At 35.9% G+C, this 280,015-nt stretch overlaps 1 protein-coding gene and 1 pseudogene across 1 annotated transcript; one reads left to right on the top strand and one right to left on the bottom strand.

Moving 5' to 3' along the window:
- Positions 1-21,719: 21,719 nt before the first annotated feature.
- On the bottom strand, positions 21,720-24,214 carry LOC141513924 (FUN14 domain-containing protein 2 pseudogene; annotated as a pseudogene).
- Positions 24,215-46,721: 22,507 nt separating this feature from the next.
- FSHR (follicle stimulating hormone receptor) lies at positions 46,722-159,284 on the top strand (the record flags this gene model as incomplete). The annotated part of the gene is made up of 9 exons (XM_074223893.1): positions 46,722-46,729; positions 47,006-47,080; positions 52,470-52,544; positions 91,861-91,932; positions 114,159-114,236; positions 119,399-119,467; positions 119,579-119,653; positions 151,800-151,985; positions 157,430-159,284. Coding segments are annotated over 9 exons (1,869 nt in total), but the record flags the coding sequence as incomplete, so codon positions are not given.
- Positions 159,285-280,015: the final 120,731 nt, after the last annotated feature.

Genomic DNA, 280,015 nt, shown 5'->3' with positions numbered 1-280,015 from the left:
TGATCCCATTATCTTACAAAAAACAAAAACAAAAAAAGGAATCCTCCACAATTTTTTAATTTCACATAATTAACATTTTCTTCATCACTGTCCTAAGTCGAGGGTAATCAGCAAAACAATAAACCAACCCTTGATTTGTAGCATTTGCTGGTTGTCAATCCTTACACTAAAAATGTAACAATTCTCTCTCATTGGGGCAAACTTTAGCATGCCCCCTACCCATAAGGCCCTTTCCTCTATTCTCTGATGATATCTTCATCTCCTCTCTACAGTCTTAACAATGGGCTATCTCTGGTTAATATGACTTATCTTAAGAAATCTCAAACTATAAAAATTCAAGGAAATGAACAGAGAAATGAAAGTGATTCTCTTTACAAAAGAATTCAAATACAAAAAAGAATTGTCATAGGAATCTTCTAGAATGGCAAGTCCCTTTTAGTAAGTGGGCTTAAAATAAGATTAAATTAATTTTTTTCAGTTCTCAAGAATGTATGTTATTTGGAGATCTTGATTTTTTTCCCCTTCTTGTGGCAGAAAGATAGGGTCAAATATGAGGGCAGAGTAGCATTTAGTCTATGTCTTGGAAGGCTAGGAGCAAAATAAAAATAAGGGAGTTAGGGAATAAGAATACTATGGGCCGGGCATGATGCTAAGTAAGCACTTTACATATATTATCTGATCCGATCCTCAAGACAACCCTGTGAGTTGGTGCTGTTCTTATTCCTATTTTACAGTTGAGGAAACTGAAGCAAACAATCGTGAAGTAACTTGTCAATAGTCACACAGGTAGGTTGTATCTAAGATTGGCTTTGACTCAAGACAATCTGACTCAATGTTCAATGTTCTAGTCACTAAGTCACCTGTCTCTACTTAAAAGAGAGAAAAATAAACGCCTTGTTCTTTGTTTGCCTCTTTCTTAACATGATATAGTATAAAGAACACTGGACTTTGAGTTAGGGGTCTTGGATTCAAGTCCTTGATTATCTGTCTTTTCCTAGCTGTGTCACTTTGTTGGTATTGTGTGATTGTGGGGCAGGGGGAGCAGGGGGGAGAGAATTTAAATTTCCAACATTGTATTTTAAGGATAATAATCCATAATAATTCTCCTACCTAATTCAAAGAATTATCATAAAGACAGTACTTCATAAGCCTTAAACCAAGTAGGGGTTGATTTGCTTTGGCTGAAGTAGTCAAATGTCCAGTTTCTTTCACTTTGCATTGCCATGAAACGTTGGTAATTCCATGAATGGAAGTGAAACCAAAAGGTATAATTCAGTTTTTCCTTCCCACAGCTAATCTATGGACGCATAAAAAATATCTCCTTCATACTGCAAGGACCTACAAAATACTCTATTCCCTTTTTTCCCCCAGAGGAAACAAATAGTGTGCTCTACATGTTGTTAAAAGACCTTGCTATTTTCTCTACAATGTCCATGTGTTATTCAGGATCATGAGCTTCCCAGCGAAGGAAGGGGAAGGGGGGGAAACAAGAAAGAAGAAAAAAGGGGAGAGAAAGGGGGAGGGAGGGAGGGAGGGAGGGAGGGAGGGAGGGAGAGGGAGAGAGAGAGAGAGAGAGAGAGAGAGAGAGGGAGAGAGAGAAGGAGAGGAGAGAGAGAGAGAGAGAGAGAGAAGGGAAGGGAGAAAGAAGGGAGGGAGTAAAACAAGGAGAGAGAGGGAGGAAGGGAAGAAAGAAGGAAGGGAGGAGGAGGGAGGGAGATGAAAATATTTCATTTCAAAGCAATTTCCCAGAATAGCATGTAAATGTAAAAAACTTCATTCAACTTAGAAGTCTTTTAACGAACATGCAGTGTATGTTTCTAGAAGTCCTGATTACAATTTTCATTTCTGAATACAATTCAGACTTTCCACATGGCAGTAGGGACTTCGTGACATGTCACCCCATCTAACTCTGGGCCAAAGCAAAGTGGGATGCTACCACCTTCTTTCAAAAAACAGTGAAGATGTGCTCATTCTAGCGTATGAACATTTCATTCTCAGTGAAATCCATTTGTATCCAAACTCATCAAAAATGAACAGCACCAAAACACCCCTCTAATACATATTCATGAGGCACCATACAAATTCAATGCAATAAAAATCAGGGCTGCACTCCATGCAAGGATCAGTTTCATTTAATTAGGGTTTCACAGAAGTCAAAAGAAAAAGGTCTGTGTTACTCTTAAGTATGCTGATTCCACACAAGTGTATCTGTCTTGCATTGTCAGGAGAGTTTGTGTCGGGAATGAATTCCAATTACAGAGCTTTAAAACCTGAATTTTAGACTCAGGTCATTTTCTCATCAAAAGTGAAAACACCAAAAAAAAAAAAAAAAGTCTCTTCCAAAAAAGACAGCAAAAGAAAACCATGGAGTTTATTATTTCCCAACTTTATCAATATGGGAACCTGGTAATTTAGCAAAATCTCAACTGTAGACCACCTTGCCCTTTATCAACTCCATAGTATACAAGAGGCCCAAGAAGTAGGAACTTAGACCTGAAAGGAAAGAGCTAGAAGTTAGGAGGTACAAAATACTGGGAAGAGTCTGCCTAATCCAACTCAACACCTTTCTACAGAAGAGAAAAGTGACTTGGCCAAATTTAAAGAGTTGAAAGAATCAAGGACTCCAGTCCTTGGAAGCTCTTGACTTCCAAATGTCTCTTCCAAGATAGTATGAAAAAGAGGAGTCATAATTTTAAAATGTATGAGTCTTAAGAAATAAGGATCTTTGGTAGCAAAAGTTTTACAGGCTAGTAAAAATTTGCAACAGACCAGCATTGCAATGTTCACAGACTGGCAGTTAAAAAACATCCTCTAGCTTATGCTCATCTTGTTTTCTTCATTGAGTAAGCTGAAACAGAAGACCTTCCAGTATGTGATCTTTACACTTCCTTGAGCATAGGAAAATGATATTTTTAGGTTAGGAAACTGTGTTATTCTCAATAAAAAACATTCTGGATACTTTTATTTACTTTGAAGTAGAGGGAGGAAATCTTGGAAGAATTGGACATGTTTTAATGTGGGTTCAATATTTATTTAGGCCAGTGTCTTCTGCTCTCAGTCCTCAGTTTCTCAAACTATTAAAGGAGAAATTTTAATGAAATAATTCTTAATGTGCCTTCTATCTCTAACACTGTGATTTCTTGGGTTTTTGCTTCTCCTACACTTCAACATAAACTTTTCTTCCTCTCATCTAATGGATATAGAGAGGAGGTGTGAAACTTGAGGCTCCCATGGAAAGCAGCAGAAAAAACTCCCTGGTACAGCCAGAACCAAATTAAAAATGCATTTGGGAAATACTTAACAAAATAAATAAAATGCCATATAAGATAAATAGTACTAACTGCTGGTCTTCTAAATTATTAGCCAGTGGATAGAGTATTGAATCTAGAGAACTCATCTTTCTAAGTTCAAATCTGGTCTGTGTCCCTTCCATAGCTGTGTGATCTTAGAAAGTCATTTAACACTGTTTGCCTCAGTTTCCTCATATGTAAAAATAAGCTATGGGCAGCTAAGAAACACAGTGGATAGAACACCAGCCCCTGGAGTTAGGAGGACCTGAGTTCATATCTGGACTCAGACACATAGTACTTACCTCACTGTGTGACCTTAGGCAAGTCACTTAACCCCACTGCCTAGGGGAAAAAAAACTGAACTGGAGAAGAAAATAACAAAACCATTTCTAGCATCTTTGCCAAAAAAATTCCAAATGAAGTCACAAAGATTTCAAAGATTTAGACATAACTTAAATGACTCAACACCAAAGTCAAAATGTGGAGGCAGAAAGGTACATAACCAAGGCTTAACAAGAACCTTGAAGAAGTCATTATCACATAGAAGCTTAGAAGAAACCAAAGCATTGAACACTTGTCCATTCATAGATAGACATATGCTTAGTACGAGAAATTGTAACAATTTATGGAGGTGTATGGGCATCTTATACCTGGATCTTTCTATGTTCTTGACACCCCACACTTTCATTTGCTTAGGAAACTCAAAGAATCTTGAGAGAAATAAGTGCTTCAGACCCAGAAGCTCTGGAAGACAACTGCCTTGCTGAAAGGTAGCCTCTAAATGATCTTGAAGGTGATCAGAAATGTATGAAATCCTCCATAAAGGAGATTGTCAAATCTCAAGTAAGAAGAGCTTGGGGCTGAGATTTTTGCTCTAGGTAAACAGAGAAGTATGTTCTACAACAAAAGTAAATGCCTATGGGGTTCTTCTTAGTTGTCTGGTAATTCTGTGAGTCAAAAGACCTTCCCTCTACAGGTTTAAACTCTCCTTCTAGAGAGAATAATGGAACAGAGATAAACTGCTAGAAACTGATATATTTCTTTCCTAATCCATGGAAAACTGATGACCTTTCCTTCTTAGTCTGATGGATAACTGAAGCATCTCATTGGAAAGAGTCTATAGTTTTGAGCTAAAAAAGAGATTATAGGATGATTCTTAAAGGAAGATGGACAACACCTTAGTTGTTAAGAGAACCCTGTGATGATAGACCCAAAAATATCACTATATCAAAGTCATGAGTTGCCCTCTTCAGTGTATATCCTAATCACATATGTTCCCTGTGGTTGTGTCTCTCCAGATACATATTCAATCTATTCCTCCCAGAAGTATGTGTATTTGTAAGCAAATGAGATCCAGATTTACTACCTTCATGACTTGGGGCAAATCACTTAACCTCCCTGAGTATCAGTTTCCCTGTTTATGAAATGAGGGGACTGGATAAGATGGCTTCTATAGTCTCTTCCAGCTCTAGAATCTACAATTCCAAGTTCCTCTTTTATTATTACTTTACTCATTGTTGTCTTATTGAAAGTCTTTGTCTTAAAATATGGTCCTGATGACTAGGCAAGGTCAATATACTTATAGGGAATTACTTTGAGTGAATAGGGATACAGCTCCTCTTAACCCTAAAGTAGTTTATCTGTCAGGGCCAACCTGATAGAAGGGGGAGAGATCAGGTGCTACAGCAGAGGGGCTCATCCATGATTGTCATTTTGAATATCCCAGAGCTATATAAATGGATTGGAGATTTTATTTTTCATTCTGTGATTAGTTAGGCAGTAGGGTTTCCCAAAGTGATTTAAAATAACTATTGCTTCATTGTATTGATACCTAACTTGTTTGTGCATGATCAAGCTAAAATTACTATAATGTCTGCAAGGAGCTGAAATGGTGATGATAAATGGACTCTTGGCATCTATCTGAGTACGCCTAATACACAGACCACAAGAATATTGAAAGAACTCTAAAAGATGTTGTAGAGGGTGGCTAGGTGGCGCAGTGGATAGAGCACCAGTCCTGGAGTCAGGAGTACCTGGGTTCAAATCTAACCTCAGACACTTAATAATTACCTAGCTGGCCTTGGGCAAGCCACTTAACCCCAATTTGCCTTGCAAAAACTTAAAAAAAAAAAAAGATGCAGTAGACCTTTTCTGGAGTTGTAGGATACATTGCAAAGCATACAAGGGACCAGACAGACATAGTCTATATAATACAAATTGTCTGAACCAGTGATGTATTGCGAATAAAAAGTTGGGGAGAATATTATCTATTCCTCCATAACTCTCCCAGTTGATTTTCTAGACTGCTACCATAAACTCAACTCTTATGATACCAGAACTTCCCTCAGTACCATATCCTACTGTCAAACTGGGCCTCTTCTTACATTTGTTTCTTCCAGAGATTTCCTTTTGAGGTTCAGGTCTAGGCCAGTTATTTTTTGATTCCCCCTGGCTATGTTTCTAACTCATCAGACATGGCCATAGAATGTTTAAGTGGGGTTATCTTCTTATTTTTTTCAGTAACCCCTTTTCCTGGGTCATCTTCCCTTATTAACATTTAAGTTTCTTGAAGGTAGAGACTACTTTTTTCCCTTGAATTCCTATCCCTAGCACTTACCACAGTATCTGGAGCATAATAAATATCTAATGAATGCCTGTTATCTGGTAGTGATAAGTCATTTAACTTCACAACATCAGTAAAATACCTCACACAAGATTGTTGTGAAGATCATTTGAGATAATGTAATTAAAGTCCTTTGGAAATCTTAAAATATTTTATACATATTAATGTTATTGTTTGGCACAAAACTTCAAAGTAGCACTGGAAGTGCTGGATGTGGTTGAGAATAATAATACATCCCTAGAAAGTTTGGAAAGTTGATCCTATGGAACACCACTCTACATTCTTGTATGAGTGCTGAGAACAATTGGAATTGAATATTGCTTTATTTTGTTTGTGTTTATCATTTAAAAAACATCACTAATGTGGAAATATGTTTTGTATGACTTCACAAGTATAATCAGTATTAAATTGTCTTATACTGATGGAAAGGATGAGAGGGAAGAAGAGAATTAAAATTGTGAACTCACTTCAGGAAGTTATCATGCAGATTGACTCCCCTTCAGGGTTGGCAGCAGGCCCGACACTGGCCAGCAGTGGCAGCAGCATCAGTGCTGAAAGCCAGGAGTCCTCTGTTGAAGTCACTAAAACTGTTTTCTCTGGGGGGGGAACCTCAGGCACTGACAGCTCTCAGGTTTGGGGGCAGTAGAGCAGTGGAGTGAGTGGAGCCCAGGCTAGAGTGAGGTCTGCAGAACTGTCCCCTTCTGGTAAGCAAAAATTGTCTGATGTTGGGAAATTTGTTATGGGAAAAAATTAAAAAATGAAGAACTTATACAGAGGTAGTAAAAAGAGCAATTAATTTGGGGAATTTGAGCATGGTTTCACTTAAACTCCTTTGGTTTCAGTTTCCTCTTCTATAAAATAAGAGGGTTAAGCTAGAGAACTTCCAAGGTTCCTTCTGACACTAAATATGATCCCAGGAGAGGGCACAGAATATTTTTTCCCATGAAACAAAAATAAACAAAAAAGTAGGGCCAAAAGAGGAAAAAATCTAGGGGGGGTTCTTTAAGATTAAAAAGTTTTAGTTTCCATTTTTCTTATGGCAATTTTTTCTCTAGACTCTTAGGCTTGGAAGGGCCTTTAGAAGTCATCCATCTAGCCTAAGAGGAGTATCTTCCATTAGATACCTAAAAAAGAGTTATTAAACATTTGCTGTATAACACATTCCTTTATTACAATTAAGTATAAAATTTTATTAAACTGTATTCTATTCAACTAGACAAATATTTATTGTTAACCAAATCCATTTATAACTTGCTTTGACCCATTTTACATATGAAAAAATGGAGGCTCATATATTTTGATTGGATTTTTGCTCTTTTGTTTCTTCTAAGATTATTCACCATTAGATGTTTTTTAGTTTATACTTCCCTTATCCTAAGAAATCAAACAACTTTCCCTAATGCTGACCAATCTTCAGTTAATACTCCTTTGAGATAAGATTCCCCCATTAGGTTAGTGACAATACTATACCCTACATAAGAAGCTAGGATTTTTCCTAGTTACTATTCACATTGTTATGCCAACACAGAACAAGTTCTCTGTCTTAGTTTCTGGGTTTAAAAACTCAATTCAAAGAACTGGCTTAACTTGCCTTCATAGACCTTATTACCCCATAAAGAGAGGGAAACTGAGTCTACATTGATATATAAGTAAGACCAACAGATCCATCTATTTAAAAACACTCAGTCACTGGTATGTCACAGCTTCCCAAAGATGTTCCTTTTCTTACCTATTAATTGTGGTTAAGGAATTGGAGAGCCCTGTGAAAATGCAAATATATACATATAGGGGCAGCTAGGTGGCGCAGTGGATAAAGGACCAGCCCTGGAGTCAGGAGTACCTGGGTTCAAATCCGGTCTCAGACACTTAATAATTACCTAGCTGTGTGGCCTTGGGCAAGCCACTTAACCCCATTTGCCTTGCCAAAAATCTAAAAAAAAAAAAATGCAAATATATTACATGGGAAGTATAAGACATTGACTTACGAGCATCCATTAGCTACTTTGGCACCACCTTAAGCAAGTCAACTTTTGCAGGTCCCATGAACAAGATCATACAGTAGCTTCCTTCCTGCTCTGACATTCTTTGATTCTTTTAACTTGTTTGTCAGAATAGCTCATCAGCCAGCAGGACTCTGAGGGATTAGCACATGTGGCAAGTAAAGCTTTGATGTGGCAAAAGGAATCAGAAAAGATCCTGAGCACAGGATGACTCCTAGGAAGGGCAGATCCATGCAGGGTACCACAGTAAAGAGCACTGAGTAGCCAGAGGCAACAGTAGAGCCCTAAGTATAGTCAGGGAACATGGGAAGGCAGGAAGGAGATGCTGAAAGGGAGAAGAAAGGCCTAAAGCAAATTCTTCTTCTTTAACAATTTTGCCCTGTGAATAGTCATTTTCACAGGTCCTTCTAACACTAAATGCTGCCAGTGGAGGTCCTTGTAAGGGAGAGAATGTGTGAAATCAAATGAAGCAATTGAGGAAAGTATGCTAAAATGAGTCGGGTCACATTTGCATAACAGGACTTGCTTTGCTGGGGTGACTTCTCCCTCATTCCCCCCTCCACTATATTTCTCAGGGAGCTGTCTTTTCATCAAAATTGATGCATATTTTTTATTATCCAGAAAAACCCTCCTCTGTGGTCGGAGAGTAACTGTCCTGACAATGTAACCCATGTATCCCATGAAATAGCATTTAATTGCTTTAAAGATGTCAAAACACATCTTTGAGTCATTGCTATGAAAAAGTTCAATCTCACACATGTATAGAAGATGAGGTCTTAACCTAAGGTCAGTGAATTTGAATAAGAAAGAAAATTACATCCCCTTTCTATAACCTCTGACTCAAATTTGTCATTTCCTTTAGTTTTCTAATTCATTATTCAGAAAGTGAGTCCCTAGGCTTCATCAGACTACAATAGGTGTCCATAACTCAAAAGAGGTCAAGAACCCCTGGTGTAGAGGATAGTGTTCTATCCTTGGAATCCTAAATTTGAATATTCCCTTAGGTACTTACTACCTATGTGACTAGACAAGTCACTTAATTTATCCCAAACTCAAATTTCTCATCTGTAAAATGGGGATAATGGACTTTCTTTACAACATCATTATGAGGATTAGACCAAATAATATATGTGAATGTAAGGGAAGGAAATAGAAAAGAAACAAATATTTATTATTATGTGTCAGGCTCTTCCCTAACATTTAACCAATATCCCATTTGATCCTAAAACAACTATGAAAGGTGGGGCTATTATTTTTCTTATTTTACAGTTAAGCAAACAGATAAGACAGAGGTTAAGTGACTCAGTCAGGGTCACACACCTAGTTAGTATCTGAGCCTGGATTTGACCTCAGTTTTTCCTGACTCTACACCCGGTGCTCTAACCACTGATCTAACTAGCTCTCTCTCTATAAAGCCCTTTTCAAACCATATGTGCTAGCTATTATCAAGACAGTCACATATGGAAAGTTCTCCTATTCTAAAACAATTCCCTTCCCATCTATTGTTGTACTTACTAATTTGTGCAAAATATTTTCTTCTACTTTCAGGTCTTTTTTTTTACAAAGCCTTTAAATCCCTTTTCAGGAAAATGCAGAGGGATTGATCAAAGCACCTGATGAAATTAATGAGTGCCTTATTTGGGACTTTGATCATATATTAAAGGGTTATAGGCAACTTTAGAGTATTTCCATAGATTGTTAAGATTCAGGCAATCTCTGAAATCTTGGGATTTGTTGTTTTGTAAGAACAGCAAAAATAGCTTTTGTTTTCTATCTTATTAGCTGATAAAATAAGTTTAGTGGGGTGGAAAGTTACATGGCTCAATGGATAGAGAACAGGCCCTGGAGTCAGGAGAACCTGAGTTCAAATCCTGCATCAGACACTTAATAATTGCCTAGCTGTGTGACCTTGGGCAAGTCACTTAATCCCATTGCCTGAAATAAATAAAATTTTAAAAAATTAAAATAAAAAAAGTTGAGTTTGGTAAAAGAATCTTTTACCAAATCCATGGACACCAAAACATGTTGGAGAACACTGTCTCTCTTTAGTGCACACCCCCTCCTCCAACAAGATTTAACCTGATGCCCTGTCTCTTTCCCTCTCTTTAGGGAAAGAAAGGGAAAAAGTGAGGTGGGATAGAACAGAGCAAACCAACTTTTTAAAGACTTTCCCAAATCCCTGAAACTGAGTATATAAGGAGTAACTAAAAGATAGAGTCCCAAAAGGAAAGAAAGTTTCAGGAGATCCTAAAGGCATTGTGTAGTTCCTAAGTCCCTAGCCACCTAAGTTATGTTGACCAAAAAAAAAAAAAAAAAAAAAAAAAAACTCATTATTCCTAGGTCCAGACTTCAGTGTCATTCATTGAATCCCTCTTATTTTTTTCCTTATTAGAGGTGAAAATGCAGGGGTTAATAAAATAGGATAAGTGAACCTATCTCACATATCTCCGGTTATAAAACAAAACATTTTTGGCCAAGCTTTTGTTTTTCCTTAGTACAGTAGCAACTTGAGGGCAAGTGCTTTAGCCTTTTTGGTGGTTTTCCATTTTTTCATCTCAATTCTTTCCGACAAATTTATTGGCAGTTTATTTTTAGTGAAAAGACTCTACAACTTAAATATTCAATCAATCCTCAACCCTTCTATATGGTGATTTTAAGTTAAAACACAAGAGGTATTCTAATCAATGCTAGTTTTTTCTACAGAGCAAAATAAATGAAACCAATATAGCATGTTTTTAGAAGTACCAGAAAAGCCCCAAAGTCCAAGAAAATACTCCCTGTCACCCCTTTGAGCAGGCCCTCCCACCAGTCACTACCCACTTGCTGCCTGAAATTTTCCCACTGGAGTTTCACCCTTTCAACAAGTCTTTGATTTCTGTTCAGTTGCAAATGTACCAAGGAAAAGATACAGTTATGAGTCTAAAGATTATCTGTTTTAATCGGTTCATTGAACAAATGAGGAAAATGGAACTTGGAGAGGTTCAAAGATTTATCCAAGATCAGTAACGAAAGAACTGGAATTCATATCCAAGTCTTCTGACTTTCCATTATAGTAAGCTTTGGGACCTTAAAAAAAAAACCTTAAAACAGGTTTTTAATTCAGTAGCGAATGGGAGAGATGGGGGGGGGGGGGAGTTGACTTCAGAAGTGGAAGAGGTATATATATCAGATATTCTGGGGGCAAAAAAGATCCAGTGCTGACTTTGGGGATCAGCTTCTTGCTATATAAGCTGTTCCTTAAAATCACAGATTCTCAGTGTTAAAAGAAACCTTGAAGACCTTCTTGTCTAACCTATGTCTGAATGAGAGTCTCCTCTAGAATTTACCTGACAAGAGGTTATTCACTTTCTTTACTTGAAGACCTCTACTACCTCCCAAGGCTATCCCTTTCATGCATGGATAATCCCAACTGGTATGAAGTTTTCCTGACAATAGGACTAAATCTGCTTCTTTGTAACTTCTGCCTACCCTCTCGTAGTTCAGCTTTCTGGAACAAGGGAAAATAAGTATAAAAGTCTTTCTTCCATCGAACAGACCCTAAAACTCTTAAAGGCAAGTGCACAGGCATCCATGAGTCTTTTCTACATGCTAAGCATATAGAGTTCCTTCAACCAGTTCTCATAAGACATAAAGTCAAAACCCATCACCACTCTAATTGTCTTCCTCTGGATAATATTCTCCAGTTCAACACTGTCCTTCTGTATATAGATTATCTATAATATCTGTAATATTATGTAGAAATATCTCTAAATAGTTAAATTTTAGTAAACTCTTTGGTAACATCTCTCATGTTGTTATTTTGGACAACAATAGTATCCTTGCTTCCATCTTCTGTACATAACACTTTAAAATCAAAGTAGGTCAATGAAATTCAAGTAAGTAAATTGGTCTCTTTAGACAATTTTCCAATTTTCCTCTTATCATGATTATTTCTCTTGGTATCTTCTGTATTTTGATGAGAGAATTCTAGGGCATGAACTCCTACTTCCCCATTCTCTAAAAGCTTTAAAATCTCTATAAAAATATAGATTGGATGTCAGATTAAATCAACTATTCCAATTCTATTTCATAAATTTGAAGATGGTACATTCCCTTCCTCCATTAAAGTTCCCATCCAGTCATTTCCACCCAGTTCCTCCTGGACAATGAAAATAAGATTAAAAATAACATTTCCTTTCATTGATTCCTTCACTTTTAGTCTAAATAACTGAAGCCTTATTTCTAAAAATGCCTTGATAAATGAATCTCAACTTAAGATCTTGGGCCTCCTATATCTTCCTAATCACTTGAGCTGCAAGTTCCCCTATTCAGAGGTTGATACACCCAACCTCTAATTATCTCCCCCCCCCTACATCATTGTCACCTTAACTGAATGTCTCTAGCATCTTCTTTCTTTTCTACATTTTTTTTGCCACATATACTCTATATTATAAGGATTTATTTATGAGAGAAAGAGAAAATACAAGAAGAAAAAAATATACAGTAAAGTAATGTCCTTAAAACTATGGATAGACTCAAACAATCCAATTCCAAACTGGATGATCCATAATTTCTTGTCTATTCTAACTAACTACAATTTTCTAGACTTGTTCTATGATTTCCCTACCTGCTAGTATCATCCCATTCCCTCATAGTCTCAGGGTTAATAGAATACCTCCTTTGACAGATTGTCCTCTTTCCTCCCCTTCTATCAAACTATATCTTGCCCAATGTGACCTCTCTAGGGGAAATTATTGGTATATTCTAAAAAAGCCCAGTTTACTCTCAATCAAGGCATTGCTAAATTTCTTTTGGGGATTAATAGATAATGATTTTAACTAAGTAGAAATCTTCTCTTCTATTGCCCTTAAGGAAAGAAGAATAAAAGAACTATACATACAAGTGTCTTTTACCAACAGCTCATTCCAAGGGTATAAAAACAGTTCTTTTACAGGGGAAACAGAGACAAACTTTATTAACATTTCTATTTTATCAAAGGCCAGGTGCTGCCTCTAGCTCAAGTCCAAACTCCAAGAAAGAATGTATCTAGGTCATCCCACCTCCTTTCAAACCATAGAGATTCCATTCTTAGCTGAAAATGTCTCAATTGCTTACACCTCTTCATCTCCTCCTTCAATTTCTATTTGTGTTTGCTTTCAAATTGGTTATTTTCCTTATTTAATTCTGTGAATCATTTGTGGACTGAAGGGGAGGGAGAAAGAAAGGCATTCAGTTTATACCATATATCTCTTGCATTGCATTCCTGGTTATCGTTCACAGATCATGATGTGATGCTGCTATAAGAAATATCTTTAGGTTATACAAGCTGCACGTATCAAATGAATCCTGTTCCATTCTGGGGCCAGGTTTTTGGTGCTCCCAACTCTCCACAACCCTTTTTAAACACTATAGGGCTTACTCAAACACTGACCTTGTCTAATCTCATTGATTGTCACCAACTGAGGTCTAATTGGAAAATCAGTTGCTATGGTAATTCTTGCTTCTTACCTTTAAAAACACAATGCTGCTAAGAAGAGGGGGAAAAATCACTTGTAGTGGCTGACAGCAAGAAGCACAATTAGATGTACAAATGGTAGAAATAATGCATTCAAATGAATTCCAAGACCCAAATCATCATTCGATGTAATGAATAGGCCCAGAATCTGCATTTCCAGCAATGTCACATTTGGCTACCAAATGATTTTCTTCCCCTCCAAATACTTACAATTTTAGAAATGAGGATGAAACAAAGAAAAAGTATGAGGAAGGATTTAGACATAAAGTGTGACACCATGGATAAATTAATAGACCAAGAAGTACTCATCTATCAGATCTAAGGAAAGGGGATAAATTTGTGACCAAACAAGAATTAGAGCATATTATAAACTGTAAAATGAATGACTTTCACTATATTAAATTAAAAAGGTTTTACACTAATAAAATCAATGCTGCCACGATTAGAAGGAAAGTAGAAAGCTGCAACTAAGAGTTCTGATAGTTCGTATTTCTAAGGTGACAAGTCATTTCCCAGTTGGTCAAAGGATATGAGCAGATTATTTTCAAATGAAGAAATTAGAGCTATTAAAATAACAATGAGGTATTACCTCACACCGATCAGATTGACCAAGATGAGAAAAAGAGAAAATGATCAAAGTTGGAGAGGTTGTAGGAGGGTTGGGACATTATTGCATTGCTGGTGGAGTTATGAAGGGATCCAACTTTTCTGGAGAGCAATATGGAACCATGCCCAAAGAGCAATAAAACTGCTCATACCTTTGACCCAGTAATTCCAATTCTACTATATTCAGAAGAAATTTTTTTTAAAAAAGTGAAAATTCCTACATATTCCAAAATATCCATAGCAGCTCTTTTATTAGTGGCAAAGAATTGGAAATTTAGGGGATGCCCACCAATTGAAGAATAGCTAAATAAATTATGGTACATAACTACTATGAAATATTATTGTTCTATAAGAAACCATAAATGCTTGAACTCTAAAGAAGCATGGAATGACTTATGAGATCTGATGCTGAGTGAAGGAAGTAGAGTCAAAAGAACAATGTACACATTAACAACAACACTGTAAGATAAACAACTTTGATGAAAGCTGTTCCTCTCAGCAGTTCAGACAGCAAGGACAACCATATTAGACCAGCTATAGACAATATTGTCCCCATCCAGAGGAAGAAAATCAAAACAAAACACACACACACACACACACACACACACACACACACACACACAACCCTTCAGAATCTGATGAACACTTTATAAAAATTATCTCTAATGTATCTTTCCCTTTATCCTAATTTCTCATACTGAAAATAACTAATCTGTATACTTGTTTATCAAAAGTATAATGGTAACCTGACTGTTCACCACTGTGGGGAGGAGGGGGAAGAGATATTGGAAGGCAATTTTGTAATTCAAAAATATACATATTCATATGGATGAAAATTAAATAAACTATGAAACATAAATAAACCAATAAATGAATGAACAAATAAAGAAAAAAGTGATAAAAAAAGAAAAAGTATGAGGAACATCTTCTCAACTTCTGCTCAGAAGTAGAAAGAGAATTTTTAGCAATGGAGAGGAAGTTTAGTAGATAGCAGGGTAATAATATGAATTCATTTTTACTCAATCAATTTACGTCTTCTCTAGCACTTTATGACCCTATTTGAGGTTTTCTTGGCAAATAAAGTGGTTTGGCATTTCCTTCTTCAGTCCATTTTCCAATAATATAAATAGTTAACATTTATACAATACTTAAAGGTTCGCAAAGTACTTTACATTTTGCCATTTGCTCCTCACTATAACACTGTGATGGAAATGTTATTAATCCCATTTTACAGATGAGGAAAATGAGGCTCAGAGAGGTTAAAAGATGCTATTGTTGTTCTCATTGTTATTCATTTGTTTCAGGTTCTTCATGATCCCACTTGGGATTTTTCTGGCAAAGATACTGGAATGACTTACCATTTCTTTCTCTAGCTCATTTTTATAGATGAGAAAACTGAGACAAACTGGGTTAAATGATTTGCCCAAGATAGCATTTTTTTAAACTTTTCCTAGATTGTTTCACACTAATTATTTTACTTAAGCCTTTAAACACTCTAGTGAGGTAGGTATGGCAAGTGGCCACAGCTAGGTTGAGTAATGGATAAATGTATTGAACCTGGAGTCAGAATGTCCAGCTCACTAATCCATTACTCAAACTAGCTGCTTCTCTGAGTTCTTCAGTCTTTATCATCAAGAATCTTGAAGTCCTTAGAATCTTAATTTTCTCATCTACTAAATAGATTGAGGAAGGATTTGGACTAAATGGCCTCAGGATTTTTTTTTTTACTCTAGGTCAGTGATCCTGTCTGAATCTTGTTCACTTGCCATACCTACCTCACTAGAGTGTTTAAAGGCTTAAGTAAAATAATTACTGTGAAGCAGTCTAGGAAAGGTTTTTTAAAATGCTATCCTGCTAGAAGTCTCATGGAATATAAAGAGTGTTTGAACTGTGATGAGAAAACCTGAATTGGAATTTTTGCGTTCTCTAGTGTGGGCTTTCTGCCACCTCTAAGATCTTTCCTCTTTCATAAGGCTTCAATTATTACATTTCCAAGAATTTAACATTGGCTTTCTCATCAGTCAGGTTTTGACAACAGCTAAAGACATAAGAGTGGATAAGACTACTGAGGAGAAACGTTTAGAAACTGATAAGAACAAAACTCATTTAAGAGTAGGAAAAGGCATATGTGACAATGAGTTAGTGAGCCTGAAGTGCAACCAGAAGTAAGAAGAGAACCAATTGCATTTTGGATATCATAACACAAAAGAATATGATATCAGGGGATAGGGCTTGAGAATAGCCATGAGTGAGATGCTGAAGACACTAAGAAAGGTGAGGAGTATGACCTAAAAATGACAGCAACAAAGAAAGGGGAAAGGTAGTCTGAGCAGATGTTGTAGACTTCAAAAAAGAACAAGATTTTGAGAGATATTAGTGAAACAATGATCTAAAAAATTATGAAGAAACTAAGAGTATGCAAATCCCTGAATCCTATCCCATGAACATAGTGAAAGATAGAAAAAGTAGATTGAAAGAAGTGATGTCATCAGGGTAAAACTAGTTTTCAATTATAGAGAAGAGGGAGAATAAGTTTCTAGTAAATGTAGAAGTCAGTGGAATATATGGATAATAGAAAGGAAGGAAGGAAAGATGGAAGGAAGGAAGGAAGGAAGGAAGGAAGGAAGGAAGGAAGGAAGGAAGGAAGGAAGGAAGGAAGGAAAGGAAGGAAGGAAAGGAAGGAAGGAAGGAAGGAAGGAAGGAAGGAAGGAAGGAAGGAAGGAAGGAAGGAAGGAAGGAAGGAAGGAAGGAAGGAAGGAAGGAAGGAAGAAAAACTTGAGGAAAATAAAAACTTGGCAGTTCTGGGGGGGAGGAATTACAGAGGAAGTGATGAACCTAAATCTCCAAATGCAATATCAATGTGTTGATCTTCTCCTGCAGATACATAAAAACAAGTCACATAACACCGTATACAATGAAGTGATAGATTGTATAAGATACGAATTTAGAAAAGAGAGAGAACAGATTGTTTAAGGTAGGCAGAGTCCTGCATGAAGGATATAAGGTTTGAATTGAGTCATCAAGGACAAGTATGATTATCCAGGTGGTGAGAAATGGGAGAGAATTCTAGATGGTGGAGATAATATTGAGTAAAAGAGAAAAGGAGGAAATATTGGAAAACTGTGTAGTACATATAGGGAGAATGGTCTGACAAGAACAAAAAAATATGAAGGGGGATGATGAAAATTAGCCTGACCAAGTAAGCAATACAGGATTGCAGAAGGTTTTGAAAAGTTGTACTAGTCATTGACTATTAACTTGGAGAGAGGAAGATGCTGCCATTGCCTACTGGATAAGATCTTTGAAAGCAGAGACCATTTTTATTCTTCAATCTTTTCTCCTAAGGAAAGTCACCCAGGGAAGTTTGACATTTGGTACTATTTGCTTGCAGCATGACAGAATTGGTGTCAATATCTGTCTTATCCTCTTCTCTCTGCTCCTTATTTGGTCATTGCTTGATATGGATTTTTATGTGCCCAGCAAAATATTTGATCTATGGCAATGGTTTGAAGCTGCCCACTTCCTCTGACTTCTCTTCAAATATGCCAAGTTAAACTTGACCTCCTTCAATTTTTTTATGGCAATGGGGCCATATTGTCCAAGGTCACACAGCTAGGCAATTAATATATGTCTGAAGTTGAATTTGAATTCAGGTCCTCCTGACTCCAGGGCCAGTGCTCTCTATCCACTATGCCACCTAGCTTCCCAAACTTGACCTTCTAATGTCAAAATGGCAACCACAATTACCTAGGATCTAGTTCACCTGATATCATCACTTCTGCCTCTCAAATTCAGCGTTTCTTAAAAAGTCTGAGAAATTTGATGAGGGGAATGCATCCTGGTTTTCACTAACTTTTACTTAATTTCATTACTTTCTTAAATTATTTAAAACATTCTGAAAAGAGGTTCATGGGTTTCACCCAATTGCCAAGAGTCTCTGACACAAAAAAGTTAAAAATTCCTACTTTCTTGAATTCCCCTGATTAAAATGCAAAAATGGGGCTGTCAAAAAAATTGCATGGACTGCTTTGTTGGGTAGTTGGTGACTTTAAACAGAAGCTGAATCAACAGGATTATTTTAGGAAGCATTTTCCAATACAGGGGAAGATGTTAAACTATGACCCCTAAGTAATACAGTCAGCTGGTATTGTTGGTGGTACAGTGGATAGAGAACTGGACCTGAAGTCAGGAAGATCCACATTCAAATTTTTTTAGCTACTTACTGATTGGGTGATCTTAGTGTGCCTCAGTTTCTTCAACTATAAAATAGAGATAATAGTAGCTACATTGTAAGGCTGTTGAGAATCTCTAATGAGGTAATAATTACAAAATGTTTAGCAATATCTGGACAATAGCATGTATTATTCCTTCCCCCCCCACTTTCATAAATTTTCTTCCAGCTCTAAGATTTTGTGATTCTCAACTAGATCTGACACTAACCAGTTAAGTGAACTTTGACAAATTAATAACCCCTCTCAGTCCCAGTAGGTTTATGTTTAAAAATAAAAAAGGGAATTATAGTAGAGAATCTCTGAGGCCCCCTTTGCCTTTAAAATTCTGGGATTTTATAACTGCAAGAGCATAAGGAAACCCCACTAACCAAAAACTATTTTCCCTAACCACCTCCTTATTGTTTGAAATTTCTTTTAACAAGGGGCAGATAATTTCATTACAAAATTAAAAATAAAGCTTTAAGAAGAGATACTCAATTTAAAAAAATCACTAGGGTTAAAAATGGATAATATATCAGGGCTTTCCTTGAATGTAGACTTTGTTCTAAGAGCCTGAATAGATAAGGGAGGAAGAAGAAATTAGAGAGAGGAGAAAAGGGAGGTTTCAGATAACAAAGAATTTACAAATTTCGCATCATAGGATTTAAAGTTATAAGGCCTTAAGAGTTCATCTAATCCAATTCCCTCATTTTATGCATAAGAAACTAAGTCCCAGGCAGGTAAAATAACTCATCCAGCATCACATAGCTTAGCAGGTATCAGAGACAGAATTCAAATACAGGTTCACTTAGCAATGCAATTTCAATGTTTTCAATATATTTTCATTATAATTTTAGCCATCATCACAATTTTTTTGAGAACCAATGAGTCTCTCAACAAATTAATTTTTAAGTTAATGGGACAATGGTGTCATCTTGGTATGGGATGGAATTAATTTTAAAAATTAAAAATATATTGTATGGAGTCACAGACCCAATTTACATTGATATCCCAATGGTTACCAACAGCCCAAGTTCAAAGACTGAGTGGGAAAAGCCTTAAGAGCAAAAGTTCTCCTATAGGCAGTAGTAAAGTATCACTGGGAAGTGGATTTATTCTTTCTTTTCCCTGATCATGGTGAGCCCTGTAGCAAGCAGTTGAATCTGGGCACTTTAAAGCTAAGAATCTAATACCAAAAAGGACCAACAGGACCCAAGGGCACCAGTGCAAAGCTCATAACCCTAGTTATTGGTGGAAGCTGCTGTTCAGTTACAGTTAGCAAAACAATTCAATATAGAGAGTCGGTAAAAAAATATCTCCCTGTAGTTCAGAACAGCTCTACTAACAATGATATTATGCTCTGGGTGCCATTTTTAAGCAGGGTGTTTAGCTAGGGTGCTCCTGTGAGACTTCAATTGAGATGCAGTTAAATATAACTTCCTTGTCACTCAATGAGAATTAAAATTAAAAGTAGTAGGGGGAAAAAAGGAGGCCCATAAAGGAAACAGTCAAATGCCATACATGAAAGTTAATGGAATAGAAAATTGAGGGGCATAAAAGATAAAGTAATTGTTGAGAGAAAGAGGGGAAAAAAAACAGAGGCTGAGGGAGGAGAACAATAGGGGTGTTAAAGAAAAGCAGAGAAAGAAGAGGTGTTAGAGATGATGAAGGTAGCAAAGGGATAGAATAGGACTCAGAGGAAATGAACTAAGTGTTCTCCAGACCATGGAAGTAGCCTAGGGCTGGGCTTCCAATTCTTGTTTGGAGTTGCTGTTCTAACTTGAGTGCAATGTGAGGGTCTCTGACAAAGAGGAAATGAAAATACATTTAAGGTTGAGATCAGTGGAGACTCTTTTAAGCAGATGATAAAATAATTTGTCTTCTCTGGTGGAGTGACTATAGCAACTTATCAAGAAAAACTTCTCTCACTTCCCTTTTCTAGGGTTGAGAATGAATAGGATGCTCTCCCTAACCTCACTTCACTCATAGTCTGTAGGGAAGGATTTGGAATAATATATTATATTCCACAATTTCCTTAAGACAAATGGTACATATCAACAGGATGACTAACAGTTTAGAGCATCATATTTGATTACTGAGAAGAAACTAACTTTCCCCTCAAGGGGAAATTCCAACTCAAAATCTTTAAGAATTGCTTGACAAGAAGAGTGTTGTCATCATGGTGGGGGATGGGGAAAATAGATGCAGAAATGAAGCTCTGATGATTTTGATGGTTGGGGAAGAAGAGAGGAAGAAAAAGAAAAGGAGAAATGGAGTAAGGATGCCTGAGGAAGAGAAGAAGAATAGCTGCCACTTTGGATTTGGCAAAGTACTTTCTCTATACTAAGTCATGTGAGCTTTATAACAACCTGCAAGGCAGGTATTGGGGGGTTATTATTCCCTTATTATAGAGATGAGAAGACTGAAGCTCAGGGAGGTGAAATAACTTGACCATGATCACACATCTAGTAAATTTTCAAAGCAGAATTTGAAATCAAGTCTTCCTTATCCTTAATCTAACATGCTATTCATTATATATATTGGACAAGAATGCACAGAAAAGAACTTCAATGTCATAGGGCATAGGGATGAATTTGAAATCAAGTCTTCCTTATCCTTAATCTAACATGCTATTCATTATATATATTGGACAAGAATGCACAGAAAAGAACTTCAATGTCATAGGGCATAGGGATGAGACCAGGAGCAAATATGACAGGATAACTGAGCAACAAGGTGGAACTTTAAGGGGCACCCATGGAGAGAAAGAATTAAGAAGACAGAACTTTTTTTTTTAGTTTTTGCAAGGCAATGGGGTTAAGTGTCTTGCCCAAGGCCACACAGCTAGATAATTATTATGTGTCTGAGGCCAGATTTGAACTCAGGTACTCCTGACTCCAGGGCTGGAGCTCCATCCACTGCGCCACCTAGCTGGTCCCAAGACAGAACTTTTAAAAGGAGATAATGAGTTTCTCAATCTTTGACTCCCCCAACTAAGGGCAAAAAACATCTTTCTTTCTACCTCCAGTGGAAGCTCATTCCATTTCCTCTCTATTTGGGGGAACATTGATCTGGGGTTACTACTGGCCATCGATATGTTTGATCACTGCTACTTTTATATTATTGTTTTTGTTGATTCACTTTGATAACACTGGAGTCATTACTTCTGGAATAAAATTGTAGAATAGACAATAGAATACCAAAGTTCAGTATGAGAGTGCCCTAATCTGTCTGAGTTCCATGTTTTTTGGTACCACTGTCCTTAGTTGTCCTTCTCTATTACTTTTCTTTCTAAGTATGTCACAGTATGTGTTAACATTTAATAAAATCAATGGTGATAAACTTGTCATCTCATTATTTTCTCTGGCATAAAATTTTCTAACCTCATCAGAGATTGGGTAACCTAAAATCACTGTTGTTAATAAGATGTTCCTTTTGTGATGCACTTTCCCAGGTAAATAATTAAACTGAGGATAAAGAGGGAGGGTGGTAAGTATTTATAATGCAATATGTCAAGGCCACCTCAGCTTCTCACTGTAAGAAGTCACTCTCCTCAAGTCTCTGAAGTGCTCTTCCATAGGAGGCAGCTAGGTTGTCCAATGGATAGAGTGGTGTACCTGGAGTCAGAAAGATGTGAATTCAAATTTAATCTCACATACTACCTAAAAGACACTGGGCAAGCCACTAAACCTATTTGCCTTAACTCACTGAAGTAGGAAATGACATATCACTCCTGTTTCTTTGCCAAAAGAAAAAACCCATGAACATAATGGTCCACAGGGACATAGAGTGTCAGACACAACTAAATGACTGAGTAAAAACAAAAACAATTCTGTCATAAAAAAAGAATCAACCTAGTCTGAATAATAAATAAAAATATAGATTTGAGTTTTTCTTTTTAATTACCATATATTTCCCTGAATATTTCTTATATAATATATAATAATCATAAAGTGATTATTAAGCATGTGAAATCATCCCTATGTAAGATTCTATAAAGATAAATATGTAGAACATAGCTTAGCTGGACTATTTTTTTAGAGAAAAGACAACTATTCAGGGGAGTGCTGGAGATAGCTCAACCCAGCTCAGAGATCCAGTAGCTAAAACTATAATATATAGGATCAGAGAGTTGGAAAGAACCTCAGAAGTTACTGAATTCAACTCCTCTACCTTTTGGATGAAGAACCTTAGGGTTTTCCCTAAGTCATGAATATTATATATAGGATCATAGATTTAAAATTGGTAGGAGTTTCTTAGGTCATTAAGTCTAATCTCCTCATTTTACATTTGAGGAAACTGAGGCCCAGGGAAGTTAAATGACTTGTCCAGGATCATATGTCTGAGGTAGAATTCAAATCCAGGTCTTCCTGACTCCAAGAACAGCAACTTATTTACTGCAATAGTAAATTTACTGCAAAAATGTTCTTGCCACTGAATTATGGTCCAGGTATCATGGGAAAAATGAATAGCTTTGAATTTTATTACAGATAACTCTCCCAATAAGAACTTTCCTTCCTTTTTATTATATCTCTTCTTCATCATATGCTGATATTCTTTAATCATATCCACTTATGTCTTACTTCATTTTACCCTTATCTTTATGCTATTTTTCCATCGAAGTATCACAGTATGTTTAGCATCCATTGTTGTGGCCTGAGAAAGTTCTGACTTCATTTCTGATGTTTATGGATGCAAAAGGAACTTCAAAGTCTTTCATTGAAAAATTTGAGGCCCAGGGAATCTCCTTGCCTAATTCATGTAGGTAATACTCACCAGAGGCAGGATTTGAACTCAAGATCTCTGACTGGTGAGGCAGTGTGCTTTCCATTGTACCATGCCGTCCTCTGTTATTGCTCTTATTTCAGTTTTCTTCTGGTCATTTGACTTTTTCATCTTTGAGTCTCTAGGAATTCCATTGTATTATAGCACTTATGTAGGTTGCTCATAACTTTGTATAATTTTGAGAATTTCTGGTAGTTTTTGCTTTCGTTTGGTCTATCTATTGGGGGTTTTTTTGGTTGGGTTTTTTTTTTTTTTTTGGTGTTCAATGGGCAAGTATATTCATTTCCACAAGGCAGAACACATTACAGTACAGCTGGAAGAGTACTTAGCCGGCTTGATGCTAGAGTTTGAGAATACATCTCTCCCCAATTACCTATTTTACAGGGAGGGAAAGAGAGCTTGATCTTATAACCTAGAAAACAGCTAATGAATTACAAAGCATGCCCTCAGAAGAGCTACAAGGCCAGTGAGGAGGCAAATGAGGCCAGGTCATCTGTTTTCTTCAATCTTCTGGGATTATGACCACTTGGGTTATGCGGCTCCTATAATGTACTTGCTAATTAAGTAAACAGCCCCACGGAACCTGAAGACAGACATAGGTGGGAAATGTAGTGTTGTTATCGAGATTTGCCTCTTTAGGATGCTATGCCGAGAAGAAAGCCACCAAAAAATCCTCCAGTCACGAGAACATTCTTCTTCACAAATGACAGGACCTCCTCGGCTTTGCTTTTCACCTCTGTAGAGAGGTGGCTGCTTCTTCGGATTTTCAGCTGCTCCTTGGCTCTCTTCATATCTTTCTCAACACGTTGCCAGTCTACCTTGATGTAACCAGTGTGGTTTGCGATCTGTAAGAGGAAAAATCCACCACCCACTGCTGTGGCGGCCAGTTTGCCAACTCTCTGGAGGATGAAACCGGTGCACCAGCCCGTGACGCCGCCGACCAGAAGCTGGGTGGCCACGCTGTACTTCTCCGCAGAAGGCCCCGAGTCATGTCCAAACAGCTTGCGCCACCACGGCTGCTTCTTAGCCAATTCAGCAAGGTCAAGGGAATCAAACCTTCCCTGGCTGGCGGCGGTCATGTCTGCGCGCTCACCTGGCGATGCCGAGCGCTGGGGCTCCAGGTGGTGCAAGGTGGGGCGCCGGGAGCTGGGCCCGGGCTTGTTGGTGCTGGTGGCGGCTGCTTCCATCGCTGCCGCCTCGGGGGTCCCCAGGCCGGGAGAGGCCGGGGCCGCTGATGTCACAGACGCCCCTCCCGGCCGCCGACCACCCCCCATGACGTCCTCCCGCCCCCCCCCCCGTCTATTGTTCTTAAAGAAAAGACTGGGGAGAAAGGTTTGCTCCTGTGCTACGTCTTCCTGGAAGGGTCTTTACCCCTTTATTGGAAGGAAAACATAAACAGAATTCAACAGTAGAAACCATCCTGAGGAGTCCCTAGACATACAGCTGGCTCATCTGGACACAAACGCTTTGCACATTGCTCTTGGAGTTTTTGACTTGTGTGTTATGTTTTTATTGGGATGGCTGGGAAGATAGAGTTATGGAGAAGAATTAATAGCCCTTTGAAATTTTTTGAGGACAAATGCTAGTAAAAAATGGGCACAGTGGGTTGTGATCAATTTGCTGTTGGCAATGTTTTTGTTTAAAAACATGAGGGTTAACTTGAGAGTCTACATACATAACCATGCTCTCAACTTTGTCTGGGATTCTGTACATTTTCCATAAAGATTCAGTTTTCCAATGAAAAAGAAAACTAAATGAGCCAAGAACTACACAAGGAAAATTAAATTCCACTTTAAAATGTTCTCTTTTGCTTCTTAAGGAAATTGGTGGTGAATTTTACCTAATTAAATCTCTTTCTGGTTTGATTAGTCTGCCTCCTGGCTATAATAGCTGCCATCATTTTTTATTAATGAGTCTGAGTAGACTAGTGCTGGGATATGAAAGCGGGAGACGGTTGGGGGCCCATAGAAGCAATAGGTGTAGAAGTTAGGTGCCATAGAGGACAGAGAGCCTATCTTGGAACTAGCAAGACATGAGTTCAAATTTAGTCTCACGACAATATTAGTTGTGTGAGTGTGACCCTGGGCAAGTCTTTTAAATCATTTTGCCTCGATTTTCTCATCTGTAAAATGAGCTAGAAAAGGAAATGATACTTTGGCTTCAAATTCTTTGCCAAGAAAACTTCCCAAAGAGTTGGACATAATTGAAAACAACTGAACAAAAGTAACAAAATAGTTAAGAGCTTTAAAATATCTTTGAGGAATCTACATAATCTCCCTTAGTCTGCATAATCCATAGATAAAGAAGAATTCTTGATGATGGCAAAGGCAGGTTCCTGCCTGAACTATCCCTGAAACCCTTTCAAATACCTTTAAATAATGCTCTAAACAAATTCTAGGCAGTAGAGCTCACACAAAAAAAGATGGTATGAAGAAATTTTCCAGGCCAAGACAACTTGGAAAATCAACTCAAAAGTTCTCTCTGACTCAGGTTAAGAGTGTGGCTCATTGAAGCAGAAGTTCAGTCCCACCAAACCAGGACCAGACTTCAGGCAATTGAATCGGTGGCAGCAGTGACCAGACCTCTCAGCCCACAGACAACAGAGACAACTTAGAAGGCCAGCCGGAAAGGAGAGTGAAGTATAGCCCAGTGCATGCTCTTCCACCACAAACCCAGCTCCAGAAAACTAGGGGCAGACCTAGGGGGCCACAGAATCAACAGTGATAGAAGCTGCTTCTTGAGCTCTCAGTGCAGACAGTAAAGGTCAGAAGGAGACTACAGGGATCTCTTTGCTAGCCCTGAGGCAGGATGCTGTTGTTTTACCTATACTCAGGTCCTGGCTGTGGTCCTGGGTGGCAATCTCAGGGCAAAGAGGAGCAATAGCACACCAGAGCTTGTGGCCCGGGGAGAGGGACCCTCCTCACAATTCCAGGGCAGAGGGAGTGCTTGTAGTCACACAAAGACCAGAGCAAAGAACAGGAGAATAGTAAACACCTTGGATGAACTGAAAACTAACAGTTCCCAAGAAGTGATGCAGTTTGAGGCATCTGTGATGAGTTAGAATTTGAGTAGGGAAAGAATTTCACATCCACACATCTCAGTCATTGCACACAGGTGCAAGCTTTTGTATACTGGTTTCTTCCCTAATGAATAAGTAGCTAGAATGGGGAGAAAGGATTTATAAGTAGTACAAGGGACAGCCTACATGCTGGAAAAGGTATAGGGGTTATAGTGAAGGTATAGTGAAAAGGATTATGTCAGTTGTACTGAGGGGAAACAAAGGTTCATTTTGGGAAACAAAGAACTGTTTGTTATCTTGTTGACTCCTGCCTCTGTTTCCCTAGTCCTGTGGGATCCTCCCAATGGTAGCTGAGAGTACACAGGTGGCTATTATCAATTCAAGGTCTGATTTGAGGGAGGACATTTTTCAGTACTGTTTCTCAGAGATAGTGGCAAGGAACATTACAAAAAACATTTTGTTTCTCTGAATAACGAAGCCAACATAGCTCATGATATAGTCAATTATAGAAAAGCATAGGATTTAACTATTTGCTTTCTGCCTAGTATTTCCATTTCAATAGAAGGAGCTCTGAAAGCAGCTGCACAAAACCCCTGAAGCTTGGGACAGGCAATCCTCCATCCTGGAAGCCACCTACTTAAAGAATTAAAAGTCAATAATAAGGGGTGGCTAGGTGGTGCAGTGGATAGAGCACCAGCCCTGGAGTCAGGAGTACCTGAGTTCAAATCCGCCCTCACTTAATAATTACTTAGCTGTGTGGCCTTGGGCAAGCCACTTAACCCCATTGCCTTGCAAAAAAAAAAAAAAGTCAGTGATAGACTGGGGAAAATGAGCACACACAAAAATAAAATCTGATCCTAGAAAGTTACTATGGTGACAAGGAAGATCAAAACAAACACTCAGAAGATCAAGTCAAAGCTCCTACATTCAAAGCCTCCAAGAAAAATATGAATTGGTCTCAGACCATGGAAAAGCTCAAAAAAGATTTTGAAAATCAAATTAAAAGTAGAAAAATTGAGAAAAGAACTGACAGCGCTACAAAAAAATCATGAAAAATGAGTCAATACCTTGCTAAAGGGCACACAAAAAATACTGAAGAAAAGAAATCCTTTAAAACCAGACTAAGTCAAATATTAAAAGAGGTACAAAAAGTTAATGAGGGACAGCTAGGTGGTGAAGTAGAGCACCAGCCCTGGAGTGAGGAGGACCTGAGTTCAAATGCAGCCTCAGACACTTAATAATTACCTAGCTGTGAACCCCATTGCCTGAAAAAAGAAAAAGAAAAAGAAAAAATCAATGAGAAGAATGCTTAAAAAAGCATAATTGGCCAAATGGAAAAGGTGGTATAAAAGCTCACTGAAGAAAATAATTCCTTAAAAATCAGAATTAAGCAAATGGAATTTAATGACTTTATGCAAATCAAGAAACAATAAAAACCAAAAGAATGAAAAAATAGAAGACATGGGAAGATAATACTGGTAACTCATAACAACTTTCTCATTATTAGGGCAATTAGAAGGAGTGTCTATAGATAGAAAGCAAAGGTGTGAGTTAAACATGAAGGAATGATATCTAAATAAAAATAAAATTAATGTTAGAGAGGAATGTTCTTGGAGAAAGGAAAAGTAATACATAGAATAGAGTGAATTATCTAACACAAAAGCTTGTACAGTGCTGGGAGGAAGAGAATGGGGGAAGTTAGAGGGTGTTAAGAAATTTTACTCTCAATAGAATTGGCTCAAAGGGAATAACATACACACTCAATTGGCCACAGAAATCTCTTCTACAGGAAAGAGGTAGGGTAAGGGGATAAAGGAAGAGGGGAATGAAAGAAGGGAGGGAAAATTGAAGGAAGGAGTTGTCAAAAGCAAAACACTTTCAAGTAGGGACAGAATAAAAGAGGAGTGAGAATAGAATACACAGAAGAAAAAATATAGAAATACAATTAACAACCATAGCTGTGAAAAAAAAATTGAAGCAAAAATTTTAAAACATATAGAGAACCTGGCCAAATTTATAAGAATAAGTACCATTCCCCAATTGATAAATGATCAAAGGATAAGAACAGTATTCAGATGAAGTTTTCAAAGATATCTAAAGCCACTTGAAAAAAATGCTCTAACTCACTATTGACTGAAGAAATGAAAAGTAAAATAATTCTGAGGTACTACCTCATATTTATTAGCTTGGCTAATAGATCAATAAGGGAAAACGACAAATGTTGTAGGGGATATGAGAAATATGAGACCTTAATGCACTGTTGGGGTTGTAAACTGATTCAGTTATCAAGTAGAACAGTTCAGAACTATGCCTGAAGGGTTTGACCTAGTAATACCATTACTTGGTCTGTATCTCAAAAGAGATAAAAAGAAAAAAAAAGGACTTTTATGTACAAAAACATAACAGTTCTTTTCTGGTGGCAAAGAATTGGAAATTGAGGGGCTGCCCATCAATTGGGGAATGGCTAAATGGATTGTAGTGTGTGATTATGATGGAATCTACTGTAAGAAATGATAAGCAAGATAATTTCAGAAAACATTGGAAAAACTTAGTTTATGCTAAGTGAACTATACTTTGTACAAAGCAGCAATACAAAGAAACTTTGTAAAAAGCAACAACAAAGATAAGAAAGATGCTCATTCTTTGTCATCGAAGAGGAACATGTCAGCAAATATATGAGAACTGACGTGCACATTTCTGTTTATTTTAGTGAGGAGGGTGTTCGGCAAAGTCATCTTTCTCACTTGCCTTTTTCAGAACCATTCCACCTCATGGCCTGATCAATAGGAAACAGGACTTCTGGTGAATGTCTGGACGCCTCAGGAGTCTTCAACCCTATGAACATGATTTCTCTCCCATATCAATGAGGCATCATGGTACTGCAATAATGTCTAGCAAAACACCAGTATGTGTTTGCTGGCAGTGACTTGGCAATAACAAAACACATCCAAATCTGGTAGAATTAACCTGTCTCACTGTGTTGGTGACAACATAGTACATCCAAACCTGCCTCTTGATGGATTGTTAGTTCTGTGATTTTTTTGGTGATAATCTTTCACCAATAAAGTAAAGCTAAAGCAAACCCATCTCACAATGTACTACTCAACTGCATGGTACAATTGACAACAATATGAAAAATTCAACCTGTTAGAGGTTTTTGCTGCTCCACTCCACAAGTACACTCCCCTGGGTCAAGTTTCCTGGAAGCTTCCAGAAAAACTATACTTTCCAAAGCCAGGTCCCTCTCTCTGAGTGAACCCATTCTAGTATGACCCTGACCTTCATAAAGAAGAGAGAGACCTCTTCTTGGGGTTCCCACTGGTTTCTCTGGATTAGTGCATTGCCAGTCTTTACTACTCTGGATTTGGGAATAAGAACCCAACTCCCTTTCAATCAGCCCATGATCAACTGTGAATAACAACTGTTATTCAATAAGGCAAGATAACACTGAAAGAGATACAATGGAAAATGATCTCCATCCTCAGAGAAAGAACTGATGTTGTCTAAATACAGATTGAGGTAAATTTTTTATTTTTTTTTTAATTTTTGAAGGCTTGTTTTGTTTTATTTGGATTTGGGGGGTAGTCTATATTTTCATTCACAACATAATTATTATGAAATGTTTTACATGATTGCTCATGTATAACCTATAACAAATTGATCACCTCAATAATTAGGTATGGGAATGGAGGGAGAGAATTTGGGGCTCAAAGTTTTTAAAATGAATGTTAAAAAATTGTTTTTACATATAACTGGGGGAAAATAAAATACTAAACAATTAAAAATAAAGACTTAAAAAAAGAGAAATATCTCCAGATTGGTTATTAACCTAGGAAATAGCAAAAGTCCTTTGTGAACTATATTTTACACCCTCCTTTCTCTGTGAGATATTCCTGACCTTCCATAATTAACAAGCCTGAACTTTGAATTGTGTCTCTCATGTCAAGAGAAATCTGTGCCTGAGAAATCTATTCTTAGTGAACTATGGCATCAAATGGCTAGATCACACTATAAACACAGGGTTAGGGAATCTTTCTGTGGTCAGGCATTCTTAGGTTAGACATCAATTTTTGGCTAAAGAGTAAGTTTCTCATTATAAAACTGACCCATGTGAGGTTCAAACCATAAACCTTGGGTTCTTAAGCACTGTGTTCTTAGATTCTGAGCCAAGTGAGCTGACAAATGCAACCAAGACAAAATCATGATGATAAACTAGGATTTATATAACAATTTAAGGCTTTCAAAGTGCTTTGATTTTTTTTTTATTTTATCTTAACAACAACCCTAGGAGGTAAGTGTTATTATTATTCTCATTTTTATAGAGGAGAAAACTGAAGGAAGAGAGGTTAAGTGACTTGCCTAGAATCAAATACAATTACTATATATGATAGGATATTCTCACTCAGGTATTCCTAACTCTACATCCCTTGCACTATCTGCCAGGCTATCTAGAGCTACAAAATATTTAAGTAGCCATTTAGTCCATTTTACAGATAAGGAACCTAAGGTCCAAAAGGTGAAGTTACTTGTTCAAAATCTCTTGGTTAGCAAATTGAAGAGGCAAAATTTGAACCCAAGTTTTCTAACTGCAGAGATAATGCTTTTTACTGTGTGGCACAATTTTTTTTTTTATAAAAATACCTACCAACCCTAGAGAAAAAGTTAATTTGAATCCACATATATAAAAAGTAACTTAATTTAGTTTGAATTTCTCTTCCACTCTCTTTCTAAGAAAGTCATAAAAACTTAATCCATTTTATTTTAAAATTATAAACTTACTTCAATACTTTAATTATCTGTGGTTTCACTCCCTCCACTGACACAGATCAAAACCTCTCTTCAACTTAGCAGGCAGTCCTCATGAGTTACTGTGGCTGAAAAATAGCATATCACCAGACAGGCAATCTCCTGGAGATGAATTACCCCAGAATAAGCTAGGCTATCTTCTAGTGAGAGATACTTAATCCATTCTCAGGTAGATAGTAGAAGCCTTTCCTCCTTGGTTGGACCTTCTAGGGATTATAGCACTCTTCCTTTTCCTACTAGTTAGGCAACCTTGGAGATGCATGCTATAGTATGAAATCAAAGAAAGATTTTAGAAGAGATAAGTCAGTTGTTAAGAGAAAATAAAAAAACTGCAATGCACTTTGAAAGCCTTAAATCGTGATATAAATGCCAGTTTATTCTTATTATTATTAGTCAGCTCATTTAGCTCAGAATCTTAGAAGACATTGATAAAGAACCCAAAGTTTATGGTTTTAGCCTTAGTATGGGCCAGTTTTATACTGAGAAACATTGCTTCTCAGGTAATGTATGTAAGAGGGGAGGAAAAGATGAGACTAAATCTCTGCTAATATTGGGAAAATATTTGTTTTATACCCTACTTACACTTTAAAAATTAATATGTTACTTTTCTCTGAAGTTATTGAATGATTAACTAATCATTCCCATAAAGCTCCAGTCTCTTCTGAATGGATTAATCATAGCAGTCCACCAAAGGAGAAATTGCTCCCCCATCTTCAACGCTGACTAAAGCAAGCATTCTTAACTTTGGTTAGGACACAGTTGTTAGCAGATCATAGATCACTTTCACAGTGTATGATGAAGCCTATGAAACCCCTCCTCAGTATAATGTTTTTAAGTGCATAAAAGAATATAAATATGATTATAAAAGAAATCAATGATATTGAAATATTATCATCAAAACATTAATTAAATAAATTCATGGCTAGAAAGTTATGACCCCTCTTGTGGTCTGCAAGGAATCATGCAATGGACTGGATCCGTCCTATAGGTATGAAGCATTAAATTTCCCAATATGGCAAATAACATAAACTATTATTATGGTGACGTAAAATGAAACTGCTTGCTATTATAGAGGATAAATGAATGAGCAAGCAAGATCTTACTCTGTACAAATACAAAAGTGAGACAATACCTGTCCTCAAGGAGCTTGCCTTACATTAGGAAAGACAACATTATACACATGAATGCTGTCCACAATGAGTGGATCCAAAGGAGAGTCGGCTGATGTAGCAATGGTAATACTGATTTGTTTATAGTTACGAAGCTGGAAAATAGGAGGAAAAGGAGGGATAACTGCCAAGTTAAAATGGATCATGTGAGATACTCACCAAACTGTATGAAATAATCTGTCCTGAGAACTGTGTCATTCCACCATGCTTAATAACCATGTATTTTTTCTTACCTTTTTATCTATTGTTTATAAATCTGACTTTGACGTGCCATAAAAATTCAAAGGAATTGGGGAGGGTGGCAAGGTGAAGATTGAAAAGCTCAAGACGAGATCAGTTAAAGAAGCAAAACTTCTTTAACTTTATAGTTTTATATCCTTTGTATTCATGTTTATTTTCCTCGTATTTATTTACCCTTTCTCAGCTGTGAAAAGAGCTTGTCTCTAGACTTAGAAATAGAAAGTTCTAGAGCCTAGCATAGTTGAAGTCAAAGAACTTAGGTTCCAATCCTGCCTCTGGTGATTAGTTTTTTGTGACACTTTGGGAAAAAAGTCACTTCACTCTGGTCCCCCACTCCCTCATTTATAAAATGAGGAGACAGAATTATGACCTGAAAGATTCATTCTAGCTCTAAATCTATGATCTTGTGGCAGGTCTGAATCATGGCCTTGTTATTTACTAGCTATATGAACTTGGACAAGTGACTTCAAGACAAATCAACAAAGATTTATCAAGTGTCCATTATGCTAAGTCCTGAAGATAGAAATAAAGACCAAAGCAGCCTCTTCCCTCAAAGAGCTCACATTCTAATGGAGGAGACAACATGCAAGCAACTATGTACAAGTAAGATAAACTAGGAGATGGTGATGATGGTGTTATTGTTTGCCCTTCATTCTCAAAAAGGACCAATGACAGGAGGGTGAAATGGATTTAAGTGAGTCAGGGCTATATAAAGTTATCAGCCTCACTCTCTCCTCCAGAGTTATGATGGCAAGACATGGATCAGGATGTCTAGAGATGGTCCCAGATACAGCGGGATACTTTAGCCATTTTTAAGCCAAGGTCTCATTTCCCCAAATTTGTTAAGCAAACAAATTCTTATCCTCAGCTTTAGGCAATGAAGTAGGAGAAAACTACCGAAGGAAGGTATTGGCTTTGGTAGGGATTGGGTGGGAAAGTATTCTTACAGAAAGTGTGATTTTTAGCTGGAACCTGAAGAAAGTTAAGGAATCAGGGAAGAGAAATGGGAAGAGAAAGAATTACAGACAAGGGGAATATAAATGAAAAATGGCATGCACGTATACACACACCCCTCTAAGTTGGGAAAGAATGGGTTATGAAGGAATTTAAATACCGATAGAGGATTACATATTTGATATTAAAGGTAAGAGGGAACCAGGGGAGTTAACTGAATAGGGTGGCAATATGATGAGACCTGAAATTTAGGAAGATCACCTTGACTAGTGAGTGGTAGAGAGATAGTAGTAGGAAGAGAGACCAACTAACCAGCTATGGCAATAGCCCAGATGTGCATTGTGGTGATGGCAGTGCCAGAGCAAAAAGGGGGGCATGGATATGAGAGATATTGCAAAGGTCAGATTGGCAGGACTAGAAAATTGATTGGATATGGGGAAGCTGAGAGAGAGAGAGAATGAGGAGTTGAGACACAAAGAAAGCCTTATTAAAGAATAATGGTACCTTCAACAGTAACGTCAAAGTTAAAAGAGAAGAGTTAAGGGTGAGAGATAATGAGTTCAGTTTAGGACATATTGAGCTTGCTTTACCTCTCTGAATCCCATTTTCTTCCTCTGTAAAGTGAAAGTTAGATCTACACTATTCAAAAATCTGTGGTACCATTATCTCATCAAAACTTTTACCTTTTTTACTTTTTTTTTTTTACTTTTACCATTTTGCTCAGGCTAATCCCACACCTGAAGACTAGTGGTGTTATAATCTCACTTTCTCTTTGATTTACCAATCTGCTCTTGCAAGTTCTATGATTTCCATGACTCAAGAAGACCATTGGCATTTTGAGCTTCTGAATTCCATTGACTTTAATTTAGTAAACAGAAAACACACTCCTTCTGAGTGTAGTGCATGTAGACATTTGTTAGACATCACTGCAAGCCATTGACTAGAAAATTGCTGTGTACAGAGAGACAAGGCTAATGCTTTCAAATCCAGAGACTTGGTTGGAAAGTTCATCTCTCAGGATCAAGTGCTTGCCAGATTAAATGGGACAATTTATTGCAATAATGTGGTCAACTGATTTTCTACAAGAGGAAATCCTGGAATCCTTGACAAGACTGCTTGCCAGGAAGTGCTGCCAAAAATGCTCCTGTCACTTCACTCACATTCCCAGATGTGACTTTGCTTCCAAGCTAAAGCTTTACAGAATGAGGGCTTTAGATTGTTAGAGTATGCTGAATAAATGGAAATCCTTTCTGACTCAGTTCTTATTAAGCGTCTTTGTAAAATATATGACTTTTTTTCTTCCTGAAAAATCTTGGTCTAGGAAAATATAGTTGACTCTATGTTGAATAAAAATCTATTAGAGTTCCATCCTAAGGATAAGAATGGAGGCTCAGTTTTTCTAATGCAGAATGAAAACTTAGCACCATTACACTTTTCTATATTGGATTTGTGAGGATTTAATAAGAGGAGATCCATTATATGAGCATAAGAAATGAACCTGAAGTCAGGAAGACCTAGATTCATGTCCCACATCTGACATAAACTGGTTGCATGACTCCCTAAGATGTTAGTTGAAGAGAATGTTACAATCTACATTGGTAGAAGAAGTTTCCTAAAAGGGATGTCCCTAATATTAATAAAATGGTAGTCTCATGTTCATCTCTATCTTACTTACTATATGACCATACTTCTCCATTCTAGATTATGTTAATAGGACAAAACCAACAAAAAAGTGGCTTCCAGCCACTGCAGCAGCTTCTAAGATAACTGGTGTTTGGCTAGCAGGGATTTTTGCTGAGATGGACTCTTGTGGGAGGGATCCTCTATTTTTTATGGCCTATAATATGATCTAGCAGTGTGGTTTAGTTTCCTTTCATCTCTTTTTAGTTCAGAGAACAGACCAGTGAATAGAAAACATGTACATGTGGACAATCTCTATCTCACCTCCCAAAACCATTAATAACTTACTTGGGGAAGGAGTAATAATATATGCTCCCAATAGATTTCTTTTAATAGGTAAAGAGTAAAAGCCTGAGAGTCTAGCTACTCATGATTTCTTACATCACATTCTTGTATCATAATTTCTTCAACCAATTCCCCAGTTGATGGGCATCCCTTTAATTACCAACTCTTTGCCACTACAAAAAGAGCTGCTATAAATATTTTTGTACATGTTGGTCTTTTTCCCTGTTTTATGATCACTTTGTGAAACATATCTAGTAATGGTATCTAATAATTGCGGGATCAAAGGGTTTACACAGTTTTATTGCCTTTTGTGCATAGTTCCAGATTACTCTCCAGAATGGTTGGATCAGTTCACAACTCCATCAACAACATCAAATCTCTCATCCTCTCCAATATTAATCCTTTTCCCTCTTTTTTCCATTTGAGTCAACCTGATCAGTATGAGGTGGTACTGCAGGGTTGTTTTAATTTGTATTTCTCTGATCAATACTAATTTAGAACATTTTTCTGTGAAGAAAGATAATTTTAATTTCTTCATCTGAAAACTGACTGTTCATATCCTTTGACCATCTATCAATAGAATGACTTATGGATTTATAACTTTGATTCAGTTCTCTATTTTATAAATGTCTTTTATCAGAATCATCAAGCAGTGAAAATTGTTTCCTAGATTTCTGCATTCCTTCTAATTTTTATTGCATTGGTTTTATTTGTGCTAAAACTTTATAATTTATTTTTGTCAAAATTATGCATTTTTCAATTTATAATGTTCTCTTTCTCTTATTTGCTCATAAACTCCTCCCCTATCAATCAGTCTGGTAGATAGACTATTCCATGTTCTGCTAATTGGTTTATGGTATCACCCTTTATATTTAAATTCTATATATTTTGACATCTAATCTGCCATTTTGTGAAAGATCGCAGACAAAATAGAGTAAAAAAAAAAAAAGTATGCTTCAATCTGTAAAATTCATTATACCTCTCTCCAAAGGAAGATAGCATGTTTCATCATGGTTCCTTTGGAATTATAATTGTATTGATCATAGTAGTCAAATGTTTCACAGTTGATCATCCTTACAATATTCCTGTTACTGTGTACAAGGTTCTCATTCACTTCATTCTGCATGAGTTTATGAGTCTTCTCAGATTTTTCTGAAACTATCACCCTCATAATTTCTTAAGAGAGAATAGTATACATCACATTCATATACCTCAGTCTGTTCAGACATTTGCCCAGTTTCCAACTCTTTGCCATAATGAAAAGAGCTACTCTAAATTTTTTGTGCCTATAAATCCTTTTCCCTTTTCCTTGATCACTTTGGGATACATAATAGTAGTGCAATTGCTGAGCTAAGGGGTATTCATAGGTTTAAAGCCTTTGGGGCAAGTTCTTTTCTGGAATTGCTGGACCATATCAAAACTCCACCAAAAGTTTCCCAATTTTTCTACATCACCCCCAGCAATCATTTTCTTTTTGTGTTGAATCACAATCTGATATGTGTGAGATGGTATCTCAAGTAATTTTCATTTGCATTTCCCTAATCAATAGTGATTTAGAACATTTTTCTTGTGACTATAGTTAGTTTTGATTTCTTTTTCAGAAAACTGCCTTTTCATACCCTGGTCAATTTTTCATTTGGGGAAATGGCTCTTGTTTTTATAAATTTGGTTCAATTTCCTATTTGTTTGAGAAATGAGGTCTTCATCAGAGAAGCTTATTATAAATTCTGCCCTAGTTTTTAATTTTCTTTTGAATTTTGGCTGCATTATTTTATGAAAACTTTTTAATTTCATATAATCAAAATTATTTATTTAACTACCCATGACCCTCTTTTTTCTCTTATCTAGTCATAAACTCTTTCTTTCATCTTAGGTCTTATAAGAACATTTTTTCATGTTCCTCTAATATTTATATTTATATGTTAATATATTTATATATTAATATTTATATCGGAGTCTAAATCATTTTATCCATTTTGACTACATTTCCAATTTTCCCTTCAAATTTTGTCAGATGGTGAGTTTCTAATCCCAAAAACCTGGCTCTTTAGGTTTATCGGACTAGATTATTATGTTCATATACTATGTACCTAATCCATTCTTAAGTTTGTAATTCTCCTTCTAAATATTTCCTCTGCAGCTCATTTATTTTCTAATTTTTTCTCTTGTTTTTTCACTTTGTCTATAGCATTATATTTAGCTGTTATTTTAAAAAATCTTGTTTCATTTCTTCCAGAAATTCTATCTGAACGCATATCCAAGCTATATTTTTCTTCTAGGTTGATATCTAGTGTGTCTCTATCGATATAATAGCTCTTTATGATAAAATTTTTTATTTATTTTTCCTTCCAACCTTGCTTCCTGAATTGGTACTTTTATATTAGATTCAATTCAGTTTAGAGTTTAGAGGGAATTCATGACTTAACTTAATCTTATTTTGTATTCTTTTGTGTCCTATTGTTACTTTACCTGTTCTTGAGTGCTAGGTTATTAAAAGATCTAATGAAAAGATCTGTTGAAGTGCATTTTTCCAGTGAGTCTCTAAAGTTATCTGACATTGGATGAAGCCTAATCACTATATTCCTAAACCAAGATTTGTAAGCACTTGGACCAATTTTGGATCTGGATAACACAACCAGCAGTTTACCTCTGGTTGGAGACCTAGTAATCTCCTGTTGACCCTAGTCATTGTCAACTACCTTGAAAGCTTTGAAGGTTCAGAATAACAAAACTGCAGACTCACAGATGATCTGATTATCACTGGTTATTAAGGTGCAAGGTTTCAGACTAGTTTGGGTTTTAGAACAGATAATCCACACCAGGCTTTAGAGTCACCCAGGTCCAAGGATATCTAATCCATTCATTGTTTACCAGATGAAGAAGGTGAAATCTAGACATGTAAAATAATTTCTCCAAGGTCACATGGCTAATTGGTGGGAGTGCTTACATTAAAACCCAGGTCTCCTAGTCCCAAAGTCAATACTCTTTCATTATTACATGCTAGATGTAATAATCTTGAGACCTCTTGTTGATTCTCTTCATCTGGATTTATTTCTTCATGAGACTTATTACATTCTCTTTCTCATTCACAAATAGAGAGAAACAGCAAAATAATTTGAGAAAAAAGTTTTAATCTTTGTCTTCATCAATCTAAAATGGACCTTTAAATTGCATCAGCCTTCTCTATCTCTTGACTTGAAAAGACAGGAGCAATGGGCATTATAGTCAAGAGAAGGTATATGCTTAAGAATGTTCTACAATACTCTCTGAGAATGCACTTTTTATATTCTACCTTTTTATTTCAAGAAGATTACCCTCAAATTACCTGAAAGCAAAAATCCCTTGCTAATAAAAATATGAGAAAGTCTGTTTCAAGTTATTTTGATTTTATGATGTCGCACTTAAAAGTGATGTAAATGTTCCGATAAGCAAAGTTATTTTTATAATCCTACTTCTCAATTACCATCACGGACTGCATGGGTGATTATAAAAGGCCTCCAAACCTCTTCCTGCAGACCTAGTTATAACTCACAGGGGCTTTCAGCCCGTTTACAGATTGATGGCCTATTGGGGAATACTTAGAAGGAATTTTCCTTTCATTCTAGAGGACTAGCCCCCATTGATTCAGCCAGAATCAGAAAAAGAACAGTTTTATTGTGTGTTTCATATGGTTTTGGGGTGAATCTGACAACCACTCATGTGTATTTAATAGGAGGAGAGGGTTTTTCTCTTCCACCATGATCTACCAGAATAGTATGACAGCCTTCCTAATATGCTGCAAGGCACTTTCTTCCTAGGATAATATATGCTTGACTTCCCAAACGATCCAAGGTTCACATCTGATATTTAGAAACTAAGTTGTGGCTTTGGGGAGGGGGTATTTTTGTTCTTTGAAAAATAAACAAGTCTATAAGCAATTCCCTCTTTCCTCTCACCCAGCACTACCCCCAAAGTTCCCAGGCTTTGGTGGTAGGTTAATGGTTCTTCAGTTTACCAGTGCCATCTGTTGGAGAGTTCCCAGAAGTGATATAGAATTATATAATACAAGGTTGATGTTAGAAAGGTTGTTAGAAATTACCTAATTCTTCTCTTTAATTTTATAGAGGAGAAAGTGTGTGTGTGGAGAGGGGTGGAACATAACCTGGATAGGGGTAGACAAGATTGGGAAAGGAAATGATCCCTAACTTTAATGAGGGTTGTCATGTAGAAAGAGGATTAGCTATTCTTTGTAACTCTAAAAAGGAGAATTAGGATCAAGGTATAAAAAATGACTGGGAGAAAAGTTCAGGTCAGTATAAGGAAAAATTTCCCAAATTAGAGATCTTCCAAAATTGTTAGGGACTGTTGTGTGTGGGAATACATAAATTATCATCATCTGGTGCCTTTGAGCATCAGAACCTTATTTTACTAAATGCCAGGGGAGTGGGAGTAGATTAGAGATTGGAAAGGTATTTAAGCACTGGTGTTTCGGTAAATAAATGGAGCATTTGGAGATCTTGTCTCACGTCCCTCCAACATGTGCCTGGGGAGATTGATGGAGTCCAGAAGTAGGATTCAACATAGGAGTCTGGAATAGGGACTTGACACAAAATAAAATAAATAAGTACCTCGCTAATTATAAGATACTGAGTTCTCTATTGTTGTAAGAGTTCAAGAAATACATACATGTATGTATATATATGTACATATGTATATATGTATGTGTGTGTGTATATATATATATATATATATATATAATCATATACTTCAGAGATATTGCAAGGTAGATTTATACATCAATCAGTGGGGATTGACTAAAGGATCTCCAAGATCCTACAGTGGTTAAAAGGTAATGGCCAGGAATCTGAGTCCCAAAGAGGTTTTAATACAGTTAAAAAAAAGATAGCAGAAGTATACCTAGAAACCTGCTCACCTGACTCCCAGTTTAGTATATATCCCAATATTCTTACTGAACTCCATGGTGAAGGATATAGAACAGAGGATCTTTCTAAAGCAATCTCATTTACAGATGTTTGCTTTCCAAGGTGTATATTTTTTTTGGTAATGGATTATCAAATTAACTTCAAGTAAAGGCACTTAAAATCTAAATATATATGCCCACTAGTAAATCTGGAAGAAACAGAGGGAGAAGGGTGAGATGTAAAGAGAATGATCAGGGAAGATCCATATCTATCAACATTATTTCAAAGACTTTTCTCTCTTACTTTTCTTACCCTTTTTCTGTTCTTCACTACTAACCCTTTAAATATTCAAACATATTTCTCCTCATTCCTAAATTATCCTGCAGAATTTTCCTGGTCTTTTATAGATCCAAATCATCAGATGTTCCATTAGGAGGAAACTTCAAACAACAGGACTACTGTCTCCTGGAATCTGGTTTCCATACTTTCTTGGTTCTCTCATCTCATCTCAATCTCTGAGATTCTGCCAATTTCAACTGAATCCTATCTTTTCATCCTTTGGTATTCTTGTCCATCTTCTCCAATGAGTCCTCCTCAGAGGATCCAGTCTACCACTGTAACTCTTGATATTGCAAGGATACCAATGGAATAAGGAACCACCCAAAGGTCATCTTTGTTCCTCACAACATAATCTGACTACCTCCTTTTCCAGTCATAAATCTTTCTGATAACATACATAAAATGGGGGTAAACACACAAAACGTAATCATAGAGGGAAGGAGACAATTAACTTGTCTATCTCCATCATAGACTTCCTTCTACACAACTTTGTTGGAAATATGCTAAGAGTCTACTCACAATCCTCATAAATCTCTCACACCTGAAAGGAACTAAATGATGATTATTTGGCTTTATAGAGATTCTCCTAGATACCTCCCCACTCCAAAATACAACACACATCTTCCTTCTTTCTTGTTTGAATTATTTATTGTTCTGAGTGAATCACTGGAGATATAGAATCATAGCCTCAGCTGAGGCAATCACACCTCAAAAGGAGCATTTTCCATCTAGGTCCATGGAGATTTAAATCCCAAACCTAGCTGCTTCACTAAGCTATTGAATTCAAAAGCAACACTTAGATTGCCCACCCCACTGAGGCATTTTAGAACTCTCACTGGACCTCTTCTCTTCCCCTCCCTACCTCTTCTCTTCCCCTCCCTTCAGTACATTCCGTTGGCCATTAGACTTTCTTCACAGCACTTCAGCTGCTTTCCAGTCTGGGTGACAGTGCTCCTTTCTAAGCCAATTTAAATTAATTCTGCCTGTAAGATTTCCTGAGACACTCTCAGCTGCTGCATTAAAAACTGCATGGGCTCCTTCCCCAATATACCTAATAATAGCACTTTTCATTTCCAAGTCACTTTATAAACATTAACTAATTAAGTTGCCCAGTCTCCTCATGAGGTCTGTACTCTGAGTTGTGGACTCTCTGCTCCTTAGATTCCAAGTTAATCCATAGGGATATATGAGAGCCCTGCAGGGATATGTTAACTCTTTCAGATTGTGTGACAATGGCTCTTATTATTAGAGAAGGAGAAGTTTACTATGATCACATACAACATGTATTAATTTTTTTCAATTATTGTGAAATACAGAGTTCCTGAAATAGTCACTCCCTATAGAGAGGCTTCTCTGGAGATAAAAGAAGAGGGACATAGAGCATAGAAAAGTCATCTAGTGTTTATTGGTCCTTAGATGAATCTTATAGCTCATCTCAGTCAAGGAAAGAATTAGGAATGACTTAAGATTCATAGAAAAAGGAATATAGAGGGAGATTCCATGCTGAGAGCATTCAGAGAGGATCAGACTCAGGAAGGAGTACTGGAAAGGCTTTGGTCATTTAGTCCCAGGGATCAATGCCAGTCCAGTGCAATGAATTGAATAGGCTGTTTTAATATTGAAGGTCCCCTGATACAAGTCAATCAGAGTAATTTGCTTTAGGCAGACCAATTAGAAATGGGTAGAATATGTTAAAGAAAAAAAGAAAAGAAAAACAGAGTGAATCAGAAAGAAAATGAGACAGAAAATTTCTCCCTTCTAGAGAAGAATGAGTGATAAAGAAGAGGCACTCCATGACGATAAATAAAAAAAGAGCCTCATACCTTGAAGAGAGCAATTCAAGGACTGGTCTCATCAGATTTCTCACCCATGAACATAAGAAAGGATCCATAAGAAATATCAATTTAGGGGAGTTGAAAAAAAAGTATTTTCCCCAAGCTCCACATTCCCACAATAAGAATTAAGGGTAAGACACATATACAAAAATATTTATAGCAGCTCTTTTTGTTGTGACAAAGAATTGAAAAATGAGGAGATGCCCATCAATTGGGGAGTGCATTCATGGTATATGAATGTGATGGAGTACTTTTGTTCTATAAGAAAACATTAGTGGGTGGATTTTAGAAAAGCCTGGAAAGATTTCCATGAACTGATGCTGAGCAGAGCCAGGAGAACATTGTACACATTAATAATAACATTGTGTGATGATTAGCTATGATGGGACTTAGCTTCTCTTAGTAGATCAAGGACTATTCTAAAAGATTAGAGATGGAAAACACTATCCACAATCAGAGAAAAAATTGTGCAATTTGTATGCAAACCAAAGCATACTCTTTTCACTTTTTAAAACATTTTGTTTTTTTTCTTTTTCTCATGATTTTTCCCTTTGTTACTGATTGTTCTTTTACAACTTTACTAATATAGAATTAAGTTAAATATGATTGTACATGCATAACCTTTATCAGATTACTCATTGTCATGGGGAGGGGAAGGAAAGGAAAACAGAAAAATTTGTAACTCAAACAAAAAGATGAATGTTGAATACTATATTTTCATGTAATTAGAAAAATAAAATAACATTAAAAAATAATTAAAGGGTGGCTAGGTGGCACAGTGGATAGAGCACCAGCTCTGGAGTCAGGAGCACCTGAGTTCAAATCCAGCCTCAGACACTTAATAATTGCCTAGCTGTGTAGCCATGGGCAAGTCACTTAACCCCATTTGCTTTGCAAAAAAGAAAGAAACCTAAAAAAAAGAAATAAGGATAAGAGAAGTAGAAGAATAGAAATGAGTCAAGTTACTAACTAGGAGAGAGTTCTGATCATCCTTTCATAAGACTCAACCATTACATCTAAAGAACAGGCAATCATATACATATATATATATATGTACACACCGACATGTGTATATACACATATGTATGTGCCTGTGTGTGCACCCATATATGTATACTACATATTTACACCTGTATGTGTCTATGTACATATATACATGCATACAAATACTCAGTTATGGTATAGAAATCTATGGGAAAATAGGAAAAGAAGAAAAGAAGAGAAAGAGGGAATGATAAAAGGGAGGGTGAATTAAGGGAGGCAATGGTTAAGAGCAAAATGGACTTTGAGGAGGGACAGGAAAAAAGAAGAAAAAACAATAAAATGATATGGAAAGAAATATACAACTATTATTATTCACAACTGTGAATGTGAATAGAATGAGCTGACCCATAAAATGTAAGTGCATAGCAGAATAGAATAGAAAGTAGAATTCAATAATTTTTTGTATAAAAGAGACACACTTGACTCAAAGAAACATACAGAGAGTTAAAGACCTGAAACAGAATCTAATGTATTAGCAAGAGCAAAATTAGTTCTAATTAAAAGTGATGATTGGGAAAACTCTATTATGCCATAAACAATGAAGTAATATCAAAAGTATTATAGCAGAGTTCTCTGATAAAGGTCTCATTTCTCAAATATATAGATAATTGAGTCAAATTTATAAAAATAAGAGCCATTCCCCAATTAATAAACAGTATAAAGATATGAACAGGAAGTTTTCAGAAGAAGAAATCAAAATTATAGTCATTTAAAAATGCTCTAAGTATCTATTGATTAGAGAAATACATATTAAAAAAACCTTTATGTACCACCTCACACCTAAAAGAAAGGACAAATGGTGATGATGAGGGAAAATAGGCATCCTAATGTATCATTGGTATGGTAAATCAGCCCCATCATTTTGGAGAGTATTCTGGAAAACTATGCTCAAAGGGCTATAAAACTGTATCTACCAATACCACTACTAGGCCAATGTCTCAAAGAGATCAAAGAAAAAAGAAAAGGATTTATATGTACAACAACATTTATATCAACTCTTTTTGTGATAGTAAAGAATTAGAAGTCAAGGGGCTATTCACCAATTGGGGGATAGTTGAACAATTTGTGACACAAGATTGTGATGTAATACTATTTTGCTATAAGAAATGATGAGAGAGGTGGTTTCAGAAAAAATAGGAAGCTTTGTGTGAACAGATGCAAAGTGAATTGAAAAGAACTGGGAACTCATTGTGCATAGTATCAGAAATGTTGCAATGATGATCAACTGTGAAAAATATGGCTATTCTGATCAATGCAATGATCCAAAACAATTCCAAAGGATTAATGAAGAAAAATGCTATCCACTTTCAAGAGAGATAATGAACTCTGAGTATAAATTAAATTATAATTTTTGCACTTTCTTTTTTGCAATAAAACTAATATGAAAATGTGTTTTACATGATTTCACATGTATAATTGCTACCATATTTCTTCCCTCAACAGTGGGTGAGAAAGATGGGTGAGGGACACACAGAATTTGAAATTCAAAAATTTTTTAAAAGCATGCACAAAAAAAAAATACAGGCAATAGTTTGTTAGAAGTTATAGTAATAAAGAAATAAGGAGATAAAACATTTATTTGAATTCATACCTCTGAAACTAGAGGTATTGCAGATCATATAAAATGTAATGAGTAATAAGAATCATTGATTGTGATGTCAATTAAACCCCTATCCTACTCTACACACACACCCATTAGAAGAGGTCACTGGTGGGTTACTATAATTCCATCTCTGGAGTCCTCTCTCAGGTTCTGTCACAAATATTTGACACTCCCCTTGGTCAGCCCTTTGTGGGGAACATCACACAATTTTTTCCCTGAGTTTGATGGGGAACAGGAATAAAGGGAAGAAAATAATTCTTTACTATGCAGTCAGGACTACTCTGAGTAATTTATAAATATTATCTCATTTGATCCTGACAACAAACATAGTATGTAGGTGTGTAACCCCATGTTGCAAATCAGAAAACTGAAGCACACAGCAGTTAAGTGATTTGACCAGGGACATACAACTTGCAAAAACCAGATTTGCAATAAGATTTTTTACCCTGCCTCAAGACCTGGCACTCTGCCCACTGTACCATTAAGTTTCTTGATATGAGTTCCCCAAACAGAAAATGACTTATAGCCCCAAACCTGCTAGGAAAACTTCACCCTTTGTTATATTATTTGCTTTGTTCAACATTGATTCAGCTCTAATTCAAGGACAAATAGTGTATAATTATAATCAAAATATTAGAATTGAATAAAGCAAATTGCATCAGTGAACAAACAAATGAAGCATTTATGAAGTGTGTATTAATGCAAAACACTGTGCCAAAAAATGGGACACAAATATGAAAGTAAGACAGACCCTGTTCTCAGAGTTCAAATTCTAATAGTGGAGATAACACTGAAGGTTTCACAGCTTAAAGTCAGATGGAAAGGTCCCAAGATCCTTAGGTACAGTGGCAAAGCAGATGGTAACACCTAATTTCTACTGGGAAAAAAAGTGGTATAGCTTTCTGATGTTGAACTGTTTCATAGAGCTAAGAAGTTTGGTAGAAAGAATATTCTTAATTGAGTCTTCAGTAACTGTGGTTTAGCTCCTTCAGTAGTAGTTTCTAGGCTGTATCTTCACAGTAAATGCTTCTCAAAATTGCTGAAGGAACTAGATTGCTATTTCTAATGTTCTTGATTTGAGGATCTTAGATTCTCTCTATCAAGATCTAAGGGGAAATTGTGGTCAAGGATGTGGTGGTGATTAGATGGTACATTCATGCTATCTTGGTACTCCCTGAGATGGCTGTATTGGTTCAACTAGGCTGGTTTATAGTCCCCCTTGAATATCTAGTGGTTGAAAGTTGTTGGGGATGGCTAATCTCTTCTCTAAAGTAGTTGTTGCTTCAAAGGTGAAGTCTAGGGTGGAGACAGGCCCAGTAATCTGGGAGGTGCTGCCATTGCTATAATTCCTTTCTGCCTTTTGATAACAGTTGGTCAGGAGCTGTAGGTCATGAGGAGGAGGGCAGGCCCCAATCCCACATTGCTTTCTCTCCTTATCCATTTATCTATTAAACTGCAATTCCCAAAGGACCAGTTTCAATATTTTATATCTTTAATCCAGTTCAAATAATTTCTTCCTTGGTCCCCTCTCCCTTCACCATGAAATAGACACATATCACCAGTACCTTCTTGTTTTGTTCATGTTCTTCTGCCTGAAATAGCTTTCCCATTTTCTATATCCAAGTCTTACTTACCCTTCAAAATTCAGGTCAAAAACACAGTTCTAAGAATTCTTAGATTATTAAATCTGTATTAAAGAAATTCCTGGCTTCAGAATTCTAAGGCTGAGATTCTATCCTGGTTCTGTTACTCAGCAGCTTTATGACCTTCAATAGTTCGCTTTACCTCTCTGGGCTTCAATTTCCTCACCTTTAAAAATATAGGGCCAGACTGAATACTAGCTAAGTAATTCCATATCCAATATTTAGTGATTCTTTGAGCTTTCATTTGCTTGTATATTGCCTAGAAATTTTTTTTTTTCCTAACTGTGCCTCCCACACAAAGAGGCATTATATTTGTTCTGTTTCATCTCTCCATCTAAATTGTAAGCTTTTAAGGAAAAGGAGTTATATCTTTTATTCCAATGTATTCCTCAAAAAAAATATCTAGTGTAGAGCTAGATATTTAATAGATTTTTAATAAAAATTTGCTTAATTTAACTTAAGTATTTTTTATCCACAGAGAGATCTCTCAAAATGATGCTTTGGAAGTTATAGAAGCTGATGTGTTCTCCAATTTACCAAAATTACATGAAATGTAAGTAAAAAAAATGGTGTCCACTTCTTACTCTGAATGGCTTGAGAAATTTGTACATGCTATTTGCTTCACACCATCCTATCTTTTCTATTAGTTGCCCCCAAACTTCACACATTTTGCTTAATTAAAGGATGACTTTCACAGGTACTTTAAGAGAAACAAAAAAGGAGTTGGAAAAGTGAATTTTATAATTTTACCAAAGATAACAAAAACACAATTTATAAAGGAATATTTTATCATCTCAACTTGGAGTATTGGTATTGAATATTTGCCTAAAGACCCCCATGAAAATAATTGAAGTTCTACATCAAGTTTAGCTGCTAAGGATGAAAATGTAGAAAAATTATATGAAGAATTTCATAAAATCCACCAAATTAAAGCAACATACATTTTGCACTTGATGACTTTAAATCAAAGGGAGAAAAAATGAGAATAGAAAGGAAAACATTGTTAAATGAAGTTTACAAAAAGGAGGGAAAAAAAGTCAAAGACTTGGAGATTATTTTAAAAAGTCTCGTGTCCTTACATAAGAAATCTCATCCTTGAGAAAAGAAAAGGTATTTGCTGGTCATGTCAATTTCCAAATAAAATTGAAAAAAATAAAAAAATAAAAATAAATTAATTTTAATGGGAAGAAAAAGACTTGTTACTGACGTGGGAGTTATCTGTGAATCAGTGTTCTGTGTAGTCAGAACAGTGACTTGTTAAAGCTAAACCTAGAATTAGTATAAAGCAAAAAAGAATAATAGTAAGAAAAACATTTCCTACAACTGAAACAATTCAACTATTTAATTCAATAACTGACAATTCAAAATAGTAAGTGGACAACAGAAAGGACAAGTACAAACTATAATAATTTGATGAAGTCATTTAACCAATGTAAATTAATTGCCCACAGCAACAAGAACAAAAGTCTAGATAGTGCTCTAGCAAGCAATCATCTGACTTTGTTGCCAAACAGAGAAATGGTTGCCAAATACAACACCAGATTAGACTACAACATAATCTGTAAAAATTTTCAAAGAATACTGATTAATGATTATGAGCAGTATCATTGAATAAGGCAGAGAGAAGCACTGAATGGTTAAAAATCATTTTTTTTAGGTTTTTGTAAGACAAATAGGGTTAAGTGACTTGCCCAAAGTTACACAACTAGGTAATTGTTAAGTGTCTGAGGCCATATTTGAACTCAGGTACCCCTGACTCCAGGACCAGTGGCTCTATCCACCGCACTACCTAGCCACCCCGTTAAAAACCATTTTAAAGAAAACTTGGCAAAACATCCAACTAAGCATAGTCATTTCAAGGACATTTAAGGACAAAAATGAAAAGAAGACAATAAAATAAAAATGGAAAAGATTTTTATATGTGCATATATGTATATATGTATGCATATATGTGTGTATGTATGTGTAAAACTTTTTTTCTCTATCAGCAGATGCACCAGTCATACTTAGTTTCTAATAGTTCCCAAAGTGGGTGTGGGAAAAAGAAGTTGCTAAAGGTGTGAGCCCGAGGGTGTTCAGACTTCATTAATACTTATAAACAAAGAAGACAACAATATCTACCAATCTATATGACTACTCTTCCATTTATATAAAATCTTTATAAAATTTATCTAGACATGAATCAGGGCTATCTTTTTGAAGAATTGGTATTTAAGAGGGCTGTTCAACAATGGATCACAATGAATGAAAGCTATAGAGAATCAGAGACTCATACAATATGTACTGTATATAAAATACAAAGACTCATATATAATATCTCTTAGTGTATTGTCTGTTGATATTGAAAAAAGTGTTTGATTCAATAGAGGAAAACTGCTGCCTTATAGGCTCCTTTATTCAATAACATATTTTTCATCTGTACACTAAAATTATTCAAGATTCTTTGGAGGATATAATAACTGAAACCTCTGTACAGCAATGCTATGATCATAAATTTTAGTTATCATATATGGCTACATACAGAGAAATGTATGATCACAAAATGTATCCAACATTGTGACAGAGTAGATCCAGAGCAAAGTTGAAGTGAAGACAGATTCCCTGGGGATGGTAAGGTCTTAAGCTTCGGTTCAGGGATGAAATTTTTCTGCCTTTATCAAGTCCCAAAGCAATGTAACAGCTCCTGAAAAAGATCTGCAATCATTCAAAAGATTTTAGTCTGACTATACACATAGGAAATGCCAAGTAGATGAAGAATATCTATTGCCTAGAATACAACGTGCAAATGAGTAGAAAGCCTATGGACCTATATGTCATTATGTATATCCAGGACAGATAGTACAGATGGAAAGGAAATAGGTTTAGAGTTGAACAAGAGCAGAATATACTGGATTGCCTTTGGGATATTGCAAAACTTCTTTAATGTTACTCAACGTCCTATGAAAATTCAGCTTCTTAAGAGCAAACATGTACTGTTGTTGCTAAATGGAAGTGAGACATGGAAGAATTAAAAGGAATGTCACACAGAGGATCTTAGAGAAGTGCATGCTAGGTAGGAACAAAATGCTTAGCATAGTGCTTATAATATCTATAGTAGGTGATAAATAAATGTTTATTGACTAACTGAAATATAATTCAAAGGGAACTGAAGAATAGGAGTGAAGGATGGAATTAGGCAAGGAAAAAAGATGAGTGATTATGGGATAAGGGGAAGGAATGATAACAACCAGTATGCCCCCCCCCCCCAAGAATCCACTTCTCAGAAAAAAAATAAAGAGCAATGGGATGCTTTACTTTAAGGATAACAAAGCCTAGGAAGAACTTGATCAAAAGGTCAAAAGAAGATAATTTTTTGCTTGTTTCTTTGCTTTTCTGGCATCAAAGATGTCCCCTTTTACAATAAATAGGCATTCCCATTAGCACAACATTTTAAATTGTTCTAGGCTTAGCAATGTCTCCCTGATAGAATAGAAAAGAAAAGGGAAAAAGGAGAATAAGAAAGTGAGAAAAACCAAGAAGAGGCAGAGATACGTAAAAAGAGAAAGGTATTTCTAACAAAACTAGTTAACATTTTTTAATTCCTCCTTTATATTTTACTTTGATTTGTCCCTGATTTAATCAGTGTTGAAACTCTCAATTTCAATCCCATTTCTCTTTATAGCCTGTGTGAATCTTGTCTATGTCCTCCATAAATCCTTGAAAGGATTTACCAAACTCCTCCAGGCTTTCTTAAGGATTATTTGTTATTTCAAGGACAGAATGGGCAACACTTGGACTTTTTTGTTAACCCTTGCTCTTGATGTGAATCTAACCTACCTCTCTTTCTGGTCATTAATTACAGCAGCTAACATTTTATATAGGTTCTATTAAGTCCCAGACTCTGTACTGAACACTTGATATCCATTTTTCCATGTGGTTCTCACACCCATAGGAAATTGAGGTAATCTTCTCCAGGATCACACTGCTATTAAGTATTTGAAATTAGTTTGAATGTAGGTCTGGTGCTCTATCACTTATATCACCTAGCTATTGCTATACTTATCCATGTTCTTTAGATTTCTTTTATACAACTTTTTGCATGCATATCTGTGAGCATTATGTTTTTGTCTACTTATATTGGCTCGCTGCTTTTTGTGTCACTCCAATTTGAATTCTTCTGAGATTGTGGTTGTTCTATGATTTCAACCACATGGAATCACTAAGAGATTGATGATAATAGATTTTGCTATTGCTGTTGTTGTTGTTTCATGACAGAGCAGTATAAAAATCTGTGAAAAAGCTTCTAATTTTCCCAGAATTCTGTCCAATCCCCTTTCTTTCTTTCTCTTCTGGGCTAAGTTCATCATCTTTCAGCAGGATCTTTTCTAGATATATGTACTGATATACCAACTCAATTGTCTATCCACCCAACCAATTACCGTAATCCATAAAATGTGTATTCATCATTCACTTAGTTTTCATGTGTATAAGTCTGTGTGTATGTGTGGACCTTTTTAAAGGGCCCATGGTCCTGAGAGGTACCTATAAAGTGCTAAGTCGGACTGCTATCAGCACTTTGTTATCCATATACAGGAACATCTATCTTTCCCTTATCAATCAATCATGACCAAGATCCAAGAGAAAAATGCAAACTAGGAAACATAATATAAAAGAAAAATGCTTGCTTCCTTCCATGAATTAAAAATAAGTGTTAAAAAAAGATAAAGGAAAAACAATGAGTTAAAAGTCAAGAACCTATGAGTTGTTTCCCTTTATACTTAACCTTTGATGTTGTTCCTCTTTCCTCTCTCTTTCTTTCCTTTCTCCAAATACTCTCGGGCTCCTTTTTCTTCTCAGAAGGTTAGGGTCTCTCCCTCATTGTTAGTAGGTGTATGACTCTAACAGGAAATGTGGAGAGGAAACCTAGAAGGGGAGTTGGTCCTACTGCTGACTCTGAGGAGCTGCCACCCTGTCTAGGGTTCAGTGAGCTTGCCAGTTATAGGAACCGCTCTTTCATCTCCTCTCTCAGAGCTGCCATCACCCTCACTTCCCTCCCCAATATCATGCCTGTTGTGCTGGAAATGATTAATTGCCTGGTCTGGGGTTCTTTGCAGCCACAGGTAATTGCAACATAAAAACTAATGAAACAAGGAGAAAGTAATTAACAGAATATCAGTGTAAATATACATTGATCCAGTGAGTAGTGGATATGACAATCATTTTCTGTGGGGCTTTGTTCATGTTCTCCTCTGAGCTGATGATCTAGACACACACCACGTTAACAAGGGAGTAAAAGCTGCTGGGGTTTTTTGGTTATTGTTTTTTTATGATAATGGAGCACCTCTGTCCAGGGTGAGTAGCAAGTGTTGTGTAATGGAGGTTTGTTGAGTGATATTGGTCTTCAACAATTTCCAGGTTTAAAAATAAAAAGATCAAGACTTATCTCTGTTCTTCCCTTTCCTGCATTTCTTCTTTCTATCTTTCTCAACCTCTCTGTCTTCCTCTTCATTGTTATCTTTTGCCTTTGTTCTCCTTTTTCTCTTTATCACTTTCTCCCTTTCCCTCTCACCTTGTCCTTCTCCCCCCACCTCTTTGCTTGTTTTCTGTGGCTGAAAATTTTCATCAGAGTTGGTACTCTGGTTACCTCCTCTCACATACTCCTCCCCCAGGTCTATCTTCTATGCCCTCTGTGCTTTGGGTCAGATAGAATACAGACTGTAAGTAGCTAGCTTTACCTCCTGAGCACAAAGCAGAGACAAATCATGATCTTTGTACAAATTGAGTGCAATGCTTTTGAGAGAAATGCTTATGAATGACAAAATGAATGAGTCATATCTTAGGTCATTTTGATGACAAAAAGTTTTCAGTTTTCCAAACCCTTAAATAGACTCAAAGTTTATTTTAAAAATATGAATAATAAAGAAATATTTCCCTTCACTTCAATGTTTATTTCTCTTTGACAGAAGAATTGAAAAGGCCAACAACCTGGTGCTCATTGACCCTGAGGCCTTTTGGAATCTCCCAAGTCTCAGATACCTGTAAGTCATTTTTACCTTATCTTCCAACTTCCTCCCTACAACCAAATCAGACTGGTCTTAGTCTAACAAGGTACAGCAGCAGCCAACCTTGGTAACCCTGTATTCCACCCGGGTGGCCTACTTAGCAGTGGGTTTTATTTAAACTCTGAGGTTTAATGAGTAATTCCCTCTAATATGATTTCCTTTTACTTCCACTTGAAACAACAGTCATCATAATGAATGCCATTTGCATTAATGGGACTGTCACATGCGGCTCCACAGGGATTCTGCTATAATTTGGTGTTAATGAGATGCATCTTACAAGTCTTAGCCAGATAGATTCCAGTAGCTTTTAGCATTCAGCCTTGACCCCAAGAATTCTTTCTACCTTATTGTGCAAATATACAAATGTATACATATATGTTTTCACATGTATATTTACATAGATATGCATCCACATACACAAATTTTAATGCATTCACTGCATTTGATTTTCTGCAATAATAGCCCTGTATTTCAGAGAAGAGATGCATTAATGAATGTCCTACCCTAGTGCTATTCCTATCAGCAAAGTCACTGTGCTTGCTCTCTCATCAAATTGCCTGTTCATTAGGTAAGAGCACATAGAGACACATTTATGCAGCTCCCAAGCCTCTGACATCCTGAATTGTCGTGCCTAGATATGAACATAAACTCTGGGCTGATACCAACCCTAACTCCAGAAACTGTGCCTGAGGGCATAAGTTATAAAAAATAATTAAGCCATTCTTTCAAGTGATATTAAGGGATTACCATATGCAGTGCATCATAGGAGACCTCTGACTTCTAGGAGAAAAATACGGTTAACTGAGATAATTCCCTAGTATCTAATAGAACAATAATAAAGGAAAAAACATAAACTAGTTTCATCTTACCAACAACATGGTAGATATCTTCATCTGTATTTCTATCACATAATTCAAACTCAATAAATGATATCTTTTCCCTGGAAGTCCATATTTCTCCTCAGATTTGATACTTATTATGAAGACACAATTATTCTTCCAACCAATTGAATTCACTACCTTAAAATCATCACTGGATTATTTGTCCCCAGACAAGAATGTTGTTAAGTCATTTCTAGTCATGTCTAACGCTTTCTGCACCCTTTTGGGATTTTCTTGGCAAAGAAACTGGATTGCCATTTCCTTATCCAGCTCATTTTACGTACAAGGAAACTGAGGCAAATAGGATTGGATGACTTGCCCAGGGACATACACCTAGTAAGTAACAGAGACCAGATTTGAACTCTGGTCTTCCTGACTCCAGCACCACTATGCCTCCTAGCTTCTCATACACACATAATCACTTCTTATTTTTCCTTCCTTTTGACTGCCAATGGAATGTAAGTTCCTTGAGGAAAGGTGCTCTTTCATTGTTATTTATTTCCCCGTTGCCTAATACATTGGCTGAAACCTAGTAGGTGTTCATTGGTTACTTATCTAATATAATGATCATTATTATTAACAACATGAAAATGCAATCTCCTTGAGAGTAAGACTACTTTCTTTGCTTTTAATGTATATATCTAGTACTTAGGACAGTGGCTGGAACATAATAAGGGGTAAATAAATGTTTTATCTATTTATCATAAATAAGTGTATTCAAAAGGTGTGAAACTAAGTACATTGGATAGGGAATTTAAAGGGAAACAAGTAGTTACCAAGAGGGGAATCAAGGAAGGGAAAGATCATAGAGAAAGTCATGTTTTAGAATACAGATTTTAACATTGGAAAACAAATCTTAGAGATCATCACATCTAAGTACCTATGTATCTTCTTTGTTTTAAATGAGGAAAAATGAGACCCACAGAGCCTATGTGACTTGGCCTGGGTCATAATTAATTTCTAAACCTGGAATTTGAACTCAGGTCTTCTGACTGAAAATCTGCTACTCTTTCTTCCATCTATTTATGTGATTATTAAATGCTGGTTGAAGTAATTAGATAATAGTGGGATAGTGCAAAGAGATAATGAGATAAGAAGGCTGAATTAAAGAATAAATCTGTAAGTGGTATGAAGCATGAAATGAAAAGGTGACTAAAAACATCAAGAACAGTGGAGTGGGGCTGTGGATTACAAAAGTGAAGCTACTAAAATATTTCAGTTTTTCAGAATCTGCTTCTCTAGCTTTAAGTTCAGAGTATAAGAGCCTAGATGGGTTCTTTTTGGTTGAAATGTCCCAAGTTGAGCAGAGCCATGGGATTTCTGCCTCTACACTGCTACCTTAATGACCTCCCTCCCAGGAACAGATATCAAAGTATACATTTAGTCATGTAAAATTCAGCATCAAATATTACTATTGACACAGTATCATCCTCTGTAAGATCACACCATCTTGTCACCACAAATAATTTTAGTATAATTTCATAGAAACCAGTTAGAAGGCTATTACAGTATTTTCAGAAATAAGTAATGGAGGCTTTAACAGATAGAAAGGGATAGAAGTTGAAAAGTTGAAACAGTTTCCAGAAACATTAAGAAGAAAATTAAATTCAATTTAAATCAAAAACGATGCATTAATTGCAATAATTAAGGGTTGTTATTAGGTCTCAGCATAAGAAAAGAAAATAGTTTCTTCAGGCATTGTGCTTTCATTCTACTGAGGTACAACTTGGACACAAATAAGCAAATGCAAAGAGAATAGTTATAGTTGAGAGAATCAGGAAAGATCTTGTGTTATACTTCAACTGGGTCTTGAAGGACAATGTTTTTGAAAGTCTCAGAAGTGAGAACCAACCATCTCTTGAATTCCCTAATTCTTCTTTTATGATACTATGAACATAGTGGATGCTTAGTAAATACCCAATGCCTAGAACTTGTATTCTGTATAATGCCATAAACAATCATTATCAGATTCATTATAGATGATTGAAAACAAAGGAAAGTTTCTGGGAAGCCGCTGACATGGGTCTGCCTCTGATGATTAAGAAGAAATTGTGGGTGTGACTATTTAGTTACTTTTGAGCTCTGCAGGGGACTAAGTAATTTTTCACTTGTCCAAGTTGTTGTGACCCGTTCCTCAATTCCGTACTTTCACCAGGACACTGAACAAATAAATAAGAAATGAAAGTATCACTTAAAAGATAACTGAATTGGAGCATAGTAGCCCTGGGACTTAAGAGATCAGAATAAAATAAATTTATATCTTATAAATGCCAAAGTTGTATACAAGAGGCAACTTCATTCATTCCACTGGAGACAGGGACAATAACCAAGTAGCTGATTCATGGCCCATGATGAAGTTACCGAGTAGTAGAGAGTGAGGGAGAAAAAAGAAAGGAAGAGATGAAATGGTTCAAGAAATCTTTGCAAAATTGGTCTTGCAGGGGCGGCTAAGATGGCACAGTGGATAGAGCACCAGCCCTGGAGTCAGGAGTACCTGAGTTCAAATCCAGCCTCAGACACTTAATCATTACCTAGCTGTGTGGCCTTGGCCAAGCTACTTAACCCCATTTGCCTTGCAAAAAAAAACAAAAAACAAAAAAAACCTTAAAAAAATTGGTCTTGCAATAGAAAGAGTGGCTAAATTTAAGCTGTTAAATTATTGGAGAGTACCAGTGCAATCAACATTAAAAGAACACTCACACTCTTTTCCTACTCTTAGAGTAGGAAAGTTACATACTGAAGCAAGGGACCCAGACATGATTGGCATAAAACATGTTAAATTTGAGGGAAAAGACTTTGTAGTGATAAAGTGTAAGTTTAGCTCTGAACAAATCTAGCAGAGTACAGTTAATGGAGTTTTTCTGATGTCCTCAACTTCTTCTTTCTTGGTCCAATTCTTATGAAGCCCTCTACTCTCATGTAGAATAAATATACAATAGTAATAGTATTATTACAGGAGCTCATTCCTTTTACTAAACTCATACTATGATATTAATGACCATGGCCATTACCTCTCTCAAGGATATTGTCTTAAGTCCCATAGCTATTGAATGAAAGAACAGTTTCCTATTAAAAACCTTTTCAAGCATCAGTAAGCTTGAGGAGTTGAGGTGGCAAGGCAAAGAAAACTTCATTTATACCTCTAAAATCACAGACCAACTATAGTTCCAGAAACGAGGTTTTGAGTATCCCCAGGTCTTGAAAACTCCCTCCCCTGGTTTTGATATTTCTCTAGGTTTCCTTATGGTAATACTGGCATTGGATAACAAAGTCACTGCAATCCTTTGAAATATTTTCCAGGTTGCAAAGTGCTGATATTTAAATAGCATATGTGAGCTCCTAAACTTGAGGAACAATTATGGAAATGATGGCCAATTAAACTTTAATCTTCTCTTGCTGTATCCCTGCAGAAGTCATAAGTATCATTAGCCTCATATAATCAACAGCTAAGAATTCACAAGTCCAGTCCTTTGGGATGATGTATTACTTCCTTAGAGACAAAGAAAAATATAAAATGGACAAGGCAGAAGGGCAGTAGGATTGGATTGGGCTTTTGAAATGCAAGATAAATGTTTATGATCCCAGTCCCATAACAGGAAATTACAGAACTTAAGGGCAAGGCAATATTTTACTTCAGTCTCCTAATTGGGGTGCATGTCTTTACTTATAAATGTTGTGCCAGAGTCTTCATCTCTGATTCCATTTCATGCCGATCATTTGATAGCTTAAAACTAAGGAAAGGCATAAATCAGGCTTGTTCATCTATGCATTCCACAGATCACTGAGAAATCTGAAGTGCTTTTTCAAAACTCATGAATAAAGAAATGCGACAAACAGAAGGAACAAACATAAAAGAGTTCATCTGGGTGGGATTAAAAAAATATTGTATTTGCAGGTCACATTTCCTTTTTTTACTGTTCTGCCTTCCTCCAACAGACCTTTTGTGCAGAAAGATTATCTATTGATCTGTAAATAAGTTTCACACAATATTCTCTTGCTTTTGCATCCCATAGCTATAATTCGCAGCCAACTGGATTTTTGCTTTTCTCCATTCAATAAATGGTAGCTGCACCTTAGCAACCTTTTTGCAGATACAACCTGAGTATCCCCACCCCCACCAACAACTAACTTACAGTCCAGATGGCAGCTCCAAGACCTCCCTAGCACCACGGATTTTTTGATAATGGAAATAATTTCATCTGCCTTATTTCACTGATGGTTCAGTGGGTGTTTGCTCTGTACATAATGTATGCATGTGTGTATGTATGTATGTATGTATGTCTTGGAGGAGGAACACACTTTTCTTATACCTAGTTAGAAATTTCCTCCTACCCCTAACCATTGTATTCTGCCTGAGTCTGCTTCTTTTGGTTCAGAGAGAAAAACTTATCTGGAACTTTCCTATAATAAAAAAAAAGTTGAATGATTTTCTAAGGAGAATGTCTACTCTCTTTTTCTGATATTTTCTATTGGATAATTTCCTGAAGTCACTTCAAATTCTTCATTTAGCATTCATAATTGTTTGTTTTATGCCAGACTTAGTTAATCAATCATTCATTCACTGTCAACCAGTCAGGTAAGTATACTTAGGATAAACTACCTGAAGATCTGGTTTTATCCTCAAACTAGCCAACAAATTCATTTGAACTAGAAGACAACATTTATCTGATTGAACCTCATGAACAGATTTTTCCACATTTATTTTGAATTTTTTTGTTGTTATATAGACAAATAGAACTTTATAGCTAAAAGGAACCTTAGAGATTACCAGGTGATCTAATCAGTCTAGGGACACTAGATTCTAAATTGTTTTACAGATTAAAAAAAAACTGAGGCCCAACAGCATAAGTGACAGTTAAAGTCCTTCAGGTTCACAGAGGGGAAAGAAAGGAGAGAAGTAGAGAGTATCCTAGTTTTGCAGCCCAAGATCCTGACTTATTCAGTCTCTCCCAGTGACTTTTTTGTGTAACTTTTAACCCCTCTGCATCTAAATTTCTTCATCTGTAAAATAGGAAGGTTAGAGAAGTTTCTTCTCAACTCATAATCTATCATCTCTTAACTAGAGGAAAAAGAAAAGATGAAGGTTTATGTTTCAATAGCTCTTTGTATTTTTTCAAAAATCTTTTAAATACATTTGATGTCACAAAAAGCTTATGAAATAGGTAGGGGCAATTATTAGTGTCTCCATTTTACAAAAGGGACTTGCCCTAGGTAAGGTAGCATGAAACTTTATGAAAAAGGGTCACTCAGTGATTGTCACTGATAGATTGAGTTCTTGTGCCTTTGGTTCATCTTCTCACCTCACCTTGCCCCCCCCTCCCATAAGTACAATTCTCTTAACTTTTCCATTTCTTTTGATACTGTCACTGTTTTTTCCACTACACAGACCCAAAATATCTGTCATACTTGAATTATCTTTGATCTCCCATAATCATTTAATTGATTATCAAGTTCTGTCACTTATATCTCTAAGATAGCATTCATGTCTGACCCCTATTAATTACTCATAGTCTCTTTTTTGTTCAGTAGAATTTTATCTTTTTAAATCTTATTTGTATATTTTTGGCATTTGTTTCTTTTTCTATTTTGATTTGCAGATTCTCTCCCTCCCTTCTATCCCTGCCCTACCAACTAAGAAGGTAGGTTACATTATATCAATTATGGGGTTTTTTTTAGGTTTTTTAGGTTTGGGGTTTTTTTTGCAAGGCAAATGGGGTTAAGTGGCTTGCCCAAGGCCACACAGCTAGGTAATTATTAAGTGTCTGAGACCGGATTTGAACCCAGGTACTCCTGACTCCAGGGCCTTGTGCTTTATCCACTACGCCACCAAGCCACCTCACATTATATCAGTTATAATGTGAAATCATGCAAAACACATCCAAATTAGCCATGCTGAAGAAAAAAAGCAAAAAAGAAAACTTAAAAAAGGAAAAGCATACTTCAATTTGTACTCAGAGTTCATCAGGTTTTTTTTTCCTAAAGGTGAATGGCATTTTTTTTGGTCCTAAGTCCTTTGGACTTGTCTTTCATCATTATTTGATGAATGTAGTCAAGTCTTTTACTATTGCTTATCATTACAATAGTACTGTTGAGGCTAACAATGATCTGATTCTTTTCACTTCATTTTACATCAGTTCATAATAGTCTTGTCATAGTTTTTCCCTGAAACCACCCTCTATCTTACTTCTTATATCACAATAGTACTCTATTACAATAATATACCACAACTTGTTCAACTATTCCCCAATTGATGGACATTCACTCAATTTATAATTCTTAGCTATTACAAAAATAGATGCTATAAATATTTTTGTACAAATAGGTCCATTTCCTTTTTTTTTTATCTCTTTTGGGCACAGACCTGGTAGGGGTATTGCTGGATTAAAGTGTATGCATAGTTTTTTAGCTTTTGGGAATAGTTTCAGACTGTTTTCCAAAATAGTTGGACCAGTTCACTACTGCACCAATAGTACAATAGCACACTTATATTCTCTCATTCCAACAACATGTATCATTTCTGATAGGTGTGAAGTAGTACCTCAAAGTTGCTTTAATTTGCATTTCTTTAATCAATAGTAATTTTCATGTCTTAGATAATTTTGATTTCTTATTCTGAAAACTACCTGTTTATATCCTTTGATCAATTATCAACTGGAGCATGACTCATTTTTATAAATTTGATCCAATTTTCTCTATATTTGATAAATGAGATCTTTACAGAAGAAACTTGTTATAATTTTTAAATATTAATTCATTGTCTCTAGGATTTTAGTAAAATGTAGTTTACCTGATTATCTCTTTCAATTAGGTCTATTTTTTCTTTTGCTTGTTAAAGATCATTATTATCATCCCTGTCCTCCTCATTACAACTGAAGGATAATAGACTGTGCTCCAGTTCCTCATTTCAACATTGTGTGCCTTTCTGTCTCAATTTTGTCTTTTGTACACAACATGTTTTGGGGTTCTGCTTTTTTTCATTTTCCTCTGTTTATCCTTTTCTCTGTTTTTATCTTGTCCATCCTCAAAAAAACTATCTTGCTTCAAATTCCTGGCTCCCCCAATTCCCCCTCCTCCTTATTATCCCTGTTCTTTTCCCTTATTCCTTCCCCCATTAAGATATCAGCTTAGTATATGTATCTGTGTAAGATATATATATATATATACACATACATATATATATGTGTGTATCACTCATATGTATATTTTTGATACATATATACTGCACATATTTATATATATAAGCTAACTACATATATCTATATGCATATAGATAGACGTGTGTGTACATTCTTCCTTCTTTGGAACAATCCTGAGGAGAGTGAGATTCAAGAATTGCTCATGACCCTTCCTTTTCCTCTACTATAAAAAGCTCTTCCTTGCCTGCCTCCTTCATGGAAAAAATTTGCCTCATCCTACCCCTCCCTTCTCCAAGTAAATTCCTCTTTCTCAACCTTACATACATTTTTGGAAATCATCCCAACATAATTGATTCAATCCCAGGTTTTCTATTTATGCAGACACCTTCTAACCTCCCTGATTATGATAAAATTCTGGAGAGTTATATACATCATCTTTCCATATAGAAATAATTCCTTTGAGTTCCTAATGCTTATTTATCTTCAGTCTTCCTTCTGATTGAATGCTAAATTTTCTATTCAGCTGTGGTCTTTTCATCAAAAATGCTTGAAAGTTCTCTGTTTCATTAAATTCTATTTTTCCCCAGAAGAATTAAAGTTTTTCTTTGTTGTAATCCTATCTCCTTTGCCCTCCAAGAAAATCCAATCCCTCTGATCCTTTAATGAGGTAGTTGCTAAATCTTGTGTGATCTTGACTTTGGTTCTATTATATTTGATTTGTTTCTTTCAGGCTACTTGTCTATCAGTGTGCCACTTGTACCTAATGCTACCAAAGGGTTCCCTGGAATTTTTCTGACCAGTTATCCAACCTCATACCATCTCTGTGCTGAGCTCCCAAAGTTACTTCTACTGCCACTGCTATTGGGCCACCTCCAAGGTCCATCACTGGTATTCTTGCCATACTCTGGGTCTATATGCCTACTCAGGTTTTCCAGACCTCTCCTGAGAAGCTCCAAATTTGTCTTTGGCTGGAAAAATGTCTCCTTCTAAGGTCTTTTTTTTGGTTCTGCTACTCCAAAATTTGTTTTGACATGAAATCTTAATGTTATTTGGAGATTAATATTGGAAGAGTTTAGCTGATCCTGGTCTATATTGTACCATCTTGGCTATGATCATTTACTACAAATAATTATCAATCATACATCATACTTTCAATGTATTAGTTCAAATACTCATCACCTCTTTTATGAATTGCTGTAATTTCCTTCTAACTAGTCTTCATGTCTCTAATCTCTCTTTTCTTCAACACTGCAAAAGAATTATAGTTTCATTAGTATTGATACAAACATTGACTTTAACAGTTTGAGGGATGATTATCATGGGTGGTCATGACTTAAAATCTCTTGTTTGCAAAAACCCTCTAGTAGGTTTTCCAGCTTAGGTCAGCTAATTCTAGAGCATGGCCTACCATCAAGATCTTTTTACACTGTTAGAATTATAGTCAACTGACTGAGCCTTTGAAGATTCAAGGTTATTGCCATGCCAGAATGAGGTATAAAAATACTTCAAAGAAATCTTCAAACTATACTGGAGATAATCTTACAGTAAAAGTAACAGGAGAGAGAGAGAGAGAGAGAGAGAGAGAGAGAGAGAGAGAGAGAAATGATTTGGGTTGAAGAAAATCAGAAGGTTAGAAATGAAGAAGGATAGTGTGCCAGGTATGAGTGAAAAGGCACAGAATCAAGAGATAAAAAATCATATGCAAAGAACCCCAACAAGGTTTATCTCTCTGTTTCATAGAGTATGGAAGTCAAATGTAAGATGATTGGAAGGATAGAAAAGGGAAAGTTTGTAAAGAGGTTTAGCAAACATCCATAGTCAGATTCTTTTGGTGATAGGAGAATTAGATAGTGAAACTAGAGTTCTCTAAAAGCATCCATCCTTAAAAAAGTTTCTTTTAGGAAGAAGCCTGCAATGCAGTAACATTCAACCCATTTTCACTTTATCATTTGGATGTTCATCAATCAAAAAGTAATCAATTGAACTCAAATTTGAATCAGTCACTAAGAGACACAAAAAAATTAAGAAAGTATTAAATATGTGATACAAATTCTAAACAGTGTTCAAATTCTGAAGAAATTCCTTTCATGAAGGAAAGTAGGAGAGAGGGACAAATGCATTCCATATAAATGAATCAAAACCCAGAGGCAGGGGCGGTTAGGTGGCACAGTGTATAGAGCACTGGCCCTGGAGTCAGGAGAGTACCCGAGTTCAAATCCATTCTCGCACTTAATAATTACCTAACTGTGTGGCCTTGGGCAACTTAACCCCACTGTCTTGCTTTAAAAAAATCCCAGAGGCAGAAAAACATGGCCAATATAGGACCATGAATATATTTGTTTTCCTAAAATAGAAAGAGTATTTTGGAAATGTTGTATGAAGTGCCAGTGAAATATCCAGGCAGAAATGTCCAGTAAAGAGAATAAAACAGGACAGAGTGATGTAAATGTCCTTGAAAATGAGACTGTGATATCAAAGATATTTAAGGAATTGATTCAAATATTAAAATGACAGTCATCCCCCAGTACAGACCATAAAATCATTTTATTATCAAACTTTTAGAGGACCACATACTAAAACACTTCTGGAGATCCACCTCAGACCTATGTATGAATACGCTGTTAAATGTTTATGAGACTCTGGGTGGGGGATGTATGTACAACACACTTATAAGATTAATTAGCATTATTAACATTTTCTCCATCACTTTCTTTAGAGAATCAAAAAAACCATCAAGTCCTGATTGTATCATTTGTTGACTTGCAAGTGTAAATATTCACACTGAAAATGCTACAATTTACTCATGAAAGCAAGTATAAGTCAGCTCCAGATACCACTGTATCTCTCAAATGGACAAAGATGACACACACACACACAAAAAAAAGAAAATGACTATTGTTAGAGGAACTTCAGAAACACAGGTATACTGACACAGTATGATTTAATACAGCCATTTTGAAAAGCAAGTTCTATGTTCTCATCATTGTAAGGAATTTTCATTATGGAAACTTTCTTCACTTATAACGATCAGCAATTTATAACTTATAGCATTGTTTTCTGGCACTGAGAAGTTCGATGACTTACCCAAGGTGATGATATTTGAATTTGGGTCTTTCTAACTCCCAGGCTAGCTCCTAATCTTTACACCATTCTATAGGCTTTACTGCAAGTGATCCTTTTGGATTTGAGCAGGTCTCAATAAAATGAGGAAATTGAATTAAATAATCTCTAAATCTAATTGATCTTCCAAGTCTAAATTCTAAAAACTAATGTAATGAGAGCTTGGACAGGGTAGTGAAGAGAATAGAGAAGGAAAAATTTATAATATACTTTTAAAAGAAAATAAGTTGTAATCTCCTTAAGGGCAAAGACAATGAGTTTTATTATTGTCTTTATAATCTAATATTTAGAATGGGGCCATGAAAGTGTTTTTTTTAATTCGATTTGTTTAACTAAAGAATCAGCCAAAGCATTATTCATTTATTGGTCTTAAATGTTTGTCCTTCATAGGGTGATGTCTTGATTGGTGTATGAAGTGGATTTAAATGAGTCAGAGTTGCAAAAGGTTGTTGTCATCTTCTCTCTTCCATAGTTATTGAAATCCAGTAGCAACACAAAAGTCGAGATTATTGGCATTGGCATGGAACACAATGGATAACCTTGGCATCTTTGATGTCTGATTAAACTTTAGACACACCACAAGGTCTGCTTCAGTTATTTTCATGGTCATTGGAACAAATAGTTCTCATCTACCCATTCCACTGGGGATGTCTTCACATGATTGTGGTAGACACCCTAGTAATTCACCATAGGTTTGAAGTTCATTGGTTACCCTCACCTTGATTTAGTCTATCTGCCAAGCTTGTTGGACATGCTACAGCTTCTTGGAGTCATAGGCAAGAATTGAGTGTCAGCTAACTTTTGGTCAGAAAATAGATCCAGGAGAATTGAATGATTTTTGCCCATTTTGTTTCCAATAGTCCCCAAATTGTCAGTAAACCTGTCTGCCTTAGCATATCCAATCCTGAGTCATGCTCTGGATGACATTCATTAGGGATTGATTCTGAGCCAAGACTTATCTTGCACAGGAGCAAAGTGACAAAGGAAACTCACAATCCAGATGGTTATTAGGGAGAAAATATTAAACATCTCTGGTTCTCAATGCTGGAGGTTTCTCAGGAGGTTGTCATGAGAACAGGAGTGTTTGGGCACAATAAAGATTATGTAACTATTTATTTTATGAGTGATATATTCAGCTGATTCAACTCTTTGTCTGCCATAGTCAAAATGGAAACAAAAATTGCTTTATCTTTTCTCTAGAGATATGAACCCTGGAGATCGGAGGTTTAACTTTAAACCATTAGTAAATTTCCTTTACTGGACATTTCTGCCTGGATATTTCACTGGCATTTCATACAACATTTCCAAAATTGAACTTATTATTCTTTCCCAAACTAGTTTCTCCTTTGGACTTGAATATTTCTATCAGTATAACCACTATGAAATGTCTCCAAAATTTGAAAGACTGAAGCTCTTTGACTTTTTTGTCCTCTCTAACCCTCTCAATATCAGGTCCTATTGTTTTCTACCTTCATAATAAAAATGTATTGAAATATTCCCTCTTCTCTATTTCCACTGTCACTAAGAAGTGCCTTCTTACCACCACTATTCAAATAACCCTAACAGCTTTTCCTGCATTCCTTCCCTCCCCTTATTTCCACTGCTAGAATGATCTTCCCCATATATAGATGATTATGTCACTTTTCAGAATGTTTAATGGTCTTCTACAGCCTACCAAGTAAAATTTAAACTCTTTTGTCTGACTTTTAAGACCCTTGAGAAACAATATCATGCAAGCCCACTCATCTAAACTTATTGCTTATTACTCTGTTCTGCATGCTTCATAGCATTCTCAAACAGAACTATTTTCTGCACCTCAAAACTCACCCCCCCCCATTGCCTTCATGCTGTTTCCTCTGCCTGGAATATCCTCTATCTTCTTTTTTTTTTTTTACTTCTTCCCATCATTGAAAGCTGAAATATCAACTCCATTCTGACTAGATTGAGTCCCATAGTAATTAACAAATTTTTATCTAACCCTAACCTTGCTTGATATTTTGTAGTTTTTGATACTATCAAACATCCTTGGATTCTGTAACATTGCTATGTCCTGGCTTTCCTCTTCCTTGTCTGACCAGTCTTTTCATTTTCTTTTGTTGTTTTACCATATGCTCCTAGTCCCTTAAGTGTGGGTTTTCTCCAATACTCCATCCTGGGTTCTCTTCTCTCTTTACACTTTCTCCTTCAGTGATCTTGTCAGCACCTATAGGTTCAATTATCATCTTTATACAGATGAATCAAAAATCTACATATTCAATCCTAATCTGTCTTTTGAATTCTACTGTTTCATCAACAATTTATCAAGTAGAAATCTATATTAAGTGTTCCACTGTCATCTCAAAGTCAATGTGTCAAAATTTATAAAATTTGACCTCCTATAAACCTATTTCAAGCTTCCATATCTCTATTGAAGGCACACCATGCTTTTAGTTAACTAGTGTCATACTTAGCCTTGATCTTTTTTCCTATCCATCTCTCTGCCTTATATGTATCCAATTAGTTCCAAAGTACATTCTGGTCTCAACAACATTCTTGGATTCATGCCCATTTCTCCGCTCATACATGTAGCACTGTAATTCAGACCATCTTCATCATTTGCCTGACCTATCGGAATAGCTTCCTAATCAGCTACTCTCCTTCTATAACCTTTCAATTATACCCTACATAAAATAAAAGTTCCCTCCTGGTTTTTAAGATCTTCCACTATCTGGGATCCCACTTATCTTTCTAGTCCTATCTCATTTTATTACCCTTCATGCTTTCTCAATTTCAGAGAAACTAGACAATTGTTCCTTTACGAGAGGCTTCATTGCCTCTACCTAGAATCTACTCTTTCCTCACAGAATCTTTTACCATTCTTATTGTTGACTCAAGTTCCATTTCCTCAGTGAAGCCATTCCAGATTCTATCAGTTGTTAGCGCTCTTACTCCCTCAATCTATTCTTTATTTCCCTGGGTATATGATATGAATTCCACATAAAAAAGTTATAGGACACTGAATGTTTTCTTTTCTCATAATATACACAGTGACTAGAACAGTACCTTAAAATGAAGTCAACATCATTTTGAAAGTATCTATTATGGGCCAGATACCATGCTTAGTGCTAGCAATAAAAAGAAAAAGGAAAACACAAACCTTACTCTCAAGGAATTTACAGTCTAATGAAGGAGGCAACACACAGACAATTATGTACAAACTAGATATATACAATATAGATTGGGGATAATCTCAAAGAGAAGGCATTAGCATTAAAGTAGACTGAGAAATATTTCTTTCAGAAAGAAAGACTTTAGCTGAGATTTAAACAAATCCAGGAAAGTCAAAAAAAATGAAACGAGGAAGGAGAGGGTTCTAGGCATAGGGGAACAACCAATGGTCATGCTCAAAATTGTGAGATAAAGTGACTTTAGTGACCAGTAAGATCTGGATCATATGATTGGATCATAGAGTATGTGCCAAAGGAATGAGTTGTGAGAAGACTGGAAAAGTAAGAGAGTTAGGTCATTAAGAACTTTAAAAGAAAAACAAAAGTGCATTTTTTAATCCTGGGGCTAAAAAGGAGCCACTGGAGTTTATTAAATAAAAAAGAGACAGATGGTCAGATTGGTGCTTCAGGAAGATCATTTTAATAGGTGAGTAGAGGATAGAATGTAATAGAGAGATACTTAAAGTAGGGAAATTGGCCATCAGACTATTGCAGTAGTCTGTGAGGTGATGATATGGTGGTGTTAATGTCAGAAGAGAGAAAGAGGGTACAGGAGATATATTAAAAAGGAAATGGACAGAAATTGATAATAAATATTTGATTAAGCAAATTATCAAGTGGTATTATACATAATAATTTGTTTGTACCTTATCCCTCTACTTGACTGTTAGCTCAGTGATAACAAGGAACCAGCCTTTTCACGGTTTGCTATTCTCCCCAACATCAAGATTATGATATAAATGATAGGATAAAATCCAAGATTAATGAGAAGCAAAAATACAAAAAGCCAATAATGGAAAAAGGATATGGTACTTTGGGTTTTCGTAGGGAATGCTCCCATTCCCTACTTCATTTCTAAATTATCTGTTCTCTTTTCAGAAACTCATTTTCTTCCCAAAGGATCTGGTGTCTTTTTGCTGACCCAGGACCCTGCTGTAAGGGAGAAAAAAAGGACTGTCAAAATAATTCATCTAGAACTATAAGGAACAAAAAGTATGAAGAAAATGTTTTTCATGTTATCTGTACTCTAAAAGAGGATCCTAGAGAGGAAATACAAGAAAGAAGGCAGTGTCCTAATTTTTTAAAGCAGACCTAACAACCAGTAACCTTTCCATTGATTCATGGCAAAATAAAATATGAATAATAAGTATCTAAAAAAGTAAACATTGATCACAATAATCTAAAGAATAGGGGTGGCTAGCTGGCACAGTGGATAAAGCACCAGCCCTGGAGTCAGGAGTACCTGGGTTCAAATCCAGTCTCAGACACTTAATTACCTAGCTGTGTGGGCCTTAGGCAAGCCACTTAACCCCATTTGCCTTGCAAAAACCTAAAAAAATACTAATAATATAGAGAATAATATAGATAAAATTCACCTAGATTTTATTAAATAATTTGATTAATTATATTGCTAATATAAGGGTAGGAGTCACAATTACCCCACTCCATGTAAGATCTGATAAATTTATGAGATGAGACCCTGGTAGTAGATGTTCCAAAGACAAACAGATAGAAGCAGAAAAGAGATAGAAGAAGACAGATAGAAGCAGAAAATAGTTCAGCAAACATGGCAGAGCTCACTTACCATTTAAGTAGAAAACTGCATACTCTCATCACCAAATGACATCAGTAGTTAAGCAACGCTGGGAATGTTAATTGACCCACGATAGCATCCTTACCTGGGTTCTGGCTAGTGAATGATGCTCTCATAATTTTCCCAGTCACCAAAAGAGTAAAACAAGGCTGTATTCTTGCTCCCTTGCTTTGTAGCATAGCATGCCCTCTTCAAAGATAGTGCTATGTTCTATGAGAAGGCAGAATTTTAGCATCTCAAGAAAAAAACATGAGATATGTAAGTTTAGAGTAACCACTCCAAGTGTTCACATGAACTATTTGTACCTGATCTTGGTAGATCATGCCAAGTTCATATTGGTCTAACTTGTCTCTAATATACTGATATCATTTAGTTCTTCTTCAGTAAGGAAGGACAAGAACCATCCAATCAACCAAGTTCTAAATTATGTTCTATTAAATTCATTCCTAAAGTATAAACTCTATATTGGCAAGAAGTTTTATCTTTTTTTACCCATCATTACTTTCATTTGCTAGGTTGTTTATTTGAATGAAAAGATTAATGAATGGCTATATATGGATGGATGCATGGATGCATGGATTAATTAATAAATAAATTTAAATTATCTCTTTTAGAAATTATTGTGCCTTCAGATTGTAAGACTTAGAGCAGAATAGATATTGTTGCAAATAAATACCTTAGATATATTTCAGAATGCAAACATTAGAAAAGAAAATTCTCCCTGGCAAGAATTTTTGGGGTTTTTTTTATCTTCAGCAGTCATTATAAAAATGTCTTCTGGTTTAATCTTGTGACTACCATCTAAACATAGCACAAAAAAATGTCTAGTGTAAATGTCATGAGCCCTTCCATCAGTCTCACTACTACCTAAGTAGTGGCCAAATCCATTCTGGGCAGGATTATAGATGTGGTGCTATTCCAGGACCAAGTTTGGAGAAGCTAACTTTATACAACAAATGAGAAAAGGAACAGATCACAAGCCTGGCACAGAAACATGATTGGAAGATATGGGGGCTTAATAATCTGCAATGTTCCTTCTCTTTCAAAAGCAGAGCAGCTAATAACTTCCTCACTTTCCTTTGATAATTTTATCCTTCAAAAGAAGAAGAAATCACAAAAGGAGAATTCTCTTTTAGATCTGACAGTGACTTAGCTGATATAGAAAGAATGGGAAATTTTCAGAGAAGTGGCCTCTTTTACAGTAGATTCCAATAGAAGAAGAAAGGAAAGCTAAGCAGAGACTGAAATGTACCCTATATTTTAGGATAGCATGTTAAGTTCAAAGAAAGAATGCATAAAATCTAAAATTCTTCATAAGTCAGGTTATGAAAACTAGTAAACACGATAATAAAATTCTAAAGATGCAAAGGGAGACAGTTTTTAAGAGGGAAAAATGAAAGTTGTATGAAGAAATCAATGTGATTGCACAGAGGTTCCATCAATCAAAATAAACTAAAAAAAAAAAACCGTATGTGCAGTAGATGTAAGTAAGGATAGGGAACAGAGGATGAACAAAAATGTGTGTCATGATCATATAACAATGGAGCCAGGAGTGCAGATATTAGAGCGTATGGGGGGAAAAACTGTGACACCAAATCACTGTTGGTGGAACTGTGATCTGATTCAATCATTTTAGAGAGCAAATCTGGAATTATGCCCAAAGAGTTATGAAACTGGCTATATCTTTTGGTCCAGCAATACTACTTCTAGGTCTATTTCCAAAGATGATTAGGGAAAAAGAAAAAAACTATACATTCTAAAATATTTAGAATAGCTCTCTTTGTAGTTCCAAAGAACTGGAAATTGTGGGGATGACCAGTAATTGGAGAACAACTGAGTATTAAATTTCAAAATGAACTGCAGATAATGAGAAAACAAAAGAACATCAGAAATGGTGGAGCTAACTGTTCAGGGTATCCCAAAAGTCTTACTGAAGTTTCAAAACATTAAAACTTAAAGACTGTAGGGATATCCTGCATTAGCGGGGTAAAAGGTTCAAATAAGGAATAGGCCAGCTGCTCTTGGTAAACAGAATGATGCCTGTTGACAACAGAGAGAAAGCAGACCTCAATTATATTTTGCTAATGTTTCTTTGACAAAAATGGTGTATGGAGTTGATATCAAAGATAAGAATAAAGAGAACAAAAGGGTATTCATATGCTCTGAATGAATTCATATCCACCAGGTGAACTACAGACCAAATGGTAAAAGAACTAGTAGATATGACTAATGAAACAATTCAAGTAATATATGAGGGAGAACAGAAATACTTTAGGTCCAAGAAAGATAGTATATTTTATTTTTCAAAAAATTCTACAAACAATATTGAGTGATATTAATTCATATTCCAGAAAAATTCTAAAACATACTATTAAAGAGTTAATGAGCATCTAGAAAAGGAAACCAATAATAAAGAACCAAGACTAATTCAAGAACAAATGCTGACAATATGTCTTTGTGGATTTTGTTACTGCATTGGTAAATTAATGGGATGTGGTAGATGTATTTTGTAAAGATTTTAGCAAAATATATGATAAACTATACCACTTGGGTGGACAGGTATAGAGCTGTGGCATAAAATGATAGTACAGTTATATTCATAATTGTTGCATCTCTCAAAAGGAATATTTCAAAGACCTGCCCCAGTGTTGCATAGCCTTATTCTCAATGATTTTCAAAAAGGGATAAATGACATCACTAACAAATTTGCAGTTATTACAAAGTTGTAAAGGATAGCTTAACATACTAGATAGTAAAATCACCATTCAAAAAGATCTTTATAGACTAGAAAACTGAATGGTAAATCTGGACTAGAATCCAGAATGGTAAAATTTAATAGAAATCAATGTGAAGTCTCAAGCCAAAGCTCAAGAAATTTATTTAAAAGTATTCAGCAAAGGAAGCATAGCTAGAAGTTTATGGTATGTACATATACTATTAGAAGATAATAATTTACATTATAAAATTTATATCAAAATAGAAATTACTTAAAGATGACAAAGATTAAATAATATTTGATCAATAGGAAACTACTAGTTCATTCAGTAGTGTTATACAACTTGCCTATGGTTACACAACTAGTATCATTATTATCTATATAATTATAGAAGTAGAAAGTGTCAGAGATCTCTAACTCATAGAATGCTGATAACGAAAACTTCACTCTAATAAAAAAAATAAACATAGTCTTCCCATTCTATTTACACTAACTTGCCTTCCCAAAGAAGAATCAGAAGCACAAAGGAAAATGTTCACCAAGGGAGTTTTAGGAAATGTAAATTGGAAATTATCAAATTAAATGTGTCAGGAGTAAATATTATATTAACTAGTTATCATAAGAAACACTATAGGAAGTAAAAAGTAAATATGTAAATAATTGCAATTTTTCCTACAACCATATAAATGCCTATATAAATATGTGCTTATAAATAAGCTTATAAATATGTATTTATATAGTCATATATTATATTGTTATAAATTCTATTTATAATATAAAAGATATATATATGTGGTAACTATTAGATGTCTACCACATAGCATTTTAGATGTTAGCTATGTTAGGAAAATTAATATTCTCTTTCCACTCTACACATTTCCCCTCCAAAAAAATCAGAGTTCTTAGTTTATAGCATAACTATCAATGCTAGCTCCCTCCTTTCATATCCCTCCAAGTCTCTCTAAGACAGAGCAAGCAATGAGAACAAATAATACTGTAATGTCAGCATCATGCCATAAGAAAGATTTATTGGAGGACTTCAGGCAAAGGGTGAAAGACATTTGGTCAGGTACTGTTGCAAGATATATTTCTATTCAGTTGTGGAACAGATTAGCTGACCACTAAGTGGTTTTATACTTCTGGAAATATACAATTCTGAGATGCTGGCATTCTATGAGGGTAGAACCTCGTGGTCTTGGAAAACATGATTTTTTTTCCTCAAATGCGTCTCCGTTCTCTATAGAACTCAATAATCACTGATATTTATATAGAACTTTAAGTTTTACACTTTGTATGTATTTGATCTTCAAAATATTCCTATCAAATAGATATAGGTATTATTATCTCCATTTTTACATAGGGAACCTAATATGATTAAGCAATTTTCTCACAGTCTCTTAGATAGTATCAGATTCAAAATTGGAACTCAGATTTTCTCCTGACTCTAAGTGTAATACATATTCTTTTATATCACACTACCATTAACTTAGAGTATCTTAGAGTATCTAATCACTCTCTAATGGTTGCAACTGTGTTAGTGTGATTGCTCCTTCTATAAAATACCCCTTCTCACTTATCTTCAATCACTCTCTGTCTGTTGATTGTTTTCCTATTTCCTACAAATATATGTGTTGTCTTATAATTTGGAAAATCAGGAAAGAATTCTTAAAGGAGGAAGAACTTGACCTAGGACTACTGCATCACTTTCATCAGGAGTTTTCTTTCTGATTGGCAAGATAATGGGGAATAAAGTAGATTAAAATATGGATATATCGTAGTTATGAAAAGTAAATCTTCAAGAAGTGATTTCAGACACTATAAAGAGCCTGAATAAATGAGCAAATGAATGAAAGAAAAAAATGTATTAAACACCTACCATATGTAAAGCACTCTACTAAGCCCTGGGAATAGAAAAGACAATTCATATTCTCAAGGATCTCACATTCTAATGAAAGATAACATATATATGTGTGTGTGTGTGTGTGTGTGTGTGTGTGTGTGTGTGTGTGTGTGTGTGAGAATTCCAAGTCAGATGGAAAGGCTTCATGGTCTTTTGAGTGCAATGATAAAATATTCAGCAATATAGCTTACTCAGTGTCATTTCTTTTTATAAAATCATATCGATTGAATCATTGCACAGTATCTAGGATTTGATGATGAGAATTTTCTAGCTGGTTCTTCAGTAACTGTGTCTTCTGTGGTGTTGGAAATCATAGAACTTTTTTAGAAGCTGTGGTCTTATTTCATCTCCACAAAACTTGTTCCCCTGAACCAGTGGTTCAAATTTTTTTTTATCTCAACTCCTTTATACTCTTAAAAAAATTAAGAATCCCAAAGATCTTTTGCTCATATGGGTTACAACTAATGAAATTAATTGGAAATTAAAATAAGTTTTTATTATTCTGAAAATTATTTTGGCCTCATGGGTGACAAGAAAGTGTCTTGGTGACCACCCAGTTCATGAAGCATAGGCAGTCATCTGGATAATGTTGCTTATAGCGCAGAGGATCTTAAGGGGTATCATAAGAAGGTATGAAGGGAGGTAAAATGTACTAACTAGATTGCTATTCAATATTCAATCTTCATTCTCGACTAGAAGTTTGAAGTCAGTTCAAATAGAGGGAGGAGAGAAAGGCTCACTCTAACCACCATTTTGAGGCTTCTTTTAAAAGCTAATTATTCTCACTAGTCAAGCACTAATTACTATTATTCCTGCCTTTGGGAAGAATGCAAGTATTGTCAGCACCCAGTATATGTGGCTGCCCTGGGAAATATCCCAATTGTCCTGATCTAATTAAGTTCTGTTGAAAGGTATTTGTATTCTAATGTATTTGCAAACATTACAAACAAGCAAACATTACAAACAAGCACACACATACCAACAAAGACATATGTACAGGCAACCTGAGGAAGGAAAAGGAAACTCCTTGGCACAATCAAGGTATTAGAATTGCAATAATTATGTTAATAACAGTAAGCAGTTTTTGAGACATCTGTCAATGAAAGGCTTATAAATATATTGGTCATTATAGAAATAAATGGGAAAGGATGACAATTCCCTTGTTCATCTTTTCTGACAAATGTGTTGGACTTTAATAACTGCATCCTAAAGCTGGAGAGATTCTGGAAGGAAAGGTATTAACACCAGCTCAAAGTGACATCTTGAGTGTCACAAAAGGAGATTTCTGAGCCAGCTAACTTTCTTTAAAGGATTCATTTATAGAACTTAAATTTACTAACATTTTAGCCTCAGGCTTTTTCCTGTTTTTGAAGATGAACTCTGGTTGAGTGAATCAAAATAATTTTGTAGCAAACAATCACTTGACCAAGGCAAACCTGTGGAGGCAGGCCTTGTAGGTGATTACCCACTTCCAGCTTCCAGCAGACTTGAATTTATTGATCAAAAAGAGGGAAATGAATTGAAGACTGAGTATTCCCCTGAACTCCATTACTTGAGTTATCTTGGGGTTATATGAAATCTCAGCTATAGAGTAATCACCAATAATCCATCTCACCAAATAGTCACTAGATCTTTTTAAGTGTCCTTAAACTGAGCATACCTGTATTTCTCTCATTTTTGTTCTTTTTTTCCCATAAAGATCAAAAGCTTGAGATTACATCTAATCTCTCAAGTACAGGACTTTGGAAGCTTCAGCTATTGGTATTAAATAATGTACTATCATAGATTTCATTGGGAAACACTACATCTCTCTCTCTCTATCATCTACATAAAACTCCTCCCAACTCAGCAAAGTAAACATGCCAAGGTTGCTATTACTCAAATTGCAAGATCCCACAATGTTGGTTAAATAGTACAAAGGATAGAGTGCTGAACTTGGAATCAGGAAAGACCTGGCTTAAATCCTACCTCAGTCAATTCTAACTTTGTGAGCCTAAACAAATCACTTAATCTTTCTCCAGTTCTCTCAGATTTCTCATCAGTAAATTGGAGATAATAATAACTTCTACCTTACAGGGTAATTGTGAGAATCAAATGAGATCAATTTACTCAATCAGATTAGGTAACGTAAAATGTTATTTAAATGATATTATTAAGAAGTGTGTATGAAATGGACAAAATTCACTTTTCTCAGGCAACAATAGGAGCAGCTTGGCATCTTGGATATAGAGATTTGACTTTGGGGTTAGATAGACCTGGGTTCAAGTTCCATTTTTGACACATTATTCTAAGAACAAGGGCACCTCTCAGTGCTTCTAGGAAATCCTCTAAGACTTAAATTGCAGAGAGAGAAGTGGTATCCAGGGGTAGTGGGATTTTCCAGATCATAGAGTTCTCTATACCAAAGAAATTCTCCAGTTCTTAGCTCATGACAGAAATAGTAGAGAATTTATTCTGTATTTGCAGTTTTATTCCTTATGGAGATCACTAAGTACAGATTCAGCCTGTTAATACACAATAACAAAAGAGGGAATAGGCATTTATAAAATGCCTACTCTGGATCAGGGACTGTGTTGAGTGTTTTTCATAAAGAATAGTACATTTGGTATTTACAACAATCCTGTGCAGGAGGTCCTGCTATAGGAAGAATGCCTGGTCTTATTCAATAATAAGTATCAAGTGCTTTTAAACAGGAATTCATCTGCCACATTCTTTGTAAACCATGCAATACTAGACAGTGCTGATGGGTAACTGAGCTCTCAGAGAACTGCAGAGAGGGAAGTGGTATCCACTTATATAAATATAATATTTTTATATATAAAGTTATTGCATCATTATTATGTTAATCAAATCTCATGTCTTGTTACAGCCTCATCCTCTTCTAGGATAACTCCCCTTTCCTAATAACACAAAATTACATGCACAGCTAGGATAAATTTTTTTTAAGTAAAATTAAAACAAACACAAGGATCAATGAGGATTAGTATTAACCCCTTCACTATTTACTCAATCAGAAGCTTAAATTTTCTAAAATACCTTGGTGGATACCCCCCAAGCACATCTGATTATATCCTCTAACCATAGCATACGCAATTTTTGTCTGATCTGGGAGTCATTTTACCTTGTCACAGGAATTTAGCTCCCTAAAATTCCCTCATCCTACTCTTTACTCCACATAACCCCTGCTTCATTCACCACTACAGCATCTTACTGCTACTGTCTCCTCTGGGCTTGGCTATCTACAATGTACAATAACTACTCCTGAGGGATCTGAAATTCAATTAACCTTTATCTGTCCCTGAACCATCTCCTAGAAGGAAATAAAAAAAGAGTCAAGATTTAGACCCCAAATTCAAAGTACAAACTACAAGAGCCAATCAAATATTACAGTTCTTGTTTGCCATTATATTATGTCTTTCCCCAACTTTTAAGCAGCTTTATTTAAAGTTTGAGTTCTTACTCCAACCATTCTGGAGAACAATCTAGAACTATATCTAAAGGGTAATAAAACTGTGCAAACCCTTTGATCCAGCAATGCCAATACTAGGTCTATATCCCAATGAGATTAAAAAAAAACATAAAAGTCTCATATGTTCAAAAATATTTGCAATAGTTCTTTATGTAGCTGCAAAGAACTGGAAATTGAGGGGATGCCCTTCAACTGGGGAGGGGATGAATAAATTATGGTATATGAATGTTATAAAATACTGTAAGAAATCATGAGCAGACTTTAGAGAAGCATGGAAATACTTGTATGAACTGACACTGAGTGAAGTTAGCAGAACCAAGATACGTTAACATATCAATAACATCATTATGAGATGACCTACTATGATGAATGCAACTCCTCTCAGTAGTTCAGAGATCAAGGACAATTCAGTGAGACCTGCCACTATGGAGTCTGAATTCAGAGCAAAGCTAACTATGTTCGCTTTTTCAAAGTGTCTTTTATGTTTTTCCTTTCTTTCTCATGGTTTTTTCTTTCCTTTAGTTCTAATTCCTCTTTTGCCATATGACTAATATGTAGATATGTTAAACATGATTATACATATACTTTACTAGATTTACTAGAGGGAAGAGAGGGTTGTAGAAAATATTAAATTCATAAACTTGCAAATGGATGAATTTTGAAAAGCACTATTGCATGCAATAGGAAAAATAAAATAAAATTTCAATAAATAAAGTTTTGAATTCTCTTCCCCACCACACTTTCCTAAGATGGTAAATAATCAGATCTATGCTATACATATACAGTTATGTAAAGCATCTCCATATTAGTAATTTTGTATTGTCATTGGCATAATTATCTTTCTGTCTACTTTCCCTTTGAGTACAATGAATCTTGGACAGGACACTTGGGAAAGAATGTCAGTGTACTGGCATATGTCCATCATAGAGGAAGATCAGGGCCTGCTGTTGCCTTATAAACAAAGAAGAATAACAAGCTTAGTAGAAGACCTAGGTTTGAAAAACATGTGGGACAGAACCAAGATGGTCATATGAAGCTAGCATGTTCCTGAAGTTTTCCCCTTCACAACATTAAATAAAGGAGATATTAAAACTACAGATCCAACCAAAAAAACCAGCAAAACAAATTCTCAATTCTAGGCATCATGGAGGAACTTTAGTGAAGGTCTATCTCTTCAGGAGAAAAGAGGAAGTAGAGCCCAGCTAGGTAGGAGATGAGGAAAGCCATGGGAGGCTTCTAGCCATAGCCAGGTCCTGGCATCCAGACAGCAGCCCCAGGCCTGATAACTAGAGAACAGCCCAGGTTCCAGCTCAGTTAGATAACAGGTCTGCAAGGAGGGTCCCAATCCTAGATAGAGTTTAAGCCCTGGGAACACCGGGGCAACAGACAGAACTGGATGAAGAACAAACAACTGCATAGTCAAAGCCTGTATATAAAAGAGGATACAAACTTCTGCAAGGCAATCCTTGGCTGCATAGGCAACACCTTAGAAAGGGATATTCCAGGGACCTGACACCAATTCCAACATTAAAAAATATTTAGAACTATATTCCTTATTCTCCAGGATTAGCGTTCAACTATGAAAATGAACAACACCAAAAAAAGAGTATTAACCATAGGGGTGGCTAGGTGGCACAGTGGATAGTGCATTGGCCTTGGAGCCAGGAGTACCTGAATTCAAATCCAGCCTCAGACACTTAATAATTACCTAGCTGTGTGGCCTTGGGTAAGCCACTTAACCCCATTGCCTTGCAAAAATTAAAAGAGTATTAACCATAGAAAGCTACTGTTCAGAAAGATAAAAACAATAAAATGCCACCTCAGAAGAAGAAAGCAGCAACAAATTGGGGAAGTCTCAAAGGAGTTTATGAAATGGACTGAAATTCAAAACTTCATGATTCTTAAAAATACTTTTTTTAAATTTTTTTTTGCAAGGCAATGGAGTTAAGTGACTTGCCCAAGGTCACAAAGCTAGGTAATTATTAAGTGTCTGAGGCCAGGTCACATCAGGTCAAGTCCTCCTGACTCCAGGGCCAGTGCTCTATCCACTGTGCCACTTAGCTGCCCCAAAAATGATTCTTAAAAATCAAAGAAGAGAAGAAAAAGAAAATGGAAAAAACAAATGAGAGAGCCATGCAGGAGAATTATGAAAGCTTGACTAAAGAAATCAATTCTTTTAAGACTAAAAATGACCAACTGGAAAAATAGTATAACTCATCAAAAAGTAAACAACCATCTGGAAAGGGAATTCAACTCATCAAAAACTAAAATTAGCCAAATGGAAAAGAAAAATATCTCATTTAGAAGTAATATTAACCAATTGGAAAAGGAAATACAAAAGCTTAGTGAAGACAATAAAACTCTAAAAATTAGAATATGAGACAAACAAAATCAAAAGGAAGGAAACAAAGAAAATGTAAAGAACATTTTAGGAAAAACAAAGAACCCATAAAATAGATTATTATTTATTAATCAACTCGAAAGCCTAGATGAAAAACAAAAGTCTGGATAATATCTTTCAGGAAATTCATGGAAAACTTTCCACATACACTAGATCAAAAAGACCAAATAATCCTTGAAAGAACCTCCAGAAAGAAGTTCCCAAATAAAAACTCCAAAAACTATCACAGCCAAAATTCCAGAATTCCAAACCAAAGGAGAAAATACTTCAAGCAATCAAAAATAAGCAATTTTAATACAAAGGAAGCTCAATTAGAATTACACGGGACTTATCAGCTTCAATATTAGTGTATCAGAGGGGCTGGAATATGAGATTTTTGAATGGCAAAGGACCTTAGATTATAACCAAGAATTAACTACACTGCAAAATTCAGCATATTCTGTTAGAGGAAAAGATAGACTTTTAATGAGATGAGATCTTCAAAAATTTTCTGATAAAAAGACCAGAATTGAAGAGAAAATGGATCTTCAACTACAAGACTCAATGGATAGATAAAAAGGTAAACAAAAGTGGAAAAAAAACTCTAGTCAAGAACATTAAACTCTATGCATCATTAAAAAAGATAACAATTATAACTCTTGAGAACTATATTTCTCTTAGAATAGTGAAAGGGTTGAAGATAGTAGAAGGGATTGTTTTTAGAGGAACTGGACATGAAAAAATAATGAAGCAACTTTGCTTTGCTTGTTGTTTTGGCTAAAATTAGAAGAAGTGTGCTGGGGGGAGAAGTATAAAAGGTGCATGAAATGATTGAGTTTTGCATATTGCTTTGATTCATGAGGAATGTATTTTCTCAGAGGTAATGGAAAAAGGGAAGAAGTATAAATTATGGCGTAGTGGATAAAGCACAGGCCCTGGAGTCAGGAGTACCCTGGTTCAAATCCAGTCTCAGACACTTAATAATTATTTAATAATTGTTATTTCTAATAGAAGAGGGAAGTGTACTTAGTAACTATGAGGCAATACTGTTTATCAAGCAAGCAAGAAATTAATCAACCTTTGAGAATGGTACTTCTATTAGGACAGATAAAAATAGTATATTATGACAAAGGGAAAGGCTTAAAAAGGACTATAGGACAAGAAGGCTAGACATTACTGGATAAATAATACCAGGGAAACAAGGAAAGACGTGACAGGAAATAACACAATCTCAACTAGGTTTAAAAATCTATCCTACCCTACAGGGAAGTAGAGGGGAAAAGGGAAAGAAAAGAGAAGAAGGAACTCATAAAAGGGAAGGCAAAGGAAAAATAAAGTTATAGGTTAAAATTTAAAAGGAAAGTAAAAGCAGAAAGGGAGCAAAGCATTGTTGAGGAGGAATTAGAGAAAAGTATAACTGGGGGAAGAGAGCATGGAGAGTAATACAGAAATAATAATCTTAACTATAAATGTGAATGTAATGAACTCTCCAATAAAATGCAAGCAGATAGCAGAACGGATTGAAAACTAGAATCCTGGGGCGGCTAGGTGGGCCAGTGGATAAAGCACCAGCCTTGGAGTAAGGAGTATCTGGGTTCAAATCCAGTCACAGACACTTAATAATTACCTAGCTATGTGGCCTTGGGCAAGCCACTTAAACCCATTTGCCTTGCAAAAAAAAAAAACTAAAAACAAAAACTAGAATCCTACAATGTGTTGTTTACAAGAAACCCCTCAGAAGCAGAGAGATACAAAGTAAAAGGTTGGAGCAAAATATATTATGCTTCTATTGTTATATCATATATTATATTATGCTTCAGTAGAAGCAAAAAATAATCAAGGGTAACAATCCTGATCACAGACAAAGCAAAAGTGAAAATAGATCTCATTAAAAGGGATAAGACTGTATCCAGAGAAAGAATTATAAACAAAGTCCAAAGACTATTACCTTTAATTTAGAGGGGGGAGGGAAATGTTATCTTATTATGTAATTTTTCTATCTCTCATATTTTATTTTTCTCCCTTAAGGATATGATTTCTCTCTCATCACATTCAACTTAGATCAATGTATAGCATGGAAACAATGTAAAAACTAACAGAGTGACTTCTGTGGGGGGTGGAGGGAAGAAAGAAAGATTAGAGGGAAAATTATAAAACTAAAAAATAAATAAAAACTAAAAAAGGGATAAGGAAGGAAACTACATCTTTTTTTTAAAGGTGTCAGAAGCAATGAAGTTATATCATTTATAAACGTATGCACCAAATGTTATAGCATCCAAATTGATAGAGGAGATGCTGAATGAATTACAAGGAGAAATCAATAGCAAAACTTTAATAGTGAGGGACCTCCATCTTCCTCTCTCAGAACTAGATAAATCTAATCACAAAATGAATAAGAAGTAAGTTAAGAAAGTGAATAAAATCTTAGAAAACTTAAATATGATAGACCTCTGGAGAAAACTGAATGAGGATAGAAAAAATATATCTTTTCTTTGCAGTACATGGCACCTATTCCAAAATTGATCATACATTAGGGCATAAACACTTTACAATCAAATGCACACAGAGAAAAATAATATATACATAATTTTCAGATAATGATGCAATAAAAATTACATGTAATAAAGGGCTAAGAAAAAGAAGTCAAAATTAATTGGAAACTAATTTAATATAATTTAAAGAATAAGTGCATCAAACAACAAATTAAAGAAATAATCATTTCATCCAAGAAAATCACAACAATGAGACACCATACCAATATTTATAGGATGCAGCCAGAGCAGTTTTTAGGTGAAATTTTATATCTCTAAATGCTTATGTGAATAAAATAGAAAAAGAGGAGATCAATGAATTGGGCATGCAACTAAAAAGCTAGAAAAAGAACAAATTAAAGATACCCAATAAAATATCAAATTAGATATTCTGAAAATCAAAAAGAGAGAGATTAATAAATTTGAAAACAAAAAAAAATTGACCTAATAGATAAAATTAAGAGTTGATTTTTCTGAAAAGGACAATAAAATAGATAAGCCTTTGTTTAATTTGATTTTTAAAAAAAGAATCACAAATTATCAGTATCAAAAAACTTACCACCAATGAGAAGAAAATTAAAGAAATAAGTTGGAGCTATTTTACCCAACAGTAAGTCAAGAAATTGATAACCTGAATGAAACTGATGAATATTTACAAAATTATTAACTGCTCAGATTAACAGAAGAAATAAAATATTTGAATAACCCCATTTCAGAAAAAGAAATTGAATAAACCACTAATATACTCCCTAAGAAAATGTCTCCAGCTCCAGATGAATTTACAAGTAAATTCTACCAAACATTTAAGGAACAATTAATTCCAATTCTACAAAAACTATTTTAAAAAATAGGGGAAGTAGTATGGACAAAATCCTTTTATGGTACCAATATGGTGCTCATACTAAACCAGAAGAACCAAAAAAGATAAAGAACATTATAGATCAAGCTCCCTAATGACTATTGATACAAAAATCTTAAATAAAATTTTAAGAAAGAAATTACAACACATTATCACCAGGATAATAAACCAGGGAGGATTTATATCAGATAGACAGGGATGGTTCAATAGTAGGAAAAAAGAAAACATAATGAAATAACAATTTAAAAAAACAAATAAAATCATGATTATCTTGAAAGAGGTTGAAAAAAGTCTTTGAGAAAATACAGTATCCATTCCCATTAAAAACATTAAAGAGTATAGGAATAAATGGATTTTTCCTTAAATATAATAAGTAGTATCTATCTAAAACAATCAACATACATTATATGTAATGGAAATAAGCTAGAAGCATTTCCAGTAAGATCAAGGTGAAACAAGAATGTCCATTATCACCACTACTATTCAATATATTATTTAAAATGTTAACTTGAGCATTAAGAGAAGAAAAAAGAAATTGAAGGAATTATAATTGGCAATGAGGAAGCAAAAACTTTCATTCTTTGCAGATGACATGATGGTATACTTAGGAAATCCTAGAAAATCAACTAAATAACTACTTGAAACAAAACTTCAGCAAAGTAGCAGACTATAAAATAAACCCACATAAATCATTAGCATTTCTAGATATGAATAGCAAAGCCCAAGGACAAGATATAGAAAGAGAAATTCCATTTAAAGTAACTAATGACAGTATAAAATACTTGGGAATCTCCCTCCCAAGAAAAACCCAGAAATTATATGAACACAATTACAAAATACTTTTCACACAAATAAAGTCATTGTCTAAATAACTGAAAAAATATAAAATGCTCATGATTAGCATGAGTTAATGTAACAAAAATGACAATTCTACTCAAATTAAATTATTTATTCAGTGCTGAACCAAACTCCCCAAAATCTATTTTACAGTGCTAGAAAAAAATAGTAACAAAATTCATCTGGGGCAACAAAAGGTAAAGAATATCAAAGGAATTGATGAAAATAAAATGCAAAAGAAGGTGGCCCAGGTGTACCAAATCTAAAACTATACTATAAAGCAGCAGACATCAAAACTACCTAGTATTGATAAATAAATAGGGTAATGGACCAGTTGGTTTAGAATAGATACAGAAGAACCAGCAGCATATTACTATAGTAATCTATTGTTTGACAAATCCAAGGACATTAGCTTCTGGGATTAGATCTCACTATTTGACAAAAACTGTGGGGAAAATTGGAAAAGTGTGGCAAAAACTAGGCATAGACCCACAACTCTCACTTGATACCAAAACAAGTCAAAATGGGTCAAGGATTTAGAAACAAAAAGCAAAACCATAGACCAAGTGACAGATCAAGAAATCTCTGTATCTGTATCTGTTGGATCTATGGAAAGAGAAGAAATTTATGACCAAACATGAAATGGAGTATGCTATAAATTGCAAAATGGATGATTTTTGACTATATTAAATTTAAAAGATTTTGTACTAATACACCCAATGCAGCCAAGATTAGAAGGAAAACAGAAACCTAAGAAATAATTTTGACTGGTGGGGGGGATTCTAAGAAAACCTTTTATCTAAAATATATAGAGAATTGAATCAAATTTACAAGGTTACAAGTCATACCCAAACTGATGAATGGTCAAAGGATATGAACAGGAAGTTTTCAAACAAAATGATAAAAACTATACATATATATATATGTATATATATATAATCATATGAAAAAATGCTCCAAATCATTATTGATTAGAGAAATGCAAATTAAAACAACTGTGAAGCACCACCTCATATCTATCAGTTTTGCTTAGATGATAAAATGGGGAAATGATCAATGTTGGTGAGGTTGTGGGAAGATTTGGACATCGATGCATTATTGGTGATGTATTGAATTAATCCAACTTTTCTGGAGATCAATGTGGAACTTTTCCCAAAGAACAATAAAACTGATCATGCCATTTGATACAGCAATAACAATATTAGACCTATATCAAAAAGCAATCATAAAAATGAGAAAAGTCCCACATGTTCAAAAATTGTTGTGGCAAAGAATTGGAAATTGAGGGGATGTCCTTCAATTGGGGAATGTCTAAACAAGCTATGGCATGTGAATGTTAACAAGTACTATTGTCCTATAAGAAACCATAAATGGTCAGACTTTAGAGAAACATGGAAAGAATTACACGAATTGATGCTGAGCAAAGGGTAAAGAACCAAGAGAACATTTTACACACTAACAACAACATTGTGAGCTGATCAACTATAATGGATGCAGTTCCACTAAGCCGTTCAGAGATCGAGGACAACCCTGGAAGTCCTGTTGTGGAGAATGTCATCCACATCCAGAGGGAAAACAAAAAACCACAGAATCTGAATGGATATTATGTTCACTTTCTTAAAACTTCTGTTTTTTTCTTCCTAGTTCATAGTTTTCTTTTTATCCCTTAGTCCTAATTCCTCATAAACAAAACGACTAATATGTAAATATGTTAAACAGAAATGTACATTGTACAACTTTTACTACAGTTTGTTCAATGTTGAGGGGGAGGGGGAGTAGGAAAGAAGGGTAGTAGAAAAAATGTAGAGCATAAACATTCAGTGGATGAATGTTGAAAAACTTTCATAACCTGTAATTGGAATAATAAAATAAAATATTCCAAAAAACAAAAAGACCTAGGTTTAAATACTATCTTGACAACTTACTTGATGGAGGATTATGGAGAGGTCTCAATCTTTCAAAGCCTCAGTTTCCTCATTTGTAAAATAGTTGTTATACTTAACTCACAAGACTATATTAATGAGTTAGAGAATTCTAATTTCCCATATCCTATCCAAAACAGTAAACATACACAAGCCATTGTGAAAAACTAGCAATTAGATTTAAGTGGCTTTCTATTCTGACCTTCAAGAAGTAAAAAATACCCATCACAAAAGCTAAGAAGTTAAACAGCTTTAGTACCAAAGGCAGGCCAGAAGCAAGATTTCCTGATTCCCAATCTAGTCACTTTATTTCTCTACAAAGGACACAATACTGCTTCTACATAACAGAAAGAAGAATGGATGGGTCTTGGGTTTTTCCTACTACATGTTGACTGAAAAGGTAAATAGTCTCAGGAAAGGGCTAAGTCAACCATTCCCAAATTCAACTATTGCACACTTTTAGCATTGAAATACATAACTATGTGACTCCATTTTTCTTGGTCCATGAATTCTGATGACATGAAATAATCCCTGAGAAAAATAAAGAGGAAGTTTGAAAGTAATTTCAAAACAAATGAAGGGAAATAAGCTTGTGTTTTTCCTGGAAAATATTACTTGTAATCCATATTGCAATGCATATGCTAGTTGGTATTATATATTTTGTTAAGATAGATAGATAGATAGATGATAGATAGATAGATAGATGATAGATAGATAGATAGATAGATAGATAGATTGTTAGATTGATGGATAGAGATAGAGATATTTTTCCATGGAACAAAATTCCAGATAGGGTATTCCACAGAATGATTAGATTTGGGGGGATTAGATCCAGTAGGAAGAATTAGAATCAATGAGATTTTTGGTTTGATGTAAAGTAAAATTTCCTAACAGAGCTATCTGCAAATGGAATGAACTGCCTTACAAGGCTATTAGTGCTCCCTCACTAGAGGTCTTTAAGTAAACTATTACTGTTCATTAGGTATCAAATAAAGAAGTTTCTCATTTCTCCTCCTGAGGAGAAGATTCTCCTTTGGGACTTCTCTAATTTCTCCACCATATTGGGATAACCTCATCATCCTTGGGATTTCATTTCTTCACTACTCCCTGTCTCACTAATTGGTGGTCAAATCATAAATTCCATTTAACACCATTTAAGGAGAGATACCAGCTCAGGTAACTCTTATTTCTTATCTTAAGGAACTACTCCTGACTTCTCCATGCCTCTCATTTGGTTATCTTTTCCCTCACACTCCTACTTTACAGTTTCTTTTTGTTTTGTCTTCTCCATTTAGATCTTAAGCTTCTGGAGAGCAGAGCCTATCTTTCTCTCTGGCTTTTTTTTTTATTTCTATCTTCAGTACTTCATATAATGCTTGTACATTGTAGGTGTTTAAAAATGTTCATTGACTAATCTTATTCAGTCATGGTTTAAACTAGATAACTTTAGAGGTCTCTTCCAATTTTGTGATAACTTGTGTGAAGAATGTTGGTTTGCATAGTTTGACTTATGACAGACCTTTAGCAAATGATAAGGGGAATAGGTGATGTTTGGGGCATTTCAATTACTCAAGAAGAGATTTATCAAGCCCTTATTGTATTCTCACATTATACTAAGTGCTTCATGGATACAGAGAAGTAAACAACCTGATCCTTTGTAGTTTTTAATAGGATCATAGATCAAGTGCTGAAAGGAACTCAGGAACCATCTAATCCATACCCCTCACTTTATAGATGAGTTAATCAATTATCCATGATTAGCCAGGATTTACAATTTAGCAAGGCATATCACACACACACACACACACAAACACACAAAATCCGTGTCAATTACTAACCTCAGGAACATGCCTTTTCCTTAGGACATAAGTGTTGAGTGGGTTCCATGAGGGGTCTCTGGCATTCAAGAGTTTCACAGATATCTTTTATTAATTATATGCTAGCTTAATTAATAATTGAATTAATTACCCAGAAACTATCTCTCTCTCTAAACTTTTTTATATCACACTTCAAAACATCAAGTTTTTCAATCTTGAAAAAAAGACAGTGTCACTCATTACTACCACAATTAAGTACTAATTAAATGGCAACACAATTAGCATTAACCAAGTTAGAATGATGTTACTCAAATTGTCTGCGAGTCAGTAGAGTGTAATGATTATTATTTTTTCTTCATTCTTGAAGAGGATTAATGACATCAGGAAAGTGATGTCATAACTTGCAAGTAAATTGGATTTAAGTGAGATAGGGCTGAGCAAAGTCACCAGCCTCACTCTCTCAGCTGGAGTTATCCAGGTTCACTGGCAAAATACAGGTCAGGATAATTGGAGATGACCCTGGGCACAGTGGGAGATGCTGACTTTTTTAAACTATGAACTATAATGGATATACCCCATGGAACCTCCATCAGAAATGGATTTAATGGAATTTACCTAGTCTAACTTTTGTGTCTGTGAAATAAAGATCTTGCTATACCTATATTTAGCAGAGTTTTATTTTGTTTCATTTTGCTTTCCAAATTCATATGTCACAATCTTATGGAGAGATGATAATATAGTGATGATTTAAGGAAAAGATTGGCATGAGGCCCACAAAACTCTCAAATCAGACTTGGACTAGATTAAAATGGAAAATGAGAAATATTTGACAAATAAAAATATATTACATAGATGATATTAATATGTAGTTACCTAAATCAATATGAATCCACAGGGATTCTTATATATAGGTTAGCAACCCCTGAATTCTAACTACCTTGAAGCAGTGGTATCTTAATTACTTTCAATTGTTTTGGGACAAACACAACAAATCCCCATTCATCAGGCTGCTACTTGACTCATTTCCATGTTAATTCTCTCAAATATAATTCAAAGCTAACTAAAAAGTATAATCTCATATTTGCTCCTAAGCCACCAAAAATAGGAACTTCATCAATTAATTAGCTCCAAACCTTAACCCCGGTTTACAAAAACCCACAAATTTCCTATTTTTCTCAATCCCAAATGCTTAATTCATAGGTTTAAAAAAACCTCAATGCTATTAGTGTATTATCATAGTCAATCAAACTTTCCCAAAGATCCCCTTGATACTCTTATTGTATCTTTAAAAACCCTTGAAATTAATAGCCATTCCTTAGAGAGTAATTGGAAATGTTTGAAATTTAACCATTATTTATGAGAAGTCTGTGAGAAGATTAAGAATTATAACAATCATCTGTTAAGAGATTGAGTTTGCTGTTATCTAAAAAAGGATTGAGAGACTAATTGTTATTCTATGAAAAGTTTGTAAGGAGATTGGGACTTTAACTGAAATTATAGAGTTTGTCATGACTGAAGAAAAACTGAGAAAGATATAGAAAGAAAGAGGATAAATAGAAGTTTCCAGAGAGGAACTCAGCTTTTTAAAGAGAATCTTTTAAAGACTTTGTTATCTATCTATAGGAGCTGAATGGAACAACTGTGTTCTAAAATTATTCTACAATTTTAAAGTAGTAGTGATGTGGTAAATGTGATTTTTTTTCACAGCTGAAATATTGTAAATAATTGTTTAGGTCTGTTTTAGTTTTTTTTAATAATGCTAATAAATTGGGCAGCCAGTAACTTTGATGTTTATTTAAGTCTAGACTAGGAGCTTTTGATAGGAAAGAGAAATGCACAATGACTTATGGGAAAGGAAGTTTTTTCCTCTCCTTTATTAAGAAAATTTATGTTATGAGTTTGAGATAGTGACTCTAGATGATTGAGTGATTTAAAAAAAAAGGAATTTTAGTTTTAGGAATCAATAAGGAAATAATATATTCCTGAACTACCCTTATATTTAGAACGATAAAAATTAATAAAAAAAATAGTAGACCAAGCTATAATGCCTCTATTTGGCTATGTAGCCTATATAGGCTGCTAGGGGCAATGGATAAAGCATTGACCTTAGAGTCTGGAGGATCTGAGTTCAAATGTGGCCTCAGACATTTGATACTTACTAGTTGTATGATCTTGGGCAAGTCACTTAACCCTGATTACCTTGCATCTAGCACTATCTTCAGTCATCCTGATATGTAACTGGCCACTGGACCTAGATGGTTCTGGAGAAGAAAGTGAGGCTAGTGACTTAGCACAGTATCCCCTCACTCAAATTCAATTCATGTACTTTTCATTTGATATCATGGTCTTCTTTGAGAATGAAGGACAAACATCATCATCAGGTATGCATAAAGTGATCAAGCTTAAATCCTATGAAATGGGCTGTATCTTTTATTAATGATTGTTTCTTTCATATATTAATAATCAATTATTGAATTACATTGAATTGAAGTGCATGATTGTTAGATGTAATTACCCAAATACCTATGTGTCTTTTGATCTTGGGAGGGACTCTATCCAAATAGAGAATCTTACAAAGAACTTAATCTGAGATAAATTCCAATCCATGTATTCAACCCAGCCAAGCACAGGCAGAAGTGGTCCCCTTTGGTCCAGATTGCCTTAGCCTGTGATAGCTTGGATTAGTGATAAGTCTACTTCTCCAAGACTGAGTGATCAGTCATGTCCCCTAGCCCCACATTAGCATAGGTTTACCTCTTCATGTGATATTCACTCTTCTCATTAATTATTAATCAATCAGTGTCAATTACTAACCTCAGCAACATCCATTTTTCTAAGGCCATAAAGTTTTGAGTGGGTTCCATGAGGGGTCTCTGGCATTCAAGAGTTTCACATATATCTTTTATTCTAGCTTGATTAATAATTGAATTAATTACCCAGAAACTATCTCTCTCTCTAAACTTTTTTGCATCATACTTCAAAACATCAAACACTGATATCTCCATAACCAAAGGAATCACAAGTCAACAACAGTTCAGTTTTTCTCAGGGCAGTACTTAAAATTTCTTCACAAAACTCTTCTTCACTGAAGGTTTTCTCAATATAATGAGCATTAAACTCAATTGGTAACTAGCATTTATTAAATATCTACCACATAAAAGATATTGTACTAAGCTCTAAAGGATACAAAAAAAAAGTAAAAAGCAGTTCCTGCTTCCTCAAAAAGCTCACACTCTAAAGGAGGAGACAACATGCAATCAACTATATACAAAAAAGGAGTAGAATAAATTCAAGATCATAATCAATAATTATGGCACTAGAATTAATGGGAATAAAGAAAGGTTTTCTGAAGAAGGTAAGATTTTTAGCTGGGATACAAAGGAAGCTAGGTAAATCAGAAAGCTGAGATGAGAAGGAAGAATATGGGGGGCAGTCATTGAAAGAGTTCACAGTTAGGAGATGGAGCATCATGCTCAAAGAGCAGCAAAGAAACCAGTTTCACTGTATCACAAAGTGTTGGAATAGATGTCCATAAGTTATAAAAAGTCAATGACTCCTCCAAAGATAATAATTAGTTCACTCATCTAATGTTCCAGTTTAGTTAGCTCTCCAAATCTTTTCAAGAAAATTCTCCTGATCCTTTCTCTTTGCATCACACAGTTTTTCCTAGTCACAGAGTTAATTTTCTCCAGATGAACTACTTTCCTTTAAGATTATGTCCAGTTATTTTAAGTACATAATGACAATATCCAAGTTGATGTTTGCCTATGTTAAATGGGACTGTTTAAGCTTTTTTAGGCAAAAATATTTCTTAACAAAGAAATGTCCAAAATTTTCAATTGTATCTTTTTGATATGAAAATGAAGGCTTAATATATGTGATATATTATACACATGTATATATGTACATACATTAATATATATGTGATATATTGATATACATGTGCAGATATATAAAATAGTGGGAGTTAGGGTCACATTAGCAAGAGAATCCTTCCCTACCTTCTCCCTCTGTTCAAAACCATCAGAACTGATGATTCAACAGAGATAGAAAATGATTCATTTGTTAATTTAGGGAAAAAGATAGGGGAAAATTTGCTGTGAAGGACCTAAAATCCTGGGATGTAAATTTTAGTTTGGCATCAGAAATGGGCAAGAGTCATTGTAGAATTCTAAAAGGGGATGAGTGGGGTCACATGATTATGATAATAGTGGAGAATTTAGTCTTCCTCTAGAGCAAAGAATCAATCAAAGGTTCAAGAACCATGAGTAGGTAGACCAACTATGAAATTATAATAATTCAGAGAAAATAGAGCTAAGGTAGGAAATATATCTGTTTCTGTTGGATAGAGAGGAGATGGAAGATTTGGAAGATATTTCAGAGCAAATACAGTCAGGTTTCAGTGTTATTTTGGATATAGGATGCAAAAGAAATAAAATATTTAACTCATATTTGGAGATGCTGAAGAATAGGAGTACCACTGATAATGAGAAAGTTGAGCATAGGAAATGGTTTGGTAAAGAGTATACTGATGCATTTCCATCTTGTGGTCCATCATGATCTAGAGATACTTTTAAGTCAAAATTGCATATAGCCATTCATTGATTCTCTTGTATTTCAGGCACATGCCCCTATTCACACAAGCAGAAAAACCCAGCACTTCATTCTATGGAATTTTCTATTTTCTTTGAAATTTAAAAATGATTTAAAAATTTTAAAATGAAAAACCTAAATTTGGCATATCTCTATTCTATTCTAATATTTACAGTTTTCTGGTATTTTCTGGTATATTATTCTAGTATTTTCTGGTATTCTTGATTATCAAGAACAATATTCTAAAACTAAAAAAAAAATCAACCATTAGCTACCCATAGTTAGTCTAGTTTGTCTCATTTGTTCTTTTCCTTTTTTTCTCCCTCTCTAGGTTAATATCAAATACTGGTATAAAGCATTTGCCTGCTGTTTATAAGATTCAATCTCTCCAAAAGGTTTTGCTGTAAGTTTTTAAATAATTAAATTATTTCAAACATTTTATTCAGTAGCTGTTATTACCCAGCAGTCACTAGGCTTGGCAATTTGCATTACTACACTGGGCCACCCCTAAATCACATAACCTTTCTTTGTGTTGATGTGCAGAGATAAAAGGAAGGAGTAATACATGTGTGTTTTACAGAAAGCCTAGTCATTCCCTATTGGTAACATACAACCTGTTACTCAGTAGAATGTGGTGATAAGGACTAGACTTCAACAAGGGAAGAAAGTACCTAAAGTTTGTGTTCTTGGGATTGGAGATTAAGAGCTGGAAGGAACCTAAAAACTATCTAGTGCAACATTCCTTTTTCCCTTACTGAGTCTTTCACTCCCTGTCACCTAAAAGGTTTTCCCCAGTAAATCAGGTGATTTGGGCTAGTTTGTCCTAAGTAGAGGAAAGCATTTTTTTTTATTTTAAGATGTTGGCCATTTCCCGTTGTTTTTCCTACAGCATATGAAAAGAGAATCAAGAAGTAGGCAACCCTTTAATCTTTGAAATCTTTCTGACCCTCATTAAATGATTTCTAGGAATTGATAAATTCCATCAAATAGGGATACTAAAAATTTTGCATCCTAAAAGAGGATCATGAATAGAATAATGAATTTGCATTTGAAAAGAAGAACCTGGACAAGATCATGTTTACCCCCACATCAACAGGACCCCAAATCTGAGGGTTTTATTAAACAACAATAAGGGAATATGGAATTAGAAAAACTGACAGTTAAGTGTTAAATTTCATGAAGAGAATTGTATCTTCCAGAAATGTGGTCATGATAATCCTGCTGCTCTCTAATCTAGTCGACCAAAATAAAAGTATTGGATTCAACTCTGGGAACCATATTTTAAGAAGTTCATTGATAAATTGGAGAGGGTGCAGAGATATAATGGTTGAAAGAATTGGACAAGTTTAACCTAAGAAGGAGAAAATTAGGTGAGAATTCCAATTGTGTTTACATGTTTGAAGGATTATCAAAAGAAAGAGAGATTAAACTTGGTCACTTGGCCCCAGAAAACACAGTTCTCTTCATGAAGTTTAACTATTAACCTTTAGTTTTGCTCTTTCCATATTCCCTTATTATTGCTTAATAAAATTCTGGGATTTGGAGTCCTGCTGTTTTGGTGGTAAACATGATCATGTCCAGGTTTCTCTTTTCAAATATAAATTCATTATTCTAGGAGACATAAGTAGAAGTTTCAAAAAAGTAAATTGTGATATGATATAAGAAAAATCTTGCTAGAAATTAGAGCTGACCTTAAATGGGATAAGCTGCCTCTGGGGGAAATGGTTTCCCTTCACTGGAAATCTTTAAGCTAAAAATATTTTTTGAGAAGGTTGTAAAGTCATTTTTTTTCCTTCTATATAGGTATAGCCACTGAGGAAATTCTGATATTGATTCTATGATTTTTCCAATTCATGGAACACTTGCCAGGTTGGAGGGGGAGTACTGGAGGTTGGGGAGAGGCTTGGAATTAAGATATCTTTCTTGTATTGTTCATATCATAATAACAAATTTAGTTGCTGCCTTAATGGCAAGGAGACTAAGATAGTGAAATACAGGAAGCAATTCAGTTGAATTCTTCCATCATTCCCCTCCAGATAAATTAAAAATAATGTTCCAAGTCTAATTCTAGAGTAGTATATCCAGCAAAAAGTCAGAACAATATATTTTTCTAACTCAAGACCAGTTAGGTCTGCAGGAGAGAGGTCTGGGATACCAGTCAGGAAGACCTGGCAATATTAGTAGCACATTTCAACACTGCAATAGTAAAAGCAGCAGTTCCAAGAGCTCTCAGTCTAGAGATAATAAGGAGTTGGACAACTGGTCAGAAAGAAATTACAGGAGGTCCTTTGCTGGCAGTGGGTGCAGAATCCTGATATATTCATATATGCAGTTCTGGGTTGTAGTGCCAAGTACTAACGCTTGTGGCCACTGGTGAGGATTGCAGGCAACTGTGGGAACCAAGAGAAGTAACAGAAAGGTATGGTCCCTTCCTGTGAAAAGACCAGAACACAGGACAGGAATAAACACCAACCTCCAGAAGAGCAGAGTTCAACTTTAAGAAAAAGCTAGAAGTCAAGAAATAGACTAGAAAAATGAGCAAACAACATAAAAACTACTATAGTCACAGGGAAGATCAAGACACAAGCTAAGGGGCAGCTAAGTGGTGCAGTGGATAGAGCACCAGCCCTGGAGTCAGGAGTACCTGGGTTCAAATCCGGTCTCAGACACTTAATAATTACCTAGCTGTGTGGCCTTGGGCAAGCCACATGCCTTGCAAAAACAAAAACAAAAAAAAAATAATAAAAAAGACACAAGCTCAGAAGATGATATCAATGCCTAAACAGCTACAAGAACAGCCACAAAGCAAAGAATGTGAATTGGACAAGTCAACAGGAATTCCTGGAAGACCTCAATAAAAAGATTTTAAAAATCAAATAAGAGAGATGGAAGAAAAATTGGGATAAGTAGGAGCAGCCAGGATGATGGCAAGAACTCACCTGAGCTTACATCTAAGAGTCTCCTAATAACTTTTATTAATACCCTAAACAAATCATAGAATGACAGAACCAACAAAAAAGATGAAGTGAAACAATTTTCTAGCCTAAGACAATTTAGAAAGTCTGTTGCACCAGGATGAGAGGAATGTGGTGCAGCAAAACCATTCCAGCACAGACTGGAAAACCAGGAGCAAGTCTTGGGATGACTGAATCAGTGACAACAATGGCAATTTCCAGCATTCTCAGTTCATAAATGTAAAAGACAACTTAGAAGATGACAAGAAACATCTGTGGCAACTGGTGAGAGTAGAGCACAATCACCAGAGTCCATGCCATTGCAGCCCAGCATAAACTCCAGAAAACCAGAAACAGACCTTGGGAGTTGCAGCTGCTGTTACTTTAAGAGTTCTCAGTCCAAAGGGTCAAACAACTGGCAAGATGATTATGGAGGTCTCTTTGCCAGCACTGTTTTGTGCTGTTTTCCTGTTGTACTGCCCTCATTCAGATCTGGGTCACAGTTCTAGGTGGGATTTCCAGGATGAGAAGGAATACTAGGACACCAGAACTTGGGGACACAATGAGTCTGGGACCCTCCTCACAGCTCTAGGGCAGAAAGAGAGCCTGTGGTCACTAAAAGTCAAGAGCAAGGAGAGGAGTTAACACCTCTCTTTAGACCATACTACCTTGGAAGTACTGAAAACTTTCAGGTCCTTAGAAGTATCTCTAAAAACAATTACATAAAACCTTTGAAGCTTGGGAAAGTGTGCCCTCTTCTCTGGAAGTAAAAATTCACCTCAACAAAGAGTTAAAAATCAAGTAATAAGTTGAGAAATGAGCAAACAGCAGAAAGTTTCTACAGTGACAAGGAATATAAAAGCACTTGGGGGAAAAAGGTAGCAAAGTCAACATTCCTACATGCAAAGTCTCTAAGAAAAATATGAATTGATCTCAGGTTATGGAAGAGCTCAAGGTAGAGGAATAACTGTAAAGAGAAATGAGAGTTATGCAAGAAAATCATGAAAAATAAGTCAACAGCTTGGTAAAGAAGACACAAAAAAATTGAATAAAATGAAACTTTAATAAACAGACAAGACCAAATGGAAAAAGAGGTACAAAAATTCACTGAAGAAAATAACTCCTAAAAAATTAGAATTTAGCAAATGGAAGGTAATGACTTCATGAGAAATCAAGAAATCAAACAAAAACCAAAAGATTTAATACACAGAAAACAAGGTGAAATGTTTCATTGGAAAAAGCAATAGACCTGGAAAATAGATTCACGAAAGATCATTTTAAATTATTGGAATTCTTAAAAGTCATGATCAAAAAAATAAAAGATAGCATAGGCATCATCTTTCAAGAAATTATCAAGGAAAACTTCCCTGATATTCAATAACTAGAAGATAAAATGGAATTTGAAAGAATCCAATGATCACCTCCTAAAAGGGATCCCAAAATGAAAACCTTGAGGAATATTATAGCCAAATTCCAGGGTTCCTAGTTCAAGGAAAAAATATTGCAATCATAAACAATTCAAGTTTTGTTGAGCCATAGTCAGGATCACATAAGATTTAGCAGCTACCACTTTAAAGGTGTGGAGGGATTGAAATAAGATATTCCAAAAGACATAGGACCTAGGATTACAACAAAGAATAATCTGTCTCACAAAATGAGTATAATCATTCAGGGGATAAATAATAATGAATATCAATGAAATAGAGACTTTAAGCAATCCTGTTGAAAATACCACAGCTGAACAGGCAATTTGGTATTCAAAAGTAAGAGTCAAGAGAAGCATGAAAAGGTAAACATGAAAGAGAAATCATAAGGGACTTAATATGGTTAATATTTACATTCCTATATGGGAAATTGAGACTTTTAATTCCTTAGAACCTTAGGATAATTATAACAGTTAGAATGAATCTACAAAAATAGAGGGTATGGGAGAGAGTTGACTAAGATGAGATGATCTTAATAAAAAGGGGGTGAGAAAGATGAAAGCATTGATAAAAGGAGAGAAGTACAAGAATTGGGAAAAGCATCTCCCATAAATGAGGTAAGTAAAGAATTTTTCCAGTGGAAGGGAAAATGTGAACAATGTTTAAACCTCCCTCTCATCAGAATTGGATCAGATAAAGAATAACATTCATACTGGATTGGGTATAGAAAACTATATTACCCTCCATGGAAGTAGGAGAAGGCAGGGATAAGGGATTGGAGAGGGAGATCTGATAGAAAGGAGAGTGGATTAAGGAGACAAGAAGAGAGAAGATTAAGGGAGGTAAACTAAGTAATCAGAAGCAGAAAAAACTTTTGAAGGGAAATAAAATAGAAGCAAATACACAGGAACCCAAAATGGTAATAGGAATAAGATGAGCTCACCCATAAAAACAAAACTGGGGTAGAAAACAGAATTCAACAATATGTTGTTTACAAGAAATATAGTTGAAACAGAGAGACACACAAAGAATAAGAATAAGAAGTTGGAGTAGGAACTATTGTGCTTCAGACTGTTTTAATAAAAGGCAAGAGTAGTAATAATAATCTCAGACAAAGCAAAAGCAAAAATATTCCTAATTAAGAGACAATAAGGAAAACTAAAAGATACCACACACAATGAATTAATATCAATATTAAACAAAAATGCCCCAAATGATAATATCATCCAAATTCTTAAATGTTAAATGGGTATCATGAGAAAATAAGCAAGAAAACTTTCCCCTCTCAGAATTAGGTGCATCTAATGGTAAAATAAATTAAAAAGTTGAAAGGATGAAGAGAAATTTAGATAATTAGATTTGAAAGAGCTCTCTAGAAATTGAATAGAAAAATCCTTTCTCTTGGAAATAGAAAGGAGTGCGGTTTCCCTCATCTGTAAATGGAACTTTCACAAAAATTTACCATGCATTAAGGCATTAAAAAATAAATATAGAAGCAAGAATATAAAATGCACCATTTCAGACCATAATAGAACATAATGAAAATTATATTCAATAAAGGGTCATGGAAAATTGATTAAAATTATTTGGAAACTAAATCCTAAAGAATAAATGGGTAAAAGAACAAATTATAAAAACAATAACTTCATTAAAAGAATGACAGCAATGATATAATACAGCAAAATTTGTGGGAAGTAGCCAAAACAATAATTGAGTGGAAATGTATATTTCTAAATGATGATAGCAATAAAATAGTGTAAAAGAAGATCACTTAATTGAATTTCTCAAAAAAAGAAAAAAACAAATTTAATATCTCCAATTTAAATATCAAATTGTAAATTCTGACAAAGGAGAAATTAATAAAATTAAAAGTAAGAAAACCATTGAATAAGTAAATAAGATAGGAAGAGGATAATTTTTATTTAAAAAAAAATCCAATGAAATATAAATAAATAAATAATGAATGAATGAATGATTGAATAAATTCATTAATTTAATTCAGAGAAGAAATTACTGGTAAATTCATCATTAATGAAGAGAAAAATTAAGGCAAATATTAGGTTGATCTGATAATCTATGTAAATAGATGAGTTATAAAAATATAGATTACCAGAAGAGGAAATGGAAAACTTAAATAACTGAATCTTAAAAAAAAGAAATTGAACAAGTCCCAAATGAGTTCCCTAAAAACAATTCCCAGGACCATATGAATTAACTAGTGATTTCTATCAAATATTTAAAGAACAATTAATTCCAATACTATATAAACAATTTGAAAACAACAATGAGGAAGTCCTACCAAATTCCCTTTATGACAGAAATATGATATTGATACCTAAGCCAGGAAGAACAAAAATAGAGAAACAGAGTAAATGAATTTTGATGAAAAGTTTTTAAATAAAATTCTAGCAAGGAGATTACAAAAATACAATGCATTATGACCAGGTAGGAATTGTATCAGTAACACAGGACTTGTTTAGTATTAGAAAGACTATCAGGATAAATGACAAAAACAGAAAAACAACAAAAATTGTTTTGATTCTATCAATAGATGGAGAAAAAGCTCTTAATAATATATAACACTTACTCCTATGAAAAATACAATAGAAGGAAAAGGAACAAATGGAGTTTTCCTTAAAATAAGTAGTATCTAAGAACAAAAGGTACATTATCTGTAATGGGGGATAAACTAGATGCTTTCCCAGTAAGATCAAGGGGAAATCAAAGGAGTATATTATCATGGCTATTAGTCAATATTGCATTGGAAATGGTAACCATAAGACAAGAAAAAAGAAAGTTAAGGAACAAAATTAAGCAGAAAGGAAACAAGACTATTATTCTTTGGAGATGAAATGATGCTATAGTTGAAGAGTCAATTAAAAAAACAGCTGAAATAATTAACAACTTTAGTAAAGTTTTATGTTATCAAATAAACCTACATAAATCATCATCATTCATACATATATATTACCAACAAATCCAGAAGCAAGAGATAGAAAGAGAAATTCTATTTTAAATAATGACAGACAATATAAAATATGATGAATTCTACCTCCAGAGACAAAATCAGGAATTATATGAACACAATAACAAAATACTTTTCATACAAATAAACAATGATCTGGGAGCAGCTAGGTGACACACTAGTTAGAGCATTGGCCCTGGTGTTGGGAGGACCTGAGCTCAAATTTGGCCTCAGACATTCAATTATTATTTAGCTGTGTGACTCTGAGCACCTAAGCCCACTGCCTTGTCAAAAAAATAATAATAATAATAAAGAATGATCTATACAAAACTGGGAGAACATGACACATAATATCAACAATATTGTAATATGATCAGCTGTGAATGACTTTGCCATGCTGATCAAAACAATGATCCAATATAATTCCAAAGGACCCAAGATGAAGAATGCTATATACTTCCAGAGAAAGAACTGATAAAATCTGAGTGCAAACTGAGGCAGATTTTTCCCATTTTTCCCTGCTTTTTTACAAAATAGTTAATATAGAAACATCCTTGTGATATTGAATATGTATAATTGATATCAACATTTGTCACCTTAATGACTCAGGAGTGAGAGCAAGAGAATGCCAGTGATTTTTTAAAAAATAAATGTTAAAAATAAATTAATAGGGGCAGCTAGGTAGCACAGTGGATAAAGCACAGGCCCTGGAGTCAGGGATACCTGGGTTCAAATCCAGTCTCAGACAACTGATAATTACCTAGCTGTGTGGCCTTGGGCAAGCCACTTAACCCCATTTGCCTTGCAAAAAAACTCTAAAAATAAATCAATTAATTAATTAATTAATTTGAAAGAAAAAATTAATCAGATATTCTGCAGCCTCACATTCATCAAAAAGAAAATAAGAGGGAGAAATGGTTCTTAGAATTAGGAAAAGAGAAACTCTAAATACCTTTTAAAAATTACTCTAAAATTCTAGAGTGACAGAAACCACACAAAGATAGAGTAAAATAATTTTCCATGCAAAGACAACTTAGTAGGATGGTCGGAGAGGTCTCTTGTTCTAGGTTGAGAGAGGAGTGCAGTGCAGCCACACAGTCCATGCCAGTGCAGACCATTCCCCAGAAATCTAGAACAGTCAACAGGGCAACTGAATCAGTGTCAGCAGTGGCAGTTTCCAGACCTCTAAGCCCATGGACACCAAAGATAGCTTAAAGGTCAGCAGGAAATGTCTGTCACATTGGGGTTGGGAATAGAGCCCAATCAACCATAACCCTGGCCCCAGCAAACCAGGAACAGGCTTTGTGAGTCACAGAATCAGCAGTGGCAGCAGTTGCTTCCAGAGTTCTTAGCCCACAGACAGTAAAGGGTTATCTCTTTGCTCACCCTGAGGCAGGACTGTTGCTTTACTCTACTCTGATCTGGATCAAAGGGCCAGGAAGAGGAGAAGGAGGAGCACACCAGAGCTTACTGCCACAGGGGACCAAGGATCCTCCTCACAGTTTCAGGGCAGAAAAGAGAGTTTGTTGTCATTCACAGACCAAAGAATAGCCAAGGAGAGGAAGAAACACCTCTCCTTGGATGATTTCATTTTGAAAGAACAGAAAACTTGCAGGTTCCTAAAAGTATCTCTGAAAATAACTGCGCAAACCCCCAAAAGCTTGGGACCATCTAACCTAGAAATAGAGTCCTACTTTAACAAAGAGTAAAAATCAAGTCACAGGTTGGGAAAATAAGCAAATAGGAAAAAAAAGCTATGAACATAAAAATTTACTATGGTGAAAAGAAAAATCAGAACACACACACTGAGAAGGAGACAACAAAGTCAAAGCTCCTACTTTCAAAGCCTCCCCCACAAAAAAATGAATTGCTCTCAGGTCATAGAACTCAAAAAGTTATTTTTAAAATCAAATAAGAGGCTGGGGCAGCTAGGTGGCTCAGTGGATAGAGCACCAGCCCTGGAGTCAGGAGTACCTGAGTTCAAATCCTGCCTCAGACACTTAATAATTACCTAGCTGTGTGGCCTTGGGCAAGCCCCTTAACCCCAACTGCCTTGCAAAAACTAAAAAAAAAAAATCAAATAAGAGGTCAAGGAAAAATAAGGGAGGTAGAGGAAGAGAAATGAGAGTGATGCAAGAAAATTATGAAAAATGAGTCAGAAACTTGATAAAAATACTGAAGAAAATAACATTTAAAAAACCATAGAGGGACAAATGGTTTAAGGAATCCAAAAAGTCAAAGAGGAAAAGAATGTCTAAAAAAGGAGAATTGGACAAATGGGGAAAAGAAGAACAAAAATTCACTGAAGAAAAAGCTCTTTAAAAAGTAGAAAAAGGAGAAACAAAAGTCCCTTGAAGAAAATAATTCCTTAAAACTTAAAACTGATGTGAATACTTCCTAGTACAACTCTTCCCAAAATATCATTTAACAAAGCTTCTAAACAGACCATAAAACAACGAACTCACAAAAAAGAAACCCAAAATGAAACAAATTCTCAACTAAAGATATTATGTAGGAACTTCAGAAAAGTTCAGTAGGTAAAAGGGCAGTTTAGTCCAGTGTAAAAGGAAGAGCTAGGTAGTCTCTTAGGCACAGTGCAGCTTAAGTCCAGGTTCACAAATCCAGTAGGTATAGCGGACCAGCAACAAAGGTCCCAACCAGAGCTCAGAAAGCAAAGTTTAAGGCAAAGAACACTTGTGCAGCTTGGCTATCCTAAGGCAGGGAACAAATCAGGAACATTTGAGATGCCAGAGCAGTAATTCAGGGACCAGAAACCTAGTACTATACCCCATGTCCTAGAAGCAGAGCTCAACTATCAAAATGAGCAAAAAAAAAAAGAGCACTAACTATAGCTAGTCACTCTTTTGATAAGGATAATAAAAATACCATCTCAGAAGAGGAAAGCAGTGGCAAAATGCCTCAAAGGAGGCTATGAATTAATCTCAAATCCAAAAAGGCCTCTTAGAAGAGTTCAAAAAGGATTTTTTAAAAAGAGAGGAAGAAGAAAAATGGAGAAAAGAAAGGAGAGAACTAAGAAAATTGACAGAAGAAATCAGCTCCTTTAAAAGTAAAATTGAGGGTTGCTAGGTGGCACAGAGCACCAGCCCTGGAGTCAGGAGTACCTGAGTACCTGAGTACCTACAGGCCTCAGACACTTAATAATTACCTAGCCGTGTGGCCTTGGGCAAGGCACTTAACCCCATTTGCCTTGCAAAAATCTAAAAGAAAAAAAAAAAGTAAAACTGACCAAATGATAAAGCAAAACTATCACCTTTAAAAATAAAAATGGTCAAGTGGAAAAGGAATATAACTCATCAAAAAGTAAAATTAACAAACAGGAAAAGGAGAACAATTCATCTAAAAGTAAGATTAACCATCTAGAAGAGGAAACACAAAGTTAACTGAAGATTATAAACCCTAAAATTAAGAATTGGACAAATGAAAACTAATGACTCTATGAGATACCAAGATTCTAGTAAATAAAGCCAAAGGCTAAAAAAAAAAAAAAATAGAAGAAAATGCAAAGTACCTAAAATAGATCTAGGAGAGTTAGTTTACTAATTATTGGTCTATCTGAAAACCATGATCAGAAAAGAACCTGGACAATATCTGTCAGTAAATTAGCATGGAAGACAGTCCTAATATCCTAGAAACAAGAAGATAAAACAGTCTTCAAGAGAATCCATTGAACACCCCCAGAAAGGGATCCCATGGAAAATTATTGTCAAATTTTTAAATTCTCAGCTAAATAGTCAGCTAATTCTGACTCAATAAGCATTCAGAAAGAAATACAGTCAAGACTGCAGTCAAGTTTCAGCTTGAACATTAAAGAATCAGAAGGTATGAAGTAGGTATTCTGAATACCAAAGGACTTTGGGTTACAATTAATAATCAACTCCTCTGCAGTATTCTTTTACTAGAGGACTTTCAAACTTACCTGAAAAAGATCAGAATGGAACAGAAAAACTGTTCTTCAAACACAAGACTCAAGAGATACATAAAAAGAAAATATTAGTCAATCATATTGAAATATATATATATATATATGTATATATATACATATATATATATTTTCTATGTAGGAACATGTGTGTAATGTTCCTACATAGAAAAATAATACCTGTAACTCTTAAGACTTGTATTTCTCTTAGAATAGCTAAAAGACATGTACTTAGAGAGTCTGGGTATAGATTGATCTTAGAAGTAATGATGCTTTAGCAAATACTTTCTATTGGGACAGTTGGAAGGAGTATGCTTAGAGGCTGTGGGTATAAATGGATCATGAAGTGATTTTGGTTTACATAATATTTTAGTTCATGAGGGTTGTATTTCTGTAGGCATAGTTGGAGAAAGGGTACTTGGAAATGTATGAATATAATTTCATGATGTTTATGGCTCTTGAGAATTGCTTATTCTAATAGGACAGTTAAGGGGAGTGTACTTGGACAAAGGATGTGGGCATGAAGTGATTTTGAGTAATTATATTTATAAATAAATCAGTCATTCAGTTCTTGAGAATTGTACTTCTATCAGGACAGATAAAAGGAGTATACCTTAACAGAGGTTGTGAATACCAGACATGTATAAAACAATTAAGGCATAAAAAGAAAGATTATACTTGAAGAAGGCAAGGTAATAAAGGAGAAATAACACCACAAGAGGCAAAAAATATCTATTATAGAAGAGGGAAAGAAAGGAGTGTGTGAACATTTAATAAATCTTACTCTCAATAGACTTGACCCAAAGAAGGAACAACAGATTCACAATTGAGTTTAGAAATTTGTCCTACCCTACAAGAAAGTGGAGGGGTAGAGAAAAGAAAGGGGAAGAAAGCACTCATAAAAAGGAGGGGAAAGTGAAAGTAAAGTTAAATCTGAAATTAGTTAAAGTAAGTTTTTTAAAAAGTAAAAGAGGAAAGGAAGAAGTAAAAGGGCTGATAAAAGGGAAGGTTGAAACAAAGTTATCTTTAGTCATATGAAAATTGCTCTAAAACTTATTGATTGCAGAAATGTAAATTACAAAATTTATGAGGTGTCATCTCATACCTCCAGTGATCAAAGTTGGAGGGGATGTGGGAAAACTGAAACACTAAGGCATTTTTGGTGAAGTTGTGAACTGATCCAACCTTTCAGGAGAGCAATTTGAAATTATGCCCAAAGGGCAATAAAAATGTGCACACCCTTTGATCCAGTGATACCACTACTAGGTCTGTATTCTTAAGAGATCATAAAAAAGGATAAAACTCCCTGATGAACAAAAATATTCTTAGCAGTTCTTTTTGTAGTGGCAAAGAATTGGAAATTGAGGGAGTGTCCATCAATTGAGGAATGGTTGAACAAATTGTGGTATATGTATGTGATGGAACACTTTAGTTCTATGAGAAATCATGAGGGACAGAATTTCAGAAAAACCTGAAAAGACTTGCATAAATTGATGCTGAGTGATGGGTTGATGATTAATTGTGATTGGCTTGTTCATTTCAGCAGTACAATAATCAAAGACAATTTTAAAACACTTGTGATGGAAAATACCATGCATATCCAGAAAAGGAACTGTGGACTTTAAATGAAGACCAAAGTTTGTTACCTTCAGCTTTTAAAAGTTGTCATTTTTTCATTCCAATGTTTTCTTTCTTCCATATTGATCTGATTCTTCTCTCACCCCATTATCAATATGGATCTATGTTTAGTATAACTGTAGAGCCCATATCAGATTGCTTTCTGTCAGGGAAAGGGGGAAGGAAAGGAAAAGAGGGAGAAAAATATAAACCTCAAAACCTTTAAAAAATGATTAGTAAAAACTATTGTTGCAAGCAGTTGGAAAAATAAATAAAATATACTTTAATTTAAAAATAAGGGAGGGTTGATAAAGAAGCAACAGTCAAAAGCAAAACATTGGTGAAGAGGTATTTTTTTTGTTTGTCCTTTATTTTCAAAGAAGGCCATGACTTCAGGGAGGTGGTACCATGACAAGCACATGAACTGAATTTGAGAGAAGGGTTGCTATGCTGTCACCAGTCTCACTTTCTTCTCCAGAGTCATCTGAGTTCAATAGCCTGAATTCAAGGGCACTGGATGTGAGGCAATCAGGTCTAAGTGAGTTGCCCAAGGTCACACAGTTAATTAGTGTCAGGTGACTGAGGCTGGATTTGAACTCTGGTCCTCCTGACTCCAAGGCCAGTGCTCTATCCACTGCACCACATGGCTGCCCCTGAAGAAGGATAAGATAAAAGGAAAGACAAAAATAGAAACAGAGGGAAGACAGGATGGAGGGAAATTCAAAGATAGTCATCATAACTGTAAATGTGAATGGGATGAATTCTTCCATAAAAAAGGAAGCAAATAGAGTTGATTAAAAACCAAAATTATATAATTAATTGTTTACAAGAAATACATTTGAAGCAGAAAAATACACACCAGATAAAGGTGAAAGACTAGAACAGACAAAACAAAAACAAAAATAGATCTAATTAAATGGATAAGAGAGGAAATTACATCTTCTTAAAAGGTATCATAGGCACTGAAGTAATATCTATATTAAACATATCTGCATCAAGTGGTATAGCACCTAAATTCTTAGAAGAGAAAGTAAAGGAGTTACAGGGAGACAGACAACAAAACTATAATAGTGGTGGACCTCGACTTTCCTCTCTCAGAATTAGATAAATCTTAATACAAAATATACAAGATGGAAGTTAACAAGGTAATTAGAATTTTAGAAAAGTTAGATATGATAAGTCACTGGAGAAAACTGGATAGGATACAAAGGAATATACCTAGTACATGGCACTTACACAAAAATTGACTAAATATTAGGGCATAAAATCCTCACAATCAAATGAAGAAAGGCAGAAATATTAAATATATTCTTTTTAGATCACAATGAAATAAAAATGCATATAATAAAGGGACATGGAAAGATAAACTAGAACTTAATTAGAAAATAAATATCCTAATTTTAAGGAATGAGTAGATCAAACAAAACATCCTAGAATTTATGAACAATTTCATCTAAGAGAATGAAAATGATGAGATGTCATACCAAAACCTCTGGGATATAGCCAAAGCAATCATTAAGGGAAATTTTTTTTATTTCTAAATGCCTTCATCAATAAATTAAAGAAAAAGGGGATCAAATTGGTCAAGCAACTAAAAAAACCTAGAAAAAAGAACAATTTAAGAATACCCAATTAAGTGCCAAATTAGAAATTCTGAAAATCAAAGGGAAATTAATAAAATTGAAAGCAAGAAAACTATTGAACCAATAAATAAAACTAATATTTGGTTTTATAAAAATAAAATAAATAAATTTAGGTAAATCTGTTTTAAAAGAGAAGAAAACCAAAATTACAGTCTCAGAAATGAAAATGGTGAACTCAACATCAATGAGGAGGAAATTAAAGTAATAATTTGGAGCTATTTTGCCCAACTACATGCTAACAAATCTGACAACATAAGCAAAATGTATGAATACTTACAAAGATATAAATTGTCAGATTAACAGAAGAAATATCCCAATTTCTAAAAAAGAAATTGAAGAAGCCATTAAGAAACTTCCTATCAAAAATCTCCAGGTTCAGATGGATATACAAGAAAATTCTACCAAACATTTAAAGAGCAATTAATTCCAATTCTGTATAAACTATTTGATAAATATACGTGAAGGAGTTCTGCCAGATTCCTTTTATGACACTAACCTAAACTAGGAAGAACCAAAACAGACAAAAAAAATATAGACAGTCTTTTTTAACAAAGAGATTACAGCAAGTTATTACAAGGATACGATCAGATAAGTTTTAAACCAGATATGTAGGGATATGTTAGATAAATAATCAGTGTAATTTACCATATCAATAGCAAAACTAACAGAAATCATATAATTATCTCAATAGATTCTTTTTAAAAAAGTCTTTGACAAAATACAATACCTATTCCTATTAAAAACACTAAATAGCAGAACATGTGTGACCAGGGTATGTTTACTGCTGCTCCCAAGACTGCTGATGCTAGGCTGTTGCTACTCTGGTGGAGAGACCTAGACCAGTCTAGAGACAAGATCAGAGAGACCTCCCCACTCACTCCTTTACTCTCACTTCTTCCAGCTCCCTCCACCACTATCATACTTAATATGTTCAAGTTTGATGGGATGATGGGTCTGGCCATCTTCATTTCAGACTTCCAGAACTGCAAGAGTAAGGAAGTGGAGATCAAAAAATTAAACAAAGAACTGGTTGATATCTAATCAAAATTGAAAGATGATAAGACCCTTGGTGGGTACAGAAAGAAGAAGTAAATCTGCATGTTGCTATTCATCTTCCTCTCGGGCAATGATATGGATTTTGGCTATATGGAAGCAGTGAGCTGGCTGCACACCAATCGCAACACAAAAAAAGTAGATTGGCTATTTTTTCATCTCTGTCCAGCTGAACTTCAACAACAAGCTGATCTGCTTGATCAATAATGCTATCAAGATCGGGGCAGCTAGGTGGTGCAGTGGATAGAGCACCGGCCCTGGAGTCAGAGTTCAAATCCAGCCTCAGACACTTAATAATTATCTAGCTGTGTGGCCTTGGGCAAGCCACTTAACCCCATTGCCTTGCAAAAACTTTTTTAAAAAAAGAATGAGCAGGGAAGCTAAAAAAAACCACTTTGGTTCACTTTCTAGAACATTGGGGAGTAGAGAAAGGACTTTTCATGTGGAGGGACCTTTGAATCCCTCAGTTGACTATCCTGTCTCTTCTGAGGTAGTCCTGACCATGGGGGCAGGGTAGGGGAAGCCTTGTAGGACGGTAGCCTGCTGCTTCTCTCACAAGTTTGTGCCAGGGCATGGCAGGAGGAATAGGAGGATAAAGCAGCTGAAGATGACAAGGTTAAATTGAAAAGGAATTGCTGATGGGGGTGGGGAGTTGGAAGAGGCATCTTTGCACAGTGTACCTGGCACACCACCTCCACAGAAACTTGGAAAATGCACCAGACTAATTTCTGATTGAGGAGATCAAAAAAGAACCATTTTTTCTATCCCAGAGCAGTTTAGGGAATAGGAAGAAGGGTCTATGGATGCTCAAGAGGGACCTGGCCATAAGGGTCAAGGCAGGAAAACACGTCTGACCTACATCTGGGAGCAGGGACAGTGCATTCTGATCTCTCTATCACTCATTACCTTGGGCCAGGGCTGGGAGGAGCAGTCTAGGTCATAAAAGAGAAGGGCTGGAGCTGTGTACTGAGCAGGGAACAGGTTCCAAACACTCAGTGTGTGGTTTTAATCCTATGTACAAAAGGGGGACTGAGTTTTAGTCTTTAGCCAAGTGCCTAAACCTACAATGCAATAATCCAGGGCAGAAGTCCCAGACCAAAGGGGAGTCAAGCTGTTTAGTCATGCTGAACCTGCAGAGCCTGCCAGAGGCTTAGAGTGACCAAAACCAGCAGCACTCTGAGAAAATTCAACCATGCACTAACCAACAGACCAGACCTGGATCAGGAACTCAGATTTGGAAAGCAGTGAATAGACCTTTCCTATATCACATCAGTCTTAGAACACCAAAAACATACAGATTCCTAGTCAGAGCTGTGAAAGCAGGACATACAGAATAGAAACTCATACTATACATTCCCCCCAGAGGTGAATAGAGCCTGACTAACATCAAATCTAATATTAGGAAGGAAGCTTAAAGAAGAGCAAACAAAGAAAGAATCTGACCATAAAGAGTTACCACAGGGACAGCTAAGTGGATATAGCACCATCCCTGGAGTCAGGAGGACCCAAGTTCAAATCTGACCTCAGACATTTAATAATTACCTAGCTGTGTGACCTTGTGTGTTAGATGATACAATGATTTACAGCACCAGCCCTGGAGTCAGGAGGACCTGAGTTCAAATCTAATCTCAAACACTCAATAATTATTATGTGACCTTGGGCAAGTCACTTAATGCCATTGTCTTGCAAAAAAAGAGTTACTGAAGTGACAAGAAAGCTCAAGTCACAAACTCTAAAGGAAACAATGTCTTGAAAACATTGTCAAACAAAACCTCAAAGAAAAGTGTAAAAAAAGTAAAATGTAAAACAAGTCCAACAAGAAGTCCTAGAAGAGTTAAAGAGAGAGATTAAAACCAAAGAAGAGTAATAGAGGGGAAAATGGGAAAAGAAATGAGAGCAATGCAAGAAAGTGATTATAATTAGCAACTTGATAAAAGAGGAACAAAACCACTGAAGAAAATAGCTCCTTGAAAATTTAGATTAACCCAATAAAAACTAAAAGCTTCATAAGACATCAAGAAATAATAAAAATCAAAATACTGAAAATAATATTAGAAAATGTGAAGTATATACTAGGTAAAATAATTGACCTGGAATAAAGAAGAGGAAGGAAAATTTCAGAATCATTGGGCTACTTGAAAACCATGAAAAATGAACTTGTTCAAGAAATAATAGAGGAAAACTGCTCAGATATTTTAGAACCAAAGGACCGAATAGAAATAAAAAGAATTCATTTGTCATCTCCAAGATGAAAAATCCCATAATATTATATCCCAAATCCAGAGCTCCTGGGAGGAGAAAATAATAAAAATAGCCAGAAAGAAGGAATTTAAGTACTGTGGAGTCATGGTTAGGATCATGCAAGATTTAGCATCTAGCATTATATAGAAACAGAGAATTTGGAATATATACATTGTAGTCCTCCACATTGCAAAGGATCTGAACTTTTAGGCAAGAATAACCTGCTGAACAAAAATAAGAATTTCCAGGGATAAAACAGATCTTTAATTAGATAAAGGATTTCCAAGCATTCCTGATGAAAAGATGGAATGGAAATGTGATCCTAAAACAGATCTCTAGAGAAACATTAAAAAGGAAAAGGGAATGCTCTAGGATAGTGGGGAAGGCAGAGGAAGAATGGAGAAATTATCTCACATAAATGGGCCATGTGCAAAAAAGAGTTTATACAATGGAGTGGGGAGAAAGGGTAACAGGCAATATCTGAACCATCATACCTGAACCACCTGTCAGCTGAACTGGTACAATGGGGGAAGAATACATATACATAGACAATTGGGCAAAAAAATTCATCTGACCCAATGAAGTAGAAAGGAGAGGGCTTAAAAGAGAAAGGTTAGGTATGTGCATTTGTGTGTGTTTGTGTGTGTGTGTGTGTGTGTGTGTGTGTGTGCACACATGCATGGCAAACTTAATTATGAATAACATAAACTTAATCATAAAATAAGATGGATTAGAAATTTTAAAAATATTAGATGATATAGGAATAAATGGAATTTTTCTTAAAATGATGACCAATATCTATCTAAAACTATTAGCAAACATTATTTGAAATGGGGACAAACTAGCAACATTTCCGAAGAGGTCACACATTTACAAGTTGAAATAAGGATGTGCATTATCACCATTTAATTCAATATTGTATTAGAAATGTTAGTTTTAGCAATAAGAAAAGAAAAAGAAATTGAAGGAATTAGAATAAGCATTGAGGAAACAAAATTCCCATTCTTTGCAGATGATATCATGGAATATTTAGAGAACCTTAGAAAACCAAACAAAACTATTTTTTAAAAAAAATGTATTTATTTAAGACAATGATGGTAAGTAACTTGTCCAGGGTCACACAGCTAGGGAATTATTAAATGTCTGAGGTTGGATTTGAACTCAGGCCCTCCTGACTCCATGGCAGGTGATCCATCTACTGTGCCACCTAATTGATCCCTTAAACTAAAAAAAAAACTATTGAAACAAATTAACAACTTTAGCAAAAGAGCGGAATGTGAAATAAACCCATGTAAATCAGCATTTCTCAAGATTACAGAAAGAGAAATTCCATTTAAAGTAACAATAAACAACATAAAAGACCTTGGAATCTATCTGCCAAGACAAACCTAGAAATTATATGAAAATAATTACAAAACACTATTCATACAAATAAAATCAAATCTAAACAATTGGAAAAATCTCAATTGCTCATGGTTAGGTCAAGCTAATAAATAAAAATGTCAATTCTCCTTAAATTACTTATTCAGTGTCATGCCAATCAAATCACCAAAAAATTATTTTATAGAACTAAGAAAAATAATAGCAAAATTCACTTGGAGGAACAAAAGGTTAAGGATTTCTAGGAATTAAGGAAAAAAATACAAGGGAAAGAGATCTAGCCATACCAGATTTAAAATCATATTATAAAGCAGCAATCATCAAAACTGTCTAGTATTAACTAAGAAATAGATAAGTGGATCCATGGAATTAAGGGAAAAAACATACAAACAAAAGAGATCTAGCCATGCCAAATTATAAAGTAGAAATCATCAAATAGAAGCTAATGACTTTATAAGAAATCAAGAAACAATCTAATAAAATCAAATGAATGAAAAAATAGAAAACTATGAAATATATCATTGGAAAAGCAACTGACCTGGAAAAATAGATCCAGTAGCAATCATTTGAAAATTATTGAACTACCTGAAAACCATGATTAAAAAAAAGAGTCTATACATAATCTTTCACAAAATTTTCAAGGAAACTGCCTTGAGATTCTAAAACAAAAAGTAAATCAGAAATTGAAAGAGTTCACTAATTAGCTCCTGAAATAGATCCTAAAATGAAAAACACCTGGAAATATTTTAGCCAAATTCCAGAGTTCCCAGGTCAAGGAAAAAATGTTGCAAGCAATCATAAAGAAACATATCAGGATCACACAAAATTTAGCAACTTCTGTACTAAAGGATCCTAGGGTTTGAAATCTGATATTCCAGAAGTCAAAAGACTTGGATTATACTGAAGAATCAAATACCCAGCAAATTCGAGAATACTCTTTCAGGAGAAAAGGTGGGCATTCAATGAAATAAGGACTTGCAAATTTTCCTGAAGAAAAGACCAGAGCTCAATAGAAAATCTGACCTTCAAATATGAGACTCAAGTGAAGCATAAAAAAGTTAAATAGGAAAGGAAATCATAAAGAACTTAATGATGTTGAACTATTCATATTCCTGCATGGGAAGATGATAATGATAACTTTTTAAAAGTTTCTCATTATCAGGGTAGTTAGGAGTATATATATAGACATAGAGCACAGGAACAAGTTGACTATGAAGGGATGATCTCCAAAAAAATTATTAAGGGGTAATGAAGGAATATCCTGGGAAAAAAGGAAAGGGGGAGGTAGAATGGAGTATGTCACGTAAAAAAAGGCAAGATAAAGTTTTTACAGTGAAGTGGGAGAGTGGGAAAGTAAAGGGGACTGAATAAACCTTAGTCTCATCAGAACTGACTCAGAGAGGAAATAACATATACATTGAATTGGCTATAGAAATTTCTTGCCCTACAGGAAAGTAGAAGGGGAAGGGGATAAGAGAAAAGGGTGGAAGAATGGAAAAGAGCAAATTGGGGGGAGGGCTTAATCAGAGGCAGAACATTATTTGAAGAGGGATGAAAGGAAAGAAAATATTTGGGGGTGATGGGATAGAATGGAGGGAAATACAGTTAGCAATAGTAACGGTGAAAAAAAATTGAAGCAAGTTTTTCTGAGAAAGGCTTCATTTCTTAAACATAGAGAACTGAGTCAAATTCATAAAAATAAGATTCCTTCCCCAACTGATAAAGAATTAAAATATATGAACAGGCTTTTCAATGAGGTTATCAGTTCTATCTATATTAAAAATATTATAACTCAGTATAAAATGAAAAATGCAAATTAAAACAATTGAGGTACTATTTTATACCTATTATATTGGCTAATAGGACAGAAAAGAAAGATGACAAATGTTGGAGGGCATGTATGCAAAATGAGACATTAATGTATTGTTGGTGGAGTTGTGAACTGATTCGATCATCTGTAAAGTGATTTGGAATTTTGCCCAAAGAGTTATAAAACCATGTCTACCCTTTGTCCTAGCAATACCATTACTAGGTCTGTATTTCCAAAGAAATGAAAAATAAAAGGAGAGGAACCTATATGTACAAGGATTTTTATAGCAGTTCTTTTCTGGTGGCAAGGAATTGAAAATTGAGGTGATACCCATCAATTGGAGAAAGACTGATCAGTGGTATATTACTATGAAGGAATGCTATTCTGCTATAAGAAATGATGGGAAGGATATTCTCAGAAAATCATGGAAATATTTACATGAGCTGATGTAAAGTGAAATGTACTGTGTAAAAAGTCATACTTTAGGATGATCAACTATGAATGACTTAGCTTTTTCAGCAATACAATGACCCAAGGCAACTCTGAAGGACTTATGATGAAGAATGCTATCTATTCCCAGAGAAAGAGCTAATAGTGTATGAATACAGATTGAAGCAAACATTTTTAAAACTTTATTTTCCTTGACATTTCATTTTTTTGAGGTGGGGAGGAGTTCTATGTTTTCTTTCACAATATGACTGTCATGGAACTGTTTTATATGACTACATATTTATAACCTATATAAAATTGCATACTTTCCTAATAGCAGGGATGGAAGAAAGATAATTTAGAACTCAAAGTTTTAAAAATGAATGTTAACTGTTTTTATACGTAACTGGGGAATTATAAAAAACCAAATAAATAATTTTAAAAAAATTAAAAAGGGGAAAAAACCAATTCAAAGATAGTTGAACAAGAGAGGAAAAAGAAGAAAATAAATCTAAAAAGCAGAAAAAAGAATGGACGTGGTTTGGGATGAAAATCTAGACTAAAAATTAAAGTAGGGAATTGTAAATAGTGGAATCCCCAATGAGAACGAAAAGTTGAGGCCTGGCTCGAAGTCAGAGACCAGATCAAGAACAGGATCACTATGACAAGAGAAGTCAAAAGACAATCAAGAACTAGAAACTAAATGGGCCAATGATTTGCCAGATTTTGCCTGATCCCTGGCAAAGGTCTTTTTTTTTCCTAGCAGCCTGCTCTTCTAACTTCTTAAAGGGGGCCAATGCTGCCAGATGGCAGGAAGCACAAGCACATTTGCCAGACTACAGAGACCAGCTGTGGAGATGGCAATGATAAACTCTTGCTCACTAGAAAAAACTTTATATGGGGAAATCAACTGTGAACATTCTCAAATGGCAGTGATATGAGATCTCTGCAACTTTATATGGATGAGAAGAAGTAACCCTACAGATAAATTGCAAGCTGTCATGTCCAAAAGTTCCATTCATTCTCCTGTACTGCAGCTGTGTGATTAAAAAATGAACATGACCTCAGACCAAAGGATGCAATATCTTTTTTACCAGATTATCCTGAGAATGGTAAATAACATCTACAGTCAAAAGCATCTGAAATTTTTCCTTTTTTCCTTTTTTTTTTTAGAGACATTCAAGATAACATCAATATCCGGACGATTGAAAGAAATTCTTTTGCAGGACTAAGTTCTGAAAGTATAATCCTGTAAGTTTTTAAAAAATCAACTATCACATGTATTTTAATACCATAGTCTCTTCGCAATAATAAATGCATCTTTCTGATTTGTAACTTTGGCATCCAGCCATTGAAATTATTTTCTTGCTCTATGCATCTCCCTCATTTCCCATCTTTACATATCAGAATCACAACATGGAGTCATATTAATAATTTATAATTCTGTGGCATAATTCAAGTATTTAAAATTGCTCTTTGAATGATGGTCTCCTGTGATGCAACATCTGTTGCAAAGACAGAATAACTCATATATCCATAACACCAGCCATTGCAAGGAAAGATGCTCGTGATCTAGATAGGAAAATTGGGAGAAAGGCTGGTCTGGAAAGATAGGGCAATACGTTCACACAATAATGCAGGCCAGCTATAGTTGGGCCCTCTTGCTCTGAACAAAAGAGACTTCCATTCACGGAACAATCATATTTTTGAAGGAGCTGTCTCCATTCTGTAAATTATTATTTAAAAATGCCTTGTCTTTTCTATGGTGTCAATAGCAAGTTGACTACTAATCCACTATGCTAGGGGCCAGATCTGTAAATATCTTACTCCTTATGGATCCCTCAGGGCCGTGGAGCAGCTGCAACCAAAACAGTCTGTACAGTCCTTGGAATCTATGAAAGAAAAAGGCTCACCTAGGAGATCAGTGAGGAATAAGAAGGTTGCCTAAAAGTGTGTGATCAGAGCTTGGAGTTTGCAATTATACTAGTGAGGAAATTATGTTCTAACTCAGTTTTAAAATCCAATGTTCTAATGACTTTTTTAAAAAATCAATAACATAGAACAAGGCTGTAAGTAGTAGGTTTTAATCTGAACTATTGCAGTTGATCTCTCTGTTTCCCACCTTCTGAACTGCCTAATCTATTTCCTCAATTGAGAAATTATTATTCATAAAACATAGAACTGAATGTATCTAAAATCTTCAATAGCTCTCTATTACTTCAAGAAAAAATAAGTACAGGCTTCTCAGTTTGGCATTTAAATCCTTCCTGATGTGTCTCAGCTTTTTAAATTTTTATGATATCCTTCAAACCCTCTCTTGTACCTGCTTACAGTTCCCTAAATTCCACATTTCATCATAGAAACATGTCTTTGAGCAAGCAATGAATACCTAAATTCAAATTTGTCCTCAGATGCTCATTAGCTGTGTAATCCTGCTCAAATCACTTAAATTCTGTCTACCTAAATTTCCTCAACTTCTCATTCAAAATCTTTTCTCTCTTCACTGCCAAACTGGTTACCACCTTTTCTATAGTCTTTGAATTTTCTATAGTCTTTGAATTTCCCCATCCATCCTGTTGTAAGTAATCTCTCCAAAATCTTCATAGCTCTTTTGACAAGACCTCTCCTTTAGTCTCATCCCATTTAAATTTTAATTATAATTTATTTGTGCACCTAATCCTATTCCTCCTCTTGGATTATAATTTCCTTGAAGGGAGTTGAATCAGTTTCTATCATCCCTAAAACCTTTCTTTTTCTTAAAGTTATTTGCTGTGTTGTTACCCTTTGACAAGACCAGCCTGGCCACATATATGCGCAGAGTGCTTTTTATGCTTTTTGTCCCAGCTTAAAAAGACAGGAAACTATAGCCCACCATAGCTCTGCTGTGGGTCTGGACATGAACTTCCAAGAGTCAGTTTGGGTAGAAAAACATACCCAAATGCGAAAGGTTGGGAAGTGAAAATCTACCAACTTTATTTTTGGAAACTCAGCCTTTTTATAGCAAAAACTTATCTCAGGAATGACTGCTTAAAGGAGACCCAGTTTCACACTTTCCTGCGTAAATTTACAATATTGGTTCTTAGAAATCTGCATACTTCTCTATCAGAAAAACCTTTTACAACCACCTCCTGAGCCACAGATTATCCCAGGTCAGGGTTCATTGGTGACCCAACGGATCCATACAATGAGCAATAATCCATGCATATCTTTGATGGAAAAAGTCACCAAGTATATGTGACTATCACTCCCAGGGGCTGGCCCTCTACAGGAAACTAATGAGAGTTTAAAAACTAGAAGGAAAGGATTCTTTCCCTCCATCATAGTAGGTGATCCTGTATAGGAAAAGGTGAAGATTAACCCACAGCATCCCAAGAAATTCTGAGTTAAATGGCTTAAGGCCTCCTAGGAACAGATTCTAGGGACTGGAAAAAATACCCAGGGAATTTTCCTAGCAGATTGATCTCACTTTCAGATCACCACCACAACTGAAAGATATCCTATGGCAAGTTTTCCAGCAAAGCAATCTTATCTTGAGTGAATTTAGGCATTTTAAAAAACCCTACCCGATGGGTCAGTGACAAGCCATTGGCTTGTTGTAGGCCACTAATTCAGTCTCCTGAGCCATAAAGTGCTCCCTGGTTGAAACTTTGTTAGGTCATAGAGGTATATTTTAGCAAGTTAGGGCTTTTCTGCTCTACTGATTTGAGAGAGCTAATGACTAATTTACACTCTAGGGAATATCTGGCTTCCTTTGGAGCAGTAAACTGGCTAATTTGCCAGAATGTCTTAGAAAGTTAAGTTGCACCCTGCTTCTGATTTTTCCATCTTTAGGAGGGAAAGAGTCATACTGATAAACTCAATAATTTACTTTCAAAATGTTTAAAGATTTCTTTAAAAATCTTAGTTAATGAGTTTCTTTTTAGGTTCAACTTACCTTCACCTTGGGTGATCAAGATCAAAGGATAATCAATTTAGAACCAGAAAGGGCCTGAATAGGTCATCTTATCTAACTCTTTTACTTGACAGATGAAGAAATTGAGGCCAAGGGAGGTGAAATGATTTGCCCAAGGTCACATATATAGTACCTGGTGGTATAAGAATATTAACTCAGTTTCTCTGATTCCAAATCTAATCATATTTCCACTATTCCACACGAACTCTGATGAACATAGAATATTTTGGATTAGAAATGATCTTTAGAAATCTAGTCCAAGCCCTTCATTTTACAGAGGAAAGAACCAAAGCCTAGTAAAAAGAAAAGATATGTGATGAGCAATAAGTAACTCCCATTCCAATTCAGTTAGAAGCATTGTGATATAATGTGAAAAGCCCTATATGACATGACCTAAGCCTCAGTTTCCTCATCTGGGTATGACATGGTATCCTCTGTCTCTACTCTTTCAGGGTCTGACCTATTAGATCTCCCTCTATACCTTGAGGGAGTTGGGGGATTTTAATTTTTATGGCTTGAGCCAGCATTAGCCAAGTTCCCCTACTAATGACTAGGACCCCAATCAGATAATTTTTAAGAACTATTTACTTCCAAATATGTATTAATAGTAGACATATACACCTTAAGGCAAAATCTTCCCCTATAGTCCTCATTTTCTGGGAGATGGGAGTGAATCCCATTTGAAACCTAACTCAGATCCTGCATAGAATTGATCCTATCAAATTTATTCCCAAAGGCAAGCTGTCATTCTTCTTCTGGGTTGGATTCCCAAATTTCATTCCAAATCATTGCTCCCCTTCTTCAGGGTATTGGTGAAGGTTTGACTAAAACAATCAGGCTAGATTACTGGATTTCTGGATTCTTGTGTCTCATATTCCCAATCTCTAAAACTTCCTAGGTTGGAGACTCTACTCTCTGAAACCAGAACAGAAAAAATGGAGAAAAATCCAAGTTTTGTTATTTGTTTTTGGTTGGGGGGGGGAGGGTAGTAATAAGGGGATACTTATAGCCTGAGGAAAGAAAGTTCTCATGATTCTTCATCTTAATTGATGGGTCTTACCAGACCCTCTGAAGAAGGTGCAATCTCCTTTTCCAAAAATGGTCAGCACTACCTCAGACCCATTTGAAGACCACGGTTCTAAGTATATATCTAATGCATCAAGATTCCTCCCAACATGGCAGATTAACTGGAAACAGTTGCAGAATGTCCAAGCATGCTCCAGGCAACACAATTTTCCTAGGAAAAACTCTCTAAAGTCTTCCTGGTGAAGATGCTTTTTGAGGAAACTAATGGAGGTTGTACATGGAACAGACCCTCATAAAATAAGAAGAATGGATTAGCAGTTCTATAGGGTCTCATTCAGCATTGAACCTAAGATTGTTTCTACCACAGCATGGTATCTCTCTTAATTGGCCCAGAAGAGGGAATTCCTTGATTTTCAACTATTCTTTTTCTTTTCTATTTTTTTGTAGGGGAAGCAATTGGGGTTAAGTGATTTGCTGAGGGTCACATTGATTTTCAGAATTTCTGACTGCTCAGTTTCCTAGGTAGAAGGCAGTTCCTTGAAAACAAATGTGCTTCTTGAGGGTCATCCTTTAGATGAGTTTAATTTGTTGACCAATAAAGTTTGATTGTGACAAGGAACTGATGATTTATCAAGGGGATCAGGGTTGAAACAAAGAGGATATCTAGGTTAATCTATATCCTATTTCCAGACCATTTTCTGATTATCCTAGATAAAGAGAGATGGGGTAAAGGTGGCCCAGACACCCTTAGTCACCCTTGCCTCCAAAGTTCAAGGCTCATCTTGTTAGTGCAGTCAGTGTCTTCCTACTTCTCTTCACCCTCCTCCTAAACCCCCACCCCTCACTTCACCCTATTCTGTAAATTGATTTCACTTCTTTTCTTGGTTTAACCCAGAATTTTCACCTCAGACTCCCAATAAAACTCACAGGGGTGAGTTCTTTAGCTGAGAACTGGGGTGGGGGTGAAAAGAAAGAGGGGGAACTTGTAGCTTGTCTGACAGTTTAATTAAATTATTCCTTCTTTTCACCAGAGATAGGCCTGTTGCCTAGCTTTATCATGGTTGAGAGGAATGAGGCAGTAAGGAAAAAATGGAAGCAAAATAATTTTGCTTCATCTCCTCAATGCTCTAAGCCAATAGCTATATGATGTAAGCGCCACAGTACTGACAAGGATGTCTCCCAGCACCCCACATGGCAGGCACACCCTCTGCATGTATAATACAATAGAGCCAGAACAACAGTGCCCACCACCTTAGGAATGCCATCTGCTCTCCCGATGCTGCCGCACCTGAGGGCATCTTTTTATTTATGCCTCTAATTGCAGCCGTCTGATCTTGCCCCTGATGCTTCCAAGTCTGAAGCCTTTGTCTCACTTGAAAGGTCTGTGAATAGGAGGAATACCATTATTGGTTTTTAAATGCTTACTTTATTGCAGATGGCTGAATAAGAATGGGATTCAAGAGATAGAGAACCAGGCATTCAATGGAACCCAACTGGATGAGCTGTAAGTAGGTTTACCTGGTCTTCCAGAACACTTACAAGGATATGGTTCTTCAGGCAATACTATTTATTGGTATTTATCTGATCCTCTTTTTCTCTGCTCAACCCTTTGCAGGAACCTTAGTGACAATATTAACCTGGAAGACTTACCTAATGACATTTTCCAAGGAGCCAATGGGCCAGTCATTCTGTAAGTAGCTACCCTTTCACCCTTGTTCATTAATTCTGAGATGGAGCTCACCATCCAGAGTTAAACACAGCACAATGCCTCTGCAAAGTTTTCTGGGAATCGTTAGAATCTGTATCACATCTTGTTCAAGTCCTAAAATACAATGTTAATGTGTATAATTTGCATGACTACACATATATTTCACACATACATTTGCGTGATGGATGCGATATATATATTATTGGTGGCAGTCAGTTGTTTTTCTGTCATGTCCAACTTTTTGTGACCCAATTTTGAGGGTATCTTGGCAAAGATAATTGCAGTGGTTTGCTATTTCCTTCTAAGGCAAACAGGGTTAAGGACTTGCCCAGGGTTACACAGCTAAGGGTCAGATTCAAAATCAAGAAGATGAGACTTTCTAACTTCAGGTCTAGCACTTTTGGACAACTCACTTACCTGCCCATGAAAATATATAGAATTTATATTTATTTATATATCATAAGACATGAATTCATATGTGTAACTAAATATGTGATAGTCATGTATGCAAGTATGTATATGTTTTTTTGGAGGGGAAGCAATTAGAAAACTAATGGAGGTTGTACATGGAACATATAAGTTTTTTCTTACATGCATTGTTTGTGTGTGTGTATGTAGATAGATACACATCTACATACTATTACCTTTGGCAACTAGGTGATGCTGTAGATAGAAAACTGGACCTGGAATCACAAAGACTGAATTCAAATCCTACCTCTGCTGTTACCAGCAGAAATTATTTAATCTCTGTCTGCCTTCGGATCTTCATCTATAAAATCAGATAATTTAGAGTACCTACCTACTTCTCAAGGTTGTTCTAATAATTGTTACAAAAGCAACACAGGAATGCTAGCTATTATTGCTATTATTATTGTTATTATTATTATAGAAAACCAACCTGTAAAAAGAGATTGATTGCTATTCTCTATCCACATACCTGACTATGACCAACCTTGAAACTCCACAGACTTCTCCTAATTACCTAACAGACAAATGCACTGATCTTTGGACCCTCATTGTCTATCAAATAGACTTCAAACTCATTAGCCCATCATTCAAGGTCCTCCATAAACTGACCCCTCCCTCTATCTCATACCCATTTCCTTGTTACCCTAAATATATACATTCCAACCAATTATTCATCAAAGTCTCAACATGTAACACAGCGCTGCTGCTAACACCTCTGATCATCCTTAGCTTCTCACCTGAAATGCTCATTTTCTCCTCTTCACTTCTTCAAGTACCTTCCTTCGTTATGGCTGTTGATGAGAACCAGCTCAAGCTACTCCTTGCCCATGAAGCCTTCTTTGAGCAGCAGGCTCCTGGTATTTAATAAATGTTTGCTAATTGATTAAGTGACTGATTGTTCTTGATTCTCAGTGACCATTTTCTCCTCTCATTTCCTATAACAAATATCATCCATACTTATCACATTTAATAGGAGTAGAATACCCGAGTGTAAAGTGCAAGAGTTCTTGTCAGAAGACATAACTTCAAACCCAGTCTCTCTGAAATACACTGCTATGAAATTCACTACGAGCAAGTAAATGAATCTCTCATGTTTCCAACTTCCCAATCTGTACAATGGAAATTATGAAACTTGTCCTACCTACTTCACTGGGGAATAAGGACAATGTTTCTCAAATCTTGAACTGCTATATAAATGAATTAGCATCATGCTTACAGCATGTCTTGCCAACTAGAATATAATTACCTCAAAAAGAATAGATGTTAATTTGTATTTCCACATACCTCTATTGCCTAGCCAGTGTCTAACTATTCAGTAAGTATTTGCTGCTAATGATGGTACAAATACTGTGGCCCATTTGCAGAAATATGCCCTCTGGAGGGAAATGTAGGTATATCTATTTGAAGGTAGAAGGATGGTCTTAACAGTTCAAAGGTCATTCCTTCAAGGACCAATTTCAGTTTCCTCTTTTCTTCCCAGACCTTCTTGAGTATCTAGCATATAATAGGTAACAATAATAATAATGATAATGATGATGACAATGACTATGATGATGATGATGATGATGATGGTTATAGAGAAATTATTTATACTTTAAGATTTGCAAAGCACTTTCAATTAGCCAACTGACCTTTATTAAGCAGAATATTTACTATTGCCAGACAATTATGGTTAGTGATATGACTATACAGATATATAAAAACAAAAATTGATCACTATTCTCAAGGAGGCAGCATGTGAACTACACTGTACAAATATGATATGTACAGAATAATGTAGGAGTAATCTTAGAGGCAAGGCCCTTTGATTAAGGAGCTGGGGAAAGTGTTCTTAAGGTTTTTAGAGAAACCAGGGAAGCTAGGAGACAGGGATAAAGGGAGAGTGCATTCCAGGAATGAGGAGACTGCCACTGGAAATGTTCAGACTTGGAGGAACAGGAAGGAGACTCATTTAATCTTAGTGGTATGAGGTAGAAGCCATTATTATCCCCACTATACAGAGTAGGAAACTGAAGCAAAGAGAAGTTATCTGAGGTAATGTTTGAACTCGCATCTTCCTGATGCCAAATCCAACATTCTATTTACTGTGCCACTTAGTGAGATTAATGTTCAATAAATTTTTGTTGATTGATCATCTAGATTTCAAAGATCACTTTTTCCTTGGAACTCCTCTAATAAGTACCTATCCTCCTCAATTTGAAAGCATTGAAGAAAAGTTGAGAGTTATAGTGTAGAATGCATTGGACTTGGAGACTGCCTTGAACTAGACAGACTAAACAAGACAATCCATTAGAAATCACTTGCAAGGCAGTCAGACTTCAAGACTGATCATTAATGACTTTCAAAAACAGAAAAAGGCAGCTTATTCTGTTCCTATTAAAGGAGCAACCTGCTAATTCTGTGTAGCTCAGATCAGAGCTGACCAAGGTCCTAATGGCTTTGAATAGCTTTCTTTCCCAATAAGAAGCAGCTGTAGATGGGAGGGAGGGGAAGCTATTAGAGGACTCTGAAGAAGAATTCAACCAGACACTGAACTTACAAAAGGGAATATGACTTAACTTGACATACCCAAGGATAAGAAGATGGAAAGGAGAGGTGGGGACAACACTAGGATAGAAAGTCCCTCCTGTATTTCCAAGGTAGGAGGTGGAATAAGGAAAGTCAATGGAGAGTAAAGGATGATTGAAACAAGAACTTTAAGCAGGATAGCCATCAGGCCATAGCAAGAAGAAGAGAACGTTCCCTATGAGTCTGCAGGAGGCTACATGAAATACAATAGACTCTCAGGATAATATCGGAGATTCAGCCTTTTAGAAAGGAACTAAAGTGCTCAGTGCTCAGAAGGAAATTTCATTAAGCCTCATCAGCTTTCTATCTATCTATTATCTATCTTAATGCAAATGAGACAATTAATTCAATTCGGCAGTCATTTCTTAAGTAGCTAAAATATGGAATGCAATTGGTTTTAGAGACATGAAAAAAAACAGCCCCTGCCCTCAAAGAATTTACATTTACCTGGGGAAACACAACTTGCCCACAAATATATATATATATATACATATATATATATATGTATATATATATACATATATATGTATATTATATATATTAAAGAACATTGAAGAGGAGAAAATAATAACCACAATGATGAGGAAGACATTACAGGGGATTTAGCACTTGAGTTGAGTTTTGAAAGAAGATAAGAATTTGTGAAAGGCAGAGATGGGGTCAAGGTATACAGCTTTTGAAGATTCAGTAAAGGACATTCTCAGCACCGTCTTTGACATTGTCAAATAGTTCAACATCTGATATGGACATGGTTTTAACAGGGAAAATAATATTTAAAAAGTTGAACTGCCTTCTACTCAGTCTCTCTATCCTTAGGTTCATAAGACTTTTTCATGTGACTACTGCTTGAAACCTATATGTATCACCCCGTTCTACAATGTGAACTCTTTGAGAACAAGGACTGTCTTTATTTTCCTTTTGAATCTCCAATGATTTTCACATAGTCAGGCTTAATAAAATCTTTTTTCAAATTCATTCATTCATTCTCTGAAAAAAAAAGGCATAAGGATTATTCTTTCTTACTGCCTAGCAACTAACTAATAAAATTGAATTTCTGCTTTTCTTTTGGTTTTTAATCTCTTTCAGTCTTCCAGAATGTAAATAGCTCAGATTGGAGGTCCATTTGAAATAATGTGCAAAGATGGACTTAAACACCTTCTATCCATTAAGAGCCAGAAAATTTCTAACTTCATAACAGAAAAGGTCAGGGTGGCAGAAACATTCATGGGCATTTTAAAGAAGAAAAGCTCCAGACTTAATTCAAAAAATGGAAATAACAAACCCAGAGATCAAAGCCTAGACAAATTGTAATTTATTAAATACATCATTTATTACTTTGCTTTTTAAAATTCATGTCTGGGGCCCAAGGGCCTCAGAATTTGCCTATGGCAACAAAAACGGGACCAATAAAATTAAATTCTAGTGATGAAAGTTCAAAAATCTTCTTTCACATAAAATAAGAAAGGTGATATAGACCTAAACTCAGGAATGGAAATAAAAAAGTTGTAGTCAGTAGACAAATAAGTCCTTTGGATAGGATAAGCAGGTTGTCAAAGGTTAAAAGCCTATAAAAGGAATTCCACATCCTAATGTAAAAGAGGATGGGCAGGACAGGAAGTCCCAAGAGAACAGCAGTTAGATCAACCTGAAGACATTCATATTATCATTGAATGATTTTCCTTTGATATTTGCTTTACCCAAAATTTGGAGCTGTTTAAAGATGTTACAAAGAAGGGAAGGTCAGGCTATATACTCAATGATATAAAATCAGTATCAAGAAAGATCTTTTTAATGATAAAACTTCATAGGGAAAATATGAAGAAATTCTACCCTGAAGTTTAAAAAAAATCAGGTTCACAAATGTAGGATGGGGAAGCAATACTCACTAGATTATAACTCATATTGGGGAGATGGGGAAAGGTCTTATGTTTTAATTGATCATATGCTTAATAGCAAAGAACACTGTATGACAATTAAAAAGACAAATACTCTCCTAGGTTGCCTTGAAATTCAGTATCCAAATAAGGGAGGTGATCAAGCTCTTAGTGATAGGAGACACCTAAATGGTTGTTTTGAGGAGTGAAATAAGATTTTTAAAGCACTTTGCTTGCAAAATTTCCACATGCTATGCCATAATAATAATAACTGGCATTGATACAGCACTTTAAAGTTTGCAGGCCTTACACATATTCTCCTCACAACAACATTAGAAATAGGAGGAAACTGAGACCAAGAGATTTGCTCAGGGTCACACAGTAAGTTATCTGAAATTGTATTTCAAATCAGACCCAATATTCTAACCATTCTGCTTCTTTTAGATGCCTTTAGTCATCTTCATCATCATCATCATAATTACTTTCAAAATAGCATTGAAGGAATATCAAGCATCATATTTTAACAACATTTAAACTAGAGCACATATTAAAGAAGGTAGTTAAGATGCAGGGAAAGACTAGCTATTATAGCATACTTCAAGTCAATAAGCATGTATTAAATGCCTATGTTCCAAGCACTCTATTAAGCTCTGGAGATACAACTAAGAAACAAAAAACTTATAATCAAATGGAGAAAAATACATAAAGGAAAGTTTATAAGATGAGATGAGGAAGAGTTGATGCAGCAAAGTTCTCAGTGATGATTATGGTGAAGTTAAATTCAGAAGAGTAGCTGATAGGAAACAGTTGGTCTGTCAATTGTAAAAGGATACTGTAGGAGGAATTCTTTGTTCCACTCTCTAACCTTATGATCAGAAGACATTGAATGAAGACCAAGAACAGAACCCTACTGGGAGAACTGATAAAGTATGAGTACCAAAGCTGATGCAGTCTTCCAGGATGATGATCCTGGGGATCTCCTGCATAAGAGGCTCAAATGAAGAAACTGAACATATTTAACTGTGAGTAGAAGACTGAGAGACTTGATAGGTTGTCTTTACATAACTGAAGGGCATCATCTATAATTAATTAATCAATAAACATTTATACCCACTATATGTCAGACACTTTACTAAGCCCTGGAGATACAAAAAAAAGAGGGAAAAAAGACAGTCCTTTATCTCAAGGAGCTAAATCTCATGGGGAGACAATATGGAAACAAATCCTAAACGGAAGGCACTAGAATTAAAAGGGTTTGAGGATTTAGTTGGGACTTAAAGTAAGTGAAGAAATCAATAGTTGGAGAGGAGGCATGGAAGAAAGCCAGAAAAAAATGCTCAGAAGAGAAATGGAGTATGTTGTTCATGGAACAGCCAGGAAACCAGTGTCACTAGATTCAAGAGTACATTTCAGAGTGGAAGGTATAAGAATAATGGAAAGATACTAGGGTGCTACATGTGATGGACTTTGAATATCAAATAGAGAATTTTGTATTTGATTTTGGAAGTAATAGGAAGCCACTAGAGTTTATTGAGAGGAAGAAGCAGGGGTGACATGAACAGATGTGGAAGAATAATTCCACTTACACTGACTGGGCACCAGAGGCAGAATGATAGGGAGTAGAAATTGTAGAGAAGCAAATGGTGACTTGATGTCAAGAAAAAATGTCCTCAATTAGAAACTCCTCAAAGTGAAATAGTTACTTCGGGACCTAGTATGTTTTCTCTAATTGGAGCTTATTTAAGGGGAGGTTGAGTGACCAATTAATGGACGTGTCTTGAAGGAGTTCTTAAGAACAAGTTAGATGAGATGCCCTCTTGTGTCACTTTAGACATTGAAATTCTGTGATTCTTGATCTTAAATATATCTGTCCCAGAAGGACATACAGATGAATACTCTGATGTCCTCTCCTTTCGAAGAAGTCTGAAGCAGGCACAGGAAAAACCTAACAGAAAAGACAGCCAAGAATTTCTGACAACTGCCCATATCAGTTCACTGTCAGAAGATTTCTCATAGTTCTTCACACTTGCTCTGCCTTTCACCCAACACCTGCAGAAGTGAGTTTCCAATGACCCCAGTGGCTTATTTTTGTTATGCTTTTCCTCAAATAGACCCAAGTTAATTAACACCTCTGCAGGCTCAAGACTTTAGGTAATGCTTGGGGAGAGAGGCTGCTATGCTCAAAAAGAAAATGTGAAAGAGAAAGCGCTGAGAAGGGAATCAGATGTGGCAAGTTGGGGGTTTCTTATGTAATAATGAGAAAGGAAGGAATGAAAAGACAACAGCTCCTCCCCTCACAGCTCCTAGAACCACAATGTCTTTTATTGAATTCTTTGGTCAGTATCTGAGCTCTAATTTCTATTCTTTACTCCTATTCTGCTGAAGGTGTTCAGTTTTCTGGTCCTTAAATCTCCCACCCTAGGTCAAAGGTCGGGTCACCCTGGGCTAATTTCAGATCTAGCATCTCTGGCAACCATTCAGCATAACAAGTTGACTCCTATTAGCCTGGGGGGAAATAGGCTAAAAATTGGTTTAATAGAATCTTTTGTGGAGATAGCAGGGAAATTTGAGAGAGAAAACACACTACCTGTGGAGAGAGCTGACAACCAGTGAAAAGAACAGGACCCAGAAAAGTGGGACTGGGGGCCCAGATGACAAATTTCACCCACTTCCTTCAGAACTTGGCTGAAAACTGGCCTACCCCATTGGTCTTGACCTGAAGGATCAGGCTCTGTCCCCAGCTTTGACTTTTGTTGTTGTTGTTGTTTTGGTGATTTCTGCATTCTGAAGTCTCTCTTAGAAATGAAGCAATTGTTGTTTCCTTGGGAAACTGATCTCTGTGGGGAAAATTTAATACATTGCCTTGCTGAGCTGGAGCCAATACAATCCTATTCCGATGGTTTATCAAATTGATTTGGCTATAGCTCAGATTCATTTGATAGTTCAGATTCAAACACTGAGTTATTTGTATGAGAATGATTCTGTTCCATTACCCACAGTTCTATAGATAGTAAATTGCCTTTTTATCCCAACTGGGATCATGAAAGAGAGGTCTTCTAACCATCTGTCAGTGTAGTGTTCACCAGAAATGTGCTTTCACTTATGGAAATGATTGACCTGTAATAACATCTTTGCTGGGAGAAACAGAAATTGTTCAAATCCAATTTGTGGCACTGACTATAACATAGTTTATTAAATGAGGTAGGGAGCAAATTTTAACTCTTGCCTTTCCCGAGTCAAGGCATCCATTAATCAATTACTGTCTCCTATTCCTGTTTTCCATCTCAGAACCAAGAAGCTCTCTGTGAGCTAATATGCTGCTAACAGAGTGTTTGGAAGTCGCTAGAATGCAAAATGAGGGGTAGATCCTGTCAGCACTCAAATTCTCAAAAGCAGTAGCTGCCATAATTTCTCTTATGGGGGGCTAGGTGGCACAGTGGATAGAGCACACATGGAGTCAGGAGGACCTGAGTTCAAACCTAGCCTCAGATACTTAATAATCACCTAGCTGGGTGACCTTGGGCAAGCCACTTAACCCCACTACCTTAAATTAATTTATTTAAAAATATATAAAAAAGAAGCAGCATAATTCCACTTACGTTGAGATACATGCCAATGTAATACTTTAAAGGACTTTATACCATTTCCTCTCTCTCTCTCTCTCTCTCTCTCTCTATATATATATATATATATATATATATATATATATATATATATATACATATATATATAGCACTCTCCTCATATTTAATGGTCCAACCAAACTTGCCTTCTCTGTTCCTCACATACGACACTCCATCGAATGTCTCTATGACTTTGCACAAGTCAAATTGCAATGCCTGAAAAGCACCCCCTCCTCACTTTTGCCTTTTGCCTCATAGAATGCACCTCTTCATTCAAGATGAATGCACTGCCTTCTACAGGAAGCTTATCATATCCTCCAATTGCTAGTGACCTCTTTCACAAATATAAATAAGCATATTCCCAAATATAGATAAATACAAAACAATTTAAACAACTTTGTATTTTCTTTTTATTGATTCTGTATAAAATATGCATTTCTTGACTTCCATCGAGGGAGTTAGGTGGTACACTGGTCCTGGAGTCAGGAAGACCTGAGTTCCAATTCAGCCTCAGATGCTTATTAGCTATGTGAAGTATTCACCAAGTGATAGGAAGAGAAAATAGAACCTGATTTGTTTCCTAATAAGATGAGAGCTTCAGAAGTAATTTGAAGACTAATCATTAGGCCTATCAGGATAAGAAAATACTGCCAGAGTCAAAGAGTGTGGATTAATGTGTTATCTAGAAATAAAACATTAGAATTAACTTGGGGGAAAAAATCATCTTAAGTACTGGAAACAGCTACAGGCATCATCACTACATAAGCAGATGGGAGGAATGAGGGAGGGAGGGGAAGGGAGGGAGGAAGAAGAAGGAAGGAAGGAAGGAAGGAAGGAAGGAAGGAAAGAAAGAAGGGAGGAAGCAAGGAAGGGAGAGAGGAAGGGAGGGAAGGGGGAGGGAAGGGAAGAGGGAGGGAGTGAGGGGGGAGGGGAAGGAAGGAGGGGAAGGAAAGGAAAGAAGGGAAGGAGGAGGGGACTCATGTCACCCTAAGGAGAAAACATGGAATGTTTGTGTCATAAATACAACTAACATACTATATAGCATAGATTAGTACCTTATTTAGAAGTAGACTTCCAGAAAGTCAAAAACTTTAGAACTGAAAAATAAAAATCTTAAAATGATCTGACAAGAATGCTATCAATGACTGGAAAGACATTTTGATGGTGATGAGATAGTGAATTCAGCATATACTCAATCCAATCAGTTGACCATTAAGTAAAAAGGAAGAAAACCATTTAAATTTATAAACTGAGTGGACTCTACTCTGATAAAGAGGAGCAATAAAATCTGAGGAAGAAGAGGAAGATGCTATTAGACTGTAGTAAGTGTGCTGGGGTATAGTATACTTCTGATAATTGAAAGCACACTTAATTAGTCTTGATATGCAAAGAAGTTACTTAATTGGTCTTGATTCTGGAAAGAAGCTGTGAAATTTGATGACCTGCTAGAAATAATAAAGCAGTTTGATGTGATGAGTAAAATGGGCTTGCTACTGAGTTTAGTTTTTGTTCAATTGAAATGATGTTCCCTTATAACAGTCAGTCAACTAGCATTTTATTATGTGACAACTCAGTGATAAGTACTAGGGATAAAAAGAAAGGTAAGAGATGATTCCTTTTTTCAAGGAGTTTACAATGGGGAAAATCTTGGTTGAGTTATATGATTTTTCTGGAGAGAAGCAATTTATAATTTCATCAATTGATGGATAGTCTTGTCTGCTCTTTGGCCTATCATTAGGCATTTGGAAGATTCTTGCTTCTGAGTATGAACAGTCAGAGGTGAGTGGGGTCCATACCTGAGTCAGGTTTAACTATTCCCCCCCACCCACATGTTACTTAACACATTCTAAAAGGAAAATATAAGAAAACTTATTATATTATTTTATAGCAAATAAAAGCTTGTTAATTGAGTGGTTCTATAAATTCTGGTTTTATTTCTCTTACTTTTTAATGCAGTTCTCTATATTTCTTTTAAAATCAAGTCACAAAATCAGGGATTGACTATACAGATGATGTTGGATCCTCTATTTCCTGGTTCATGGATATATCAGTCCTAGGAATAATAATAATCCATAAATCTAGTAATAATTCATAAATAAAAACAGGCAGGCAAACCAGGGCCACAATGACAATCTTTAAGTGAGTTATACTTATGTGTGGGTATAATTTATGAGTTTCTATGTTTTGGTGTTACTACCTCCAGATTTTTTTCTGTTAAATGTCAACTTTATTTTCATAAACAATTCTTTTTAGGTGTTTATTATGTACCAGACATTTTGCTAAGGGCTGAGGATACAAAAAAAAAGACAAAAACACAGACCCTGCCCTGAAGGAGCTCATATTCCATTGGAAAAAAATAATATTTAAATAATTATATACTAAGTATGTAAGGAAATATGGATAGAGTTGCACAAAATAATAGAAAAAACTGAGCAGAACCAAGAGAACATTGCACATAATAAAAGCAATATTATTTCAAAAACAACTTTGAGTGAATAACTATTATAAATATCCAAATTAACTACAAAAAAGCTTATGAATGAAGATATCAACTGTATCCAGAAAAAAAATTAATGGATAAATGTATAGAATTATTTTACATATATATGTATATATACATATATGTGTGTGTAGATGCACACATATTTTGTGTCTCATGGTAGCCCTCTCTAGGGAGGAGGGGAGGGAATAAAAGAAAAAAAGGGGGAAAGTTTCACAGTACATAATAACTTTCTCATATATTTAAAAATACTAACAAGTTATACATAATAGATTTGCAGTTTCATGAGTAATCATCTTTTTTAATTCTACTATGTTATGTTGTATTATTTCATAAGTTTTTTCCCTTTAATTTTATTTGTATAAGGCATTGGGGTTAAGTAACTTGCCCAAAGTCACATAGCTAGGCAATTATTGCCTGAGGCTGAATTTGAACTCAGATCCTCCTGACTCCAAGGCAAGTGCTCTATCCACTGTGCCACCTAGCTGCCCCTTGTTAGTTTTTTTAAAAAAGGATATATTATATACATGTGTTTATAATATATACATTATATACAAGATAAATGGTAAGTAAAAGTTGACTGTTGAGAAGAAACTAGGGTCACTTGGAAGGAAAAATGAGAGAGCCGAATGCAAAATATTCTAGGAATACAAACATAACCAGCTAAAGCCATAAAGTTAAGAAACAGAGTACTATGATCTAGGAAATGCCAGTAGCCAGTGTAAATAAATCAAAGGGTGTTTGAGGATAGTAAGGTAGAAGAAGACTGAAAAAAGTAGGAAAGAACCAGTTTGTGAAGGTTCTGAAATGCTAAAGAGTGGACATTTGGAGTGGTAAGAAGTCCCTTAAATTTATTGAGTAAGAAGGTGATGTGATCAGCCCTGTGCTTTAGGATTACCATTTTGGCAGCTAAGTGATGGATAAATTGAATGGGGAAGAGATTTGATCACTATGATTAATCAGAAGGCTATTTCAATTATTTTTAGGCCTTTACTGAGGTAACTGTTAAAGTGAAAAAAAGGGAATGTATACGAAATTTGTTATGAAAGCAAAAGAGCAAAACAACAAATCAGGTATTGTGAAGTGAATGTGAGTTAAGAGTTGGAGAGAATAGCAAGGTTTCCAGTCTGGGTGACTGAGAGGATAAAAAAAGTGCCCCAAGTTAGAAAAATTGGGAAGAATTAAGGGTTTAGCAAAAAGATAATGAGTTGTATTTGAAGGATTGTAAAGTTTGAGATACCTTTGGAGCATCCTATTCCTGACTGGTAAAGAGAACCTGAAGCTAAGGAGAAATACTAAAGGTTGAAACCTGGAAGTCATTTACATAGAGATGATAATCAGATTCATGGGAGAGATTAACAAATGAGAAGAGTGAGAAGACAATTCAGAAGAGAGCCCCTACGGAATACCCTTAGTGTAAAGGCATCAGCAAAAGAAGATCCTACAAAGTAGACCTAGAAGGAGTAGTCAGTCAGGTAGGAGGAGAACCAAAACAAAGAAAAGTTTTTAAAATAGAGAGGAAATTGAGTCACTTCTTTCCTTTGGACTTATGTTCTCCTCCATTCTATGAGTTCTTTTAATTATAGTCCTCATTTCTAAAGTTTTAGCAATCCAAACCAATACAGCTTCACTCACAAATGTAATTGGAACAGTATCTAAGTCATTAATAAAATCATCAAATGGTGTTTATTAATTAAGGGCCTAATTACACATATCCAGCAGTGTTAGGCAGTGTATAAATAGAACTACACAAACTCCACATCCTACCCATGAGAACAAACTAAGGCAGAGATCATTATAACAAGCACAAGCAGTAGAAACAGATATTTAAAAAAAATAAGATATGATCAAAGAAATCACCTTAAATTGGTATTCAGGGGTCCTAGTCCAAGATTCTTTGCTATTTCTCCCTTAAATAAATCCAGACCTGAACCCAGACTGTTCTATTCATTATCCCATGCCTACTCTGTAATTATGAACTTCACCATGATTTATATTGTCCCTCTTCCATGGAATATCTTTCTTTTTATGTGAATCTTATTCACTCTCATAGTCCACACACCCGTCTTACTTCTACAAAGTTTTCTATTCTCTTGAACAAACTAATAAATCCTGATCTTTCTCCATCTCTGAATACGAGGAGATTTTCAATAAATATTCTCTTCTTGGGCAGCTAGTTGGCTTAGTGGCTTTAGTATTGAACCTGGAAGACAGTCCAACTTCAAATACCACCTCAAACATTGACTAGTTGTATGGATTTAGATAAGTCATTTAACCTCTGCTAGTTTCATTCTCTACAAACCAGGAGAAAAACCGCCAAGGGTGTTGTGAGGATAAAATGAAATAATATTTATAAAGTGCTGTGGAAACCATAAAGTACTATATAAATGCTAACTATAATTTTTAACCCTCATTTTCACTTGGTATTTACTGGGGATTTTCACTTATTGTTTTTCCTGTTTGTTTTTCCTCTCCAACTAAACCTATTCTGAGTAGGAAAACAAGTCTATTAATCTTTGTCTTCCCTTAGAAGCCAATTGAATTCTTGTAAATGCTTCTTAATTTACTAATATACAAGTCAAAGATAAGTTAATTTTACAGATTTTAGAGAAAGTTATAAATATTTAATTATTATAATATTTTAGGGAAAGTTATAAATATTGAAAAAGCCCTTATCACTTCAAACCTATGCTATTTCAATAGGACCCTATATGTCTTTCATGCCCCTGGTCTCTTTCTCCTTTCTCAAATCAAACTTGACAGATTAATCTTCCTAAAATATTGCTTTTATCATACCAGTCCCCTGCTTAGAAATCTTCTAAAGCTTTCCATTGCCTAATAAAGTCTGGACTTTCCAGATTTTAAAGCCTAGTACATTCTACAACAATCTGTCCTATCAATTGATCCTTATTTTCCACTGCTTAATAAGCAACTCTACTCAGAATGGTCTCCAAATTATCCAATGAATAAGTAATACTCATCACTGGTTCTGTGCTTATCCATACATGACCTAGAGAAAAGAGAATTCTGAGATGAGGAGATACTTGTCTGACCTTTAGTGCTATTCTATATCTTCATCACACATTACCCTCTGATCATCAACAACCATTCTCTGGATTATGTTTAATTTCTGGTATCCACTGAATTATTTAGTCTCTGGAAGATTATGCTTTCTGAAATGGTATTCAGAATATATCTCTTCATGCTTGTGATAATCTCCATCTTCCCTGGAAAGCCACAATTGTTTTCCTTTAATTCATTTGAAGGGAAGAGGAAAGAGAGACTTTGGGACATTCTTACATCTCCAGATGAAAAAACTAAACCAGCAAAGTAGGCTTCCTTCTCTTGTTCTTATAATAGGAATCTTTAGGAAATATGTTTATGTCTCCTCAAACACCATATTCTCACAATGGTTTAGTCTTCTCATCTTCCTTGCTATCAAATTTAGTCATACATAAGTATAGTCACTGCCTTGATCTCACCATTACTGGCAAGTTTTTTTTTTCATTTCAGCAATCAAAAACTCTGAAATTTATTTTTTTTTTGCATTTATATCCCCAGTAGTTAACACAGTGCCTGGCACAAAATAATAAATATTTATTAATTTATTACTGATTGGTCTCTCCATCCCTCAAAATTTCTAAGACCTCTGTTCTTACCTCAGTTTCTTCCTTTCACAATCATACTTTCTAATTCTATACTGCCAATTACACCTTTGTCCTATTGGCATCCATGGTTTGCCCTACACCAACTTCAAATGACTCCTAATATCTCCCTTTTCTGTTCCTATTCACAGTAGACAGGACAAGCAAGCAGGCCAGGCAGGGAGAGAGGGGGAAGGAAAGAAGGAAGGAAGGAAGGGAGGAAGGGAGGGAGGGAGAGAGGAGGAAAGGGAAGGGAAGGGAAGGGAAGGGAAGGGAAGGGAAGGGAAGGGAAGGGAAGGGAAGGGAAGGGAAGGGAAGGGAAGGGAAGGGAAGGGAAGGGAAGGGAAGGGAAGGGAAGGGAAGGGAAGGGATGGGAAGGGAAGGGATGTATAATGTCCGGTGACTTCTCAGTGCCCTTTTCCAGGTCAACATCTATATTGTATTTTCTAAGTGAACTTTATTCTCTTTCTCTGTGTCTCTCTGCTTGCCTCTTTCTCTGTCTCTCTGTCTCTCTGTCTCTCTGTCTCTCTGTCTCTCTCTCTCTCTCTCTCTCTCTCTCTCTCTCTCTCTCTCTCTCTCCTCTCTCTCTCTCCCTCTTTCTCTCCTCATTAATTAATTGGGGGATCTCAGTGTTTTCCAAGGATTCAATTATGGTTTATATGTAGATTTGTACATCCCACTCAAATCACTTTCCTGTGCTCACCATATATCTCGAACAGTCAGCTGGATATTTTAAACTGATTGCCTCATAGGAATCTCACACTTAGCATATCTGAAACATATCTTATTATCTTTCCCCAAAATCTACCTGTCTTCTCAACTTCCCTATTTCTATCAACGGTACTATCATCCTTCTAGCCACAGTGTCATTCTTGTCTCATCACTATCACTCAACCTATATCAGTTGCCATCTTTTGTCATTTCTTACTTCTAAGCAACTTTTGTAGTCATTCTCTTCTGTCTACCCATATGGCCACCATCCAACTCTCACCTGAACGTTTAAATAACTAGAAAATGAATGTCATCACATGAAATCTATTCTTTCTCCAATGTAGCCTATACAACATTGCAAAAAATATTTCCTAAAATGACTATCTGACTTTGTTATTCTCTTACTTAACTCAAATGGTTCATTGTTGCCACTAGGATAAAATATAAATTCCTCTATTTGGCTTTTAAATCTCTCCCCAACCTGGACCCAATTTAATTTTCAGGTTCATTATACAATACTCACTGAATACTCTAGATCAACCAAACTGTTCTTTAAATAGTACACTGAAACTGTCATCTCTCTCTCCCTTAACAGACTGCTCTCTCCCTTTCCTGCTTCATAAAATTTGTTTCCTTTGGAATATTGCTCAAGTACCACATATACATACATATATATATATATATATATATATATATATATAGTCTTTTCTTATATCTCTAGCTCCCAGGCCTCTCTACAATCAAATTTTACTTTTTGGATATTTTGTGTATGCATATTTTGTTGATATATTTTTTCCCAGATAGATTAAAAAGCTCTTTGAGGACATTGAACATTCCATTTTTGTTTTAATATCCACAGCTCTTAATGAAAGACTAGAATTTAAAAATAACTTGATCAACTAAGTTGCAGCATTTGATTCAATATATTGACAGATATTAGAAATATTAAGATGAAAAATCTATTTCAAAATTATCTATTTCAAAAATATAATACCTGCAAGTGATTATATTTATATATATATATATTACTTATTGTATTTTCTACAGATAGAAGTTATAATAATGTATAGTAAGATTATTTTTTTAAATTTAATTACTGCATTAATTAACACATCTGATCCTTCTATTAAATGGTTATTGATTGATTCAGTCAGACAAGTAGGAAAAGATACAAAACAAAGCAGCACTCAGATGCCAAATGAAGAAAGAGTATCCCAAAGGAATATGTGGTCCACAGTGTAAAAAAAAACTGCAGGAATTTCAGAATATGAAAATGGAGGGGGGGAAATCAATCAGATTTTGTGATTAAGAAGTCTTGATGACATTTGGGAGATTAGTTTCAATGGAGTGTTAGACTCAAGAAGGCAGATTTCAAAAGGGAGAGAGTTCAGGAGTATATTGAAGATGAAATGAAGGCAGCAAATTTTGATTATCCTTTCTAGGAATAAAAGGGAGTCAGGGTGAATATAGGTGCAATATTCTAGAAAGAACATTAATAAGCTTGATGTTGTCCAGAGAAGAGCAGTCAGAATGGTGAAACTTCTGGAAGTAAGTACACCTGAGCATGGGTTAAGGAAGCTGGAGATGTCTAGTGTATATAAGGAAGCTGGAGATGTCTAGTGTATATAAGGAAAGGCTTTAATAGACTGGATAGCTGTCCTCAATAGAGAAACTGCTGATGTATTAGAAAGTATCATATTTGTATAAAATGACAAAAATAATAGCTCAGACTTATTTTATTTATATAAGGTTTGCAAGGCAATTTATGTGCATTATCTCAAATGACTCAAGGATTCACAGGTAGAATATATGAAGGGCTCAGAAAGAGTGAAGAGAATGATAACAACTCATATTTATATGTCCCTTTACAATTTATAGCTTCCTAACAACAACCCTGAGATGTGGATACTTCAAATAGTATTATTCCCATTTTACATTTTTGAAAAAGTATTTTCAAAGATCCATAGACAGAAATCGAGCACATAAGGCAGACACTATATGAAGAAGTTGTAGAGGAGAAAAATGGATGACAGAATATGAAAGTTTGGAGGGATTAAGAGATGGACCAATAGAGGGAATACCTATAGCCAATCACAAACCAAGAATAAAAGGGGTCTTAACACTATCTAGATCAAATTCCTCATTTTACAGATAAGGAAATTGAGGATTAAGATAAATGAGATGTCTTATATAGTTAGTCCAGGACTTGAAGATGGATTTTCTAATTCCAAATGTAGTATTCTATTAATGGTACTATGGCTAGTGGGCAACTAGGTGTGCAGTATATTAGTTCAAATCTGAGACTTACTCAGAGACTTACTTAATCCTGTTTGCCTCACTTCATCTGTAAAATGAATTGGAGGAGGAAATGGCAAACCGCTCCAGTTTCTTTGTGAAAGAAATCCCCAAATGAGGTCATAAAGAGTAGGGCACAATTGAAACAATGGAACAACATGGCTAGTGGAAGAAATTAGGTTTATTTCAACTCTGGAGAAAAATGAGAGACCCTCATTCAGAAGAACGTACGGTAGTACAGAAAGTAATGATAGGAAACACTGCTCTAATTGAACCAACTCAAAATGTCAGTCAAATAAAAACAGGAAAAACATCAAAGGAAGCAAACTCTTTGAGGACAGATTATACCATCTCTGTTGAAAAGCTGTGCATTTTAGACTATAGATAGACAAATGAGATGATCCATTGTGGAATTAATTTGAGCAAGTCAGTTAAACTTTCTGGCATTTTTCTTCATTTATAAAATAAGAGGTTTAGACACAGTTATCTCTAAAATCTCTCTCCAGATCTTGGACTTAAGTTTCTATTATGGTCTCTTCCTTCCCAGCACAGCAGAGTTTATCCTGTGCCTTACTAATTTAGCCCTGATTTCTAATCTACCCTCTTTGTCTGTTGCTTTCCATTAGTATTCTTGTACTATTACCTAGTATTTAACTTTTTGTATGTATGTGTCAGTTAATTCTTGATGACACTGAACTCAAGAGACTATTGGTTTTATATCCCCCCATGCAGCAAGAAGTTGCAGACTCACTAAATATTTACAAATTGATTGACAGATGTGGGGAAATAAGAGACTGAAACAATACTTTGCAAAGGGGAACAAGTTTGAAAGCAGCTGATAAAAAAAAACCTTTGTTTAAAAGAAGCTCAAGAAAGCTAAATATGTTTACATAGAAGGCAATTACATGCGACAGAGATCATCAAAGGCAACAAGCAGAGAAGTATCCCATAGCCTGGCAACAAGAGAAACATACATTAGGAAGTAATGTTGAGTGGATTAACTTAAATGTAAAGTAATACCTGGGCATTTCAGCACGCTTATAAATGGAAAGCCTCTTCAGCACCTTTCTACTCCTTGGTCAATAAAATATCAATATTTCCTTGATTCTCAGCTGCAAAGTACACGGACAAGAACTGATTTCATTAGTTAGCCCATTTGACTAGGTCTGCGGTTTCTTGCCATGGTGAGGAATGATCAAGTATTTGAGTAGCAAATGTTCAAAAACTTAAGGAGTATTTAGGAAAGATATGCACATTCACTTAAGAAACATGACAACACAAGTAACTGGCATCAGCAGAGACCTCCTATTGTTGGAAAAATGAATCGTAAACTTTTTTAAAAGTGTTTCCTTAATGTTGTCTCAGGAGAATCTCTGGTTGTTATTAATCATAGGAACTAATTATAGAATCTGATCAAGTTTTCAAAGGGTCTCTTTGTGTTCTCACAACGTGGTGTATATTGAGGCTTTAAGTACAGGAAAAAGAGCCAATTAAATTTGGGGTCCTATGGGAAAGCCTGCTCTTATAAATTAGGGGAGCAAGTAGTCATCCATATGTTAAGATTCAAAGCATAATTGAAGATTTCTCTGCCCCAAAAGCTATTCTCTAAACTTATTACTCCTGAATGTACTTGTTCCAGTATTTGAAGCCCCATCAATAGCCAAAGAGGGTTTCAAAACCTTTTCTAACATTTTTGTTAGGAATAGGAAGAGGAGAGAATTCCAGAACATAGAGTATGGACATGAATCTTGATTGGATCTCATGATTGATTAGAGAACAAGATGATTGACTGCAAAAGGAGGGGCACAGATAGAGGGAACTATGAGCAAAGAAGACAAACCACCCAAGAATTCTGAGGTTGTACACTCTTAGTACCATCAATCACAAGCCAAAGAGATTTACAAAGATTGTAAATACTGTCCTAAAATAAAAGTTAAGAAAGATATGTGGATTAAAGAAGGATATTCCTTTTGCAATGGTTTCTTTTATTTTTATTGAAATCCATCTGGCCACCATAAATATAAGAAATATTTTTGGTGTCTTCTGAGGCCCTTGAAATTATAAATTTACCCTCATTCAACTTCACTTTCCATTTGGAAAAAGTTGTACAAACTTATGTCACTAATTTATTTTTTTGTAAAAAATGGAGAGAACATGAAATCACTAGTTAATAGAGACCACAGAGCCCATCTAGTCCAGCACAAATCTGAACACAGATTTCAACTGTAACATTCCTGAAAAGTGATCACCTAAGATTTTCTTAAATACTTCTAATGAAAGCGAACATATTATTTCTTGAAGCAGTCAGTTTCATTTAGGGATAATTTGTAGACTAAGTTTTTTCTGACATCAAGAATAATTTTGTCCCTTTTTAACTTCTGATTATTGTCCCTAGTTCTGTCTTCTAGAGTCAAGTAGAATAGATCTATCCTTCTTCCATGTGATGATCCTTCAAATACTTGAATGCATTTATTTGGTTTCCAAATATTTTCTTCTTGAGGTTAAACATCCCCAGTTTTCTTAACTGATAAAGTATGACTTCAAGATACTTCACTATCCTGGTCACCCTCCTCTGGATACTCTTTATTTATTTTTAATTTTTTTAGATTTTTCTTTTTTTGCAAAGCAAATGGGGTTAAGTGGCTTGCCCAAGGCCACACAGCTAGGTAATTATTAAGTGTCTGAGGCCGGATTTGAACCCAGGTACTCCTGACTCCAGGGCCGGTGTTCTATCCACTGTACCACCTAGCTGCCCCTGGATACTCTTTAATTGATCAACTCCTTCCTAAAATTGGGAAAGGAAGGAGCATATCCTATCACCTTCTGAGGCCTGAGAAATACACTTCCTCTAAAGAACTTTAATACTACATTAGATCTTTTGGATACCATATCATACTGTTGACATCTATTGAACTTGTTTGCTGCTGCATGCTTAAGCCCCAGAGTTTTCTGTGCCTCTCTCATCTTGTGATTGTGAAAGTTATTTTCTAACCCATGTGAAGATTACACATTTTTTCCTATTAAGTTTCATCATATTATATTTTAGGCCAATCATCAAACTCATCTAGATTTCTAGCACTCAATGTTTTTCAGTAATCCCTACTACTCTTGTGTCATTTACAAATTTTATTTTGTCATCTACAAATTTTATAACTATGTCACCCATGTCTGCAGCTAAGTTGATAAAAATGTCATGTCAATTAGGCAATCAAAAATAACTTACCTAAGTTGAGTGTAATTATGAAAGGAAAAAATAGATATTAGATATTAATAAAAAATAGATATTAATTCATTAAGAATTAAAGGATGTTCAGGTCTTTTTTGAGAAAAAGATTAGACTTCTTACAGAAATTTTGACCTACAAGCATCAGAAGAACCATAAGAAGATAAACATTAAAGATCAATTATGGGACGGCTAGGTGGCACAGTGGATGAAGCACTAGCCCTGGAGTCAGGAGTAGCTGGGTTCAAATCCGGTCTCAGACACTTAATAATTACTAGCTGTGTGGCCTTGGGCAAGCCACTTAACCCCATTTGCCTTGCAAAAACCTAAAAAAATCAATTATAAGGGATTTAATAAGGTCAAACTGTTCACTTCTTATATAGGAAAAAGTTATCTAAAGTTCTTAAGGATGCTATCATTACTAAAGCAGTTTGAAAGATTATGCATAGAGAGAAGGCTTGAAGTTGAGTTTATTATGATAGGATGATCCTACCAAGTAAAACTGGGAGTTAAGTGGTAAAATAGGGAATAATATCATACAAACAAGGCATGAATGGAAGATTTGTTAAAATGGAGGATAGGAGGGGGGCAAAGCTGACAATGCTTGAATCCTATACTCATCAAAACTAGGTTAAAGAGGGAATGATCTATATATCTAGATGGGAATATAAAAAACTTCTTAACTTACAGAGAAATAGGCAGGCAAGGGGATTGGATAAGAGAGTACTGGATAAAAAGGGCATAGAGATTAAGAAATAAAATGACAATAGGGGTAAGATAAGGGAGGGGCTCTTAAAAAGATGAATAAATTAATGAATAGGAAGGTAAGGGGAGAAAATTCTTAGAAGAATTCTTAGAAAGAATACAGTGGTTTGAAGCAAATTAGACTTGAGGAGAGATAAGGTAAAGAAAGAGGAAGAGAAAGATAAAAAATGAGAAAAGGAGGGAAGGAGGTAAATACATAATTAGTAACTTTACCTTAAAATGTGAGTGGGATGAACTCTCCAATTAAACAGAAATGGAAAGCAGAATGAAATAAAAAACCAGAATCTGCCAATTGATGCTTACAAGAAACACATTTTAAAATGAAAAATACACAGAGTAAAAATAAATAACTGGAGTAGAATTGATTATGCTTCAACTAATAAAAAAAGAGGTAGAAATTATAATCTCAAAGGTTAAACTAAAATACATTTATTTAAAAGAGATAGAAGCTACATTGTGTTAAAAAAAAAAAGTACCATAGGACTGAACCTATATGGTTCAAATACTATAACATCCAAATTTTATAATTGATATTTTATTTTTCAAATACATGTTCTGAAAGTTTTTCAATTTTCAACCATATTCCTATTTATAGTTTTAAGTTACAAAATTTCCTTTCACCCTCTCTTCCTACTGCCCTCCCCTCAGAGGTAAACAATCAGGTTAATATTGTACATACACATTTGTGTTAAATATGTTTACAGATTAGTCTTTTTGGTATGAGGAAATAGGATTTAGAGAAAGAAGTACATAAGAAATACTTTTTAAAAAATGAATTGAATAGGGGAGGCTAGGTGGTGTAGTGGATAAAGCACCAGCCCTGGAGTCAGGAGTACCTGGGTTCAAATCCGGTCTCGGACACTTAATAGTTACCTAGCTGTGTAGCTTTGGGCAAGCCACTTAACTCCGTTTGCCTTGCAAAAACCTTAAAAAAAAAAAAAGTGAATTTAGTGTTCATCAGATTCTGAAGGACATTTTATTTTCTTCCTTGGGATGGGGATATCATTGTCCATAGTCAGTCAATAGGGCTGTCCTAGCTGTCTGAACTGCTGAGAGCCATTGTATACATCAGGGTTGATCATCTCACAACACTGTTGTTAATGTGTACATTGTTCTCTTGGTTCTGCTCCCTTAGCTCAGCATCAGTTCCTGTAATTCATTCCAGCCTTCTCTAGAGTCCAACCATTTATGGTTTCCTATGGAACAACAGTATTCCATAACATTCATGTACCATAACTTGTTTAGCCATTCCCCAATTGATGGGCATCCCCTCAATTTCCAATTCTTGCCACTACAAAAAAAGAGTTGCTATGAATTTTTTGGAACATGTGGAACATTTTCCATTTTTTTGTGATTTCTTCTGGATATAGGCCTAGAATTGGAATTGCTGGGCCAAAGGGTATAAGTAGTTTCATTGCTTTTTGAGATAGTTCCATATTGCTCTCCAGAATGGATGGATAATTTCATAACTCCAACAGCAATGCATTAATGTCCCAAACCTCTAACACTGATCATTTTCACTTTTTGTCATCTTAGCCAATCTGAGGTGATACCTCGGAATTATTTTAATTTGCATTTCTCTAATCAATAATGATTTGGAGTATTTTTTCATAAGATTATTGATAGGTTTAATTTCTTCATTTGAAAAGTATCTATTCATATCCTTTACATTTATCAAATGGAGAATGACTTGCAACCTTATAAATTTAGTGCAGTTCTCTATATTTTAGAAATGAGACCTTTATCAGAACTCTTAGTTGTGAAGATTGTTTCCCTGCCTTCTGCTTTCCTTTTAATTTTGGCATCATTGATTTTACTAGGGCAAAACCTCTTTTTTTAAATTTAATATAGTCAAAAATCATTCATTTTGCAGTTTATAATGTGCTCTATTTCTTGTATGGTCACAAATTTGTTCCTTTCCATAGATCTGATAGATAAGAGTATTTCTTCATCTATTAATTAATCTATAATGTCATCCTTTGTGTTCAAATCCTGTAACCATTTTGACCTTATTTTGGTATAGAGTGTGAGCTCTGCCTAATTTTTGTCATAATTTTCCAGTTTTCCTAACAATTTCTGTCAAATAGTGAGTCCTTATCCCAGAAGCTTATGTCTTTGGGTTTGTCGAACAGTAGATTATTGTTTTTACTATGTTTCTTTTGAATCTCTCCTAATCCAATGATCCATTAGTCTATTTCTTAACCAGTACTAGGAAATTTTGAAGACTGCCACTTTATAGTACAGTTCTTAAATTTGGTAGACCTATGCCATCTTTTACTTTTTCTCCTCAGTTCCCTTGCTCTTCTTGACCTTTTGTTGCTCCATATGAATTTTGTTAGTATTTTTTTCTAGCTCAGTAAAATAATTATTTGGTAGTTTGATTATTTTGGCACTGTATAAGTAATTTGAGTAGAATTGTCATTTTTATTATATTAGCTTGACCTAATCATGAGCAATTGACATTTTCCCAATTATTTAGATCTGACTTAATTTGGGTGAGAAGTGCTTTATAATTGTGTTCTGGGTTTGTCTTGACACATCCAAATTTTTAAGGAAAAAACTAAATAAATTACAGGTGGAATAGATAGCAAAAATAAATAATGGGGAACTTTAAACTTCCCTCACAAAACTAGATAAATCTAAAAATTAAATTAAAAAAAGTCACATAGGTGTGGCTAGGTGGCACAGTGAATAAAGCACCAGCCCTGGAGTCAGGAGTACCTGGGTTCAAATCTGGTCTCAGACACTTAATAATTACCTAGTTGTGTGACCTGTAGATTAATAGAATCTCAGATAAACTAGATATGATAGCTATCTGGAGAGAACTAAATGGAATTAAGGTATATACCCTTTCCTCAGTATTACATGATACTTTTACAAAAATTGATTGTCAAGTGCAGAAAAGTAGAAATAGTAAATGTATCTTTTTCAAATTATAATTAAAATTATATTTAATGAGGGACCATGGAAATACCATAATGTAGGCTAAAATTTTGCTAGGAATTAAAATCAGTTTACCAGTTTATGATTTTAAGTAAATTCTTATTCTCCCTTTTCAAAATTCAAATATTTATTCTTCTCCATTTCTACTGATGTCAGTTCAGTCATCACATCTGCTAGTTTGGTCTTTTGTTTTGTTTATTACCCTCTGGACCTAATGACATGAATTCATCAGGGAAGTTAGAACTTTTCTTACTGTGATCTACTGTCTTGTATTTCTACTTCCTATTCCTCATTTTTGCCCTGCTCTTATTAAGACCAAAGATCATTCTCCACCAGGAAAATAGAAGCAAATTGAGTTGACACACTCTGCCTTTACTCCTTTATTGATAATCATTATTCCAAGCAATGATTCAATCTATTCTTTGACCCTCTTCTGCCCTCCCATTAAAGATAAAACAGTTTTCTTTACAAAATAGTTTTCTTTACAAGCCACAACTTATCCCAAATATCATTGAGTCTAAATTCTACTCTTACAAATTTGAGACACACTTGTATTCAGCATTCTTTCCATCCCCTTTCTTCATCTTCTGTATATTATTTTTTCCTCAAATATGAATTGGTCATTTAATTTTTTATTCTTTTTTATCAGTATATTAAGACAACTCCCCTTTTTCCTCTTAACTAAAATTGTCACAAAAACCAAAGAAGAGGATATAGGAGAAAAGGGAAGAAACTATCAATAGCTTCAGAGAAGTCAGTTAACAAGTATTTATTACTATGATGGCAAATACAAGCAAAAATAAAGACATCCCTCAAGGAATTTATATTCTAATGGGAAAAAACAGTACATAAAAGGAAGCTGAAATGGGATGAGAGAGAGAAGGTACTCAGAACTGAAGCATGATTCAAAAATCTGGGAGAGTGTGTTGCAGCATAATGGGAATTAGAGTTTAGTTGGGTATGATCAATCTCCTTAAATTGAAGTGTTAGAGAAACCATCTAATCATAGGGCGGGGCACCCCAAGGTGGAGGATAACTCTGGTGTTATCTTCCAGATAAAACGGTTTCTTTGGTGAAGAAATTTTTGCTAAATATTTATTAAATATTTCCTATTCTCTAGGTACTGTGCTGAGATCAGGAGAATATAAAAAGAGGCAAAATATAAACCCTGCTCTCAAGTAGTATATAATCAATAAGTTTGATCACCATAGGTACCTGATCAAAAACTCTCAGTGACTCCCTATTAACCCAAAAGTTAAAAATATAAATTCTTTAACCTGGCCTTTAAGGCTTTCCATAATTTAACCTAACTTACCTTTCCACTTATTTCACATTGCTCCTTTTTTTCAGTCCATATACTCATCAATGTTTTATACTTTGTTGTCATAGATTTGTACTCAACAAGTTAGACATACATATTCTCACTTCTCATCTGCATCATAATTCTTTTTAACCATTTTTACTTTATTTTTTATATTTATTTTATTTTTGAACAAATGATATTTTTATACATTACTAAACTATTCTTAAGAGTAAATATAATACTCCCCCCCAAAAAAAAATATAGACCTTTATGAGCAATAAAGGAAAGAGGAAAAAATTCAAATTCAAATTAAAAAATAATAATAATAGTAACAATAATAACAGGGCAGCTAGGTGGCACAGTGGACAGAGCACCGGTCCTGGAGTCAGGAGCACCCAGGTTTAAATCTGGCCTCAGACACCCAACAATCACCCAGCTGTGTGACCCTGGGCAAGCCACCCAACCCCATCTTCCCTGCAAATTCCCCCTCCCCAAAAAACAATAATGATAACAATAATTATAATAATAAATGTGCTTCTAAGTCCATCACAAAAGCTACTTCCATATTTTTCTACTGTTGCTAATGTTCATAGCAACTCCCTCCATTTGTACTTCCCCACTACCATACACTATATTTTCTCTCTCCTTTCACTCTGTCCCTCTTCTTAAATGTGCTGTAGGGTAGCTGAGTAGAACAACAGACTGATCACCAGCCCTGGGACCAAGTGGCCCCGAGCCCACCTAACACCCCTAAGGTCCAGCAACCACTTATCCCTATGGTCCTGGACAGTCCATCCAATCCCAGCCCCTTGTAAGAAGTAAAAAAGTAAATGTGTTATGTCCACCTTCTCCTCCATTACTCTCATCCCCCACTTCCCTATCCCCCTTCTCTCCTTCTTACTCTAGATGTCTATACCCCATTGAGTATATATGCCACCTCTGATGAGAGTGAAGTTTCCCTCATTCCCCCTCACCTTCCCCCCTTCCATATCATTGCAATAGCACATTGTAATTTTAAAAAAAATTTATTATATGAAATATCTTAGCCTATTCTACCTCTCCTTTCTCTTACTCCCATTACATTTCCCTTTTAGCCATTGACTCCATTTTTACAGTTTATTATAATCTTCAAATTCAGCTCTCTTCTGTGCTTCATCTATGAAAGCTCCTCCTACCAGCTCTATTCTCAGTATCATTTTCTATACAGGAATACATGTAATTCATCATCATTAAGTCCCTCATATTTTACCCTTCTCCTCCAATCTCTATGCTTTACCTGAGTCTTGTATTTGAAGTTCAAACTTTCTGTTCAGCTCTGGACATTTTAACAGGAACATTTGAAATTCCTCTGGTTCATTGAAAATTCATCTTTTTTCTCTGGAAGAGGATGTTCAGTTTTGCTGGGTAGTTGATTCTCAGTCACATTCTGAGCTCTTTTGCCTTGATATTATATTCCAAGCCCTACAAGCCTTTAATGTAGTTGCTGCTAAGTATTGTGTGATCCTGACTGCAGCTCCATGATATTTGAATTGTGTCCTTCTGGCTGCTTGTAATATTTTTTCTTTGATGTGAGAGCTCTGGAACTTGGCTATAATATTCCTGGGGGTTGGTTTCTTGGGATCTCTTTCCAGAGGAGATTGGTGGATTCTCTTAATTTCTATTTTGCCTTCTGCTTCTAGGATATCTGGGCAATTTTCCTGTAAGAATTCTTTAAAAATGAGGTCAAGTCCCTTTTCCTGATCATGACTTTCAGGTATCCCAATAATTTTTAAATTATCTTCCCTGGTTCTGTTTTCCAGATCAGTTGTTTTTTTTCAATGAGATGTTTCACATTTTCTTATAATTTTTCATTCTTTCAGTGTTGAAGTATTGTGTGCTGACTTCTCATAAAATCAGCAGCTTCCTTCAGCTCCATTCTAGATCTGAAGGATTTTTTTTTCCTCAGAGAGCTCTCTTATCTCTTTTTCCATCTAGCCAATTCTGCTTTTTAAAGCATTCTTCTACTCAGTAACTTTTTGAACTGTTTTATCCATTTGACCTAAGCTGACTCTTAACATGTTATTTTCTTCAGCATTATTTTGGATCTCCTTGACTAAGCTGTTGACTTCTTTTTCATGATTTTTCCTGCATTTCTTTCATTTCTTTTCCCAATTTTTTGTCTATCTCCCTCACTTGATTCTTCAAAATCTTTTTTGAGCTCTATCATAGCCTGAAAGCCAATTTCCATTTTTCTTGGAGTCTTTAGATGCAGGAGCTTGTACTTCCTCATCTTCAGATTGAGTATTTTGATCTTTCTTGGGATCATAGACAATGTATTTCTCAATGCTGTTCCTCATTTTTTCTCTGTTTACTCATTTCCCCAGCCTGTGCCTGGTCTTGAGGTGCTTCCTGAGCTTTTGAGTATCATTGGGACACCTCCCCACCCCCTCAAGGATCTCAGTGTGTGAAGCTTTGTCTTCCCTTCTGGTCTGTGAATGACCACAAACACACCCCTTTGCCACAGGGCTGAAGTTGGGGGGGGGGGCTGCTGTTCTATGGGGACCCTAGACTGTGATCAGGATCTGAATGTGGTCAGAGCCCCAGAGTCCTGTTCCAGGTACAGAGGACAGACCTCAGAAATCTCTCTCCACTCCCCTACTTAGGCTGAGTACTCAAGGCTCAGTTGCCTGGGGATCCTGCTTACTGGCTCTACCTGCTTCCATTTCCTGGATCTGGGCTGCTGTGGCCATGCTGCTCGCTGAGTGCCCTGAGGGCTGGGCTTCACGCACTCACTCTGGCAGAGGACACCCCACACACACTGCTGATCTTCCAAGTTGTGCCCAGTGCTCCCCAGGGTTTAGGTCAGGAAACTGCCCCTGCTGCCAGGAGCGGCAGCTTCCAAACACCCTAGGGCTGCCTCCAGGAGGCTCAAGTTCCTTCACTCTGTTGAACCACCCCTCTAACCCTGTGGATACAAGACTTCCCACTATTTTCCAGGTTACTTTGGGCTGGAGAATTGCCTCACTGGATCCCTCTGTGGGTTCTGTCTCTCAAAAATTTAGTTAGAGTCCTTATTTTATAAGTTTTGAGAGAGAGCACTTAAGAGAGGCTCTTCTGTCACCATCTTGGCTCCTCCCCTGCATCAGAATTCTTAACCTACTTAGTTTCAGTTCAGCTGCCACTTCCTCAGTGATACCTTCCCTGTTGCTACTTATCTCTTCTCAAATATTTCTGGAACTCTTTCTAATATCTCTTTTACCCCTTTCATCACCTGCTTTATATTACACATGTATTTTTGTCCATGCCATACCTTTACATTAGAATGGAATTTTTCTTGGTTCTGGGTTTGAGGATTGTTTCTTTATATCTTTTTATTCCTAGAACCAATATTGTGCCTTGAAAATCCAAAAAGTTTAATAAATGTTATTTGATTGAAATGAAAGATTTGGTGTGCAATCATGTTGAAAAACAGTTTGGAATTACAATAAGTACTTTAAAATGCTCATAACTTTCTGAGTCAGATATTCCCCTGATAGATAGATACACAGTTACATAGATAGATAAATAGATAGATACATAGATACATAGATACATAGATAGATACATAGATAGATACATAGATAGATACATAGATAGATACATAGATAGATAGATAGATTCCAATAACATCAATGATAGAATGAAAGGTCCTCATATACAATAAAATATGTAGAGCAGCACTTTTAATAATTATAAAGAACTGAGAGGGGAAATGCCCACTGATTAGAGATTAACTTAATAAATTGTGGTAAAGGATATAATTGAATATTGCTATGTTATAAAAGGATCAATATGAAGAATACAAAGAAACACTGGAAAACATATCAACAGGATGCAAAGTAAAGTAAGTAGAGTCAGGAAAAACTATATGAACAATGACTACAGTGATCCAAATAAAAAGAATAAAACAAAAACAAAATAATAAAACTGAATGCTATCAAATTAAAGTGACTCAGTTTGACTTCAAAGAAAAGATAAGAGAAAAATATCTCCCCTTTTTTTGTTGGAAACATGGCAAACTACTTGCTGAACAATGTATAGATTGTCAGATTTAATACACTGGTTTGTTTTCCAAAATTCCTTTTTTCCTTTTTTTTTGGTCTTGTTACAAGAAGAGTTATCAGTTTGGAGGGGGGTAGGGAGCTATAGCTTTAGAAATAAGCTGATGTAAAATTGAAGGATATCAAAAGAGTAGATTTTGCCTCCCAATTTCAGGGTCTATATTTACTTTTGTAACCCCAGTTCTAGCACCAAGTTCTTTGAGTGTTAGACATCACTAAGTGATATCTTGACCCATGTGTTAACTGAAATTAAGCTGGGCAAAGTTGCACAAAGACATCAACCTCACTCTTTCTTCCAGTGACAAATCAAAACTCAGGAAGATTCACACTAGCCTGTATGAAATAGATAACCTCGGTATCTTCCATGTTTGACCAAGCTCTAAATGTTTCACAGTGCTTGCTTTAGTCACCTTCATGGCCATTGGAACAAACCATTCTCATCTGCCCACTCCACAGGAGGAAGTTTTCACATGCTTGGGGTAGACATTTTCCTAATTCATGATGGTTTTCTTATCCATGTTACCCTCAACCTGGATTAGTCCATCTGCCAATATGTTTTACCAAGGTGTGGCCACTATGCATGCTGCAGCTTCTTGGAGTCACAAGTGAGATATGAGTGCCAGATGGACACAAAAGATGGATGAGCAAGCCTGAAAAGACCCAAAAACCTTATACCAGATGTGCTAGTCCTCCTTAATCACTGAAATAGGTAAAAAAAAGTGGTAGGTAGGTGGAGAGAGAGAGAGAGAGAGAGAGAGAGAGAGAGAGAGAGAGAGAGATAAGTAGATAGATAGGGAGGGAAGGGGAAAGGGAAAAGAGAAAGGGGGAAAAAGAAGGGAAAGAGAAGGGGAAGGGAAGGGAAAGAAGGGGAAGAAGGAGAAGGGGAAGAAGGAAAGGGAAGAAGGGGAGGAGGAGGGAGGAAGGAAAGGGAAGAAGGAAGGGGAGGAAGGGGAGGAAGGGGAAGGGAAAAGAAGGAGAAGAGGAAAGGGAAAAGGGAGGGGAAACGGGAGGGAAGGGGAACAGGGGAAAGGAAGGGAGGGAGGGAAGGGAAGAGAAGAGGGGAAGGAAGGAAAAGGGAGGGAGGGGAAAAGGAGGAAGGGAAAGAAGGAGGGAAGGAAGGAAAGAAGGAGGGAAGAAAGGAAAGAAGGAGGGAAGGAAGATGATAGATTGGTAAATAGATAATATAATTCTTATATGACTTAAAGGTTCATAAAGTACATTATAAATCATTTAATTTAATGTTGATAGTATGTACTCTATAAAAATTTGTCAAATGGGATGTTTCCCCTCTCCTGCCCCAGGAGATCAAATGCTCCCCAAGGGTAGGGCCTATGGAAATGAGAGATGCCCAGAGGAAAAGAATAGGATGTGAAGAGCTAGAAAACAGAGAAAAGGTAGTCTAGAATTACCAAAGTCATAGAGAAAAGAATGTGTAAAATATGTTCAGGAATCTGGTCAGACTCAGGCTCCTTCCCTGGGAGTGGGAAAAATGGAACATATAGAAGGAGTTAAGAATACTAAATTGATAAAGTAATCCTGGAACACTGTAAGAATGCTATCAACTAGCTTATTTGTAACTAATGTATTAAAGCAGGCCTGGGTTTCCTTGGTCTTAGATCTACACATTTATAAAATGCGAGTCTTTCTGAGTATAAAAATGTCAGAAATAATACTGGGAGATGGGGGGATGAGGGAATGGGGATTGGGATATAGGGGTAGGGTGAAGATGGCCAAGGTATATTTCTTTTTCTATTCATCAGTGAGTATGTATGTCATTAATAAGCCCTAGAAGCTGGAATATACTGGACTAGTGCGACCAGCTTATATAGTGTGATTAGAAAATTATATAGTGTGCAATAGAAAATTCCATTAGAAAAAATGGAATATAAGCTTGAATATACTATATGGGGTTAGACTGCAAAACTTGGCCTTTGCCCTGAAAGTTCTGAATGGAGAATTGACAATAAAAAAAAACCCAATACATTAGGAAGACAACAGTCTTCCAGTCAAGAAAGCCTCATATACTTCAAATGGATATTCCACAAGCATGTTTGGCCTTTTGTCCTGTAAACAAGAAATTCTAAGATCTTTCTGTTAACCAGGCTCTTCTCCTTCCCCACTTCTGCTTAAAGGGATATTTCCAGAACAAAGATCCATTCCCTACCCAGCAATGGCTTGAAAAATTTGAAGAAACTGAAGGCCAGATCAGCTTACAACTTCAAAACCCTCCCAAATTTGGAAAAGTTTGCTGAGTTAGTGGAAGCCAACCTCACCTACTCCAGCCACTGCTGTGCATTTGCAAACTGGAGACGGCAAGCGTGAGTCATTTCCTTTCTTTTCATTCAGTTTAATTTGGTCATTTCTGGAAAACAGACAGACCCATCCAGTCCATTAGGGACATTTACCCTAAAGCATGACCAGGTTGTCATAGAAACTCATCTTTTCTTCCTGATGTCACCACTTAGAATCTCTTGCCCTTCAATCATCTAATGTCCCCTTTTGGTTTGCTACTGCCTTGAACTGTCTTTTACTGCACACAAATGCATACACACACACACACACACACACACACACACACACACACACACACACAGACACCTTGGTTTTTTTTTCATTCCAAGACCAGAAGGACTAATGATGAAGGAGAAAGGCAAGAAGGAACTGTTGGGGGGAAAAAAGTTCAGAGGCAAGAAGAGGATAGAAAAGGATAACAAGTTCCCAGAAATCTTTACCAGATCACTCAGGTCCCTAGCATTTGGAAAATGCTGCATTTATATAGGTGTAGTGTTATTCTCTTAATCCCATATCCAGGGTGTTTGCCTGCTTACCGTGAGTTTCAGTTTATTACCATTATGGATCATTTCTGTAAGAACTAGTAGTATAAAGTCCAGACACAAATAACCAAACAAAATACATATAGAGAGTTATACACCCAGGCAAATAGATGCACAGACATGAATGAGATGTCCTCAAGTCCTGAAGTGTTTTTAAAATGACTTAGAGCCAAGACAAGATCCACTTAGAGTTAGTCTGAGGCCCACTTAGATAATTTGCAGATAAAGGGCTGCTTTACCAAAAGAACCATTAGTATGCTTTAAGAAACTATACTCAGTCAGCCAGTTCTTTGGAGATTAACTCAAGACCAATCAGAACTCCTTTACACAATTAGAATTCATAAGGGCCCAGGCCCAGGCAGAAGGGCTGACTTTTCCTTATTAGAAACAGAAATTCCTGCCAGGATAAGAAAGATGCCAATTAGCCTATAAGTCCCTGAAACTGAAAACCCCCAGGAGAAATCTCAAAGGACATTATGAGCACCACAAGAGCAGGTAGCTCTGAAATGTTCAGAGCATTGCTTGGAATGTTGCCAACACTACAAACGTATTATTTTACTGTTGTTGCTAGTTGGATTCTAGTCTTCTTGTTCAGTCATTTCAGGTACATCCAACTCTCTGTAAGCTCATTTTGGGGGTTTTCTTGTCAAAAACACTGGAGTGATTTGCCATTTCCTTCTCCAACTCATTTTACAAATGAGTAAACTGAGGCAAAGAGGTTAAATGACATGCCCAGGATCACACAGCTAATAATTCTGAGGCCAGGTTTAAAATAAAAAAGATGAGTCTTTCTGACCCCAGGTCCAGTACTCTATCTACCCAACCACCCAACAGTCAGTCCTATTCTGCTCTTAATACATCAAAACAAAGAATTCAAACAGAGGCTGTAGCTAGGAGTACTATGGTCTTATCAGGAAGCTAGACATCTTGCTATCTTTTATGATTCACCTTCAATCTGTCTCATTTCATGAAGCCTTTACATCCCAAAATGAATTTTCCCTTTAAATTCTTCTATTTATCTATATCTAAATTACCTATTGTTGAAATGAGTAAACTTATTTCATATCTATTATATATATGGTTTCTATTACATATTGGTTATTTAATTTCCATAATTAACTCTACATCTATCATATATTTGTTTTTACTGATTTATTGTTAATTTTTTCTATATTTAGTATGTCTTGTCTCCCTACATAGTTTATAAGCTCCTTCAAGACAAGGACTATGTTCATACTTTCACTCATAGTGCCTTATGATATGATAATAGATGATAATTAGTAATTAATTCTTAATAGATATTAACTAAATTAATATTTGTAATATAAAACCCCCACTTTTTATTTTATTTATTTACTAATAAATATTAATTAAATATTTGTATTATAAAAATCTTTTTATGGTTTAAAAGTGCTTTACCTATTTTTACCTCATTTGATCTTTGCAACAGACCTATGAGAGAAATGTTGCTAGGATTCCCATTTCAAAGTTGAGGAAAAGAAACTCAGAAAGGTTAAATAACTTGCCTAGGGTCACAAAGCTACAAAGTGTCTGATAAGGGCTTTGAAGTCAAGACTTTCTGACTCTTAAGTCCATTACTTTTTCTAGTATGACATAAGGGGTTGATAGATATTTGTAGATAGATTGATTATGAGGACAGGCATCCAGAGATGCCACTTTCACAGTGGACACTGGAATATAATTAATTCCCATCTCATGCTTACAATAGTTCTGAATGGGAAATCTTGTAATTATTCCCATTCTAAAGATGAGCAGACTCATGCAGGCAGAGATTAAGTGCCTTGCCTACCTCCAAACAACTAGTAAATATATGAGGACACATTGGAATTCAGGACTTTAAGCTCTACCTAGCTTCTTCGACTGTCTATGATAGTATGATCCTCTCAAGCATAACGGTTCTATTTCTAAGCTTTCCTGATCTCCTGAAAGGAGCAACCTCTGTTCCACTAAAGGAAAAAGATTTCTGTCTTTAGCAGGAATTTTCTGAACTTTCCCTTTCCCTTATTTTCCATTTTCTAAATGTCAGTTATTCTTTAAAAGAATTCAGGGTCTAATATGAAAAACATTCTTTTGCTTCTAAAAATGGTAAGACCAGCCCTGGCTCAAAGTACTTCTCTTTGAGTAAAGAAGAGAAGATTTACTTGCTTTTGTACTTTTCAGAAGACAATATTCTCTCTGGGCTTGCTTCTGGTTCAAAGCTAGCTGTACTTCATTAACAACTCAGTTCAAGTACCCCAAGGTACTTGGTTGGAAATCATTCCAACCAATACTAATCAATATTAAATAGGTTGATGTTACTAAATGCAAGCTTCGCCTCTTCCATTTACTTCTGGTTGAGTAATCTCTTGCTGGGAAAGTCTCCAGAGTATTTTATATTATTCTTCATTGCAGTCAGCAGAGAACTATAAAGCTGGATTATGGACATGATTAATAAAGATGTTACATTCATATTATAGAATTTCTCCTTCAAAGAAAAGATAACAAGGAGGAGTATACATATATGTGTGTGGGTATGGGGTTTTTTTTTGAATCATGCATCTTATATTTGGTTACTAATAGAGAGCTTACTATATTAAAATAAAATTCCCATGTGAGACTTTAACCATGAATTTACCTGCTACTTCATAGCAGAGAGATTATCTTGATATTCTCTGTATTTGGCATCCATCTGTCTGGTTAGAAAATGTATCATTTGGCTTCAATACAAATCTTTCTTTAAAATGTCTCTTCCACAATAGCAAATTCTCATGAGTGCTTCAGTTAAAATGGAAACTGAGACAGAAAATTATTGTTGAAACCAGAAAGGGAATATAATATGGAATCCTGAATAAGCTAACCTCTCCTTATATGTTTGTTAGTCCTCAGGACTCTAGGGTACTGTATTTTCTTTCTTAATAATAACTCTTTTCTCCACCCCACCTATTTAGAAGAGAGAAATCATGGCTATGAAACAGGAGAGAATGGAAGATTTGGGGGAAATGGAATGAATCAATAAGCTTACTACTACTACTACTACAAAAATTTTTTAAAAGAAAGTGTTATATTAAAAGGAGCAACTTTAATGATTTTCCTCCTCTGGATAGGTCAAGGTGGTAGGGAAGGGGAATAAAAATGTTAGAAAAATAACACATTACTATTAAATCCTCAAGATTCGAAGGGACTAAAGACTCTACAATTGGGTCAGGAGGTCAATATTACAAAATATTTCCTTTAATATGCAATATTAATAAGGAATATGCAGCTCTCTAAATTATATCAAATTATAAAACAGATACAAATTGACATTGAGAGAAGGCATTTTGTCATTAGGACCTCCAATGAAACAACAAATCCTGTATCATAATATATATGTTCATAAAAATCAATGAAAAGAAAAGAGACATTTCAGTAATTTCTAAACAATGTGCTAAAATATGTATCATAGTATTATGTATGCAATAGAAAACATACAAAAAATTAGAAGATCTAGGTTTTAGTCCTGACTATCATTTACTATCACTTTTCTGAGCACCTATTTTCTCTTCTACAAAATATGATAATGGTGGTAAATGGTGTTATGATGGTGGTGGTGTCATTTCAGTAACATCCAACACTTCATTACCCCATTTGGGATTTTCTTGGCAAAGATACTAGAGTGTTAGTCATTTCCTTTTCCAGTTCATTTTACAGATGAGGTAACTGAGTCAAATAGGATTAACTGTCTTACCCAGGGTCATACAACTTGTACATGTCTGGGGTCAAATTTTGATTCATGTCTTTTTTGACTCCAGACCTGGCATTCTATCTCCTCATGCCACCTAGCTGCATCTACAAAAGGCAGTTGGACTGAATGATGATGACTAAGATGATGGGGAGAGAAGGGGTGGAAATTTCGTAAAGACATGATTCATTAATGAATAAAAATTAATTCAGGGACAGCTAGTTGGTGCAATGAATAGAGCACTGGTCCTGGAGTCAGGAGGACCTGAGTTCAAATCCGACCTCAGACACTTAATAATTACCTAGCTGTGTGGCTTTGTACAAGTCATTAAACCTCATTGTCCTGCCAAAAAAAAAAACCTAAAAAAAAATCAACTCAGACTCACTCAAGTATAAATCAGTCAACAAAATAAAGGAGAAAGTTACCTATTTCATGCTTACAATAGTTCTGAATGGGAAATCTTATAATTATTCCCATTCTAAAGATGAGCAAACTCATGCTGGCAGAGATTAAGTGCCTTGCCTACCTTCAAACAACTAATGAATATATGAGGACATATTGGAATTCAGGACTTTAAGCTCTACCTAGCTGCTTCAACTTTAAGAAATATATTATCTTGTTTTTACATATGTTGACTATATGACATAAATAAGAATAATCATTCATTAAGCATCTGTAAAAAACTGTGCAAAGCAATGAAATGTAAAGTAAGGCCAAAAAAATAAAATTAGTCCCCCTCCTCTCAAACTCACAGTCTAATGGGAGAAAATAAGCAAACAGCTAAGTACCAATAGATTAAGTTGGAGATCATCTCAGAAGGAAGATACTAAGACTAGGAAGAACTGAAAAAGGCTTCATGTAGAAGGTAAGACTTTAACTAAGACTTGTAGGAAGATAGAGAAGCCAGGGGGGCAGAGATAAGGAAGTTTAAGTCATGGAGGATATCCACCTAAAATGCCTAAATTCTGTCATTGAATGCAGAGGACATTGGTGAGTGGGTAGGGAGGGAGAGTAAGGTTTAAGAATGTAAGGAAATGAAGCAAAAGTAACTCTTATGAACTAAAAGGCAATAAGCTACAAATGGGGGAAGGGGCACAGATGGTAAAAACTTCAAAAACCACACATTTCTATCACATATAAATGCAGTAATGTGCTTGCCAATCTGGAATCAGGTAATTGATCCTATACTTTTTTTTTCTTTTCTTAGCTTTGAGTTACATCCAATTTGCAATAAATCTTTTGTTAGACAAGACAGTGATGATTCGCCTATGGATTGGAATCATAGAAGAATGTCTATGGAAGAAGAGTATATATCAAGCCTTGATAAAGAGTTTGACATAACAGAAACTGAATTTGACTATGACTTATGTAATGAAGTGGTTGATGTTGCTTGCTCTCCTAAACCTGATGCATTTAACCCATGTGAAGATATAATGGGATACAACATCCTCCGAGTTCTCATATGGTTCATTAGTATCTTATCTATCACTGGGAACATTGTAGTGCTGGTGATCTTGATCACCAGTCAATACAAACTCACTGTTCCCCGGTTCCTTATGTGCAATTTGGCTTTTGCTGACCTCTGCATTGGTGTCTACCTACTGCTCATTGCCTCAGTGGACATCCATACCAAAAGTCAGTATCACAACTATGCCATTGACTGGCAAACTGGTGCAGGCTGTGATGCTGCAGGTTTCTTTACTGTCTTTGCCAGTGAGCTCTCAGTCTACACGCTAACAGCCATCACCTTAGAGAGGTGGCACACCATCACTTATGCCATGCAACTGGACCGCAAGGTGCGACTCCGCCATGCTGCAAGCATCATGTTGTTAGGATGGATCTTTGCCTTCTCAGTTGCCCTCTTGCCCATTTTCGGAGTCAGCAGCTATATGAAGGTGAGCATCTGCCTGCCCATGGACATTGATAGCCCCTTGTCACAAATTTATGTTATATCCCTTCTTGTTCTCAATGTCTTGGCCTTCATGGTCATCTGTACTTGTTACACCCATATCTACTTCACCGTGAGGAACCCAAACATCATCTCCTCTACCAGTGATACCAAGATTGCCAAGCGAATGGCCATGCTCATTTTCACCGACTTCCTCTGCATGGCTCCCATCTCCTTCTTTGCCATCTCAGCTTCAGTCAAGATGCCCCTTATAACTGTGTCCAAGTCAAAGATCCTTTTGGTTCTGTTCTACCCCATCAACTCCTGTGCCAACCCCTTCCTGTATGCCATCTTCACCAAGACATTTAGAAGGGATTTCTTCATTCTGCTTAGCAAATTTGGCTGCTGTGAAATGCAGGCTCAGATTTACAGGACAGAAACTTCTTCCACTGTACTTAACTCTCATCTAAGAAATGGTCAGTGTTCTCCAATGGCCAAAACCAACAGTGGAGCTGTTTATACATTCGTTCCTCTCAACCATTTACCTTAAAATCCAGAACCAAAAATGTGATAAAAAAAAAAAAGCTAAGCATTTTGTTGGTAATAATTATACCTTGCAATTGTAAAGAGGTTATATTTTACTAAGTGTTTTTATAAAACATTATCTTATCTGACCCTTGTGACAATCTAGCAAGGTGGACAAAGCAGGAATCAACCCAACTGGACAAATGAGAAAACAAAGGCTTATGAAACTTTTCCCAAGGTCACATGATTAATAATTAGAAGAGTCCTTGCCTAGAACACAGGTCTCTTAGCTCTTCATCTAGTAATCTTTCAATACAACATTTCCCTTGGAGAAATGACTACAAAAACTACAAAAGTAATAGAGTAGAAAAACTGGGAATAAAATTTCAGTTCCTTGATTCCTCTATTCCCTAGGATTCTTGCTCTTACTTTTGCCCACTTTCACTCTACCCATCCCCTACACATGTTCTCCTTACTATCTGACCTTGATTGATTCTTTTCTGGTTCCTAAATATCACCCTAAAAGAATTTAACTACATGTTGTACTATGGTCAGTCTGATTTAATTCTAAATGATCAAGATTATAAAGTTGTTAATCTTTCTTGTATCATGAGCTCCTTTGGCACTTTGGCCAAGCTTTTAGACCCCTTCTCAGAATAATGATTTTTAAAAAAATATTTAAAATAAAAATATAGAATTAGAAGGAAATTAGTTATATTGAAATACATTTATAAAAACATTGGGAAAAATGTTCAGTGTCCTCAGATTATAGCCCATGGTCTTGTATTTTCTCTCATTTAACCAAGCATCTATCTCAAAAAAAGTTTTTCCTTCTCTTTCTCTTGCAGCTTTGTTTTAATTGCTTTACTTCTATACATAAAATTCTAATGGGCAGATCTATGTCCTTTAACAGTTTCCTGGAACAACAAAGATGAAATTCTGACCTTTAAAACAATTAGAAAAAAATGAAAATAAAATAATGAATTAGAACAATTTATGATATACCACTTATAAAAGACAAGATTATTCGCAAATAAGCTAATAATTCAGAAAATTTTAACTGTTTATCCATATCTCAAGGAGAAGAAACACTTACTGGATTGTGGTCAAGTGAAAAGTTCAAATTATGCAGGAAGCTTCACTCCAAAGAGTCATCATCTAGAACCATTTGGACAAGAGAAGGAGGTGGACTTAGAACTTTGAACATGTTAGACTCACCAGAAACAAGTTTCTTCCTTAGCCAAGACTTTTTAATCTTGATTTAGGAGAATGTCAAAGATAAAAAAGTAAAGCCATTTTTATTTGGCTTTTGTATAGGTCATGTTCAAGACAATGATGTTAAAGTGAAGATGTGTAAAAGTTACAAGGCTCTAAAAGATTTTTGATTTAAATACAGCATAGTACAAAAGGAAGGATTTCAGCCAAAAGTAGTGTTTATAGCTTTTTAAAAAATAATTGTGATAATCAAATAAGCAAACTTATGGTTCAAAAATCAGTGCAGAAAAAGAAACTATGCTTAAATTTGTGTTTCCTTCTTTTCATCAGGAAGTTTCTATCCTATTGTTCAAATTCATTACTAATAACAAAGAAGAGCATATGATATGGGTCTTATGGATTTGTATGATCAGTTCCTAAATCTCCTTTATTCATGTTCAGTCCCTTTCCTACAGCTTATAGACAGTCATATTTTGTTAACTTTCTTAGTCTTCCTTTCCCTAAAATAGGGGTCAGACTACTAAAGACATCAAGAGATTTAATCCATACTTTTAGGAATCCATTAAAAGACTTAAATAATAGACAAAGTGATGATAAACAAGGAAAAAAGGGAAAGAAAGGAAAAGAGTAAAAGTTTTTTTTTAAAAAAAAGTTTTTTCAAAGTACATCCTAAGATTTGAAGCTGAGCAGAATCGTAGACATCCTTTTCTGTAAGATCCCTTTTTAAAATAGATTGAACTATGTAGATTTAGTTCTACATCTATGATTGCCCTATCAGTGACCAAGATCATGTAGATTCTATGTAGCAGACCTTTGGGAAGGAGGAGGAAGAGGATACCTTAAAGAGGTTCTAGAAGTGCTAGAAAATGTATATGTGAATTCAGTCACACGTTTTATTAAAATTTACTATGTGCAAGGCATGTGCCTTCGATGTCAGGGAAGACCTGGGTTCAAGCCTTATCTATCATATACTTCCTGGCTGTGTGACTCAAGGCAAGGCATTTGATATCTCAGGGCTTGAGGCATCTCACAAAAAACTAAAAATTACAGAATATGTGCTTTTCTAGGTTTTTAAAAGGGTTTTCCTCCATAACACAGTGAAATCATCTCCCCCACACACACACTCCAAAAGAATGTACAATGGATTGGAGATTAAAAAACAAAAATGAAACTGTACTTGCCCTAAATAGCTTATATTCTACTGGGGGAATAAAACAACTTCACAAATAAGTCAATTAAAAGTATATACATAATAATCTCTAAAGAGAAAGAGTACTTAAAAATACAAAATCCACCTGGAGATCTCTACCACCAAATTAATTAATGTTCACATAAGCCACAGCAAGACCAACTGTCACTTTCAAAAGTGCTTATTCTTGTTCTCTGGGACCTGCTTCAGAATTCTCTCTGTCCCCAGAGTCATTTGAACTATTTTGAAGAAAGAATGATGAGAAAAGACACAGAACATCAAATCATCACCTAGAGTCACACACCCACAAGCCCTCTCTGTGCCCCAGATATGCACTGGAACGTATCTGAGAATAGGAAATTTTCCAAGACAGACGGTCCTTACTGCATACAGATTCCCACCAATTCGGCCTCTATGTCATCCAATCAATTCTTTTTTTTTTTTTTTGGAATGGATACATTGGGAAAAAAAGAGATCAAAACCCACTCTTCCTTTCAGTTTCCTCTCAAGAAATTTTCAGTTCCTTATCTATGTCTATATATTTTTTATAAATCCAAGAACTAAAGGAAAATGCCAAGAAAATCATTGCTCTCTCTATCTCCCTCTCCCTTCTCCCCTCCCCCACCTCCTCCTCCCTTCCCCTCACTTCTTCTCCCTCTCCCATTCCCTTTCCCAACTCCTCCTCCTCCCTCTCCCCCCTAGCTCCCCCTCCCTCTTTTCCTCTCTCTCTCCCCCCTTCCCTCCCTCTTCCTTTCCCCCTCCATTTTCCTTTCCCCTTCCCTCCCTCTCCCTCTCACTTCCCCTCCCCCCTCCCATCTCCCTCTTCCTCTCCCTCTAAAAGAGAGGCAAGGTAGAAAATGTCCTGGGCTTGAAAGTGCCACAGAAGAAAATCAGCTAAATATAGACACAGAGGACAGCAAATAAAAATGAATTTGGGTACGGTGCAATCCCCTTGCCTTACACTTTTGAAATGATCACAGGGTAGTGAAAAAGGGTCAAGGGGTACGGAGTATAAAGACTCAACATGGAATAATAGAGTTCTGAATGTGGAGTAGTGAAGAACTAGGTTCAAAACCCTCCTCAAAAACCTACTGGATATGTAATTTTTGACAAGTCATTTGGCCTCTCTCTTTGGCCTTCAGTTTCCTCATCTATAATATGAGTATCTTATTCTTAATAACTTCTGATGTTTCTTTCAGCCTGAAGTCTATGATAATATGATCTGTAATCACTAAGTGTTAGTATTCTAAATGTCAAAATCCTTGTTAAATTGCAAGTCAATACATCACTGGAGAAAATGAATTAATATTGACATTCTCACTATAAATTAAACCAGTAAATATGAGGAGGTTGTAACTAAATGGAAAACTGACCCACAGTTGCCACTCTTTACAGATCCAAATAAAGTAATTGAAAGAATTTGGTTTTATTGTACCTCTAAAGGCAACAATTTTTTTTTCATATGAATCATGGTCATTGTGTACTATAATACTCATGAAATACACAAGCAATAACAATAACTGCAGTTTTTGCACCAACATTAGCCAAGGAGGATGAAGAGGTAAAGTTCTATAAAAAATTCAGTAAGATTCTCCAAATTAAGCCATCATAGATTTTATTAGGGTTTTCGGTGTAAAAGTGGATATAAACAAGACAATGAAATTTATCTTCAAATATATGGTTTGAGTCTATAAAATGAAAGTTTCTCAAGGCTTCTAATATACACAGAAACTTCATGCCAATCTGTAAAGAACACTCATTTTCTTCAAGAAAAAGTAGAGAAGCCAGACATGACAAATACTGAATAATATTAACCAAAAATAAAGAAGATGACCATTATCACAAGAGAAAGAGATAACTAGCTGCTGATGTGTAAATCACTTCTAAATCAGTTGTCTGCTAAGACCATTACTCTTTTAAAGCAAAAGGCAAACCCTATACAAATTAGAAAGAATACAAAAGAAAAAATATGGTATTCAATTAAAATTACTCCAACCCGACTAATTCAAATATATCTTTAAACTCCAGAGATATGCCTAATAGATAAAAGAATAGAGGTTGACTTGGACTAACATTGATAAAAGGAATTTAGAAACAACTTTAGCCAGCAAATATTTGATTTCACTGATATGTGGAGAAATTAGGTCAGTCAATATAAATAGTGGTTTAGGATATAAACTCATTAGCAAAATTTTATGGAGCCCTCTAAATCTTTTATAATGAGTTTTGCCTCATACATATAAAATTTGCCAAATTGGAGTTGGAGTAGTTCATGAAGTTAGACCAACTAATATAATAAATTGTTGGTGGAGTTAAAAATTGATTCAGTTATTCTGAAAAAAATAATTTGGAATTATGTAGGAAAAACTTTTAAACTGTTTTTATCATTTGACTTAAAAATCTCTAGTCAGTTCATCAAAAAGTATTTATTAAATACCTATAATTCATCAAAAAGTATTTATTCAATAGCTTGGTATCGTGTTAAGCATTAAGCATTAAAAAGAAGGATAAAAAAACAATTCCTGTGCTCAAGAAATCCGCAATCTGGGGGCAGTTAGGTGGCAATGGATAGAGCATGGGGCCTGGAGCCAGGAGTCCCTGAGTTCAAATTTGGCCTCAGACACTTAATAATTACCTAACTGTGTGGCCTTGGGCAAGCCACTTAACCCCATTTGCCTTTCAAACACCTAAAACAAAACAAAACAAAACAAAACAAAACAAAAACAGAAATCCACAATTGGGGGGGGTAACATGAAAATAATAATTATATACAAGAAAACAATATACTGGACAAATTGGAAATAGAAAATAGTTCTCTTACTTTTTTCCTCCTGAAGCCCTTCTGCCCCCTGATTTATAAAAATGTTTTTCAAGCCTTGATAAACATCCTATCATTCCTACCTCCTAATCAATCCAGATTGTCCTAATAATACCCTCATTCTTACAGGTCAGTTATTCTTTGACAGTAGATTCATTCTTCAGTTTCATATTTAACTTTAATATCATACTGTTTTATAAATAGCAAGTCTAAGACAAATGATCTTTCGCTACTCTACTATCTAGTGGATATATAACATAATGAACCTAATGAAAATCTGTCAACCTACAAAATTGTTAATCCCAGGAAGTAACAGGGTAAAAAAAGGAAGCTATGGGATATTTATTATACCAGTCACATTATCCATCAGATTTCCTCATCAGGCTAATAAAAACCCAATGCTCTTTTTTTCATTGGCACATTGGAGTGAGCTCCGTTTCTGGGCTTATACCTCAAAGATGTCAAAATAAGAAGAAAGTTTCCATCATGGAAGCTTTTTGTGGAATTCCCCAAAAAAAGAACTGAAAAAAATTAAACAGGTGCCTATCAATTGGGGAATGACTAAGCAAAATGAAGTAAGGGATCACAATGAAACACTCATAAAAAATGAAAAATAATAAGAATTCTTAGATTTATATGAACTGGTATAAAGTGAAGAAAGTAAAACCAGTCAAATAAAATTCACAAAAGCAGCTGAACCCATACTAGGAGCATTGATCAGTAGAATCCATGATGAAACACACTTTCTTTTTCTTAGTGAAGATGTGGGAACTGTGAACATACATTGCAAGATTGGTTTTTCTTTTTTGTATTTCTTTTTGAAAAGTAAAATGTGAAGAGTTGGTGTTTCCAAAGGGAAGGGGAAAATTTGGGAAAATATTGCTTAAAAACAAAAGAAACAATAACATTTGTTTTTAAACATAAAAAATACTTTATGGAGGAGGTTTTTGGAAGATTATGAAAGGTACTGCTTCATAAAATAGAAGTGGAAGAGGGTTAAAAAGGAACTTATACAAAAAGCATGGCAGGAGACTCAATTAAACCAGATCATCCTGGTAACATTTAAGGATAAAACTGGTAGGAGGACAACAAGCAGATGGAAAACAGAAGAGAGCTGTCAAGATTTCTTCAACAAAATATCCTCTATGTCAATGACAATGGAAGTACCACATTTAGATTCTTCTCATCACAGTCCCCAGTATGCTGCATAAGTGAGTAGAAATGACACCAAAAAAAAGAGAAGGCAATAACAGCTGGACAAAACCAAATATCCCCAGAGGAGATTCATGCTGGAATAGACACAAATTTGAGGGAACTATGGGATAGTCTCTCATTTGTATCTGAAAAATTAAGATACCATGGTGGGGAGGGAAATGAACAATATATTAGGGGAAATATATTTAATTACCAGGCTTTACATTTTCTCATCTTTAAAGATTTTTATTAGATTAGTTTGCAGATAATCTAGGCCATCTTTGGTGAAAACATGAGAGCAGTAGAGACAGCATTCATAAACAATAATCTACAGCAAACTACATTTGCACAGTTGTTTGATTGCCTGAAAGGTATAGAGAATACAAAGTCCCACTGTGTTTATTGTTTATTTACAGAAGAAAGAAATTAATTCACTAAAGTAAAATGTAGCCTTAAAGGCTTTCTTCCAACTATGAGTCTTCCATGCATTTATTAAATTCATAAAAGATTAATTGATAAATATTACAGTAAGAACAGCTTTGATCGCTCTCTGATTATTAACATCAAATGAAACTTAAAATAGGAACATATATCCTTCCCAAAGGTGATTGTCTCTGTTAGGGATGATGTGCAGGGATGAATTCAAGGGAAACAGAGACTTTATAAATGCAAGAGTTCCTACTCCCTTTGGGTGACTTCCTTATCAGCCTTTGGGTGACTTCCCAAAGTAATATTTTTAGTGCAAAATATGATAGATATGATTACCAATATTACCAATTGCCAATATTTTCAATTATGCCAAAATGTAGTCATCAAAATATTTCTAAAAACAAGTCCACAATCCCTAGGTTAAGAACTAGTTGAGGAAATACTCCAGATAATTCTGTCTCTGAGTAACATTGTTCTAGTTACATCAAGTTTCCAAAGACTGAGGAGTTTCCTAAATGAGATCTTAAATCACTCAAAAGAATTCAGTCCATTCTCATAGAGAAAAGCAAGTGTATACCTGTTGACTGATTATGATATTCAATTGAATGAAAAAATTTATTAATAAAATCTTAGATTTGTTGTCTTAGATAAAAATTGCAAATAGACAAAATGAACTGAGCATGAGGATTAAACCAGAAGAAGAGAGAAGACTGGGTTGTATTTTAGTAAATAGCTCAACACTTTCAAAAACCCCAGACTTCTTGAAACAGAAAAGCAACTTTCTAACGTTAAGATTATTCCAGCTATTCAATGTTATTGTGAAGTATGGAATGCCACAGTCTTCAAAAAAACTAAACTGTAAGTCACTTAAAGAAAAATGAACACATGATGGGTAGCATTAAGATGTAACTTATTAGTAACAATTGTGCAGAAAAGGCAATGTAAAAATCATCTCAAAGAGATATATGATAGAAAAAGAAAAGCTAGACACTTATGAAGAGTGCGATCTATTTTCCTAGTTTCATTCCACCATATTAACCTATTTCCTAATTCAAATCCTTAATGATCACTCTCTATGAAAAGATACCATTGCAGTTTGCTATACAGTTTCTTGTGTATAGTATTTCTAAACAAATGGTAAGAAGTAAGATTATATGGTTGGTGACCCTGTTCTCCATCTCACTTTGCTCAGGTACCTTCTATCCTCTTTCTCTTTTTTCACTACTGCCTCACATGAAGAGATGGTCCTCCTTGATAAGGCAAATCCCTCTTCATGCATGAGTGATTTCATTTCATCCTATCTTCTCTCCAACATCTAACTCTCACTAATCTTAAATTTCTATCTACTGGCTGTTTCCCTACTATCTACAAACATGTCCCTTCTCCCCCATTCACTTTTTTTATTTCTCCACGCCCCCCCCCCCAGTATCTTTCATTCCCTCTCTACCCTCTTTTCGTTGCTGGACTCCTTGAGAAGACTTACAACCAGTTCCTCCATTTCCTTTCCTCTAACTCTCTCCTCAACTCTCTTCAGTCTAGCCTTACATTCAACTGAAAAAGTTCTTTTCTGCATTACCAGCCATCTAATTGTCATTTATTTTCTCAATCCTCATCCCCCCTTGAGCTCTCTACTTAATCGTCCTCTGTTTCCTAGTATGCCTCCTATTTATCTGACCACTCCTCACTCACTTTTGCTGGATATTCATACCCATTAACTGAGGTCCCCCAAGTTTTGCCCTTGGGACCAATTCTCCCTCTATATCTACTTGGAAATCGCATTAGTTCCCATAGATTCAATTATGCTCTCAATGCCAATGATTCTCAGATCTATTTATCAGTGCTAACCCATCCCCTGTCCTCTGGTCATGTATCACCAACTGTCTGTTGGTTATCTTGAACCAGATATCTCTTTCATATTCTAAACCCAACATTTCCAAACCTGAATTCATCTTTCATTCATTCAAAACCTTCCCTTCTTCCCAATTTTCCTATGACTATGAAAGACACTACCACTCTCCCAGCAACACAGGCTTGTAACCAGGGTGTTATCCTCAGTTCTTTATTCTCTAGACTTTCATTATCCAATCAATTGCCAAGTTTTTGTTTTTTAAAGTACCTTTATAGCATCTTTCATATCTGTCCCTTTCTCTCTTCCGACACTACTATCCTACTAATGTAGGCTCTCTTCATCTCATATCTGGATTATTGCAAATCTTCAGGCTGTTCTCCCTATTTTGTCTCCATACCTGTCCATCCTGTATTCAGTTGATATATTGATCATTAATCTTGTGTAGGCCTGACTTTGTCACCCCCATTTCTCCCAGACCAAATATAAAATTATATGGCTTCTAAAGCCCTTTATAACCCAATGCTCTCCTTCCTTCCTTCACAATCTTCCTCCTTCACTCTACGTTTCATTGACATCGACTTCTTTGCTGCTCCTATCACAAGATTTTGTATGTCCCAACTCTACATTTTTATTGACTGGAATTCCCTCTCTCTTGTCCCTTGCTCTACGTTTCCATGATTTTTTCAGGTCCTAGATTAAATCTCACCAGCTTCAAGGAGGCTTTTTAGATGTCCTTCTTTCTACTACCTTTCCTTCCTCATAAAACTCTTTCTTTCCTTTCTTTGTATTTCCAGGATCAGGCATTTAATAGATACTTATTAAAGGCTTATTGACTTGATTCCATCCTACAAATGAATGGCTTATAGATCACAGATGTGGGTCTGCAAAGAACATCTGAATTCGTCCAATCCAACCTTTTCATTTTATGGATGACCAAATTGAGTCCCAAAAAAGTAAAATAATATGTGCAAGATCATACAAATAGTGACAGAAATATACCCTACTGCTTTTCTAATAACTCTTCTCCCCCTTTCTTCCTCCTCTTTCTCTCTCCTTTCTCAATCATCTCCTCTTCTTATTCTTATTCTCTTCCTCATCTTCTCTCCTTTTCCCCTTTACTCTCTGTTACTATCTCTCTCTGACTGTCTCTGATTCTCTCTGTCTCTGCTTTATCTGTCAACTCTCTCTCTCTCTCTCTCTCTCTCTCACACACACACACACACACACACACACACACACACACACACACACAAACACATATATCTGTAGTGGGTCATTTATATGGTCCCTGTATGGGAAATACACCAGGTTTAGTTTAGATGAATCCTGATATCAAGGATTCAGAAAAACAGCAAGAAAAGGTCTCTCTCTTCAATTTATTTTTCTTCCTGGTCTCCTCCATGATCTCAAGGACTTTCAATATCTGGAAAAAGAAGATAATGAGGACATGGGGGGGGGAGATAACAGTACTCTAGAGCTTAGAAAATGGAAGTATCTTTCCATTCCAATAAGCATTCTTTGCCTCACCAACACCCCCCACCCCTACCCCCCATCACACCAAGAATTTAAATTCCATCAGGGCCATTTTGCTATTTCCCCCTATACAAGAACTTTAGTTCCTAAAAGGGATTTTAGCAAAATTGGTTTCTAGCTAAAAAGGCAAGCATTAGAACCATGGAATACAGCTATCTAAGCTAAATTTGAAACATAAAAGTAAATATAAAGGGAAGAGAAGATTTCTTCTGTCCTCTTCTGGGCAGGAAAAGGGAGCTGCTTTTACTGAGCTAATCCAGTCTCAGTGTTTTGAAGCCATTCAGTGGAGCCCTGCTGGCTGTCTCTCCCTCAGCTCCTCTGTTCAGATGATGCCCATGCCCAGATCCATAGCAAGCATTTTCTAAAGATGTAGACCTCCCACTATTCTGTGCTGTTGGTCCAAGTATTAGACATTCATATCATGAAACAAAGCCCCCTCCTTCAAGGAATGCTCTTTTTCAGCTATATCACTTTAGCTGTTTTGCTCATAGATGTTATTTTTAACAACTGGTATAGTGAAAGGCACCTGAAGTCAAGAGGAAAGTACCTAACTTTGAGACTGGGAGCTTTAGGGATGGCATTTTAGATTGCTGCCATTTGTGCTTAACCAGATGCATCAAGGGCCAGAAACTACGAAGAGGTTGTGGTAAAGCAATTTTCCCCCCTCTCTAAAGAACCAAACAAAAGCAAAGATAAGAATTCTAAGTATAGTGCCTACAATGAGTATCTTACATATGATAAGCATTTCATAAATATTTCCTAATTAAAGAAAGGATGTGAAAAGAGAGAATCTAGAAACCTTGGTTAGAACAATGGATCTTAGAGGCTTCCTTGCTGAGATCCAGAAAATGTTGTCTTCTCTTCTACCCTTTATCCCTACTTACTCCCCTCCTGAAATTAAGACACCTCACCATTCTGAATACTAATAGAAGAGCTTTCATTTTCCCTTACTCAGATCCAAGTCTAATTCCTATTATGCCACCTCTGCATAGTGAACCAGTCCAGTGCCTCTCTTGTGTTGTCTAGGCAGCTAGGTAATACACTGGGTAAGAGTCCTGGATATAAAGTAAGGAATACATGAGTTCAAATTCTACCTCAGATAATTACTAACTGAGTAACTGTAAGAAATTACCTAATCTGCTTCAGTCTCAGTTTTCTCATCTGTAAAGTGAGGATAATAACAGCACCTCCTTCAGGGTTCTTTTGAAGATCAAATGGGGCAAAATACATACAATACTTTATAAACCTTAAAGCACTAAATAAATGCTAGCCCTCCTCACCATCATCCTTATAATTTTTACATCCTCTGAGACTAGTCTGCTCACTTGTATTTGTACAACTGGGGGTTGTCTGGGCATGCTCAGTTGGTTAAAGACATAACAACACATAGTAAATGATCATTAAATATTTTATCTATTTCTCTAGTATGTATAGCCCTTTCAGGTTGCAGATGAGGTGAGAAGACCCAAAGAGGTTAAGAGGCTCACAGATAGTGAGGATTCTTTCCATGGTTGTACTGCCTGTACTGAAGCTAGAAAGCCCAGATCTTCCAGTCTTAGCTTCCCAGCTCTTCCTAGCAAACTGTTCTGCCTTCTTTGGTATTTTTATACTCTAAAACTTAAACTTCTTAAAGTTCTTTAAAGTGAGGAAACTGAGGCCCAGAGGACTAAATGAAGTTTCCATTCCCTGTACCCCACTTACTCTTCCGCTAATTCTTGTTAGTAGTAATAATAATGATTCACATGTGCAAATACTTTGTCTTATAAAGCACTTCCTTCACTACACCCCAAGTAGTCCAAGAATAAAAAATCAGCACTCTGTAATCACTGGTATATAGATAGAACTTTAGAAACATTACTCATTTGATCCTCATAGCAATCCTATGGGACAAATGACTGAAATGAGAAAGCTAAGGCACAGATATTCAAAGCAGCTTGCTCAAGGTCATCCAACTTTTTAATGCCAGAGCTCTCTTGACTTTTTCCTCAGCCTCTTGACTTTTTCAATAGCCTCTCTAATATAAAACTATTTTTGCCTCTGACAAGCTTCTTCCAAAAATTTACAGACCTGATCAATGTATCCCAAACACTAAATGGCTTCCCCCTCCCTCTAAGGTTTTTTTTTTTTTTGAGGAATCTCTAGGTCACTCGTCAAATTCACTGGCTTAGGAATAGGATCCACTATTTGCTGTAGAATTATCTGCTCCAAATTTTTTCTTTTTCTTTTTTTTTTTTTTTGCTTTCTGACTGATACACTCAAAGACAAATCATTTACCTCTGTGGGCCTCAGTTTTCTCACATGTAAGAAGTATTAGATTAGATGAACTTGTAGGTAACTAGTCTATGCTTTCATTGTTGTTGTAGCTGTCTTTCATTCTTCAAGACCATAATATCAAATAGATGATTTTATGACATGCACATAATTTGGATTAAAGGGAGGGGCTGTTATCTGAAAACATCATTCTCATTATCTCTTCTAGAACCATCTGAACCCAGAGGTCTAACAACAGTAGAAACAGGATGACTGGTGTTGACCTGACTACAATGGGAGATCTGAGACACATCAGTACTGCAGTATCATCAGGTTTAGGGATTTTGATTTAGCAACCATGGGTCAAAGGTCCACAACTGGAAGCTGCACCCCTTTGGATCTCCATCCAAGATACAGCCCTCAAACTAAGGGACAAGTCTTTATCAGTAGGTACATCCAATGTTTGAAACAATAGATCCTCTTATATTGGTTGACAAATCTTTGTCAATAGGATAAAAACTAACCTAACCCATTTTATGAAGGTCTATTAAGTTTTGCAACCATACTGTCCCTGAAACCTAAAAACTTTGGTTTCCCAGAAACTGCCTAGTGGGTCTTGGCAATGATTCCATCAGATCACTGGTCAGAATCATTTGTAGTCAGGACAATGATAGTACCTGATCCTCTTTGAACCTCTAATTTCATTTTTAATTGTCAAGTGCTTTTATTCTGGTCCTTCTTGTACCAGTCCAAAAATTTTATCTCTTCGCTTATTCTTAGCTGTGGTATCCATGCAACTCGGGCCTGCTTTGAACAGTAATTTTTTCAAAGCATAATTCTATAGGATCAGACAAGCATTTGTTAGCACAACTCATAGCCACTACTCGCTTTTCAACAACTCTCAAGCTGGGAAGATTCTCTGTCCTCCTTCTTCTAGGTATATGATCATGACTCTTTTGTTGCCTTGGCTGCTGAGGACTTTCCCACCCAAGCATTACTATAGGTTCTTCACCTATTTCTCCTCTCACTTACTGGGTATCACAAACTTATTTTAACTTGTAGCTTGAAAGATAGCTGATTAATTCACTTTGTGGTGATGGATTAGGTGGCATTAAGGTGGAGTGTTGGATCTGGAATAAGGAAGGGATGAACTTAAGGACTGTCTCAGACACTCAAATAGCTTTTTGATCCTGGATATGTCCCTTAGGTTTGCTATGTTTTGGTTTCCTCCTGTGTAAAATGAAGATAATAATGGAATTTACCATTAATCAAGTTACATAACATATATTCCTCATGTGCTTTGTAGCTATTATTATTAATAATGCTATATGCTTCTAAACTTCCTCCCAAATCTGTTTGTTATATTCTTCCATTAGCCTTTCAAAAAACACAGGACATATAGTAATCTCATTTTACAAAAAAAAAAAAGAATCCAAGCCAGAAGTTACTTGACTAAGCTTACTAATGGGAAAGGGAACACTATCTTCATTTCATGATATTACAGTTGTCCTCTAACAGGGTTGTCAAATCAAAGCAAAAACCAACAGTAGCAACCAAAGCATGATTTAAAAAATAAAAGAATACAACTGACTTCTGTGCCAAACGCATGGTCACTGACAGTTCCACCCTCCAAGGGCTGCTAACAGCTTAATCTTCCTAAAGTGCTCCTTTAAGGACCAAAAGAAAGAAAAAGATGTTGAAGATAAATGGTTCAAAGATTCTCCTTGGTGATGCAAATAAAAGACTTGATAGAGTTGGAAACTGTGAGCAGGTCATTTAACAGTCTCTGCCTGTTTCCCCACATGTAAATTGAAGGAGTTAGACAAAATTACTTTTAAGATCATTTCCTGCTCTTAATCTCTGATCCTATGACAATCTAGCTGTATCAAAAGTCCCTGAAAGCAAAACTCACAGTGCTAAGGGACTGCTGACTAGCTACTTCCAGTACCAGCCAGAAGGAGTTACTGTCTCTCTGTTAAAGTGAATAAAAGAAAAAAAAAATCTCCAAAGTCACAAGGCTAAGTACAGGGCTAAAGAAGACAGGAAATATTATCCCTTATCTGTAATGCCATTTATCCTTCAGATCCTCCAAACACAGGGTCAGTATGACCGGATACACAGTTCCACAGCTTACAGCAGAGAGAGGGGAAAAATTGGCCTGGATACATGAAGGATCTAAGCCACAGGCAAGGCTTAACTGTGAACCCTGAATCACAGATGTGCATAATCTCAGTATTGGAAGAGACCTCAGAAACCATCTACCAGAAAAATAAGCTCCTTTTTAACCACTGTGACAACTTGTCATCAAGTCTTCATTTGAAGACCACCAGTCAGGAGGAATCCACTATCTCCTAAGAAAGCACATTCCACTTTGGGATACTTCTCTGTTACTCCTACTGTACTCAATTCTTATCAGACTCCATTTGGAATACTGTGTATAGTTGTACTCAGTATATGAATCCAAATAAAGTGTGAGAGCAAGCCTACCAAAAGCAAGGTTTCACTGGGGATGAGACAGAAGTCATTTCACATAGAATATTTTGTTTATAATCAGTTTAATTAAGGAGTCTAAGAAAGAAGATCTAAGAAAACCTAAAGCATGAAACAATTTGAAAGAGAGAAAAATTGTCCCAGGATTGTAAACTAAATCTCTCCTCTTGATCTCCCAAATGTGTGTGTGGGGGGAGGTCTTAAACTTATTGAAGGGAGGGAATGAGAATTAAGAAAAAACAGTGATCTAGGTTTGATGGGACACTTTGGAAAGAACATATCTTACTGGTACCAATCTGATTTTCTAATTTTCCAATAGTATCAAACATTACTTCTCATAATGCTATCTTTAATAAAACCAGAAAAGTCTTTTGATGGTTCCTCATACAGAACACTTCATCTACTTTTTCAATATCTTTGCTTTGATGTTTCCCTTGACTAGAATTCACTCCTTCCCTTTCTTTAATTCTTAGAATCTTTAGCTTCTTTCAAGGGTCATTTCAAGGGTCGCCACCTAAAATACATGAAGCTTTTTCCTGTTCCTCCTAGCTGCTAGTACCTTCCCCCCAAAATTACTCAGTATCAATTTTCAATATACCTCCGTTATATACCTAGCTATACTATAAGCTACTTAAAGATCAAATTATATAAATGATCAAGTGAGATCATATTTGTGGTGGACCTGAATTCAAATCTGACCAAAAACACTAGCCACTCAATAGTTGTATGACCTTGGGGAAGTCTCTCAAAAAAAAAAAAACCATTGTGATTGGCATATAGTAAGCTCTATATAAATGCTTATTTCCTTTCCTTCCCTTCCCCCTCCTTAAGGGAAGAAATGAATCCTTATAGGTCACATATTGGTTTAGAAAACCACAAATTAACATTACCTATAACCCACTAAATTTCTCCTTATTTTGTTAAATATTTCTCAATTATATTTCACTCAAGTTTCTCCAGAATGTAGCCTCCAGCAAGGCAACACCGGAGAAGATAAAGATCTGAATACAGTATCAAGAAAATGTCAGTTCAAATCCTACTTCAGAAGTTTACTAGCTATTTGCTCCTGGCCAAGTCACTTTATTTCTCTGACCCTCAGGTTCCTCATATGAAAAATGAAATTAGACTTGATGGCCTCTAAAACTCCTTCCAGTAGTAAATCTATCATCCCATACCAACATTAGATATTGCTTATCAGTGGTTATCTTGTTTCTTCTCTTTTGTTGAAACCCTTCTTATAAAGTGGGAGTCAGGATGAAAAAAAGAAAAAACATAAGACTATGAGAAAGGGAAATACATATTTAATTCTAACACTGAACGTGAGAAGGATGAACTCATAAAATGAAAGGCTAGAAGAATGGATTTGTAAAAAAAGCAAATAATATATATTGATTATAAGAAACATACTTGAAATATAAAGATTCATATCAACATAAAATGAGCAGAATTAAGTGTGATTCATGTGTATTCAATTAATCAGGGACAGCAATTATGGTATCAGAAAAAAAAGTAAAAATGGATCTGATTAAAAGAGACAAATAGGGAAATTATATACTTAAACTATATATTTGAAACAATATCAATACTCAATATATATGCATCAAATGGTATAATATCTAAGTTCTTAATGGAAAAGAATTTTGAATTACTTGAAGAAATAGATGACTATATTAGTTGGGAGCTTCAATGGGAACTTTCAGACTTAAACAAATCTTAACAGAAGATAAATAAGAAGTAAATTCAAAATAACAATAGAATTTTAGGAAAGCTATTTATGATAGGTCTCTGGATATTCCCAACCAGAAATTAAAAGGATTATGTATAAATCTCAGTAGCACATGATATCACCGTTACAAAAATTGCCTATGTGCTAAGGCAGGGCTGCCCAACCTTAGGTTAACTTAGGGCCACATTAAAATAAAATAATAATTTGAGGACCACATCCAGAATAAAAAATGCAGAACACTAATATAATAGTTAATTGGTTTTAGCAAGAGCTACAAAAAGTGATGGTACTTTTAATTTCTTAGAAAGTGGGGTAACATGTGTCATCAATAAGACAGGCAGTGGTATGAAGTGCAAAAGCAAAAACAAAACAACAAAGAGACAACACAATAGTATAAAGGTAAGTGCATAATGACCAGTGTGCACTGTGCAGATGGAACACATATCACAGATGGATTGAAAATTCCATGTGATATGTTCCATCTGTATATCTCCTTAAAAACACTAAAGAAAATGAGCATCAATGAGATTATTTTTAGTGATGAAATTAAAAATCTAACATGCATTCCATGAAAATTATTATTTTAATTTTTTTACTTGTGAAAATTAGAACCCACAGGCCACCAACATAAAATTACACACAGGTCATGTGGTCAGTGGGCCATATTTTGGACAACACCATACTAAGGAGTAAAAATCTAATTAAAATTAAATCTAATTAAAATCTAATTAAAATATGTGCAAAAAACTACAAAACACTTCACATTACCAAAGGAATAATTACATGATTGGATTTATCCATAGTTTATCCTTGATAAAATAATAAAAATGAAAGTGCTACATAAGTTAATTTATAGATTCAAAGTCAAGCGAATCAAATAATCAAATAATTATTTTTAAAACTAGACAAAATTATAATATAATTTGTCTAAATGAACAAAAATGTCAAAAATTTCAAGGGAAATGATAAAAAAAAGGAAAAGAAAGAGGACCTAACTGAACCATATATAAAATTATAATACAAATACATTATCATCAAAACAATCTGATAGTGGTTAAAATAGAAAGGTTGATCATTTGAACAGATTCAGTTCTCTCAAGAGCCAGAAGCAATTGAAGAGAAGTAGCACAGAGTTTGATAATTCAAGGACATAGACTACTGGGATATATTTAACACTATTCAAAAAAAAAAAACTACTGGAGAAATTTTAAAGCAATTTGAAAGAAATGAACCTTAATAAACATCTCACACCATAGACCACAATAAGGTCCAAATGTATGCGTGACCCATATATAAAAGGTCTTATATCCTAAAGAAATTAAAGGAGAATAAAAAGGAGATACCATTCATAACTATGGACAAAATACAGTAGTTTTGACTGAACAAAGAAAGTACATGATCACAGAAAAGAAAATAATTTTAATTATATAAAAATTCAAAAAGATGGCAACATAGTTAAAATCAGGAGGGAAATGTTTAGCTGGGGAAATTTTTAAAATCAATTTATCTAGTAATATATTTCAAACATACAGAGTGTTGACAAAAATATATAAGAACAATTGTGCAGTAGATGAATGGTCAACAACGATGTTAACAGGTAATTCTTTAAAAGAAGAAAAATAAAGTATCAGCAGAAACATTTAAAATATTACAAATCAATAATATTAATCATAAGCAAAATATACATTAAAATAATTCTGAGGTTTCATTCACACTTATCAAATGAGCAAGATTATAAAAATACAGAACAACTCATTCTAGAAAGGTTTTAGAACATCAGGGACACTAATGTATTATTGACAGAGATATAAATAGGTGTAATCATTCTGTGCATACATCCCAGACTACTAAGTATGTCTCTCAAAGAGTTCAAAGAAAAAGAGAAAAGTACTAGTGTGTCCAAAAATATTTATTACCATATTTTATCATAGCAACAAACTGGAAACAAATTGGGCTGCACAAAACCCAGGAACTGGGCTGCACAAATTAATGTTAATAGAATATTATTATGGGACAGATTCAGAGAAACCTGGAACAATTACACTATACTGACTAATACCTAAAGAAAGAGAAGGTCCTAGTGCAAAAAATTCTTAGTGCCACTTTGTAACTATCTTTTCCTGATACTCTTCCTTTTTGACTTCCCTAACAATGTTCTCAAGGTCCTCTTCCTCTCTGTTCCTCATATCCATCATTTCTACCTCCCACTTCCTAAACATAAGAACCACCTCCCCTTCAACAATAAAAACAAAAACCAAACTCTCTCCTTGGTCCTCATCTCCTCCCTGTACTTTCCTCTGAGGGATCTTTCATCTCCTTTTTTTGTTTTGACATCAAAATTCACCACTATCTGGAAGATTCTCAAAAGTATCCCTTCAGCTTTAATCTTTCTCCAACATCTCCAAATGCAGGCTGGACATCTCCAAAGGGATTCCTTACCAAGATCTCAAGCTTGCCATGAATCCTACCTAACTCATCTTCTTCCCCCCAAAATCTTTGCCTTCAGCCCCTGGTTTCCCTAATTCTTTAGATAGGACCACATTTCTATAAAGTGCCCAAGACTCAATCACTAGTCTTTGACTCTTCCTTTGTCCCCCAAATCTAATCAATTTCCAAATTTAACCACCTCTTCTTACAGAAGAAACTGAGGCCCAGAAAAATTCAGTAATTTGTCTCATTTCCCTATAACAACTTGAAAGATTTTTAGATGCCACTGATTCCAACCTCCTCATTTTACAGATGAGAAAAGTGAGGCTCAGGATTACATAGTTTATTTGCAAAGATAGGATTTGAACTCAAGTCTTCCTCAGTTAAAGTCCTGTGTTCTATTTATTATATCACACAGCTCCTCAGTTGCACTAGATGACCTGTAAGGCTAAGATTCTAACAGAAGGAAGAAGACAAGAATTTAATCAAGTGTCTATGATGTGTTAATATTATCTCAAATTAATCCTCATAAAAACCCTGAGACACAGAGACTATTATTTCCAATTTGCAGGTGAAGAAACTGAGGCAGACAAAGATTTGAGCAGGATCTGGCAGCTAGTAAATATCTGAGGCTATATTTTGACTCAGATCAGCCTGACTCCAAATCCAGAGATTGATCCACTGCATTAACTAAATTATTATCAAATCAATTAATAGATAAGGAAACTAGGACTGAAAAGGATTGAATTGGTTCATCCAGGATTAGAACCCAGGTCTACCAGTTCCCAGCTCAGCCCTTTAAGCTTCAAGGTAATAAGACATATAAGAGAACACTGAGTTTTCAAAAGGAAATAAACAATAAAAGCATCCCTCCAGGGCTTAGCCAGAGTGATTTCCAGTTATAACCATTACCTGCACTAGGGTCATTCCACACCAGGCGGTCCGTGTAATCCTTCATAGAAATGAATCTCAACAGATAAGAGATAATGCTCAAAACAAGTCGCAATCACAGTGAGCAGGTCACTTGTCAGACCTTTACATCCCAAGGCAGTTGTCTATTCCGCTCCCCTTTTCAGATATTCAAGTTGCCTCAATTCCAAAATCCTCTCTTGTTTTCCTAGGGAAGGATAATGGATAATAGGTTAAAATGCTCCAGGAAATCTCAAGGTCAAAAGTGCTCAGATCAGAAATGATGTCACCTCTTCTTCCTTCAGTCTCTGGACCTTCAGAACCAATTCCAGGGCTGAGAGAGATTTCCCCCTAGGACTTTATTAGAGAAATATCAGATTACTGAGGCTCAGGTAAAGCCATCCTTCTCCTCAGAGAGCAATTAGGCATTTGCCTGGTGGCAATTTTCCAGTGGGGAAAATAAGGGGAACAGATGTAACCAGATTCCCTCTTCCCTCCCCCACTTCAGCTCCACCCAGGGATTTGGAATACCTGGAGATTTATCCTGGAGGCTTCGAAATGAATGCTTAGTTCTGAGAGGGTATTGTCTATTAATTGTTTCTGAAACAAGATGTTACAGAAAATATTGTCAACTTATGTCCCTAGGGCTTCATGTATGCAACAATTCAAGACTTCTTGAAAGATTCAGAATAAATTTCAAAGAGAGAATGGGGCACTAAAACAATAACTGATGCCTCTATAGTGCTTTCAGGATGGCAAAGATCAAATGCATGATCTCATATGAGCCTCAAATTAATCCTGGGAGGTATATACTGGCAGGTAAATATTATTCCCATTTTACAGATGTGGAAATTGAGAGACCATTCCAGGTAAAGGAATGAAGAGCATGGGGGGGGGGGGCATGGATTTAAGAAAGTACAAAACACGAGGGTGATCAAGAGGAAGCCAATTTAATTGGAGGAGAAGGGATGTGGATGAATAATGAATGGAACATGAGGCTGAAGAAAAGATTGTGGCAAATTGTGGAAAATCTGAAAAGGTATGCAGGGATGTTTGCTTTCTGCACCCCACTCTTTCCCTGAGTCTTCCCCAAAGTTTCCAGAGATTTATCAAACTTACATCTGCTATATGAGGCATAAATATTAAAAGGTGCCTCTTAATAACAATAATTAGTAGTTCATATTTCTATCCCTTTCTTATCACTAAAATTAAATATACATATATAATTACATTTAATCCTCACAACTTTGAGGTATACGGGACAATCAGATGATCTGAGAAGTTAAGAAATTCCAACATTGGCATTTGGACTCCAAATCAACTTTTTCCATTGTTCCACAGCACAGATGCAAATCAACAAAAATCTAGCCCATAAAAAAAAGTGCCAATCCCCAAGATCTGAAGAAAAGAATCTGTAGAATGTTATACAAAGATTCCTGGATCTGGAATTGGGAGACCTTGGAATCTGGAGGTCCAACTTTCTCTGGAGTCTGAGGTTTTCATCTAAAAAATAAAAATAAAAAGACTTGCACAGTCTACCTCATAGTGTGATTGTAAAGGAAGCCCTTTGTACAGTTTAAAGCACCATAAAATAATATTTTGTGCTTCCAGAAAGTAAAAAAAAAGTAATGATTGGTGATACACATAATTATAAAGGGTTGCTGAGTGGTACAGTGTATAGAGTAGGTATAGGTATAGGTATAGGTCTGGAGTCTGTATAGGTCTGGAGTCAAGAGGACCTGAGTTCAAATCTAGTTTCAGATTAGCTGTGTAACATTGGGCAAGTCATTTAACCTTGTCATATTAATCAAGAAATATCATGAGATATAAGAGCATGTTCATTGTCCCAATCCTGGAACAACTCTTGTGGGAACTTGTTGAATCAATTATTAAAAATGGATTTTGGAGATAAAAAATAACAAAGATTTAACAGGAATTACCATAAATTCTTTTAGGTTTTTGCAAAGCAATGGGGTTAAGTGGCTTGCCCAAGGCCACACAGCTAGGTAATTATTAAGTGTTTGGGGCCAGATTGGAACTCAGGTACTCCTGACTCCAGAGCCAGTGCTCTATTAACTGCACCACCTACCTGACCCCTACAATAATTTTTTAACCCTAAATCATTTTTCTGAAGTCAGGAATTTTGAGGGAGATCAAGTCTTTGGAGAAACGGATTTCTTATATGTCATTCCTTTATCCTGTCTACTACTGGAGTTGTATCAAAAATGGTTTTAGTGATCCTACAAAAGATATCTTTATATTTTAATATTTTATTCAGTTATATCCATTTTTCCACCTGTATGCCCATTGATATAGGAGGGCCCCTTATTTTTGTCTATGTCATGGACCCCTTTAACACTTATGAAATTTATAGACCCCTGCTCAGAATAATATTTTTAAGTGAATAAAATGAATTCAAAGGAATCTAAAACAGTTATCAAATTAAAAAAAAAGCCACAGACCCCAGGTTAAAAATTCCTAGATAGCAATAATAAAAGTGACTTGCCCTAGGACTGCTTCTAACCATATTCTATCAAACCAAATAAGAATGATAGTAAAAATAAATATGTAGATCTAATTTTTTAATTTTTTCATTTCCTTTTCTACATATATATATACATATATATGTGTGTGTGTGTGTGTGTGTGTGTGTGTGTGTGTGTGCGTGTGTGTATGTATGTATTCCAAAAGAATATAAATGCCTTGGGAGCAATGAATGTTTCATTTTTCTTTTTGCATCTAGTCAGATACATGGAATATATCAGAGAAATAAATTTGTTAAATTAATTACATTAAATAAAAATGGATATGCATACATTTATAATAATAATGATAATGATAGATAGTACTTATATAGAGCCTTAAGACTTGTGAAATATTTTTAAAATATTATCTAATTTTATGTTTCCAACAATCCTGGGAAATTGTGTGCTATTATTGCCATTCCCTATTTTTCTGATAAAGAAACTGTGGAAATCAAAGATGAAGTGACTTGACCAGGATCAAATGGCGATTAAGTATATGAGATCAAATTTAAACTAAAAGTCTTTCTGAATTCTAGTCTAGTGCTCCAACCCTGTGCTACCTAGTTTTATTTATATTTATAATGATTATCACATTTATATATCATGTTTTAAAATTACAAAGCATGTTCTATTCATGAACAGATCATACTCTTCAAATGTTTAGTTGATTTTTAGAAGAATATGGACAAAAAGCAAAATATATAGGATAAAAAAGGAATGAGTTGTAATTTTCCCCACCTTAAGGGATATCTATACCTACAGTGTGGTATGGATAGAGATCTGGATCTGGATTCAAGAAGACCTGAGTTCAAATCTAGATCCAGACACTTACTGAGTGACCTCAGGAAAGTCACTCAAACTCTATTTGCCTCAGTTTCCTTATCTGGAAAGTGAGGATAAAAATAGTACCTATTTTTTGCTGTAAAATGAGATAGTAATTACAAAATGCTTAGTATAGTGTCTGGTACATAATTATTCCTACTACTTCCCTATTACTCCTAGTCATTCTAGTATTACTACTATCATTGGTCTATCCAAATACGTATTAAAAAAAAAAACCTGCCTGGTATGCTGAGACTAAAAACTTAACAGCTCTAAAAATATCCTTAAATGAAACAATGTATCCATGAATTCTTTAAGATAGAAATTCCTTAATAATAGTATCAAACACAATTCATAAATACTTTTCTTATGCATTTGGCTCTTTTCCAAGAATTACCTAATGAGTTCACCAAGCATGATGGAATTTATATAGGACTTATAACCCTTGATAGGTATCACCTAAGGCAACACTCAAACTGTCTATCTGTAATCCCTTAATCCTACAATAAATGAGTTCCTGTAATTTTCTGGATAAAATCGCTTTTGGTACCTTTTGCATGCAATCCCATATGCATGCATCCCTCCATTAAAGTGATGTCACTTTGGCTGTCTTCAAGAATGAAAGACAACAATCAACCATTCAGCATAATGAATCTTTCATAATTTTGATTTTTTTGATATATAACATCCCTGAAAGAATATTGGTAACAAAGAGAACAATTTATGACACAGATATTGGAAATACTACTAAGTTTCTCAGTGCAAACTTGTATGTATGCATGTGTTTTTTTTTTACTTTGATCCAATTTTGAGTCCAACATTATGTGCATCTATAGTATCTGCCCTTGTTAGGTGTTCTGATAAACCAGTTTTGGTAGGCTATCTATTCAATTACAAACAAACCTTTATATTGCCAAAAGAAAAGTTCTATGCAATTATCTAATTTGATACTAGATAATTTACATTGACCAGTTTATGCACTTGTCTATATGACATATATGACATAAACAGGAATATATATTCTAAGTTAAATCCTTAAAGCATTAGCTCTGTCTATTAGTATTTCACAGCTTTCCTGGGCTTCATATTCACATAGATATAAAATTGCCTGGTTTGTTCCTGATAAGAGACACTGGTCAGTAGGGAACTAGTTAAAACAGGTATTTGCTTCAGTAACATGGTTTCCTACCATCCATTGTGCTTTGCTGCTTGTGGGGTTGCTACAGCAACAAATTGACAATTAAATATCACTCATGCACCTATCCTCTGCTAACATCTTACTTTAATAAATAAATGCTTTTAGTCTCCCTAGGTGAACAAGGAATATTTCTTAAGAACTGTTCCTAATTCAGAGACTCAGTGTGCTACATAAACTTCAAAAACTTCCATTTGAAGATGGAAAGCAACAAAAATGGGGTCAGTAGAATGTCAGCAAAATTAAAGAGCATACCAATTCAATGAGCAGTGACAGATGTCCACATTCCTCCTTCTACTTCCAGAGGGAAAATAGATCTAATTCAATCAATATAGCAATCAACCAGGGAGTCTTTAAACTGGGTGTCTATACTATGCTGGACATTGTGGAAGATATAGATGGAAGAGAAGACAAAGGGCTGCCCTTGATGAATTCTATGGTTTGAACAAGGGAACAAAGGTAAAAGGTGAAATAGAGCAGGTCAGAAAACAATATTTAATTATGTCCTATATTATATGGTATAAGGAATAAAACAATTGGCATCTCAGAGGAGGAAGGATAAATATGGATTGATTTCAACTATAATTCATTGATAGGATCACAGAATTTGAGACCTGGAAAGGATTCTAGTGACCATCTAATCCAACTCATACTAGAAAACAATCACAATATAATATAGATGAGTGTTTAGGTTAGCAACTGAAGCTGAGCCAGTTGGAACTAGCTCCAATCTTTTTCTTTATTATCATTGACTTTCACAGAAAATGTATTCATTGGAAGTAAAGCCAAGATGGTAAAATAAAAGGAGCTCTTCCCCACCTGATCTCTCTCCCAAACACTTTCAAATGCCTTTAAATAATCACTCTAAAGAAATTCTAGAGTGGCAGAACCCACAAAAAGATGGAATGAAACAATTTTCCAGCCCTAAACAACTTAGAAGGTCAGTGGAAAGTCTGTTGCACCAGAATGAAAGAAGAGTACAGTCCAGTACAAGCCATGCCAATGTGGACTGGGACTCAACAAACCAGGACCAGATCTTGGCAGTCACTGAATATGCAGTAACAGTGGTCAGAAAGAGTTTACAGAGGTCTCTTTGCTTGCCCTGAGCCAGGATTTTATTGTTTTGCCCATATTCATATCCAGGTCACAGTCCTAGGTGGCAGTCCCAGGGCAAGGAGGAAAACTAGCATACCAGGGCTTGGGATCAAAGTAGAACAGACCCTCCTCACAATTCCGGTAAGAAAAAGGTGCTTGATGTCACTCCAGTCCAGAGCACAGGCCAGGAGAGTAGTAAGCACCTCTTCTTAAATCGTACCACATTGGAAGAACTAAAAATGTACACGTCCCTGGAAGTATCTCTGAAAACAGATGAACAAAACTCCTGAAACCTGAAACAATATGCCCTCCAATCTGAAAGTAGAGGCCCAAGTAATAATCTAGGAAAATGAGCAAACAACAGAATAAAAATTCTAACCATGGAAAGTTACTATGGTAACAAGAAAGATTAAAACACACACTCAGAAGAAGACAAAGTCAAACCTCCAACATCCAAAGTCTCCAAAAAAATACGAATTGGTCTCAAGCCTCAGAAGAGCATAAAAAAGATTTTGAAAAACCAGTAAGAGAGGTAAAGGAGAGGCAGCTAGGTGGCACAGTGGGTTGAGCACGTGCCTTAGAGTAAGGAGCAGCTGGGTTCAAATCCAACCTCAGACACTTAATAATTACCTAGCCATGTGGCCTTGGGCAAGCCACTTAACCCCACTGCCTTGAAAAAAATCTAAAAAACAAAAAAGAGAGGTAAAGGAGAAATCAGAAATAAAAATGAAAGTGATTCAAGAAAATGATAAAAACAAGTAAAAGCTTGATAACAGTGATACACACACACATACACACATGCACACACACACACACACACACACACACACACACCTACACACACACCTGGTACAAAACCAAAATAGGCCAAAAAAAAAGTACAAAAAAAAAAAAACAATGAAGAGAATGGAAAAAGAGGCATGAAAATTCACTTTAATAATTCCTTAAAAAGAAGAATTGGTCAAATGGAAAAGGAGGTACAAAAGTTAACTGAAAAAAATAACTCCCTAAAAGTAGGAATTGAACAAATGGAAGTTAATTACTTTATACAGTCAAGAAACAATAAAAACAAAAAATGAAAAAAAATAGAAGACAATGTGAAATATCCCATAGGAAAAACAACTAGATATGAGAGATACTTTAAAAATTACTGACCTTTCTTAAAACCCTGATTAAAAGAAAAAAGTACATAGACATCATCTTTCAAGAAATTATCAAGAAAAACTTGATAATCTAGACCTGATATTCTAGAACCGAAAGTTAAAATAGAAATTGAAAGTTCACTGATCACCTCCTAAAAGAGATTCCAAAATGAAAACTACCAGAAATATTATAATCAAACTACAGAACTCCAGGTTAAGGAGAAAAAATTGCAAAAAGGAACAATTCATGTATTGTAGAGCTAAAGTCAGGATAATATAAGATTTAGCAGTTTCTTCATTAAAGGATTGGAGGCCTTGGAATATGATATTATGGAGAGAAAAGGAGCTAGAATTATAGCCAAGAATCACCTAACCAGAAAAACTGAGTATAATCCCTCAAGAAGGAAAAAAATTGACATTGAATGAAATAGCATATTTTCAAGCATTCCTGATGAAATGACCAATGCTGAAGAGAAATTTTGATTTTTTTTTTAATACAAGACCCAAGGGAAGTATAAAAAAAGTAAACAGGAAAGGGGAATCATAAAGTGACTCAATAAGGTTAAACTGTTCACATTCCTACATGGATCATATCCCTCCCTCCCCCCCCAAAAAATAAGACCTAACAGTAAAATAAACTTTAGCATGATTTCGCAGAATATAATAGAAGCCTTACCTCAAAAATAAACCCCAGTAAAGATCATCAGTCAGATGGACACATTTAGTATGTCCATTGCAACACATGATGACATATTGAATTATAAAATAATATTAATATATAACTATAAATAAAATTATCAGCATTAATACTTAAATGATAAAAATAATAAATAAATGTAGATTGTTGTACATTAAAAAAAATTTTTGATGAAATGAGACATCTCCTGAAAATAGGTCCTAATATGTCTTTTGGATCAAAAATTCATATAAGACCCAGTCTTATTTGCAGGGAAATATAGTATGTTTGTGTGTACACAAACATATTTGTGTATACACATGCACATACACACACAGACAACAAAGATGTGAACTGAATATGAGGGGGTGATGTTAAAAAAAGGAGTAAGGAAGGAATTGTACTGGGAGAAAGAAAAAGGGAGAGGCAGAATGGGGTGAATTATCTTAATAAAAGATGCAAGAAAAAATTTTACAATGAAGGGAAAGTTGCTGGAGGTAAGAAGAGGGAACTCTGATCAGAACTGGCTCAAAGGCAAAAACAAACACAGTCAATTGAGTATAGAAATCTATCTTACCCTACAGGAAAGTAGTAAGAGAAAGGGATAAAAGAAAGGGCAGACCCAATTAAGGAAGTGGCCAAAACACTTTTGAGGAAGGACAGGATGAATGGGGAGAGAGAGAGAGAGAGAGAGAGAGAAAATAGAATAATTGAGGGAAGACATATAGGATGCAGAAAAATTCAGTTAGTAATAGTAAAAAATTTTGAAGCAAGTGTCTTTGATACAGCCTTCATTACTCAAAGATATAGAGAAGTGACTCAAATTTATAAAAAATAAGAGCCATTCCCCAATTGATATTTGACCAAAAGATTATGAACAGTTTTCAGATGAAGTAATCAAAGCCATATGAAAAAATGCTCTATTAATTGGAGAAATGTAAATTAAAATAATTCTGAGGTACTGCCTCATATCTATTAGCTTGACTAATAGGACAAAAAAGAGAAAATGACAAATATTGGAGAACATGAGAAAAAATGAGCCATTAATGCTTCATTGGTGGGGTTATGAACTGATTCAACCACTCTGTCACAATTCACAATGTTTGTCTTTCATTTTTGAAGAAGACTATGACATCAGGAAGGTGATGTCATGACAAGCATGTGTATTGGATTTGAGTGAGGGAGGGGCTGTGCTAAGTCACCAGCCTCACTTTCTCCTCCAGAGTCATCTCTGGGTCCATTGGCCAGATATGGATCAGGACAAAGGGAGATTGCCCTGAATGTGAGACAATCAAAGATAAATAACTTACCCAAGGTAACAGAACTAATGAGAGTCAAGTGTCTGAGACTGTATTCAAACGCCCCATCGACCTGACTTCAAGGCCAGTGCTCTATCCACTGTGCCACTAGCTATTGGGAGCTATGCTCAAAGGACTGTAAAACTAGGTGTACCCTTTGTCATAGCAATACCACTACAAGGACTATATTGCAAAAGAGGAAAAAAACAAATAGGAAAAGGACTTATATGTACAAAAATATTTATGAGTTCTTGCCTTGTGGCAAAGAATGAGAATTTAGGGGATGCCCACCAATTGAGAAATGCCTGAACACCTTGTGTATCACTAGCTACCACTGGCTACCACCTTTGTACAAAACAAGAGAGGATATTGTCTAAGGTTTTTGAAGTTTGTTGTAAAAAAAAGAGCACTGAATTTAAGAGATCACAAGGTTCTGCTGCCAAATAACTATGTGTCCCTAAGTTATTGATATTAGCATCACATATTTATAAACACTTTGTGAACACATTCCATATCCAATATCTCATTTGATTCTCATAACAAGCCTATAAAGGAGATAGTATCAGTTTTCCTCTTTCATTTCATAGATAAGGACATTGAGGTCCAATTAGGTCAAGATAGACTAAAGGTCACATAGTAAGGTACAATAAGGATTTTTTTTTTTAGGTTTTTGCAAGGCAAATGGGGTTAAGTGGCTTGCCCAAGGCCACACAGCTAGGTAATTATTAAGTTTCTGAGACCGGATTTGAATCCAGGTACTCCTGACTCCAAGGCCAGTGCTTTATCCACTATGCCACCTAGCTGCCCCATCCACTATGCCACCTAGCTGCCCCATCCACTATGCCACCTAGCTGCCCCATCCACTATGCCACCTAGCCACCCCTATAATAAGGATTTAAATCCAAGTTTTCTGGTTCAAATTCAATGACTTTTGTTGTGTTTCAATTCAATAAAGTGCCTACTATGTACTAAGACATTGTGCTAAGTGTGGAGATACAACAACAACAACAACAAAACTCAATCCCTGCCCTCAAGAAGTTCTCAAATTAAAAGGGAAAGAAAGACAAAACGGAAAAAGGGAGTCAGAGCTACATTACACAAGTCTGACATTCAGTGGAGTTGAGCTATAGTTGGAAAATGGAGAGTTATGTAGAATATTCTGAAAGTTCTAAGCCCTCTATAGAGGAATACTTTGGGAAAAGTTTATTGTTTCAACCTTCCATTCAAGGATAAAGGCAACTGAGAATCAAAAACTGAGTCATTCTGCATGGTGATGAGATTTCAGGTAATCTGCTTACCCTGGGAGAGGCAGGATATTCTTTCAGGTCAAAACCAAGTTGACCTGCTGACAAGATGGAGAGTTACATGAAAAGTAACTTTTACCTATTCTTCACTTACCCTTGTTGGGTATCAGTTCCTTCATTTGAAAAATAAAAGAATTAAGCTACATGATGAGAGCTCACATTTGGACCCTCTAGCTAGAAAGATTTTAGGCTTCTCTTTACAAGATAGAAATATTTGGCCTACAAGGCTGTTAGTACCTGGAGTGGAAAGGGGAGTTCAAAAATGGTGATGTGGCTCAATAAATACTGAACCTCAATAACCAAATCCTCTCTTCTTTGCTGTGTTTGAACTGATGCTGAGTTCATACCTTTTGCACAATCTAACTATTCCACTCCCTCCTGGCAGAGGCTGTTTGTTCAAAGTTAGTCTATGGGACTTTGGGAATACTCAATAAAAAAAAGAAAAAAGAGAACCGTACCAAAAAAAGCGCATTCTGCTATGTTCAGTAAATGGTCAATTTGTTTTTTAATATTTCAAACAAATTCATAGTGTGAAATCTTTCTTCTTACAACCTATGGTGAGATCTGCTTATCTTCTTGGGGGGAGAAATGGTTACAATACTGTGAATTTAGAATTCCTACCTCACAGTTTCTATCTTTAGTCACACTACAAAAAAAAAAAAACTCCTATTACTTTAGTTTGTATATTTTAAATATATGTATTTTTTATTGATCAGTTTTTGAGATTGACTAGTATTTTGGACAATTAACACTTTCAATAGTCAAAGAAGGAAGGGCTCATAGTTCTAGAGCTTGAGGGGACATTGGTTGCCATATAAAACAACTTTCTCATTTTCAAAATAAGGAAACTGAGGCACTAATAGGTAAAGTGACTCACCCCAGGTGAGGGAGTGGCAGAATAGGGATTTTCATCTCAATCCATGATTCCAAATTCAGTACCAAGTTCAGCATCATAATGCTTCCCCTTGATGTTTACTCTGAAAGTCACAAATGTCCAGCATTTAATGAATGGCTGTTGAACTAATTAGTAAATAGGCTTAATTCTGTTTTCTAAGTAAATCAAACATATCAATTTCATCTAGAAAGTGGAAGGCTAAATCACCCTTACTAGCACAGTGCTATACCTAAATTGGCACAGGGGACAGACCATTGGACCTTGAGTCAGAAAGATACTGTAAGTATTCAAATCTGGTCCTGCTATGTGACCCTGGACAAATTACTTAATCTCTGGTTGCTTTGGTTTCCTCATGTGTAAAATGAGGCTAGTAATAAGATCACCTGCCTTCCAGAATTGATAAGAAGATAAAAATGAGATAAAGTTTATATAACTCTTTGCAAACCTTGAAGTATTATATGTTATCTATTGTTATTAATATTATCTGCCTGACACCTTTAATATTAATTGGGGTGAAAATTGAGTCCTGTTTGATATGATGGATTTAGCATGTTTTAAGGGACTAAAGTATGCTTTCTTTCAAAAATCTCTGTAGTTTGTGACTCCCCCATCCAAATTCTAAGAAACTCAGAAATTGACTTGTTTTACATTCTCATGAAGACCCTAAGGTCTCCTATAAATACTTGACAGATACAGTAAAGATTTTAACACCCCACCCTACCCATAAAAAAGGATAGACTTATACCTGAACCTTCAGACAGTCAATAAAATATCTTCCCCTCTTCACATGGGGATCTATACATTCCTTCCTACTTATTTGTCTGTTCTGTGTAATTTGGAATTGCTAGGGAGTTAATCCAAGCCTTCTCTGTGAAAATTCAGGACTCAAGAAAATTCAGAATTTCTTAAGGACCAGTCTGATGCCTGACTCTCTTAGTTCAGGTTCAGTATTGAAAGGAAATGAAACACTTGTAAGTCATTGAACCTTTACAGATTTAATTTGCCTTAACAGGTATGCATGGTTTCTATAGATTTGCCCCTCTTTGTCAAATGAACCTGGCCAGAGGGCAGGGTGTGGTGATTCAAAGTTCTTCAGATATATGGCAAGTCAGAGGAGCCTGGACTCTACAGGGGTAGAGAAGGTAAAGAAAAAAGCATTTATATGGCACCTACTGCATGCTGGTAAACACTTTTACAAATATTATCTCAACTGGTCCTCACAACCACCTTTGGACTTGGGTGCTATTATAATTCCCATTTTACACTTGAGGAAACTGAGACAGACTAAGGTTAAGTGATTTGTTCAGTATAAGCTCAACTCCCTTATTACTACTGGAATACTCGGAATCCTCTTTATGCACTATGGTGACAAGGATGCCAAGCAACAGAGCCAGTGAGGTTGGGGGACTGCTTTTTAAACCTTTTAGAGAAAACCAATCCATGATGTGGGGTATTGGATGAGACACAGGTCTAAACCATGGGTTTAGGGAAGGCAGCAGGGTAAGTGGCTTGGGAAATCCTGGTAAATAGCATTCCTAGCACAAGATTGCCAGACAATCTAACTTCTCCTTACTCTTGACCCAGGATCACAACCTGCAATGCCACATCATTCCCTGAAGTAATGGGCTCTTCCCCTTCATGGTTCTGTGTTTCATTGCTCCTCAGTTCATGTGGTTTATTCCTGTTCTAGTCTCTCCCCTTCAGGGATGTGCAAATAGCACAATTAGTGGGCTTCTCCTCAAATCCATGCAATCCAGAAACACCTTAAAAGCAGGGACTACTTTGACTGTTTTTGTTTCTCTGATGCCTTTCATATCATAGGTACTAATTGAATTGAATTTATCTGTATCTTGTTTTGAATGTAGGTGGTTTTCAATTTCAAACCCCAACTAAGTTCCTTAACTCTCAGTATAAAATCTCACATGGCATTTTTAGCATAACTACTTGATTCTATAAAGCAGTTAGGGCTTCATTTCCTTCTGTATAGTTTCCTTCAGACTCTCCTCAGCAAGCTCTGATAAAGGTAATAGAGAGTGGAGGGAATTTCCACTATGGACAAGTATGACAGAGTCAAAGAATTTGAGAGCAGAGAGATCTCCTAGCAGCTGTCTTGTCCAACTTACCATGGACAAAGTATGGTTAGCCAGCCTCAGCTAGAAGTTAGTTTTGTATAGGGTTTTGTAGTTATTTTTGTTTTATTTTGCATTTCTTTATATACCCATCACTTCACACAATGGGTCCATAATAAGTTCCTACTAAAAGCTTGTTGAATTGAATTCAATTGACTTAATGGCCCCCCTAGAGAAAAAAAAGCATCACCTCTCCTGGCAACCCATTTCACTTTTGATGAGTTCTAATTCTTCGGTTTTTCCTGACATCGAATCTAAATTTGGTCCTCAGCAACTTCTACTAATTCCTTATGGTTCTGGGAATAAAATCCCAACTGGTATATAGAAGGGAAGAGAGATTTTTTTGATGGCCTCTATGATCCTTAAGATAAAGTCAAAATTCACAAAGAGGTTTGGATGAACAAATTACAATGCTTGTTAGATAAGAGGAACAAAACAGTACAACAATATGTTCTAACAATCTTCATCTTTGTCAAGGTAATGATCTAGGAGCAAGGGTGTCTCTCTACAACCTGAGACTATCATCATGAAGGAAGAAATAGAATGCATTTTCTTTTTTTTTTAGTTTTGTTTTTTTTTTTGGTAAGGCAACGGGGTTAAGTGGCTTGCCCAAAGCCACACAACTAGGGTAATTATTAAGTGTCTGAGGTCACATTTGAACTCAGGTCCTCCTGACTCCAGGGCTGATGTTCTATCCACTGTACCACCTAGCCACCCCAGAATCCATTTTCAATTCAACAATTTATTAAGTATATTGTATAGTACCGGGAAAGACAAATAATTTTCAATCTGAGTGGGATAAAGTCTGAGATTTCTTCAGTAAAATATTATAGTTTGAATTGGTTAACTCTGTGCCCCTCCTCCCTTGACAAAGCAAAGTTCTGGGATATTGTTGAAGAGTCAACTGACCTCACCTTATCTGTTGATGTCTGGAAAATCATTCAATTCCTAGGGCTAAAGAGATAATCTGGTTTCTGTTTGAGTTTTATGCTCTTTTCCCTAGATTAGTTTTCCTGTTTAGATTGTAAAACCACATTCCCCATTGATGGGGGGGCGGGGGAGGGGGGATCAAGTTAGGATAAATGTGATTCTTGGGCCTTTTTCTTTTTCCTCAATCTCTCTAATTGATTGTGGCCCGTTTCTCGAGAAATGAATAAAGCCTTCTCTTCATACCTTGAGAGATCTCCAAAATTTAAGTGGCATTTGTCCCACACAATCTAAAACGTTTTTCTTTGTTTTAATCTACTCCATAGGGACCTGTGCTAGGCAATAGGGAGAGAGAATTAACAACTAAAGGGATTAGGGAAAGTATCCTCTATAAAATGGCACATGAACTAAGTACTGAAAGATTCTAAAAGGCAGAAGTGAAAAAGAAGTGCACACCAGGAATTTGGGGCAGCCTGTCCATGCAAAGTCACTGAGGGAGGTATTAAATATTTTTAAAAATATTAAAATATCAGAAAACAGATATTTTAAAAGTGCTAAAAGGTGATTTACATAACATTACATTTGACCTTTCCAACAATGCTTTGAGAAAAGTACTAGAGGTGTTACTGTCTCTTTTTTACATGTAACCCATAGCTCAAAGTCTATTTGCCTAAGATTCCATTGATGGAGATTGATTACTCAGTGTTTCAAGGCTATATAAAGGACAGAGATGCAGAGTTGGCAAGAGCCTAAGGGAAGAGAAATACTGATTTTTAGACTTCCAGTTTCAAGAAAAAGATTCCCAGTTTCAGATTCTCTTCAGGTCCTTGCAGGAAGAGAAAGACCCTGGGAAGAATGTGACTTGATCAAGTCCCTGTCCTCAACTTGCTATACTTGAGATTGGGAAATTTTCCCCTAAAGATCTGAGACTCTCTTGGTTAAGCTAAGATAGTTTTGTTGTTATGGTTTAGATGATTAGTCACGGTCAACTCTTTATAATTCCATTTGGGGTTTTCTTGGCAAAGATATTAGAGGGTTTGCCATTTCCCTCTCCAACTTATTTTACAAATGAGAAAAACTGAGGCAAACAGGATTAAGTGGTGTGTCTAAGACTTCACAGCTAGTTAAGTGTCTGAGGATGGATTTGAACTCAGATCCTCCTGACTCCAGGGCCCACACTCTATCCATGGACCACCTAGCTGCCCTAAGATAGTATACTCCCAATAATAGAATTCATTCATTCCATGTCTTATCTAGTATATATTCTCATATTTCTGATTTCTGTTTGTTATTGACTGGATAAATGGACTTATTTCCATATCTATTCAGTGAAAAACTAACATTTGATGTATCTCACCTTGGATGTATATCTTGGGGAACTCCTTCCCTGTTAAGGGATAATAATCAGGAGTACAGCTTGAATCTAATAACTATCTCATATAAATTAATAATAAAGGTATAGGATATTCTTGTTATAACTATTCATGCCCAGCTTGGAGCCACATCTAGACAGATTCATACTGGAAAATTTATTTTACACGAGAAAACACTTTACCATAGTGACTGAGATTTAAACCTGAACTCCAATCTGCCATCATGGCAGTTTATAAGTTAGTAACTAAGGTAGTATAGTGTAGCAGGTGTTAAATTGAGGGTCAGCGAACCTTTGTTATGATTCCATCTCTCCTTCTGTATTACCTTAGATAAGTCACATCTCATCTGCAAAATAGGGATTTGACTTAGGAACTTCTGAGTTCCCTTCCTCTAAATGTTTGATTATATTCCTGAAAAAAGTCAAGGTCTCCACTGTATCTGGGCCTTCATCCATCATCTTGACCTATGTTTTGCCACTGAACCCCAGAGACTCTGGAGGAGAGAGTAAGGCTCATGAATTCAAACAACTTTGCCTCACTTAAATCCAATTCACTTAGAGGGAAAAATGACTACAACAAACAAAGATCATATTCCTAAGAAATACTGTGTGGCCTTGGGCAAGCCACTTAACCCCGTTTGCCTTGCAAAAAAAAAAAAACCTAAAAAAAAAAGAAATACTTGGAGTTTCTCAACCCCAATTCTGAAAAAAAAAAAAGTTACAATGCAACAAAATAAAAAATTTTAGAACTATCTCCAAAGTTTGGGGGTAAAAGCTATCTGTCAGAATGCCTAAACTAGACTCTGAAAGGCAAAGATAATGATAAGAAAGGAGCTTTACTCTCCAGACCTGACTCAAGCAAGTTGGTCACCAACTCAAGTAAACAAAGGACCTCCAAGAGTCTAGAATCAACAGACATTGTATTTCTTCTCTCCCCTTAATTTGGGGAAAAGGAGGTAGTGACAAAGGGAGAGATCCATCAGGTCCTCACCCATGGCAAGAGGACAACTGTTAAAGTAAATTAGAATACCATCAGTCTTGAAGGTCTGGATAAAAAAGATGATGGAGTTCAGAAATAAAATACAATTAAAATGCATTCACAAAAGGTATCAATCCTTAAAATACTTATCTAGGCTGGTCCACAGACATGTTTGTCACTAGAACCTTATGTGAAGTCTTGCATGTCTGAATCTCCCCAAAATAGTACCCTCTTTGCATTAATCCTTGGGAACTCAGTCATCCTGCACACCACAATGAGGTATCAGAGGACTTCTGAGGACTTGGTTAAACAAAATATTCTTGCTTTATAATCAATCTCAAAGGTATGTACCATCAGCCTTGAAAGTCTGGATAAAGAGATGAAGGAGTATGGGAAGTAGTAGATAGAGAAAAATAAGAGCAGGAAGGAATAGAGTAGGCAAAGGGGAGGGAAAAAAAAGAATTCAAAGTCAAGGAGTATGCAAAAAGTGGAGATCTGTCTTCTACATGTGAGCAAGACTGCTGGATTTGGAGTTGAAAAGATCTGGGTTCAAATCCAGACTAAATAGTTGCATAATACTGGGCTAGTCATTTAATTTCTCACAGTTCTATTTTTTTCATCTGGAAAATGGAGCGAATAATCATATCTACTTTAAAGAATTATTGCAAGGATCAAATAAGATAACATGTATAAAGTTTTTTACAAATGTTAAAGCACATAGCTATCATAGTGGTGCAAACTTTGAATTTGGAAGCAGAATTTTAAAATATGTTCATCTAGAAGTGAAAACGATATTAGAGATTATCAGAGGGGTTCTTAATCTTTCTGTGTCATGGATGCTTTTTGAACTGTGATGAAAACTACGACTCCCTTTTCTTTTTTTTTCTTTTTTAGCAAGGCAAAGGGGTTAAAGTGACTTGCCCCAGGTCACACAGCTAGGTAATTAATAAGTAACTGAGGCTGGATTTGAACACAGGTTCTTCTGACTCCAGGGGTTGGTGCTCTATACACTGGACCACCTAGTTCTGGGGATAAAATCATAAACATGTTCATTGCTCTCAAGGAACACACATGCTAATGGGGAAGACTGTGTGCATGCAATTATGAACATACAAGATATAAAGTAAATAGGAGGAAATTCTAGAAAATGGGTGGGGGAGGGTGGAAGTACCAGAAAAGGTCTCCTACAGAAAGTGGAGTGTGAGTTAGTCTTGAAGAAGGATCTCCTGAAAATGAAGAGGAGGTGGGACAATATTCTTCATATGAGACAGTCAGTGAAATAGCATGGAATCAGGAGATGAATGCAAAATAGAAAGAATAACAAGAAGATAATTATCAATTTCAACAGTTTCATGATGAAAAAATGCTATCCTCATCCAGAGAAAGGACCAATGGAGTCTGAATGCAGATCAAAGCATACTATTTTCACTTTTTTATGTGTGTGCATTTTTCCTTTTGTTCTGTTTCTTTCGCAACATGACCAATATGGAAATATGTTTTATATGATTGCACATGTACAACCTACATCATATTGGTTTTCATCTTGGGGAGGGGGAGGAGAGGGAGGGAGGAAGAAAATGATAAAAAATAAAAGTTGAAAATCCTCTTTACATGCAAATTAGAAAAAATAAAATACCATTAAAAAAATCAAAACAAAAAAAAAAGACAATTGTCAGAGTGGATAAGGGGAAATACAATAGGAGAATAGGGCTTAGAGAAGGGTATTGCTGAATTTCCTATGAAGGTAGGTACTACAGAGGATGGTGTATATTGCCTTTGTCTCGTTCTTCATGCTTCTCTTCCTACACCTAGCCAGGCTGAATTTATTATGATTGGGGTAAGACTTTTCCCACTAATACTCCCTATTCCCAATCAATTTACTAATATTTGATATCCCTTGTGGCCGAATTCTTAAACTAATTAGCTCCTGAGAGTAGTCCACCCAAGCAGATTTGCAGAATCTGAGAAAGAAACAGAGTTACAGAATCCTGAAAGGAGGCATACTGGGGTACAGGAAAGAGAATGTAGGTTGGCCAAGCCCTGCTGTGAGGGAGGAAATGAGAAAGAAAGCATAGTTCTAGAATTATAAAACAAATCTCCATAGATATTGGCATGTGTGGCCACATTACTAGCCTCCCCTGCTGGTTGTGGCTTTGATCTGAAGCCAAAGAATTGGATTTTGCAAACACACGGTACCAAAGACAAAAGAAATTTGAAATAGGAAAACCTGCCTTAAACAGGAAGCAAAACTAATTACTGTACTCAGTTCCAATAGCCTAAGAGTAGGAGTAATCAAGTTCTTAGAAGGAGACTGATTAAATAGATTAATTGGCTATAATAAGACTTGGATGGGAACTATAAGGGCAGATGCTGATAATAAGGAAGAAGTAGGAGTAAGAGTGAAAGAAAGTGGTGTTTAAGTCTTTTCAAGGTTTTCTTGGGGATTAAAACATTGTAAATATCAATGTTTTTATTTTGGTTCTTTGTCTAAATTATTTGGAATAAGATTCCCAAAGAAGGGAACAAAGCTATTTATACACATTCATATACACACACCCATATATTTCCATATCTAGATATGTATATAAACAAGCATGAATAGAGATACTCACCCAAGCATGCACTAATACACAAACACAATCATGAGAATAGAACAACTCCTTTGGAGAGACCAGGAGAAAATTGAAATGTCTGGACTATTCTGTTGCCATCACAACCAAAGTGAGTATTACCTATTTGTAATTGTGCCCCTAAACCTAAGTCCTTTGTTGAGTTGGAATAGACAAAACAAAATATTCTTGCTTTATCATTAAGAAAATTAGTATTGGTCTTAAACCACTCCTACAGTTTTAAATATCTGAACATGGCTGTTTTTCAGAAATTGTGAGACCTATAAAATATTCCATTCCCAAAAAGAACCTCTGGCCAACTCAAAGAGTCAAGGAAGGGGAATATTTGTCTCAGGTGGTTGTATATAAAGAAGTCAGGATGTTTGTGATGGGAAAAGATGACAGAAGTAAATGTTGGAGGGACTGTAAGAATATAAGTAGACTAATACACAGCTACTGGGAATATGAATTGATCCAGTTCTTAGGGAAAGCAATTTGGGATTGTACAAAAAATAACTAACAGGTTCATATACCAAAGACCCACTTCTTTCTATACAAGACTTGGATGCCAAAAAAGAATTTAAAGACATAATTAAATACATGCAAAAAGATTCCTAGGAATATTTTGATGGTAGGAAACAATTGGAAATAAAGTCATCATTCATTGGTTGGGAACAGGTTAAATAATTCAATAAACAAATATTGTTTGAGATCCTACTCAGTATCAGGGACTTTATTAGGCACTAAGAATAAAAATTCAAAGAATAAAACAATCAATATTCTCAGGAACTAAAGAAATTGTTGTAAATTGGAATAACACAACACTAAAGGAATAAGTAACATGAAGTATCCAGAGAAGCATGAAAGACTTGGGTAAATTGTTAAACAGTAAAGTCAGCAAAACCAGAAACATACAAACTCATACTCACACCCACACCCACACACACACACACACACACACACAAGAATCACAACAATGCAAATGGAAAGAATATTTCAACAAAAGTTTATTAAATGCCTATTTGGCATTTCTTTCATTTTTATTATCAATTTTTAAATCCTTATAACAAGGGGAAAATGTTCTAGGGAAGAGAAGTAGAGAAATATATTTAGAAATAACATTGATATAATTTTACACCCAGACTTTTTTTTCTCTTCTTTATATAGGGAAATGTTCATACTTCCTTTATGTTTAATAAGTTCACGATAAGAAAGGATTTTAAAAATAAATGGATGTGACTGTAGGTGAGCAGTCCTTTCTAGTTCTTTCCAAGGGACTTCATTCCAGTGAATCTCATATTCCTCTAAAATGAGAATAGACATAGACATAGGCATATATTAAGTATCATTTGATTAAGATTCTATAGACATAAATGAACATATGTAAATTTACAAAAGGTATCAATATTTAAAATATTTATTTAGTTTGGTCCATTGACAAAAGGTAACTGAGACCTTATTTGAAGTCTTTCCGATGTGAGTGAACCTACTCAAGATAAAAATCTTGAGAACTCAGGGTTTTCTGCATTTCACAATGAGGCATCAGAGGAAGACTTCTGTGGAGAAGATGTTCAAAGTTCCATTCAAACTGAGCTATTCTCTGGACCCTGATATATCCTCTATTTCCCTCTCTCCCTGCCTTGATCCAATATCTTTTTTTTAGGTTTTTGCAAGGCAATGAGGTTAAGTGGCTTGCCCAAGGCCATACAGATAGGTAATTATTAAGTCTCTGAGATCAGATTTGAACTCAAGTACTCCTGACTCCAGGGCCAGTGCTCTATCCACTGCACCACCTAGCCACCCCTTGATTCAATATTAATCTCAATCCCTAAAATGCCCTTTCTCCCTTTCTTGGTCAATGGAATTCCTAAACCATCTTTTAAAATTCACCTCTTTTATAAAGCATCTTGTCAATCTTCTCAAAAATAATGTTCTCCTAGGACATCACATATCTAGCAACTATACATTTATTAAGAACCTACTATGTATCAAGCACTATATTAGACACTGGGCATCACAGACCAAAAATAATCAAACATTTTGTTTTGTACCTCTCTCATGCATTTATTATTATGTGTTATGATTATCTCTGTGGGGGTATTCATATTTAAGTTTATTATAATCCTTACTTATATTGTAAACTGCATAAAGACAGGGTTTATCTGATCTAAACTTTTTATCTCCCCCCCAGTGACCAGCACATAGCATATTCTGGATAGATAGACAGACAGACAGACAGACAGACAGACAGACAGACAGACAGACAGATAGATATACATATGCTTATATCTTTATTGACATCTATATCTGATATATATATATATATACATATATATATATATATATATTCTCAGAGGACCACAATGACATCATTATGTTAAAGTCAAGTTGGATGTGTCTGACTGTTGCTGATCAGACCAATATGAACTCGGAATGCTTTGCCACAGGTTGGATACAAATACACCACATGAGCTTTTGGAGTAGATTCTCTAAATATATATATCTCATATTTCTTTTTAATATACATAAGTATATATATATTTTATATATACATGTATATTATATTTGTGTACATATATGCAAATCTGCATTATGCATATATGTATATATTTATATATATGAGAGAGGCTGATAACCTTATAAAATTGAATTAAATTAAACAATATTTTTGATTAAGGATCTTGCAGTATTGTTTGATCATTATTCTATCATTATTCTTAATATCAAAGATCAGTGGAAGGGACATAGAAATACAATGTCCTCACGAGATTGCCTTCTTAGGGCATTCCAATCAAGCACATTGACCACACACACACACACACACACACACACACACACACAAACACACACACTTTGGAACATTCATAATTATATTCTGTCTATATCCTAGACCACACGAAAATTTGAACATTCCCAGTTAGAATTTGCTGACTATTCTTAGGTTGTTAACCCCTATTCTCCATTGGTTGTCAAATTAGAAACATTAATAGTACAGGGGGATTAAGAAGATTCAGTTTTCAGATTTTTTTTATCTCTTGGAGGCAGCCATTGAGAAGACAAGTTATGTCTCTAATTGGGAGATGGGGTCTTTCCCTCCTCTAAGAGAATGAAACTGATCTCCCAAATGTAGCATGAACTCAGCTCACTAGGGATGAATTTAAGGTTCTTAGCTACCTTGGAAAACTTTTGTTTTCCTTCATCTAGTAGACACATTATGAACATCAAAAGATCCTGGAAGGTCTGGGTGCCCATGATAATGTGGAGACATCAATAATAGCAAGAACCAAATTAGGGAGAAAAAAAGTTTTAACATTGGAGAGGGAGTGTTTGATGAGACTCTATTCAGTAGGGTGAAATGTAAAATGGCAGATTAATAGTCTTGCAAAGAAATGGTTGGCTCCCCAACAAGACTTGAGTATTATCCTTCAAATTAATTGAACTAGTCATGATAAATTACTAGATAATGATAGTTAGCATTTATATGACACTTTAAAGTTTTCAAAGTATTTTACAAATATTGTCTCATTTTAACCTCACAACTCTGGAAAGTAGATATTATCATTACCCTCATTTTACAGATGAAGAAAGTGAGGCAGGTGATGACAATGTGACCTTACCAGGGTCATACAGCTAGTATGACTTGATGTGAACTGAGGACTTTCTTTCTCCAGGCTCATTGCTCTATCCACTGTACAACCTGGCTGCCTTTATATTCTGTTCTATTTTTTTTTATTCTTTATTGCTTATCAAATGAGATAATATTTGTAAACATTTCACAAGGTAGCAGCCACATAATCACATAATAAGTGCTTGTTTAATAAATGTTGGTTCTCTCCTATCCTTTCCCTCTTTTATTAGCTGAGATTAAGATATCTTTTTTCCATAACTGTTTTATTTTGTATATTGGATGATTCCCTTGTTTCCCCTTTTGTGGAGCATGTGACAAGACAATAAAGGTGAAAATTGGGGAACCTAGTTCCCCTATAAAGGAGCCCAGAAACTTCAGAGTTATGAAGCCTGCACAAATCTTGATGACTTGATGAAAGATAAAATGCAATAAGTGGCACAACTTGCTAGTTCCTATGGACTCAGTCTAGCCAGCCACTATATTAGAGAAACAAAAGGAAGAGATTAAATAGAATTGTGTTGAGAACAAGACATTCTCTAGGACAGTGATTCTTAGCCATGGACCTCACCCTCCCTTCCTTGGATCCTTAAATAGATTCCAAAGTGTACTTGAACTTGAAAGGGAAAAAATATATTTTAATTCTTTAGTAGTCCTATATATTTTATTTTATGCATTTGAAAACATTTTGAAAAGAGGATTCATAGGTTTCACTAGATTGCTAAAAGAAGAGGAATTTTTGATACAAGTTCTAAATATTTTGTTAACTGAAGATTGCTTTGTTGTTATTTATTTATATCTTACCAAAAATAAATCATAGAATCATAAAAGTGTTAGATCTTGGATGAAAACATAGAGATTAACTAGTCCAACCTTCATCATTTCACAGAAAAGAAAACAAAGTCCCAGAAAGAAAAGCGTCTAGTTAAATCACTGAGCTGGTTAGTATCAAAGGTGGAATTAGAACTCATGACCAGTGACCCAATTGTTTATTCACATTATTCATCAGAATACCCATAAAAGATACAATTTCACTATCTAAAATATATATATATGTATATATCTAGAAATGGTAATGATAATGAAAAAATGATTAGAGCATCTGAGTTCAATTTTTTAGAAATCAGAATTGTAACTTTTCATTAGATAGGGTTCATAGAGAGCTAATAAAAGAAAAGAATTAAACAGACATGATGAAATGTAATATATCATCTTGATTCATATTGGGCCAGTAGATCCAGATGGCTCTAGAGAAGAAAGTGCATAGCAATCCCCAACCCAAATTCAATTCAAGTGCTCATCTTGGCATCACCTCCCTGATATCATGGTCTTCTTCAAGAATGAAAGACAAATATCTTCAACAAACAAAAATGAATGTTTTCAGGGGGAAAGGTAGTACTAGGAAAGAACCTGGGGAAGCTAGTTCTTTTAGGCTTTTAATTTATCATTCCTTTTTTCCAGGTGAATTACTCTCTCCTCATTGCTTTCCTTAACTTCAATGGGAGAGACAAATCAGTCAGGTTGACTAAACCCAATAGGGCAGCTATAGACAGCTCCAGAGGGTGAGGTTTAAAAGTCAAGAAATAAATATGAAATTTTTAAAAATTAATGAGGTTGTCTCTTCTAGCTTTATAAGGCTTTAAGAACTTTATGAACTCCCAAACTTTCATAGCAAATCACTTTCTTTTTAAAATTTCTTTTAAAGTTTGATTTCATTTTAAAGTATTTTCTCTCCCTCTTACTTCCCCTCTAGAAAGTTAGAAAAAAAGAAAAGAAAAATTCTTAGTTTAGTTGTTTTTTTTTTGCAAGGCAATAGGGTTAACTGACTTTCCCAAGGCCCACAGCTAAGTGATTATTAAATGTCTGATGCCAGAATTGAACTTATGTCCTCCTGACTCCAGGACCAGTGCTTTATCCACTGAGTCACCTAGCAGCCCCGAAAAGCAAAAATTCTTATAATAAATATGCGTAATTAATAAAAACAAAGTTTTGGTCATTTCCAAAGATGCTTGTCTCACTATGCACTCTGAAGTCCATCACCTCTCCATTAGGAAATTGGTTGCATGTTTCATCATTGATTCTCTGGAACTGGAGTTGGTCCCCTGAGTATTTCAAAGTTGTTTGCTTTTATGATATTGCTGTTATTATATAAATGGTGCTCTTTGATCTTATCATTTCATTTTTGTATTAGTTTACATCATTCTTCCCAAGTTACTATGAAACCATTTCTTTCATCACTTATTTTTTTCATTTAAAGTTGAGTTCCTAATACTACCCCTCCCTCCCAGATATGGTAAGAATATATGTAAATTTACATTTATGTAAAACATTTTCATATTAATCATTTTCTTTCATCACTTCTTACAGCAAAATACTCTTTCATCAGCCTTGTATATACCATTCTTGTTTAGCCATCTCCCAAATGAGGGGCATCTCCTTAGTTTCTAGTTCTTTACCACTATGAAAAGAGCTGCCTTAAAATTTTTTGTACATATCAGTCCTTTTTCTCAATCTTTCATCACTTGGGGATATAAATCTGATAGTGATATCATTAAATCATAAGGGAAATGTTGAAATAATTGAAGCTGTCCTGAAGTGGAATGAACTAATTAGGTTGATATTACTTGTCCATGATATTGCCAAAACATAAAATGAGCTAGATGACCACAGAGGTTTTTGAGATTTTATACATACATGACAATTTTTAGAAGGTCCTTAGCCATCTTTAATTATATTGTGCACCAAATGGTTTATTCTCCTCTCTTCTGAAGAATTATTTAGTTAGAAAGTTAGAAAGAGATGGTCAGGGTATACCTTTCTAGACTATTGCTTGGGGCTCAGAATCAATTCTCAGCTTCCTGAATCATGGAAAAGCAGAGCTAATGAAGTTTATGCCCTTAGCCCACCAAGAAGGGTTGGAAATAAATAATTCCAAATTTCCACCACAGTCTTCCCATCAGCAAGCCACTAAATAGAAAGTACATTATGAGGGCTCCTCATGTGTACAATTGTCGAGCATGCCCTATGGCTGGAGATGACTGAAGCACATCAGTAATAGTTAGGATGCTATAAGTTCCAAACTCTTGCTCTGAGTTGATATAACCAGATTGAAACTCTCAAATTACTGAATTATTTGGATGAGACCTTAATTCTTTATTTCATCTACTTCTCTAGACTCCATCTGAGTTGCTTTATCTCATCAAAGAAGATTGCACCTGGTGGAGTCCTTGAAGGTAGGAGGTATGTCTTAGTTAAAGTTTATATATTCCTACTGCCCGATCCAGCCCTCTGTACACTATATCCACAGAATATATATAACTCAACTTTCAACCAAGTTGGTTTGGGGAAGGGGCTGTCTTATAAAACTTGAGGTTTGTTGCCCATGGAATATGATGTTGGATTGGTGAAAAGGATGAGGGGCAGAGTTGGTAAGAGAGTTAGGGAAAAAGAGAATTTCTTATTACTTCCAATTCAAGAGAAGATACATATGCTTCTGGTGAGAAAATAAGCAAGAAAGAGTATAAACTATGGAATATAGATACCAAGAGAAAAGTTGGCTCCTCCTTAAGTCCCTAATTTTCAGCTTGTAGAAACTTCAAGGAATTTCTCCTTGGTAAAATCAGAGATTTTCAGTTGAACTGAAATATCTAGCTCCCAGTGGGAAAGGTCATTTATTCTGTGCTTTGCCTGGCATGTTTTAATTTGTTTAGTCTCTGAATTTTGTTTGTTATCTGCTTGGATAAATGGATTTATTCATTATTCACCATTTGTGATGGGTTTTTATGCAGCTAGTATTTGATGGGAAAGAGCTGAGCTTTCAGACATCAGCTGTACACCTTTCTCTGTAAGAAATAGTAAAGCCATTTGAATCTAAGAACACAATCTTTTCCCTAGGTTAGATATATTGGGGTTGGGGGGGGTCAACTATAATTCTAATCTGGTTCCTTTCTCTCTGAGGAAAGCAGAACAGCCAGTCTCATATCTTTCTCTCCTACATAACTCCATGCAAGAATTGGTCTTCCTGGGAAAGTAGTAAAAAAAAATCCCATAGATGATAGACAGACAGACAGGTAGATATGTCTACATAGAAAGATATCTATATATACATACATATACATATATATGTGTATATATATATATATATATATATATATATTAAAGCTTCCCCTTCAATCCCACTTTAGATGACCTACTTGTCATAAAGCTCCATGAGCAACACACTCTACATGTGTGTTTGTTTCTGCAGAAGTATTTATCAATCAACACGTAGCTATGCGTTTGATCCCTTTTGGACTCAAGAAGTTGTTCCTCTCTGTTCAAGAGTGTTTCCATGGGAAAGAGCACTGACTCTGAAGGATTCAAATTCAAATCAAATCCAATCTCACCTTGGTATCCTTGGGCAAATCATATGACTTCCTGGACTTCCTTCTCTTCCTCTTTAAAATGAATGAGTTGGATTATATGGACTCTGAGATCCTTTCCAGTACTACTGCTATTATCCCGGGTTCTTTATCTAGTCTTTCCACAAGAAGACCAATGTTTCTATCATGTGTAAGAAAAACACATACATTTGAAACTCTTCCTCAACAATCCCTATTCAAATCTCCAAATTTACCCCCTCTCAATTTCCCTGTTCTTGAAGATGGCACCACAATTTTAACCAGGCTTAGAACTCCCTCAACTTTCCCTTCCCTTCCTTTCATTTACTTCCAAAATTCACCCAGTTGTATTAATTCAATCCATTCTATCTCCACAAATTGTCTTGCATTATTTTGCCTCCTTTTTAGTTCCATTTTCACTTCCCTAGCTCAAGTCTTTTATTCCTACTGAACTAATTACTAAAATAGTCCCTAGATTAGGCTCTCTACATACAAGATCTCTCCACTCCAATCTGTCTTTCCTACTATCACTTGAATAAACTGTCTGATTTATTGCTTTAATCATTCCTCAAGTTTTTTCAGACTCTACAATGCCTGCCAGTTAGAATGAAAACTTAAAGGTGCAATAATCAAAGGCCACAATCTGATTTTAATCTATTTTTGCATCCTCACTTAATTAACACCATTACTTTCATATATTCTGATTTTCCAACCTGTTTTTGATTCATCCTATCCCATCTCTGACCCTTTGCTCAGATTTAGGATTAATTGATCCTTGTATCTCTATATCTATTGAAATCCCTCCTTTCTTTCATAGATAACATGCTAACTCCCCATGAAGCCTTCCCTGATCCCCACTCTTCAGTCCCACTCCCCAGAAAAAAAGTAATCCCTCACTCTTTGAATCCTCTGTCTTTTCTATTCTATTTCAAATACTCAAGTAAAATTGAGTTTACCATTAATTAATTTCCACATCTCATTCCTCCAAAGGAAATTATTAGCTTCCTCACGGTAGAGAAGGTATTGTTTTCTCTTTGTAGCCCCAGCATTAGCAAAATGTTTTATATATAGTGAGTGATTGAGATTTATTTAATTGAATCAAGAATTAACTACTCTTAAATGTCTTATTCATCATCTCTGAATCATATGTTCATTCTAAATTACCATCTCATTTGATGATCACAACCACCCTGAGAAGTAGGTACTATTATTAATCCCATTTTACAGATGAAGAAACTGAAGCCAACAGAGGATAAGTAACTTGCTCAGGGTCATGTAGCTTGAAATTTGAATTCAGATCTTCCTGATTCCAAACCCACTGGTTTATCTAGTGCCTACGAGTTTATGTCAACTATATAAATCTCCATGAACCCAAAGCTTAAAATAAATCAGTCATAAGTCTTAAGTAATTAGCATAAAGAATATTTATATATTCTATTTTGAGTAGGTTGCAATTGGAGTTTGTGCTTCGTGAGAGATGTAGTTTAAGGGAGAACATCACAGAAAGCAGAGTGAGGTAGAAAGAGCACTCATGTCTTGGACTCAGAAGATGAATTCCTAGATCTGACACTTAACTATCTTGACCCTTGGACTAGTTCTTGTGACATGACCAGTCCTGCCATATGCTTCTGAGTCCTCAATTTCATATGACCTAACCCACAAAACAATAAAGTAAAACATAAATATAAACTATTATTAATGTTACTAAATGCCAAGAAAGGCAGCACAGCTAACTTAGGCTGGAGGTCCTAGAGTTTGGAATGTTAAAAGAAAAGTACTACGATTGAGCCAGATAGAAGTGAAAAGCTCAGAGGTGAAGTAGTCCATATCTTCTACTTTCATACTAATTACAATATCTAAAATATTATAATAGTCACATTATAGGCAGAAAAGAGAACTGGAGACTATCCAAAAAGACATGCCAAAAGAAAAATCTAGCCTACCTAGTCAACAGGAGAATATGTTAGTACAATAGAAATCCTAGTATAAAGGTGAATTCATGTGGTAGGAAGAGTAGTGAAGGAGATAACTCAAGGATTCAGCTCTGCCAAACACTTACTATATGGCTTTGGGTAAATCATCCTTTATAGGTGGAGTGCTTATCTGCTTCAGCTTTAATTCTTAGTTCCCTTAGATTTCTGCAAGATTCAGTTCAAATTCTACCTTTTTCAGGAGACCTTTCTTCACACACACACACACACACACACACACACACACACACACAGAGAGAGAGAGAGAGAGAGAGAGAGAGAGAGAGAGATACTGCCCTTACTCTGAAATTACCTACCATGTAATATATATGTATAAATTTGGAGATTAATGAAATCAATCAGTCAATCACCTCACAATACTTAAATCATCTAATAAATTGCTCTGCAACCTAATACCTTCATTGATATTGTGAGAAGTGAAGAGACATCTATCAAATAATCTATAAAAGTATTAAACTAAGTACAGAGTTAAGAAATTGAGAAGTATAGTACTTTAAACTAATGGAAAAAAAGAAAAAACACTTCACATAGAGTATATTAAGATTACTTGAGAAGGCATAGTCATATTCTGTGGGGTTTAGATAAAATATCAAGTCAGTTCTGAATTCAGCAAGTTAAGTAGTAGAAGTAGACTCCCTGAGAAGTAATGATTTAGGTATGGGAAAAGGAAGAGAGAGTTTCTGACTTATCCATCCTTTGATTAAGAATGATCTTATGAGGGGAGCAGATAGGTGGCACGGTGGACAGAGCAACAGCCCTGGAGTCAAGAGGACCTGAGTTCAAATCTAGTCTCAGACCCTTGCTAATTACCTAGCTATGTGACCTTGGGCATGTCACTTAAACCCATTGCCTTGTAAAAATAAAAAAAGGAAACCATATGAACTTCAAATGATCAAAAATGTTTATATTTTCCATGAGTATTCTAGCAGCATCCCCAGAAAATTAGTGACTATCAACAGTGTGTTTTATCAGAAACCAAGGACAGATTAGGCTTACTGAGGAAAAGTAGCTTCAGGACTTTATGGGAACTTCAGAAGAAAGTTTTATCACCAAAAAGGACTTTCATAAGGGTCCCAGGAAAGGGGGGGGGAATCCCTTTGCCTTGTATGCCTTCAAAGATTGAACCTACATTTTCCTAGCATCTCTATCTACTTGCAGGAAAGTACGATTCCAATTTAGAGGGGGGCAGAGATGTTTTATATTAATTGTTCTTACATATTAGTAAATACTTGTTTCAAAAACTGTTGGGAAGGCTAATTGATATCAAATGAAAATAAAAAGAAACACACAAATTGGAACTTGAGTGTCATAGCACCCACCAATCCCACAGGGTAGACCTAGAACTTTTAGGATAAAAGTAATTAGTTGCCCTCTGAGGACCCACCCTAGTAGTACTAATTGGAATTTGAAGCAGTAGTCCAGAGCCTAAACTACCTTAATAAGAGAAATGACTTTTTCTCTCATGTTGATTATTTTTTTTAGGGTTTTTTTTCAAGGCAAATGGGGTTAAGTGGCTTGCCCAAGACCACACAGCTAGGTAATTATTAAGTGTCTGAGACTGGATTTGAACCCAGGTATTCCTAACTCCAAGGCTGGTGCTTTATCCACTATGCCACCTAGTCACCCCTCATGTTGATTATTGAATCAGAATCAAAGGTTTTTCCTCTTTTCTACTTCCTTTTCCAAAAGTCAACCAGTATGCAAGCCCTTTCTCATAGATATACTGAAGCCAAGATCTAATCCAATATTAAAAGAAATTCTAAGTTTGGGCATTCTTACTCATTGTGCTTGCCCAGACAGGTACGGGAAAATGTGGATCTTCCCTTCTGTCAGACAGATGATCCGAAAACTGATGTCTCTTGAACCAAAATTTGGGTGATCCAACTCACATATTCCAATACCCTCATTGTAATATAGCCCATCCACTCATTGTAATAATCATTTTCTCATTAATTGTTAACCAATCAGAACTAATTGCCACCCTCAGAAATACCTGCTCTTACAAGGGCATATAAACTCTGAGCTCACTGCCATGAGGGATCTTTGGTCTAAGTGAGACAGCCAAATAGCTATCCTTTTATTAATAACATGCTAACCTTATTAACAAAATGTTTAAATTACCCAGAACTTTTCATTCAAATGTTACATCTATATGTACATAATTAATTATATCTTGTCTTCCCACTAGAATGTGATATCATTGCAGGTAGGAACATTATCTTTTTCTTTTCTTGTATCCTCATCATTTTTTTTAGGTTTTTTTTTATAGCAAGGCAAATGGGATTAAGTGGCTTGCCCAAGGCCACACAGCTAGGTAATTATTAAGTGTCTGAGGAGGCATTTGAACTAAGGTACTCCTGACTCCAGGGCCAGGGCTCTATCCACTGTGCCACCTAGCTGCCCCTTATCCTCATCATTTAACAAGTCTTATTGGAAAAATTGGACCAACAAATATAAAAATATTATTAATTGACATATGCTGTGTCAAAGAACTGGTAAAAATAAACATTCATTTTTCTATAGTGCCTTAATATTTACAATATACATTCCTTACAACTTTCTAATGGATAGACGACTCAATCATGAAATAAATTTGTGATGAGAAGTCAAATGAATGGTATGACTTAATTAAGTTAGAAAGATTTGGACAGGATCTTGATAAGTAGTTAGGATTTGGTTAGGCAGAGAAAAAAGAGGTAATATAGATTTCATATTCCACTACCACACCTAAGTAGCTTAAGTTCTGGTGGCTTAGGGTTCATGTTAGAAAAAAATGATATATTCATCATCATCATCATCATCATAGTTGTTCCTATTACTCAAAGAGGATCATGTCAACATATACATGATGACATAACTTGTACCTTTTGTTTATTATAGTGAGGTGAGTCTTGTTCAAAGACATCTTTCTCATTGTCTTTTCCAAAACCATTTCACCCCTTGATCTGATTGATAGGAAACAGGATGTCTGGTGATGTCTGGATGCTGTAGGAGTCATTGGTATTATGAATGGGTTTCCCACCTATATCAGCAAGGCTCCATGAGCACAGATAAGGTGTCAGTATATTATTTTTTGGTAACAAATTGTCAAAACAGTATATCCGAACCTGCCTCTCCCTAATCTAATCATCAGCAGCAGTTTTATGGGCTACTCAATAGGATGGTACCAATAGTGACGAAGCTATCACAGTTGGCACCTCACATTGCTCAATCTGAACCTGTCTCCCCTTTTAATAGTTCCAGGAGGAGGCCATGCTTACCTATCTCTCAGCACTACCTGACCCATTTTCAAATACAGTTCACATGGAACCCTTCCCCACTTTGGCCTTCAAAGTTCTCATTTGAATACTTGCTAAATATACTGTGGTGAGGGGCGGCTAGGTGATGTAGTGGATAAAACACCGGCCTTGGAGTCAGGAGTACCTGGGTTCAAATCCGATCTCAGACACTTAATAATTACCTAGCTGTGTGGCCTTGAGCAAACCACTTAACCCCATTTGCATTGCAAAATAAAAAAACCCTAAAATAAATAAATAAATAAATAAATATGCTGTGGTGAGCCTAGAACCCTAAGTTATGGGCCTAGGTGCTAGCTGAAAGAAATTCTAGCACCTATCTCACTTAGCTAATTCTGTAGCTAATGTCCCAGACCAAGACTCACTTGATCATTGTTTGGATTCAAGGTGATTGAAATAGCAATTTTTTCTGTTTTATTCTGAAAATCCAAGGGTCTTCCCAACTCCAGCCCCAGAGTGTTTCCCAGGTCATTCAATAGTTAGCAAAAGGAAGTTTATTTAGCCACAGCAGAGAAAGCATATTCAACATAGATACTACAATACTTGACTGGGAAAGACAAGGTTTCCAATAGAAATAGGTCTTATCAGCAAGGCAGATGTGATGACTCATGGGATCTTGAGATATTCTCCATATCTAAATGGTCTTACTTAATGTTGTAGGGTTTTTATTAATGCCTTTAAGTAACTAGGAAGCCATATCATTATAGTAAAAACTACTAAATCAAGGAAGATGGAAATGCTGGTAGCCAATGAACCTTTCATAGCCCCTATGGAATAGGTAGTACAAACATCATTACCTTTATTCTACCAATGAAGCAACAAGGATCTATAAAGCTAAATGATTTTCTAATGATCACAAAGCTAGAATGTGAGGAAAGATTTAAAGCTAATTCTCTTGCCTCAAAAGACAGCACTCTTGAGGGGCAAAGACAAGATGGCTACAAGAGAGGATTGTCTCATAGGTGCTCTCTCTATCTCTGATATTTCCAAAATTTCTTTACAAAATAAGTACTCTAACTGAATTTTGAGAGACATAACCCACAGAGGGATCCAGTGAGGCAATTCTCCAGCCAAAGGTAACCTGGAAAAGAGTAAAAAGGATCCCCTTCACAGGTTTGGAGGGGCAGTTGCCAGAGTGAAGGAACTTCAGCCTCCTGGAGGCAGCCCCAGGGTGCTGGAAGCAGCAACTCATGGAAGCGGGGGCAGTTTAATGATCTACACTTCGGGAGCACCAGGCACAACTTAGAAGATCAATGAGGGGTCCTCTGCTAGAGCAAGCCTCTTGAAGCCCAACCATCAGGGCACTCAGCAAGCAGCATGGCTGTGGCAGCCCAGATCCAGGAAATGGAAGCAGGTGGAGCCAGTAAGCAGGAGCCACAGGCATGAGTGCTGAGCATAGGGAGGGGAGTAGAGAGAGACTTCCGAGGTCTGTCCTCTCTCGCTGGAATAGGACTCTGGGGCTCTGACCACATTCAGATCCTGATCTCAGTCTAGGCCCTCCATAGAAAAGTAACCCCCCCCCCCCAACCTCAGCCCTGTGAAAGAGGGATGTGCTTGTGGTCATTCACAGACCAGGAGGGAAGACAGAGCCTCACACGCAGAGATCCTTGGCGGGGGGGGTGTCCCAATAATACTCAAAAGCTCAGGAAGCACCCCAGGCTGGAGAAATGAGTAAGCAGAGAAAAAAGAGAAACCTGAACATTGAGAAATACTTTGTCTATGATTCCAAGAAGGATCAAAATACTCAATCTGAAGATGAGGAAGTCCAAGCTCCTGCATCTAAAGACTGCAAGAAAAACAGAAATTGGGCTCAGGCTATGACAGAGCTCAAAAAAGACTTTGAAAATCAAGTGAGGGAGATAGAAGAAAAATTGGGAAAAGAAATGAGAGAGATGCAGGAAAAAACATGAAAAAGAAGTCAGCAGCTTAGTCAAGGAGATCCAAAAAAATGCTGAAGAAAATAACACGTTAAAAACCAGCATAGGTCAAATGGATAAAACAGTTCAAAAAGTTATTGAGGAGAAGAATGCATTAAAAAAGCAGAATTGGCCAAATGGAAAAAGAGATAAGAAAGCTCTCTGCGCAAAACAAATCCTTCAGATGTAGAATGGAACTGAGGGAGGCTGCTGATTTTATGAGAAATCAAGACATAATACTTCAAAATCAAAAGAATAAAAAATTAGAAGAAAATATGAAACACCTCATTGAAAAAACAACTGAAATGGAAAACAGACTCAGGAAAGATAATTTAAAAATTATTGGGATACCTGAAAGTCATGATCAGGAAAAGAGCCTTGACATCATTTTCTTTCTTTTTTTTTTAGGTTTTTGCAAGGCAAATGGGGTTAAGTGCAAGCCATTGCAAGCCATTATTCAGTGTCTGAGACCAGATTTGAACCCAGGTACTCCTGACTCCAAGGCCAGTGCTTTATCCACTACGCCACCTAGCCGCCCCTCTTGACATTATTTTCAAAGAATTACTAGAGGGAAATTGCCCTGATATCCTAGAAGCAGAGGGCAAAATAGAAACTGAAATAATCCACCAGTCTCCCTGAGAAAGAGATCCCCACCAAAAAAAACCCAGGAATATTATAGCCAAGTTCCAGAACTCCCAAATCAAAGAGAAAATATTACAAGCAGCCAGAAGGACACAATTCAAATATCATGGAGATGCAGTCATGATCACACAGGGCTTAGCAGCAATTACATTAAAAGCTCATAGGGCTGGCGGTGGCTAGGTGGTGCAGTGGATAGAGCACTGGCCCTGGAGTCAGGAGGACCTGAGTTCAAATTCAGCCTCAGACACTTAATAATTAGCTAGCTTTGTGGCCTTGGGCAAGCCACTTAACCCCATTTGCCTTGCAAAAACCTAAAAAAAATTTAAAAATTAAAAAAAACTCATAGGGCTTGGAATATAATATTCCAGAAGGCAAAAGAGCTCATAATGCAACTGAGAATCAACTACCCAGCAAAACTATTTTCCTCTTCCAGGGAAAAAGATGGACTTTCAATGAACCAGGAAAATTTCAAATGTTCATGTTGTAATGGTCAGAGCTGAACAGAAAATTTGATCTTCAAATACAGGACTTAGATGAAGCATAGAGAGTGGAGAAGGGTAAAATATGAGGGACTTAATGATGATGAACTTCATGTATTCCTGCATAGAAAAATGATACTGATAATACTGATATAAACTCATCTACTAGAGCCGGTAGAAGGAGCTTTTATAAATCAAGCACAGAAGAGAGCTGAATTTGAAGATATAATATAGTATAAAAAATGGAGTCATGGCTAAAATGGAAATGTAATGGGAGAAAGAAAAAGGAGAGATGGAATAGGCTAAGATATTTCATATAAGTTTTTTTTTTAATTACAATGATCTATTGCAATGATATAGAAGGGGTGAAGGCAAGGGGGAATGAGGGAACCTTTGCTCTCATCAGAGGTGGTTAGGAGAGGAAACAGCATATATATTCAATGGGGTATTGGCGTCTAGAGTAAGAAGGAGAGAAGTGGGATGGGGGAAGGGGGTAATGTGAGTGATGGGGGAGAGGATGGACCATGGGGCAAGAAAGGTCAGATACAACACATTTTCTTTTTTTACTTCTTGCAAAGGGCTGGGATTCGATGGCCTGTCTGGGACCATAGGGCTAGGTAGATACTGGGCCTAAGGGGTATTATATGAGCTCAGGGCCTCCTGGCCCTAGGGCCGGGGATCTGTCTGCTGCACCACTCAGCTACCCTACAAGACATTTAAGAAGAGGGACAGAGTGAAAGGAGAGAGAAAATATAGTATATTGCAGTGGTGAGGTATGAATAGAGGGAGTTGTGATCAGCAATGGCAACAGTAGAAAAATATGGAAGTAGCTTTTGTGATGGACTTATCATAAAGAATGTGATTCACCCATGACAGAGCTGGAGGTGTTGGAACACAGACTGAAGCACACTTATTATTATTATTATTATTGTTATTATTATTATTATTATTGTTATTATTAGGGGGCCGAACAGTGGGGTGATTGTTGGGTGTCTGAGGCCAGATTTGGACCCAGGTGATCCTGACTCCATGGCTGGTGCTCTGTCCATTGCGCCACCTGACCGCCCCTACTACTATTATTATCATTATTATTGTTGTTGTTTTATTTTATTTTGGGTCTTTTTTTTTTGTTTTGTTTTTTGCAGAGCAATGGGGTTGGGCTGGCTTGTCCAGGATCACACGGCTGGGTGCTTGTTGGGTGTCTGGGGCTGGATTTAGGCTGAGGTGCTCCTGGCTCCAGGGCTGGTGCTCCATCCACTGTGCAACCTGGCTACACCTATATTATTATTATTATTATTATTATTATTATTATTATTATTATTAATTTTATTTTTTCTCTTTCCTTTACTTTATTGCTCATGTGGGTCAATTTGGGAGGGGAGGGGGCATTATGTTTACTCTTAAGCAAGAATATTTTAATAATGTATAAAAAATAATCATTTTGTACAAAAATAAGAATAAATAAAAAATAAATTTTAAAAAAAGAGGAAAAAAAAAAAGATAGCACTCTTTCTATTACAAGAAGCAGTCAGTCTCTCAGTGGTAGAGACCGTAAAGTCCACAGATTTTCTCTGTCATTCAACATTTGTTGATTTAATTTATCTCCTTTAGAAACAAAAACAGTGATTAATACAATAAACTCTTTTTGAACATAAGGCAGTGGGAGTATGGTGAAAAGAGCATCACATTTGGAATGGGAGAATGTGATTTCAAATTCTATATCTACTAGTGACTCTCTGAGTGGTCTTGGACAAGGCATCTCACCTTTGGGATTCTTTTTTTCCCTTCAGAAAAAAAAGAGAACTATGGACTAGACTATATTCTAAGGTCTCTTCCAGTTCTAAATCTTCTTATTCAATATTCAGTGCTTCCCATTCATCCTAAAAGGTCAGCTATTTCACTGGGTAACTCCCAGAGGAGGAGGAAGAGATTTATGACTATGATACACATTGCAATGAGAATTATTGGAAGCCCTGATCTCTATGTCAGTATTGGGAAATCAGTATGAAAGTTCTTGCAGAGATTTGGAGATTTCCCTCAGTAGAGTGCCTGGCTTGTCTCCCTGTAATTAAAAAGTGAGCTTCTAGCCATCTATCCTGCTCAGTTGAATTATTTTTCTGTTCTCCCCACCCCACCCCCGCTTCTCCAGGAGATCCTGCCATGAAGACATAATCCTATATAAAATGACATCCAATCTGTGATTAAGAGAGGACAGAAAATGTGTAATCAAGGCCTTTTTTAAAGAAAGCTGGTGCCCATGCAGGAAGGCTATAAGGTGACCCAGGGTTTTGTTAACACATTCACTTTTTTTTCTTCCTGACAATTAATCTAGAGGAGAAATTATATTGAAAAATCAATCTTTTAAGGATAGAGCCAAGATGGTGGTTTGAGGGCAGGACTCCCCAGAAACTTATTCTTCAAAAAACTCCAAAAGCCATCAAATTATGACTAACCAAAGTTTAGAGGGGCAGAACCCACAGAAAGATAGAGGGATACAATTTCCCAGTCCAAGAAGTTCTACAGGAAAAGTCTGTTTCACTTTGACCTGGGGTTGGAAAGAGCTGCAGTGCAGCCACACCACAGTGAAGCTGGGTTGGAGCAAAAATAGCTCCAGCCTTCCAGGAAACAGCCTGTGGGGTACCTGGGTCTGTGGCAGAGGGGGCGCTTTCTAGACCAGTTGACCCAGGGATCACCAGGGACAGCTTGAAGGGATGGTGAGAAAACTGCAGCATCAAAGAGAATGCAGAGTAGAGTGCTAGCCTTAGAGCAGCCCTGCAGTGAGAACCTGCAGTGGGAATCGGTGGAGCCACCAAACTCTTCCAGAGTCCCCAGCCCACAGATGGTAAGGTGGTTGTGGTAGACTGCAGAAGTCTCTCTGCTTTCCCTGGGGAAGGACTCTGCTGTTTGTCCACACTCAGATCCAGGTTGCAGTCTGGGCCCCCATACAATTATTGCTAAAGTAGGGACCCTCCTCACATCTCCAGGACAGAGGGGAGGGCCTGTGGTCATCCACAGAGCAGAGTACAGGCAAGAGAGGACTCAAAGCATATCATAGGACTTTGGAGGAATTAAGATCCCTGTGGGTTGTCCCCAAAAAACTCCAAAGCCTTGGAAGTGTGAAAAATCAGGTATAAACTAAGGAAATGAGCAAACAAAAGAAAAGGAAGAACCTGACCATAGAAAATTACTTTGGTCCCATGGAGGATCAAAATACACACTCAGAAGGTGACAAAGTTGAAGCTTCTATATCCAAAGCCTCCAAAAGAAATAGGAAATGGGGGTGGCTAGGTGGCGTAGTGGATAAAGCACCGGCCCTGGAGTCAGGAGTACCTGGGTTCAAATCCAGTCTCAGACACTTAATAATTACCTAGCTGTGTGGCCTTGGGCAAGCCACTTAACCCCATTGCCTTGCAAAAAAAAAAAAAAAGAAAAGAAAAGAAATAGGAAATGGGTTCAGGCAATAGAAGAGTGAAAAAAAGACTGTGTAAAACAATTAAGGAGGTAGGGGAAACATTTGAAAGAAAAATGAGAACAATACAGATAAATCATGAAAACCAAGCTTGGTGAAAGAAATACAAAGAAAAAAATACAAAAAAACAAAAAAACAAGTATAGACCAAATGAAAAAAATAACCCCAAAGGCAAATGAGGAGAAGAATGTCTTAAAAAGCAGAATTGGTCAGCTGGAAAAGGAGATCAAAAAAACCTCTCTGAAGAAAATAAGTCTTTCAAAAGTAGAATGCAGCTAAAGGAAGCTGACGACTTTTCAAGAAATCAAGAAACCATAAAACAATACTTAAAAGAACCAAAAGCTAGAATAAAATGTGAAATATCTCATTGGGAAAAACAAGTGATCTCAAAAATAGATTCAGAAGAGATAATTTTGAAATACTTGGTCTACCTAAAAGTCATGACTAGGAAAAGAGCTTAAACTTCATTTTTCAATAAATAATGTAGCAAAATTGCCCTGAGATCCTAGAAGCAGAGGGTAAAATAAAATTGAGGGAATTCAATAATCACCTCCTGAAAGAGATTCCAAAAGAAAAACTTCCAGGAATATTACAGCCAAATTCCAAAACTCCCAAGTCAAAGAGAAAATATTAAAAGCTGTCAGAAGCAAATAATTCAATTACTGTGGCTCTATATCAGGATTACACAGGATCTGGCAGCATCTACCTCAAGGGCTCATAGGGCTTGGATTATGATATTTCAGAAGGCAAAAATGCTTGGATTACAACCTGAAATCTACTTCCTAGGAAAACTGAACATCCTCTTTCAGGGGAAAAGATGGACTTTCAATGAAACAGGACTTTGAAACTTTGCTGTTGAAATAGCAAGAACTGAACAGAAAGTTTGATCTCCAAGAACAAGACTCAGGTGAAGCATAGAGGGGGTTGAACGAGAAATACTAATTATGAGGAACTTCATAATGTTGAATTGTGTGTATTCCTACATGGGAAGAAGATACTGATAACTCATTTGAACCTTTTCATTTACAAAACCTGTTAGAAGGAGCATATATAAGGCACAGAAGGGAATTGAATATAATGGTATAATATATAACAATGAGTCGATGGGTGATAAAAAAAATTACTGGGAGGAAAGGAAAGGAGAGGAAGAATGGGCTAAGATATTTGACATAAAATAGTCAAGAAAAAACTTTTTGCAAAGGAGTGGAAGGGGAGAAGGTAAGGGAGAATGAGGGAGCCTTCATTCTCATCAGAAATGGCTCAGAGAGGAAACAATATACACACTCAATAGGGTATAGAAATCTATTCTACACTAGAGAAAAATGAGAGGAAAGGGATGGGATAAGGAGGATGAGGGTGGGGGTGGGTAGGGGGAATAGGTGATAGAAGGGGGAAGTAGGTGATAGGAGAGAGAAGATTGTGTGAGAGGGTACTCAGATACTTACACACTCCTGAGCAGGGGCAGGGTGAAAGGAGAGAGAGAGAGAGAGAGAGAGAGAGAGAGAGAGAGAATAGAATAGAAAGTGGGGAGGAATAGAATAGAGGAAACTATAGCTAGTAATAGTGACTGTGGGGAAAAAATATCAAAGCAACTTTTCTGGTGTACTTATGATAAAGAAGGCAACTATTCTTGAGGTTTCTCTCTTTTTGGGGGGAGGGGGATTTATGTTTAAGAACTAGATTATTGTAATAATATAATATAATATAATAATGATATAAATAAATAATATAATAAAATACTATTGTGATATAAATTATAAAATAAACAATAATATAGTAATATATGTTATAATATAAAATATTAATACAATAATTATGACTGAATAATATAATATATAATAATATAAAATAAATAAACCAAATTGTTACTCAAAAAAATAAACCAGGAACCCCCCAAAAGAAAACTCTCTTTTGTTTTCATATATCAAAGATACCCATATATGCCATTCCTCCCCCCCAACATGAGAAATGTCTCCAACTAGTATGTGATTAGTTCCAACTTTTGTTCAGCATAGTGTTCCATGATAGACACAACAGAACAATCCTTAGGACCAGTGGAGATAAACTGTTCACATATGCAAAGCCATATAATTACATTCACAACTCAAGTCCCAACTGTGTCCTGAAGCTTTCCTTGATCATTCCAGTACCCAATGATCACCCCTCCTCTGATATCCTATAGCACTCATTATATATGTGTGTGTGTTCATACATATGTGTATATATATACATATATTATTCAATCTAAGATTTTCAATTCTATAAGTATTTCAGGTATCTTTGTCTCCACTCAACAGATTAGGAAACTGAGGAGAAGAGAGGTTAATTGACCTATTCCCAGTCATACATGAAGAGTCAAACTACACTATTCAAGTATAGGCCTAACAATCTATTGATTCCCATGCTGCTCTCAGTAAAGGGTATTGTCCAGAGTAGGTACTCTATTACTGAGGTTTGTCTTTCATTTTTGAAGAATATCATGACATCAGGAAGGTAATGCAATGACAAGCGCATGAATTGGATTTGAATGAAGTGGTACTATGCTAAGTCACCAGCCTTACTTACTCCCCCAGAGCCATCTGAGTCCAGAGGTCAGATATGAATCAGGACAACTGAAGATTGCCCTGGATATGAGGCACTTTGAGTCAAGTGACTTGTCCAAGGTCACAAAGACAAGTGTCTGAGGTCAGATTTGAACTCAGGTTTTCCTGATTCCAGGCTTATGCTCTATCTGCTATGTCACTTAATTGCCCTAGGTGCTCTAAAATGTCAAATGAAGGTGACAAAGACAATCTCTGACCATGGGAACTTAACAATCTACTATCATCTCATTTATTTTTCTTATTGGATCATTCTGCCCTCATTGATGTCCACTGAAGAAGCAGCATGTTGCCTATCTTTTTAAGATCTTATTATCCCTCTATCATAAAACATTTGTTGTATTTATTGCCAAAAATAGTTAAGTCAAGCAAGTTAAAGAACAGTATCTTATAATTTAAGACATTTGCAGAGGACACAAAGAAAGTAGCTGTCTTTCTTTTTCTTTTTTTTTTTTGTTAGACCTTTGATTCCATTCATGTAGGGAGTTCCCAATGAAGAAATTTTGTCTTGCAATGCACATTAGAAATTACTCTACAATTTATCCTAGAGAGGTCCCTTGACATTGAGGTTAAGTGAATTGTACAGGGTGATACAACCTAGTATCTGTGACTGTAGCAAAACTTATTATGATTTTTTCTCAGTCTTAGTCCTTTTTGACCTATCTATTGCACTTGACACTTACTGACAATCCTCTTTCCATTACTGGATTTTCTCTTTTCTCTGGGTTTTCATAACTTTGCTCATTCCTTATTCACCTTCTCCCTGTCTTAAATACTTCTTAGTTTTTTTATGCTAGTTCAAGATTCATATCATGTGCTTTAGAGTTTCAAAATTTTTCCATTGTCTCTTCTCCCTCTATCCTGTGGGATTTCAAAAATTGTCCAATCTTCAAAAAAAAAACACTAAGGTAGAGCTCTGAGTCAATAGCATTTATTCAAGGGTCTGTGGTTCCCTTTACTAAAGTGAACCTCAGGTCTTTCTAAGGCTTCAAGATGGCACTTTCCTCCAGAATCTTGTTTTTGGTACTTGATACCCAACAGTACAGGTAAAGTAGACTGAAAATATAGAATATCATTGGTTAAGGACCAGTTCATCTTCCTCCATCTTGCATCTATGTGTGTGTGGCAGGGGGTAGTTTGGTCAGGGGGTTCTGCTTTTGCCCCCTCCTTGCTGACCAGTCCAAGAAGAAGATGGGATTCAAATGGATAAGAAGAGAGAATAGAACCTGAGAGGGATGATGAATGTGAAAATCTTGCTGAGGGATGTATTGCCAATAATGTGAGAAGACTTCAGATACAAATATATATATACATACAGGCATACATATATATGCATGTATGTGCATGTGCCTGTGTGCACACACATGTGTGCGTGTGTGTGTATGTGTGTATGCGTATGTATGTGTGTATTTTGAAATGATTGGGGGGGGAATGAATGGGATAATTTCTGGTGAAGTTCTCTTATGGTTAAAGTAGTATTTGCATTCCAAGGGACCCCGGACATCTAGCTTTTGCAATAACACTGTTTTGTTAACTGAGGCACTGACCACGAGAATCCTACTTTTTCCAAACAAAACAGTATGAAGGTCATCAGGATCTCTAAACTAAGAGGGACCAGTAAGGGATCACCCCACCATCTGGTGAAATAACAATGGGCTACAGGGGAAGGGAGTCAGGGTGGGGATATTGCAGTTAGAATTTTTATAAACCAAACTTTCTGTGCTTTCAGCACTGCTCTTTAAGACACTATCTTGAGTCCAACCTTTTCTTGAGAAAAGTAAATAAAAAATTATTCTTTGCTCAGACCAGTCTCTGAAAACTTCCTTTAGTATATTTTTTATCACACATACAATTATTTATCTATTGCAATCCTTTCATTTTCTCTTCATGACCTCATTAGCTCCCATGGGTTTCAGATTTATATTCCAGTACCACTCTTTCCCTCAGCCCCACATAATTAAATGCCTATGGGACATTTCTTGCTAAATATTCCAAGAACATGGTTTCTAGCACATAGTTAACACCAAAAGATCTACATTCCTTAAAAATTTCCTAATTTTGTCAAGGGATCCACCATCTCTCCAGTTACTCATGTTCATCAGCTGAGAATTACTCTAAACTTTCCTTTTTCCCTTAACCAACACAAAAAAATTAGTTGCCAAGTTTTATTGGATCTATCTCCACAACATCTTTTGAATCTTTCTCCTTCTCTTTACTCACATATCTTTTCATGATCACATTGCCTAGACTGCTACACCAGTCCTGAATGAAGTCTCCCTTTCTACAATCTCTCTCTAATTCTCTCTCCACCCAGTAACCAATAGTTTTTAATAAAGCAAAGGTCTTACCATGTTGCTCTGCTGCTCAACAAGCTTCATTATTCCCCTATTGCTTGTATGATAAAATATAAATTACATCATTTTTCATTGAAAGTCTTTAATGTGACTTCAACTTTCATTTCCAGATTTAATGATATTACTCCCTCTCATACCCCATCCAAATTTCTTACTCTTGGCTTTTGTAAGAGCTATCTCCCATTCCTGTAAATTCTCCTTCCTCATGTCAACCTAATTTAATTTCTAGTGTCATTTAAAGTTCAGCTCAAATGTACTTTGTATTAGAGATCTTTAGTGATCTTTCACCCTTTTACCCTAATCCCACATCAAGTTAAATCAATAAGCATTTGTAAATATCTGTAATGTTTTAAGCACCATGCTAAAAAGGGGAAAACTAAAACAATTCCTATTCTCAAAAAGCTCACAGTTTGTGTCCACCTTGCGTGTATTTTAAAGTTACTTACCTGAGTACATATTGATAGAGAATAAACTTCCTGTAGGAAGGATTGTCTTTTTTGACCTTATTTCTTTAATGCCTAAAACATGATCATTAACCACCCCTTATTCAATTTAATTGAATAATTTATAAATTTTTGATTGTTTTTCCAAATGATTGAGCTAACTAAAAAGTTTAAGGTCAGATAAATTGGGTGTCATTGAATATACATATAATTTATTAATAATCTTCCCCTCCACCAAGATACATATTCCAAAATGCTCTGTTTTTTCTTAACTTTGAAGAACAGCTTTGCATTTTGCATTTTGATTAAAAACATGAGTCTAAGTCTGATAAGATGCTGTTTTAAGAAGTTCCTTTCTTTATGTTTCTAATTATTGGCATCTCTTCAATTAACTGAAAATGACCATAGGATTTTTAAAGTACTCCTGGTATCTGTGATCATACCTCCTATCAATCCCACCTTCCCAAAGTGGAAAATAATAAATATTTTATCTTACCCAGAAGACTTTTCCCTTTTTTCTCTGTCTAACAAAATCCTACTCATCTAGCAATGTCTTATCCAAATCTTTCTCTGTCAATGAAGTTTACCTGATCATTTAAGCCCCAAATGTTCTCTATTCCTGCGGACTTACTGTTTATACCATTCCATTGATTTCTTATCACAAACCTATTTTTCAGTGTTGTCTTTATTGAGAGACAATGTGGTGTGATAATAAAAACAAGGCTCTGGTCTCACAAATAGGAGAAATAAGTTCAATTTTGGCTATAATGTTTAAGTTACACAATATTCTATACTTCAGTTTTTCATCTATAAAATAGGGGTAACAATATTTGCAACCAAAGGGGTATAAGGAAAACATTTTGCAAACTTAAAGATGTAGATAACAAGGTTATTATTGTTCTTTCCCTCTCATGTTTTATTCAGATTCTTGAATACTTATTTATACCTTGCCTTCACCACTCATTTGTAAGGTCCTTAAAGGGAAGGATGATTTTATATTCCACATAGCATCTGACACTGTGCCTTGAACAGCTGAAAATATTGTTTAATTAATCGCCTAACTGAGTCACTTCAGAAGCAAGAAATATATATGTGCATTTTGTTCAGGGTCTTCCATCTGGCAATCTAAGTTTTTGATTTTTTTTTTTGGTACAATAAATGCTTCATCCCTTTTTCACCCCAGTCCTCCTCCTACTAAAGTTTGTTCTATAGCGGCTTTTCACTGTCTTGGTAGGAATATTTCCTTCCTGACTCTGTGCAGTGTAGTTGCAACAGAAGGGTAAAGCCCCAGGGCCTCCTGGCTCAGCCTTTGCTGATGTGCTTCCTGCATGTCATTAGCTGAAGAGTAAAATCACTGGAGTCTGAGAAGCTCTTACCTCCAACTGCTTCCCTCTCTAGGGTGGAATTACTCAGTTGGTTTGGGTGCATAACTAACTCTGAGTCAAAATAAAACTCCCAGCTCCTAGACTGTGACGAGCTCGTAAATCCTCCGTGAATAAGACCTTCTAAATTGAGTTTCTTTTATGAGGCAATTTGAAAGCACTTCTGGCATTTTCTACAGGAGCAGCAAACTACAACTGTAAATATTAACAAGGAGTTGCAGAAAGAAAAGGAAGGAAGCAGGGACAGTTTTAAGTAGTATCATCTACCTTGGACACATCCCTTTCTGTTGCTCTCTGTCTGTTGTATATCAATTTCAGTCATGCCTGACTCTTGGTTACTTCATTTGGAGTTTTCTTGGCAAAGACACTGGAGTGGTTTGCCATTCACTTCTCCAGTTTGATTGATAGATGAAGAACCCATGTAAACAGGGTTAAGTGACTTGTTCAGATCCTTAAGTGTCTGAAGTCAGATTTGAACTGCAAAGATGAGTTCTCCAGACTCTAGGTGGGGCACTCTACCTGCCCTAAAGCAATGACAATGATAATGAGTTGATAATGATGATGTTGCTGTTGGTTAAAGAAGATGATGGTGTTTGTCCTTTGTTCTTGAAGAAGACCATGACAACAGGGAGGTGTTATCCTGACTTGCATGTGAATTAGATTTGAATGTGAGGGTTCTATGCTAAGTCATATCCTCCAATGTCATCTGGTTCCAGTGGCCAGACATGAATTAGCATGAATAGAGATAGCTCTGGATGTGAGGTAATCAGAGTTAAGTGGCTTGTCCAAGGTCACACAATTAGTAAGTGTCTGAGATCAGATTTGAACTGAAGTATAGGAAATGCCATGATGAATTAATGAATGAATGGGTATTTATTAAGTACTTACTATAAATCAAGCTGCATTTAGCACTATGAAAAAGATTATCAAAAGAAATATAGTTCCCTGTCTTCTAAAAATTTATAATCTAATAGGAAGAGATGCCACAAATAAGAGAATAATGACTAGGGGAGGGAATTTTAATTTCTAATGTTATATGGATGGTGTGAAACCATAAAGGAAAAGATTAGCACATCAATTCCAAGAAAAATGGCAGAATTGATTTGATTATGAATCAATGGTATGGTCTATGTTGTCAAGGCTATTGAGAAGATAGCTAGGGAGTAGAGAGTAGAGTGAAACATAGATCAGAAGCACCTGAAATAGTGGGTCAGGCAAAGTAGTGCAGGGAGGATGAGGATAAAAGCATTAGAGATGAAAGTTAAAAACTGTGATCCAGCATAAGTTTGCCTTGAGCTTCTTATACTTGAACTGCACTGTAAGATGCAAGTTGTCTTCATAGCTTCCACAGCAAAAAGCAGAGTGCCTTGCCCCATTCATCTTTTTTATAAATTAATTGCTCAATTGAATCAATTCAGAACATGTGTTCATTTGTTAGCAATGTGAGAGAATGACTGAAAAATTAAAGATTGAAGGTCAAAGGAAAGAATCTCAGACAATTCTGAAAACAGGTCTGTCTATGTAATCAGGAGAACAAAAACAGTGCTTTCTTAACCACCCATGGCCAGTCAAAAGCCAAGAAAGAGCTTGGGAAGTAGATAATAAATCTGACACAAGGGAATGATGCAGTAATTATGGAGGCCATCAAATAAGTAGCTATCCTTTGCAGATTACTCTTTCTCTCTGCCTTTGCCAAAAGAAAAGTAGGTGATAAATTCTCAACTTCTTACATGATAATTTCATTCTTCCCTGGGACAGAAAGCAACAAAGGAAACCTTCTTCTGGATATGAATAAGGTCAGTAAGGAGGAACTTGTTGCTAAAGCAGAAATATGAAGGATCTTGACAATAAGAGACCACTCAAATTTGGAGTTTGAGATAGAGCAGAGGAAAGTTAAGTATAGACTGACACTCATACAACATAAACAATTTCAAAAGAGTGAATTTTGAAGGGTTCAAAGAAAAAGGTAGGGAGTATCATCTGGCCTAAGAATCTCTGTTGACAAGTCCATTAAAAAAGAATGAGGAACTATCATAAACAAAATTAATTTAATCAAGGGAGACAGAAATAATTGACTAAAGGAACTGATGTTTCTCATTGGGGAATGCGTTGACCAAATCAGATTTTAAAATACATGTACAGAAAATACTGTACAGAGAAAATGAGATGAATGCAACAATGCTGTACATTTCTGAAAGAATGTCATCAGGGTATCTCTAATGCCCAGAATAAGCTAAGACTGGAGGTGAATACCAAGGAAGCTGTGTTAGGGATAACAAGAAGTTTAAAGAAGGTATTAAACTACTGTTTGTGTGGATGAAATAATAATTACAGACAGCACAGACAAGTCAGAATGACTTAATTTCATTTCTGTTTTCTCTACTAAGGAGGATGATTTGGGAACTGAAAAGGATAAACCAAATATAGTTTATAGGAAATTGAAACCCCATATAAATAAGGAGGAAAGAAGAGCAAAGCAACAAAGAAGACTTTGCTGCTTTTAAAAATAATAATAATTTTAATTTTCATAAAGTCCTAGAACTTTATGTGTGAGGTGAAATATGGCTGGAATCCTTCCCCCTGCTCATAATTTTCTAAGGTGAAAATTTATCTATGAAGAAGAATGAGGAGGCCAGGGAGAGTATTCTGGCATTAAGGAGAAAGATTGGGATTCTTCATAATAGTTGGAATTCTTCCTAAAATAATAATCCTAAATAGGAAGTTACCCAACAGGAGAGGAGCAGAAAGAATGAAGATTTCTCCATAAGATTGTTGTCATTTAGTCATTATAGCCATATCTGGCTCTTTGTGACCTCATTTGAGATTTTCTTGGTAAAGAAATTGGCACAGTTTGCCATCTCGTTCTCCAGTTCATTTTACAAATGAGGAACTCCAGGTTAACGATGAAGGGATTTGCCCAGGATGACATAACTGGTGAGTGTCTTTTAGGAAGATGAGTCTTCCTGACTCCAGGCCCAACACTATCCATTCTGTCATCTTGATGCAGGGAGTTATGAAAATATGATCCAGGGAGTTATAAGAACTTTGTATTGGAAACAGATTTTATACTGTTAAACTTTGTAAAAAAAATGTTATCTGCACCTGTGATATAAATTGACTACTATTGTTCAATTGTTAAATATAAATTTTATAGTATCTCCTCATTCCCAATCCCCAACTTTCAATCTTTTACCTGGTTATGGTCACATAAGAGGGGAAGGGATTTCCCTTTTGCCCTCTGTCTCCAGACCCTTCAGTACCCAGAGAATGGCCAACACTCCCCTCATGGTGAGCAGACTCCAAAGTCTCAGCCCAGCCAGCTCTACCTGGCTGTCTCTCCCTATCTTTCATCTTGTCTCTCTGTTTGCCTCTTCATCCAGCCTATTGTTATTCTCCTATTAGCAGTTTACAAACTACTTGCTACTTCTCCATGAAGAGAAAAGGTTTTAATCCAAACACTTTGTAAGCTTCTAAAATAAATCTAATCAATTTTAAATCCCAGGGATGTGTGTGAATTCTTTCACCATTCAGAACTCTGAAACTTAAAATTGGCCACACCAAAACCCAGCAACAACCTAGTTGCCCAATATCACCTGGTATATCCTGATTTCTAATTTTTTGATTGATTTTATTGATATAGTTTGATTTTGCATCAACTAGATTCCTTCCCTACCTCTAGCTCTATATTCCTCCATGAATAATATGTGTATGTATATATATATATATATGTATGTATGTATGTATGTATGTATGTATGTATATAAGCAATCTTTACCACCAAGGACTATTAAATGCCTCTTTTTGTATCCCCAGCACTTAACATGGTGTCTGGCACCTAATAGACTAGACAGTTCATAAATGTTTTTGGAACAAATAAATAAATTCATTAGATTATTTCTCTCCTCTTATCAAGAGTGTATAAATATGCATATTAGCTTCTTATAGGGAGGATCATTCACAACTTCTGACTGGTTCCTAGAGACTGTGGCTGCTTCTAATGTAGTAGCCATAGAAGGATGCATTCATCCCAGCTGCCACCCTTTCTGTGCTGGCTTAGAAAAAACAGAATGAACATAGAAGAAACAGACTGTGTTCACTCAGCCAAAGTGGTTCAACTTCTCTTGGACAAACTTCCTAAACTCTAGCAAGTTGTGTAAATTGAAGGTGGAGGGACTCCCCTAGGCAAGGAGAGTCCAGAGTCTATTCCTTCTGGCCAGAAAAAGAAAAACTCCTGGATCGTTCAAGGCAAAAGAGTTTGCTCACAGGTATAGTTCCCAAGTTCAAGAGTTTGGAGACCTGACCTTCCAGAGAGAAGAGATTTCCTGAATCACATGCCTCCTGGAGGGAGAATACTTAAAAAAGTATTGACCAAAATTAAGATGAACTATGACTGGGGGAAATGAGGGATGTGGGGCTTGCCATCACCACCATTCCTGCTATCATGGAGAAGGTTTGGGAGTATGCAGGTCTAATGGAAAGGGGTGTTGCTTGTTCAGCAATCCCATAATATGATTGTTTTCCAGAGGAACTTTATAGGCTATTGGTGTGATTTATAATTTTTTTTATATATGCTTATGAACTCCTGCAAATTCTTTGAGTGTCTTGTGTGTCTTGTTTCTGTTTATATGCTCATATGAGTCCTTTGCATTTTCTGATTTTATGAGCAATGAAATAAAGGTTGTCTCATATCCATATTATTATCTTGAATGCCTGTGAAGAAACTGAGGATGATTTTACTTGCATTTTGGAACACCCACTCACAAGCTCTGATGACTAAGATCTATTTGAAGATTTTCCTAGAATACAGGCTTGGGCATAATCAACCATCTTGGATGACCTCCCAGTATTGGACAAAGTTTGCATGAGTTTTGGAAGAGGACCTAGGTCAGAGGTTTCATTGGCAAAAGCAACATCTCTTGGATTTAATTAGCATTTGTATGGATACTGCAGCATAAAATACTGTAGCATGGAGTAGAGTTCCAGTTATGACAATAACAAGCTATATGACTTTACACAAGTCATTTGGCCCCCTGGGGTTCATTTCCTTCATTTGTCAAATATGAATAGCTATGATACAAATGTGAAATAGTGTTATTACTAATGAATAATAATGCTTTCTAACTATTCCATTTATACGTTAGGATAATTAAATATTTGCCTTGTCAACTTTGATTCATCTCCGTGTTGTGGAGATCACTCTGACTTCATGAGGGCCAGTGTAATATAAAATTTTGTGGGTCTTATCTGAATCACAAAATGTCAGGGTCACAAGAAACCTTAGAGATTATAGTCATTTTGCAGATGAGAAAACTAAGAACTGAGACTAGCTGATTTGCTTGAGGTCACTAATCCTCACGAATCATCACTATTAAATGACTAAGCTAAGATTTGAACTCAGGTCTAATTTCAGGTTCATTGATCTTTCTACTATGTAACAAAAGACTTTCAATATGAGTATTGGAAGAGACAATGTGTCTAGGATCAGAAAACCAACTTAACTTATTTAATAGAGGTTCATCTCAGAAGATTAAGCCCTGTGATGATTTAGTCACTTTAGGTCTTTTCACTTTTCTAGGAGAAGAGGAACATATTGGCAATATAACTACTATGTACTAAAAACAAAAATATATAGAGAGAACATAGGTATTGTTCCTTCCTGATGTTTGTATCCCTAGTATTTAATGAAATCCTAGGCACCTATCAGGGGGTTAAGGAATGCTTATTAATTGATTGCCAACCAAGGCATGAATTCTAATCTATTACAGCCAACACCCTGGCTCTGCCCTACTTGCTTTTCCCTTTTCCTCCCATAAGGTTCTTCATTTCCCAACTTTGGGCATTTTCCTTAGGTATACCTGGAATTTTCTCCCATCTTACTCCTGTCCCCTGACTTCCTTAACTTTCTTCAAGTTTTAGTTAAAATCCCACCTTCTTAGTCCTTCTTAAGGTTAGGGGCTTCTCTCTGATATTATCTCCTATTCATCTTGTATATATTTTGCTATTATACAACTGTTTTGCATGTTATCTCCCCCTATTCAATTAAAGGCAAATATTAACTTTTACTTTCCTTTATTTCCAGTGTTAGCACAGTGCCTAGAATATATAAGGACATTTTAAAAATATATGTTGACTTGATTAAATTGGTCCATTTGAATGTGGAACAGATCTTTTGTTTTATTCTTGAGTTTAATGAAGTAATGTACACAGGGAAGAGAGGAAGAATAGGAGAGGTCACTGTGTCCCTTTGTAGTCCTGGTTGAATTTCATATCATACATAGTTAGTCCTAGAATCAGAGAAAGGGGCCTAGGTGGCTATGCTACAGCCTAGTATAAGAATTCCTTATGTATTACTGCATGTCATTTGATTTCCTTTCTATGAGTTAAAGATCATTTAAATTCCAACATACTGCAAGTCCCTTGATGTCAAGAAGTGTCTGACTTTTGTCTTTATTTCTTCAGAACTTAGCACAATACTTAGTATGTTAGTAGGCACTAATTAAATAACTGATGAATTAAATTGAACTCTCCATGAGCTTAAGATATGTCCCTCTTTCTTGAACTCTAAACAGACTTTTAACAACTACCAGTTGATGCCCATAGTCATAAAATCTGTGCACTTAAGTGTGAAATTTCATCACAATGATGCTGAAATTGACATATTACAAAATGTTCAGAATTCAGAATTACTTTGAAAAAAAAGATAGCTTCCCATTCTAAAGAGATTTCAATCAAAAATAAAGATGATAATGATGATAATAATACATCAAATTTTTTAAAATGTCTTACATTTATCATTTGATCCTTATAACCCTAGAATATAAGCACTATTATTATAGATGAGGAATCTGAGTCTGAGAGAATTTAGGTGAATTGCTCAAAGCCACACAACTAATAAGTATCTGAGGCAGAAGATGCCCAAAGGGGGGCAACGCTTGACCCAAAGTAATGAATTTCTAATAGCAGACTCTAAAGGACTGCATTATCTATCTGGGTGGTGAAGATATTTGGGAGTAAGGCTGAGGAATCCTTTTCTCAAAAGGACTAATGCCAGGTTCACTTTAATTCCTACCTTGTAAACAAGCACCTAATCTCCTTACAGATGGAGGCTAACCCTCATTGTGTTCTTTTCAGAAAGTTCCTAATGTGCTGAAAGAGCACCCCAGCTCTTTTGTTGTTGATGTTTCTATCAATCACTTCCAGGGTTTCCTGCTCAATCTGCTCAAGTGATAATGGTGGAAGATGACAGCTAAGTAAAGAATTATAGAAAATACTGTTCTTGGTATCCAAATGCTTCTAGCCAATTAGAATGAAGTTTCCTTTTGGGTCATCCATCGCCAACTGTGTGGCTGGACCAACAGCCCTTTAAAGCCCATTCATCACTTATTCACCTATCACTCATTACCAGAAGCAAGAACTTTGCCTTCTTACCTATAATAAACCCATTCAAAGAATATTTACAAAACTAGAGCCCTTAGAGGAGGAAAGAGAATGCATAGCTGTTATCTCTAGGGACTAAATAAGCTTCAGCAGCAAAAACAACTCTCTTGATCAAGGAGAGCATTTTACTGCACCTTCTTCCAATCCCACTGAACTCATGTCTCCTAGGAACAGAAAGATATAAGTAATTGAATCAGAATAAATCATGGTGACCAACCTGGCTCCTATCCTGCTTTGAGCTTGGATTTGTGGGTGTTTACATAGACTGGTAATAAGAGCCTCTAGCTCCAGCACTTGCTTTCCATTGTATCCAAAAACAATCCTGAAGCCAAACCCTAGGGAATTACTTTCCTTCTGCCTAGATCCACAGAAGCATTCCAAAGCAACATTCTGTTCGTGCTTCCATACCCTGATGAAATCAATGCAAGCTGAATAATGTGACTTCTGGGGTGTCAGAAAAACTTATTCCCAGAATAAAAAGTATCTTTCCATTATCACATTCCCATATTATACCATTAGAAAGTCATTCCTTTGGAATTAGAGTCTATTGAAATGTAAACACTACTTGGAAGGTATCATTCATTCTCATTAACAACTTGATTTCTTCCTTAGCCCCAGATGATAGAACTAGAAGTGAAAAGTGACTCAGAGGCAGATTTCTGCCTAATTCAAGGGGAAAACATATTAATAATTAGAGCTATTCAAAAGTGGAATAGGATACCTCAGTGTTATGAGGTGATATGAGGATTGGGGCACAGTTTGGAGAAGGGTTTGTAGGAAAGGAAAGGAAAAGAAAAGGAATCAGTCTAGAATATAGGATACTACTGTGGTGAGCACTTGACTTGAAATCAGGACACCTGGATTCAAATTTCATCTCTAACACTTAACTATTTGTAGCCACAAACCACTCGCTTGACTCCACTGAGCCTCAGTTTAACTGTCTGTAAAATAGGCACTAAAATATTTATACTACTTCAATGATATCTCTGGCTTTAGTTCCTGAAGAAGATCCTAATATCAGGGAGGTGATGCCATGACATATATGTGAATTAGATTTGAGTAAGGAGAGTGCTGGGCTAAGTCACCAGCCTCGCTTTGCCCTCTGGAGTCATCTGGGTCCAGTGACTGGATAGGAATCAGTATGTTGGAGAAGGCCTTGGATGTGAGGCAATTGGGGTTAAGTGACTTGTCCAAGATCACGTAACCAGTGTCTAAGGTCAGATTTTTACTCAGGTTTTCCTAACTTCAGTTCTCTGTCCACTGAACCTTCTAGCTGCCCTGCTACTTCAAAGTGTCAGTAATAATAGTAATAACTAGCAGTCTGGGAGCACTTAAATGTTCGTAGAACACCATACAAATATCTCATTTGATCCTCACAACAACTTGGGAAATTACGTAGTATATTTTTATCCTCATTTTACAGATCAAGAAATAAAGCTGAGAAAGGTTAAAGGTTAAATAACTAGTAAGTGAATGAGGCTAAATTTGAACTCCCAGCCCTTTCCTCCCTGACTCTAAGTGCAACAGGCCATATCTACCATGCTCCCCTCTAGTTGTGAGAAAAACACTTTAAGGCTGTTTAGAGCTTTGGATAGGGCACTGGATATAGAAGACCAGAATTCAAATCCAGCTTTGAAAATTTTCTAGATGTGACCTTGGACTCATCACAAAAGTTCTCTCAGCCTCAGTTTCCTTATCTGTGAAGCAGGGTAATAATAGGCCCTACCTCTCAGGATGGTTGGGATGATCAAAGGAGCTAATGTTACTTTGCAAATGTTAAAGCACTATATTAAACTCTAGCTAGCTATTAAGGCTATATATTCTTTTTAATGTACTTGTTATTATTATCATGATAAAGGGTTCCCAGCAACCAATCAGCAATCAATTAATAAGTTCTTATTAAGCATTTTCTCTGTAATAAAGGAGATTTGGCTGTTAGAAAAAGAGATACCCTGAAAAGGAGAGAGGTGTGCTAAGGGAGTAGCTGGGAAGCATTGGAGACTAAAAGTGCCCACTGCATAGTTCTGCTAACAGCCTCCCCCTACCCCTCAGAGTTTTAACCTCTCCCTGCTTTCATAAACCCACACAGAGTTCATTTGAGTCTCACAAAGTCAACCTTGTCACACTCTAAGCAAGTAATAAACAGGATAAGTTATCTGTGCTAAGCAGTTCATTTTCCAGCACTAATAGGGAGCAGATCCTTGCTATCTTGCCCATCTTCCCTTATCACCAGCTTCCAGGCAGCCTCCCAGCTCTTTCAGAAGGAACATCTCTAGCCAGGCTTCAGGCAATGCTCTTGCTTGGGGAAGAATGTTGCTGTTCTTAGGTAGTGGCTCCCAGAAGAAAGAAGACATGCATTTCTATGTATCCCCAGCACCTGCCATACAGTTGGTGCTTAATAAAGGTTTATTGACTTGACACCAGTAGGAGAGGGATGGGGATGAAGAGGAGGGAAGATCAGATCAATATCTAGTCATTGGGACTTTGGGGGACAAGCATCATAAAAAGTCTCAGGTTAAATTGCACTAAAAAAATCTTGAAATCATTTTTAAGACAAAATCAGATGTAGGAAGGAAGTTAAGAATTAGTCCTCAAAATCTAAGGACCTATCCACAGAAAGACTCAAGAAATATGATTTCATGGGAGTGGGAGATAAACAGAAACTATAAAGGATAATGCTGAGGATGCAACTAATAGTTTGGGCAGGAGCTAAACTGAAGAAAAAGTTGGAGAATAAGAAATAATAGGAGAATTGATCACATCTTATTTCAGCTTATTTTTTTTTGTCCAATAGATGCTAAGTTCAATTGTCTCTAACTTCTCAAAAAGTTCAAGTTCCTTCAGTGTTTTCAGATAAAGTTTTAGTTACTATGTTCTAATTACAGCTTTGGTGAGGATGACGATGGACCCAGTAAGCAAAACAATCTTCTACTATGCAGCTCTTCCCAATTTCTTCGTCCTTCCTCAAACATTCTATAACTCCCCCTTTCACCATTTTCTCAGCTGAGAATCTTGCCTCTCATTTTCAGAAAAAAATGAAGCTAAAGACAATGAACCCTCTCTTTTATCCCTCTTCCTTATCTATCACTCAAGTACCTTCTGCCACTCTCTTCTCCCTCGTTTCATAAAGAAGTGTCCTTGCTTCTTACCAAAACTAACCCCTCTATTTGTTCAAGTGATCCCATTCTATCCCATCTCATCCAACAGAGGATTCCCCCTTGTCAGTCCTATTCTTTCACTTGTTTTCAGTCTCTCCTCTACAGAATCATTTTCTACTGCCTACAACTATGCCCATGTCTCTCCTACCCTGAAATAAAAAAAAACCCTCACTAAATTCTATCTTCCTATTTCTCTACTACCCCCTGAAAAGGGAATCTATAATAGTTTTCTACTTTCTCTCATCTCATTCTTAACTACTTATAATCTAACTTCTAACCTTAAATTTATGTTGAAACTATTCTCTCCAAAGTTCCCGATGATGTTTGCCCTTCATTTTCAAAGTTCAGAGTTCTGAGAGGTAATGCCAGGGGCAGCTAGGTGGCACAGTGGATAGAGCACCTGCTCTGGAGTCAGGAGTACCTGAGTTCAAATGTGGCCTCAGACACTGAATAATTACCTAGCTGTGTGGTCTTGGGCAAGCCACTTAACTCCATTGCCTTGCAATAAAATAAAATAAAATAAAATAAAATAAAATAAAATAAAATAAAATAGAAAGACTTCACAGAACCAAAACTTGGATTCAGAGAGGTAATGCCATGTCAGGCATGTGAATTAGATTTGAGTAAGGAGAGTGCTGTGCTAAGTCACCAGTCTCACTTTCTCCTTTGGAGTCATCAGGGACAAGTGACCAGGAAAAATGAATCAGGATAGCTAAAAATGGCCATGGATGCAAGGCAGCCAAGGTTAAGTGACTTGCCCAAGGTCACACAACACTGGTTTTCCTGGTGCCAGGGCTGATACTCTATCCAATGCAGTACCTAGCTGCTCCAATGGCTTTTTCTTGATCCTTATTTTTCTGATCACTCTCTCCTCCTTGGTACTGGCTTCTAAATTATCAGTATACCAATCTCTCCTGGTTTTTCCCCTTCCCATTTGACAGCTCCTTCTCTATTTCCTCTGCCAGAACTTCCCCTAAATCAAGATTTTATCCTGACTCCTTTTCTCTTCTCCCTCTATTCTACTTCCCTTGGTGATCTCATTGACTCCCATGGTTTTAATCATCATCTTTAAGCTGATGATTCACAATTTTACCTTTCCTGCCCCAATTTCTCTTTTGATCTCTAATCTCAGCTCTCCAACTACCTTTCAGATATCTCAAACTAGATGTCCAACAGATATCTTAAGCACAACATGTCCAAAGCAGAATTTATTATATTTCCATCTAAACCTTGCCTCCTCCCCCCATCACCTCTATTACTCTAAAAGGTAAAACCATCCTCCCAGTTCCTCATGCTCCTAACCAAATCATTCTTATTCTTCACTATCACTTATTCCTTCCACCTTGATTTACAGGATGTTGCCTAGATCTGTTGATTTCACCTTCATAATATCTCTTGAATATGCCCCTTCCTCTCTATTTGACACTTTCTTCTCTTCCTCCCTCCAGCAGCTCTTCATCACCTCAAGCCTTGATAACAGAAATATTTTACCCGCCTCAAATCTCTTCCCACTCCAATTTATTCTCCATTTAACCACTAAGACACAAGACTGATCATGTAACTACACACACTCAATAAACTCCAATGGCTTCCTATTGCTTCCAGGAGCAAATTCAAAATTCTCTCCTTGACTATCAAAATCTTTCATAATCAAGTCCTCCTCCTTCCTTTGCAATCTTCTCACACCTTACTCTATATACATATGTTTCAATCCAGTGGCACTGGTCTCTTGTTCACAAACAAAACATTCAGTCTTGGTGCTTGGTATTCTCTTTGGCTGTCCCTCATACCTGTAATACTCTCCCTCCTCCTCTCCAAACATTGACCTCCCTGACTTCCTTTACATTCCAACTAAAATCTCACTTACAAGAAGCTTTCACCAATCTCTCTTAATTCCAATGCCTTCTCTCTGATAGTTACTTGCTATTTATCCTGTATATAGTTTGCTTAGCATATATTTGTTTTCATGTTATCTTCTCCAATAGATTGTGAGCTTCTTAAGGACAGGGACTGTCTTTTGCTTCATTTTGTCCAAAATACACAATTAATGTTTACTGCATTTAATTTAATTGAAAACTATAGAAACTGGGGAAGGACATTCATTGAAGATACAGACCCACCCCAAGGGGATTTTCTAATTGGTTAAAGAAAACCTGACTCCCACTGTTATACATATGAATCTTAAAAAAAAAAAGAGAGAGAGAGAGACAGTTTTTAATGACTTGGTAAATCCATCATTTCATACATGCTGACATTCTTCCCATAGTCACAAAATATAACTTTCCTAATTTTTCATGCTGGACTGTTTTTATCTGTGTCTATAGAGCATATATCAAATGAGTTAGAGGCCAACTTCTGGTCCTTTTAATATCTCAGAGTTGCCAGTACAATCCACAGCTTATCTTTCTGCTAGAATTGGAAGATCTTTCAGAGCCCAATTAATCTAAGCCCCTCCACAACGAAGGCCTCCTTGCTGTTCCTCAACAAGATCCTCCAGCTCCCAATGTGGGGCATTTTCTCTGGCTTCTCCTCCTGCCTAAAAATGTTGGACCTCCTGCTCTCTGACCTTGTGGCTTCCCTGGTCTCCTCCAAATGTCAACTAAATTTCAACCTTCTAAAGAAAGCCTTCCCTGATCCCTCTTAATTCACTCTGTTGATTATTGCCAATTTAGCCTTTATAAAGCTTATTTATACCTGGTTCTTTGCATGATGGATAGGGGCTATAACTTGCCCTTTTAATGTATCTTTTGTACTTAGCATAGTCTCTGGTATATAGTAAGTATTTAATAAATGTTTTTTGACTGAATGACTATAGCGTAGAGAACAGGAACCTAGGGAGATAAAGTGCCTTACTCAAGGTCACAGAGTAAAATGCCCAAGGAAGCATCAAAGACAGATGTGAACCCAGGGTCCTCTCACTCTAGAATCAATATTCTCATCCTCGCTACACGACCGAGCATCCTGTGTAAATGACCTATACCATTGTCTCCTTCTGATTTAGAAGTGACTTTTGAATCTCAAATGATATGTCATTAAAGAGCAAGCCTTAATATGTTCTGCTAAATTCCAGATGGTTTGAGTTCAGACCCTAGTAATATACTATGTGTGAGCTGTCTGAAGACCTATCAAGGTATATCTGGGAGAGAAAAGATTACCTACCAGATTATGAATGACTTGGGCTGTGGCAACTCATGAGACAGTGGTAGAAAAAAACCATGGGGGCTGTGGCGGGGGGGAGAATGTATGAGAGGGAAAGAGATAAAGATCAAGAGGTCCTATAGCTTTAAGACATTAAAAATAGCCACCAACTTAAAATGGGTTGAGTTCCAAAAAGCTTACATTTAAGTCAGTCGTTTGGAACTCAGAATATGTTTTTACCATAGAAACAATGTCCAAAATGATTGTTGGGTCCCCAGCTGTCCCACGGAGGCCTATTTAATCAAGAATATATCAGTACTATAGAGTTAGAAGGGACCTTAGAGATAGCGTAGCTAAACTATATAGTAACAACAGAATTGTAGCTTTTCACTGTTTGAGGGAGAAAATGTGTCCCTATTGGGAACATGATGCATAGCCTATTCCCCCAAGTCCTAGATCACAGAAGAGAATTCTCATTTCCATTTCTCCATTGCCCCAGCATCTATTGAAAGTTTCTTCCTTCTGCTTCCATACAAACCTGTATGAGGAGTGTGAAGAGACCATTCCCAAGAAGCGTATTGGAAGAAAACATGGATGCCACCCAGGAAGAGAGGAAGAAATCATAGAGAGGATTGGTTTTCCCAGAAAGAAGATAAGCAAGGAGGTAGTGTTCCATTCTTTAGTGAAGGAAATATCAGCTTCCTTCTAGGCCTGGCTAGTGTTTTAGTAAGTCTCATCCAAAGAACCATGAACATGAATTACTAACAATACCTTATATTAATGAAGCATTTTGAAACACTTTTACATTTTCCTTTCATTTGCTCCCAAAAATCTTATATAAAAAGTGGGCAAGAATCATTACACCCATTTTATAGATGAGGAAACTAAGCCCTGGAGACACTACTAGCTAAAGATAATAGCAGAGCCAAAACTAAACTAGGATCATAGACTTGGAGTTGGAAAGAACCTTAGAAGTCATTTTACAGATAGGGAAACTGGGGCTGAAAGAGGTTAAGTGAATTGTCCAAAGTCACTCAGGTATAATCTAAATCAGATTTAAAGGCAAGACTGCCTGGCCAGTGACCCAGGACTCTAACCATCATAAAATCTAGCTTCCAAGTTCTTAGTCTCAGTTTAGTACTGGTGGGGAGGAGGGAGAGAGGAGGAAGACAATCATTTATCTTAAGTGCTTATGAGCCAGGTAATATGTTAAGCACTTTACAGATCTCATTTAATTCTCATATCAACCCTGAGATGTTGGTACTATAAGTATTCCCTCTTTACAGTTCAGGAAATTGAGGCAGACAGGGGCTAAATGATGTGCTCAGGGTCACATAACTAAAGTATCTGAGGTCAGATTTAAGCTCAATTCTTCCTAACTCTAGAACCATCATTCCAACCTAATGAACCACCTAGCCACTTCAAAGGGTCATGAGTTGTAAGTAGCTAGAAGTCAAGAGTTGGAAGGGATGTTAAAGGTTAACTTATACAGCCTTCCACCAGATCAGGAATCACCTCTACAATATGGTGATCAACTTGATGATTATATAGTTTCTACTTAAAGTCTTCAAGAAACAAAAAATTCACTACTTCACAGAAAGACCAGCCATTCCATTAGAACCATCTAATTGTCCATTATAATGAACTAAAATCTACCTACCTGTAACGTTCACCCATTGATTCCAATTTTCTTTTCTAGGCTAAGCAAACATTTCTTTTCCAGATAACAAGCCTTCGAATGTTTAATGGCAGCTATCAGTCTCCTCCTCTGCCTCCAACTCCCAAGTCTTCTTTCTTCCCCAGGTTAAACCCTCAACTACTCTTTCAATCATGGAATGAAACTGCCCCATCCATCTCCAGATGTTTATGAGCGTCTTGAAAAGATTCTCATCTGCCTTGGAAGGAAGTGGGAGAAGGGAGGGAAGCAAAGGTGAATTGAGCCTGAAGGACTTGGTAAGTTTTACTTTAGCTCCAATCCTACCCCACACTCTTCAACTTCTGAAAGGTAAGAGGTAAAGGAGCTTAAAGAAAGAATAAAAGGAACCAGAGATGGCAGATTACCACTACTCTACTAATTATACTGTTGGGCTATTTCTTATATATACTAAGACAGCAATAGCAGAATGGGGGAAGTTGGTTCCAACAATCCATCAGAGATTGATCCTACAGTGGCCCTTTGCTGAACCCTCCCTTCCCTGTCAATAATGCGGTCTCCAAACAAAAGCCAATCACTCTTCCCTAGATTCTGGATTCTGCTAGGGCTTTTGCATAAAGCCAACCAGCCTGGGAAAATTTATCGGGAAGTCTCCCCAAACACATCATCTAAATCATCTCTGAGATTGCTGTGCAGGCTCTGCCTGGAGACAAATGGTTGCATAATAGACTTAGAGACATGCATCTGACTATAGGGCTCATTCTAACAGTTTCCTTCTCTGGGTAGGGAAGCGTGTCCCTGCCACCCATGGAAGACTGATTTCTAACCACAGCAGATTCATACAGGAAAATGAAACCTACAGAGAGAAACCAGGTGGCAGGGCTAATGAGAACCAAGCATCTGGTCTCTGTTTTCTTTCAATTTGGGTTTCATGGGGAAATGTTTGCCAGTTCATGCCAAGGGTTAGTCTATGTGGGTGAAGTGCCTACATACAGAAGGTCTTTCCACTTCCCAATTATCTCCCCCTCCACACTTGCAGTACCTTGAATTCCATTCTTAGAATTTCATCTCTTTGATTTCAAATATTGCCCATTCCTGGATTCTCTTTCAAAATACAAATCACCCTGGAAGGGTTAAAACATTCAACAGCCAGTCTCACCACAGTTTGAGGCTGGGTTTCTCCTGAGGTTAAGCTTGATTTCCTTGGATTATCTAGGTGGCTAAGGACCCAGCACCAATGAATTATGCATTTTGATGCCTAAGTAAAAGGAAGAAGCACTTTGTGGCACAGGTAACTTCCAGGGGGATGCTCAAGTATATTGATCAGTAAGAAAGCACCAGATAAGCTAGACAGGGATGGAGGAGGAAAGACAGAGGGAAGAAAGAGGGGGAAATGAGTCTTCAAGGCATAACTCTCTGACATTTCAGTTTTGTACAGTTATTTCAAATGGTTTGCTCAATATATTAAGGTTTAGAGGGGGAGAAAGAGTATGAATATTGCGAGGAAATGTCCTTTTGAAGAGAATGCTTTTCTTGTATTCCCAATGGAAATTGCTGTTGACTTGGATATTGGAAGTATTTTTGAGACTAAAAAACTGTTGTTGACCTGGCTATTTGAAGTATTTTTTAAGATGATAAAGCTGTAATTATAAGAATTCTGCAAAAGTCACTGTCCTGGAAGGGCATTTGAATCATCACAGAGAACATAAGGATATGGACAAAGGAAGCAAGGGCATAAGCATTTATTGTGCTTACTATATGGCAGACACTGTGCCGAGCTAATAAAAGGGGGAAGGATGCAATCATTCATGTTCTTTCAACCAACTATTCTGTTAATGTGTTGAGAATATCTTGAAACTAGGAATAGGGCTTCAGTTTTAAAAGCAAAAATACTCAACAAGTATGGCATGAGCTTTGAAACAGGAAAAGAGTTCAGCTTAATACTGGAGATTAAAAGGCCTGTTGGTGCTCCATCCCAAAGGTGACAGGTCTATTCCTGGCTACCTATTGGATCAAGGATAGAGGGGAAACACAGGTCTGACTCTACAACAGCAGGCAGAGGATTATGTAAGCATAGAAACAGTTTTAACTACTTCTGACTGAATATGTTTCAGGCATACCAAACAAAACTGAGAAAAAAAAAGATAAGGACAAAGTTGGAGTCTCCACTGTCAAGGTATTTCAATGATGTCCAGCTTCTTGCCACCCCATTTGGGGTTTTCTTGGCAAAGATACTAGAGTAGTTTGCCATCCCTTCTTCAGTTCATTTTATAGATAAGGAGACTGAGGAAAACAGGGTTAAGTGACTGCCCAGGGACATAAAGCTAATATGTCTGAGATCAGATTAGAACTCAGCAAACTGAGTCTTCCTGATTGCAAGCCCAGAATTCTATCCATAGATGACCTAACTACACCAAAGTTAAAGTCTTAGAAGAAGTTAAAATAAATTTAGTCAATTATAATATTTTGTGGAATAATTTTATTTCTCTACTTTTAAATTACCTACTTCTTACTTAGAGTCCATGTGGGTAAAGTTCTCTCTAAACTATAAAACACCATATAAAAGTGGGTTTTCACTGGAGAGAAGGAAAAAGAATATATGAAAAAGATTAATCTGTGGCTTCTGACCTGTCCATCTACTCCAGTTCCCCATTTCTAGTGAGGGGTGAGAAAAAGAATTCTCTTTGAAACCATTTATTCTATAACAGGTTCCCCTCTATCACCACCATACATACAGAGTTTTGTTTCTTGCAGCTTGCAGATGGGGATCTTCCAACAGCTTCCTCTAATGTTAAAAACATTCATCAAGGGCTGCAATTTCTATTGAAAAATAATTGCCCTGTTCCCTAAGCCAGAGGACAAGGCATGCAAAATGGAAGGATTCGGGAAGACAAGGGGGAAGGAGCAAGAGGTGTCAAAGGTTTGGCTTATAAAACATTTTCAAATGAGACAGCTGATGACTCTGTAATCCCTAGTCAGACATTCCCTCAGGGAATAGAATAGCTGGAGAAGTCTGAGCAGGAACAGGAGGGAGTTCAAATTTTTGAATCAATCTCTAGGATCATTGGTTTTTTCCTGAAGCTTCATTTTTTTAAGTCAAATTTCCCCAGTGGACAGCAGGTGGAAGTTAAGATTAATATTATTTACTAAAGATCCCTTTTTCCTCATCCCATCATCAGCTTTTATGAGACGCTAAATATATCCCCAAGGCTGTGTCTTAGGTCATTTTCTTTTCTCTATATATACAATTTCACTTGATGATCTCATCTGTTCCTATGGTTTTAATTATTCTCTCTATGCAAATGACTCTTGGATTTGTTTTTTTCAGCTCTAACATCTCTCCTCACCTCCAGTCTCACTTTTCCAACTGTCTATTAGACATCTCAAATTGGAGATTTCATATACATCATAAACTCACTATGCCTAAAACTTAACTCATTTCCTTCACCCCAAGTCCTTTCTTCTTAACTTTCCTATTACTGTGAACTACACTACCATCCTCCCAGTCACTCAGGTTTATAACCTAGGTATCATCTTGGACTTCTCATACACAATCAATTGTCAAGTCCTGTCATTTCTACCTTTATCATTATTTTGCATATCACCCCCTTTTCTTCTGATAAGAAGACCTGGCCACTGCACATCTGAATTATTGCCAGAGCCTACCAGTTAGACTTCCCCCCTCAAGTCTGTTTCCACTCCAGTGCATCTCCCACTTAGTTGTCCAGTTGATCTTCCTAGATTACAAGTCTATGTCCTCCACCTCCAGTGGCTTCCTATTCCCTCCAGAATCAACTATAAAATCCTCTGGCTTTTGAAATCATCCATGATTTGCCTTACCTTTCCAGTCTTCTTTCTCATTATTCCCCTCCACACTCTTTACAATCCAATGATGCTGACCACCTTGACATTCTTAGCTATACACACCATCTTGTTGGGTTTCATACTTAGAACTCTCTCTTCATCTCTGCCTCTTGGTTCTTTGACTTTCTTCAAGGCTCACCTAAAGTCTTCTGTAAGAAGTTCTCCTTAATGCTAGTGCCTTCTATCTGTTGAATATATCTTGCTCATGTTTATATATTGTTTCCACCATTAGACTAGAAATAGAGACTATCTTTTGTTTTTCTTTATAACCCTGGTGCTTCCAAAAGTGCTTGGAGGATAATATGCACTTATAAATATTAGGTGATGGACAAGTCCACAAATCCACAGACATTTATTAAGTACCTAATTTATTCAGTGTACATCTTCAACACTGAAGTAGATTTTTTTTTTGCAAGGCAATGGGGTTAAGTGACTTGCCCAAGGTCACACATTGGGGTAATTATTAAATGCCTGAGGTCAGATTTGAACCAGGTCCTCCTGACTCCAGGGCCAGTGCTCTATCAACCCTGACTGGAGTAGATTCTAAGGAAAATAAGATACAGGTCCTGCGTTCAAGAAGCTTAAAATCTAGTAGGAAAAGAAAATAAGATAGATACACAAATAATTACAATCATCTAATCCTTCCTTGTGCCTTTGTGTAGGAGAATATTTTTTCAGATAAATAAAATCTATAGACCTGGACTTCAAGCTGTGGGATTACTTTGAGCAAGTTCAATTTGGAGGACTGACCCCCCCCAGTCATATACCTTTGGACTATTTTGTTCTCACCAAGAGTTTTCTCTTGGAACCTCAGAATATATTTGAATATAGCTCATGTTACTCTCTGAATGGGTAAGAATAAAAGGATTTCCAGTATTTGTGTAAGTACTCAATGTAACAATGCATATAATGTACAGTATAACTGTTACTCCTCTCCACAAAAAATACAGAAAACAAAAAAAAATTCACAGCAACCCATAAAAAAATAGTTACAATTCTCTTTCTACTACAACAAGTACAACCTTTCCACTGGTATCTCTTCAGATTCATAGCACCATCTATGGATTGGACTCCTCTTATAAGGGAACTCTATTTGGACTTGCTTAGATGCAATCCTCTGATATTCTAATAAGACTCATTTCCATCTCAGGGATGAATACAAACCTCCATCCTTATGTTACAGTCTTAAAGTCTTGACCTCCCTCAAATGTAAAATGAAATTATAGTTGTTAGAGAGGCAACCCCTTTTCATTTGAACCTACACCAGCAGAATAACTCACAATTGCAATAAAGGAAAGCTACAGGTTTTTGCTATTTGCTATCTTGGCTCAATCGCTTCTTGCTTCTCCAGATATACCTCCATATGTGTAATTCTTTTCTACCCAGAGGCTAGCATTGCCCAGAAACTTCCCTTCTCTCTTTAGAAGAATAGATTTTAGGGGCTGCTAGGTGGTGCAGTGGATAGAGCACTGGCCCTGGAGTCAGGAGTACCTGGGTTCAAATCTGGTCTAAGACACTTAATAATTACCTAGCTGTGTGCCCTTGGGCAAGCCACTTAACCTCATTGCCTTGCAAAAAAAAGGAAAAAAAACCTAAAAAAATTAGAATGGATTTTGATGATTGAGTCATATAAGAAATAAAATGGCAGACTAGACATTTTCTAGTTTCTCTATGACCTCCCAGATTTCTCTAAAACAAATTTTATTCACCAAAGATAAAATAACTTCAACTGCTTCCATGATTTAAGACACCTAAAATCCAAAGGCGATTAGAAAACCACCTCAGGAACTGATGCTCACTGACTCTGGCTCACTCAGCGCCCTTCCCTTTCCTCTTATGACACTGATAACCTCATTAGCAGATCCAAGAATACAATATAGGCTTACATCAAAATCCACCTGCATACCTGGGTTCTGTTCCCTTTCCCGGTACTCTGAAGACCCTGGCTCCAGGCTGCAGAAGTTTTCTCAGGACTTGACAGCTAGCTTGGCCATAACCCTTTAGGAGTACAAGTCTGACAGGAGCTGTAACCTAGTGTTACCAAAATCATCTCAGAACTGCCAGTCAGACCAGAGAACTAATAACAGAGGAAGTGGTCACCAGGTCAGGCAGGATACTCTGCATGTGAAAGACTATGCAATTTCCCTCCAAGCCTGAGGAAAGAACACAGCATCCTACTAGGACCAGAAAGGACCACTCAAATATCAGTTGGAGTAAAGATCTAGACTGTTAAATTGTTAATTGCACAGCACAGAAAAAGACTGAGACTTTTAAAGATCCAACCCCCAAGGAAACTACAAGGGAGAGAGCCAGGAAGTGAGCAATAAGGAAAACAGGAAAAAAAAAAGACTGAAAATGCCAAAGATTTCAGGAAGAAGAAATCTCAAATGTTTCAAATATAAATAGATTAATTAACAGCAAAAACAATAACAGAATGTTCTCCAAATGTAGTAAATTAGTTCAGATATCTATGACTAAGTATTGGATAATTATACAACACTCAGTGAGACAAAGGACCTTGCGGAATTTGAAAATAATAAATCACATGTCATTCTTGGATGGTTTAAAAAATTGATGATAATATTAGAAAATAATATATGTCCTACATGGCAAATAATTAGCAGAAGAGAGAAAACTTTAATCTGCAATAACAAACTTCACCAAAGAAAACAAAGAGAAAACAAAGAGATTGGTAATGCAAATATATTGTGAATGTAAATGTAAGTGAAGGGTGAGGAAGAAAAGCAAAACATACATAACATATAAACACACACATATATACAAATATATACACACATAGAAACATATACATACATGTATATAAATCTATACATAGTGATGATGATGATGATGATGATGATGATATTTGTCCTTTGTTCTCAAAGAAGACCATGACATCAGGGAGATGATGCCATGACAAGCACATGAAATGGATTTGAGTGAGGGATTGTTGTGCTAAGTCACCAATCTCACTTTCTTCTCCAGAACCATCTGGATCCAGTGGTTAGATATGAATCAGGACCACTGGAGATAGCACTGGCTGTGAGGCAATCAGGATTAAATAACTTGGCCCAAGGTCACAAAGCTAGTGAGTATTAAGTGCCTGAGACTGGATTCACACTCCTGTCCTCCTGACTCCTCCAAGACTAGTGTTCTATCCACTGTTTTATCTAGTTACCCTGCAAATATATATATATATATATATATATATATATATATATATATATATATATATATATATATATATATATAGTATATGTGAGGTTGGATGAGGGAGTGTGTGTATGTGTATGTGTGTGTGTGCACATACTAACTATGCAAACAAAATATACATTTCTTGAAGACAAACTATATAGACAACCTAAGGATCATAGGTCTTCCAGAAGAACAGTATTGTACAAAAAATCTTAACACCATAATAAAGGAACTAATAGAAGAGAACTGTCCTATATTTCTGAATTTAAAACTCTTTAGAAAGTCAACATGACACAGAAATTTTCCCTTTTTCTACTCATGAGACTGAGGTTAAAAAACAATCCAAATCCTTCAGAATTCTTGAGATTCAGGACCTCCCAAACCCCACCCTAGCTAGTGGTTCCTCTTACCATGGCTGTAATCTTTAATATCAATAGATGATACTATTGCCTCTCTATAGCTTGGACCAGAAAAATGGTGCCAAGCAATCTCCTTTCTGGTCACATGAGTAAGAAAGAATAGATGTAACTCCATTGTGCCTTGAACCTGCTATCAACAACTAAAGGGATTATGCCCATGTAGTATTTTATTCCCTACCTCATCTACTGTGTCCTAGATCAGTTATCATCTGATCTATGCTCAGTTCTTTTGCTATCTCTCCTCAAAAGGAGAAATTTTTTTTATAGACTACGTAAAATAAATTGACTCTGACCCACAATTGTTCAAGCCAACTATATTGACCATAATATGCAGAGCCCTTAAGGCATTCAACAAGTTTATAAGTGAACACGATCCACATACTCCATAGGGAAGATGAAATCGAAGTCCAAACCAAATTAGCCCTCACTTCTCTGTAGTCATCATCTCATAATCAGATGTTCAAGCTTGTAACCCTCAAACTGTAAGTAAACACCTAAGTGCAACCTGAGCCTATTAAAATATAATTGAATAATATTTAACAATAGTAATAAAAATAAAATAAAATATAATGTTAATTTGCAGATTTCTTAGTTGAAATGTGGCCCATAGATATCCATTTCTATTTTAGTTTGTCACTACTGTCATATACTTGATTTTGGAAACAGTAGCATGTGCTTGTCCTTTGAGGACTAGCTAAACAAATTATGGTATGTGAATATAATGAAATAATTTTGTGCCATAAGAAATAACAAAATGGATGATTATTTCAGAGAAACCTGAGAGCTCTATGAACGGATACCAAAAACAATTAAAGCAGAACCGGGACAATTTATACAATAGTAATGCATTATAAAGAAAAATACCTTGAAATACTGGAAAATTTTGCCCAATAAAATAAACAATCTTTTACTTCACAAGACTGATAACAAAGTGTGCAATCTATCTCTTACCTCAGCAAAAGATAGGCTCCAGATGTCAAATAAGATATATATTTTCAGACCCAATGTGGGGATTTCTTTTGCCTAACTGTATATTTTTTCAAGGGTTTTGTTTTTCCTTTTTCCCCAATATGTTGGGGAAGATAGTAGAGTGTAAAAGAGATAAGGTAGCAAAAAGGGGGGGGGAAGAGGATCATTGCTGTATATTTTTTTTTGTTAGATTTTTCAAGGCAATGGGGTTAAGTGGCTTGCCCAAGGCCACACAGCTAGGTAATTATTAAGAGTCTGAGGTTGGATTTGAACCCAGGTACTCCTGACTCCAAGGCTTCAATGCGCCACCTAGCCACCCCTGTGTATTTTTTAATGCAGAGAAAAAGGAAGAAGGAAGGATGACTGGATGGAAGAAAGGAAGGAAACAAAGAAGGAAGAAGGAAGGAAGGAAGGAGACAGGGAGGAAGGTGAGAGGGAGGGAGGAAGGAAGAAGGGTGTGAGGGAGGAGAGAAGGAGGGAGGGAAGGATATATTAAGTGTCCACTATGTGGTAGATACTATGCTAAGTATTTATAAATGTTACCTCATTTGATCTTCTCAACAAACCTGGGATAAAGGTACTAAGAAGGAAAACCAGAAAGAGTGCAGAGACAACCAAAATGTCTTTGAATACTAAAGGCTGAATTTATTATGCACTTTAAAAGACAAGCAAGACAGAGAGAGGTAATTTCATGTATAATCTTTTTTTTCTTTCTTACCTTGTATATGGAAATGCCTATTTTATTGGGGAATTAGAGCCCCCATAATCAATTACCTCTTACACATTTTTCAATTGAATATCCTGTTTGCATTTCAAATTCAATATGTCCAAAAGATCTTCCCCATTTTTATCTAAATTTTCCTATTTCTGTGATAGACCTTACCATGCTCCCAATCACACCACATTAATATCTCAACTCATCCACCACTTCCTAATTCTTGTCACAACTTTTCTTTTGCCACAACTTATCTCTAATTCTTTATCTCCACTCATGGGTAGATAATTCTGGTCCTCATCAATTCTCACTACTGTAGGGGTTGCTAATGGATTTTCTCAACCAATCAGAATCTTTCTCTATTTCAATCCCTCCTCCACAAAACTGCCTAGTGATTTTCCTAAAGCATTAGCCTTGATCATTTCATCACCCTGCTAAATAAACTGTGGAGGCTCTGATCACCTCTGAAATCAAACATACACTTTTTTTGTTTAAATGTCCTTTATAACCTGACCCTATTTTACCTTTCCAGTATTATTGCATATCACCACTCTGCCACCACACCATCCTGGCCTTCTTGTCATCCTTCATACATGATGTCCAGGTTTGTGCATTGGCACTGATTGTTCACTGTGCCTAAATGGGATCCTCTTTCTTCTGATTTATATAAATCTGTTTCTCCTTCAATAGTCAACTCAAGAATTATCTTCTCATGAGGCCTCTCCTGCTACACTGGTCCCTCAGCTGCTAGTGCCCTCTCCTTTGCCAACCCTGTGTTGACTTCTGCATTTAACAAAAAGTCCTTCAAGATGGGGACTGCATTTAACAAAAACTCCTTCAAGACAGGGACTGTAGGAGTTGGCACTGTCTTTTGCCTCTATTTTGGTCAGTGCTTGGTACACAGGAAGTACTTAATAAATGTTTATTAATGACTGCCTACCATAGCAGAAGGCACTTTTAAATACTTATTGATGACTGGCATAGCAGCAGGCATTTAATGCTTATAGATAATTGATTAGTATAGTAGCAGGCACTTAATAAATGCTTATTGATGACTGACTGACATAGCAAAATGCATATTGATGGCTGATTAACATAAAAGAAGGCACTTAATAAATGTTTATTGAAGATTGACTACCATAGCAGGTGTCACTTAATAAATGCTTACTGATGGCTGAGTGGCATAGTACTTAGTACATAGAAAATCCATGATAAATATTTGTTCATTGATTGACCTTTATCTCTAGCCCTGATTTCAATTCAATTCAACAAACATCTATAAAGTACCTACAATAATCAAGGAAGCTTGTACTACAAAGACAAAATCAAAATGACCCTGGTACTTAAAGAGACTCTTTCTCCTTGGGATGTACTTTTTCTAAGTTTTAAGCTGGTATATTCGAATGCTATCTGGTCATCACTCCCAACCTAAAAATCACAAATCCAAGTCTCTATTTCCCCTTAGAATCAGCTCCCTCTCCTTAACTGTCCTATCTGAATCAATGATGTCATCAACATCCTAGGAATAGAGAATTAAAAACTTCAGAACCATCTATGATTTTTCTCTTCCTCTCATCCTAAATTTTCCACCCACCAAAATCCAATCAAATATGGAATGCTGTCACCCAGAGTCTTATCTTTCATGCCCAGGGGATTCCTAAATCAATATTTGATTCCCTTCATTCCTCTACTCAGTAACCTTCAATGACTCCTTATTGCCCAGGGCCAGAATAAATGGGGAATGGTATTCCTATTTTCTGATTCTTCCCTTTTCTTCAGCCATGGATCCTGCTCTATTCTCACATAATACCAACCTGACATGTGCAGGCAGTCAAGGCAGTTTGGGTACTGTCCCCAGTACTGCTTCTAGGTTAGACTCCAGTCCACCTCCTCCATCCAGAAGTTGTGAAACAGCAGGCTGCTGATTTTGGACACATAGAAATAGCAGTGTTGAGGGAAACTAAAATGTGAGCGATAAATCACCCAGTCACCTGGAGCCAAGAATAATAATGATGAGAGGAGAGAAAAACAAAACAAAACAAAGATCCTCTCCTAGAATATAAAAAGATCAAAGAGCACTGTTCCCAGAACAGCAGTTCTAGTGCCTCCAAACATATATAGACATAAAACATTAGGATTCCAGGATATTGGGGTAAATGCCAAATTCTATCCATTCCAATATTCTTGCCTCTAAAAACAGCAGTATGGGGCAGGTTACAATAAATACTAGAAAAGGAATAGAATTGATTTTCAGATCGAAAGCAGATTAGAAAGAATCTAATCCAACTTTGTACTTTTCAGATAAGGAAATGAAAGTCTGAAGAGGTCAATTGGCTTGATCAATTCCAAATGACAAGGAAATTGCATAACCAAGTCTGGAATCAAGTCTAGGCAGTTAGTGGATAGAATACTAGACCTGAAGTCAGAAGATCTGAGTTCAAAACTGACCTTGGGCACTTACTAGTTATATTATCCTATGCAAGTCACTAAATCCTGATTGTCTTACATCCAGGGCCATCTTCAGTTGTCCTGATCCATATCTAGTCATTGGACCCAGATAACTCCAGAGGAGAAAATGAAGCTAGTGACTTATCATAGTACCTTCTCACTCATATCTAATTCATATGCATGTCATGCCATGACCTCCTTGGTGTCATGATCTTCTTTGAGAATGAAGGTCAATCATCAGCCCTGGGCAAGTCACTTAATTTTGTTTTCCTCCATTTCCTCAACTAGGGTCATAATGAGGATCACAACAGCACCTACCATCAGGGTAATTGTGAGGATCAAATGAGGTAATATTTGTAAAATATATTCAGCAAAGTGACTAGCACATGGCACAAAGTGACTAGCACACTACATAAATGCTTCGCTAGAAGAGGTCTCAGAATTAGGCTAATCCCTTCATTTTATAGATGAGGAAACTGAAGATCAAAGAGACTTCAGAACCTTTTTCACAGTACAACTAATATGTAAATATTTGTAATGCAATTTTATATGTAAATCCTATGTGAAATAACTTGCTATTCTAGGGTACAGGAAAAGGGTTGAAGAAAAAAAAATTGCCAAAATGAATGTTGAAATTTTTCATTCTATACACTTAGAAAATAAGTAAATAAAATTTTTGAAAAGACTTTGGAAAATTTTCCAAGGTGACAAGTGGCAAAGCTAAAATTCAGACTCAGTTCCCATCATTCCAAAGTCAGTACTTTTTAATGCACTAAGGGTTCTCATTGATCCCATTCCAGGGTCCTATCTAGCCCACATTTCCTAGCTCTGTGACCTCAGCTAAGTCAGTTCATCCTTCTGAGCCTGTTCCCTCATCTGTAAAACAGGGATGAGAATATTCTCAGCACTTCCCTCACAAGGTTGTTATGAAAGTTATACCTGATCATAGATGAAAATAAAGCACCTGAAATTAGTGAAGCATCACAGAGGTGTCAGCAGTGAGACTGTGATTAGGCAGAGACACTTCCCTTCCTGCTCCAAGTCCTCTATTTGCAAACTTTGAGAATCTCTTTAAAAATGTATATTTACAAGATAAGTAAAGAGAAAAATACCACTATAAAACTTAGTGGGGGGTTGGAGAGAGGGTAATATAATAATATAATAGAGTACATCCTTTATAACCACAGCAACAATAACAGTGCTAAAAGAGAAATAGCTTATTAAGCTAAAGTAACAGTAAATCTGCCAAAATAACCTATAGAAACTCCAGTCATATGATAGTAAAAGCCTGTCTAAAGACTATTGTTTTATACTTTCATTAAACTACAGTTTTATAAGCAAAATTACTGCCATGCTTTGCTCAACTTCCAGAATAAAATCCAGTTAAATGCTTAATTTGGAGAATGCATCTTACTCAAGTGACAGGAGCATTAGAGCCTTAAGGAGAATTCCCATAACCTCCTCTGACTCCAGTGAACCAGCCTGAAACTAGATTAAGTGAGTGGCTGGGGTCCCACAAGAGAAATCTGGCATGGTAAACTCTTCCAAATCAACTTTCAATCATCCAAGAACTGATTATTCATTAAACAGAATATCTCATCTGACTTATTGCTTTTCTTTCTCCAATCTTCTGGTTAAGGAAGACCAACTAAAGATCTAGCATCTCCTGAAAAAGAAAAGAGGAAAGTCAAATAATCTATTATTGATATTAATTTTTGTGAGGTTTGGGGTTAGAGGAGAAGAAAGGGAGTATCATTGGGGAAGGCTGATATTCTTATCTAGGAAAGAACATTAGATGATTTGTGAATTTCAGGACTCTATGTTCTCCTTGGTCCAAGGCCAATTAAGGATTTATTGTACCCATTAATGACCCTGTGGATCAGGTAATCAGTGAAAACCTTAGTTTGGTCTGTCAGAAAGTTATTATTTTTTTCTCTCTCTTTCTTAGGGAGACTTTCATCCCAGGAAATTTCCAGAGAAAGCAATGTTATCAATTATAAAACTGATTGAAAGAATTAGAGATGTTTAACCTGCAAAAGACAAAATTTGGAGGGCAAGAATGATAGCTGTTTTCAAATATTTGGACAACTATCATGAAAGAGACATTGAATTTCCCATGCCTTCACCCCATAGGAAATAGAGTAAGAGGTGAAAGTTGTAAAGATGACAATTAGGGTTGCTGTTAGGAAACTGTTCTAATGATTGATCTATCTAGAAATAAAATGACTTTTTCAAGAGGTGATCATTTCCCTCAATGGGAAATTTTTAAGAAGGTGGATGACCATTTGTTGGGTATGGAGCAGTTGAGGTTTCTTTTCAAGTAGGGATTACATTAGTTAAACAATTAATAAGCCCCTACCAAGTCCAAAATCCTGCAATTAGACTGTAAAATTCAATAGAATATATTGAAAATTTAAGTAGATGAAATGGTAACAAAACCATTCATTCCTTCATTCAATAAGCATTTATTGAGTATCTAGTATTCAATGGTGTCAACAGCTCCCTTGCCTCCATTAATCTATGTATTTGGCTATGGGATGGCAAAGGAGGGAAATATCCTAGAAGATAGACTATAGTATTAAGTTTCTCATAGGCAAATTTTTCTGGAAATCTATGTGACCCAAAATTAGCTCCAGTTCACTTCTAAAGCTCACAGACATATGGAATTTCTACACAGATCTTCACTCTTCCAGATAATATATAAATGAATTTAAACCCCTAGATAATCCCATTCTCCAGGCAAGAATCACAGGAAAGGTAAATAGAGTAGATAAAGGAATGGAACTTAGTCCCACCCTAAAAGCAAAGACTGACCTTTCTACTTCAATTTTCTGTCTACAAAAATGAATTCCAATGACACTATGAGATGCACTGAGTCTCCTGAACAACATGGCCAATCTTGATAATTACCGTGCCAGGAAAATGCTAGTGTTGCCTTTTACTAGCTGCCTGTAATTATCTCCTGTACAGTATAATTAATGGCAACTAACCCCTGATTCTCCTCACATCTGCATACATGCTACTCTCTTTGGCAATCCCTATACTGTTGTAGACATCTATGTATAACCTAATCTCCATGTGGCTCTGTTTATCTGAGCTTACTGACATTTGGTTTGTCAACAATTTGTAACATGGAGATGGCCAGGGAAAGAGTCTCATCCAACTTTATGAAATCCAATTTACTCTACAATAGGAAAATGTGGAATAGGAGTCTATTCCAGTTAAGATTCCTCAGTGTCCATTCCTTTCTCACTACATATGAAAATCAACCCAAGCAATAGAGAAATATTATGAGCCATGCAATCTCTTCTTCTTCTTTTTCTGGACCCTGTCCTAACCCAGACTGGAGGTTTAGAAATAAAATCACTTCAACTCTAAGATAATTAAATCATCATGACTGTTTTAGAAAGCAATCCAAATCTGACCTTTCCAGTCTTGATCCAAATGGTCTGAATCAATACTGTTCAAATGAAAATCAGTGGCATACTGATTTATATACAGAACTATTTGGAACTATCTGAATTTAGTTCACATTTTGAGTACTGAATCCAATCACCCAATAAAAAAAAATAGCTAACATTCTCAGAGTACTTTAAGGCTTGCAAAGCACTTCATAAATTTCTTATTTTACCATCTCAGCAACATCATTAAGTATGAACTATTATTGCCTTGTTATAGGGCACACAACTAGTAAGTTTCTGTTCTGGATTTGGACTCAGATTTTCTTGACTTCGGGTTCAATGCTGTATCTACTGTGCCAACAAGTGAGGCAGCCAACTAGTATTCTGAACATAAATATAGTCAGTCCTCATCTTTCATGGGGGTCACATAATGTTGCTGGACAATTGTGCAAAAGTAAAAATATAAATGTTAACTATGTAAAACAGGGGGTTCAGTTCCCATGACCACAAAAAACTATAATCTTTCACTAGAGATTGCCAAAAATACATTTTTTCCTGTATGTAATTCTCTATAATAAAACATTAATTCTGATAGCATATAGTTTTCTTAACACAGTAACCATGAAATAACCCATAAAATGCAATACCCAAGAAAAATATTGGTAACATGCAAAACATTTTTCTTGCTAATAATTTTCTAGAATGTTGTGACCTTTTGTGCTAACATCTCAATAAAAAACCAATCTTAGACAAAATTCACTTTTCGTAATACATGAAATCTACAGCAAATAAAATTCTTAAAACTTTTTTAATCTGAATCTTACCTTCCACTGTATCAGAAGGTGATGCAAGGGTATTGTACAGTAACGCTGTACTTCTGTAAAACTCTCTACTTTGGCTGTACTCTGAAATCCAATGGAGAAGAAGCTAGGATTGTAGTAGCTGCTGTTGGAAGACTCAAAGACTGGTAAAGTCTCAATATCACCTCCAACATTCCTGTCCTTCACAGTTGGTGCACAGCATTGGATATCATGAAGGATATACCAGCGTGAATAAGCCATCAGTGACATCTGTTTTTTGTGCCCTCTGAAATCCCTAAGGGTCCCCCTTGCAGCAGTGGCTGCAGACTTTCTGACCAGATTATCTAATACCTTTATTTTCCCACTAAGTTACCTCACTAACTTTAGCTTAGAGCCCAAAGGCCAAGTACTATGCTTTGGGGCATAATTGCCCCATAAGATTTTAGGGTAAACAATGAAAATTAGCACTGATTGTAAAGGGAACTCTTTATTCTGCAATGGTAGGATGAAAAAGATCAGTGAAGCATCTAGCACTATATCAACTGCCCCACAAACTTGAGTGCCTCTCCTGCCTCTTTTTTTTCTCTCCTGAGAATAACCATCATTGTGTACAGTTGTCAATATAAAAGTGAAAATGAGATTACTAATAAAACATATGACTGCTTGAAATCATATAAGTTAAATGCTCAAATGTTGAGAATTGATTGCATGTATGACACAATAGATAAGGCCATGCATAAGAGTCAAATTCAAGTTTAAAAACAAGAAACAAATGCAAAAAACCAATAGCAACATCCCGTCAACAAGGGTGGAACAGGAGTTTCTTTAGTAAAGATTGTTTCTATATCCCCTCTAGATTTTTGCTTTATAAACTTGTAGTTCTTGTAGCAAAGATAGCCAATACCTCCTATCATTTCAGGGCGGGGGGTGGGGGGGTGGGGGGTGGGTAGGGATCTTTCTTTCCTACTTTGTGCATCTTTCCCTCAATATATTCCCTCAATATATTCCCTTGATCATGTATCTATTGCCCATGGCAGTCTGGAAAATGGAGTATTTTCCAACTGGTGTCATTTGTTCTACCCCAAAATATATTTTAAAAATTCACTCTGAAAATGTAGGACTTCCTCATTTCAAATGAGGACTAAACTTAAATATAGACAAATATATATAAATAAGCAATATGATTTGAAGGGTACCAGGCGTAATTCCTTATACATAAATATGCTCCCACCACTGTCTTGGTTCCATTAGAAATGCATTAGTTTGGATCCTGAAAGAAATTTTGGAGGAGTGGTAGGGGACGTTAGTAATTCTCTATTAAAATATATTAAATGGGAATGCTAGTGCTCTGCATATCAGAAATTTTTGACAGGGAAAAAAACTAGAAATATGAAACAGGAGGGGCACTTAAAGAGTTAGGCAGAAGAGTTCTGAGAGAAAGGAGTGCCAAGGACAAGCTTCCCATTTTTGCCCTGCATCCAGGTCGCGGATTCTTTCATTATAATAATATTACTCCCCTTTCTTTAATAGTATATACATATATATATATATATATATATACATATATATATATATACCCACATTTGTCCCTCTTCCACACTCCATATTTCCTTGCACATCTTTTTACTTCCTTTTGCTTTTGATGTACTAACCCCTAACTTTTAGAACATGGGTGACCAAGAATTTCCAGAATTTATTGAGGACCAGAAATCCTTTAAGACTCTCCAACATTTGTTGTGGTATAGTCAGAACTGTAACTACGATGGGGCAATGGAATCTCCCCCCAGGATAGGTAATTTAAAAGACATCAACAGCATTATCTTATGTTTTGTTTCCTCCCTTATTGTCTATGGTCTCTGTCTAAAGCCTTTCCCTCAATTTTCCACAACCTAAGGACCTTCTAATATACCACACAGCATGCTTTCCTCTCCTCCAGAGGCTACAATTACATTCCTACACAATCATGCCCTGCTCTGTCTCCCTTTTCCCATCAGTAAACAACCAATCCTTCAGTCTCATAGAAATCTCTTGGTGTTCAAGAGCTGGTTTCTTCTCCTTGTATACCAGGTAAACTTTTCCTTAGATACCATTGGTTGATCCAGGGGGGAAGAAAATTGCTGATTAAAGCCTTCAGTGTAATTGGAAGAACACTGGTTGAAAAGCCAAAAGAACTAAATCCTAGTCTATATCTTCACCCCTCTGTGCTTGATGGCCAAGAGGCAGAGTGGTAATGAGAAAAACGTACTGGAATTGGAGACCAAAGACTTTAGTTTATATCCTAGTCTGTGCCACCAGTAACTTGTATATCATTTCATCTCTCTGGGTCCCAATGTCCTCATTTGGAAAAATGAAAAAGTTGGACCAGATGATTTGAGATAACTTCTAGTTTTAATTCCTGATGGACTAGATGATCTGAGGTAACTTTCAGCTTTAATTCCTGTGACACTAAGTCAGTTCAGTCCTTTGGGTCTTCATTTTCTCATCTATTAAATAAGAGGGTTGGTCTAGAGAACCTATACCTCTATACCCCAAAAAAATCGTGTACAAGTTTCCATCAATGGGGCAAGGGAAGAACTGCTGCTAATGCGAGACATTACAGAGAGAAGTCAAATTCTGATACCAATTAAAGCCCTAACCTGCAAGATCATCCCCAGAGAAAATGAAATCACCCCTCCCACTCCCCCACCCAGCTTGCCCCAATCCATAGTCACACAAATACTACAATCAACACTGAGTAGAAATAGCTGGGGCTGCAGCATGGTGAAAGCTAAGCCAGAGGATAACATTAGCCCTGCAGCTCACCATCCGGAACAGTAAAAAGCCAATGGCTGGATCATCTTTCCATAAATCCCAGATAGCACTGGAGAAGCAGACAAAGGCAGCTTGGGGAGCCAGGCGGCTGCTTTGTTTTTGCGACTCTTTCCGTAACTGTGCCCTTTATATATGCAGCCCGGGTGGAATGCATCATAAAAGGTGACATTTTATCCCAGCAGTTTGTAAATTTTACAGAAGCGAGCTTGCTGTAAATCACTGGGCTTATTCCCTCGCTGACTTTATTACAGCAAATCCAGCCATGGATAAACTGTATGCCAGTTTACTTGAAATTTATCTTTTTTATTCAGGCTGAACTGAGTCCTTTTAATATTCTTCTCTCTTCTAATGATAAGGCATTATGATAACCTTATTTTCTATTCAGACAGCTTTAAGGACTCTTATTTCTCTGGCGAATGAAGCTCCTATTTTGGGTCTCTTTTTCTCCCAGAGTCATTTACACTATTTGGTCTGTCAGAATGTGGGACTCCCTCCTCCATTTTCAGTTCCAATAACACATTCATTTTTACTCCTTGCCATCCTACAAGGATCCAGCTTTAATAAGAGGTATGGTCCTCAACTTTCCTGATAGTCACATAACCCCCTCTGGTAGGTTAAGTTACATGCTGAATTCTCAGATAATTTATCTCCCAAGAAGGGAAATATAACAATAATACAAATACTACTACTAAAGATGATGATAATAGAAATTACAACAATATTTTACAGGATTTGTTTGATGTTTGTTCCTTCATTCTGGAAGAAGATCATGATATCAGGGATCTGATGGCATGATAAGCACATGAATTGAATTTTAGTGAGGGGGGAGCTCTGCAAAGTCACCAGCCTCACTTTCTCCTCCAGAGCCATCTGGGTCTAGTGGCCAGATGTGAATCAAGACAACTGGAGATGACCCTGAATGCAACGCAATCAGGGTTAAGTGACTTGCCCACAGTCACATAGCTAGTAAATATCAAGTGTCTGAAGCTGGATTCAAATTCCCATCCTCTGGACTCCAAGGCCAATGCTCTATCCACTGTAACATCTTGCTGCCCTTATAGGATTTAAAGTTTTTCAAAATGCTTTATTAATATTATCTCATTTTATCCTGACAGTACCTTGGGAGGAGGTGTTAGTATTATTATCCTCATTTTACAGATATTGAACAAAAAAAAGTTAAGTGACTTACCCAGGGTCACACATCTAGTAAATACTTAGGACAGGATTTGAACTCAGGTTTTCTTATTCCAGATCCAGCATTCAATTCACAGTACCACCTATTGCCATCACAAAATGCTTTGCTTTTGCCCATCAAAGCTATTAAACTTATAGTCTATCAGTCAACCAAGAAGCATTTATGATTCTTAGCACATAATAGGTGATCACTAACTATTTGTTGACAGATTTGTTAATGACCTGCCGGGCAAGTAAGCCAGAAGCCTAAAATGAAGGAAAAAATAGGTACATGCCTGACCATCACCACCACATCAACCAAGCTTCCCCTAGGGTGCCAAAGAAGACAGGCTAAGAACCTGACCCCAAGAGTCTTGGGAATGGCCATGCCCTTTAGACTATTAGTCCTACTTCCATCTCAGTGTTCACAGTCATAATCCTGAAAGCAATCTCCATAGAGATGTGCTCTGGCCACTCCTTTGAAGGCTTCAGCTACAAAAGACACAAAAAAGCAAGTTTGGTTCTTTTTGCAAGGACTATCGATTCAAAAATCAGATACTTATGATTTTGTCTGCAGAAATGACATTAAAGAAGATTCATTAATACTTTGCCTCTGCACCCTAAGAACCAACAGGCCTAAGGGCTTTTCCATCTGACTTGCAGTTAAAATTTTCTATGAGTTGTTTCTCTTTGAGAGTAGATAGTCAAGCTTATCCATTCATTCATTCATTCATGATAACTACCAAGCACTGAGTTAGGTTCTGGGATTAGAAAGAAAAAAGCAAAACATGTCTCTGAACTCAAATAGTTTATAAATATATATATATATATATATGTATATATGTATATATGTATATATATGTATATGTAAATGCTAACTGAAACAATGTACTTGAGGGGAGGAGGAAGAGGAGGGTAGATGAAGCTGAAGACATAAAGAGAATCTTCATAAAGAAGGTGGTGATTGAATTGAGTCTTAAGGGAGACTGGAGAGCCTAAGCTTTGGAAGAGGATATAATATTACAAGTATGATGATCAGATAGTGCAAATGGAGAGAGAGAGAGAGAGAGAGAGAGAGAGAGAGAGAGAGAGAGAGAGAGAGGAGAGAGGAGAGAGGAGAGAGGAGAGAGAGAATTGTATATATGAAAAATGGTAAATAGGGCATCTTCACTGGGCCATAGAATACTTGAAGGGGCATTGTGTTCAGTAAGACTAGAAAAGCAAATTGACACCAAGCTATGAAGGTCTTTAAATGCCAGAGAAATTTACATTTGATCCAATAGTCAAAGGCAGTTGTTGGAGTTTATTGAAAAGGGAAGAAACATAGTAAGACTTTCATTTAGAAAAGTTAATTTGATAGTTCTGAGTGAAGAGAGATTTGAGGCAGAGAAGGCCATTTGGAGGCTATGAGGCAATGAGGAACCAAATTAATGGATTGTGTGCAAGAAAAGCAGAGGAACATGAAAAATAATGTGAGGTTGGAAATGGCAAAATTTTGAAAATTAATGGAACTACAGAATGAGAGTAGGTGGTTGAGGATGATACTGAGGTGAGTAGCCTGGGTAACTGGAAGAAGGATAGTTCCCTCAATAGAAACAAGGAAATTTGAAAGAAGGAAAAGCTTGGGAGACAATATTATTAATTCTATTTGGGAGATGTTATGTTTCAGATGCCTGAATAGAATTTAGTTTAAAATGTCCTATAGGTACTTGCTGATATGAGATTAGAGCTCAGAAGAGAGATTGCAACTGGAAACCACTTGCATGAAAATGAGTAAAGCAATGGAGCTTGTTAAAAGAGTGTATAGAGAAAAATGAGATGGAGACCCAGGACAGAACCCACACTTAAGAAACATGATTTGGGGAGGAGAGGTCAGACAGGTAGGAAGAGAACCAGAAGAGAAATGTCATGGATTCTCAGAATGGAAAGAGCATATAGGTAGAGAAAGTAGTCTTTATTTTCAAATGCTTTGGAGAAGCAACAACAACAACAAAAGATGAGGTTTGAGGAAAAGACCATCATATATGGCAAAAAAATATGTCTGGTAATTTGAGAGAAAAGTAAGTTGATCAATAAGATCAGATGCCAAATTGCCAAGGGTTGAGGCATAAGAGGAGAGGAAAAGGCGATAATTAGTATAAAGTCTTGCCTATGAGCTTGACTGAGAAAGGGAGGAAAGAGAATAAATAGTAGCTAAAAGAATGACTAGGGCTAGTGAAGGGTTTTTGTTTTGGTTTGGTTTAGGATGGGAACACCATAAATGTATTTGTCAACATCAAGCAAGGAGTCAATAAATAAAGAAAAATTGAAAATTAATGGAAAAGAGATGATAATAAGAACAATTATGCAGAAGAAGCCAGGAAGCTAAGGAAGCACATATACAGGGATTTGCATTTATGAGGAAAAAAGGGCTACCTGAGCTGGTCTGGTAGACTTGAAGAGAGAATAAAAGATTTGAAATTACTATGGAAATTGGATTAAGGATTTAGGAAAGAGTATAATATAAGAATGCCCCCCCCCCCCCCCCCCGCAGGAAAAGCCCAATTGAGATTAGATAACACAAATGTCCAGTAAATTCAGTCAGTTGGATTGAAGGACTTTCTCTAAATCCATTCAATATTATATAAGTATGGAGGCAGCTAGGTGGCCCAGTGGATAGAGCACTGGCCCTGGAGTCAGGAGGACCTGAGTTCAAATCCTGCCTCAAACCCTTAATAATTACCTAGCTGTGTGACCTTGGGCACATCAACCTAATCCCATTGCCTTGCAAAAAAAAATAGTATCTAAGTATGAGTAAAGAAGGTAAATAATTAGAGCAAATCGGGATTATGATTTAAAAATGTATGAGCAGTAATAGAAGAAGAGAGTAAGGCAATATAAGAGTAAGAAATGATGTAAGGTTAACTAAAATGTTAAAGGCTGTATTATATATGTCTTTGTATTTCCACTTCTAACAGAATAGTTTTCATAGTTAAAAACCTCTACTATGGGAGTTGGAGGGACCTAACTGATCCATAAGACTGACTTGCAGCAGATTGTCTGAAATGCATCTTCTCCTCCCGGTTAACATTCCTTTTCTTCGCTTGCTGGAAACTTGCATGTGACATTTCTATATAACATTCCCTGTCCATCCCCTACCTGTGATATCAGAAATAGAAAAGAAATTAGAAGCCACCCAAGAAAGAAACACATTTAAATATTTTAGGTACAGAGGACTTCTGAAAGATTAGGTCTAGGACTTAGGGAAAAATTACAGAACAGGTGAATAATTTCAAATATTGTCAAACAATTTTAGTTCTTCTTTGCAGATGGCAAAAGAATCATCTTTTTGCAGAATTGGCAACTAAAGATTAGCTGAATCTTGTATCCATGAATTACTTTCTCTCTAGGGTATCTCATCTAAGAGCACATGTTATTTTTTCATGTTCTGTAACCATTTCATTCTGCTATTTCTACTGCTCAGTCATCACTATTCTAATACTAAGTCTACTCTGACCAATATTTACAGGCTGTTTGTCTAATAATAAGGACATGCTTTTCCTAGATCTCTCTCCCCCACTCCCATATTTCTTCTTCCTCACCCTTCCTATGACATTGTGCCTTTTTGTTAAACATGACTGAGCAGAACTAAGGATGTAGACTTTGGTCATAGAACTATGTGAAAGGAAGGTAAATGAATGCTTGGTCTCATTAATATCAAGTCTTATCAAACTGAGCTAATAGACTACAGCCAAACTAAAGTATTCAGCTAATGAGATCAAGAATCATAAGATTTGAGATTTAAAGCATATGTAATGACCATCTAACCCAAATTCTTCTTTTTATAAATGAAGAATCCAAAGCCTGGCATGAAAAAGTCAAGGTCAAACAGAAAGTAGTATTTGAACATAGATTCAAACCTAATGTCCTTACTATTATTGTCTAAAGTCTCAGTATTCAATAGTCATATGGGTTTCACTTCATTCCACAGTACTTAATGGACTCAACCTTGTCCAATAGTATTGAAATGCTTTTTGTCATTGGGTGAGAGGGGGTGTAAAAGAATGTGAGTTGTTCAGCTTCAACCCATTGCTGATATTGAGACAAAAACTCAAAGCTGTTTCCTTGAGAATGAGTCTGAGCCCCAGATTCATATGAAAGGTGTTGGACTTATAAAATTAGATTAAAATAGGTAAATATATGAATTATCAAATTAGAAAAGTCAGATGTAATAAATGTCTCTATCTTACAATGTATTTAAATAATTTACTGCTGTGTAAAAATAATGATAATGATAATAATAATAATTAATAATAAAGTATGAGCCTGAATAATCCTTTCTCCTGAGAAGGATTGAAATATAAGTTTTCAAAAGCATCCCCCACCCCAGTCTGGGAGTTTTCCTTCAACTTCGGTCATATTTTTAATACTATGATAGGTCCTGTTCATGCTTTTACAGGATGAATCTCAGTATCTTAAAACTCAGGGTCATGCCCATTAATTTTCACCATTATTCTCTGATTTCTTATGTCTTGACTAGTTTAGAACCAACCTCCAAATTCTCTGGCCCTATAGATAACTGCAAGATCCTTCTCTCACTATGAATGGGATATATCTCTAATGAATCAGAGTGGCCAGGGTCATGTGTATATACAAATTGGGAAGAGAGGATCTGGTCACCAAACATCATGGATATGAGTTCTAAGAGTTCTAAGGTCCCACAAAAGTTTATATTGCATGTACATGATCTGAAAAATTCTTCAGAGAGATTGAGAATCAGGTAGTGTAATAATAACCAAAAGGAGCAGATTATCCCAGTTGGAGTTTAGAAGCAAGACTATGGATGGGGCTTTGCTTCTGCTGATGGATAATTCACTTACAAGCAACTTGTCTTTGCCAAAATGTACTTCAAGCTCATGTGCACAAAATAGTCCTGCTAAGGAAATTCAGTACCATAGATAGCTCCTGCTAACTGCCAAACAACATTACAGTTAAATTCAGAAACATATATGGAACATGTTTGGAAGACTGTCTATGTAAAAAGCTCTAGGTTAAGTGCTGAATGAGTTAACAAAAGGACCCTCCCCTCTCTTCAAGGATTTTACACTCTTGTAGGGGAGATACAACTTATACATAAATAACTATAATAAAAGAAGTGCTTTCAGCAAGTCATAAAGGATAGACTCAACCTAGGAGTCAAAGCTACTTGGATTCACCCCCTCAGATCCAAACTATCCATTGATCCTGGAGGAGTTATTTCATTTCCAGTACTCCCAGGTAACTCTCTAAAACTAAGCATGTTCCAAATTAGTTGCTGCTCTGAATTGGTAAAGGGAACTCCTCACATTAATAATATCTCAAGTCCAGAATTAAAAAATAATGAAAAAAGAAAGATTCAAATGGACATGAATTTAAAAGAACAGAAAGGAAAAGGAAATTAAGGAAAAGGGGAAACAATAAAAAAAATACTTCATAGAGAAACTGGTATTTGATCTGGATTCAGGAGGATGAGTAAGTAATAAAGAACTAAAGAATAGCATTCCAAGCCAAGAAAATTCATCTAGGAAATGCTCTAAAGATTCTACAAAGAGACTTCAATTCTCTCACTGACCTCTGAATGAAAGCATATAATAGATGTCACCAGGCACTAGGGCACTTCCATTGGTTATACAATTAGGACCAACCTTTTTTTTTTTTTTTTTTTTTTTTTTTTTAGTTTTTGCAAGGCAAAGGGGTTAAGTGGTTTGCCCAAGGCCACACAGCTAGGTAATTATTAAGTGTCTGAGACCGGATTTGAACTCAGGTTCTCCTAACTCCAGGGCCACTGCTCTATCCACTGTGCCACCTAGCTGCCCCAGGACCAAACTTTCTTGGGAATGAAGTGGGCACATGGAATAAGTACTAAAACATAGAAGCATAAATCTCAATCCAGGAGGTCCCTCAAAGGTCATTTCAGTTAACCTTCTTAGTTTATGGATGATGAATCTGAAGCCATGAGTGATTAAATGATTGGTTTAAGATCACACAGCAAGTAACAATTGCAGAATTTGAATCCAAATTCTTTAATTCTTTCTTCCACTGCATTGCACTGGTCCCTCTTTTTTGAAATATTTTTCCTCACAATTGAAAAAAAGAATTATTTTCACAGAATATACATCTATTGATGGATTTTATAGACATATAAGAACAAGTGTATTTAAGTTCAGAAAGGCTCTTCTTCAGGTTGACCATAGGATAATCAATTTCTGAGACTTCAAAGACCATCTACAAAAATATTGAGGAGTTACAATCTGCATACATTAAAAAAATTCCCATTAATGAAGTTACCTATGCCTACATTGTTCTACATATGCTGTTATTGTTGCTGTTCAGTCATTTAGTCATGTCCAAATCTTTATGACCCCACAGATCATAACACGCCCAGTACTTCTATCCTTCACTATCTCCAGAAGTCTGTTCAAGTTTCATGATCATTGCTTCCACACTACTTTTCCTTTTGTCTTCAGTCTTTCCCAAAAGCATGATCTTTTCCAATGAGTCTTGTCTTTTCTTTTCATTATATGGTCAAACTATTCAGTTTAAGTTTCAGAATTTGATCTTTCGGTGAATAAGCTGAATTTTACATACATGTGATGCTTTATATTTCTCACATCTATCAGCTAACTATGTTTACTTATGAGCATATCTCATGTCCCATCTAGTCTGTAAGCATAAGGACAAAAACTATCATATTTTATGCACAGAACCTAGGACAGTATTTTCTTCTTTGTATACTCAGAATTTTACACATAGCAGATACTTACTAAAGTTTGTTAAATTGAATAAAATGTAGTTATCCAATAAATGCTTTTTGAATTGAATTTTTTGGAACAACACTGTGAAATAATTGGAGCAAGTTTTGAGATTTTATTTTACAGATGAAGAAACAGAGTCACATGAGATTGTTAAACTCCCTTTCATCTTTAGCATTTTATGAGCACAACTGTTTAGTGACAGAAGCAGGACCCCCTATGACCAGTTGATTATTCTTCACCATAGCATAAGGAATTGCTTTCAGAGGCTAGAGAGTATGAAACTAAATTGGCCATATCTTATTTTTAATCTCCTTCCAACGATAATCTTTCTATGGAATTCAGTTAAAAGAATTTTCAGGTTCCAAAGAGGGTAATCCAAAAGAAGCTCCCACTGCCCTGGTGAACACAATTAAACATCTTAATTTTTAAAGAAGTTAGCAAATCTTTTCTTTTTTTTGAGATTTTCTAAATGCTGTCTGGGAGGTTGCTTTTAAAGCATTATTTTTGATAGTTTGGAAGCTATATATTTGTCTTTTGTTCTCAAAGAAGACCAAGACATCAAGGAGGTGATGATGTGACAAGCAGCACATAAGTTGGATTTGAGTGAAGGGGTGCTATGCAATCATTGGTCTCACTTTCTCCTCTGGGACCATCTGGGGCTGGTGGCCTGATATGAATCAAGGTAATTGGAAGTGGCCCTGCATAGGAGAATTCTTCTGATTTCAGGGCTGATGATCTATCTGTTGCACCACCTAGCTGTGAGTAAAAAATTTTAGTTGTGTAAGTGGGACCCTTTTCTGATTTGGACAATTTTATCTATATGAAGAGGCAGAAACAAAGTTAGAAAAAATAGTTCTGCAGATGAAAGATGTTCAGTGTAAAGATGCCAAAATGTCATGTTTCCAATGTAATGTGTATACTCTGGCTCTTTCTACAAGATCTGAGCTGCTTATATCCTTGCTCAAAGTTCAAGAGTATACTGAAGGTTGGAGGTATTTCTCTTTTATTTTGATCATTGTCTTGATTTCCTACTAATTGGGTTATTCTCAATTATTAGGGACCAATGAGTAGTATCATGAGTCCACAAAAACCACTAAAGATAGTAGCATTTGCAAAGGTGTGAAAAGAATGTTTGTTGCCTTGACTTAACTGATTCTATTTTATATTATACCACCATATTGTGATATTTTGATAATTGCTTTTCATACTCATATTAAGATATTAAAATAAGAATATCATGATATAAGTTGATAAAGGACATGTGTATTCATAAATAGCAGCCGATAAACATATGGGACCCCCAGATAGGACAGAAAACAAACAGAATAATTTGTTAAACAACTTAATCATTAGCTTATTTCATAAGGTACTAATCAAATAAATTGTTAAATAAATATGATTGCCAGTCACCACTCAGACTGTATCTAACAAGATAACACCCATAGTTATCACTATTAAAAAAAAAGAAACAGGGGTGGCTAGGTGGCTCAGTGGATAGAGCACTGGCCCTGGAGTCAGGAGTACCTGGGTTCAAATCCATCCTCAGACACCTAATAATTACCTAGCTGTGTGGCCTTGAGCAAGTCACTTAACCCCATTTGCTTTGCAAAAACCTTTAAAAAAGAAAACACCAGAGGTTTCAGCCTTCAGTGTAAGGAAACTGGTAGTTTGTTTCTTGTGTTATCTAATAGATAAAATAAACTAATATTTCTGAATTAATAACATTAACTTGGAGAAGTTGAAAGCTAATTGGTCTTTCCATTGAATGAGTTAGTATATGTAACAATAAATCATTTGTATGTATGTGTGCATTACCAAAAAAAAAATTTACTTCAAAGAGATAACAAAAACAAACCTACAAGCCCCTGGGCTCAAAAATAAGGCCAGTTGCTAATTATCAAGTTCATTTCCATATATGACTTGACAGATGAAATTGTCTCAGATACCACTGACTTGTGTCCCTGATGTCATGGCTTAATGGGCTTAATGTCATTCATTGTTTATCTAGGCATTAATTCTGGGCCAGCCATAAATTTCATATCAGACACATAGTAGGCATTTAGGGTATGTTTATTGGATTGGATTTTGTTCACCTAAAGGAAAAAAAAAGAGCAAAGACACAGGACTGGGACCCATTTATCAGTGGTTATATAGCCTCAAGGGTAGAAAGTCCTAAAATACTTTCCTTTACAGAATCTCTCACAAGATTCCATGAGGATAAGAAGCTCTGAGATTTCAGAGACACTGAGGCAAATGTAAAGCTAGATGAGAGGCCTTTTTGAAAATCTACAACATCAATCCAGCATGCTTTCCATCACCAAATGACTAGAAAGCCAACACCTAAAAATGTGTAAAAATATGCTACATAATCTCTCCAAAGAATGTTCCTTTGAGATTTTCTCAAAAGTAAGTTCCTTAACATCCCACATGAAGAGATTGCATCAGTCAAGCAAGCTGATGGAATCTGCACATGCTCCAGCCTCCACAAAATTAGCATGTGATTTACATCAGAAATATGGACTTTAAAATTAAAATTTGAGAGAGCTTGATAATTGCAACTATTTGTTGAGTGTCTGGTGAGTATGCTTATTTACTGTGGTTGACAGAAATGTAGATTTCTTGTTTCTAATCAAAAAATAAAGGTAAATTATATGAAAGATTATTTCAGAACAGTGTGGTTGATCAGTGCCAGACCTCTAAGTGGATCTAAGAAGAATTTTCAGAGCTGAATCACAGCAAGACCTCAGAGTCTCCTCTGCCACCTGTTACTTGGAAGAGTGAATAGAAGTACAAGATGTGGCTATTGGGGTACTAATTACAGGTGAAGTAACTGTACTACTAGAAAATGGTGATATAATGATGATTGCTGCATCATCATTTCCCAGAATTTTAGTCACTCTGTTTTTAAACCTGTTCCAATTCTACTCAGACTGAGAACTAAAATTGGAATTTTCCTTTTATATTTTTTTAAAACCCTGCTAACCAGAAATGGAATTTTCTTTTTTTATTTTTAAAATACTACTAATTAATTTTGTCAGAATATATCTTTTTAAAGAAAAGAATGACGAATTGGGGGACGTTTTCTTCAATTCTGTAATTCAAAAGCAGTTTTGTTTTCAAAAAAAACAAATTAGTAGGCATTTCCTACATATTGGATGAAGTACGGTCAATATCTTAAGAAAAGACCTATTCAATTATGAAGTAAAACCAAAGTTTTAAAATGATCTGCACATATATTTGGGACAATTTTTGACAAAATGGAATAAAGACTTTATAATAGTCTAGCATATCCAAGTGTCTAATTACAAGATGCAGTTACCTAATTACACATTGTTAGCACCTGATTACATGGATTTGCACTAATTTTGTAATTGTAGTTAATTACACTAATTATACCAATAATCAACCACAAAAATACAAAGAAATTCATAAGAAGAAAATCCACAGTAAATTGGATTACACTTGGCAAGAAATCACTTTCAAAGCAAAGATATTATAGTATCTTCAACTCTCATCCCTCAGTCCACTTTCCAAAATGCAGAACCCCTGTGTTCATTGTACAGTAAAACATGAGATCATATCATTATTGAAAATTAGAGATAAAATACATTTTGATATTAGCTGAAAATCTAAATCTACTCCCTCTTTTTTATAGGTAAGGAAATTTAAACTCTGAGAAGTTAAAAATTGTAGAATCTCAGATTTGAAAGAGACTTACATCTGTAAGATCATTCATTGTGGAACTTGCTGAAGTAGAAGAATGCTATAAACATCAACCAAAAATCACTAAATTGAGTTACCCCTTAGCAAATTAGGAATAGACCCAGGACTAGAACTTGACTACCAAATTTGTGCCACTTAATTGGTGACCTATCTACAAATAGGGTTTAAGATCTTAGAAACTGGTCATCATTAGTTGGGGCGGGGGATACAAGACAAGGATCTGTATGTTTAAGGCCCCATAAATATGAATTTTTCCTGAATTGTCCATATAATTCAGGTACCAATAATGACAGTAATTATTGCCTGATGCACTCTGCCTAACAGTTTGATAGGGAGAAAAATCATTCAATATATGACATGCTTGCTAAATATTCGAAATATAAAAGAAACAAAGTCACAAAGGAGCTATCTGTGGTATGGAGTCAAGCATCCTGAAAAATCATGTCAAAAAAATACTTAAGAAAAATAAATGCAGCACATAAAATACAAAGGATTCTTCCATGACTGTCAGAAACCAACTTGGAGCAATAGACACTGGATGGGATCTTTTACAGAAAACTTACTGAAGAAAGTCAATTCCCATATTTTCTTTGAAGGAGAGAATTAAGCTGAGCAGGAAGAATTGGTGTGTTCACATCTATCAGGGAAACAGAATAAGTGGGTTCCTATTATAGACTTAAATACAGGGACCAGTAAGTCATATTTTGGGTTGGTTACAACAACAGGAATATTGTCACATTATTGTCTGTGTTGGTTTTCTCTCTGAAAATTGACAACCTTTTGGTAAGGTTTTTGAAAAGATCTCTAATAACTGCTTTCTATATTATAGATGCCTAATATCAGAAATACATGTAGTCTTAACTTCTTTACTAATGAGTGGTCTATTATTCTCTCAGATACTTATTGAGCTTCTAGAGAGGGTTGGTGTTTGAAGGAGATCATGTTTTTGATGCCTTCACAGAAATTGCAATACATGTTGCATATTCATATGCATGCTCCTTTCCTCTTTGAGGGACTAATGGGGTCAATTGATGAAGCATTTTTCTGACCCATAAGAGAAACAATTGCAGGATGGGGCTTACATTTTCAGGCATTTATCATTCACACTGGATGTCTCATCAATGAAATTCTATTCTCTGGCTGTCTATTAAACATAGAAAATGGCATCTCTCTCTGCTGTCAGTCCCATCCTGACACTGTAATAGAGAGATCATTCTAGGAGAGCATCATGAGTGCTGCTCTAAGATATTGGGCACTGAAGTCAGGAATGCTAAGATGGGCATTGAGGTCACACCAGGAATGTTCATTCCACTATCTGGGCACATATCTCAGCTTTTGCTTCCAAGATATTACAGAGCAGAACAGAATCTTCTGACACCCAAGCTTTGTGTGGAACACTTGGTCACAATACATAGTGGATATTCACTCTTTTAGCTCTTGAGGGCTGACATGGTGGGAAATCTCATCCTCTCTCTGTATTCCCAAGGGAATACAGAATAAAGCACAAGTTACAGTCAATATCTAGCAACAGGACAACCCATAACATATAGCTGGTAGTGAAAGGTGTTGCCTGAGACCTGGAGAACTTGCAAAAGTCCTTACGATAACTAAATAAAGGTTTTTCCTCCTTCTTGTCCTTTATCAATAGAAATCCCCAATACTCAGCTCAAGTTCTGCTTTTCCTTTGGTGTCTCCATAACTACTCCAATCAGTGTTCCACCCCACCTTTGAACTTCTATAGCACTGACTATCCCACTGACTTATTCATATAATGCATATAATGCATTCAGACAATTTTCATTTTTCAATCACTTGTACTGTTCTGTTTCTTGTACATAAATCTTTTCTCACTTACTAGACCATTGGCTTCTAAGCCATGTTTTCTACCCTTGTGTTCCTCTTGACAAATAGCATAGTATTCTATACAATATGGAATATTGACTATGAAGGAATGAATGAGAATTTATTAAATTCTCATTTATTAAATTTATTAAATTTAGTACAAATAATTTTGCTAAGTACAAATAATTTTGTACAAATAATTTTGCTAAGTGCTGGGAACAATAATATAAAAGATAGTACATGCTCTCAAAGTGCTCATATTCTAATAGGGAGAATCAAAAAATATCCAGTTTCAAATGCAAATTAGAAAGAAAAGTCCAGTAGTCTTTAGAATGCAATAACAAGGCAGATGGTATCTTATTTGGTGTGATTTCTATTTTCAAAAAATATAGCTGTTTTGATGTTGAACTATTTAACAGTACTAAGGACTTTGACATATTGAACTTTCTTTTCCAGTAGCTATGTCTAATAGGGAGGCAAGGACTTTTAGAGAAGAGGTAGATTGCATCTCCACAAAGGTTGTTTCCCTAGTTGATGGGCATGTGGGGATCTGAAAGCAAAGTCAGTGATATGTGAAGGGTCTGTTATTTCCATTTATCTTGGGCTTGGAAAGCATAGGAATAAATGAATCTTTCCTTAAAAGGTTAAGCAAGGATAACTACTCTCAGGACCAATATTCAATACTTAAAATATTAACTTTAACAATAAGAGAAGAAAAAAATTGAGGGAATTAGAATATGCAATGAAGAAACCAAACTACCACTCTTTACAGATATATGATGTCATACTTTGAGAATTCTAGAAAATCAACTAAAAACTATTTGTAGCAAAGTTGTAAGCTGTAAAATAAACTCATATAAATCATTACCATTTCTATATGTTAGCAACAAAGTCCAACAACAAAGAATAGTAAGCAAAAATTTCATTTTTTGGCAATAAAATGAAGGCAATAAAAATATTTGAGAGACTATCTGCCAGGAAAGATCCAGAAACTATATGAACAAAGTTACAAAAAGCTTTTCAGACAAATTAAGTCATATCTGAACAACTGGAAAAATAGTATTTGCTTATGGGTAGACTGAGTCAATATAATAAAATTGACAACTCTATCCAAATTTATTTACTCATTCAGGGCTGTGACAATCAAACTACCAAAAATTAGTTGATAAAAATAGAATAAATAATAACAAAATTCATGTGGAATAACAAAGGGTCAAGAAAATCAAATAAATCAATAAAACATATGAAGGAAGGTGATCTAGCTGTACCAGACTTCAAACTATATTACAAAGTGGTAATCATCAAAACAATCTGGATAATGGCTAAGAAACAGAGGGATGGATCAGTGGAATGAATTAAGTACATAATGAACAATAATAAAAGAAAATAACAATCCAGTGCTTGATAAATGCAAAAATCCAAGTTTTGGGGACAAGTATTTACTATTTGACAAAAAGTGCTGAGAAAAACTGGAAAGAAGTTTGGCAGAAACTAAGTATAGACCAATATTTCATACCATATACTACGATAAGGTCAAAATCAACTAAAAATTAATCATGAAGGTATAAGTAAAGTAGAAGAACATAGAGTAGTTCGCCTGTCAGATCTTTGGATAAGAGAAGAATTTATGAACAAAACAAGAGATAAGAGAGAATTATGGGATGTCAAAAGAATGATTTTAATTTCATTAATTGTCAAGTGTTATATGAGATAAGAGGATAAAGGTGTCAGGGATAATTATGTGGTGAGTTCTGAACAACTACAAGCAATTTAGCAGATAAGAACTGAGTATCTCAATGAGTATGAGGAACAAAGAATACTTTGCATTGAGTTACATATATAATGTTCAAATTTCTGGGATGGAACCAAGATGTGTCATGAAACTAGGAAGCTCCTGAAGCTTTTTCCAAAACAACTTTGAATGAAGCTTCTAAACAGAAAAGCTTCTTTGAGAGAGATGTGGATGTCTAAAATGGTGTCCCACACACAAACACATACATGCACACAAAGAATAAGAAGAGAAAGATGATGGATATAAATATGTACAGATGTAGATTTATAGACAAGTACATGTATAAACACACACACTAGATAATCACAAAGAGTAGCTACACCGTAGTAAAGTTGACTTCCACATCTCCATATATGTAACCCTCCATTCATGCATCCTGGCCACATGTGATCCCTATATGTATACAACTCTATGATGTTCTTGAGATATGTTGGAAAGCATATCCTAGATTTATGAAAGGAATATTGCATTGTAATTTTTCCTAGCATTCTATTTCATTCAAAATATTTTTTTAAAAAACTTACTATATCTTCCAGAAGATTTCTAAAATTAAACTTGTCAATAAGATAATTATGGGCTATTATTTTGATTGGGTATGCGTCTGCATTGTTCTTTAAATTTTGCTTCCAACTGCTTCCTATAAGTTTATCATAGATCAAATGAGCAGCAATATTTATAAACATACACACACACACATACAGACATACACACACGCCATTTCCCTTTCAAAGTTCCAATTCTTAACTGGCAAACCTGTCCAAAAAGCTGTAGTAGCTCCCTATATTTCTTACACAAAAAGACTTTCCTCATTGGCTTAAAATTCTAACTACACTCACCTTAGAGTTGGAAAAGAAAAACAAAGCTATTGTCTCTAGAAAGTACAATCCTATATCCCTATCACATTGGAATAGTAATAGATTTACTGTATTAATTAATTGACATTTTAGGCCTGGAGCAAGTGAAATAATGAAAGGAGAAGTTCTCAAAAGAGAAATCTAAGTAGAGACTGGAGTAATCAGTCAGGATGTTATAGAGAAGGATGGACTTGATGGTCCTTCAAGGGTAATGAAGAATTACTTAGGAAGTTGAGGGGGGGGAGATATTTTGGACAGGAGATATATATATATATATGTGTGTGTGTGTGTGTATATATATATGTATATATATACACACACACACACATTAACAAAAAGGAAGAAACTTTCTAACTAGAATGGAAGGGGGCATTCAACAGATATTTAAAACCTGGCCACAACGAATCTTTCCAATTTCATTATACATCCCTTCCCTTCCTGTGCACTACAACCAAAGTAACCTACTCTCTGTTTCTTGTTTATCATTCAAAACTTCTGTGCCTTTTGACTAAATATTGTCTATGTCTGAAATGAACTCCCTTTTCACTGCTATTTCAGAGAATCCCTCCCTTTTCCTCTAGCCTTCCCTGATTCAGCCAACTTCAAGGACCTTCTCTCACCAAGACTACCTTGCATTAAACTCCCTGGTATTGGTTTTCTATTGATTTTGTAAATGTTTATACACATTGATGTACAAATTACCACCTCAATGGAATTTAAACCCTTTAAAATGAGAGATTGTTCTTTTTTTTTTCCTTTGTATCTCCAAGACTTTGGGTGTCTACATGGCAGGTACTTAATAAGAGTGTGTTGATTGAGTATAAGGAAGGATGTAGAAGGTAGAGGTCAAGTAGAGGCTTAAAGGAACTTATTGCAATGGACTAAAAGGAGCCATGTTAGATGGAAGGCAAGAAAGGAATGCAAGATAGTTAAGGAATATTAAATAATGTAGATACTTAGGGATACTTAAAAGCAAACATTAAATAGAGGAAATATAAATCATTCAATGTCTTTGAAAACTTCACAAACATAAAATGTCAAATGATCTAGGTTAGAGGGATCTTAATTCCTTTGAGCAACACCATACCTATTTGCAAAGGGGAGGTAAGGAGAAAGGATTCAATATTTTTTAATATCTCTTTTAGCTCTATCATCCTATGTTTTAAAGGAATGGAGATTCTGCCTATGAAAGAGAGAGATGACAAGGTGAAAGAATGAAGGGAAAAGATAGATTCAGAATCAGAATCTGTGTTAAGAGAAAGAGCCTATGGGTGTGTCCTTCATGTAAGAAGGGATGAGGAGGGGGAAGAGAAGTATGTGTGAGAGAGACTTTGTTTCCACAGGTTGAGAAAATAGAATTTTAAAAAAACATGCTATAATATTATTAACCATTTTATCAAGAGATCATTCTACCTTCACCTCTAAATAAGGCAGTTACATCTTTACACACACCTTCATTTTCCACAGCTTAATATTAATATTAGCTAGCTTTTTCTTAGATGACCAAAAGCAAAACTTTAAAAGAGGGGTGATGACATGACACACCAATTAGAAATGGGAGCAAGGATTAATAAAATACTAGTCTGTTGCATTAATAAATTTGAAGAGACCTTTGTTTCCTTCCAGAATAGGATCTCACTCTCTTTGTCTTTACTTGTTTCTTCTTTCCCCACAACTCCATACCAGGGCTGAGAGAAAAGGAATATGGACATAGGCCTTCCCACTTAGCTAGCATTGGAGGCCTCAGTATCCCCCTGACCCAAGGTTTTGCTAAGGAAATTGCTCTCTCTTCCTCCCCAACCCCCACAGCAAATGACCTGATTCATCATGTTCCCTGGCCAGAAGCCCTCCCAGAGAGATGGGGAGCAAGGGGCTTCCTACATTCTGAGTTCCCTGGGGTTTGCAGAGATGAATGCAGCCCGGGTTTTGAAATGACGGATTTGCTCTAATTTCCATGTTTACTGGTTTGCTTGGGCTATAATTTGTACTTGTTGTCTGAGCTCCTCCAGGCCCCATTCCACTGGGGAAGTTTTGTGAGGAAGGTTTCAAGGCAGATCAGACCTCTTTTGTAACCATAGCACCACCACATGGCTTCATGTAGTTTGGCTCTCAAAATCTCACTGTCTCTCCATGCTGGGCACCTGGCAAAGGAAATTCCACAGTAGATCTCTTCACATCTTTTTCTACCTTGAGCAAGCTATCCTGGGCCTATAGAGTCCTCAAAGACTCAAAGAAGCTACTTATACCCTTTAAGGAATTATTTCCTGATTCAAGTCTTAAAAATAAAATATACTAGTCTTCCCTCCTTTCTCTACAGAGGAGGATCTATAGATATATATTATGGATGTGGAACATCTTTTATCCTGTCAGGATCATTATAAAATGAGTTTGATTATTTTTGCTGATTTTTTTCTCTCTTTTTTTTCATTCTTTCTCACAAAGGATAGCTATCAGGGAAGGGGAGAGGGGACAAAATGTATTTGGAAATGAATATGGCATAAAAATAAAAGATATCAATATTTTTTGAATTTTTTAAACTTTTTATTTAAAATTTTTTAGTTCTAAATTCTAACCTTGCCTTCACCCTCCCTTAGGTGACAAAGAGTCAGATATAGGTTATATTTTTGCACTTATGTGAAACATTTCCATAGTAGTAATTTTATATAAGAAGACTCAATAAAAGAAGAAAAAACATAAAAGAAAGTGGAAAATAGCATGCTTAAGTCTATATTCAATCAATATCAGTTCTTTTTCTGGAGGAGCATTGTATGCTCCATCCTTAGTCCTTTGGGATTATTTTGGATCATAGCATTGCTGAGAATAGCTAAGCCATTCACAATTCTTAACACATAATATTCTGCTACTATATGTACAATATTCTCTTGGTTCTATTCATTTCACTATGCTCTTGTAAGTCTCTCCAGGTTTTTCTGAAATTATCCTGCTTGTCATTTCTTATAGCAAAATAATATTCCGCATCCTTTATCACAGATTGCTCATACCTTTGATTTCTAACTCTTTATTCACCACAAAAAAAACTGCTGTGAATCATTTTGTACAAATTAGTCCTTTTCCCTTTTTTTGGTAGTCTTTGCAATATAGACCCAGTGGTGGAACTGCTGGATCAAAGGGTATACATAGCCCTTTGGGCATAGTTCTGAATTGCTCGGCAGAATGGTTGGATCAGTTCACAACTCCACCAATAATGCATTAGTGACCCATTGTTCCCATACTCCTTTAACATCCAAAATTTTTCTTTTTTATAATATTAGCTACTTTGATAGATGTGAGGTGGATTTCTTCTTCTAAAAATTGCCTGTTCATATCCTCTGATCAGTTATAAATTGGGGAATGATTTGTATTTCTATAAAATTGACTGTATGTTCTATGTATTTGAAAAATGGGATCTTTTTAAGAAATACTTGTTGCAAAATATTTTCCCAGTTTTTTGCTATCCTTATAATTTTGGTTGCAGTGGGGTTTTTTCTGTTCGTTTGTGTTTTAGGTTTTTGCAAGGCAAATGGGGTTAAGTGGTTTGCCCAAGGCCACACAGCTAGGTAATTATTAAGTGTCTGAGATTGGATTTGAACCCAGGTACTCCTGACTCCAGGGCCAGTGCTTTATCCACTGTGCTACCTAGCCCCCCACCCCCATTGCAGTGGTTTTGCTTGTACAAAATCTTTCACATTTCATATTATCAAAATGCTTTACTTTACATTTTATATTTTTCAATGCTCTTCATATCTTCTATGATCCTGATTTCTTCCTTCATACATAAATCTGACAAAGTATTCCATGCTCTCTTAATTTGCTTATGGTATCAACCTTCATGTTTAAATCATGTAATCATTTTGACCTTATCTTGCTATATAATGTGAGATGTTAGCCTATACCTAATTTCTGTCATATTGTTTTCCAGTTTTCCCAGAATATTTTATATTGTCTCAGTTTTTTAAATGAATTTCTCTTTCTATCTCTTGCTGCTGGACCTGTTATATAAAAAAATTGATGTTTTATGGAAGTTTATTTTGTATCCTTCAAACTTGCTAAAGATTTTAATAGTTACAAGTAGATTTTCAGTTGATTCTCTAGGATTTTCTAAAGATAATATCATATCATTTATAAAGAATTATAGTTTTGTTTCTTCATTATCTATCCTAATTTATTTAATTAACTTTTCTTCTCTTGTTGCAATGGAGGTGATAATGGGAAGGCTTCTAATTTCTCCCCATTAGAAGAACGTTTGCTAATAGTTTAAGAAAGTTATTACTTGCCTTTTTAAAGTAAGCTTCATTTCTTTCCTGTGCTCTCTGGTGCTTTCAATAGGAATAGATACTGAATTTTGTCAAAGGTTTTGTTTTCTCCATGTAATGAGATAATAATATTATTTCTGTTGGTTTTATTTTGATATGGTCAGTTATGCTCCAAGTTTTCTTAATATTGAGCCACACCACCTGGTTATAGTATATGATCCTTGTGATATAATGCTGTAATCTCTTTGCTAATATTTTATTTAAAATTTTTACATTGATTCTATAATATATATTCTATAATTTTCTTTCTCTGTTTTGGCTCTTCCTTGTTTGGGTATCAGCACCATATTAGGGTCATAGAAGAAATTTGGTAGAATTCCTTCTTCACCTATTTTTCCAAATAGTTTATATTGTATATATTCTTTTAAAGTTTGGTAGAATTAATATGGGAATCCATCTGACCCTGTAGATTTTTTTTCTTTAGGGAATTCATTGATGACTTGTTCAATTTCTTCTTCTTAAATGGGATTGAGTATTTTATTTCCTCTTCTGCTAATCTGGGCAATTTATATTTTTGAAGATATTCATCCATTTCATTTAGATTGTCAAATTTATTGGCAATATAATTGGTCAAAATAGCTCCTAACAAATTGTCTTACTTTCCTCTTCATCCCTTTCATTTTTGATAATAATAATAACTTGATTTTCTTCTTTCCTTTTACATCAAATTAACCAATAGTTTATTTTATTAGATGTTTTTCATAAAATAAGCTTCTAGTTTATTTATTACTTCAATGATTTTCTTTGTTTCAATTATATTAATATTTCTTTGATTAGGAGCAGCTAAGTGGCACAGTGGATGGATAGATAGAGCACCATCCCTGGAGTCAGGAGGACTTGAGTTCAAATCCACCTTCAGACACTTAATTACCTAGCTGTGTGACCTTGGACAAATCACTTAACACCACTGCCTTGCAAATATACATACATACATATATATACATATGTATACATACATACATATATATATGTTTCCTTTGATTATATAGGATTTCCAATTTGGCTTTTAAATGGAATTTTTAATTTGTACTTTTTTGAGTTTGTTTAAGTTTGTTACCCAATTCGTTGATTTGTTTTTTATCTATTGTTATTGATGTAAGCAGTTAGAGATATGAATTTTTGTCTAAGTACAACTTTGGCTGCATAAAATTTGGATGCTATCTCATTGTTGTCTTTCTTTAATGAAATTATCAATTTTTTCTTTGATTTGTTTTTTGATCCATTTGTTTTTTAGGGTTAGATTATTTATATTCCAATTAATTCTTAAACTTTCTTTCCATTATCATTTATTGAATATAATTTTATTGCATTAGTATCTGAAAAGAATG

The sequence above is a fragment of the Macrotis lagotis genome, chromosome 1 (genome assembly GCF_037893015.1).
Source record: "Macrotis lagotis isolate mMagLag1 chromosome 1, bilby.v1.9.chrom.fasta, whole genome shotgun sequence".
NCBI lineage: Eukaryota > Metazoa > Chordata > Mammalia > Peramelemorphia > Peramelidae > Macrotis > Macrotis lagotis.
Note: the sequence above shows the minus strand (reverse complement) of the source record. Positions and strands in the feature narration are given on the sequence as shown.